The sequence below is a fragment of the Anabrus simplex genome, chromosome 7 (genome assembly GCF_040414725.1).
Source record: "Anabrus simplex isolate iqAnaSimp1 chromosome 7, ASM4041472v1, whole genome shotgun sequence".
NCBI classification, from domain to species: domain Eukaryota; kingdom Metazoa; phylum Arthropoda; class Insecta; order Orthoptera; family Tettigoniidae; genus Anabrus; species Anabrus simplex.
The window spans coordinates 158,358,829-158,647,186 of record NC_090271.1 but is presented as its reverse complement, the minus strand read 5'-3'; the positions used below and the strand labels follow the sequence as shown (position 1 = coordinate 158,647,186).

Here is a 288,358-nt window from a genome sequence, read left to right as displayed (position 1 = left end):
ACCTCGTTCATTAAACCATCTATATCTTTACATGTATGTATGTTCAGTCCGTCAGCGATGCCGCTGGTGGGATCCTCAACAGCTCTGCCATGAGCTGTCATAGATGGCCTAGGCATCACTGAAGAGGCGTACTAGGGAAATGAGGAGTGAGGTAGTTTCCCGTTGCTTTCCTCACCGAGCCAGAGTTGCTATTACATATCATTCTGCCAAGCCCACTGAAATGCATACACAAACCGATCCTATGAGCAACATTTTCACACCATTCATAGCAGGGACTGGCTGCATAAGGATTGGCATTACTAGCATCGTTCATACCTCAGTCACTTTCATATTGTCAAAACCAAGGATAAGACAGAGACAGATCTATGAAAATAACAAAAGTGCTCTAGCCTATACCAGAAGACATAGTGCACTGTAAACACTAGGTCCTGCCGAGCAAAGGCATATACCTTTACATACGCAAAGGAAATTGTTCATAGCATAGTAAATGGGAAGCTGTTCATGCATCTTCCTAAAAAATGAAATTGTGGTGTGGAGAGCAAGTAAATTCCATTGCTGCAGTCGCAATCGCAGCCCCTTAGCCTGCTGTTTTGTGATATTCATATCGTTCAGTAAGTCATTTAGTCTGGACTGATTGACCAGGAGGGGTTCATTGTCAGGTTCTAGGTTGTAATCTGGACCAAAGAAAGTGGACTATTCGGGCTCATCAACTTGTGCATTTACAGAAATGGTTTCTTCTAAATGTGAAGGTGGGCTACGAATTGGGAGCTCAGCTCTATGTGGAACGGATTTTCTTACAGAGAGATCATTAGGATATTCAGTATTGGCTTTTGTTTTCTTTGAATGTCTCCCAATATCTATTAGACAAAAATAACAGTCATTTACATGGTTTGTTGGTTCGCATCAAACCACTGGCACCGCGAAAGGTATAGTGTGAGTTTTGTCACCACCCATCCACTTAACAAGATTAGAATAACACCTTATGTAGCACACATGGGGAGCCCACTCTTCAGCTTCTTCATCAACAGGACAGCCAACATAACTGAATATGCTCGGTTTAAAGTTTTTATCAAAGATCGATACGGATTTTTCTATAGTGGGCTGCCCACACATGTAACATAAATTGTTAGACGATTTTACACAAGCACGACGCGATTTTCTCATTGAAGAGGAAATTCAAAAGATCATAACAGCCACCAAAAACCAAATCACTTTTTATGTACAAGATAAAACTTAAACTGAACCTAAAATGTGAATGCTTATAAAGGGACAGGACCATCTTGGTCACTCCTGCCGGTCTGGTGCCTAGAGCACTCAATCAATAAATCACTGATCCCTTTACCCTTAGCAAGGTCACACATAATGTAAACTATGTTTTTATATTACACTATGAATTCTAAGTAACTGAAAAGAGAAGAACTGTTTGTGAAAACTAGTTTTAGAAAACATCTCGAAAATGTATAAATGTCGCTGTTTCACTAACTTGATTTTTGCTTGTTTGTAAACGTATTTTCATGATTTACAAGAAAATGGTGGGTGATGTAACATTTTCATGTTCATATCTGTTAATAGCTCATAAATATTGATTTAATATGCCCAGTTTCACCTATGTGGCAAAAACCTTGTTGACTAGTGTAATTTATTGCTGTGAGCAAAGCTCATGTGCTACACTGACGTGCAAACTTCATTTCCTCAATAATTATGCATGTCGGTAGTTTATGATAAAAACCGCGAAGTTCCTTCTGGACTGAACTTCACTTTATGGTGCAACGAATGACGGGGTGGTTCATGACTTGAAGACCGCAGACACACGCACTTGAGGAAAAATTGACAAATAAAACATACTGGTGAATAACAGTATTCTTGGAGGAAGCTGCACACAAAGCAAACAGAAGTAAATATTTCCTTGACGAAGGAATGGCCGTTCCAGAAGACTAACATTACAGAGAATAGTGTAGTTAAAACGCTTGTTTATGACGTTCTTTTCCTATGAAAAAGGTATTCTACACATTGAATTTTATAACTATTTAAAAATTTTAAGGCCATGACAATCATGACTGATTCCTATCCCAGCACCACCTGAAACAGGTTTTTGTTAGTGTGACGTTAGACATGACGTCTTTTTTTAACTAGAAATGAAGAAAGAGGTATAAAGAGAATTTCCAATCAGTCACCGACTGTACTATTTCCAACTGACATAAACAATGTTCTTCTTTCTTCTTTTGCTACCGCTTTTTCCCACACCTGTGGAGTCGCGGGTGCGAACTGCGTCGCATAGGAAGATTTGACCCTGTTTTACGGCCGGATGCCCTTCATGACGCCAACCTTATATGGAGGGATATAATCACTATTGCGTGTTTCTCTGGTGGTTGGTAGTGTGATATGTTGTTGGAATATGATGAGGAGAGTGTTTGTGCGGACACATACACCCAGTCCCCGAGCCAGAAGAATTAATCAGAAGCGATGAAAATCCCCGACTCGGCCGGGAATCAAACCCGATGCCTTCTGAACCGAAGGCCAGTATGCTGACCATTCATCCCCAATTGACATAAACAATACTAGAGCCAATGACTCCATGGCTCAGGCGGCAGCACGCCGGCCTCTCACCGCTGGATTCCGTGGTTCAAATCCCGGTCACTCCATGTGAGATTTGTGCTGGACAACGCGGAGGCGGTTTTCCTTTTCATCTTTTATTCCAGCAACACTCTCCAATATCATTACTTCATTTCATCTGTCAGTTATTAAACATTGCTGCAGAGGAGTGCGACAGATTTCGGCAGCCGGCACAATTTCTATTCCCGCCGTTGGATGGGGTCTTCATTCATTACATTCCTGGCCCAGTCAAATGACTGGAAAACAGGCCGCAGCTTTTCCCTTGGAAGGGATAGCATTGTGGTAAAGTACACAACACACGGAGTCAACTTTAAGTAGAGCTTTAACTTCACATCAAAATTATATCGTTACAGCGAGCTCGATAGCTGCAGTCGCTTAAGTGCGGCCAGTAGCCAGTATTCGGGAAATGGTGGGTTCGAACTCTACTGTCGGCAGTCCTGAAGATGGTTTTCCGTGGTTTCCTATTTTCACACCAGGCAAACGCTGGGGCTGTACCATAATAAAGGCCACGGCTGCTTCCTTTCCACTCCTATCCCATCGTTGCCATAAGACCTATCTGTGTCAGTGCGACGTAAAGCAACATGTGAATTTTTAAAAATATATCGTTACACACACACACTCCATCTTTGTATCAGCTGGTTTTTATCGCTCGGCAAAAGATCGTCGGTCCGCCTCTGGTGTAGTGGTTAGTGTGATTAGCTGCCACCCCCGGAGGCTCGGGTTCGATTCCCGGCTCTGCCACGAAATTTGAAAAGTGGTACAAGGGCTGGAATGGAGTCCACTCAGCCTCGAGAGGTCAACTGAGTAGATGTGGGTTCGATTACTACCCCAGCCATCCTGGAAGTGGTTTTCCGTGGTTTCCCACTTCTCCTCCAGGCAAATGCCGGGATGGTACCTAACTTAAGGCCACGGCCGCTTCCTTCCCTCTTCCTTGTCTATCCCTTCCAATCTTCCCATCCCCACCAAGGCCCCTGTTCAGGATAGCAGGTGAGGCCACCTGGGCGAGGCACTGGTCATCCTCTCCAGTTGTATCTCCCGACCCAAAGTCTCACGCTCCAGGCACTGGTCATCCTCTCCAGTTGTATCTCCCGACCCAAAGTCTCACGCTCCAGGACACTGCCCTTGAGGCGGTAGAGGTGGGATCCCTCACTGAGTCCGAGGGAAAAACCAACTCTGGGGGTAAGCAGATTAAGTGAGAGAGAGAAAAGATCGTCTATGTTCACTTTTGAATTCCATTCAAGTCTACCAAGGGGCGGCCTACAGTATATTCCCCTTATTTTTTACAAGTTGCTTTACGTCGCACCGACACAGATAGGTCTACGGTGTGATAGTAGAGGTCTAGGAGAGGGAAGGAAGCGGCCGTGGCCTTAATTAAAGTACAGCCCTAGCATTTGCCTGGTATTCTCTTTGTAAAGCATACATTCTCACGATGGAGGGAAATTTCTTCGAACACCCCTCATTAATATTCATGCCATAATATTGGCGGTCGTTGCTAGTATTGTACCAAAAATAGAAAACACATTCTACTTTCCTGTACAAAACTTTTTGCTTTCAGAATAAAATAACATTTTGTTCAATGTTTTTGCGTTTGTTTCCGCTTGTGTTGTGTTTCGATTTGCTCTACGACGCGCCGACACAGGTAGATCTTACAGCGACGATGGGAAAGGAAAGGCCTAGGAGTGGAAAGGAAGCGGTCGTGGCCTTAATTAAGGTACAGCCCCAGCATTTGCCTGGTGTGAAAATGGGTAACCTCGGGAAACCATCTTCACGGCTGCTGACAGTGGGGTTCGAACCCACTATCTCCCGGATTCAAGCTCACAGCTATGTGGCCCTAATCGCATGGCCAACTCGCCCGGTGTGTTTCCTTTTAGAAATTATACTTGGTGTCATTGGAATGCGATGCTTCTTTTAAATCTGTGACAGAAGACGCTATACCGAGCAAATTATTGTTGTATTTGGTTCTCTTGTGGTCCTGTGATCGACGATGTCTGGTAGGGATTATTTTAAGAGAAAGTACAATTGGACGACCATGGAGGAGTCCGGCCCTTGAGGAACGAGAGTATCAGCAAAAGACGAGCCACGAAATGCGTGAAAATGAAAGGCAGCTTTAGATTTCGCAAACGTAATGCTTTCGGGGTTGGAAGAGAACAAGTGTTGACCAAGGGAGGGCGGATATGAATCAGTGAAGCAATGCCAAATTCAACTAGGGAACACGTGGATGCCAAAGGACGCTTCAAGATGAGAACCACTGAGGTTACCCTTCTTAGATCGTAAATGTATTCTACCGCCTTCACCTACAAAGAGGAAGTTACCTATAGTACTGTGCCAACAACATCAACTAGAACATTCTCGTATATTAAAGTGGCGCCGATGACCTCACTGTTAGGCGCTTTAAATAACAAACATCATCAATGAATATTAAAGTGTTTGCTTTCTTCCAGAGAGTAATGTTCACATAATCACTTGTTTGGCTGATGAGCCCAAGGGGATGTCAGGATGTGTTTATCTTCTTTTCTACAACAGAAACCTGACAATTGCTGCAGAACTATGCGCTTCTGAAGGCCTGCTATTTGATCTACAAACACAATATTGTATCGACCTGCAAAATTAAATGATACAAGGATGTTCTTTGTTTTACTTTGTTCGCAGTGATATCCTCAATCACCGGTTTGAAGGGAGTACCGCATGACACTCTGTACGTCGACAAATAAGGTTTAGTATCAATGGCGTATGGTCTCCGGAGAGACTTGGTACAGTCTTCCGAACTGACGCCTATAGACAACCTGCGTGCTTTTGATGACAGGTGCTCTACCTATGATGAAAATGTTAAAGACGGCACACACACCCAGTCCCCGGGCCAGTGGAATAAACCGATGAAAGTTAAAATCCTCGACACGGCAGGGAATCAAACCCGGGTTCCTTAGACGAAAGACCAGTCCGCCAACCATTTAGGTAAGGAACAGGGCGACAAATAGGGGTGAGAACTGAAAAATAAGAATGGGAGATAATTCTTCATTCAGCGAGCTCGATAGCTGCAGTCGCTTAAGTGCGGCCAATATCCAGTATTCGGGAGATCGTGGGTTCGAACCCCACTGTCGGCAACCCTGAAGATGGTTTTCCGTGGTTTCCCATTTTCACACCAGACAAATGCTTGGGCTGTACCTTAATTTAGGCCACGGCCGCTTCCTTCCCACTCCTAGTCCCTTCCTGTCTCATTGTCGCCATAAGACTTATCTGTGTCGGTGCGACGTAAAGCAAATAACAAAAAAAAACCTTCATTTAGGGACGTATGTCTCTGGAAATAGGGAACGTATTGCCACCAAATCCCAGAAGCCTTAGTTTTCTCTCTTTTAGAGTAGGCTGGGTATAATAGTAGAATGGTCTTATCCCTGAAAAGATAAAACTGATGTGGTTAGCAGTATAACATACAGTGAGTCACCTTAATATTCGGACACCATATGACATGTGACAATCTGAACATTATATTTGTATTTCTTTTGTACATACAGAAAAGAAACTTTGACAATACAAAACCCCAATGGTTCCAATATGATTACATAATAATACACGTGTCTCAGAACAAAAATGACGTGTAGATAAAAAATAAGTCGTCAATTTATCACGTAACAAAATCACTTTAATATTCGGACACAAGGATCATAATGAGCGAAACTGTAGCGTAATATGGAACTCAAATCAATCTAGTACTTAGTAGCTTTGCCACGGCTTTCAGTTGTTGTGGCATAGAAAAAACTAACTTTTCCGTGTCCTTGGGGCTAATATTAGCCCATTCTTGTATCAGTTTTCGTTGCAGTTCCTTCTTTGAAGTTATTCTGGAATTCTTCACTCCCTTGTGAAGTTCACTCCATAAATTCTCAATGGGATTGAGATCCGGGATCGGGGGTGGAGTTTCAAGCACCTTTAGGCAGTTCAACAGCTTTGTTTCACTTTGGTGTAAATTTTGCTTCAGGATGGCTAGATATGTTCAATAAACAACATTTCACCTACTCCAGCAGACGAAAAGCATCCCCATACCATTGCATTCCCGCCTCCATGTTTGACAGTTGGTTGCAAATGTTTCGGTTTTAATTCGTCATTTGCTTTGCACTAAGCCATTCTCCTCCCATTCGACCCATAAATATTAAATTTGCTCTCATCACAATATAACACATGTTTCCACCATTCTGTGTCCTTGTGTACATATTGCAAGGCAAACTTCAGTTTTTTTCCCTTGGTTCACTTCACTGATAAATGGCTTTTTTCTCGACACCCTCCAGTTAAATCTGGCCTTTCGAAGAGCCCTGCGCACAGTTTCAGGGTGCACTAATTTACCAGCTTCCACTTCCAATTCTCGTGCAAGTTGTGCCACATTCAGTTTGTTTTAAGTGAAGTCTCTCTCCACGATCGGTTAGCTTTTTCAGTTGACCCGTTTTGCGGTATAGAAGCAATCATGTCCTCTTCTTTAAACCGCCGTACAATGTCATTGGCAGTATTTTTACTCATACACAACATTTGCGCAATATATTTGTAACTACGCCCTCTTTGCATCGTGGAAAATAACCAGTTGGCGCTATTCAAACGTGTTTCTGCAGTGAAGTTCAGGAAAACGTATCTCACTCCTTACATTTCTCCCTTGCCGCAATTGGGTAAGGTAGTCACGTGCAAATGGAGTAACGACGACGTGTCCGAATAATAAAGTGATGTGTAGTATCTCATGATTTCCTTTTCTATCACTATCAGAACTCTTCAACATTTCGCCTGACATTAATTTTGTTGTGATACGTGGGGTATATACTCATGAATTGTTGGACGTATGTTTGTTGTATATACATTTGTTTGCGAACGCATTATGCCAGGAAACATTCCATTATCTGTGTTGTCCGAATATTAAAGTGACCCACTGTAGTTCCATTGTTCTATTTCCTGGATCATTGTCCTGAAATGTACTTTGAGCAATATCGGTCGGTTCCTCATTCTACTAATCATTACGCAATTGAATGCGGGTTATGGTCACCTTGTGCAATAATAGCGGGAATGTATCAACTAAGAAGGAATGAATAACAGCGAATCACGTAATAGTTGTGTCTGTATAAACTACTCAATGTACACAATGCCTACTAGTTCCTGGCTGTAACATCAACGCACGAGCAAGATCCGGACGGGTACTGCCATGGGCTTGGGAGGCATTAGGTTCGAACTCAGCGATCTGCCATTTTTGAAAGCAAAAGCCAGTTCTTTACCAAAACCAGTTTCAATTAGCTACAAATAATCAAAGCCAATGCAAATAAATTAAATAAATAAATAAATAAATAAATAAATAAATAAATAAATAAATAAATAAATAAATAAATAAATAAATAAATAAATAAATAAATAAATAAATAAATAAATAAATAAATAAATAAATAAATAAATAAATAATACAGTTTTTGCTCTCAAATTTAAGTGATCCACTTTTTTCCCGCCAGTGTATTAATTACAGATTTTATACATTCGGTGACAAGACGAACATTGGCTGGTAGGGTAAGAGAGGCGGAGGTACACAATTCCTAATTGCTGGATTGCGCGCCAAAAGCCTGGGTTCAATTCCAAATCTCTCCGCATTGCTCGTATGGAGTGACACTGTCGATGGTGATTCGTAGGATGGATGGAGAGGTTAAGCCTTGAAGAGACCCCACGGTGTTATATGATAGGAGTAGACTATGTGTCGACACAAGGTTCATTTCACCCTCTCCTTACCTCATTATCAACATTATCACCCACTACGCAACACATTACATATAGTCATCAGTAGAGACGGGAATTTGCCTATTTGCCTATTTTATTCCTGTGTTCAGAAACGTAGGCCTTTGAGATATAAATCCGTTTTGTGGTTCTTTAAGCTAGATTTCGTTGGTTTTATTGTGCCTATAAATGCCTATTTCAGGGGTTTGTGCCTATTTGAGTATATTTGCCTATTTGATGCCTTTTCAATCTATTTTAAAGAAGCCGATTTTCTTCCAGTGTCTTATGTGCTCGACAGAATTACCCTCTCATTTTTCATGATCTGTTTACACCATGAACAAAAATGGTCTCCAAGTTACCAGAAATAGTTCTTGGGAAATTTCCATCAGGAGAAACAAGGAACAATTTGACAACGTCGAACTACGTTGCACAACCCATACCCCTTATACCTCCTTCTCGATGTGAACTGTTGTACGCGTACGCTTTATCTTCAGAACGTGTTGTGATTTATTGTGAAGAAGTAGTGTGTCTGTGGCAATGCCCAAAGAAAAAACACCAGGCGAGTTGGCTGTGCGCTTAGGGGCGCTCAGCTGTGAGCTTGCATCAGGGAGATAGTGGGTTCGAGCCCCACTGTCAGCAGCCCTTACCAGGGTTTTCGTGGTATCCCATTTTCACACCAGGCAAATGCTGGGGCTGTACCTTAATTAATGTCACGGTCGCTTCCTTCCCACTCCTAGGCCTTTCCCACCCCGTTGGCACCATAAGACCTATCTGTGTCGGCGAGACGCAAAAAGAATTGTAACTTAATTGCAAAGAAAAATCGTCGAAGTCCTACTGGCTGAAGCGGTGGATCACAGGTGATCCCAATTTCACTACGGATGGAAGGGTAGTCTTCCGCCAAGCTTGCTGTAAGGAGGAAAGTTCGTTTGTTCCTTTTATCCTTTTTTGTGACTAAAGTACGATCGCATTGCATTGTAGCATTTATAGGTCTATTAAATTACGTATTGTGGAAAGTTGTTTTGTTTCAATGCTGTATTAGTCGTGAACTTTCAATAATTTATATTGCTAAAATTGAAATAATCATTTAATGAATAAACGAGGAGTTAGAACGCCCGGTGGTCTCTTGTCACAGAGTGGATGAAAATTAAAAATCGGTATTTTAAACTCTGATTCATTTTCTGTAAAAATAGAGATTCACAACAAATATTTTCTTTCTTTCTTTCTTTCTTTCTTTCTTAATCTATTTACCCTCTAGGGCAGGTTTTTCCCTCGGGCTTAGTAAAGGATCCCACCTCTACTGTCTCAAGGGCAGTGTCCTGGAGCGTGAGACTTTGGCTGGGGGACAAAACTGGGGAGGAGGACTAGTACCTCGCCCAAACCTTCTGTGCTAAACAGGGGCCTTGTGAAGGCATGGTAAGATTGGAAGGGACAGGCAAAGCAAAGGGAAGGAATTGGCCGCGTTCTTAAGTTATCGTAGATAACATCCCGGCATTTCTCTGGAGGAGAAGTGGGAAACCACGGAAAACCACTTCGAGGATGGCTGAGGTGGGAATGGAACCCACCTCTACTCAGTTGACCTCCCAAAGCCGAGTGGACCCCGTTCCAGCCCACGTGCCACTTTTCGAATTTCGTGGCAGAGCCGGGAATCGAACCCGGACCTCCGTGAGTGGCGGCTAATCACGCTAACTACTACACCACAGACGCGACTACAACTGAAATTTAATTTTTTAAAAATCGTTAGTAACTTTCACTAGCACTATGTGTAGGCGCTAGTGAACTCTTATTACTCTTCCGCAAAACCTTCGCGAAACATAGGATGGAGATCGAATGTGGTGCCGCTAGGACGAAGTCACAGAGGCTAGACATACAGGATGGCACGGCTTGGACGATGTGATAGCGTGTTTTACAAGGCTGCAAGGACTATCTTTACAAGATCAGGCCAGTGAAAATACCGTTGGTCTGGATTGGTGTGGTCCGGATAGTAATCTTTGTGCTGGCGGGGAGAGGCAAGCAAAAAGAGTCTGGGGTGGGTAAGCTCTAGCATCCCATCTAGATTCTTGCTAAATTGTGACAAAAAGTAAGGTTATGGGCGCATGCTACGACAGTTTCAAATCACGCGGCTTTCTAATTTCCAACGAGGGTGGCAGCCTTGTGGGCACACATGATGCAGGATCTATTGCAGGCAACAGTAAATAGTTTTCATGGCAGCTGACCCGGCCGACCAAAGCCGGCGAATAGCAACATATAAAATGTTCACAAATCTGAGATTTTTAGTGCCTCCATTTTAATTCTCCTATATAAGTAAGAATACTGCTAGGGGCAGCTTGGCGAGTCCCTGGCAATCATATAGGAAGGATCTCTCCTCTACGCTACTCAGGTATCGTTTCACGTCATTTTCTTTTCACCCGGCGAACTCGACAGGAAACTGCCAGATTATAACTGAACATTTTTGAGGACATATTTCCATGTAAATTACGAATTCTTTTGTTCCTACTTTAATGTCTTGTACTTCTAGAAACATCACCTCTAATAGCCTTTTTCTTTTTTTATGAAGCAAATGCATATTTATACTATGCATTATTACCAATTAGCCCACCTGTAGAAATTTAAGATTTAGGAACATTGTAATTTAAGTCAATTTTATTATTTTTAAGATCAAATGTGAAAAGACACCATATAGATCAACATAGAAATACTGGGATGCATTTGACACGAGTACAGAAAGCGGTGTCATCGCAGCTTTTCTACCAGTCCACTGTAAACAGCGACGAACAACAACTTTCTATAGACCTGTGCACTGCAATGGTGAGAGCTAATATCCCCCTGCATAAAATGGAGCACCTTCAAACTTCAACAAGCTGCCGGGAGCATTTACCGAGTTGGAGAAGAGTGGCTTTCCCCTGGTGGTATCATTTAGGGTTGTGAAAGAAGTCAGGATAAGTTTTGACCGAACCTCTGGAAAGGTAGCCGCTGTCAGCAAAACGTTCCGTAAGAGTCCTGCAGCAGAACCCATGATGGAAAGCGACGGTAAAGGTAGTCAGGGTGTTATGAGGGGAGGTAGATGAAGCAGTTGAACTAAAACCAGATGAAGTGGCTTCATTGAAGTTTTGTTCAATCACTTCCTGTGATGTTGAGAGATCTTTCTGTCAGGACAAAAAAGTCTGCCCGACAGGAGAATAAGATTGTTGCTGGAAAACATTGAAAAGTTGCTTGTAAATTCCTTTTATAGTAATTGAGTGTGTTATTAAATTATAAGTATTTTTCATGCCTATTTTGTTGCCTATTTTACACGTTAGTGCCTATTTACATGCCTATTTTGGCTAATTTAAGAGCCTATATGCCTGCCTATTTTAACTGTTTTAGTGCCTATAATTCTCGTCTCTAGTAATCAGAGTGGATACAGAAACACAGACAGTCGCGTAATGACCTTCGCCTCTGCTGCAACGAGTATGTAACTGCTTGACCAAAGATGATGCGCACAAACAAATGGAAACCGCAAACCACCCAACATCACGGTGAATGGGCACGTATCCAAGTGCTTGGGTGTTAGAACGCACGCTATGAAGCATAATAATAATAATAATAATAATAATAATAATAATAATAATAATAATAATAATAATAATAATTGTACCGGGGATACACCTTCTCCGGCCAGTTAAACTGCGCGCCTTCTATAAGATCATCTATGTAATCTAACCGGAACTGATGCATTACTAGATAATTTGGTTTTCTACCGTTAGATGTCTCTGCCATCAGTCTAAGTGCCCCCTCTGGCGGAATCAACGATTCTTAAGGAAAAATTGATTTTTACTATTGGCGAACCTTAGTTTATGAAGATGGTTTTGTTCATGTATCAAAGCTGACAACACTTCTGCTAGTTCCTTCTCCAATATCAATCAACCTATCAGAATTTTGTAAATATTTTCTCTAGCTAATTACAACTGGGGGTGTGTACAGGAATCCAGCCTATCAGTAAAGAGTTCTGGAATCTTCCACTTAAAAATACTATAAAAGCTGGGTGCTTCAGGACCGTCTTGTCTTCTTCATTGCTCCAGTTAACTGAGTGCGGCGTGTCCTAACGGAGGCGGCGGCCGCGGGCGGTGCGGCGTTCGGAAGGCCCAGCAAGGTCAGGTAATAGCAGAATTTTCATAAACATGTGATAGCTCCTGCAGATAGCTTGAGAGGAAGGTTTAAACCTCTTATTTCATGCAAATTTCTAAATTTGGTGGTTTAAATGTGGAATTTTCGGCCATTATGAGGACTCTGTTCTGTTCCCTACTGGGAAATATGTAAGGAAACAAAGAGTGATTACACGCTGTTGATTCCCATTCAACTTGGTATGGGGTGACTAAAGTTTCTAAACCTCTAAAATTCTCAACATTCAATGTTCTCATTCAGTCACACCGGTGTAGAATAGGCTTAGCCTCTGTATCATTGGGCCATAAGCCCACTTTAGGTTTTAAATATTTCTAGAAGGAGTACAAGGGTTTCGCCTCCTAGCCTTTTGTTTATGACCAGTCATATTCAATCATTTTTATTTTAATTTTACATTATGACTATTTAGTGTAGTGTGTGTGTATGTTCAGTCTTCAGCCCTAAGGCTGATTGGATCCTCAACAGCTCGGCCATCAGCTGTCATAGATCGCCTAGGCATCACTGAAGAGGCGTACTAGGGAAATGAGGAGTGAGGTAGTTTCCCGTTGCTTTCCTCACCGAGCCAGAAGTTGCTATTACATATCAGTCTGCCAAGCCCACTGAAATGCATGCACCAACCGACCCTATGAGCAACATTTTCACACCATTCATGCACAAGGAATGGCATTACTAGCATCGCTCATACCTCAGTCACTTTCATTTTGTCTAAGCCAAGGATAAGACAGAGACAGATCAATGAAAGTACCAAAATTGCTCTAGCCCATACCAGAAAACACAGTGCACTGTAAACACTAGGTCCTGCCAGCAAAGGCATTTTAGTGTAGTATGGGCACTTATTGCCCCTGTTTATTCGGTAATTGTTTCTGGAACAGTGTGTTGAGCGATAAATAAGCAGACATCAGGGCAACGATGTGTAAATTCTTTAATTAAGAACAACCAACAGGTTGTAAGTGCGCTATTAGATACTTAAGTAGCACTTAAGCGACTGCAGCTATCGAGCTCGGTAGTTAATTCCCTGTCCACCCATTAACCCCAGGCGCTTCTTTTCCCTCTGTAAACCACGAAATCCTCGTAAGAATAGTAATAATACCGAGCTAGATAGCTGCAGACGCGGCCAGTGTCCACTGTCGGCAGCGTTGGAAGTGGTTTTCCGTGGTTTTCCATTTTCATACCAGGTAAATGTTGGGTTGTACCTTAATTAGGGCCACGGCCGCTTCCTTTCCACTCCTAGCCCTTTCCTGTGCTATCGTCGCCATAAGACCTATCTGTGTCGGTGCGACAGCAACTTGTTAATAATAATAATAATAATAATAATAATAATAATAACCATCATCATCATGTTCTAAAGACAAAGCCTTGTGGCTGCAACTATTCTCCTCTATCTATCACTATCCTATCTCTATATTCATTTCCTTGTGGTCGCTATACTTCACCACCTCATTCAGGTCTTCGAAGACCAGCAGTCATCCTTAAAAAAAACGTATGAGGAACTCTCACTGTCTCAGCAGGTGGTCTGCAAGTTTTAGAGTGCTAAAATCAATTGCATATTACGATTTCACGCCGTATTTGTCATGGTTTGGGGCTGCCTGGCCGAGGTGGTAAAGGTGTGTTTGGTTTACCCGGAAAGACAAGGGTTCGCTTCCCCGACAGAAGTCGAAAAATTTAAGAAACGAGATATCCACTTTCCCAACGGCCGTAGCCGTGTTGAAACACCGGATCCCGTGAGATCTCCGAAGTTAAGCAACATTGGGCGTGGTCAAGATTTGGATGGGTTGCCACGCGCTGTTGGTGGGGGTTAAGGGAAAGGAGGAGCGGAAAGGAACTGGCCACCCTACCGCACGTAAACTCCGGCTCAGGACACCTCTGCGGAGGTTCGGACCTGCCTTCGGACAGAATACACCCTTAGATATCCACTTTCGGAGGTGCACGTGGACCTGAGGTTCACTCAGCCTACACCAAAAACGAGTACCAGACTAATTACTGGGGGGCAACGGCGGCCGGACGTAGAGCCAACTCAGAGGTGCTCACGCTGGGCATTTCGTCCCGCGGGTGCCCATCACTGCAAGCGGAAGGGCAGGCAGGCGATGGGCGTATGCTATGTAGTTGCGTCACAAGCCGTGAAGTTTGGGCTAAGTTCTCCCATTTACTCTCGATCACTGCGGCGACACACGAGTTTGAAATGAAAGAAGGAGGGCAGAAATCCACGTCATTTTCAATTAACATTGTAAGAAACAAGTTATTTAGGTTCATTGCAGTTTATGTACTGTATTTTGACCGGCCTAAAACCTCAAATGTTTTTCTAATGTACATGTATGTATGTTCAGTCTTCAGCCCTAAGGCTGGTTGGATCCTCAACAGCTCCGCCATCAGCTGTCACAGAAGGCCTAGGCATCACTGAAGAGGCGTACTATGGAATTACTACCGAGCGAGTTGGCCGTGCGCATAGAGGCGCGCGGCTGTGAGCTTGCATCCGGGAGATCGTGGGTTCGAGCCCCACTGTCGGCAGCCCTGAAGATGGTTTTCCGTGGTTTCCCATTTTCACACCAGGCAAATGCTGGGGCTGTACCTTAATTTAGGCCACGGCCGCTTCCTTCCAACTCCTAGGCCTTTCCCATCCCATCGTCGCCACAAGACCTATCTGTGTCGGTGCGACGTAAAGCAACTAGCAAAAAAAAAAAAAAGGGAATTACAAATTACAATTTCTTCTTCTCAATCTGTTTACCCTCCAGGGTCGGTTGTTCCCTCGAACTCAGCGAGGGATCCCACCTCTACCGTCTCAAGGACAGTGTCCTGGAGCTTCAGACTCTGGGTCGGGGATACAACTGGGGAGGATGACCAGTACCTCGCCCAGGCGGCCTCACCTGCTATGCTGAACAGGGACCTTCCAGGGGGATGGGAAGATTAGAAGAGATAGACAAGGAATAAGGAAGGAAACGGACGTGGCCTTAAGTTAGGTACCATCCCGGCATTTGCCTGGAGGTGAAGTGGGGAAACCACGGAAAACCATTTCCAGGATGGCTGAGGTGGGAATCGAACTCTACTCAGTTGACCTCCCGAGGCTGCCCTCTCACCACTTTTCAAATTTCGTGGCAGAGTCGAGAATCGAACCCGGGCCTCCGGGGGGGGGGCAGCTAATCACACTAACCACTACATCACGGAGGTGGATGAATTACAACTTTCACTATTAAATTTCAGAAAGGTGTTTCAGAAGCATTTCTTATTCAATACATAGTTAAGGTGGATAAGCTGTCACTTGTGATTGCTAGGGTTTAAATCCACCAAAAATCCAATCATGCTTACCAGGAATAACATCAGTTCGGTTATTTATGTCTGGGTATACCATACACATACAGCTATGTGGTAGATACATTAACATTGTTGTTGTACTTTAATCTTCGATAGTAAATATCTATGTCCGCACTCGCGACGGAACTCCCTCGCCGTTTAGAGGCTACAGTAGCTGTTATCATCGAACGCCTGATAAGTTTTAAATACTATTTTCAAATTCAGTGAACAGGGAAATACAAACAACACTACAACACTGGGCAAAATCAAGCAGTAAACTTGTTGAATTATGTAAATATATTACTTTTTTCTGAATAAATAACAGGAACGTTACATTTTTAAGAAATGGAAATACTGTCATTCCCATCCAAGGAATTGTAAATCGTAGCTTGTACGCTTAAACACTGTACCTTTGTAAATTGTAACAGGAAAATTATACCGTGTTAGATTTCTTGTAATGTATAAACATAAAAAAATAAAACTGACTTTATATCGACCGCAGTATAAATCAAAACGGAATATCTTGGAAAGGTCGGTTTTCTTGCGATTATAGAGATTTGTTTTGAATACTGTACCCCATTCAGCAGTTCGCTGAGTAGTAGAGGAGACCTTCGTCATGACAATCGAACGTCACTGTTTCCTTCCCTGCAAAGTGCGTTCGCTCTCTCACTTCATTGTGACGTAGGCCTATGATTGCTGCGGGTGGCCTAGGGAGCGGTGATACGGGTACGGGGATCTGGAAGTCAAGTAGGGATGACACAAAATGTTAGTGTTGAACTGTAGAAGTATTGTAAAGAAAGGAATAGATATATACTTACCGGATGTTGTAATAGGAGTTGAATCTGGGCTTTGAAATGATATATGAATGCAGAAATTTTCTCACGGAACTGGAGTGTGTATCGCAGAGATAGGATAGGAATGGTGGGAGGGGCAGTATCTTTTCTGGTGAAAGAAGAATTTTTAAGCTACGAAAAAGTTAAAGATGACAAACATGAAATTCTATATGTAAGGCTCATCTCTAAAGATAACAGGCAACTTGATGTCTTTGGAGTGTACGCACCGGGAAAGGGTAGCGCTGACGCTGATTCGGAATTATTTGATAAGTTAAATCAGCTTTGTGGGAAATGACATGGAAAGGAGTGTGATTGTAGCGAGAGATCTAAATTTACCAATTGTCAATTGGGAAGGTAATGCGAACGACAGGAAGCATGAACAACAAATGGCAAATAAGCTAATATGGGAAGGACAGCTGATTCAGAAAGTGATGGAACCAACTAGAGGGGAAAATATCCTGGACGGGCTGCTGATCAAACCAGATGAGCACAGTAGAGAAACCGAAGTAATAGATGGTATTAGTGATCATGATACAGTTTATGTCGTTGTTAAAAATAAATGTGATAGAAAGGAAGACCTTAAAAGTAGGACTATTAGGCAGTATCATATGACTGACAAAGCAGGCATGAGTGAGTTTAAAAAAAGTAAATATCATCGGTGCTAAACGAAAAATGGGATGAGTTTAAAGCAATCGTTGAAGAATGTTAAAATATGTTTGTACCTTTAAAGGTGGCAAGGAATGGTAAAGATCCACCTTATTATAATAGAGAAATAAAGAGAAGGAAGTGCAGATTGGAAAGAAATAGAGTTAGCAATGCCGGTGGAAGTAAGGAGAAATTGAAGGAACTTAACTAGGTAACTGAATCTAACAAAGAAGTCAGTGAAGGATAATATGATGACAAGCATAATTGGCAGTAATACAAATTTTTATGAAAAATAGAATGGTACGCATAAGTACTTAGGCAGAAACAGGTTCCAAGAAGGACATTCCAGGAATGATTAATGAACAAGGTGAGTGTGTATATGAGGATCTTCAAAAGGCATTTGCTGCAAGAAGGGTGGTGGATGTTCGAGTGTCTCAGAGTAATGTCTCCAGATTTTGGAAAAAGCTCTGGGAGGTTGCTGAACAATAATTGACGGATACCTCGTGCAAAGCAACCCCCAAAGAGGATCGGTATTTCTTGCTTTCAACACGTCCTAGGCCCTCTACTATTGCCACCCCGTTTCGCCAGGATCTTCGAAGGATCACCGGAGTGAATGTGCCAGATCAGACAGCGAAACAGGTTGCTCAAAGGAATACCCACTATTGAGGAGGCCTGTGTCAAATGTTCCTCTTAAATCATACCATGGGACAGCTTGTGTGAGGTGGACAACAACTCATAGCCCATGGATCAGGAACAGTGCAGCTATCGAGCTCGCTGATGTTCTTTTACGAACGAAACATTTTTTTCACACCAGGCAAATGCAGGGGCTGTACCTTAATTAAGGCTACGACTGCTTCATTCCCACTCCTAGGCCTTTCTTACCCCATCGTCCCCATAAGACCTGTCTGTGTCGGTGCGACGTAAAACAAACTGTAAAAAAAGAAAAATGAACAAAACATGTCTTTCTTTATTGAATAGTGTGTGTTTGTTTTCCTTGTTTATAATTGTTTTTTACAGGTATGTTATAGTGTGATATTTATATTTAACTTGTGTGTTCGAGAGACTGAAAAACTTTTACATTTATCTGAGTCGACACTGGGAGGTATGACTTCCTTCTTAACGGCAACAACAACAACAACAACAACAACAACAATAGACTAATAATAATAATAATAAAATGTATGTATGTATGTATGTATGTATGTATGTATGTATGTATGGTGGTGGTGCTGGTGATTATTGTTTTAAGAGGAAGTACAACTGGGCAACCTTTCTTTATTAAAACGAATCAGGGGGAGAAAATGGAAGAGATCCTACGTTTCGAAAAAGGAAGGTATCGCTAAGAGAAAGTAGAGGGCCACGAAGGGCTTGGAAATGAAAGACACCCTCGTTCTCGAAACCCTAATAGCATCGGGGTCGGAAAATAACAATACATATTGGCCAAATGACGTCGGATAGAGAAGATGAAGACTAGGAGCCTGGCACAAGTAAGTGGAAGCAATAACAGGACTCAGCTAAGGGTTCCGTGATCGCTAACCCACGCTCCCAAGTTAAGAGCCCTCTTGCCCTTTTCAGCCACCTCTTACAACACGGAGGGGGGTATATTATTCTTCAGCTATCACCCACACGGGAGTATGTATGTATGTATGTATGTACAACGTACTGATTGCTATTACATTGTACAAGTTGACTACACGCTCAATTACTGCTATGTAATATTACTGACGGTCACCTAATATATCTGTATACATATCACGATCTTTGTGAGACTGTGTCACAGCGCTGTTTTCCTCTTTCCGTCCGGCGCACGCTCCCTGTATGACAAACGCATTAGTGTGAACCTGACGTAACTTCACCGTACTTTCCTTCCGCCTTCTAATTATGACAATGCTTTCAATAATTCAATAACTTTAATTTAATTTGTCTCTAGTCAGTTATCATTCCATTCCTTACAAAAGTACTCAAAAAGATATTCAAAGGGAATCGGAATTGTCCCGACTTTGTGTGCTAAAGAGAAATGCCCCGCCATAAATTCATTAAAAAAGGGTAAAATTCACGTTTGAAAAATATAATGTGAATAGTCAAGACAAACATGATTTTAAATTTACCAAATTACTGTTCGTCACTACAAAAAAGCATTATGTTGATTTTAAAGCCTTTCGAAGTTATTTTTATCGAAGTCATTTGTTTTGTGATTATTTATTATTTCACCAGTCACAATGCTTGAAACAGTATGTGCAGAAAGAACGACATGGGGATGAATATGACAGATACAAAAAGAAGCTAGTTGGTGTAATAAAAAATGATCGTTTTCTCAGTCATGCAAATCTTCCGAGCAGTTTTCAAGAACTTCTGAAATTACGTGATTTTAATTTCTGTATTCTTATCCAGAATGCAACTGTGAAGAATGTGTTTTCCCTAATTAAAATTCCGGTTTAGTGTTATGAAGACTGAGTACTCTGATGAGTGTAATAGCTGAACAATATCAAATGAGAAACTTCAGTAATTGTGAATTTTATGGCTATATCTTAAAAGATAAGAACCTGCTAAGACATATAAGACAGTCAGGAAAAACATGGCATGCCCTAAATTACTTAAAATATGAACTCGGACCAAAGGCGGGTACGTTATTACTGGGCTAACGAGACGGACGATGTCTGGCTAAAACAGCATATGTATTCATTTCATTCGCTCCTCAAGAAGCATGTAGTCTCCAAGAATTTGCGCAGACAATCTGGATAATGTGAATCGTATTCTTGTCTCTGAAGTATTGAAGTAACTGCTTATACGTAACTAAATGATGAATAAATGAATGAATGAATGAACAGAATCAGTCTCCTGTGATGGTACTAAGTCGAGCTGGAAGTACATTGTATGCAATACCGGTCGGACATGTCTAATTCAGCTGCCTTGCGGGCTCAGATTCTCGACAATATTTTGTTGACGTCATGCTAATTTCTTCGATGATGCAAGTAGTAGGGTTAATGGGATCACATGTCTTGTCTATCAAGGTTCTTGTTTTATTACAACGTGCTTACAACACTTCTTCTCTCTCTCCATCTATACCTGAGGATTAGCAAAAAATCCCCTACGTCACTAACACGGCAGCAGGCGGCGCAAGGTTACATGACCGGACTAAAGCAAACAATCCTTGGTAATAAGATGGCGCTGGTCCATTTTAAAGTAAGTGTTTTTAAACTACGTGCGATAGTTTTAGTGTGAAGAAACTACACTGTACACACAGTGAATTTCTTAACGTTTTCTGAGAAATCAAAACTGAAAAAAAGCAATAATTGTTTTTCAATTGATAACGAACAATAGCACAATAATTATTGTCTTTGTTGTAGAGTTAAGTACGTTTTATCTTTTTATCATAATTAAATTTATAGTTTTCCATTAAAAATAATAATACTACTACATTTTTCTATGTTACCAACAACATCGTGATGTAATTACTTTTCAGGACGCCTGTGGTTTATTTGTACTATAATCAATTCTTCATGTCTTGAGCAATAATTGCAATATCGTTTCAATGAAATCCAATTGTACGATTAACAATTATTTTTAAATGTGGTTTAATATTTAAAAGTTTTTGATTTCTTTACATTTAAATTTCTGCAAACCCTGCTATGAATATGTGGTGGTTTCATTTTGATGCAAACTAATATTTTTGTCAACAGTTTATGAAGGGCTAAAGTTATAAAATATTATGATTGAGCTAAATCCAGATTTTTTATGTACTGTTTTAAGATTGACCTGGAATTTCATAAACTGTGCCACAAGAAAATGTCACAACTCAAAATGGGGTTAAATTTATAGGGTGGAGGGTTAAATATTAATGCATCTTCCCCATTTTCTTCTGTTTTGATTCTTAAGGGTCTTATGCTTTTAAATGCGCTCTTACAGTTGCATTATGAGGTAAGTACCATAATTTTATGTTATATGAAAAATTGTCTTTTATTCTTTTGCTTTTCCTGAAAAGCGTAGCTTTTTTCGTTGTGCCAGTTTTCTTGCAGATGAGGGACGTCATTTCGTGTGTCCGTACAGTCACCTTTATTCATCAACATATTCAATAATCTTCAGAAACGTTGCGAACAGTGCGTGGCACGTGGAGGTACATATTTTGAACACAGGCTCTACCGACATAATTAAATAACAATTCAGTGTCGTTTGTTTTACCGCTTATGACAAACATAAAGAAAACCGAAGTCTCTAAATTCTCCGAGGCACGTGGGAGTTTTGAAATGAAAATAGGCTACTTGTGTCTGTGGTTACAGGGTGGGCTATGATCACGTATGACGTCAAACTGCAAGCTTGATTGCTTTGGATTCCTTATCTTGTCAACAAAATTTCTGTCAGAAGTTTCGGACAATTGATGCATGGATACATTGAAGAGGACTCTGTTGGAATCGATCTCATAACCATGAGCCCTGGTTGTTGCCGTCGAATAAACTACAGTCTGATGTCTCCGATATTGTTACTGCATTCATTCTGTTTATGGTTAGATGGAATGGCACGTGAATTAAGGTATTACTGCAATCTTTCCCCTCAATGGCTTGCAATACGTACCTATCGATAATTGAATCGCAATAAACTGAGCCTGACTTTACTTGTACGAGGCCCCTTTTAGCATCTTACCTGTTTAATGCACATCTCTCAAGCCTTGTTCCTTTCCGTTCAGTATACTGTAGATAAGTGTTGCCATTTCTTGATGGATGCAGTACTTTTGTATCCGTCTTTTGGCACAGGCCAGAGCAAAGTGTAGCTTCCACTGAAGTCCCAGTCTCATCCATGGCTGTGACAATATGGAAGCTGCTGGGGTATGGGTGATGCTGAATAATGACATTCGGAGCACAAAAAGTGTCTGAGTGTTATGAAAGGTGTTGCTTATAGGATCAGTCGTGCTGCAGTGGCACATACTGGCCCATTGAGGAAAGTAATGGGATACTACCTCACTCATCATCTTGCCTAGTATGCCTCATTTGGGCTCTGCCATTGGTTTTTGCTGTTTCCCTATAACTGCATAGCCTTTGGTGATGCTATTTGAGGATCCATCCAGCTTCTGGGCTGCTGTCCTAACAGACAGACAAGTGTTGAGTTTAGGCTATCTTTCATTTCCCATATTTTACGGCCCTCCACGTTATCCTCAGGTTTCATGGTTGCGGCATCACTTTACCTGCTGAGAGGCTGCTAGCCTAACATGTCCAATAAACTAAATATCGGTCAGTTATTATTTTTTAAAATAGTTTACCAGTGATGAAGAGGAAAGGGTGGTATGGACAGCTGTATCAAATTAAGTCTTTGGAATGATGACTCAGACAACAACAATATCCCTGTATTTTCAATATAGAAGTGAGATAGTGAGAAAAAGGGTATCTATAAAAGTTGTAACCCAGTAGACTATCGAACCAGAATATTTTTATGCTCTTTCTTTCTTTCATAATCTGCTTGATATTTCCCTCGGACTCGGCGGGGGATCCCACCTCTACCGCAGTGTCCTGGAGCATGAGGCTTTCGGTCAGGGGATACAACTGAAAAGGAGGACCATTACCTCACCCAGATGTCCTCACCTACTAACCTGAACAGGGTCCTTGTGGGACGATCGGAATATTGGAAGGGATAGGCAAGGAAGAGGGAAGAGAGCGGCCGTGGCCTTAAGTTAGGTACCATCCCGGCATTTGCCGGGAGGAGAAATGGGAAACAGCGGAAAACTACTTCGAGAATGCCTGAGAAGTAATCGAACCCCCTCTCTATTCAGTTGACCTCCCGAGGCTGAGTGGACCCCGTTCCAGCCTTCCTACCACTTCTTTTTAAATTTCGTGACACAGTCGGGAATTGAACCCGGGCCTCTGGGGGTGGCAGCTAATCATGCTAACCACTACACCACACAGGTGTATTATTATTATTATTATTATTATTATTATTATTATTATTATTATTATTATTATTATTTTAAATTCTAGAATGGTCATGCAGTGTTTCCTGGAATCACACGAAAATACGAACGGTATACTACTACTACTACTACTACTACTAAAATGTTTTCAACGGGGCGAGTTGGCCGTGCGGTTAGGAGCGCGAAGCTGTGAGCTCGCATCCGGGAGACAGTGGGTTGGAACCCCACTGTCGGCATCCCTGAAGATGGTTTTCCGTGGTTTCCCATTTTCACACCAGGCAAATGCTGGGGCTGTACCTTAACACCTTGAGTGCCTCGTGAGACCAACGTTGACTCACAGCACTTAATGCCATTCGGGCCGCATGAGTCCACTGTGGACTCGACGCGCACTCTCAAAGTCTCAGGCCCCGTGGTGCCATACTGTCATCACATTTGACATGTAAACGTATGTTAAATGAAAGTAGGTGGCCAGTACGTCATGAATCTATTCTTGGCCTGTCCATTTGCGAGTCCGATGTGGCACCACGTAGCCTGTACGTCACTGTAATATATCAACTACAATAAATAAATTATGACATTATTTATTGTTTTCTGATTGTGTCTTGTGTACAAATAACAAAAGATCGTACTGTATAGTGTACTCATTGTTCTTTGTCTCATATCAGGGTCTATAGACGAATTGAAAACATAGGACAAAAAAATTACATGAACTTTCTAGAAAAAAATATTTGTAACTTTGTCTCATTTGCAATCACATCACAAATTGGTACACTTTTTGCATATGAATTGAAAGTACACTGACTGACAGAGCAAATGCAACACCAAGAAGGAATGGTTCGAAAGGGATGAAAGTTGGGGAAAAAAACAAAGACGGCACGGACGAATAATTGATGTTTATTTCAAACCGATATGCAGGTTAGACAGTGCGCACGGCATCGACTCAGTAGGATGTAGGACCACCGCGAGCGGCGATGCACGCAGAAACACGTCGAGGTACAAAGTCAATAAGAGTGCGGATGGTGTCCTGAGGGATGGTTCTCCATTCTCTGTCAACCATTTGCCACAGTTGGTCGTCCGTACGAGGCTGGGACAGAGTTTGCAAACGGCGTCCAATGAGATCCCACACGTGTTCGATTGGTGAGAGATCCGGAGAGTACGCTGGCCACGGAAGCATCTGTACACCTCGTAGAGCCTGTTGGGAGATGCGAGCAGTGTGTGGGCGGGCATTATCCTGCTGAAACAGAGCACTGGGCAGCCCCTGAAGGTACGGGAGTGCCACCGGCCGCAGCACATGCTGCACGTAGCGGTGGGCATTTAACGTGCCTTGAATACGCACTAGAGGTGACGTGGAATCATACGCAATAGCGCCCCAAACCATGATGCCGCGTTGTCTAGCGGTAGGGCGCTCCACAGTTACTGCCGGATTTGACCTTTCTCCACGCCGACGCCACACTCGTCTGCGGTGACTATCACTGACAGAACAGAAGCGTGACTCATCGGAGAACACGACGTTCCGCCATTCCCTCATCCAAGTCGCTCTAGCCCGGCACCATGTCAGGCGTGCACGTCTATGCTGTGGAGTCAATGGTAGTCTTCTGAGCGGACGCCGGGAGTGCAGGCCTCCTTCAACCAATCGACGGGAAATTGTTCTGGTCGATATTGGAACAGCCAGGGTGTCTTGCACATGCTGAAGAATGGCGGTTGACGTGGCGTGCGGGGCTGCCACCGCTTGGCGGCGGATGCGCCGATCCTCGCGTGCTGACGTCACTCGGGCTGCGCCTGGACCCCTCGCACGTGCCACATGTCCCTGCGCCAACCATCTTCGCCACAGGCGCTGCACCGTGGACACATCCCTATGGGTATCGGCTGCGATTTGACGAAGCGACCAACCTGCCCTTCTCAGCCCGATCACCATACCCCTCGTAAAGTCGTCTGTCTGCTGGAAATGCCTCCGTTGACGGCGGCCTGGCATTCTTAGCTATACACGTGTCCTGTGGCACACGACAACACGTTCTACAATGACTGTCGGCTGAGAAATCACGGTACGAAGTGGGCCATTCGCCAACGCCGTGTCCCATTTATCGTTCGCTACGTGCGCAGCACAGCGGCGCATTTCACATCATGAGCATACCTCAGTGACGTCAGTCTACCCTGCAATTGGCATAAAGTTCTGACCACTCCTTCTTGGTGTTGCATTTGCTCTGTCAGTCAGTGTATAACAAATGGGACTTTCTGAAGAATTATGATTCAAACTGAGTTTCACAATCACACTGCAAATCTGTGCACTTTGAAGAAACGGTCCAAACAGAAGAAATTTTCACAGGCTGGTCATTTGAACTTGCACTGTAGAGTCTTCCTCATGGTATATTGCCTTCCTGATTCCTGATGGATCTCTTCATAACAATGACTGCATCTCTGTCTTCCCTGCTGGCCTACATCCTCCAGTCGATGGGGTAATACCTGTTTCTTTGGTACTTGTGGGGGAATGTGAAATTCTTTATACCGGTACCTGTTAACTGTTCAACAATGTCCTCTTTGAACTGGGTAACAGATATACTCTCATTCCCAAATGGAATGGAAATATAGACGGCATTTACTATACTTGTGCCGATCAATATCTCTATAGTTATTTTTCTGTAGCATTTTACTCCGTCTCAGGGAAATACTATAGCTCTTTTTATGATCTGATAAATCAATGTACGGTTTGGATTTGTTATACTCGATAACACTTCGTGGTTTTTGCACTTCACCATTCCTCCTCTGAATAGTGACCATCTCACCAGTGTGTTTAGTTGTCAAAATTAATACGTCTCTTTTATCATGCCATTTATGAACAGCCACACCAGTGTTACTTTCACGGGCTCTTGTCTCTCCTCTTGCTAACTTCCTTTTACTAACATCGGTTGGATTACACTTCCGATTAGATTTCAATGTTCCACAAAGATAGAGTTTTATTCTTTAGTAGTTCATGAGCTAATGAGACAGACGTATACCAGTGTTTCAGGAAGGTGAGAACTGTGCTAGGATACGTGGTGACACATTGTCTCACGCGGCCTATACAGCTGGAAGGTAGTGTCAGTGGCCACGTGAGACCAATGTGTCACCACAATTTCAACACAATGTTATGACTACAATTTTGGCCCAAGATGACTAAAAGGTACATTTCTGTAATAAGATGCACTATTTTATACTCTATAGTAAAAAAAGAAAGAATGGTCTGGATGGAATTCTTTTACTGCATATGTGGCACTTAAGGTGTTAAGGCCACGGCCGCTTCCTTCCCATTCCTAGGCCTTTCCTATCCTATCGTCGCCATAAGACCTATCTGTGTCGGTGCGACGTAAAGCAACTAGCAAAAAAAAAAGTTTTCATTCCTCCGCTGAAGGAGGAGGTGGGCCTCTTAGAAGGTGACGCCGTCTTTCAGGCCGGGAGACTTGTGACGGTGAAGGAGATGCACTGAGAAGGTGAGGGGGCAGCGGCCGTGGCCTATACTAGAAACTGTCCCGGCATTCGTCTTAGTGCAGGAGAATGGGAAAGCACGGAAAACCATTCTCAGGACAGCCGACGGTTGGGGCCAACCGTGAGGTTCAGCGCTGTCCCGTCTCCCGAGTGCAGAGGCGCAGAGCCACGGTAGAGCCGTGGCCACTTGAGGGCCGAAACCCACTCTGCATCTACCGACGGAACAGTATATGGCAGTGACTCACTAAATTAAGTGTCCGACTCGTTGGCTGAATGGTTAGCGTACTGGCCTTCGGTTCAGAGGGTCCCGGGTTCGACTCCCGGCCGGGTCGGGGATTTTAACCTTAATTGGGGGCTGGGTGTTTGTGCTGTCCCCAACAACCCTGCAACTCACACACCACACATAACACTATCCTCCATCACAATAACACGCAGTTACCTACATTCATGGCAGATGCCGTCCACCCTCATCGGAGGGTCTGCCTTACAAGGGCTGCACTAGAAATAGCCACACGAAATTAAAAAGAAAATTCTCTTCTGTCATATGTTAGGGAAAAAGTTTTCAAACCTTTTGTTATTAGTGGTTATTAGTCTTGCAAGGATCAAGCAATCGAGTCCCGTTTCACGAGGTTTGCTCGTACTAAAGTTTGTAAACCACAAGTTTAACCTGTTCTTGTAACATCTCTGCCTTATACAGTAGATGATTGCTGGGAATCGACTCGAATGCTGGAAATACCAAGCGGGAACAGGTCAAATGGGAAACCCCACGTCGCGTCGTAAGTCTCGTGTTCCTCAGCGACAGCGGAATATTACAGAGTTTGTAAGTTATCTATGCAGCTACCTGTAGCCTATGTCACTTATCTACTCATAATTACGCTTTTATTCAGATAGTATGGTTACTTCTCTTTGTTTGTTTGTTTGTTTGTTTGTTTCTTTCTTTGTTTGTTTGTTTGTTTGTTTGTTTCTTTGTTTGTTTGTTTGTTTGTTTGTTTGTTTGTTTGTTTGTTTGTTTCTTCTTCACTTTTATGATACACTACTGCACGGGTGTCAAAGCTTGCCCGTAGTAATCACAGTGCCCATGCTATCATAGAAATACCTGTACTCGAGGACGCAAGTCTCTCTATCTCAGTCGCCTTGTACTTCCCCGCGTTGTTGACTCAGGGCCGAGCACGCCTTCGATGACAGGCTCCAGTTACTTGTTTTTGTTTAAAAGTAATGGTTGAAACATTCAGATGCATAGACTGTGACATAAGGATTGACACAGTAGTTTGTTACTATGTGTTTGTATGTACTTCTGTATCAACGTGGTTCCTTGAAGAAATGCTACTTTTATCATAGCCTATTATCTTGTGTTCAATTTTATGAAAAGAATGACGTTTTGCTACAGAAGCCCACTATCTCCCGGATACAATCTCACACCTGCGTACCCCTAACCACAAGGCCAACTCGCACGGTGACTGCACTGTGTGGAAGCTCCGTCACCTTTCGTTCTCCTATATCATCGCCATTTGAAGACAGCAATTCCTCAAGAGTAACTGACTCCATTGCGTCAACATCAGAGCACGATTTCCCCCAGTTATTAATTTGTAATTCTAAAGGTGAATTTTCTTTCCTTGGTTCTATTATGCAAAATCACTTAAAACATTTGATGAACTTAAGTTACTTGAATGAAAATTATTTCTTACGGGAGTTCATAAGGCTTTGGATTGCTTGCAGTGAGCACAAGGCAAGACCACTATAGTTAGCATGAACATTGGACCAAGACGTTATATCGGTGGCCCGCGAGCTATGTCCATAAACTCACTCTTCGCTTCTCTCCGACTAGGGGTAGAACTCTCGGAGTTAAAAAAATGTTATTTCTCACCTTCTAGTTTTGAACGATTGAAACTTTAAAAAAAAGAACAAGTACTGGGAAATTCTCACACGTTTTATGGAAAATCGATTAGCGATGTTTGCGTTATTTAGGCTACGTTCACACGTACCACTTTGCGACCACACCACAACCACACAACAGTGTTTGGTTGTGGGCGGTCTCAAGCGTTTAAGGAAATGCAATATTGCTTTCACACGTACCACATATGTTACTGCAGTCAAGTTCAACCACTTGTCGCCGGGCTGATGGCTCAGACGGTTGAGGCGCTGACCTCCTGACCCCAGCTTGGCAGGTTCGATCCTGGCTCAGTACGGTGGTATTCGAAGGTACTCAAATACGCCAGCCTCGTGTTGGTAAATTTACTAGCACGTAAAAGAACTCCTGCGGGACTAAATTCCGGCACCTCGGCGTCTCCGGAAACCAACCACTTTCGCAGCCTGTGGATGATATCACCCAGCGGTGTAACAAATATGACGCGGGCCCGTCTGCTGGAAAAGAAAACTGCCCCCCTCCCTCAAAGAACATGTGTAAAACCTATCAGTCTTACTATATTTAAAAATGTATGTGTGTGCGTGTGTAAATGAAACATCTCCTCCTAAACCATTGGAGCAATTTCAACCAAACACTTATAACTTATTATCTGGAGACGAGCACTGTGTGGGTAAGCCATCCCTAGCACCCTTAGGGGTGGGGGTCAGGGGGGTTAAGTTTTAAAATAATCGAAAATAGTGTCGATTTCGCTGTTCCAAGTTCAGCCCCTTTTTGGGTGGGGGCGAGGGGGGAGTAGGATATAAAAATAAGCGAAAATAATGTCGAATCCATAGTTTTCAGAGTCGCTGAAATGAATATCAACACTCCGGATATTTTTGAAGTCCAAGTTCAGCCCCCTTTTGGGTGGGGGGCGAGGGGATTGAGATATAAAAATAATAAAAATAGTGTCGAATCCATAGTTTTCGGGGTCGCTGAGTTGAATAGTAACACTCTGGATTTTTTAAAGTCCAACTTCAGCCCCCTTTTGGGTGGAAAGAGGGGGTGGCGAGGGGGATTGAGATATAAAAATAATCGAAAATAGTGTCAAATCCATAGCTTTCGGGGTCGCTGAGATGAATAGTAACACTCCGATTTTTTTGAAGTTCAAGTTCAGTCCTCTTTGGCATATGGGGTAAGAAAGGGTGAAAAAATGAAATGAGCAAAATGACGGAGATTATGGATGCATCTGTGTATTTTCCAGTGTAGCTATCGACTAAATTTTGTACAAATATTACTATCTGTGAAAAATGCTGTTGGTGCAAGACACTCCTAGAATTCCCAGGAGAGGGGGGTGAAATATAAATATAACTATAAACGGCCGATATTAATGTCGAATTCATAGTTTACAAGACTAGTAGAGCGATTTCAACCAAACTTGGAACACATATGACTTACTATCAGCAGACTAACCGCGCGGGGGTAAGACACCCTTAGCACCCTTAGTGGTGAGGGGGTGAGATATAAAAATAATAGAAATAGTGTCGAATCCATAGTTTTCGGGCTCACTGAGATGAATAATGACACTCCGGATATTTGAAGTCCAAGTGCAACCCCTTTTGGCATCGTGGGTGAGAAAGGGTGAAAAAATAAAAAATGACCAATACGATCGAGAAAATGGGTGTATGGTCTGTATTTTCCAGCATAACTGTCAACTAAATTTGGTACAAATATAACTTAATATCTGTGAAAAATGTTGTGGATGGCAAGACACACTTAAAAACCTCAAGGGGAGAGGGTGAAATATAACTAAAAAGAACCAGTAGCAGTGTCCAATTCATAGTTTTCAGAGCTACTGGAGCGATTTGAACCAAACTTGCTACACGTATGACTTACTATCTTACTTACCGCGTCTAGCACCTTTAGTGGTGAGGGTGAGAAATATAAAAATAATCGAAAATCGTGTCGAATCCATAGTTTTCGGGGTCGCTGAAACGAATACACATCGGATGTTTAAGTGCAAGTTGTACCCTAATCGGCAAAAGCGTGAAGTAAAGAGACTGTCTGGATGTTTGTGTGTATGTTCCAGCATAGCTGTCAACTAAACTTAGTACAAATAATACCTACTATCTGGAAAAAATACTGTGGGGGCAAGACACCCCTAGAACCATTTGGGAAGGGGGTGAATCCATAGTTTTCTTGACTACGGGAGTGATTTCCACCAAACTTGGTATACGTAAGCCTTACTATCAGAAGACAAACTACGTGGTGGTATGACAACCCTAGCACGGGTCGGAATGGGAGGGGATGAGATTAAGAATAATCGAAAATAGTGTTCAATCCATACTTGTTGGAGTCGCTAAGATGAATAGTGACACGCCGGACTATTTTAAGTCCAAGTTCAGCCTTCTTTTGCATGGGGGGAGGGGGTGAGTAAAGATGAAAAAGAAAATTCCCAAAATGACAGAATAATGGACGCATGTGTGTATGTTCTAGCATACCTCAACCAAAACTGATACAAGTATGTCTTACTATTTGGAAAAAATGCTGTGGGGGTAAGAGGCCCCTAACCCCTTAGGGTAGGGTCAAAATGTAAAAATAATCGAAAACGACCAATATTTGAGTCGAAAACTCTTTCGGGGTAACTGGGATGAGCTGTGGCACTCTGGATGCCGTTTAAGACAAAGTTCTGTTCCAATCGGCAGGGGGTGAGAACGGGTGAAGAAAAGAAAATGTCCAAAGTGACCGAGTTTAAGGACGTATGTGTGTACGTACTAGCATACCTCTCCACCACACTTGGAAGAAATTACCGCGGGGGTAAGATACCATTAGCACTGCTAGGGGTGGGGTTGAATTACAAGACATGCGGAAAGAGGGGTGAAATATAAAAATAACAGGCAACGACAAATATTAACATACAGTCCATGGTTTTTGGGGTCGCTGAGGTGAATAATGACACTCCGGATGCCGTTGAAGCCCATATACAGTCCCCATCGGCATGAAGATAAGAAGGGATAGAAAAGAAAATGTCCAAAATTACTGATGTATGTGGGTTTCTTCCCGCAAAGGCCTCATACAATATTGGTACACACGACTTACTATCTGAAAAAATACTTTTGGGGTAAAACACCCCTATCACTCCTACGGGAGGGGGTGAAGTATCAAAATAAACGATAATATTAATGTCGAATACACTGTTTACGAGATCGCTAAGTTGAACTGTAACTCTCTGGATTAAGTCATTCTTCAGCAGCAATCAGTGTTGAGGCTGAGAAGGGGTGAAAATGAATGTAGAAATAACCGAGATTATGGATGTATGTGGATATGTTCCAGAATAGCTCTCGCAAAACTTGGTACAAATCTGACTTACCAACTGAAAAAGAAAATACTATGGAAATGGAACATCTCAACCCCCGCTGGTGGTGGGGAATGTAAAAATAATGGAAAATAACCGATTTTATTGTCGAATCCATTGTTTATACGTCGCTGAGACGAACTGTAACGCTCTGGATACCGTTTATTGATTGATTGATTTATTGATTGATTTATTGATAAATAGGGTTCCAGAGAGCAAGAGCTCTGTCAAGAGGAACAATACATAGATAATCAACAATGGCGGATTAACGCATAAGGTCTAAACGTGAAAGAGTAATTATAGTGGTTTTACATATACTTCAAATATCACAATTTACGTAATGGATAGGATTATATTAAATGGATTATTATAAGAGTAACAATACAGGAGGAACAACTTTTTGACTTTTAAGATTTGGAAATGGAAATATCAGAGAAATAACTGTTACACATTTATAGTGCCTAACAGGTATTTCTTAAGCTTATTACGAAATGGCACAGTTTTAGAGATGATTGCTATGTTGTCAGGAATGCTGTTATATTCAGATATTAGTAAGTGTTGCACTCCCTTAGTGCCAAACCTTGTTGTATAATTTTGATGAACATGTAATTTATTTTTTTGCCTTGTCTTATATGAATGGATGTCAGTGACTTTAGGAAATTCAGAGTTGGTGAACATTTTATTATGCAAGACTTTATGGATAAGAAGTGATGCATTTAATGAGATTAATTTCTTAAGAGGTCATATATTTGTTTCAGCGTACATTTTATTTCGAGAATATAGTTGATGAAATCCATACATAAATCTAATAACTCTGTTTTGTAAGACCTCCAAAGTATTTAAGTTATTTTGGATTGCTTTGCCCCAAATGAAACACAAGTAAGAAAGTCGAGATTGTATCATTGTGAAATAAATTAGACGAAGAGTGTCAATTGTTAGTAGGTACTTAATCTTGCCAATGATACCAACCAAGACAGAGATTTTATTTTTTACATTTAATATATGCGGTGTCCAGGAGAGGGCGCTATCAATTATTAGTCCAAGATATTTAACTTCTTTAACCCATTGCAACTTCGTAGTGCCAAATAATATATTTGTAGTTGCATTTAGGTCATTTTGTGATTTATCGAACATCATACAGACAGTTTTCGAGTAATTGGCTGTTAGAAGATTTTTTCTCAGCCATTCATCTAAGATATGACAGTCATGCTGGATATCTGCAACTATTTCATCTTCAGAATTTGATGAATAGAACAGTGAAGTATCATCTGCCAAAAGTGATATTTTACCCTTAAAAGAACACAGGGCTATGTCATTAATACACTGACTGACAGAGCAAATGCAACACCAAGATGAAGTGGTTCGAAAGGGATGAAAGTTGGGGAAAAAAACAGAGACGGCACGGACGAATAATTTATGTTTATTTCAAACCGATATGCAGGTTACACAATGCGCACGGCATCGACTCAGTAGGATGTAGGACCACCGCGAGCGGCGATGCACGCAGAAACGCGTCGAGGTACAGAGTCAATAAGAGTGCGGATGGTGTCCTGAGGGATGGTTCTCCATTCTCTGTCAACCATTTGCCACAGTTGGTCGTCCGTACGAGGCTGGGGCAGAGTTTGCAAACGGCGTCCAATGAGATCCTACACGTGTTCGATTGGTGAGAGATCCGGAGAGTACGCTGGCCACGGAAGCATCTGTACACCTCGTAGAGCCTGTTGGGAGATGCGAGCAGTGTGTGAGCGGGCATTATCCTGCTGAAACAGAGCATTGGGCAGCCCCTGAAGGTACGGGAGTGCCACCGGCCGCAGCACATGCTGCACGTAGCGGTGAGTATTTAACGTGCCTTGAATACGCACTAGAGGTGACGTGGAATCATACGCAATAGCGCCCCAAACCATGATGCCGCGTTGTCTAGCGGTAGGGCGCTCCACAGTTACTGCCGGATTTGACCTTTCTCCACGCCGACGCCACACTCGTCTGCGGTGACTATCACTGACAGAACAGAAGCGTGACTCATCGGAGAACACGACGTTCCGCCATTCCCTCATCCAAGTCGCTCTAGCCCGGCACCATGCCAGGCGTGCACGTTTATGCTGTGGAGTCAATGGTAGTCTTCTGAGCGGACGCCAGGAGTGCAGGCCTCCTTCAACCAATCGACGGGAAATTGTTCTGGTCGATATTGGAACAGCCAGAGTGTCTTGCACATGCTGAAGAATGGCGGTTGACGTGGCGTGCGGGGCTGCCACCGCTTGGCGGCGGATGCGCCGATCCTCGCGTGCTGACGTCACTCGGGCTGCGCCTGGACCCCTCGCACGTGCCACATGTCCCTGCGCCAACCATCTTCGCCACAGGCGCTGCACCGTGGACACATCCCTATGGGTATCGGCTGCGATTTGACGAAGCGACCAACCTGCCCTTCTCAGCCCGATCACCATACCCCTCGTAAAGTCGTCTGTCTGCTGGAAATGCCTCCGTTGACGGCGGCCTGGCATTCTTAGCTATAAACGTGTCATGTGGCACACGACAACACGTTCTACAATGACTGTCGGCTGAGAAATCACGGTACGAAGTGGGCCATTCGCCAACGCCGTGTCCCATTTATCGTTCGCTACGTGCGCAGCACAGCGGCGCATTTCACATCATGAGCATACCTCAGTGACGTCAGTCTACTCTGCAATTGGCATAAAGTTCTGACCACTCCTTCTTGGTGTTGCATTTGCTCTGTCAGTCAGTGTGTATATGAGAAACAAAATTGGACCCAATATGGAACCTTGTGGTACACCAAAGCAGATCTTTTGCAGTTCGCTTTTATTCATGCCAATCTGAACATATTGTTGTCGATTTGATAAGAAATCCTTAAGCCAGAGCAGCGAGGGACCTCTCACACCTGCCTTTTCCAGTTTGTATATCATAAGTTCATGGCTAACAGTATCAAAAGCCTTTTTTAAGTCAATAAACAACCCAGCAGTCTTGTAACCTTTATCAATATAATTTTGAAGCTCAATTATAATGTCCATTAAGGCAGGATTTACCCCAGCCTTTTCTCTGAAGCCATATTGAAATCTGGAAAAATAATTGCATTTTTCGAGGTAACTAATAAGCCTAACTTTGACAACAGTTTCTAAGATTTTAGATAATTCAGGTGGTACTGAGATGGGTCGGTAGTTTCCAGGGTCGGATCTATCATTCTGTTTGTGTATAGGAACCACTCTAGAAATCTTTAATGAATCAGGGACAATGCCTTTTGCCAAAGAGCAGTTGATAAATTCAGATATTGGACCAGAGAGTGCTCGATTACAGATTTTGAGAAGTTTACTGGAATTACCATCACTAGCAACTGAGCGAGCATGTTTGAGAGAATTGATTATTGCAGACACTTCTTCCGGAGAACATGGTTCTAGGAAAAGGGAATTAGGATGATTATTGATTGTAGCAGTATGTTCAGGATGTGGAACAATATTTGAAGATAGTGTGGCAGGGATTGAGATAAAATGATTATTCAGGGCATTGCAAATGTCACTTTTATCTTCAAAACATTCATTCCCTAGCTTGATACGTGCAATATTGATTGTTGATTTTGAAGGTTTACCAAGAACCTAATTTATGAGTTGCCAGGTGTGTTTAGTATTGTGTAGATTGTTTTTCAATTGATTATCATAGTACGACTTCTTGAGGGTCCTTTTCAGGGTTGTAACTCTATTGCAGTAACTTCTATATTCTTCTTTAATTATATTGTTCTGTAGGTGTTTTCTCAATTTACTGTGGAGAAGTGCTTTATGCCTGCAGAGTGATGCAAGTTCTGGTGTGCACCATGCATTCAGAATGGTGTTTGCATTTTGATGACGAAATTTTCTAACTGTTGATGCATAGTCAAGACCACTTTGAATGTATCTGGTTAAAGCATCATATGAAGCATTTATGTCCCCACCATCTACCCACTGGAATTGGTGTTGCTCAAAATATGATCTAGCCCTTTCCTAATCTAAATGTTTATATGAGTATCGTTTTGGCTCACTGGGAGTAGGCCTATAAATAGATGTTTTTGAAATATCTAAACTAAAGAGCAAGAGATTATGGTCACTCATATCATCAATTATATTATCTACAGACCAGTTATTAAGTTTTATGCTGCATAGAAAGTGGTCGATTAGTGAATTGTTCGAACTCAGTCTGGTAGGGTATATTGTGTTACAGTTATTAAGGCCATAGCTCTGCATGAACGATTTATATTCATTAGTTAATACTGCATTTGAGAGTAAATTTATGTTAAAGTCACCAACAACAATTGTATTTCTGTGTTTTATTTTGTTGAGTATTTTTTCTATGTCATCACATAGCTGTGTCCAGTTTGAAGTGACTGGATTGTAAACAGCTATGATGATATAACTACACCCTGACTTAGAAATCTCCAGAACCAGAATATTATGATGCGTTTGGACATTATAGATGATATTACATTGCCACAATTTGTTTTTAGCATAAATTGATACTCCCCCACCCTTAAGTGATTTTTCAGAAGGAATTCTAAAGGAATGAAATGCTTCATAACCTGTGATATTGTAAAAGTTAGACTCATCACCTTTTACAGACAACCATGTTTCGACAACAACTATAAAATCGATATTCTGAATTAACTCTATGCGATCAGCAATCATCTCTAACCATTTCGTATGCTTCGAGAATTGAGATACATTATTCTCAACGATGGAGCAATTGTTCCAACTGAGGTAACCAAGTCACTATATTGAAAGTATGAGTTCCATTGTCTTTCTGTCATTAGTGTAGTTTAAAAGAAGAGGAAGAGAAACAATCATACATACATATAAAACATAAGAAGGACTCTGTGAAGACTGACAGCTCATTTAGACCTAGATGCTGCGAGCCTAATCAATTTTTCAATATCGTCTTCACATTTGATTGTAAATACTTCAAGGGAGGTGGCAGAGATTTTTGCCAGAATCCTCCCTTGTCTCACAAATGCACGTTCAATTCCCTTTGTCCTAGCGTCACGAGCCTTCTTGAAGAGAGATTCATTGTAGGGCGTAAGGTGTTCGTTCAAGTATATATTCACTTTTGGACCACCAAAGCCTAGGAGAGAAGAGGTTAGGATCTTCTGGCGTCTTGCTGATTTCAAAAGAGCATCCTTTTTGGAGCGTTGGACAAATCTGACGATTACGGGCTTCTCACTGTTTTTGTTGAAAGAAGAAACCCTGTGAACAGTGTCGATGCTGTCCGGATATATTGGTACATCAAGGATGTCTCCAATTTTCTGGACAATTTCAGTTAAGTTTTCTTCTGAGTGGTACGGAATCCCGGATATTTTCATATTATTAGCTCTTAAATATTGTTTTAGTTTTTCAACGTCGAGTTTCAGCTGTGTCACTTCTCCGGAAAGGGTGCAGTTATTCGATTTTAAGTATTGTACTGTGTTGTTCAGCACTATCAGTTCTGATTGCATTTTGCACACCTCAACACTAAAATCGTCAAATTTGTCACTGACAAATTGGACAGAAGTCTTCAGTTCTTTATACACTGATTCTAGTTCACCAAGTTTACTTAATATGTTGAATTTTGTGGAAATAGAGTCTTGTAAATTTGAGTCTGGTGGAACGACAAGCTCAGGTTCGAGTGACGCCGAGTTGCAGGTCAAACAAATCCATAGCCATAGGAGGAATGAGAGGACCTAAAAAGTAAATAGTCTAAAATGACCGAGATTAATACTGAATCCACTACTTTTGGGTTTGCAAGGCTGATTGATGAGAGTCTCAATGACAGTTGAAATCGTGTACATCTTATCTATAGCGCAAATGGTAAAAACATATAGTAATCACTTTTACCTTTTTTGAAAGGATCAAATACTTCCCGGTCAATTCGAGGTTCCACAAGGACAAAGTTTTGCTCGAAAATTAAATACCGTATTTACGCGAATAGTCCTCGCTGCCGAATGATCCCCGCACCCTAATTTTAAGCAGGATCATTTCGAAAAAAATGGAATGAACTAAAATTCCTTCCATCGAAGGAGTAAAGTAGGCATGAACAAAAATTGGATATCACTCCGCGAGGTACACCTGGTCTTTACGCAAATATGAACGTGTAAATTTACGGATATAGCTGCTTTGCCTGAACATATTTGAGATGATAAAAATACATTATCATTGCTATAAAATATATTTTCCATGAAAATTAGCAAGTAGACCTAGGTACTTCAATAATCTGAGCTTGCTATAGGCTCGATTCCCTGTAGATCGGAAGATTCCTTTTCTCTTGCATCGCTAGAATTCTCTCCTAAATTACTTACAAATTCTCCACACTCCACGTCTAAAACAATTTTCACACGAGGTCTCTTTTTACGCGGATATTAACACGACCGGTGGTGAACAATCCTTTTCGTGAAATTTAAACACTTGACACAGACACATCGGCGAACACTGATGTTAGTTTTGCGGTACAGTAAAACCTCGTTAATTAGAACTCTTTGGGACGCAAAAATCTGATTTCGAATTAACTGCCAACTCGTGCTTCAGAAATGCCAACCTTTGCCGCATCACAACTATTCAAGACCCGTTACTGCATGCAACTAATATTGACTAACAGTTTAAACCAGGGCCTCCCAGGGTGCATGCGCCTGGTGCATGCACTGTGCACGGTGCAAAAGACGACTTCGCTTGGTTGACCAGAGTGCAGACCCCCACTCCTCGATTTGGAGCAATAGCGCTGTCTCTCTCTTTCCCCACGCCTGTCTCGCTCGCTCCCCCTGTCTCCCTCTACCTCACTTGCTCCGTAGCGCTCCAAATCCGAGCTGAGTTGAGCCGAGGTTAGCCGAGTAGCCCAGAGAGGAAGCGTTGGTCCGAGTCGAGCTGAGGGGGATCGATGCACTGTGCACAGGAACTCTGCACCGCTGTTTGCACGCGTGAGATTTTGGGCGTTTGAGAGGCCCTGGTTTAAACCTTTCAAATGCCATGGAAAAAAATCCAAAATGTATCCAACAAGATGCATTAACACTATTCAAATAACGCACTTGGATAGTTCAGTAGCAAACATAACCTCACGCAACGAAAGAAAATGGAAACACCATTCAAAGACGAGGACAAATTATGCTGGCTTCCCTGTGCAAGTGCTTTATTTTTTGGATTGCTGTACTGTTTGCATTTTTAGATGCCTTGGACTTGCACGGAAAGCACCCGACGCCCTTAAAACATCATGGCTTATCGAACTTTCCTGTGATGAGGGGAGGAAGTCTTTCGATTCCGTCTGCATTGGAACACAGTACAGTGACCCCATCTCCTTTAAAAACGCCTGTTTTGGCTAGGCATAAAAAACAATGCAGTTTCATTGGCATTGACAGTATTGTTCGGCGCGTTCGCCAACTGTCGGCATCACCAGTGTTCACGGATTCTCCTTCTCCTCACACTGCCTCACACGTGTTATTGTGACATTCCTTAAAACGCTGAATACAAAGTAATTATGATTTCGCTAGCAAATATGAAACACACTGTTGACACACCTATGTGAAAGAAAGTGCGGAAAGCTACCCCTGCACGTTCCGGAAGACGCATTCTATCGTGACAAGGAGAAATTTTGAATTAAAATACTCTGTAATATACTATTTTTTTTACAATGTAAATGCAGTTTTAAATTAAACGTCTGAATTGTTTTCCATTTAAACATGACATATGAGGGCAGTTTTCTTCCGTCTGCGGTTACACAAAGCGTAATTGTACATCCAGCATCGAAAACTTGCCAACCTTGACGCAAATAAAACTCGCACCCCATTTAAAAAAATGTGGGGATTATTCGCATAAATACGGTAATCTAAAACGTGAAATCAAATACATCTAAATAACTCCAATACTACATAAAGATCGTAAATTTAACCTCTCAAAACGGAGTTCTATAAAAATTCACGTCAGACATAACTAAGTGTTAATACAAATGTTAAGTAAACATTCAAAAACTATCCGGGCAACGCCGGGTACTACAGCTAGTAATATATATAAATTTAATTTCAACAACAGATACTTTCATGCAATCTATATCCTTTCATATATAGAAAGGGCTTGCTATAAGATTTTAACACTAGTTAATTAATTCAGTTGAAATACAATATAAATAAATAAATAAATAAATAAATAAATAAATAAATAAATAAATAAATAAATAAATAAATAAATAAATAAATAGTTTTGTTTTTATATTTTTAAAACTTTACTGTACTCACACTTGATTCTAAAGAAACTGAACCATCCAGGACACTTTCTAGGATGCAAAGGCATGGGCCATTTCGATAACATTCATGGATGGCGCGTTCGATGCTGAGCGAGCTAAGTTCACAGAGTCTATCTTGGATGATAACATTTCGTATGTCATTCTTTATAAGTTACAGTTTCGAAAACGATCATTTTGCGTAAGAAACAGTAACGGGAATAATTAGGCCTAAAATTGGATAATTGATCTTTTCACTTTATTTGGCGCGGATCATTGTGAGAGAGCGTGCCCCTCGTGTTGCCAGAGACAGCTGTCTTAAACTCACCACAATAACAATAATTTGCAGGCAGATTCAACCATCCGACATATACTCTACATACGCATTGTAAAAAACAAACCTTTTTGGTCCATTCTACAAACACATTACGATGTCACCTTTCCCGCGTAGAGTGGCATTCACGCAATTTTTTTTCTTGTTTCTGGGGTAATCTGCGAGTCCCTTCAATCAATCAATCAATCAATCAATCAATCAATCAATCAATCAATCAATCAATCAATCAATCAATCAATCAATCAATCAATCAATCAATCAATCAATCAATCAATCAATCAATCAATCAATCAATCAATCAATCAAATCAATCAATCAATCAATCACCAAGCGAGTTGGCCGTGCGGTTAGGGGCGCGCAGCTGTGAGCTTGCATCCGGGAGATAGTGGGTTCGAGCCCCACTGTCGGCAGCCCCGAAGATGGTTTTCCGTGGTTTCTCATTTTCACACCAGGCAAATGCTGGGGCCAAGACCAACTACAATATATCAGACCTTAATGCAGCTATCGATATTAGCTAAAATGGCGTCCCGATCGGTTTGTTCAAATGTAAACATGAGTATGTGCGAAGCATCAGTTTAGTTCTTTCTGTTGGTTTGGTTTGATTAAGAAACGTTAGTGTAGTGATGTTTTTATTGAAATTTGGTTTAAAAATTGTTTTGATATATTAGGACGTGTCGATTGTATTGCATGCCTGGATGTAATTCAACTTACAGCAGATGCACTTACATTCAGATCAAGTGTACTTAATGCATCGTGACGATTTCGTAGTTACAAGTAGTTCATTAGGGTGCATTAAAACATTCGAGGATAAATTTGTCAATAGAGAGGATGTGTTCCGTGTACTTAATGAGCTGTGCTTTTTTTCGGATAAGGGCAAAACTCTGTGTTGGTGCAAATCCTAGTACATTTCTCAATTACTATACCTTTTGAGGATTTTAAAAGTGAGGTTATAAAAAGTGATAAAGCTATTTATTTTATCTGTGAATGAAGATTACATTCTCTTTGTTAAATAAGAGGACAAGGTATCAACTGATATACTGTCACTTACAGTACGTATTTACGTTGCCAACGATTTCGGTGTTAAAGTGCATTATACGAAAATGCATACGCTACCAGAAAATTTCAAATTGATTCTCCTATTGATTATCTGAAGTGAAACAGATGTAGCAGTTTGGTGGATCATTATCAGAATCATTGTTATGAGAGAATTGAAATTCGCGACAAGGTTTCGTTTCTAACAAATTTCTTGAACGAGGTAGGCTATTATATTTAAAAGCGTATGGTAATAGCAATGCCATTCAAATTAATGTATTTCTAAAACAAGTACTGATTTATAGGAAGAAGAATTATGGTCTGGAATAATTTGACAAGGGTGCCCCTTACTATATCTACACCAATTAGAATAATTTCCAACTTCTTTGAAATCACTTAAGAAAAGACTAGGTAGAAAATTGATACGTAATCTGCCACTTGGACGACAGCCCTAAATTCGGATCATTAGTGATGGATTAAATAATTGACTGAATTGAAACGCATAAAATATTCCCCCAGGGCTGTTATTTTAGAATGTAGTCCTAAATTACCTATTTTCTTTACCATACTAGTTTACAGAAAATATTTATATTTTGAATTATCCACATACTGCTTATCTTACTTTAGGGTATTTCTAGATAGTATTGGTCTATTACCCAAAGTAAAGTGTTCTGTTCGTTATCATTGACAGCTTAGCAATTCAATACGATAATCAAAAGGTTATGTTTATGTATCACAGGCGTGTTTACATGGAACCGATGCGTCGGCCATGTTGTTTTTGTATTAAGGTCTGATATTATTGTAGATGGTCTTGCTGGGGCTGTTCCTTAATTAAGGCCAGGCCGATTCCTTCCCACTCCTAGGCCTTTCCTATCCCATCGTCGCCATAAAACCTATCTGTGTTGGCGAGATGTAAAGCAAGTTTAAAAAAAAAACAGTCACTACTGATTTGCATGTAGGTCAGTCGCCCAGGTGGTAGATTCCCTATCTGTTGTTTTCCTAGCCTTTTCTTAAATTTATTGAACAACTCCCTTGGTAAGTTATTCCAATCCCTAACTCCCCTTCATATAAAGGAATATTTGTCCCTTTGAATTCCAACTTTATTTTCATTTTGTGATATTTTCTACTTTTAAAGACACCACTCAAACGTATTCATCTACTAATGTCATTCCACGCCATCTCTCCGCTGACACCTCGGAACATTCGTCTCCTTTCTCGCAAGTCTTGAGCCCCGGGCCCGGTCTTTCAGGCTCTAACGTCACGCCACTGATATCGCTGGCAATGGTCGAACGCAATTCACACAGGCGACACGTCAGTAATAGTGCACCCACTCACGTCAGTCGTTCCCTTCGTTTCTGTCCGGTGATACTATAGTGCTGCTGCAAAGTGGGGAACGAACGTGACGTCTTAGGTACGGAATTGTTCGTTAAAGAGGTATGCAACTTACCAAATATTTGGGACTATACAACTGCTCCTTATAGCAATCGAACAGAAAAGGCAAAAGAATAATCCAACTAACTCTGTTTCGATGGCGCCGTCTTCGTCAACGTAACAAAACCACAGCCATGCTTCATCTTCGAAATCCATTTCAGTACTGTGTACTTACGGGTGTAGAGTGGTTTGAAAGTATGCGGTCTATAGGAACTTCAAATAACTACAAAGAACCACTTAATTATGTTTAAGAATGGTCGATTGTAGCCACATCTGAACCACTCAAGAACCACCGTTTTGTAGTTGCAAAATGGTATGTGTGAAGGCAGCCAGTCTAAAACAGCATCATCACGTGATTCGAGGTCAGACGACTATCTTACCACAAGAGAGCACTAACACGAGACGCGCTGTTTATGTTGGTGGCGAACCGAAACCGGAATGCTGATTTTACAGGGAGGAGAGACACTGCAAGGAAATAGTAAGGCATTGATCATCTGACAACCGGTCTCTTAGAATGTGAATAATGATGCAATATCTCAAAAGTCTCTTAAACCTATGTTAAGTAAATGGAATGTTCAAGTACCGTGTTTGCATCATTCATGAAACATGATCTTTACCAACACTTCAGTCACAAAATAATGGCCGTGTACATCTTGTTTCTTCTCTCTTCCTCGTTCTAAGTGGGATATTGTATGGCTTGTTCAGTGTATATCGCACTGTTCAGGTCTAGAACTATGATTTTATATTGAGAAGGCAAGATGGGTATTAGAAAAATATCCACCATTTCCATTTCCAGCACGTTCTCGCTGATTGTGATGGCGATTACTCTTTTAAAATGAAGTAGAATTCGATCCAAATAAATGTGCCATCATAAACGCTGAACATCGCAGATATGGAAATATTGTCCAGTCATCATGTCAACGAGTTACATGGTCGTTGTAGTCATGACTGTTCCTACAACTTAACGTCAAATGACGAGAACCCTATTATTGAAGATACTTCGCGAAATTCGTATTCCGACGATTAGATCTCTTTGTTAGATTTTAAAGAAATATCTAAGTTGACTATTTTCCTTTCAATTCAATACTTCACAAGAGAAACGGTCAAATCTTGTCAAAGATTGTCCAACATTGCTGAATATTTGACAAGATTTGAAAAGGTTTGGCAGGGTTTGATAGCATTTTGTTTTAACATGGAGGAAGGGCAAGCAGCAGTTGCGGTTTTTGGTCTAGTAGTGAAATGTATTCTTAAAAACATGCAATAAAGTATAAAGTATAATTTACACGGGGAAAAGATTAATGTGGCTGCCTTCAACAAAATGTTTGCACTTTATTTATTGCCATATCATCATCGTCTGCAGATTTCATGTAATGTTCTGTTATATTGGATTTACTCACATGAACTGAATACAAATAATAGCAATCATTCATATCGTTTCAGCCAACTAAGGGCCCGGCTCCATGGCTAAATGGTTAGCTTGCTGGCCTTTGGTCACAGGGGATCCGGATTCGATTCTCGGCAAGGTCGTGAATGTTTACCATAATAGGTTAATACTGGGTGTATGTGCCAACTTCATCATCATTTCATCCTCATCATGATGAGCAGGTCGCCTACGGGAGCCAGATCAAAAAACCTGGATCAGGCCTCTCTGGAGGGCACAGGCCATTATTAATAGCCAACTAAGGCCCCCTCATTTCAATTTTCTCCTTTCTCGGGCTTTAACATTATTTACCCTGTACTCCCGCATTCGTTGCCGATGCTGTTCGTTTCTTGCCTTGGTCCACGCCTTCCCCGTTTTCAGCTTCGGCTTTTCGTGTAAACCCTTGTGGTCTCGGAGTCTCTTCTTAAGTGGGTTGCGCTGCAGGTATCATCATGTGTGATGTCCATCACTTGTGGAACTTTTTATATCTCACTTTGGTCTTCTTATTCTGGAAGTAGGAGAACATCCGTTTGGTTGACTTTGCAGGGCTCATTCTAGTCACGCAACCATAGAAATCAATATCCTCTTCCGTATCGTTTCGGTTATTATTATCGACCGAGCGAGAGGATGCGCGGTTCGCGTCACGAAGCTGTCAGCTTGCACTTTGGTAATAGTGCGTTCGAACCACGCTGTTAGCAACCCTGAAGGTTAATTAAGGTTATGACCGCTTTCCTTCCCACTCCTAGCCCCATCCTATTCTATCGTCGCCATAAGATCTGTCTGTGTCATTGCGATGTACAGCACATTGTAAAAAACAATATTTTATTATTATTATTATTATTATTATTATTATTATTATTATTATTATTATTATTATTATTAAACTGCGCGCCTTCTATAAGGCCATCTGTGTTACGGAACTTTAACTAACGTAATGCAAGATACTTGGATTTTCAACCATTAGATATCTCTACCACCGGCCTAAGTTTCCCCTCTGGTGGGATTAAGGATAATTCATTCTTCATTCTTAAGGGAAAGTTATGTTTTTAAGTTTGGTTAGCCTTAGTTTATGAAGATAGTTTTTTTTTTAATGTATCAAAGTTGTCAACACTCCTACTGTTCTGTGAGTGCGGCGTGTTGTTCGGAGGCATGGGTCATAGGTCGGCGTTCGGAAGGCCCATCTAAACAAGGTAATGGCAGAATTTTCTTATACAATTGATTGCTCCGGCAGACAACTTGAGGGGAATGTTTCCAACCTTTTTCATTTCATGTAAAGTTCTAATTTAACGTTCTAAATTTATTTTTCGGCAAGTTTGAGGAGTCTGTTCAAATACCGGCTGGGAACAAAGTGTGATTACCCTCTGTTTATTCCCATTCAACTTGGTGTGGGGTGACTAAAATTGTCTGAACCTCTAAATTCTTAACACATTTTTGGCAATTAATATTTCTTGTTTAGTCACCCCTCCGTAGAATAGGCTTAGCCTCTGCCACTTCGGGCCATAAGCCCACTTAGGGTTTTAAGAGTTTTTCTGAAAGGGGTGCAAGTGTTTCGCCTCCTAGCCTTTCGTTCACGGCCGATTATGTTACACCATTTCTTACTTTTATTAAGGCCATTTAGAATGGCCCCTGTTTAAATTGTAATTGCTTATAGACCAGTGTGTATCGAACTGTTGAGCAGAAGTGACTGTAAAGTTTGTCAGGCATTGCTTTGTAAGAAAATTATGCCTCTGAGAGGCGGGACTATGTTAACTTTTGGAGCTCAGACTCCTAGCCTATGTAAATTTATGGAGCAAACATGCTTTTATAAATAGTGTACCTATTCGGGCCTACAATGCTCATCCCCTTGTGTATTATCACGTTGATAATTCTCTCTAATTTTGTGCCTGACTTTTGACTTTAAGTCATTGTTGTTGTGGAAGATGTCGAGCTCATAATTAAATTGTTGTTGTTCATTCAGATTATCTATCTATCTATCTATCTATCTATCTATCTATCTATCTATGTATCTATCTATCAAATTTTAAACTGAAAAAACAAGAGGAAAGAAATAAAATTTCAAATTGTAGCGCTTTAACTTACGCTCAGGTCATTTCCTTGTCCACCCACTCACCCCGGCACCTTCTTACATCTCTGTGAATGAAAACCTACAACCTGTTTTCCAGTCAGTGACCGGGACAGGGATGGAATGAATGAAGTCTGCATCTTGCGACGAGGATAGGAATTGTGCCGGCTGCCGAGGCCTGTCGCACTCCTCTGGGGCAATGATTAATGATGACAGATGAAATAAAAATGATAGTGGAGAGTGTTGCTGGAATGAAAGATGGCAGGGAAAATCAGAGTACCCGGAGAAAAACCTGTCCCGCCTCCGCTTTGTCCAGCACAAATCTCACATGGAGTGACCGCGATTTGAACCACGGAATCCAGCGGTGAAAGGCCGATGCGTTGCCGCCTGATCCACGGAGGCTTCTTACACGTCTGTGCTCCACGATATTCCCGTAACAATTATTATTATTGTACCTTCTTCGGCCAGTTAAACTGCGCGCCTTCTATAAGGCTATCTATGTAATCTAACATGAGCTGATGGATTACCAGATTTTTTTGGTTTTCAATCGTTAGATGTCTCTAGCATCGGTTTAATTGCTTCCACTAGCGGGTTGAACTCTAATTAATTTATTACGAATTTTGTATTTTCACAGTTGGTAATCCTTAGGTTTTGAAGATTGTTTTGTTCATGTATCAAAGATTTCAACACTTTTGCTGGTTCCTTCTTCAATAGTAAGCAACCTATCAGAAATTTGTAAATGAATCTAGCTTAGCAGTAAAGAGTTCTAAAAATCTTTCCCTCAAAAATACTATAAAAGCTGGCGCTTTAGGACCGTATTGTCTTCTTCACGGCTCCAGTTAACTGATTGCGGCGTGTTCTAAAGGAGGCAGGGGCCGCGGGTGAGGTTCGAAAGGCCCAGGAAAGCAAGGTAATGGCAGAATGTTCATAAACATGTGGTAGCTCTTGTAGCTGGCTTGAGGGGGAGCTTTCAAGCTCTGTTGTTTCATGTACGTTTCTAATTCTGGTGGTATAAATGAACAATTTTCGGCCAGTCTGAGGACTCTGTTCTATTCTCTACTGGGAAATATGTGATGTAACGGAACAAAGAGTGATTACCCTCTGTTGATTCCCATTTAACTTGGTATGGAATGACTAACATTTCTAAACCTCTAAAATTCCTAACACTACTTTTGGTATTTAATGTTTCTCAGTTAGTCACCCTTGTGTAGAACAGGCTTGGCCTCTGTATCATAGGGTCATAAGCCCACTTAGTGTTTTAAGTATTTCTAGAAGGAGTGCAGGTGTTTCACCTCCTTGCATTTTGTTTATGGCTGGTTACAACCAACCATTTCTTTTGTCCTTAAGACCATTTATTATGGGCAAACATGCCCCTGTAAGGCTATTGAGGTGTGAAGAATTAAGTCTGGTGTGAAGTCCCTTGAAGGACAAGAAGTTATAAACTGCTGAGCGATAGACAAGCCCACCTTGGGGCTACCTTGTGTAAATTATTTAATTAAGAGCAACCGATAGGTTGGAAGTGCGCAATTAGAAATTGATGCCTCTACGATACGAGACTGCACGTTGATACAGTTGGAGCGCAGACTCCCCTGTTGTGTGAAGGATCCTGTACCTTGTACCTGCCAAGAGCAATTCAGCTCTTTTATGTGTAATTTATCATTTGTAATTCTCTCAAGTTTTGTACCTGATATTCGGACTTCTAAGTCCTCTATGTTATTGGAGCTGATAAGCTCATTTTAAGACTATTATTGTTTATTCAGATCTTCTATTCATCAAATTTTAAATTTAAAAAGGAAAGAAATAAAATTTCAAAATTTATTGTGTTAACTTATGCCCTGGTTAATTCCTTGTCCACCCATTCACCTCTCAAGCTTCTTAGCCCTCTGTAAACATCGGAAACCGCGGATCGATGATGATGATGATGATTATTATTATTATTATTATTATTATTATTATTATTATTATTATTATTATTATTATTATCATCATCATCATCATACCCCTTTTCCCACACTTGTGCGGTCGCGGGTGTGAACTGCATCGCACATGTGGATTTTGCATTATTTTACGGCCGGATGCCCTTCCTGACACAAACACTATATGGAGGGATGTGATCACTATTGCGTGTTTGTATGGTGTGTTGTCTGAATGTGGAGAGGAGAGTGTTGATAAAATCACAAACGCCCAGTCCCCGATCAGAATAATTGAAATGGAAATGACGTATGGCTTTTAGTGCCAGGAGATCCCAGGAGGGGTTCGGCTCGCCACGTGCAGGTATTTTGATTTGACTCCCGTAGGCGACCTCCGCATCGTGATGAGGATGAAATGATGATGAAGACAACACATACGCTCTCGTGCCAGAGAAATTAACCAATGATGGCTCAAATTCCCGACCCTGGCGGGAATCGAACCCGGGACCCCTGTGACCAAAGGGCAGCACGCTAACCATTTAGCCATGGAGCCGGACATCAGAATAATTAATCAGAAGCGATTAAAATCCGCGACCCGTTCGGGAATCGAATCTGGGACCCTCTGAACCGAAGGAGTTGGATATTATTATTATTATTATTATTATTATTATTATTATTATTATTATTATTATTATTATTATTTCCGGCTTCATGGTTAAATGGTCAGCGAGCTGGCCTTTGGTCACAGGGGCCCCGGGTTCGAATCGAGGCAGGGTCGGGGATTTTAACAATCATTAGCTAATTCCGCTGACACGGTGGCTGGGTGTATGTGTAATCTTCATCATTATTTCATCCTTATCACGACGCGCAGGTCGCCTACGGTGTCAAATCAAAAGACCTGCACCTGGCGAGCCGAATATGTCCTCAGACACTCCCAGCACAAAAAGCCATATGCCATTTCATTATTATTATTATTATTATTATTATTATTATTATTATTATTATAAGTAAAAAGAGTGAGATTCCCTCTTCCACAAAGTGTTTGGAGGTACGTCTGCTTTTAGAAATTAGGGATGAAGCAAGACTTCAATGTTCTCATATTGCAGCCAGTTCGAAGGACCTTTCTTCTGAATCAAACTGAGTAACCATTTTACCCGCCTGACAGCAACAAAGAAAGTGCCGTGAGTACAGCTGTATACCGGTACCTTTAAGGCTGTCAGTTTGCAGGAATTTAGTTCTACCCAGCCTTCCGTGTAGTGCACAAGGCCACGGTGCAGACAGTTTCTTAGGAACCTCCATCTGCCTCGGGCTGTGTAAACATTCCACTCGACGTGCCGTGCGGTTGAGCCTGCTACTACAAGAGCACTGCAGTGTTCATCGCCCGTGAAATGAGCTCTTCTCTCGCAGTGATAGCTTACAACAAACACTTCACCTTAGCGGGCTGAAGTGCGATGTCACTTCCTTTAAATTACCAACAAATTAATGGGCGGGCTCTATAAAAACTGAAATCTCTGTCTGTCTTCTGCAACACCCTATCCAAACTGCTGGACGGAGTTCCATGAAATTTCGCACAATCATTCTCAGAAGAAACTGTCACATGACAAACATTGTTTTATTTCAAAATATTGAAAAAAGGTATCATTTGCGAATTTATTTACAAAAATCGCGTAATAATTTAGTGAGACAGTGTCTGTTCCTTTGTCGCCCAATCACTGGGCCAGTCAAGCTAAAATTTGGTATTGATATCTCTTAGACAGTGGCGGTTCGTGACATTTTACTCTGGCAGGGCTGTGCCACCATCTCTTCCCCCTCTCCAATCGGTGCAGTTTTCACTTGCCAGCACCACGATGCTTTTAGATGAATAATAATAATAATAATAATAATAATAATAATAATAATAATAATAATAATAATAATAATAATAATAATAATAATACCGATAATACCGAGCGAGTTGGCCGTGCGGTTAGAGTCGCGCAGCTGTGAGCTTGCATCCGGGAGATAGTGGGTTCGAATCCCACTGTCGGCAGCCTTGAAGATGGTTTTCCGTGGTTTCCCATTTTCACACCAGGTAAATGCTGAGGTTGTACCTTAATTAAGGCCACGGTCTCTTCCTTCCCACTCCAAGATCTTCCCTATCTCATCGTTGCCATAAGACCTATCTGTGTCGGTACGACGTAAGCAAATATCATAATAATAATAATAATAATAATAATAATAATAATAATAATAATAATAATAATAATAATAATAATCCGTTGACACTAGCTGAATAGAAATCTGCTTGCACTACAACATAATTATTAAGTACACTACAATGGAATTTATGCATACACATTAACAGGCTAACAGCTAATGCAATCCTGACTACTGTGAAACTGCACTGTTTCGCTGATCACAATCACAAGTGATAATAACGACATTCATGAAAAACAAACAGTGCACTCCCGAATTTCTCTCCTTTCTCGAATTTCAAAGCATGAAAAAGTATTTAACAATTTGACCACCCTACAAATAGTGCCGTCACGTTATGATTACATTTTGAATCAATATTTTGGCTTCTTTGTAGAACTGAATTGTTCAAATAGTCAGTATAATGAAATTCATTGTTTTGTAAAATGTTTTGGAATTGACCTCTAACAATTAATGTAGTGGGGGAAGGGGAGAGCCTAGGTACGTTGTAAAGTGGTTGGCGATGTGCTGAGGGTTCCGCAGTTCATCACTTATACCCGCGTGCACTCTTCCTTCCCCTGACAAGCAACATATCGTCCTTCCAGGCTCCACCCACACCCCGCACACTTGGTAACTCTTGGGACCTACTGAGGGCTCTGCCGGACAGGCCGTACATCCGCCTGCACTCTCCCTTCCCCTGACAAGCCCACATCGTCCTTCCAGACTCCTCCCGCACCCCGCACACTTGCAAAGTCAAGGGACCTACTGAGGCCTCTCCTGGCACAGTCAGAGTGCCTCAAGACTAAAGAGAAAACATCGTGCTTGCTTGACAGCAGTCTCAGTCTGAAATACTTTGCCATTTCCTTGAAAATAGAAAAGCAAAATGTTTACAGCCGAAATAAGAAAGATAATATTGTATAACAGAATAAAACACGACTTAACATCGACTTCGCTACATTTGTCCATGTCTTTATGTAATCAATTACAGAGTGAAGATATGTAAAGGAACGTGATTGTAGCGGGTGACCTTAATTTACCAAATGTCAATTGGGAAGGTAATGTGAACGAAGGAAGCATGACCAACAAATAGTAAATAAATTAATATGGGAAGGGCAGCTGATTCAGAAAGTGATCGAACCAACAAGAGGGAAGAATATTCTGGATGTGGTGCTGGTAAAACCAGATGAGTTCTATAGAGAAACCGAAGTAATAGATGGTATTAGTGATCATCAAGCTGTTTTTGTCCGAGTTAAAAATAAATGGGATAGAAAGGAAGGTATTAAAATTAGGACTACTAGGCAGTACCATATGGCTGATAAAATAGGCATGAGGTTTTTTTAAAAAGTAACTATGATCGGTGGAAAATGATAAATAAAAATGCAAACAGACTATGGAATGAGTTTAAATCAATTTTTGAGGAATGTGAAAACAGTATTGTACCATTAAAGGTGGTAAGGAATGATAATGATCCACTATATCATAACAGAGACGTAATGAGACTGAGAAGGAGGTGCAAGTTGGAAAAAAATGGAGTTAGAAATAGCTGTGGAAGTACGGAGAAATTGAAGGAACTTACTAGGAAATTGAATCTAGCGAAGAAGTCAACTAAGGATAACATGATGGCGAGCATAATTCGTGGTCATACAAATTTTGGTGAAAAATGGAAGGGTATGTACTGTATAGGAACTTTAAGGCAGAAACAGGTTCCAAGAAAGACATTCCAGGAATCATTAATGAACAAGGGGAATGTGTATGCGAGGATCTTCAAAAGGCAGAAGTATTCAGTCAGCAGTATGTAAAGATTTTTGGTTACAAGGATAATATCCAGATGGAGGAGGTGACTAATGCTAAAGAAGTATTAAATTTTACCTATGATAACAATGACATTTACAGTAAGATACAAAAGTTGAAAACTGGAAAGGGGGCTGGAGTTGATAAGGTTTCGGGGGATATACGAAAGACAATGGGTTGGGATATAGTACTATATCTGAAATACTTATCTGATTGTCGTTTGCATGAAGGAGCTATACCAAATGAATGGACAGTTGCTATAGTAGCCCCTGAATATAAAGGAAAAGTTATAGACATAAAGCTGAAAATTATATGCCAGTCAGTTTGACATGCATTGCACGTAATCTTTGGGAAAGCATTCTTTCTGATTATATTAGACATGTTTGCATAATTAATAACTGGTTCGATAAAAGGCAGTTCGGGTTTAGGAAAAGTTATTCCACTGGAGCTCAATTTGCAGGATTCTAGCAAGATATAGCAGATATCTTGCATTCAGAAGTTCAAATGGTCAGTATCGCGATCAACCTATCTAAGGCATTTGATAGGGTAGATCATGGGAGACTACTGGAAAAAATTAGTGCAGTTGAACTAGACAAAAGAGTGTCAATGGGTGGCTATATTTTTAGAAAATAGAACTCAGAGAATTCGAGTAGACGAATCTTTATCTGACCCTGCAATAATTAAGAGGGGAATTCCTGAGGGCAGTATTATTGGACCTTTATGTTTTCTTATATATATAAATCTGCCTTTGCTGGGGAGATGTAGTGTTTACCGTGCACTATATCTTCTGGTATGAGCTAGAATAAATTTGTTACTTTCATTGCCCTGTCTCAGTCTCAGCCTTGGCTTCGACAACAGGAAAGTGCGAGGAATGCTAGTAATACCATTCATTATGCAGCCAGTCCCTGTTATGAATGGTGTGAAAATATCACTCACAGGGTCGGTTGATGCATGCGTTTCAGTGGGCTTGGCAGACTGATATTTAAGAGCAATCTGGCTCGGGGAGAAAAGCAACGGGAAACTACCTCACTCCTCATTTCCCTAGTATGGCTCTTCAATGACGCTTAGGCTAACTATGACAGCTGGTGTTGGAAATGTGGAGGATCAAACCAACTTTCGGGTTAAATACACAACATACACATTAATGATATGAGTAAAAAAAGTGGAATCAGAGATAAGGCTTTTTGTAGATGATGTTATTCTGTACAGATTACTAAATAAGTTACAAGATTGTGAGCAAATGCAAAATGACCTCAATAATGTTGTGAGATGGAGAGTAGGCAATGGTATGATGAATAACTGGGTTAAAAGTTAGGTTGTGAGTTTCACAGATAGGAAAAGTCCTCTCAGTTTTAATTACTGCGTTGATGGGGTGAAAGTTCCTTTTGGGGATCATTGTAAGTAGCCTACCTAGGTGTTATTATAAGGAAATATCTTCCTTGGGGTATAAATATGATTGTACATAAAGGATAGGCAGATCTCTGCACATGGTTATGAGGATGTTTAGGGGTTGCAGTAAGGATGTAAAGGAGAAGGTGTAAAAGTCACTGGTAAGACTACAGTTACAGTATGGTTCTAGTCTATGGGATCCTCACCAGGAATTCTTGACAAGAACTGGAAAACATTCAAAGGAAAGCAGCACGATTTGCTGTGAGTGATTTCCGACAAAAAATAAAAGTGTACAAAAGTGCTGCAAACTTTGGACTTTTTATACTTGGAAGTGAAGGCTAAGTGGTATGTTCCGAGCTGTCAGTGGGGAGATGGCTTGGAATGACGTTAACAGAAGAATAAGCTTGCCTGGAGTTTTTTAAAGCAGGAGAGATCATAAAATGAAGATAAAGTTGGAATTCAAGAGGAAAATTGAGGGAAATACTCGTTTACAGGAGGAAGAATTACCAATAGGAAAAATTTAACAAGGAAGATGCTTGGTAAATTTCCAACTACTTTGAAATAATTTATGAAAAGACTAGGTAGACAACTGATAGAGAATATATCATCTGGGCAACTGTCCTAAGTGCAGTTCATTGTTGATCGAATAATAAGGCTGTTTTTATAATCAGTACTCTATGGTCTGAACCCATTGAGCTCCCACAGAAGGAAGATGGTGGTGGTGGATGTTGTTCATTCACTTCACTTAGCTTGGTCTGACCAAACAGATTAGCCAAAGCAATTTTGACGGTGGCTTATCTTCTTTCCAAGAATGCTTTAAATGTTTGAGCATAGCACATAAAAAGATTATCTACTTCGTATATTCACGTTTGAAGCTATGCTTTGCATCGAAGTAATTAATCGGATTCGATACGTCATTAGAATATTTCTTTCTTTCTTTCTTCCTTTCTTTCTTTCTTTCTTTCTTTCTTTCTTTCTTTCTTTCTTTCTTTCTCCAGGGTTGGTTTCTCCCTCGGACTCACCCAGGGATCCCACATCTACCGCCTCAAGGGCGGTAGCCTGGAGCGTGAAACTTTCGGTAGGGGAATACAGCTGGGAAGGAGGACCAGTACCTCACCCAGGTTGCCTTACCTGCTGCGCTGAACAGGGGCCTTGTGGGGAGATGGGAAGATTGGAAGGGATAGACAAGGAAGAGGGAAGGAAGCGGCCGTGGCCTTAAGTTGGTACCATCCCGGCATTTGCCTGGAAGAGAAATGGGAAACTACCGAAAACCAATTCGAGGATGGCTGAGGAGAGGATCGAACCCACCTCTACTCAGTTGATCTCCCGAGGCTGAGTGGACCCCGGTCCAGTCCCCGTACCATTTTTCAAATGTCGTGGCAGAGCCGCGAATCGAACCCGCGCCTCCGAGAATGGCAGCTAATCACACTAACCACTACACCACAGAGGCGGACATTATTATTATTATTATTATTATTATTATTATTATTATTATTATTTGGTGGTGATATCTCTGGACGATGATAGTGCATTCCTGAGCATGCCTTCTTTTGTCCGGTTCCATGGCTAAATGGTTAGTGTGCTGGACTTTGGTCACAGGGTTCCCGGGTTCGATTCCCGGCAGGATCGGGGATATTAACAATCATTGGTAAATCCGCTGGCACGGAGGCTGGGCGTATGTGTCGTCGTCATCATCATTTCATCCTCGTCACGACGCGCAGGTCACCTATGGATGTCAAATCAAAAGACCTGTGCCTGGCGAGCTGAACTTGTCCTTGGGCACTCCCAGCACTAGAAGCCATACGCCATTTTATTTCAGCGGGCTCAGAGGGATCTCGTGATAAGAGTTTCCCTATTCTGGGTTTCTGCATAAGGCGCTTTGAAATCACTGACGTTCGATGTTGTTGGACGCGGTGGAAGCGAATCGTCCAAAAACTGCAGGTGGGTGCTCCATGGCCATTTCTTGTATTTATTTATGGAGGTCCTCGTGGTACCTTACCAATTTTTTGAATTTCATGTATCTGTCCCTCAGGGTTCTCCATTTTATAATGTCACCTGAAACAGAATACAAACATAAATAAAAAACTCACTATCGTAATAAAGAATTGAGTTAAGTCTTAGTTTTGTGTATTTTGAGATTTAGTATATTATTATTATTTTACAAAAATGCTTAAAATATAATATTAATCCTTCAATATTATATTTTAAGCATTTTTGTAAAATAATAATAATAATAATAATAATAATAATAATAATAATAATAATAATAATAATAATAATAATAATAATAATAATAATAATACGTTATACTGAAGGTGACCTGCGCCTCTATGAAGATGGGGCGAATTCTAATGATGAGGACGGCACACACATCCAGCCGCCAGCCATGGGATTTAATCAATAAAGGTTCAAATCTCCAAGTCAGACAGGAATCGAGCTCTGGACCTCGTGGACCAAAAGCCAGCACGCTAACCATTGAGTCATGGAGCCGGACAATAATAATAATAATAATAATAATAATAATAATAATAATAATAATAATAATAATAATAATAATAATAATAATAATAATAATAATAATAATAATAATAATAATAATAATAATAATAATAATAATAATCGGTGTAGAAAAAGATGGGAGAGTAAACATCACTCAGGATCCATAGCGCGAATTTCTAAATGGTGCAATTTCCCAGGATTTCACAAAAAGACTTTTAGTTCTTTTCTTCCTTCGAAGACTTTTAAATTGATAAATGTTAACATAATACTAAAATGAAAGAAAAGCGATCTCTGTACTTGCCTTGAAGGCCCTTGGAGGAGTAGATAGTAAAGGCTTCCACTATCCATTACCTCGGCACTAAGTGCGACAGAGTGGTTAGCTCTATGCCTAGCTGCCTTTGCCCCCTGGAGCAACCTCAAGTCTATGAGTCTTTCAGGAAGTGGTTATCTTGCACTCGTATGTTCCGACTTCCTGATAAGGAATCAAACCCACGTCCTTCCGGGTGAGCCGAGCACGCCTTTAACGCCTCGGCGGCACCTTATCATAATACCACAGAATTTTAATTTCAGTAGAAGACCACGCGGAACATTTCTAGCATTGAATATTTGAATTTGCTTGGGGAAAGGTAAGTAGTAGATCTACAAACATTCGAACACTGTGCAATATTGCCCGAGTCCTCTCGATGGAGAAGTGTCAAGTCGCTCGGCCATCCAGGAAGTGCGAACCACGACGAATAATAATTAGACGGATTCACGGACAGAATATTTTAAAACTTCAAATTGAGCTCAGTCCACCTCTGTGGTGTAGTGGTTAGTGTGATTAGCTGCCACCCCCGGAGGCTCGGGTTCGATTCCGGCTCTGCCATGAAATTTGAAAAGTGGTACGGGGGCTGAAACGGGGTCCACTCAGCCTCGGGATGTCAACTGAGTAGAGGTGGGTTCCATTCCCACCTCAGCCATCCTGGAAGTGGTCTTCCGTGGTTTTCCACTTCTCCTCCAGGCAAATGCCGGGATGGGTTACCTAACTTAAGGCCACGGCCGCTTCCTTACCTCTTCCTTGCCTATCCCTTCCAATCTTCCCATCCCCCACCAAGGCCCCTGTTCAGCATAGCAGGTGAGGCCGCCTGGGCGAGATACTGGTCATCCTCCCCAGTTGTATCCCCCAGGCCAATGTCTCACGCTCCAGGACACTGCCCTTGAGGCGGTAGAGGTGGGATCCCTCACTGAGTTCGAGGGAAAAACCGTCCCTGGAGCGTCAGCAGATTAAGAAAGAAAGAAGAAATTGAGCTCATAATATGGTACTTGACGTTTTTGTTTCTCTCACCGTCAATTATATCCCGTGGTGTCGATTCCTTGGCTGAATGGTCAGAGAAGTTACCTTCGGTTCAGAGGGCTCCGAGTTCGATTCCCGGCCGGATTAGAAATGTTAACCTTAAGTGGTTATTTCCTCTGGCTCTGTCCTCAACATTCCTGCGACTCACACACCACACACAACATTATCCTCCATTACACAGTTCCCTTACACGGTAGGTGCCATCCACGCTCATTGAAGAGAAACTGCCTTACAAGGGCTGCGCCAGGGAGCCGAACGTGTCTCGCGCACTCCCGACACTAAAAAAGCCATACGACAAATAAATAAATATCCCCTGGTAGCCTTGACACTCTCTTCTACTTTGTCCCATGACTTGCAGTTATTTTCCTTTATCTTACTCCATCCTTCTTAATAATGACTGATAATTAGGCCTGATGGGTAGACTGCTGCTCATGATGTAAGTGAAATCTCAAGGTGTATATTTCCCTTGGTTATGATGTATTTCTTGTTGAAGTGTATAAGGTATTCTTTCCGCAAAACATTAACGAGTAAACATTTATCGAATTAACTTTGCAATGTCACTTTATTCCATGACAGCTGATGACAGATCCTTGTCCTACAGAAGTTAATGGTTTAAATAAGTGGCTCCCAGTGGCCTTCAGATATCTGGGTTCAGTACTGTAGATTGATGATGAATCAGGATTTGAGATAAAGCGAAGAGTCCAGTTTGGCTGGTAGAAATGGAGAGCTGCTACGGGAGTGACAAGAGGATACCATCAAGCCACACGATTATGGTTCGTCCTGCCTGAATGTACGGTTTATACACAGTGCCAAGGCTAAACGCTTATGGAAGAAAACTGGAGTTGGTAGAAATGCAAATGCAAATTTGGGCATACAGCGGGACAAGGAAGGATAGAATCAGAAAATACGGGATTCGGTAAAAGAGGTCAGCGTTACAGATCCAAGAGCCAAGATTAAGAGGACTTGACTACATCGTGAGAAGAGGGCGTGACTATGTGAGGAGCCTCCTACTGAGGCCTCCTCTCGGGAACAGGAGAGGTAGGCCCCGTAGGACATGAAGGGATTCTTTGTCATATCGGATCTTAAATTACTGAACTTGAGGGCCACCTAGTGTACCACCATGCAACATACAGTAAATGAATGGAGGACAAGGATTCGTATCAGCGATCCTGCGTCTCAGCGGGATTAATCATGCTGCAGAAGAAGAAACAAAGAAGCTTCCAGTATCTAGTTTACTTGCGAACCCAGTTGTAGCTCATTTCAAAAAATCGTACCACTCAAACTAGCAAATATTTTCTACAAGCCTTTCAAATCTCGACAGTGAAAAGGTTTTTATATCTTGCCCTGTGCCATTCGGCACTTCTTGGTCAAACATCCAGCGGTAATAATTTGAATATTACAGTGAATTACTTCCAGAAGAGGATTTCTTTCCAGAACTGATGGCTGGTTGAAGAGTGATGCTCGCCATATCACTCGTATCTCCTCTACCAAGACGTGAAGATCGTTCAGAGCTACAATAAACAAACCCTTGCTCATTAGATTTCAAGAAATACTCTTAGCTGCATTACGTTACAACAATGGTGAAGGACCGTATTCTCTGTGCGATCTATTCTTAATGTTATAGAGGTGGCTACAATAATTTGTTCTGGGTGATTTCCGACAAAAGAGTAGCGTTACAAAAATGTTGCAAAGTTTGGGCTGGGAAGCCTTGGAGAAAATGACGAGCTGTTCGTCTAAGTGGTATGTTCCGAGCTGTCAGTGGAGAGATGGCGTGGAATGACATCAGTAGACGAATAAATTTGAGTGGTGTCTTTAAAAATTAGGAAAGATCACAATATGAAGATAAAATTGGAATTCAAGACGACAAATTGGGGCAAATATCATTTATAGGAAGGGGAGTTACGGATTGGAATAATTTATCAAAGGAGATGTTCAATAAATTTCCAATTTCTTTGCAATCAATTAAGAAAAGGCTAGGAAAACAACAGATAGGGAATCTGCCACCTGGGCGACTGCCCTAAATGCAGATCAGTATTGATTGATTGATTGATTGATTGATTGATTGATTGATTGATTATCCTAACTGGGTATGCGAAGTAGCTCCATAATCATGAGCCTTTGCATGACTAGCCATCAGCATGGGGATTTGCAAGAAAATAATTTTCAAAATCATTTCTGTCTTGAACACTCTCCATTTTGTTTGTTAATTGGCTACCTAATGGTGTTATGGTTCCATTTTTCAATTTCCACCTTCAAACACTTGCAGGCAGCCATGGACCGGGCCTGACGGTGGCGCTTGTGCGACAGTGAGTATCGAGCCGGTGATCTCTTGGTACGACAAAGACAATGTAACCCCTTCCGAAAGGGGCTAAGAACACAACCCACAAAATTACGGAACCACCATGGGATCCATGGCGTGGGTTGGGTTCACTTTTCCACGTAATTAAACCATTTAATATCATAACGTATGGTCTTCGGAGAGCCCTGTGCAGGTCTTTCGAGCTTATTCCGCATAGGCGACCTGCGCGTCTCTGAAAATGGGACCCTGCCTAAGATGAATTCTAATGCTGAAGACGACACAAACACCTAGTCGCCGAGCCATAGGAATTAACTAATGACATTTAAAAACCCGACCCGGGTGCGAATCGAACCCGGGATCGTCGGACTAAAGGTAATCATGCTAACTATTTAGTCATAGAGCTTGGCACAAAACTCAATGGTAACAGTTAAAAGAGCTCTTCCTGGTGACCAATGACAGCCGTTCGTGGACTTCATGTTTTCTGACCCATATGGGAAGTTGAACAGGGCAATGCACTGTCTCATCGGGCTGTGGTTGTCCAGGGCAGGTTCGACGAGCATTCTGGCGAGATCCAGGGAATAGTGGCCAGCACGTTCTCCCGACATTAACCGTACTGTAATTACTTTCCGCACTGGTGTCATTTTCCGTACTCTTTTTAGTACAGGAAGAAGGCAATTTTGCCATGTACCGGGTGGTACACCTCCACGCCGCTAATTCAAACTTTGCGCCAGTTGAAACTCCTCTACTGGAGGAAGTCTGAACTTTATCTACTGTGTTAATTCTCAAGTTTCTCAGAAGATGTCCCTACTTGTAAATTTTGAAGTTTCTGAACTGGGTCGTTTTCGATGTATTTTTGTTTTGCCTGTAGTAAGAAGTGTGGACATTCTCTTCCAGATGGCACTACTGAAGGACTACAATTATGCACCCTAGTGCGAAGTGAAAGAACTGTGTTTTTGCAGAAATTTTGAATTCATAAGTTTGTTCTTTGTTAAATTTCTTTCAGTTATTGTTTAAGTTGGCAATTTTAACCCTTTCTTTCCGCCAGTTTTGAATTTGACCAATAAGGAATTTCTGTAATTAATTTTCCACCAATAATGTGTTTCTTCTTCATCTAGTGTAGGGTTAGCCAATAAAATGATTGTGGGCGGGTGTTCTCATTCCTGAAACGCCTCGAACTTTCCACGAGGGTATATAAACTGCTGATTTTCGGGTCTCCGCGCCACTTCAGTAACATCTATCAGTGTGTAAAGTACGTAGCAGGGGGCGGGAAGCGCCTCTTTCTTCGGGCAGCAGTTCAACCACCAGGTAATGGCCGTTTAATAACTTCTTTTCTTGCTAGCTGAGCAGTTTAACTCTCGGGGTAGGTCCGAAGCCTTTTACCATGTAACTTTCCCCTAAAATGTAAAGACACTTGGTATCAATTCTATCTTTTTAAACTACATATTGGGATAGAGAGTGCTTAACCCTCTCGAGCTCCCACTCATATTGCGTTGAGGTGAACTTATTTTCACAACCGTTTCTTCCTTAACGTAATGTAAATTGGCTCCTTCTATAAGTCACCTCTTTAGTATGGGATTAGCCTTTGCATTTGAGGCCTAGCGCCAAGTAGGTTTTAAATAAAGTATATTAGGAGTGCAAGAACGCCTCCTCTCAAGTTGGTATTTTAGAGGCCATGTAATTGACCTGTTTCTCTACTTAATAGGCCTCAGTAGGTTGGGTATTTTTACCCCTGTTTTCATGTACTTGGAGGACAGCTTGAAAATGGAGTTTGGTGTGGCCTTTGATAGGCTTGAACTTAAGAGCGGGTTGCTCTTTCTTAAAATTTGTTTCTGCGTGCCTCGAGGAGGCTTTACTGTGTAGTTGGGAGCAAGTGCTCCTGGGCATGTTTGGGGTTTTCTGCCCCTTTGTCGAACCTTGTATTTGGGTAAAGTTGGGCTAATTGCTCAAGAATTGTGAGTCCGGGGCTCGAAGCCCAAGTTCTGTAAAAACTGTAATTTGACATTCTTAAATTGTTGAGATTCAACTGTGTTTCTGTTATCCTTGTTATTTCTTGATCTTGATAATAAAATATAACCTTGTTAAATTTTATCTTTAATTTCGTATTTTGAGACCTGTTCACCCCCGCACCTTCTTTCACCTCTGCACATCCACAAACCTCGGTAACATGCCATACAGTAGTGTGAAGTAAATTTAATGAAGACATCTTACAACAACTTACCGAATGTAAACAAATCACTCAGAACACTCTCATCCTTTTCAAAGTCTGACGCAATTACAATATCAGTAAAGACATTTGTATTTATTATGTTATGTAAGAGCCTATGGCTATGTTCGATTTATAACGCACCGAGCAACTGGCTGTGCGGTCTGAGTCACGTAGTTATCTGCTTGCGTTCGGTAGATAGTGGGTTCGGACCCCACTGCTGGCAGCCCTGAAGATGGTTTTCCGTGGTTTCCCATTTTCACACCAGACAAATGCTGAGGCTGTATCTTAATTAAGTTCACGGCCGTTACCATCCCAATCTTATCAGTTTCCCATCCTTACGTCGCTGAAAGCCCTAGGTGTGTTAGTGGGACCTGAAACCACTAGCAACAACAATAACAAAAACTATTCATTTTCTGTACAACCTATAGGCTATTTGTGAGACGTCCGTTTATTTTTAACATTTTTCCCTGTGCTTGTTTTTGTCTACTCTTAAAACGACGGAGTAAATTAATGTTTTCTATGGGGTTTGTGTTCTGTCACGAGTGACCGACTCCCTCTTAGGTGGTGAGTCTGCCGGTTAGCATGGCATCACGTCAGTCTGCCTGCAGTCAAGGTAGTCACGTAATTCCATGCTTGTTATCATTCATGTACACTGGTGGTTGTCCATTCGGTAGAAGGAGAGAAATGCACCCAGTCGCCATTCTGCGGAGTACTGTTGGAGATTATAGCTGTTATAGTCGTATTCGAAGCATGGTTGTTAATATTTGAACGGTACTGTGGAGCGTAGTCCGTTAGGAATTTTCTCGCGTCAACTATGTTATTGTATTTCTCCGTTCTTTCTGTTTTCTACTGTCATTTCTTGGTTACCCCTCTTGACTCTGCCTTGCCTCTTTAGACCTTAGTGAAAAACCATCAGTCATCATCTTATCTGAATACATAATGAGTATTGTACCTACATTTCTCCACTGTTACCGATTTCCGATATTCGCACCCGATATGACAAGAATGTAGGGAGGAACATTTTATTTTTCCTGTATAGCTTGCTGGTAAATAAATAATTTCATTTGCCAGGTATTTACTGTCCTGTCCGACTGCATCCTCAAATATCATCCTGTCTTAAATAATTTTCAGCTTTCAAGCTATCTGTCTTAATTTCGCTATGCATGGGACTCTCTCTTGAGTGGTATGCGATATTTATTTCCTGTAGTACTTCACGGTCCATGGTTGCGCTGATTTTCGCATAATGTACTGTCACTGCCTTCGTGATGTCCAGGCCGTACTGTAACGAAAGCGGGAAAGCAATCAGCTGATCGTTAGGGGGGAAGTTTAGCACATGAGTTAGTAGAGTTAATGTAGATTTTCGCAGTTTTATTGAAATTTTTAACGATGGCCGCGTGTTCACTCAGATATATGTGAGAATGAGTCGTCATCGACTGCATTATTAAATGGAAAGTCGTTAATTAGTGAAGAAAACTTAGTGTGAGCGTGTATTTATATGAAGCTATAGGTTAAGAAGATCGTTCTTCAGTGTTTTAATTTTGTAGTTTAATTGTGTACAGTTATATTTATAGTGTAAAATTAATTGAGTTAGTGCATTCTGTGTTTTATTATTAACCACGAATTGTATATACGGTACTTGAATTAAGATGATCAGTGAGGGAAATCACCATGGCTAAGAGTTGCTGTGTGCCTGGCTGCAAAGCCAATTATAAAGAAGGAGAGTACACTCCGGTATTAGTGTTTCGTTCTGATGAAGAACGAGTTAAGTTATGGAAGAAGGCTATTCCCACGGGGAATTTAATAGTTAATCACAACACAGTTGTGTGTATCAAGCACTTTCCTGAAAATCACATCCTGAGAGAAATAAGAGTGTCCCGTCCAGATGGTGAGTTAATTTCTTTTATTATGTCATAAACATGGGTAATATTAGGTAGGCCCTATATTTTTATGTAATCAGACCTACGGCTTATCTGAATTCGGTGTATTTGAAAATGCAAGTCTTATTTATGAGTATCACCGAGCTCGATAGCTGCAGTCGTTTAACTGCGGCCAGTATCCAGTATTCGGGAGACAGTGGGTTTGAACCCCACTGACGGCAGCCCTGAAGATGGTTTTCCGTGGTTTCCCATTTTCACGCCAGGCAAATGCTGGGGCTCTACCTTAATTAAGGCCACGGCCGCTTCCTTCCCATTCCTAGACCTGTCCTGTCCCATCGTCACCGTAAGATGTATCTGTGTCGGTGCGACGAAAAGCAAATAGCAAAAAAAAAAAAAAATAATAAGAAGAAGAAGAAGAATAAAAATTAATTAAAAAATAAAGAAATTATTAGTATCAAACAGCATTGTGATTTATGTAAATCTTATCTTCTGACAGATTCAGGTCTTATTTATGAATTACCTCCAGAAGTAAGATATCTGAATTTCCTAAATCGAGGGGGCTTAAGGTATCCATGAGACATGTCAATAGAACTTGGAATTGAGCTGTACAAACTATTTTGTGTGTTAGTGTCAGATACATATAAGATGGTATTTCTAAATTCAGACAATCCTAAGTGTGTCACAAAATCCTTGGCTTTGGAGTCAATGCAGTTGGCAGATTCCCTAGTCATTTGTGACTGCGGGAATATATTTTTAAATAACTTTTCCAAAATTCACACCGACTTGTGTATTCAACAAAGTGCTTCAAAGAGAGCAGACCTACTCCATACTGGTGTAATTTCCTGTAAGAGGTCCAGGAAAGCTGCAGTGTTCATGGAGTGGAAACAGTGAGGTACAGAAATAATTTATATTTGTAATAAATAGTAATGGTAATTGGCTGCATGTTTTCTGTCAGTGTGTATGATGTGAATGTTCCAGTTGACCAGAAAATGGATAAAATCGCAAGTATATGTCTCAAAGTGTTAGGCTGTACTCACGCAAACGAACGTATATACGCGAGAAATAGAACGTTACGGAGAAGGATTTGCATTGTATGTCAGAATCAACAAATATTTGAGGATAGGTTTTGGTTTTATAAGGTGTTAACAGTTCTTTAAGTAATTTAAACGAGTGTGTTATTCAGGCGGAGCGTATGCGTATCGCCTTCAAGTCCCCCCCAAAGCGTGACGTCATCAGAGGTACAGTACGGCCTGGACATTACGAAGGCAATGGTACTGTATACTGTAACTTATTTAGTAGACTTAATGGGTGGGTTTTGACACTTTTGTGAGGGATGACTCTTACTACGGACACTACGAAACGAATGGCCTTGGAAAAGTGCTTATTCAGAGCTAAAATATGAGATTATCCAAAGAGCCATGATGAACTGTTCCTCTGCCTGATTGCAGCAATCTCCAGCGTCTCTGCTCAAGTAATCTGCCGCCATCATTATGCTGACTAATGTATAGGTTAATCTATTTTAACAGATAAGTATCGCATATATCACAGTACATCAAAGTTCGTATTACCAAGAACAGAAGATCGGGTTTACGACTCTGGTAGCTTAGTGGACTATTCACTGATTCAAATAACATCGATTTTGATGGTTTATTAAAACAGAACCCCATGTATACACCTCTTATAGCAACAAACACAACAAAGCAAGAAAACGTCAATGCACGAATCAAACGTGGAAGATTTGCCTCACGACCATTCAAAATGATTTATAATTAAATGAATTTAATTTAAAGTAAGTAAATTCGTAATTGTATGAAATAAAATATTGTACACAACAGCCACTAAAGTGATACCCGTTTGAAAATTCCGCCCACGCCTGCGGCTCGGACATGAACATCTCACTCGCAACGTAAAAGATCGCGTTCCTTGGTAGTTGCTTAAGTAACTATTTCAGCTCCAGATAGGCCATATTATTTTGGAATTTGAGTGCTGTATGCTAATATTGTGCCAGGTTAGCAGTGAGTGTTTGCGAATTGTTGACTGCGGAGTTACATTGTTACGGTGAGAGATATGAAACATATAGACACAAGCAGAAGGATATGTGTCAGGTGGTGTTCATAGATGTAAGGAATAAATTGTACGAATTGCTATATATTACAGCACAATTATAGCTCGAATACCACATTGGTTTTTATGATACCATATCATGCAGAGATAATTCGTCGCTGTTCGGGCAAAAGGTTATATCTCAGAATGCTCTTCTCAACAATTTACCGGGCGAATTGGCCGTGCGGTTAGGAACGCGCAGCTGTGAGCTTACATCAGGGAGATAGTGGGTTTGAACGCCACTGTCGGCAGCCCTGAAGGTGGTTTTCCGTGGTTTCCCCATTTTCACACCAGGCAAATGCTGGGGCTGTACCTTAATTAAGGCCACGGCGGCTTCCTTCCCATTCCTAAGTCTTTCCTCTCCCATCGTCGCCATAAAACCTATCTGTATCGAGATCGATAGCTGTAGTCTCTTAAGTGCAGCCAGTATCCAATAATCGGGAGATAGTGGGTTCGAGCCCCACTATCGGCAGCCCTGAAGATGCTTTTCCGTGGTTTCCCATTTTCACACTAGGCTTCCAATTCCTAAGCCTTTCCTATCCCATCGTCGCCATAAGACATATCTGTGTCGGTGCGACGTAAAGCAAATAGCAAAAAAAAAAAAAAACAAAAAAAACCTATCTGTGTCGGTGCGACGTAAAGAAACTTGCAAAAAAAAGCCACATGTGGATATGCAGTCCATCAGAACAATTTTCGTTCTGTTCAATTTCGATGCTAACGTGTAAAGGAAAATGAACTTTAAGTACAGTATACTGTAGGGGTGCCTAAATAAGTCATGCAAACATACATTCCTAGAGTGCGGTGCGCTAAGGTTCATGAACACAACGAATATTGTTCTAACGGACGAAGTATCCATATGTGGCTGGGAGGCGAGTCCAGTCTTAAAGAAAATAATGGTTGAGAAGAGCATTGTGAGATATAACCTTTTGCCCGAACAGGGACGAATTGATACACAGGGAGAAAAACTGTTTATGGTTTACAACAAAGAATTAATAAAAGATTTAAAAAAAGGAGCACTCATGCTTTGAATTTGAGAAAGTTTTACTTATAATGTTAATTAATTTACAATTTTGCCATGTCTCTTCTTTTATGAATCACTATCATTTGTCGTAGAATAAATCTGTGCGGTTAACATTACATGATAAACTGACATGCCAAAGGTAATGGGTGGTAGTGGTGGTGGTTATTATTGTTTTAAGAGGAAGTACAACTAGGCAACTATCCTGTATGCCTGTATAACACTAATCAAAGAGCAAAAAGGGATCAGACACTTCGAAAAATGAAGCTATCGATCCTAGAAAGACAAGGGCTCGAAGGGCGTGAAAATGAAACTCCTTAGCCCTCGAAACTTAGTACCGGTAGTGTCGGAGTAGGAAAAGAACAAGAGTTGACTAAGGTAGGCAGGTAGGCAGGCAGGCAGGTAGGTAATGCCAGGACTCAGCTAAGGGCCCCGTGGTCGCCAACCCACTTTCCCAAGTTAAGAGCCCCTGGGGCCCCTTTTAGTCACCTCTTACGACAGGCAAGGGGTACCGTGCGTGTTATCTACCGCCCCCACCCACAGAGGAAAAATCATGGGATAGCACCATGTAAGCAGTTGTGGTGCCACTGTTCCAGAACGACGTTGGCCGGCCTAAACGCGTTTCGGTTGTTAAGAGGTGGTATTGTCCTTCAGATTGATTGTTGTTTACATTGAATATTGAACATTCACGTTCAACGCGGAAGTTGTCAGACGTGTATCTAGCAGATTAGTGCAAAGTTCTTAAGTCTCCATTGGATATGGAAGCTGAAGACCCACCAGAGTGCCCCTGTTAAGAGCACGACACCAGGTACAACGCCTCATTTGGGCTCTTGAGGTTGCTAATAGGGATGTATCACGCAAACCTTTTCCGCTAGGCAGCGTAATGGTAATACCCGGTATGCGCTTTCCGCTGCTCGATTGTTTTACATGAGACTTATATGGAGTATTCCTGTGATAATCTAAACCAAACTTTTGTTTTAAATGAATGAAAATGGAGTTACCATCTTCTGCGAATGTTTTTAACAAGACGGGAAATGGTATAGGTGCAATGACGATTGCGGATTTGGAAGCAGAATTGAAGAAAAGGGCCGGGAAAATATCCCGTAAAAGGCAAGAGTTGGTTGAAAGGTAAGGACTAAATGCAGCAACTCCTTCTTTTAGAGTTTTTGTTAAGATTTAATTCTTTAAGTACAAATAGCATTTTGAAAACATTCCTAATACGTACTGTATTTTTCTTTTCTTTGCAGGTTAGAGGCGTACATAAGGCACGACATTGGTGTGACAGCAGGGCCTGAGGCTACATCCAGCACGACTGAACTTCATTTCCCTGCAGCGCACGAGTTTCAGGATCTTCTTTCGGACCATAAGACAAATAAAAAGATTTCAAATTTGGAATTAGGGAATTATTTCGTGCTCAGAAAGTCTGAAATTGATGGTGCTCCAGTGTCAAATTATAGGCCACTGTGTGATTCACGGTACCGTACCGCACACGGTGTTATGGCTGTTTTCCTACTTCTATATCTTCTTGCTCTCGGAGCTATTTCCAAGGTACCGGTGCCACATCATGAAAATATCGACTGTACAGCGTTCTCCTTAAGTCTTCGTCTTTCGCCTAAAATTATTGAAATAGGTCGTATTAATTTCTCAGAATGTCACTACCTTATTATAAAATTATTTCTTAATTAGTACTAATTAGTTTACTTACCAGTTTCAGCAATGACATAATCTTCAACTGTTTCGAGCAGACCTTCTTATTAGGAGTCACATTTTTATTTCGTAGGTCCTGCCTATGAATCGCGTGCAACCACTGTTTACGGAAAGGATCCTGGTTAGGAAATTGATGGTATGAATACGGTCAACCTTGATTTTGGGACATTAGGACTCAGCAATGGTCAGGCATCACAATGTTCTTGTTGTCTTTGTTGTCATAACGATATATTAAATCTTTAACTTATCATTTAACTAGATAATTTCCATTAAAAACACACAAACAAATAGCGGTCAACAAGCGCATACCGGGTACTACTCGTGAGACGTCTATCAATAGTGACTCGTTGGCTGAACGGTCAGCGTACTGGCCTTCGATTCAGAGGGTCCCGGGTTTGATTCCCGGCCGGGTCGGGGATTTTAACCTTAATTTGTTAATTTCAATGGCACGGGGGCTGCGTGTATGTGTTGTTTTCATCATCATTTCATCCTCATCACGACGCGCAGGTCGCCTACGGGAGTCAAATAGAAAGACCTGCATCTGGCGAGCCAAACCGTCCTGGGATATCCCGGCACCAAAAGCCATACGACATTTCATTTTTCATCTATTGATAGTGTTTCAGTACATCCCTATTTGGACTGGAAGCATGTGGCCTGGTCTGACGAGTCACGGTTGTTCCACGCAACGTGCGGGTTCGGGAATGGCACAAACCCCATAAGTCCATTGATCCCAGTTGTCAACAAGGCACTGTTGAGGCTGGTGGTGGTTCCGCAGTGGTGTGTAATGGTGTGGTCATATGGCATGGGTTGGGTCCACTTGTCCATGGAACCAAAAAACTTTATATCATAACGTGTGGTCTCCGGAGAGCCCTGTGCAGGTCTTTCGAGCTGATGCTGCATAGGCGACCTACGTGTCTCTGAGGATGGGGCCCTCCCTAAGATGAATTCTAATGCTGAAGACAGCACAAACGCCAAGCGACCGAGCCATTGGAATTAACTAATGAAAGTTAAAAACCCGACCCAGCCGAAAATTGAAGCCGAGACCCCTTGGACCAGAACTAATCATGCGAACTATTTAGCCATGAAGCTCGACATAAAACAGCTAAAAGCTTTCCTTGGTAACCACGGACAGCCATTCATGGACTTCATGTTTTCTGACACATAGATCCATGGTATGTTCAACAGGATAATGCACCGTCTCATGGGCCTGTGGTTGTCCAGGACTATTTCGACGTTGGGATTGCAAATTTAAATCACTGAGAAACAGAGCTTCCTTGTCAAACCGTTGAGTGTGTCCTTACGGGTTCGGTTTCGAATGTATAACCTTGAGATAAAGTGGCAGCCTCGCATCAAAGGTTTCAGACTAATTACAGTTTGTGGTCTGTCCTAAATACCACCAGTTACATCTATACGAGTACTGTCTACATGTGTGGTTCTGATACAATATTACTCAACTAGAATATGTAGAGCATGTTCTCATACGAGTATTTTGGAGTGTATTAAAATGTCAGAGTTCAGGCGCTGGCCACTATAAACGCGCATACCTAACATCGTGCGAGGCAAGATAAAGCAATTCGTATTAGATAACTGTACGTGAAAATATTCGGTCCTTTCAATTCTAACAAACTACCAGAATGTTTTCTTTCTTTTTTTTTTTTTTTTTTTTTTTTCAAGGAGATAACATTCAGGAGACAGGCCAGGTATTGCAGATCTGCGGTAAAGCTAATATTGCACACAATAACAAATGTGTGAGATTTCTGTGAAGTGACAGGATATCAGAGTACTACTAATTTAGCAAGCCAGTCCAGGCAAATGAATGCCAAGGACTACCAGTCCTGCAAGCCTCAACCAGTTTTTGCTTCCATGACGCAAACGGCGACCCTGACCACAGCCGTAGCCCGCTGGCACTAGGTTCAATCACCTGGAGCTTCTTCTGGGCCACGCCGCTCAATTCACTCACTTATCAGGATGTATAGCAGTGCTGGAGACAGGGCATCAGCATCAGAGCTGATTCATCACCTGAGACACCAACGCAATGAAAATCTGCGTTCAGACCAGTAGTTCAAGAAGTTTCAAAAAGGGGGGTCACGTTATGGTATAAATACAGCCACGTATATACACGTCTAAACTACACATATATTTACGCATTAAAGTATAAATATGAAATGAGAAAACGTCAGGACACACCTAGAGTTACCTTAATGAATCGTCCAGTAGCAAAACATTTTTTCTCAAAATGAGTTATCACCGCGCCATTGTATGCAGCTCATCAAAATACACAATCCAGTAATGTAATACGCGAGCAAAGGCCATTTAATCCATACGTTTAAAGGTGACAAATAACGGAACTGCTGCAAAAGTCGTTATGTCCAGCGTGTGTTATGCAGCAAAGCTCGTTATGTCGTAGAACCCTGTAAGAGGATCATACTTACATGAACAAAATCAGGCAACTGTGTGATAAAAAGTGAAGTAAACTATAGCAGCGATTGTGGTAGAAGCAAAAAGCATATTGAACCATGGGAAACCCTTTTTTGCTATTGTGCCAGTACCAGTGGAGGAAGGGGTTCCTCTTAAGAAAGAAAAGCTCAACAACCTGCACACATTGCTGACCAAACATTACGGGAAGGAACGATGACCTCACGTTCTACAAGGCACTGTTTGACCAGCGGCAACATTTAAACAGTGAAATGCCAGACTATGGCATTTATGTGGGAGATTGTGTTGAGGACAATAACGGATTGTTAATGTAACTGTACAAAGTGTTAAAGAACTTATAAAACGTTTTGAATGAGTGATGATTTCTTGATGTAATCATTAAGTCAAAGAGCGGGGATTAGATATCGAAACATTATATCCTAACCTAAATTATTTCCGTTCATGCTATTTTCATAGTGTAATATTTTCAAACGTAGCTATTAAAACACTTTCACCATAAATCTGCACACTCTATTCCATATACTGCTGCACATATCTTATCTCCACAAAACTGCTGAAAAACTCGTTATGTTCAAATGTTTTTTGCAAAAAAACTTGGGTTGTATAAGTTAAATTTCGTGAATATTTTGCGGTATGACGGAGATGAATGCTTACTGTTTAATTACAAAATTTCAACCTCCTATCTTTGTTGCATAACAAATGACAGTTTTTTGCGCTTCCTGAAAAAAATGTTTGTCTGCACATAATGGGTTTTGCAACTGGACGACTCTTATCATTAATACTTAGGGGGTTCACCCTTCTTTCTTTAGCTGCAGTAAATCTCTCGATCACTTGCCTATTGAAATCTGAAATTCCACGGATCATCCTCTTTTAATAAGGAGAGCATTGTCAGCGCATTGTAACTTCTCAGTTGCCATTGCACTTCTCAGGAATGTCTTTTAATTTTATTTATTTTTCCACAGTAGTCATTGATATGGTTATGACAATGGTGCATACGGAAAAACAAATCAATGAACTGTGTAGCTTTCCTCTTTCCACAGAACTATCTGCCCTTCTCGGTCAGAGTTTGCTCATTACAGCAGCCTCATCTCAAGAAACAAAGCCAACGGCAACGTTTGTAGACCATGCACTTTAAGGTGAGGCACACACTGGGACGCAGGCGCAGCGCAGAGAAGATTTTTGTAATTCATTGTAACATCGCAAGTTGACAGGCAGGGCAGGGCACGGCAGAGCAGGGCAGAACAGTTCTGCACCTACTTCCGCCTACGCCACACAGTTTCCTGCGCACGTGCCACGTAGTTTGTTGAGAAATAGAGGGGAAAGTTATCACATTCGTTCTGTCTCCCAACGTTTTATACGATGTGGACTATGATGCAATATTTAATTTCAATTTTCCATCATCTCGGTATGTGTCTGTACACGCACTACGAGAAAATGACAGAACAGAATTCAATGAAAATTGGTATGTAAAATCGAGGAATAAGGCACTACAGTGCAGGCTATACGTGTCATTAACTCTGGGCAAAATGGCAGTGTATGGGGAAGGTCTAAAGTTTAATTCACATATATGTATGTATGTATGTATGTATGCGCATCACAAGGAAAAAATCTGAAGAGAATTTAATGAAAATCGATATGTAAAGTCGTGTGACAAGGCGTTACACTCTAGGCTAAAATTAATTCTATTCATGCTGACTGAAATGGTAGTTTCGGGTAAGGCCTGAAATGTAATTTTTAAATACGTATATTATTATTATTATTATTATTATTATTATTATTATTATTATTATTATTACAATTTGTTTTTGGTCGCACCGGCACAGATAAGTCTTATGGTGAGGATGGGATAGGAAAGGCCTAGGAGTGGGAAGGAAATGGCCGTGGCCTTAATTAAGGTACAGCCCCAGTATTTGCCTGGTGTAAAAATGGAAAACCACGGAAAACCATCTTCAGGGCTGCCAACAGTGGGATTTAAACCCACTATCTCCCGGATGCAAGCTCTCAATGCGCACCACTAACTGCATGGCCAAGTAGCCCGGGTGTGTTATTATTGGTCCTTAGATGAATACTAAATAACAAAAGTTACGGAGAAGGCACTTTCTGTTTTCTTTTCCTTTTGCAAGTTGCTTTATGTCGCACCGACACAGATAGGTCTTATGGCGACGATAGAACAGGGAAGGGCTAGGAGTGGGAAGGAAGCGGCCATGCCCTTAATTAAGGTGCACCCCCAGCATTTGCCTGATGTGAAAATGGAAAATGACGGAAAAACATCTTCAGGGCTGCCGACATACACACTTTTACCGTATCGGCTATAATAACAGAGATATTAATGAATTTAGTCTTTTGTTGTTAAGTGCATACAAAGCCGTGCAACGAGGACATTGGTGAACAGACTTTAATGAAAATCGGCAAGTAAAAAAAAAAATAAAAAAAAAATCAGTTATTGGTCCTATCGAAAAATACTACATAACACAAGTTATAGAGAATACAATTCCCGATCATTAATGTCTTGTACAGTTTTACCGTACCGACTATGATGATAGAATTCATGAATTTAGAATGTCTCTTAGTCCATATCAAGGGGCTCCCTGGTCTAGGCGGTAAAGGCGTGCTCGGTTCGCCCGGAAGAACGTGGGTTCGAATCCCCGTCAGGAAGTCGTAAAATTTAAGAAACGAGATTTCCACTTCCTGAGGTTCACTCAGCCTACATTAAAAAATGAGTGCCAGGTTAAATCCTGGGGGCAATGGCGGCCGGGCGTAGTGCTAACCACTCTACCTCACTTAGTGCCGAGGTTACGGACACTGGAAGCCTTTACCTTCCACCCCTCCAAGGGCCTTCATGGCCTGTATGGAGATGACTTTGCTTTGCTTAGTCCATATCAACGCCGAGCATCGCTAATATGGAAATATTGTTCAGTCATGTTAACTGGCGATTGCGGTAGTTTTCGTCGTGATTGCTTGAAGATGTAAAACCCGTGGTCATCAGCCCACATGGACAAAGACAACTGTAAAGATGATTCGAAAATGAGAAAACCCGTAAAGGAACGATCGCTTGAAGAATAAGACAAAAGGGAGTCATGAAAGGGAAAGAAGGACACTCCTTGCATTAGGTGCCCTAATATCACAGAGTCGGAAGAGAACTGAATGTTCAGGCCTATAATATCGAAAGCCCATAAAACTGATCAAGAATAACATTACACTGATCACTGTTTGTTGTGACGTGCTTTCTCTTCTGCTGCCACTTATCTCCGATCGATGGGATTACTGCTACATCCCGGCTATTGGCGGGAAGTAACTGGGGAATTAGAGATAACTTTCTTCTGGTTCATACATGTTCTGATAACTACTGGTTCGTAACACACTGGTTCATCATAGCATTCCAGCTATTCGCTCCCTATTCTGCGGCGCCGATTGGAATGAGCAGTGTGCACACTTAACGGCAAACGGTAGAGGAGTGATCACAGCTGTCTGCGGGCTGGTCATTCCAGCTCTGGAACTAGGCCCTGTCAGAACTCCAGCGTAGTACTGTTCATGAAAAGCTGTGCCGTTCTTCATTTGATCGAGCATTTCATATGTTAGCATTGCTTTCAACCGTGATATTTCAGTCGGATATTATTGTGTTCTGATAAGAATTGAATTGTAGTTTAATATTTGTCTGTGTAGTGTCCTTGTGGCTCAGGTGGCAGCGCGCCGGCCTCTCACCGCTGGCTTCCGTGGTTCAAATCCTGGCCGCTCAATGTCAGATTTGTGTTGGACAAAACGGAGGTGGGACAGGTTTTTCTCCGGGTACTCCGGTTTTCCTGCCATATTTCATTCCAGCAACACTCTCCAATATCATTTCATTTCATCTGTCAGTCACTAATCATTGCTGCAGAGGAGTGCGACATGCTTCGGCAGCCAGCACAATTCCTATCCTCGCCGCTAGATGGGGCTTTATTCGTTCCAGACCTCACCAGTAACCGTAAACAGACAGTGGATTTTCATTTGTCAGTGTCTGTTACAGCATCACGGGAAAATATGTGGGTGGATTTTAATGAAAATTGGTATTTCAATTTTTAAAAAAGGTTGAGAAAGATCTTAGCTATAAATTGTCTAAATATTTCACCAGAAGTGGATGCTTTAGGAGGGGCCTAAATAATAAAACTCGATGTATCTCTCTTACGGTTGATTTTACACGAATATAGCTCATGGCAAATTTTTGTTCTATACCTTGGTCCGATTCAGTAATATTTGTCTGTGTCTCCTACAGCACCACAGGAAAGTGGATGAGTGGATGTTACTGAATCTTGGCATTTTTGTTTCAACAGCGGTCGAGTAGGATCTAATCTATAAGTTGTCCAAAAATTTCACCACGAGGGGGTCCTCCAGAAGGGGCCTAACGAATAAAACTCGCTGGATATCTCTTACGGTTGGTTTTACACGAAAATATCTAATGGCAAATTTTCTTCTATAACCTTTTACCGATACAGTGATAAAATACGGGAAATATCAGTGGTAGTCATGTGAAAGTCTAAGAACCGGTAACTCTATAGACTGAGCTATGGAGATCGTTCCAGCAACGTCTTAAAAGCTTTGTACATTTGTCAGTATTTTTTTAATACTAACCCGATACTTGGCTTTACTTTATTCCGGAAGGAAGAGATCAAATCAACGTCAGCAATAATGCAAAAATCATATGCAATTGCAAAGGGTCCCAGGGATCAAGGAAGCGAGTACGCCACGACAAGCCGGAGAGGCATGTCCACTTATGTGCCTCAGAATCTGCGGAACAATGTGATGGGTGGACAAAAATGTAATCTTGCTCATGCTAAGTGACTGTCCCATCGTTGACTACAGCTAGTATCTTATATACCTGAATTAAGATTATATGTTTACTGAACATCATAATCATCATTATCACCTTCTTCTTTGCATTTTCCCCATTTATGTGGGGTCTGCCTTCTTGCCATGTTTCCTCCACTTCAATCGATCCATAGCGTCCCGAAGGCTGAGTTTGGTGAGCCGCATGTGACCTCTCATCCTATCCAACCAGCGTGTTTGAGGTCGGCCTCGAGGTCGGCGACCCTCCACGTCAGTTGAAGGGCAGTCTTTGCAACTGAGGTGATGCATGATCCAAAGTATGTGAACTTAGCGACTTTATTAAGCTGAACCGCACCCACAGTGATCGTGCCATCAGTTTGGTCACCGCATTCCAGGTACTCCGTCTTCTTCAAATTTAATTCTTCCCAGGGAGCAAGGAAGCGAGTACGTCACGACAAGCCGCGGACAGGGAGAGGCATGTTCACTTATGTGCCTCAGAATCTGCGGAACAGTGTGATGGGTGGACAAAAACGTAATCAAGCTCATGCTAACTTTACTGAAAATATTACAGACAAGATATGAACATTTTGTTTTATCTGGTAAACAATTAAAAAATATTATGCACAGTATAAAACAGTAATAAATAAACAAAACTATTTGAATCATGATTATATATGAATTTACCAGTTATACATATATTACATACAAGATATGGATAGCCGGGCTGAGTTGCTCAGACGGTTAAGGCGCTGGCCTTCTGATCCCAACGTGGCAGGTTCGATCCTGGCTAAGTTCAGTGGTATTTGAAGGTGCTCAAATGCATCAGCCACGTGTCAGTGGATTTACTGTCACGTAAAAGAACTCTTGCGGGACTAAATTCTGGCACTTCGGCGTCTCCGAAAACCATAAAGGTACTTAGTGGGACGTAAAGCAAATAGCATATACAGAGTGGTATGTAATTTGAAAAAATACGTGGATATCTCGCGCCGTGGTCATTTTGTCAGCTGCTGAAGTTAGCCAATCAGATCGCTTCGCGGGTGAATTCGAACGGCCTTTGTGAGGTGGTGTTGCTAAAAATCTGCACGTGGCTTGGTCGGGTTTGAGAGTCATGCCGAGAAGTGAGCATCAAACACTAACACATTGTGGGTTTCAGACAATGCCACCGTAGTGTCCTTGCTATGGGCCGAGTCTATCAGCAGGGAGGTCCTTGTTCAAGTCCGTCACCTAGAGAAGTTTATTATTTTCTTCTATAGGCGCTCTCAAGCCGGTCATAAGCCACGTGCCCATATAGCAACACCACCTCGCAAAGTCCATCTGAAGTTACCCGCGAAGCGATCTGATTGGCTAACTTCAGCAGCTGATGAAATGACAACGGCGCGAGATATCGAATTATTTTTCTCTAATTATTTATCAGTATGACCAACACTGTAATGCTCATATATCCGGTTCACGTTGTTTCCGACCACTCTGTATATAAGATATGAATATAGTGTTTCAACTGTTAAGAAGTGGTGCTACGTGTTTCTATTGTCAAGCAGTCATCTGCAGATTCTCCGAAACTTAATTTTACTATTACAGTAGTTATGAAATAGCTCGTAAATATATAATTTATAGTAATTTTCGGAATGAGTTTAGTCTTGTGTAGATTTCATGTTCTATTAACTCCTGAAATTACTTCCAAGTTATTGACTGTTGATGAGAGGAATAATAATAATAATAATAATAATAATAATAATAATAATAATAATAATAATAATAATAATAATAATAATAATAATAATAATAATAATAATAAACGTATGGCCTCAGCCAACGTGTGCAAGTACCCTACTTCAGTTTGATTCTATCAAGGCCGCCAACTTGTCAAATGCGATGTTCAGTTTTTCTATATCAGATAACACAGTAAAATAAATTACTGTTGGGCGCTACGTCAGAGTTTTTAATTAATTTTATCGGGTAAATACCAAGTGTGACACCTTACGTGCAGACATCGTACGACATGGAGTTTTCTCCGTTCTTAAAAAATCCGACTACCTCCGTCAGGTTTTAACTCGAGATTTTGGGATACTGATCCACAGAATAGATAATAATAGTATACTGTTATAATTATTTATCCTGTGTCTGGCTCCGTGGGTAAATGGTTGGCGTGCTGGCCTTTGATCAAAGGGATCCCGGGTTCGATTCCTGGCAGGGCCGGGAATTTTAATCATCATTGGTTAATTTCGCTGGCACGGGAGCTGGCTGTATGTGTCGTCTTAATCATCATTCTATCCCTCCCCCATCACGCCGCGCAGGTTGCCTACGGGAGTCAAATCAAAACACCTGCACCTGGCGAACCGAACATGTTCTCAAAGCCTCCCGGCACCAAAAGCCATAGTACGCCATTTCATTTTTTTAATTTATCTTGAACTTCTGTTGCACACTGTACCGTTACTTACCTAGTTAATATGCGCCGGTTGAGTAGCAGACTGATTAACAGGCTCCGGTTGAGTAGCAGACTGGTTTTCCCCCCTGTTATCTCTTTAAGCTCCAGACATAATTTACTTGTTAAGCTACTTTTTGAGTCCTGCTATTTCTGATTCTGCAAACATGCCACCGTTTTGCGGAAGACTCTTATTCGCCTTCTTCTCTTTCTTCCAAGTGTTTGTCCCTCCTAGGTGCAGGGTCTTTCTTTCTTTTACATGTCACCGAGCTCGATAGCTGCAGTCGCTTAAGTGCGGCCAGTATCCAGTAATCGGGAGATAGTGGGTTCGAGCCCCACTGTCGGCAGCCCTGAAGATGGTTTTCCGTGGTTTCCCATTTTCACACCAGGCAAATGCCGGGGCTGTACCTTAATTAAGGCCACGGCCGCTTCCTTCCACTTACTAGGCCTTTCCTATCCCATCGTCGCCATAAGACATATCTGTGTCGGTGCGACGTAAAGCAAATGCAAATGCAAAAATACTTTTACATGTCAATTCAAACTTCTGCTGATCGAGGACATCATTGGGGTAACTCTGAGGAGTTCCACGTTCTCCTTCAGCCGATCAAGTCAGCGTTCCTACGATCGGACGCGGGATTGGCGTCCTTCTGGACTGAGGGGGCACACTCGTCTGGTCACGGAGTACAACATGGCCATACCAACGCATGCGGGCCTCTCGCATAATTTCTTGTATGGACGCTACTCCAAATACAGTCCGGGCATCTTCAATTTTTGATGTAGTCTAGTCACTTTAGGCTCGTGAAGCCCAGCATCCATCCCAGCATGTGCATTTCTATGACATGCAGAACTTGCTCGTGTTTGACAGTGACCGACCAACTCTCCAATCCATAAAAGGAGACTGGGCGTACGGCACTCTGGTATTTATTTATTTATTTATTTATTTTTATTTATTTATTTATTTATTTATTTATTTATTTATTTATTCATTTATTCATTTATTCATTTATTCATTCATTCATTCATTCATTCATTCTTGACTTACATTGAGGTAAAGTTAGGGCTCGTTGAAGTCGCCCAGCTTGTTAGGCATTTAGACTGACCAGTAGCCTACCATATCATATGTTGTTTAGTCCTCAGCACGAAGGCTGGTTGGATCCTCAACAGCTCCGCCATCAGCTGTCATAGATGGCTTAGGCATCACTGCAAGTAGTCTAATATTGGGAATAAGAGTATTTGGATTAATTTAAATTTAAGGATTTGAGGAAAAGCATTCTTCTGAGGTTTCAAATGATGAGCCTTTCTACATACATTGGTTACGTGTTTTCTTTAACTTTACGTCGCACCGACACAGATAGGTCTTATGGAGACGATGGGATAGGAAAGGGCTAGAAGTGGGAAGGAAGCGGCCGTGGCCTTAATTAAGGTACAGCCCAAGCATTTGCCTGGTGTGAAATGGGAAACCACGGAACACCATCTTTAGAGCTGCCGACAGTGGGACTCGAACCCACTATCTCCCGAATGCAAGATCACAGTTGCGCACCCCTAACCGCACGGCCAACTCGCTCGGTAGTTACGTGTTCATTCCAGAATAGGTTCTCGTCGATGGAGATTCCAAGATTAGTTACATTCTTAAGATACGGTACAGCAATGCCATTGATGATGATTGGAAGTTGATTTATATTGGTTATTACGTGTAATAATTGAGAGTTGTCGGTAATAATACCTTTTGTTTTATGGAGGGTTTAGGGTTAAGTGGTTATTTTTAAAGTAGGCGGTGGGCCTTTCAGTGCCTGAACTAATAAGCTGGATTGTTTCATATAAATTGTTTATAGTGGTATGTTTGTATATCTGCAAATCATCGGCATATAACTGTAGTTAAAATATTGAAGTGTGGTTGATATATCATTAATATGGAAGACAAGCAATAGGGGCCCTAGAACGGACCCGTGGGAGACACCGGATGAATTTACAGCGCATTGAGATCTTTGATCGTTTACACTACGCACTGGCGTCGATTTGTAAGATACGACTTTAAAATAAAAAGTTATCTGGCCAATATGCAGAGAGCGGAGCTTGGATAGTAGTATATCTATGTCAAAAGCGCCACTGAAGTCGAGAAGTGTCAGTACCACCACCTGCCGTTTGTCCATAGCTGGTTTGCTGTCATCTGTTACCCGCAGAAGGACAGTCGCAGTAGTATGTCCCTTTCTGAAGCCATATTGTAATGGATTCAAAAGAGAATGACTGGTTAAGAATTCTATTAGCCGCTCGTATACAAATCGAAACCTTGACCTTCGGATAGGTGAGTATTCTACGGCCACAGATTACTGTACTCTGGTGAATTGCCTCCACTTTAGCGAGGCCGTATTGACAAGAGCACAGGTGAGGGATTTTTGTAAAAGACTATCCAGGTAGTAAGTTTTAACGTGGCACTAATTAATACAATTTTCGGCGACGATGTGATAGGAAAGGGATAAAACTGAGAAGGAAGCGGTCTTGGCTTTAATTAAGGCCAGGTGTGAATTTGGGAAAATCACAGAAGATCATTTCATTGCTGTCGATGATGGGGTTCGAACCCATCATCCCCCGAATACAAGTTTAAAACTACACAATGCGTACCGCGCAGCCAACTCGCTCCGTAACCAGTTGGTAACATTACAGAATTTATAATTTGGCCATGACATAATAATGCTATACTTTTAACAACCCTTCAATTGCCATCCATTTTAAGATACCTAAAATAAGATAATGTATTTATACGGATAAAGTTAGGGATGTTTCCCGTTTCTCATACTTAATGGACCAAGCGAGTTGGCCGTACTGTTAACGATGCGCAGCTGCGAGCTTGCATCCGGGAGACAATGGGTACGAACACCACTGTCGGCAGCCCTGAAAATGGTTTTCCGTGCTGTCCCTTTTTCACTTGAGGCAAATGCTGGGGCTGTACCTTAATTAAGGCCACGGCCGCTTCCTTCCCATTCCTAGGCCTTTCCCGTCCCATCGTCGCCATAAGACCTATCTGTGTCGGTGCGACGTAAAAAGCAAATAGCGGATAAGGATACTACAAATGTGTGGTGGGGTCTGAGAGACCACAGTGTGCACTGCTAGCAATAATAAATCTCAGCTGCCAGGCTCCTCTCTTTCGTCTTTTCAATCTGTATCTGACATCCCCCTGTCAAGTTACGTTTTCCTTCAAGCTCGACGTTATAAGATTTACGAGACCTAGTCAGTTCTTCAGTTTCCTGTCTTTCATGCAAACTTCCATAATTTGCGCTGAGTACAGCCCCCTTTTATAACGTAATGATGTCTTAGCGTATCTGGTCATAGACTTATTGTATATAGTTCTGTGGAAGATACTCCTACAGCTTTTGGAATTACCACTCCAAATTCCTCCATCATCGAGACAGCCGAAGACAATGTACGCTCAACCGCACAAACATTCTCCAGCAGAAAAGTATTTAATTGTATAGTCTCGAAACACGACGATATTCGTAAATTATATATACCCGGTGGCCGAAGAGATGATACTTGGACTCCTACCAACTGCACAATATGTTCATCATATTTCAAACAGGATGCCTTTGCTGGTGAGATGTAGTGTTTACAGTGCACTATGTCTTCTGGTATGGGCTATATAAAATTTGTTACTTTCATTGACCTGTCTCAGTCTCATCTTTGGCTTTGACAATATGAAAGTGACTGAGGTATGAGTGATGTTAGTAATACCATTCCTTATGCAGCCAGTCCCTGTTATGGATGGTGTGAAAATATCACTCATAGGGTCGGTTGGTGCATGTATTTCAGTGGGCTTGGCAGACTGATATGTAATAGCAACTCCTGGCTCAGTGAGGAAAGCAACGGGAAACTACCTCACTCCTCATTTCCCTATTACGCCTCTTCAGTGACGCCTAGGCTATTTATGACAGCTGTTGGCGGAGCTGTTGAGGATCAAACCAGCCTTCGCGCTGAATACCCAACATACAACATACATACATTTCAAACAGGAGGGTCATTTTCTGCGACGGTTAACATTTTTTGTGCGGTTGAGTGTCAGTGATTGATAAGTCTGGAGAGCGGGATCGTCAAGGAAGCGAGTGGATTGTACGAAGGAAGTTAATGATTCGTGTACTACCTCAGGCCATCTGAACATGAATACAGCATATTTCTGTGTTCAGACAACCAGGACATAATGCTAAATACCAGAGTTGCCCATGGTACTTGCTAACACTATCATTGCACTAATAACCAGCAATGGTGGAGCACAAAGGGCGCAGAGAATAAAGATATTGTTCTGGAAGTCATATTGTAACAATGCTGAATGATACAACCGTACAGGGGTAGCCTATCTAACGATGCAGGTCCTTGGCTAGTGGAGAGATACGTCTTTGCCTGTCGAACGATGACACGATCAGATCTGGCAACAGAAATCGAAACGGTGGAATTGATGGCCAGTTTATGAAACGTCCACCTTACCACTCCAAGACCTGTTCAAAACTCATATTGTTCGTTACGACGTGCCGAGTGAATGCTGTTACTGACATGCAGTGATTTTGATAAGACTATTACCTCACAATTGTTCTCGTAACTACTGCCAGCCGTAGCGATACGTACATCTCAGGTGGGCGTCCCATAAAACAATCCCAACCTAACATCAACCACTGACGTGGTGATGGCGCTATAGGCTGTAATAATATACATTATATATGAATAAATAACTGAAATAAATTAAAAACATCATTCAACTAAAATGAATTAATAAGATAATTAATCGAAATGTCCCTAGTATGGGCGCCAGAGTTCACCGAAATGGATCCCTCGAACTTTAATTCTCTCTTTCCCAGGGCGTGTACATAAAACTGCGTACTGGTACATCTGCTTCAGGCCTTACCTAAACTCCAGAAAACGACTAAATAGGTAGTAAGTACACCTAGGTTCATCAATAACTCCACTAATTCTAAAATAACTAACTATATTCTGAATTATATTCGTGCATTAGCACCTCATCAACATACTAAAATATACATAAAATACACTCACAAAATACTGCTGAAAATACTATATTTACAACAACAACAACAACAACAACAGTGGGAAAACAAAAGCGAACATTAATTATATTGAACATTAATTACAAAGCACATATACAGTATGTAGATAAATACTTCACTAAAATGAAAAGGCGTATGGCTTTTAGTGCCGGGAGTGTCCGAAAACAAGTTCGGCTCGCCAGATGGAATGATGAAGACCACACATACCCCAGCCCCCGTGCCAGTGAAATGAACCAATTATGGTTAAAATTCCCGACCCTACCGGGAATCGAACCCGAGACCCCTGTGACTAAAGGCCAGCACGCTAACCATTCAGCCATGGAGCCCTCTCTGTGAATCAACACAACTTGCACATTCTCATAATTGGCACTTTTTATATCACACAGATACTGTACCTTTATAATACTGTGTTCACAGATTCTAACACATGGTTTAAAGATACATTCACCCGAGCAACACGCGCTTGTTTTTCCAGAACACAAATGATGGAAAGTCTGAAATACAACAACCCATATCTCTCACCAACATATGACACCAAGCCACCACAAGTGATAAAATACCAAGTGCCTAAGCATTCCACAGTTTGTAGGTCAGTAAAACACATCACATTCCACAACATTTCACGTCAACAACATTCCACAAAAGTTACATCTCCTCTCACGTTCCACCAAAGAATCGAATCAATCATGTTCCACAAAAGTTACATCTCTACGTACACCAAAGTTTTTAAATCAACTCCTTCGCTGTTTTCGGTCAAGTCTCCTCTGTCGTTTTCTCACATCTAAACAGACGCCCGGCTCCATGGCTAAATGGTCAGCGTGGTGGCCTTTGGTAACAGGGGTCCCGGGTTCGATTCCCGGCAGGGTCGGGGATTTTAACCATAATTGGTTAACGTCGCTGGCACGGGGACTGGGTCTATGTGCCGTCTTCATCATCATTTCATCCTCATCATGACACGCAGGTCGCCTACGGGAGTCACGTCGGGAGACCTGCATCTGGCGAACCGAGCTTGTCCTCGGACACTTCCGGCACTAAAAGCCATACGCCATTTCATTTCGTCTAAACAGACCTCAGTTTCCCCCTTTTCTCTCATATTACGTCTGGATTGATCCTGGCCATCCAATCACGAGTGGAAGATCTTGCCATACCACGACCGCGCCCCGAACCTCTTCCGGGTCCCAAGACAATAACAAGACCAAGTCATCGGACTCTGGGCCGTTCCACATGCCTCACAGAAACTTTCCGAGTTGAAAATAGCACTGTTTTCCCATCCGCATGTACAAAACAAATTACTTATATCAGACATGAAGACCTTCCAGCTTAAAATATTAAGAATAAAATACGAATGCCATCTGCGTCAGGCTCGCCATACTCGTGGAACTACAGCGTGAACTCATGACCTCAACGCCCCGTTAGGCTGGTATTACACTATCAAAGAAATATGTCGAAGATCCTTTGTAAAATATTTTGCCGGGCTGAATGGCTCAGACGGTTGAGGCGCTGCTCTTCTGATCCCAACTTGGCAGGTTCGATCCTGGCTCAGTTCGGTGGTATCTGAAAGTGCTCAAATACGTCAGCCTCGTGTCGGTAGATTTACTGGCACGAAAAAGAACTCCTGCGGGACTAAATTCCGGCACCTTTGCGTCTCCGAAAACCGGAAAAGTACTTAGCAGGCCTTAAAGCTATTATTATTATTATTATTATTATTATTATTATTATTATTATTATTATTATTATTATTGGTGTAACATATTTTGTGCAAGTTAAATTATATAAAAGAGAGTAACATACAGCCAGTGCACCATTACACTACATAAAATATTGTATGTCCAGCTCTGTGGTGAGGCCCGGGTTCGATTCCCGGCTCTGCCACGAAATTTGAAAAGTGTTACGAAGGCTGGAATTGGGTCCACTCAGCCTCGGAAGTTCAACTTAGTAGAGGGGGATTCAATTCTCACCTCAGCCATCCTCGAAGGGTTTTCCGTAGTTTCCGGGATTGTATCTAACTTAAGGCCACGGCCGCTTCCTTCCGTCTTCCTTGTCTATCCCTTCCAATCTTCCCATCCTCCTACAAGGACCCTGTTCAGCATAGCAGGTGAGGCTCCTGGGCGAGGTACTGGTTGTATCACCACGACCCGAAGTCTTAAGCTCCAGGACACTGCCCTTAAGGTGGTAGAGGTGGGATCCCTCGCTGAGTCCGAGAGAAAGATCAACCCTAGAGGGTAAACGGATTAAGAAAGGAGGGAAGGAAAAAAATTAAATTGTATAACAGTTCAACAAAAATGTATGGAGGATATTTGTGGGCATGTTTGGCTACCATTAGTTTTATTGTTAATGACAAAAATTCTTTTAAAATGTACCGGTATCTTTTAAATTAAACCATCACAGGCGAGTACATTTGTCTGCTTGTTCATACTACAAGCTTAAAACCCACATGGTTTCAGATTATCTCACGTGGCTTATCAGGAAAATAAAAGAAGTTGCTCACAATAATAAAAGTTTAATGAATGGAAGAAATGGCTGAAAGTAAGGGTAGACTCTGTGACCACTGCCTTCGTGATGTACATTACGAAGGCAGTGCTGTGACCTAGGCAACGCCGTGAATGGAAAGTAGAGTGCACAAATCATCTTCGTGGTTTGCATGGTAGTAATGGCAAAACAAACTAGGTGATCGTATTAATTAATTGATAAATATATATTTCCGTTGACTTTTCAAGAAATGCAAGGCTTTTCCTGTACTACAGAGACGATTTGGAAGATTTTGTTACAAACCGCACCTTTTAACTCCCTCTGCATTAAAAGCTTGAGTTTTGTGAAACATACATGTTAGCGTTTTATATATAGAATATTGGAAGTGAGTACTGTATATTTATTTTCTTAAGGAAGGCCTTCCTTGCTTGTGCCAGTTTGCATTTTTTGTCCTCCTTACTTTTGCCATCGTTAGTTATTTTACTACCCAAGTAACAATATTCACCTCATTTCTTCCAGACTTCATTTCCTAATCTAATATTTCCTGCAACACCTGACTTCGTTCGGCTACACCCATTACTTTTGTTTTGGACGTATTTATTTTCATCTTGTACCTCTTCCCCACGACACGAATCAGCAATTTCTTTAGATCTTCTGCAGACTAAGATAAAATAACAATGTCGTCGGCAAATCTCAGAGTTTTAATTCCCTCTCCGTGGATTGTGATTCCCTTTCAAATTTATCTTCGATTTCCTTTAACGCCTGTTCTATATAGACATTGAAAGACAGAGGCAGGAAAACTGCAGCCCTGCCTCACTGCTTTTCGTATTGCTGCCTCATTTTCAAAGCCCTCGATTCTTATTACTGCAGACTGATTTGTGTGCATATTATAGACAATTCTTCTCTTCCTATAGGGCCTATCTGATCTCGATCACTTTGAGAATCCCAAGCAGTTGGTCCAATCAACATTATCGAATGTCTTTTATAGACCTACGAACGCCATGTACGTGGACCTGTCCTTCTTAATTCGATCCTGTAAGTTCAACGTAATGTCAGGATTGCTTCACGTATTCCATACATTTCTTCTGAAGCCAAACTGATCTTCTACCAAATCAGTTTCAATTTGTTTTTCCAATCTTCTGTAAATAATACGTGTTAACATTTTTCAGGCGTGAGATACCGGTATTAAACTAATGATGTGGTAGTTTTCACACTTGTCAGCATCCTTGGGAATAGGTATAACAACATTCTGCCTAAAATCGGAAGGCACTTATTCTGTATCATACACCTTACAGACTAAATGGAATCACTTCGCCATGCTGGTTTGTCCTCAGACAGTCAGTAATTCTGAAGACATGTCATCAATTCCAGGGGCTTTGTTCCTATTTAGGTCTCTCAAAGCTCTGTCGAATTTTGACGTCAAATCGGGGTTTACCATTTCATCAGCATCAACAGCGTCATCTTGTTCCAGTACCACATCATCTACTTCTTTCCCTTGATACACCTGTTGGATATGTTTCTGCTATCTTCCTGCCTTGTCTTCTTTCCTCTGAAGTGGTTTCCCACCTGAGCTCACTATATTCATACACCTCGTTCCCCCCCCCCCCCCCCAGCGAGCTCGATAGCTGCAGTCGCTTAAGTGCGGCCAGTATCCAGTATTCGGGAGATAGTAGGTTCGAACCCCACTGTCGGCAGCCCTGAAAATGGTTTTCCGTGGTTTCCCATTTTCACACCAGGCAAATGCTGGAGCTGTACCTTAATCAAGGCCACGGCCGCTTCCTTCCCACTCCTAGCTCTTCCTTGTCCCATCGTCGCCATAAGACATATCTGTGTCGGTGCGACATAAAGCAACTAGCATTCTTTTTTCCAAAGGTTTCCTTGCTTTTCCTAGGACAATACAACTTTCAACATCTTTGCACTTCTCTTTCAGTTATTCTTCTTTAGCTGTCCTGCACTTTCTACATTTTTTTTTTTTTTTGCTAGTTGCTTTACGTCGCACCGACACAGATAGGTCTTATGGCGACGATGGGACAGGGAAGAGCTAGGAGTGGGAAGGAAGCGGCCGTAGCCTTAATTAAGGTACAGCCCCAGCATTTGCCTGGTGTGAAAATGGGAATCCACGGAAAACCATTTTCAGGGCTGCCGACAGTGGGGTTCGAACCTACTATCTTCCGAATACTGGATACTGGCCGCACTTAAGCGACTGCAGCTATAAAGCTCGGTACTTCATTCTTTAATCGCCTATATTATTTTCTACCCTATCACTTTTTTGCATTCTTGTACTTCCGTCATTCGTCAATCAGGTCTAGCCTCTCCTGATTTATGCACTGATTCTTAGTTGATCTTTTCATTCTTCCTAACCTGTTTACAACAGCAGTACTGATCTCATTCTTCACGATTTCCATTCTTACTCTATTGTGTTTCCTTCTGCCTTTTCATTTAGTCCATGTGCAACATCTTCTTTGAAACAATCCCTCACAATATTTTGTTTAAACTTTTCTAGATCCTATGCCCTTGCATTTCTTTCTTTCTTTCTTTCTTTCTTTCTTTCTTTCTTTCTTTCTTCAATTTCTTCAACGTCAGATGGCATTTCATGACCAAAAAATTATGGTCAGAATCCACGTCTGCTATTTGGGGAAGTTTTGCAATTCAACACCTGGTTTCTGAATCTCTGTCTAATCACAATGAAATTTACTTGATACCTCCCAGTGTCTCGTCCATGTGTGGAGTTCGAACCAAGTATCAGCAAGGACTAAATTATGATAGGTGCAGAATTCAACCAGCCGACTTCATCTTTCATTCCTTTGTCCCATTCCGAGTTCTACTGCATTCTCTTTTCTTCCTTGGCCTACTTCTGCATTCCAGTCTCCCATCACACTTAGATTCTCGTCATATATTATTTCGATTTTTTCTACGTCCGCTCTACTAGTAGGCGTATAGACCTGCACTATTGTAGTGGGCATAGGCTTGGTGTCTGTCTTGACAACAATCTTTCACGATGCTGGTCACAGTAACTGCTGCTCTATTATATCTTATTCATTATCAGACCAACTACTGTTTCCTCTGTTTGATTTTGTACTCATAATTCTGTAGTCGCCTGTTCAAAAATCCTGCTCCTTCTGACAATGTACTTCATTTACACCACCTACATCTAACTTTAGTCTATCCATTTCCCTTTTCAATTTTCTAACCGAGCACAACGATTCATAGTTCTAACATGCCACGCTCCAACTCGCAGAATGTTAGTATCCATCTTCCTGATGATGTAGTCCCCACCCAGATATTCGAATGGAGGATTATTTTACTTGTGGAATATTTTACCCGTGAGCAAGCCATCATCAGTAATAATTCATACAGAGACAGCTGCATGTCCTCGGGAGTTATTTACGGCTGTAGTTTCCCGTTTCTTTCAGCCGTGTAGCAGTATCAACATAGTTAAGCCATGTTAAATATTATTACAAGGGCATATCATTCAGTCATCTACAATGCCGCCCTTGCAACTTCCGAAAGGCTGCTACCCATCTTTCGATGAACCATTTGTTAGTCTGGTCTGTCGATACATTCCCATCCGACGTGGTTGCACCTGCGGCTCGGCTATCTGCTTCACTGGGACGCTCAAGCCTCCCCATCACGGCAAGGTCACATGGTTCGCAGGCGAGGTAAATATCTATGTATTAAAAAGAGTTTACTAAAAGCAGCTTGGGCAAATCCGTCCGTCAGTTCTACTAGACCGATCTGCTTTGTTTCTATTTTATTATCTCCGGAATTACCTGCCGGTGAATCATGAGACATTGATAGATCTCTGAAGTTCAGCCAACTTTGAGTAATAATAAAATAAAATCATTAAATCATCACTCGAATAATTGCAGGTGAAGGCTTAACCTTATACGCAATACATTCTATACTTAGCAGGTTGCTAAGCGACTAACACTTTCATTAATTCTGATATTTGTGATTTTCATCCTTAGTAATGTCATTTGCATGCAGCCATATTTGATTACTATCTGTCAAGCCGAGGAGAATACACTTTCTCTGATGATGGAAGAATAGTATTCTCTGCTAGATTCTCTTTAATTCTCTGACCTTCCCCAACTTCCGAATATAAGCAACAGATGGCAGAACGTTCCTAATGACTTATATGCTGCTAAGAAAAAAACAGGCTACGTACGTACAGACGGGAAGGTATAAAGTCGACATCTGTATAACATTAATAAAGCGCAAGGACAAACGCTTGGAAAAGTGCGTAGTGTATTCTGCCGTCACCGAGAGAACCGAACCTGATGTAAACAAAGAACATAGTGTATCCGTATGTATCCATCCGCGGTCTGAATGCTGATTGCAGGATCACTGGGCTTCTTCCAAGCACATGGCAAGAACCACGTGGGCTGTCTTTGAACTGTCGTTACTTCGCCTGGTTGCGGCGATTACGTCACACTTAGTTCTACATAGACTTGCCGGATACCACTGATTGACACGCAATTGTGACGCGGATTACGAGACAAATTATACTCACTGTTCGCGAGAAATAAACAAAAATCGAATGGCAAATGACGTTGGATATTTAACATATCAGAAAAGAAAAGTAGACTTGAATTTATGGCCGAAACGTAAATACGTAATCAATCAATCAATCAATCAATCAATCAATCAATCAATCAATCAATCAATCAATCAATCAATCAATCAATCAATCAATCAATCAATCAATCAATCAATCAATCAATCAATCAATCAATCAATCAATCAATCAATCAATCAATCAATCAATCACAACAGCGCATATAAGTAAAACTTCACACATTTAATATTTCAATAAAATAAAATTCTAGAGAGGAACATACAGCATAGACAAGGCAATATTAAAACAATAAAAAAAGTGCAGTACTTTACCTAACCAGAATCTGATAAAGGACGAACTCCTTCCAAGTCGGATTCCTCTCTCGCCTCTTCATCACTGCTGCTCGCGTCATTCAGATTAATGACCAAACGGTCCACAGTTATATCGCACAGAACGTCCAATTTCCAAAATGTCTCCTCTTCCCCCACCACGTGGTGAATAAAGGCTTGCCACATTTCAGCGGTTACGTTATCCAGAGCTTCATTAATTAATGTCCTGACTTCTGCCAGTTTGAATGTTTTATTATTGCGTGCAACATGTCCCTTCACCTGGCTCCACACCAACTCAATCGGATTAAAAACACAGTGATAAGGAGGAAGTCTCAACACCGTATGATCTGCTTCCTCTGCCAGTGTTTCAATAACAAACCTGTCATACGTTTTCGTCACACTGTGGTTTTTTATCACTCTGAGTAGTTCATCTTTCACCATATCTTTCCCGTAGGTAAGACCTTTTGCCTCCATCCACGCGATAATGTCATCCTTACGCCACGATCTGGTTTGAATACGATCTAACTTAACACTGTGATATGACGCATTGTCCATAACAATCACACTGTTAGGTTCAAGCAGAGGTAAAATTTTCTTAAACAATGCAGTAAAAACTTCACCCGTCATCTCCTCATGAAAATCATTCGTTTTCTTCGATTCCATCATAAATTCTCCACCCTCTAAAAACCCATCGTCACTTCCTATGTGCAATAAAATTAGTCGTCTTCCCTTTCCTGTCGGATTTTTTAAACCTGTACTTAATACTGCTTTGAATGCCTGTTTCTTACTCTTTATGTTTGTATCTACCCACACTCTGGAAGTGGTATGTCATTCGTTTACCCACGTTTCATCCAAATAATACAATTTTCGCCCAGCTTGCCTAAATGCACGAATTTTCCGCAAATAATCCCTCCGCCAAAGCAGTATGTCTTCGCGATCAAAAACAAGGTTTTTCCTATTTCTTTTAACAAATTCAAAACCTATTTCCCGAAGAAGCTTGTAAAATGTCGTTCTTTTAAAATTAGGTAGTTGGGGATCATCATTCACAAAATCCATTATTTTTTACGACTGTTGTCTGCTCGTTTCTCTCGAAGAACTGATGTACTTTACGCCGCACAGCACTTCTAACAAATTCATCGCACTGAATCTCTAACACAGGTTTCTGGCGCTTCTAGGATTTCTCAGGTGTTTTTACCAATCCTTGGTGCAGTCGTTCGCTGCGCGCGGAATTAATGCTCCACTCTGAAACACTAGTGAACTCGGACGTCAACTTCACAATGTCCTTTAAAGTGGGATATTTCTCACAAAATTTCTGAAACACATTCAATACAATTGTCTTCTCGCCACTTTTCAAAGGCTTCCCTTTGCGATGCTTAACGAACTCAACTCGGTGATCCATATTACACAAGAACAAGTAATGTTACACTCACTCACTCACTCACTCACTGTATCTGCTTGCTTCCATGCTCACAGATTTACAAAATGGCGGGTTAAGCACGAGGGCATGCGTCCCTGGCGCTCTCCAATTTGAAATGCTTGTTTACATTAAATAACAATGAATATTGTACCGGGCGGTACACCTCCACGCTGCTTATTTAAACTTTGCGCCAGTTGAAACTCCCCTTCTGGAAGAAGTCTGAACTTTGTCTTATGTGTTAATTTTCAAGTTACCTTGGAAATTTTGAAGTTTCTGAACTGTGTTGTTTTCGATGTATTTTTGTTTTGCTTGTAGTAAGAAGTGTGAACATTCTCTTCTAGAGGACACTACTGAAGAACTACAACGGTGCACCCTAGTGCGAAGTGAAAGAACTGTTTTTTTGGAGAAAATTTAATTTCAAAAGTTTGTTCTTTGCTAAATTTCTTTCAGTCATTGTTTAAGTTGGCAATATTAACCCTTTCTTTCCCCTTGTTTTGAATTTAGCCAATCCCGAATTTCTCGAATTAATTTTCCACCAATAATATGTTTCTTCTTCGTATTGTGTAGGGGGTTTCTTGGTGAACCAATAAAATCCTTGTGGAAGGGTGTTCTTATTCCAAAAACGCCTCGAACTTTCCGCGAGAGTATATAAACTGCTGATTTTCGGGTCTCGGGGCCACTTCAGTACCATCTTTCAGTGTGTTAAGTACATAGCAGGGGGCGGGAAGCGCCTCTTTCTTCGGGGAGCAGTTCAACACCAAGGTAATGGCCTTTTAATAACTTCTTTTCTTGCTAGCTCAGCAGTTTAACTCTCGGGGCGGGTCCGAAGCGTTTCTACCATGTAACTTTCCCTAAAATGTAAAGAATCTTTGTATTTATTCTATCTTTTAAGCTTCATATTGGGATAGAGAGTGCTTAACCCTCTCGAGCTCCCTCTCATAGTGCATTGAGGTGAACTTATTTTCACAACCGTTTCTTCCTTAATGTAATGTAAATTGTTCTTTTTTAAAGTCACCTCCGTAGTATGGGATTAGCCCTTGCATTAGCGGCCTAGAGCCAGATTAGGTTTTAAACAAAAGGTATTAGGAGTGCAGATCGCCTCCTCTCAAATTGTTATTTTAGAGGTCATGTACTTAACCTTTTTCTCACTTAATAGACCTCAGTAGGTTGGGTATGTTACCCCTGTGTCCATGTCCTTAGAGGACAACTTGAAGGTGGAGTTTGGTGTGGCCTTTGATAGGCTTAAAGTTGAGAGCGAGTGGCTCTTTTTCGAAAATTGAGTGTTGTATGCCTCGAGGAGGCTTTAATGTGTAATTTGGAGCAAGTGCTCCTGGGCATGAATGGGGTTTTCTGCCCCTTTGTTGAATTCTGTATATCGTAAAGTCGGGCTAATTGCTCACGAATTGTGTGTCTGGCTCTCGGAGCCCAAATCCTGTAATTGTACATTCTCGATTAGTGGTTTTGCTACTCTGTACCTGCCATTATTGTTATTTCTTGTTTTTTGCTAAGAAAATATAACCTTGTTAAATTTTAAATTCACTTTAATTTCGTAGCCTGAGACCTGTTCACCCCCCGCACCTTCTTTCACCTCTAACTACCACGGAAAACTCCGTAACAAATATAAATCGTGTTTTGTATATTTTTATGATTTAAATTATTTGAGGAATTATATTTCGGACAGTTTGCATGTATGATCGCATTCGCCGTCATGTGGCTAACGAACTATTTTCATGTCTCCGCGTAGGTGTCCCGCGGCAGCACTAACCAATAAATGTTAACCCAACCACGTGCAGATCTATCTCCGAGCACGTGCTCATGTTTACACCACGACTGGTTCTCTGGGTGAATTCTGTATAGTTACCTGAACCAGTTTGCACTATCTCAGGTAAGATACGGGCGAATGGTCGAAGCACAGACAATATTGTGTGGACAGAATTATTATAAGCTAAATTACAAATGAATCGGGTTATTTATATATATAACTCGCTGGGGCCATCAAGGACCACGTTAAGTCTTGTTGCATTTGACACTGAACTTGGCCTTCTTTAGAGCCCAAATTTCCCTCATTCTTTGTGAGTGGGCCTGCTTACGCTCCTCTGTCCAAGGGGCACCGTGTCTTCCCTTCGGTTGCTCGTCTCGGTTAAGCCCGTTCGTCAATATTTTCTTGCGGAAGAGATCTCTGTTAAGGGCGTCTTCAGCTGAGATATGTAGCATTTGCAGGTCTACTTTGGGTATTTCTAAACCAGGGAATTGTGGTTTTGGGGTTTGAATAAAAAAGTGAAAGAGTTCTTTAGTTAACTTTCTTCCGTCCATTCTTTTCAGATGACCGTAAAATCGTGCCCGTCTTTTTCTGATTGTGTCGGTAATTTTCTCTATTTTGCTGTAGACTTCCTCATTGGATCTCTTTTGATGGATTCCATTTCTGTACTTTGATCCCAAGATTCCTCTCACAATTTTGCGTTCTTTTTTCTCCAGTTCTTCAAGGGGTCCTTTGTTGACATTTAGAGACAGGGTTTCGGCTGCATATAGAACTACTGGCTTCAGAACTGTTTCATAGTGACGTATCTTGGCGTTTGGGAAAGGCATTTTTGTTGTAGATTGTGCGGAATGTTTGGTAGGCTATTTCCTGTTTGCGTACTCGCTCCTGAAGTGCTTTTTTGTCCAGTCCATTTTTCATGATTATCTCACCCAGGTATTTGAATTTGTCTACTCGGGTGATGTCCCCGTATTTTGTATGGAGTTTTGGTGGAGCCTCTTTAATGTTAGTCATTACTTCTGTTTTCTCAAACGATATCTACAAACCAGTTTGTTCGGCAATTTCGTTTAAAATTTCAACTTGAGCTCCAGCGGTTTCTATGTCGTTTGAGAGAACAGCAATATCATCGGCAAATGCTAAGCAGTCTGTTGCGATCCCCTTGGATTTGGTTCCTATTCTTAATGGACTGTAGTTGGTTTCCTGTAATCTCACCCGCCAGGTTCTGATGATCTTTTCAAGAACACAGTTTAAGAGTATCGGGGATAGCCCATCACCTTGTCGGACTCCTGTTTTGATGTCAAAGCGATGCGAGAGACATCCGTGGAACTTCACTTTGGATTTTGTATCGGTCAGGGTGGCTCTAATTAATGCCAGCAGTTTCAAATCAACTCCAAATTCATTTAAGATGTTTAACAGGACTTCCCGGTCAATGGAGTCGTACGCCTTCTTGAAGTCCACAAAGACAGACGCATACTGCTTGGACCTTAGTGTATAATATCTGATGATCGTTTTGAGATTTTGGATCTGTTCAGCTGTTGAGCGACCTTTTCTGAACCCTCCTTGGTATTCACCTACTTGATGTTCGACTTGTGCTTCCAAACGCTCCAGGATGGCAAGTGATAGAATTTTGTAAGTCACGGGTAGCAAAGATATTCCTCTGTAGTTGTTGATGTTCTTCATGCTTCCTTTTTTTTTGTGTAATGGATGAATCAAAGCTATTTTACAATATTCGGGTAGCGTCTCCTTGCTCCAAATTTCTTCTATTTGCTTTTGCAAGATATCAAGTGATTCCTCTGGGGCATATTTCCATAGTTCTGCTACTACTGAGCCTTCCCCGGCGCTTTGTTATTTTTGAGACGGGCAATGTGGCGCTTAATTTCGTCTCTGTCGGGTGGTCTGGAATCTGGGTACCTGAGTAATGGTTCTTCTGTCTCAATGGGGCTTTGCGGTTTAGAGCAATTAAGTAAATTCTTGAAGTAGTCTGCCAGAATGCTGCAATTTATCTTCATTTGACGTCGACAGTGTGACGTCCTTTCGCTCAAAGCATAGAGATGGTGGTTTGTAGCCAGTGAGTTTGCATTTGAAGGCCCTGTAGTACTCTCTGCTTTAATTCTTCCTAAAGTTTTGTTCTATCTTTTTAATGAGAGATTTTTCGTATTTACGTTTCTCAGTTCTGAACACCCTAGCTGCTTGGGTACGTTGGGTTTTGTAGGTTTCTCATTCATTTTCTGATTTCGTAGAGTAGTACTGTTTCCACGCATTGAGTCCTTCTTTGAGGACTGATTCGCAGGTACTATTTCACCAGGCATGCTTTTTGCTTCTCTTGATTTCTGCAACGTCTTTGGCGGCCTCAACAAGGAGACTTTTGGTCTTGTTAAAGTCACAGTCATTTGGGCTAGCCTTCTCCTGGAACTCCTCGACCCTTTGCCGAAGTTTATGATTGTCGAAGCGTGTGATCTGTTTGGTTGTCTTCCTTGTGTTTGCGGGAATTGGTTTGAATTTGATAAAAGACATATAGTGATATGAGGCCACATTGATGCCTTTCTTTATCCTGAGTTTCATAATCTCAGGGCTGTTTCTCCTGGAGATTGCAACATGATCTATTTGGAACTCTCCGAGAGTTTGGATGGGAGAACGCCAAGTCATTTGCTTTCTGTGTAGATGGCGAAAGTGGGTCGACATGACCTGCAGGTTGTGATTTTCGCAAATGGACACCACTCTTTTGCCGTTGGGATTGGTTCTTTTGTGAGCAGGGTAATTTCTATAACTTTCTTGTACTTCTGTTCATACCTAGTTGGGCATTGAAGTCACCCAAAAGAAGCTTGACATGGTGTTTGGGGATTTTGTTTAATTTTTCATCCAGTAGGTCCCAGAAATTATCAACTTCGTCCGGATCAGACTTGTTCTTGTCGTTTGTAGGAGCATGTGCGTTAACTAGGGCGTAGGTTTTCTTCGCGCATTAAACTGTGAGTATAGACAATCTGTCATTCACAGGTTCGGAATTTGCAACCGATTTAAGGATCTTGGTAAAACAGCAAACTCGGTTCCAAGCAACACAGCTCCATTGAGGATTCCTCTTTGAGCTTTGTTCTTGAAAAATCGGTAGCCTTCGGATTCAAACATTTCTTCATCCGGGTACCTTGGATATCTGATTTTCGTGAAGAGCTTTGGTGAAGGTTTTCAGCTTGCCAGTTTGTGTGAGTGAATTTATGTTGAAAGTTGCTAGAAAGGTTTTAGATTTTGGTCTGAGTTTTTGACTCTTCGGGGTACATCGAGACGCTCCGACTCGTCTCTTGCATGATGTCGAGTCTCCCTCAGAATCTGAACGAGACTCGTGCGCCGTGGCGTTCACGACGAGGGATTGATCCGAAGATTTACCCTCTGGGGTATGTTTCTTGAAACGTTGTGCCATCATGCTTCTTGACTTGAGTTTGCTTTGGACGGGTACCCATCCTTTTACAACTAGGGTTGTTAGCCCTAGAGGTTGCCTCAAGATGTTGGTTCTGGTCATTTACCAGTCTTTGCCGTAACCCTGGCAAGGGACAAGTTTTTTTTCACGGTGGTATTTTATTTCCCTACTACCCTCGGACTCTGCTGGCGGCAGAGCCAGCGAGCTTCCCCATTCCCAATGGGACGCGCCCGATGGAGGTAACTGGTAAATCCCCGGTATTTAATATTCATAAAACTATTGAAAAAGGGGAGTATAACAATATGATTGCGACAGGTATATCAAGACGAGATATCTGACTTCTTTATAAGGAATTCTGCGCAACAGCACAGGTCCACTAGTTAAATATTAATACTGCACTATTTTATCCACCACCATAGTCTAGCAGTCTTCCGCTTATTTAATCTGCTTTCGGGTCTTGAATCTGCAAAGGTTCTAGGAATGTATGGTTGGTAGTGATTCGTGTTCTGAGGAAAGTACAATTAGGCAACCATCTTCTCTTAACACTAATCAGAGTGAAAACAGGAAGAAATCCGACTCTTCCAAAAATCAAGGTTTTGGCAAAGGAAAGGGAAAGCTCCCGAAGGGCGTGAAAATGAGACTCCCTAGGCCTCGCAAACCTAATACCGCTGGGGTCGTAAAAGAACAAGAGGTAGCTAAGATAGGGCAGTAGAAAGTGAGGAGCCTCCCAACTTGGGAGTCTTTTATTCGCCTCTTACAACAGTCACGGGATACTCTGGATGCATTCTACCCCTCCCTCCGTACCCACAAGGAGTCTGTGAGCATATGACTGTACATCACAAGGTAGCAATAACTACTTTACATGAAGCAACAACGCTATAGTTTCACTTTAAACAGCGCATTTTTTTCCGAGCCAATTGCACCCATAAAGATACGGTAGTTTTAAAAAAAGAAAGGAATACCGTTATACAAAATGAAAGATCTATTTGAAATATCGCCTGTGGTTGTCGACATACTTAGTGAAAGGAAAACTTCAGCAGTTGACATATCACTGACAAATATCACTAATGGAATCAAAACACGAACTTGCATAAAATGAAGGAAGAAAACTACGTGGTGACGCACGCATTGAGGAAGAGTATAAGGTTTCCGGTCCATGCCGAGTTTTTCAGCAGGAACGAAAATGTTTGTAATACTCAAGGAACTTGTAACTGAGTCAGATCATAGTTACTGAACCTGCCACAAGGCAGTTTCATGGAGGCAGTAGGTGAGTTTTTTTTTATCAAAGTAAAGCCTGATTTTCTATCTCCTTGATACGAATCATTTACTTTGGAAAGTAGGCCAGCATAAGTATTCACTTGTTTCGAAATATTTAAACAACTAGCAAATGTACCCATGCTTCACTACGGCATTCTACATTGTATACAGATTTCTACGTAAATTACTGTACGTTCAGCGAGTAAGATTTTATTAAATTGCATGCCTGTTAGCGTTATCCGAGAAACACTACGGGGAAGTCCCCATACATTGTTTCTCATGTAAGGTGCGCATTGAAGGGTTTTCATCATGACAGGCCCCCTTTCCTACTGCCATTCACAATCGTGTTCGGGAGTTTCTACTATAACGCGAGGCTCATTTGCCTATTGCCACTCACATTCGAGATGGGGAGTTTTCATTATAATGGCAGGCCCCTTGCCTACTGCCAGTCACAGTCAATTTGGGGAGTTTTCATTACAATGGCAGCCCCTTTCCTACTTCTAGACGTATTGCAGTTGAGGATATTTCATTACAATGGCAGGCCTCTACCCTACTGCCAGTCAAAACTGAGTTGTGATGTTAATATTAAAATGACAGGCCCCTTTTCGTAATTCCAGTCACAATCGAGTTTGGGGAGTTTTGGTTATAATGGCAGGCCTTCCTGCATACTGCCAGTCACAATGGAGTTGGGTTGCTTTAATTGCAATAGCAGGCTCCCTTGCGAACTAGCAGTTACAATCGAATTGGGGTGTCTTCATTATAATGAGAGGTGCACTTTCCTACTGCGAGTCACAGTTGGGTTGGGGAGTTTTCATTATAATAGCAGGCCACTTTGCCTACTACCAGGCACAAAATATATGGGGAATATTGTTTATAATGGCGGGTACCCTTGCCTACTGCCAGACACAATCGGGTAGGGGAGTTCTGACCAAAATTGCACGCTCCCTTACCTACTGCAAGTCAAATCAAGAAGAAGGGGATTTTTCATTACAATGGCAGGCACCCTTTTTAATCCCGTTACATTTAGTTAGGGAGTTTCTGTTATAATGTCAGGCCCCCTTTCCTACACTCACCGAGGGGAGTTTTGATAGTCACTATCGATTTGGGGAGTTTCAAGTATAATGCCACGCCCCCTTTCTAAATCGCTACAAATAGGATTCAATATATATACCCAATAGACAGAAATACGAAAGTATATGCACGTTTATAATTGCAGACCATTTCGAGATTAACTGCTGCTAAACGGTCGTCATATCGACAAACATATTGCCCCATCATACGCCCTTTTTAGTGGTCTACATGGCTGGTCCTATGACATTTTCTCGCATCTCCTCTATTTATGCGTTAGATTAAATTGGGGTGAAAAATTGGGATATTTTAAAGAAAATACATTTTTTTCGCATAATTATGTGGAAACTAGAATAATGAAATTTGGCTCTCGTATGGCCACCGGTCGTGTCAATGTGCGTGCCGAATTTGATGATTATCTTTCCTGTAAGTGTGTCAAAGTATAAAAAGCACAAAATTTACATAAAATCGAGAAATGCTGCTCTCTCTAACGTACAAGGGATCGAGATACGACAAAACGTCATAGGATCAATGTTGTAGATCTCTTCATGCTGAGTTCGAATGTACTATCTGTTTTGTGATACGACTTACTGTTTAGCTACCAGATACCTCGAAACGAAGATCATTACAATTCCCTCCATATTTCGACATTTTTCTGGGGTAAAATGTTAAACATTTGAACATCTTGGAATTTTTCCAAATTCCAATTTTCTAGCTCGTCTGGCAGATTGTGCCGTCATTTGAGCGGGGAGGGGCAGAATTAGGACATTCAGGAATTTAAGCCCACGAAAAATATAGGTCATCGCTTTGGAAAAGTATACCCTACAGAGTGAAAGAAATGTTTGCACATGCGTTCTTATGCTGAGCTCCAAATTTATAAACCCCCCAGTCTGGCCACTTCGGAAACTTTTTGGAATTTTCGATTTTTCCAGGGATCCTGAGGCCATCATCTACTCTGGTAGCGAGTGTTACATTTCTAAGATGCCTCGAAATGCCTCATTAATTCACGTCTTCCGTTTGTATATAAGCCCTAGAGAGATTTGAAGGTTAATTCATCTTTTCACCACTAATTTCTAAGTCTCGGTCACTATTCATAAAGAGAGGCGCGGTAGCCCAATTACGTGTCACTGGCTTCTCACTAAGGTAGCCACATACCGAATCCCAACCAGAGCAAGTGGGAATATTGAAATGAAAAGTCACATCCCTGTCGTTCAGATTCTACGTAAAACAGAAGGCCGTGTGACTTCGATCGCGATATCTACAGTTACGTAAGATTGCAAGTTTGTTTACTTTGATGCACAGAAATTTAAGGATTAAGGAGCATTACACAATAACAATTTTCATTTTAGTTTTTCACGTACCATTTACAGATCCCTTCTTTCTTCATCTCCATACTAATTTTCATACAAACATTCCTACTAGATATTTTAAACTTTAATGAAAAAGAAGCCCGTCTTGTGTCCGTGGTTATTATTATTATTATTATTATTATTATTATTATTATTATTATTATTATTATTATTATTATTATTATTATTATTATGTAATTAGCTTTACGTCGCACCGCCACTGATAGGTCTTATGGTGACGATGGGATAGCACAGGGCTAGGAGTTGGAAGGAAGTGGCTGTGGCCTTAATTAAGGTACAGACCCAGCATTTGTCTGGTATGAAAATGGGAAGCCACAGAAAACCATTTTTTAGGGCTACCGACAATGGAGTCGAACCCACTGTCCCCCCGAACGAAAGCTCACAGCTGCGTGACCCTAACCACATGACCACTTGCTCGGCGATGGTCGTTAAGGTGTTAAGTATGACACCATAGTTAGCCGGTTCGAGTCCCGTTGGTCGAAAAAAGTTTTCACCTTCAGAATATTGGAGAGGTGGTGGTATACAGAGTTATTCACCTAAGATGTTACACGGAAATAACGTGTAAACCATTAAAGATTTCGGTATTCTGTTTTCATATTCATAAATGGTACCCAAGAACTTGCAAAATAATGTGCTACGTATTCTCAAGGGGTGATTAATAAATAATAACCGAGATATTAATACTAAAACCATATTTTTAAATGGAACGGAACAAATTCGTGCAGCTAGCCTAACAGTTGAACTGCGTCAAAGTTCAAATATGTAAGTATTTTCGAAATCGGACAGTTATTTTCTGAGATATCAACAAGAACAACATGCGCGGTTGTGCATGCCGCATTAGACTGCGTGCAGTAGGACAAGGACATATTGACACGCAATTAGTTTCCTGGGTGTGATTGCAGCCACAGAATGGACACCAGGCATGTAAGCATATCGTACACATGTGATGGGTTGGCAAAGTGTGTATGACAGGCGAATTCATGACAGAACAGGGAGGGTTAATGTTTTTAAAAGGAATAAAATAACAACTTTGACTTGGTACCTTTGAGATAGGCCACGGCCGACGTCCTTTCCAAATCCTTCCCATTCCCATTCAAGGGAAAAGACGCCAAACTGAGCGCAACATGTCATACTGTACATGAATTTCAAAACAAAACAAACAACAACTTTAATGTTCCTTCCCCGTTAAGTGTTCGCTAGTCATACAATAAAGTTGCACACGCAGGGTATGTTACAGTACATCACATTTTGCGTACGATAGTTTACAGTACATGCCTGGTATCCGTTATGTGGCTGGAATCAATGCCAGGAAACAGCTTGCGTGCCAATACGTCCTTGGCCGAACGTACGCTGTCTGATGCGGCACACAAAAGCCCAAATGCGGTTTTTATTGATATCTCAAAAATTAACTGTCCGATTTTGAAAATACTTACATATTTGAACTTGTACGCAGTTGAACGTTTAGGCAAGCTGTATATATCCGTGCCATTCCATTTTAAAATTTGGGGTTAGTATTAATATCTCGATTATTAATTACCACATGAGAATAAGTAGCACGTTATTTTACAAGCCCCTGGGTATCACTTACGAATATGAAAACAGAATACAAATACCTTTAATGGCTTAGACGTTATTTCCGTGTAACATCTTAGGTGAATAACCCTGTATAATTTCTAATCACTAGATTGCATGTCAAAAGGCTGGATTCAATTCCATACCTCTCCGCAGTGTTCATATGAAGTGAGGGTATGTGACGTTGATGGTGATTCGCCCGTCGGATGGAGACGTTAAGCCTTGAGCAGACCCCTTGCTGTTATTGGACAGGAGTAGGATACGTGCCGATACCGTATTTCACCCTCTCCCTACTTCAGCATCATCGTTATTGTCGTCGTCGTCATCATCATCATCATCCCACATCCGACGCACAGGTTACCCATGGGCGTCAACTAGAAAGACCTGCACCAGGTGATACGAGGATGTCCTCGAAAACTCCCGGCACTAAAAGCCATACTATAAGTAAGTAACTAAGTTTAATGAAGAGATGTAGCCTATACTCCAGTCGGAATAGCCTAGCTGGCGTGTAACTCTAACCTAGGCTATTTTCAACGTATTCTAGATTGGTCTTCTAGTAGGCCTACCTTGTTCATTATGGCTTTGGTAATAAAGCGTATTTGTAGAAAACTTTCTTCTGAGAGCCGTAAAAAGTAGATTTTTCTTGCTATGGGTCGCCCTTTGCCTTTTTCAGTTTATAGCAGTAAAGTTTCAAACATATGTGATCTAAATGCTGCCTTTTTGACATTTTAACAGGTGATAGGAGGTTTAACACAGGGCTGATGTCATGTTAATTGAACACAAGTATTAACAATTTGTTAGTGTTAAAAATAACAATTCACGAAGGGACGGTCATTTTGTTAAATTGTGTGTTACGTCTACTTAACAGCAGTGTTAACAGATAACATTCGTTGAAGAAACCGTACATCAGCGATGTTATAGACTTTTGGGCGGTGAGGGTGTGGGGTGTACAATGCGTTTTCTGCCTAAAAATTCTCCTGCTAGATGTTAAGCCCCCTTAAAACGCGGAGTTTGGTAGTCTTCGGAGCCCCCAGTTGAGAATTACAGTGTAACAAGATTTAAAAGTGAAAGTCCCAAGTATGGTTCTTTCAGGTCTGCTGCAGGATGCGTAGAGCTGCGCTGATGGAGTAAGATTGGGAAGAGAATGGGATACTTACCTTTGAAACGTTAATTGAGCGATGAGTTGACAGGTGACTCTAGTTGATTGACAGCCACGACAGCTACCTGGAGTCCCTAGAGTTTCCGTAGAAGTAGGCTATTCAGTGCAATTAATATGTTATCCGTGTACAGTCAAAAGAGGTGCTGAAATGCGAGTTACCGTATAAGAATATATAAGTTTCGTAAATGTGAGTGTAACACAATGCGATCAGAAGTGGAGGTATTCGAGCAAGGCATGTTCGCTGTTAGTAACTTTTTGTTATGTGGGTCTTACAATGACGAACCATATCGTACGAACAATCGAGAATTCATTTCGAACAATGTAAAAGGAAAGGTCCGTGACGAGATATGTGAACGCCCATTGAAGTTGTAGATGTTCATGCACCAACTCTGCCTAGAAGGATAAAGATTCCCAAATGGCATGACGATTCTGAAGATAATTCAGCAGAGCAGTTTGATTCAGTTGAACAAGAGTACAGGTGTCTATTCTTTTGTAATGTTAATTGTATAGTTCCCCATTTTGACACATCTTAACAATTTTTTAGTTGAATTCGAGCAGTTTCTACGTGGGAATGATGCAAAGTCAAAATTTTACAACTCTATGAAGATGATGTAGACCGATCGTCTTTTGCTCCTTAGTGGACATTTCCAATCACTTCAAGAAAGTAGTTCATCTTAAGGATGTCCGACTAAATGGCTAGCGTTCGGGTCTTACTTGGCCATATCGGGAATTTTAACCTTTATTGGTCAATTCGTCTGGCTCGAGGACTGGGCTCGAGGACTGGGCTCGAGGACTTCATCATTAGAACTCATCTCCTCTATCAGAAAAAGAACTGCACCAGGCCTCTCCGGGGGTCATATGCCATTATTATTGATTTGCACTAAGAACTGTTCCAAGTTTTTAAAAATAATGTTGATGACGAATTCCCGTGACAACTTAACAGCTGAGTGGTTTTTCTCAGGCCTTAAAAGACTTATTTCAGTACAACGTTTCCCACGTAGAAACTGCTCGAATTCAACTAAAAAATTGTTAAGATGTGTCAAAATGGGGAACTATACAATTAACAACTACAGGACAGTAGAGATTAAATTCATTGAGCCTTCCGCATATCAACCTACACGAGGAGGCTGTTAAGGCGTTACATCTGGAGAAGGTGTGGATTTGATATTAAGAAATGATATTAGAAAGTGAGTGTTCCTTCAGAGAACCAATAGAGACTTCAGGTGGTACATCTGGTGGCAGAGTGTTTTATATTTCGTATAATTAAATTATTTATTCATGGGCAACCTACTTAAGGGAAAAGTGTTAATTCTCTGAATATATATTTGATAGTTCCGCACATAAGACATTCCCTCAAAATATTTTTGTATTAATCAAGTTCTATTTTTCTGTTTACTTGTGAATATTATTGAAAACTCCGTACGTAAGACTCGTTCAAAAATGTATTTGAAGAACAAGCTCTATTATTGTTCTGTTTCTCTGTTTGTGAATTTATAGGAATACTTGCATTAATAGCTCTTCCTCATTTCACATGCCTGTTAATGTTAATCATGCCCCCCAGTTTTCGATGACAGATTAAGTTCCGCTACAGTTGAGTGTGAAGACAGATTAGTGCGTGAAGTCACATGGTGTAGAAATGTGTGGCCTAACGACAGATTCAGCTTTGTGGCAATTGAGAGTGAAAATACTTAAACGGCTCGTCTGCAGGAATGGAATTCTTTGAGCCTCGGGAGTTCAACTGAATAGGGAGGGGGGGGGGGGGTTCCCGTGGTTTCCCACTTCTTCTCCAGGCAAATGCCGGGATGGTACCTAACTTAAGGCCTAGGCCGCTTCCTTCCCTCTACCTTGTCTGTCCCTTCTGATCTTCCCATCCCCTCACAAGGCCTCTTTTCAGCATAGCAGGTGAGGCCGCTCGGGAGAGGTCTGTTGTTGTTGGTGGTGGTGGTGGTGATTATTGTTTTAAGAGGAAGTACAACTAGGCAACCATCCTCCATATAACACTCATCAGAAGGGGGGGGGGCGGAGGGGTCCGAGGTACTGGTCTTCCTCCCCATTGTATCCCCCCGACCCAAAGTCTCGCGTTCCAGGGCACAGCCCGTGAGACGGTAGAGGTGGGATCTATCGCTGAGTCCGAAGGAAAACCCAACCCTGGGGGGTAAACAGTTGGAGTTAATACATGCAAAGTATATGGGAACTTCTGATGGCCGAATCAAGATCAAAACCGTTGAGAGTGGAAAAGTGATGATTACCGATTATTAATGTAATTGATTCATTTGGAAATCCGCCACACGCTTATTTTGTGTAATGCAAGTAAAACGACTCGTTATTTTAGTTGAACATGTTTTAGAAACATTATCAGACTGAGACTGTTACGGAGTGTGTAGGAATGCTAATATTGCTAATTCTTTTTTGAGTGGGTCGCCTTTGCATAAATACATCGGTTCAGGGAATCTTTGGCACAGACTTCCGTTCTCTCGACATGTGATCTGAACCTAGGTCCTTGTCTCCAACGCTTCCCTTGAAATTCTCAAGCCCGTGTACGTTCGATCGATCGTTCGTTGTTAAAGGCATTTAAGACAAAACTGCTATCTACCAGTGAATATCGGCTATAATAGGTGGCACTCTGGTGTTCTATGCTGGCATTGGAAGAAATTAATTTCAGCACCATCTAGTAGAATAGTTCCTAAGCTGCGCGGCGATCTGATTAAACCTGCACGTGCCTGACATCTAGTGACAACTTAGCTGAACACTCTCCCGCCAGTGGGACTGGGACGCTAGATGCTCTGAATCTGTATTATGATAATAAGCGATTACTGCCTCACAAATAAGTCCGTAGACAAAGATAAAGTAGTTGTGGCAATGTTGGATACAGCTGAAAGTTGCGCCCATAAAATTGATTATGTTGAAATAATCATCAAGACAACAAAATAAACCTTCATACTGAGCGTTACCAGCAACATTAAGACACGGTCAACATCAGGCATGTCTTCATTGATCGAACTGTTTGTCGTTATCTTTATGTCAACTATTTCCTCAAGTCCTTCTAAGATATATTTTAACTCACTATCAATAATACTTAAATGAATTCTCTTTGACAAAATATCTTCATGTTCTTAAGACCCAAATAGAACTTCCCAGCTTCTAGCTTGTTTCCGTGGTGTAGTGGTTATCACATCCGCCTAACACGCGGAAGGTCCCCGGTTCGATCCCGGGCGGAAACACTTTTTTTAAACATTTCTTTTTATAACATTACCAAGATTCCTTTCGGTCCTGTATCCCAAACAACTAAAGACCTCCCTTTATCAAAATAGATTATCTTTTAAATGCAATTTTTATAATGGGAATTGATTTAATTTGAAATCGCATAATTACCGAACCGAATTGTTTATAATGAATCATACCACACATTTAAATAACTATTCTAACTTTAATATGTTTAACGTATGTACTCAAACGTTTTCAAGTACTTATTTCTCGAGATGCTGATAATAAGTTTCCGTAGTGTAGTGGTTATCACGTGCGCCTCACACGCGCAAGGTCCCCGGTTCGATCCCGGGCGGAAACATATCTTTTTTTAATTTTTTGAACTGCATGCCATTCTATTTTCCAGATCCTCCTGGATTTATTTTAAGACTGGAAAAAATCACTCGGATCACCATTCTTATTTTCGCCTTATTGATATACAGTAAACAGTTCCCATAGTGTAGTGGTTATCACGTGCGCCTCATACTCGTAAGGTCCCCGGTTCGATGTCGGGTGGAAACACTATTCTTTTCCCTTTCCTTTCGAAACTGCACATTACCTTCTTTTATGGATTTCCTTCTATCTATCTTCTATCTTAACTGTTTATCCTCCAGGTTGGTTTTTCCCTCGGACTCAGAGAGGGATCCCACCTCTACCGCCTCAAGGGCAGTGTCCTGGAGCTTCAGACTTTGGGTCGGGGATACAACTGGGAAGAATGACCACTACCTCGCCCAGGCGGCGTCAACTGCTATGCTCAACAAGGGCCTTGTGGAGGGATGGGAAGATTGGATGGGACAGACAAAGAAGAGGGAAAGGAAGCGGCCGTGGCCTTAAGTTAGGTACTATCCCGGCATTCGCCTGGAGGAGAAGTGGGAAACCACGGAAACCCACTTCGAGGATGGCTGAGGTGGGAATCGAACCCCCTCTATTCAGTTGACCTCCCGAGGCTGAGTGGACCCCGTTCCAGCCCTCGTACAACTTTTCAAATTTCATGGCAGCGCCGGGAATCGAACCCGGGCCTCCGGCGGTGGCAGCTAATCACACTAACCACTACACCACAGAGGCGGACTTATGGATTTCCATGGTTTTATTTTAAGACTGGGAACGAAACAAATCTCTTGGATATTGAATCTGCTTTTAATTTCTTTATTTACATGCAATGTAATTTTGTGAAGTCCGTGTCTGTGGTGTAGTGGTTAACGTGATTAGTTGCCGCTCTCAGATGCCTGAGTTCGATTCGCGGCTCAGCCACGAAATTTGAAAAGTGGTACGAGGGCTCTAACGGGGTGCACTCAGTCTCGGGAGGTCAACTGAGTATAGGAGGGTCCGATTCCATCTGAGCCATCCTTGAAGTGGTTTTCCTTGGTTTCCCACTTCTCCTCCAGGCAAATGCCGGGATGGTATCTAACTTAAGGCCACAGCCGCTTTCTTCCCTCTTCCTTATCTACCCCTTTCAATCTCCCCATCCCCCTACAAGGCCCCTGTTCAGCATAGCAGGTGAGGCCGCCTGGGTGAGGTACTGGTCCTCCGCAGTTGTATCCCCGACCGAAAGTCTCACGCTCCAGGACACTGCCCTTGAGGCGATAGGGGTGGGTTTCCTTGCCGAGTCCGAGGGAAAAACCAACCCTGGAGGGTAAACGGATTAAGAAAGAAAGAATAATTTTGCGAAAATATTATAATGTAATAGCGAGCGTAAGTAAGGTGAAATGAGATATTCATATTTAGTTCTGTCTGGAAGTTTTACATTGAGAAATTTCTCATACAGGAGTTAACTTCGTACTGTAGGACTGGAACGCGGTCCACTCAGCCTCGGGAGGTCAACTGAGTAGAAGGGTTTCGATTTACACCTCAGCCATCCTCGATGTGATGTTCTGTGGTTTCCCACTTCTCATCCAAGGAAATCCCGGGATGGTATCTAACTGAAGGCCACGACAGTTTTCCTTCCCTCTTCCTTGTCTATCCCTTCCAATCTTCCAATCTCTCGCCCCCTGTTCAGCATAGCAGGTGAGGCCACCTGATCGAGGTACTGGTCATCCTTCCCAGTTGTATCACCGACCCAGAGTCTGAACCTCCAGGACACTGCCCTTGAGGCGATAGAGGAGGGATCCCTCGCTGAGTCCGAGGGAAAAACTGACCCTGGAGGGTAAACAGAAGAAGAAGAAGAAGAAGAAGAAGAAGAAGAGATCTTTGATTTTATATTGTGCTCTATAGGCTCCGTGCGTACAGCAATGTGCTGCTGCGGGTGGAAATTACGAGAACTACTTAGGGCAACTTCATCAACAGTATAAGAAACTGGAATGTGCGTGATGTTTACGTACATATATTCAACCATTTTACAGCAGCCCTATATAGCTGAATCCCTTTCTGTGTTTTTGTCTAATGCCATTATTAGAATCTCAGACCACATTCCCTATGTGCTGATTCGCTTATGTTTGTGATGTAGATAGCTGCCGTGTGTCCCTGTACATTCTCTACCGCATGTTTTGTTTTGTTTTGTTTTGTTTTGTTTTGTTTTGTTTTTGTTTTGTTTTTGACACAGTATATGATACCTATGTATGTTATTCAGCTAATTTATTATCTTCCCTCCCCCCCCCCCCACTTTACAATTAATATATCATCCTTTATAGTCTTGGCTTTACTCGACAAAACGACTAGCGGCTGGGTACAACGTGAAAGTGGAACCCAATAAATAAAGGAGGAGAATAAGTAGCAGAAGAATAGTTTTTACAATGCTATGTGGGAGAGGAAGAAGAAGAAGAAGAATTTTACAATACTGTCTTCAGATTATTATTTTTAATGTCATAACGTCCGGGCAGAACTATATGCTGGTTACATCGCGCATTCCTATCTACGAAATGTCAATGTAAAATTTGTCACAAATGGAACATAATAATTGCTTTTAATTAAATGAAGTGAAAAATCTGCGGTAGATTAAGAAATGCCGTCGTTATTAGAGAAATATGAATGCATACCTAAGGTCTGCAGACAGGACTCCTTTATGTCGTATTCCGCTGCTAGTGCCGTCTTTTGTTAATTTCTTGAGGTCCAGGGCTAGCATCGAGGAATGGGATAATTGCTTTTACTTAAATGAAGTGAAAAATCTGCGGTAAATTAAGAAATACCGTCGTTATTAGAGATATACATAAGGCTTGTTGACAGGACTCCTTTATGTCGTATTCCGCTGCTGGTGCCGTCTTTTGTTAATTTGTTGAGGTCCAGGAATGGGAGCGCTATGTCTCTGGATTCTCATTATCTTTGTCCATATGACTAGAGTGGCCAGTTCAAACAGCAAAATTGGGGTCAACAGCATTCACGATGTTATTTCGTTCTTCAGTGAGGCAAATTACCATGTTATAGTGATGTGGCTGGAACTGTACGAAAAAAAAAAAAAAAAAAAAAAAACTAAAGACGCATTCAACAACTTGGTGCTGCACATTACAGAGAAATATCTTATGTACCACAAAAAAGTATTATTGTTGAAAGAAAAATAGCACGATCCCTGGACCAATAAATATCTTTTCATTTTTGTTCGAACGAAAATAGCATGATCCCTGAGTAGTATAATACAGGGATTCGGCCGCCGCCTCCTCCTCCGGGCTCCCAGGGGCCCCTCCGCCTCATGCGGGAAATTTGAATTTCGACGGGAAATTTGAATTTTGGCGCGAGATTTGAATTTGTAAACAAAGCCACGTGCTTTTTGACAGCTGTCATCGACAACAACGCATCGCTAACCTCACTGCTGCCATCTTGACGGGCCTAAACCTCAGTGGTACCAACTTAACCTAACTAGCGCGAGGTAAACAAAGCCACGTGTTTTTTGACAGCCACGTGCTTTTTTGACAGCCACGTGCTTTTTTGACAGCTGTCATCCGCCATCTTTAAACTACAGAGCACCGTGCTGCCCTCTTTATCGTAGTAGTTGCAAATTCGTCACCTGTCATCGGCAGTGCTGCCATCTTGGCGGGCCTAAACCTTAGTGCTTCCAACTTAACCTCACTAGCGCGAGATAAACAAATCAACGTGCTTTTTTGACAGCTGTTATCCGCCATCTTTATTCCATAGAGCACAGTGCTGCCCTCTTTAGCTACTTACCTTTGAAATGTGGTACGTCACAGCTGTCATCCGCCATCTTTAATCTATAGAGCACAGTGCTGCCCTCTTTAGCTACTTACCTTTGAAATGTGGTGGCGGCAATTTGAAAAATTCTTTATGCTCTTGTTTGGAAACAAAGCCACGTGCCTTTCTGACAGCTGTCATCCGCCATCTTTAATCCATAGAGCACCGTGCTGCCCTCTTTAGCTACTTACCTTTGAAATGTGGTGGCGGATAATTTGAAAAATGCTTTTTTGACAGCAGCCATCATTAAGCACCGTGCTGCCCTCTTTAGCTACTTACCTTTGAAATGTGGTGGCGGTAAATTCCACGTGCTTTACAAACCTATGTGCTTTTCTGACAACTGTTATCCACCATCTTTATTCCAGAGAGAACCGTGCTGCAATCTTTAGTTGAAATGTGGTGGCGGCAATTTGAAAAATTCTATGTGCTCTTGTTTGGAAACAAAGTCACATGCTTTTTTGACAGCTGTCATCCGCCATCTTTAATCAAGAGAGCACTGTGCTGCTATCATGCGGGTAATTTCGTCAGCTGTCATCCGCCATATTTCATCCACAGAGCACCGTGCTGCTCTCTGTAGTAGCGGGCAATTTGAAAAGTTCTGTTAGCTGTCATCCGCCATCTTAAATCAAGAGAGCACCGTGCTGCCATCTTTAGCTAGATACCTTTGAAATGTGGTGGCGGCAAATTGAAAAATTCCACGTGATCTTGTTTAGTAAATAAACTCACGCGCTTTTTGTCAGCTGTCATCCGCCATCTTACATCGCAAACCTCTGTGCTACACTCTTTACGTACATACCTTTGAAATATGGTGGCGGATAATTTAAAAAGAAAAATTCTACAGCAGCCATCTCTCGACGCTAACTGCACAAGATGGTGGCTATACATGACTCCCTAAAGGTGCTTATGCAAGATGGTTGCTATACATAGGTTCTTATGAGACTCCCTTGGGATGCTTGCGCAAGATGGCGGTTGCTCATATCGGACGGATTAAGGGTCCTTGCACAAGATGGCTTGAGACTCCCTAAGGATGCTTGAGCAAGATGGCGGACACAAGATGGCGGCTATACACGACTCCTTATGAGACGCTTTAAGGGTGATTGCGCAAGATGGCTGCCGCTCTTAGCTTAGAGGCTAACGTGTCGTGCTAGTTCGATTCATTAAATTTAGGGCTTAAATGCAAAATGTTAAATATCTCGAAAACGGTGCACCGTAGAGCAAAACGGACAAAATTGTTCTCCCTAATACGTAGGTTCGCAGTATGAGGAACAAGAAAAACATAGTCTAATGATGGGATCAACGGTTCGGTTCCTACTTAGGCCCTTTGGCATTTGCTCTGTTTTAGCTTGTATTGAAGCGAGTCTTCGTAACATGATCAGGTCTAGCTATGGTAGAAAGTATAACGTACCATGCTGGTTCAATTCATTAAATTTGGGGCTTAAATGCAAAATGTTAAATATCTCGAAAACGGTGCATCATAGAGCAAAACGGACAAAATTTTTCCGCCTAATACCCAGGTTCGCAGTATCAGGAACAAGAAAAACATAGTCTAATGATGAGATCAACCGTTCGATTCCTACTTAAGCCCTTTGGCATTGGCAGCTATCTAATTCTACAAGATGGTTGCTGCTCTTATGAGACACAAGATGGCTTGAGACGTCCTAGGGATGCTTACGCAAGATGGTAGACACAAAATGGTGACTATACATAGCTCCTTATGAGACGGCCTAGGGGTGCTCGCACAAGATGGCGGCTACTCTTATGAAGAAAGCTAGCTTAGAGGCTACTGCGCAAGATAACGGTTGCTATTATGCATGCGGTGGAGAGCAAATTGAAATTCTATGTGCTTAATCAACAGAGCACCCTGCTGTCCTCTTTAGCTGAAATGTGGTGGTGGATAATTTGAAAAATTCTTTTGACAGGTGTCATCTTTAAACAATGGTGACTATACATAGGCTGTTAAGACCTTATCATTCTCCTCCTCCTCCTCCTCCTCCACCTCTTATGTCAAGGCATAGCTTTATATCGAACAAGTTTAAACCTGCATCGCGAAGGCAAGCGTGTGCAGCGATAACATTATTGTACATGTTTAGACTTGCGAAACATAAGAAGAGTAGAATCAAACGCTGTACTCGATACAACATGTGATCAGAACATTGATTGATGTGTTCAGAACATAAAATAAGTGATCAAAACTAGAATCGAACACTGTACTCAATACATCATGTGTTTAGAACATGTCAGGGGATACCCTTGTTCTAAGAAGATCAGATTGAAACATAACAAGACTAGAATTGAACACTGTACTCAATACAATACGTCAGGGGATAACTTTGTTCTAAGAAGATCAAATTGAAACATAACAAGACTAGAATCGAACACTGCACTCGATGTCGTTAACCTTAACATGTGATCAGAACGTTGATTGATGTGTTCAGATCACTAAACAACTAGAATTGAACACTGTTCTCGATGTTGTTAACTTCAACATGTGATTAGAACATTGTCTGATGTGTTCAGATCACTAAACAACTAGAATTGAACACTGTACTCAATACAACACGTCAGGGGGTAACTTTGTTCTAAGAAGATCAAATTGAAACATAACAAGACTAGAATCGAACACTGCACTCGATACAACATGTGATCAGAACATTGATTGATGTGTTCAGATCACTAAACAAGTAGAACCGAACACTGTACAACATGTCAGGGGATACCTTTGTTCTAAGAAAATTACATTGAAACATAACAAGACCAGAATCGAACACTACACTCGATGTCGTTAACCTTAACATGTGATCCGATACAACATGTTAGGGGGATACCTATGTTCTGAGAACATTAGATTGAAACATAGCAAGACTAGAATCGAACACTGTACTCGATACAACATGTGATTAGAACATTGTTTGATTGGTTCAGAGCAAAAGTACAACTTCAATGATTTACCGAGTGTAAAAATCAAAAACACATACTGTGCACATATCGCATAGCTATCTCGCCTATCACTTGCCTAGTACGAAAATCAAAAACACACTGTGCACATATCGCATAGCTAACTCGGCAACACTTCAAATGATTTGCTTAGTGCGAAAATAAAAAATCTATACCGCGTAGCTAACTCGTTCACCGCACTGCTAAGACGCTCAGTAATTGCAAATACACTGATATATGTCATACGGAAATCAAGAAAGCACACTGCGTAGCCAACTCGCTCGGTCACACTGCAAATACATTACGATACGTTACTCTTTTTTTCTCGAAACACACACACACGGATAAGAATGTTGTGAGATACTACATACATGTTTAAAAAAAATGGGGGGGTGAAAAAATCATAAATTATATGTACACATGTTGTCTCCTCCAAGTTGTAAGACGAAATAGACGCAGTATTGCGAGTTTCCGCTATAGCTGGCGAACGGAAGTAGCATGATATCTCAGCAAAAAAAAAAAATCGCGTAAGCTTGCATACACGCAAGTCAGACACAATGATGGATACTGCGATTCAAATCCTGGCAACTTATGCCGTCAGGAAGGGCATCCGGCTAGATCATGTAATTACACGCTATGACGATCGTGTAGGTACTGTACCGTACCCAGGGGTAAATACCCTCTAGGACGATGCCTCCATTCCTGTATGAACATCCGACTAACTCAGGGTTGGGCAGAGTGTGGGTTGGTTGTCGATTGGGTCAGGATAAAATTCGAAGTTCAACACTAAAATAGCAATCAATGACAGGAAATGGAGGTATAACACGAATGAGAAACAATCATAGGGGGTAAGATGGATTTATTAACAAATATCCCCGATCAAATCACACGAAAATAATTGAATAAAAAATAAGAACTTGTAAAAAATGAACTCAAAGTAATAAAATAAATCGAAATCAGAAACGTTAAAGGAATAATTGTACAGATTTGACAATAAAAAGAACAAGTTCAACAAAGAACAATTATATAAATCAAGACTGAGTATCTTCTCATAGTTCAATGTTTATGTTGTATGGCAACAAGTGTATGCAAACACTGCCATGTGGTGTTTCGGTATGGAGTTTCACACTATCGCATCCCAACGATACGGTTTCAAATTTAAGTTACTCCCGAGAGTCATCAAACTATTTCCGTAAAATCAAAGTTACATTAAAAGAAAATTTACGACGGAAAGAAAAATAATTAAGACGCACCGGACGCTATGTAAGTAATGCAAAATACTAGGGGCAAATCCTACACTATAATTACAATAATTCAAATAATCAAACTAAACATATATATACATCGGATATCGAGTAAAGTCTTAAATGCTACACTGCTTCTAATGTGAATCCCGGTTCACTACAAAAGATCTAGACAGAACTAGATGAACCAACAATACATCAGCACTCGGGCTGTTCCCTTTAAAAACAACGAGACAAGGTATACAATCACAAAATAATAAGGTAAAACCATCCTGTAAGAGAAAAACATGTAAATAGTCCTTGATGTCATGAAGAAAGCAATGGGCAACATTGCCTCCTTCTGCTGCGTTTGAGCGCTCAACAGCGCGGTCATCCGTCATGTACTTCCGGGTAGATTACGAGCTGTAAAGAAATATTGAACTCCACTACGCTAAAGATTGGATTTTGTCTCCCGTGGCCGCCGCAAGGAAATACTGTCTCTTTCACACATGCCGATAACACTGGCCAGGAATCAGTTTGCCATGAGATAACGCCCATCATCAACTACACGGAAACTCCCGTATATTAATTTCTTCTTAGCATGCTTGGGCCATTTAACAACATCAGACTCAATAGTCTGGAATTAACACTGTCCATTCTGATCACAATATACTCAGAAGACGCTAAGCAGATACACACATCTGCATAATTTCTCTCTATCTTGTCAAGCATACAATCGGCCTGCACCAATACATTATAATTAAGCATGCAATTATTATCTCATCATTCCTCATGAATCCTACTGGCCTTTCCACATAACGAGACGCTGTTCGAGTCCTTGGCAGACCATCAGGCAAACAGAATCCAACTTAACTTCAAAGATCTTAATTTAACAACGACGTTCTGCAGCTCCTTCTGGCAGCTTCTGTAAAACCATGCATCATGCAAAATAGCTATACCTGTCTCTCTGAATAACCGAAATAAAATAAATTGATACGTGTTTGACGTAATATAGAAATGAACCTGTCGATCTAGCCCTTCTAGCCTATATTTAAGGAAAACTCGGAATATCCTACTCTAAGTAATATATTTACAACAATAACTGATCCTATCAATCCCTCATTTTCTCAAACACCTATTCATAAAGCAAAATGAAAATAAAATAAACATGCATTAATCTCGTATCCGAATCTACCATAGTGACAAAATTAAACAAATACATGCCGTCAGGCTTACTTTAAATGAAAATAAAAATTCTATCTACACTGCCCTAGTACCTTAACATAACTTACATATCATGCCATATATAATACGTGCATCTTACTTTATGATGACTCTCGGGGAACCAGGATAGCAGCTTACATCCCCACTAATTTTTGGGATCTACACCATGTTAATCACATCCTTAACATGTGGGAATGCACTTCCTTCCTCTGCAGGTGTATCCATCATCTTGCTGGAAAACAATTCACTGGAACACAGAAGACTATTATTGATAACCTCTTCACTGCTTAATGCTGCGAGCCGAAATACCCTTTCTTTTACCAGATCAGCTAACACACTGATTCACATATATATAACACACTTCACTAAAAGGGTAAAAAATAGTTTAAAAAGCAGCCCACGGTTCGGTACGGAAGTTCCACGCGAATACGCGCCCGTCGCGAAATAGTGAAACACTAGCACGTTTCCACCACACTTGTTACTCAGCGGTCACTACACCGTCTTTATCGATTAAAAGTAAACTCTGTCAAAGCACAGTAAATATTACGACTGCACAATTTGAAGTATCAACGAGAACCAGTTACTATTTCTGGAATAACGCCACGTTAATTACAATCACCAGTCACAGAGTTAGTACAACCGTACTGCTCAAACTTTTGCTACAGAGTGCCGAGTTAGTACATCCGTACTGCTCAAATTTCAACTACAGAGTGACGCTCTCCAGAGCTTGGGTTACTGAGGAGGCTTCGGTGACGCTAATATTGTTGGGGTTCCCGGGTATCTGAACCAACCACCAATCAGAGAGTTCGTCATGTATGATGATACAATACTTATTGTGATATATTTGTAAAACACAGCTCAAACACTAGCAAATCTCTTCCACCAATTTCTATAATACATTTCCAAATATATCTAACTTCAGAAACCGTGGAAAACCGATTGTCTACAGAAACTGACTTTATCCACAGAGCATGTTGGTCATCCTGGAATTAATATTTAGCGCGGTGTAGCCTCCAGGTTTGCCAAATCCTTAAGTTCCCATTGGCTGAAATATCTTGCTTGGTCAGCATGTAATACACGTGTCGATCCTTGCCAGCGCGTGGGTACGCTTACTTTCTCACGGTCATGCGGAAATATGAAGCAACATCCAGCGACTTACAGTCTTGCCCAACATCCGGTATTAACTATCTTGGGATACGATACTTTAACATATTGGACTGTAACTTTTTATGAATAAAATTCACATATATGGTCAAATAATGTTCCAATTATTATTATGGGCCGGTCGGATACGGCTCAGTACCTCGCCTAGCATTTGCTATTTTTTACGGCTTCCGACAGTAGGAGTTCGAACCCGCTATCCCCCGAAGTAGCGAGAATGATTGCGGGTACAAGAGTGTTGAGGGTGATTCATTTGTCGGATGGAGGTGATCGGCCTTGTGCAGGCTTCTTCGGTAGGAGTAGGCTATGTGCCGGTACCGGGACATCTAGTTATAAAACCCGCTACAACAGATTTGTCGCGTATACTGCGATTTAAAATCCTAGTCCTTTGACGTCAGGAAGGGTAACCGGTCGTAAAACTATGGTGTAAGATGTAAGAGGCGGGGTGTGCAAAAACCCAGCGTTAAGTAAGGGCTGTTGATGGGGACGTTAAACCTTGTGCAGACTCCTTCGAAACTGATTGTAAGTACAAGATGTTGATGGTGATTCATCTGTCGGATGGAGGCGTTAAGCCTTGTGCAGGCTTCTTCGGTAGGAGTAGGCTATGTGCCGGCACTGGGTTTTACCCTCTCCCTACTGTACTATATTACATTCTCAGGTAGTTACGAGGGCGTGCAAAAAGCCAGCATTAAGTAAGGGCTGTTGATGGGGGTGTTAAACCTTGTACGGACTCCTTCAACAGGAGTAGCCTATATGCCGGCGCCGTGCAGGCTCTTTCGATAGGGGTGGGCTATGTGCTGGCACTGTGTTTTAACCTCTCCGTACAATCATAATATTTTATGTTAGGAACTTACACCAGCTAAATGCTACACGGTTAAGAAAACGTTCCGTGAGTTACAAGTGGCTTATCAGCACGCAGTGTCCTCGTTCAAGGTTAGTACAGCCGGAAGATGAGTGTACAATTTCAGTCAACGCATGCATTCCGCACCTCACTCTGACTGACTGCGCCGATACAACTTCAAAGATAGTGTTCTGTGCGGTGGAACAAAAAATGTAACCTATAGCCTGCTACTAAAGCTTAACACTGTAAATGTTTGGAGCTCCTGTTTTTACAGCTAGATGTGGTTCCTAACGTAACAGGGCCGGGATTAAAAATATATTTTAACACGAGAATCGGGGTTTTACAGCTAGATGCTCTTCTTAGATTTTAAGAAAGCAGTATCTAGCCTCTTACATCATACACTATTGTTTTACGGTACGGCTGGTTGCCCTTCCTGACGTCAAAGAACTGGGATTAAGAATCTGTTTTACAACTAGATGCTCTTTTTAACACGAGAATCGGGGTTTTACAGCTAGATGCACTTCTTAGATTTTAAATCGCAGTATCTAGTGTTACACTTCACAATAATCTGTTTTACGACTGGTTGCCCTTCCTGACGCAAAACTGGCAGTATCTAGCCTCTTACATCATACACTAATGTTTTCGACCGGTTGCCCTTCCTGACGTCAAAGAACTGGGATTATTAATCTGTTTTACACCTAGTTGCCCTTTCTAACACGAGAATCGGGGATTTACAGCTAGATGCTCTTCTTAGTGCAGGAACTAAGATTTTAAATCGCTGTATCACGAACTATTGTTTTACGGCCGGATGCCCTTCCTGACGCAGAACTAAGATTTTAAATCGCAAGAAATTGTTTTAAGACTAGTTACCCTTCTTGACGCAAGAAATAAGATTTTAAATCACAAGAATTAATTTTACAGCCGGGTCTTATTTTTGAAGAGAGAAACAAGATTTTAAATTGTGTCCCACACCACAAACTATTGTTTAATAGCTACATGCCCTTCTTGACTCATAAACTATTAGTATCTAGCCTCTTACAGCATACACTATTGTTTTACGGTCGGTTGCCCTTCCTGACGTCAAAGAACTGGGATTAAGAATCTGTTTTACAACTAGATGCTCTTTTTAACACGAGAATCGGGGTTTTACAGCTAGATGCTCTTCTTGGTGCAGGAACTAGGATTTTAAATCGCTGTATCACGAACTATTGTTTTACGGCCGGATGCCCTTCCTGACGCAAAACTAAGATTTTAAATCGCATGAATTTGTTTTAAGACTAGTTACCCTCCTTGACGCGAGGACTAAGATTTTAACTCGTGAGAATCTGTTTTACTGCTAGATACCAATCCTAACGCGAGAACTAAGATTTTAAATCACAAGAATTAATTTTACAGCCGGGTGTTATTTTTGATGAGAGAAACAAGATTTTAAATTGCAGTATCTTATGTCCCACACCACAAACTATTTTAATAGCTACATGCCCTTCTTCACGCATTAATTATTAGTATCTAGCCTCTTACATCTTACACCATAGTTTTACGACCGGTTACCCTTCCTGACGTCAAAGGACTAGGATTTTAAATCGCAGTATACGCGACAAATCTGTTGTAGCGGGTTTTATAACTAGATGTCCCGGTACCGGCACATAGCCTACTCCTACCGAAGAAGCCTGCACAAGGCTGATCACCTCCATCCGACAAATGAATCACCCTCAACACTCTTGTACTCGCAATCATTCTCGCTACTTCGGGGGATAGCGGGTTCGAACTCCTACTGTCGGAAGCCGTAAAAATAACAAATGCTAGGCGAGGTACCTACACGATCGTCATAACGTGTAATTACATGATCTAGCCGGATGCCCTTCCTGACGGCATAAGTTGCCAGGATTTGAATCGCGGTATCCATCATTGTGTCTGACTTGCGTGTATGCAAGCTCACGTGATTTTTTTTTGCTGAGATATCATGCTACTTCCGTTCGCCAGCTATAGCGGAAACTCGCAATACTGCGTCTATTTCGTCTTACAACTTGGAGGAGACAACATGTGTACATATAATTTATGATTTTTCACCCCCCTATTTTTTTAAACATGTAAGTATGTAGTATCTCACAACATTCTTATCCGTGTGTGTGTGTTTCGAGAAAAAAAGAGTAACGTATCGTAATGTATTTGCAATGTGACCGAGCGAGTTGGCTACGCAGTGTGCTTTCCTGATTTTCGTATGACATATATCAGTGTATTTGCAATTACTAAGCGACTTAGCAGTGCGGTGAACGAGTTAGCTACGCGGTATAGATTTTTTTATTTTCGCACTAAGCAAATCATTTGAAGTGTTGCCGAGTTAGCTACGCGATATGTGCACAGTGTGTTTTTGATTTTCGTACTAGGCAAGTGATAGGCGAGATAGCTATGCGATATGTGCACAGTATGTGTTTTTGATTTTTACACTCGGTAAATCATTGAAGTTGTACTTTTGCTCTGAACCAATCAAACAATGTTCTAATCACATGTTGTATCGAGTACAGTGTTCGATTCTAGTCTTGCTATGTTTCAATCTAATGTTCTCAGAACAAAGGTATCCCCCTAACATGTTGTATCGGATCACATGTTAAGGTTAACGACATCGAGTGTAGTGTTCGATTCTGGTCTTGTTATGTTTCAATGTAATTTTCTTAGAACAAAGGTATCCCCTGACATGTTGTACAGTGTTCGGTTCTACTTGTTTAGTGATCTGAACACATCAATCAATGTTCTGATCACATGTTGTATCGAGTGCAGTGTTCGATTCTAGTCTTGTTATGTTTCAATTTGATCTTCTTAGAACAAAGTTACCCCCTGACGTGTTGTATTGAGTACAATGTTCAATTCTAGTTGTTTAGTGATCTGAACACATCAGACAATGTTCTAATCACATGTTGAAGTTAACAACATCGAGAACAGTGTTCGATTCTAGTTGTTTAGTGATCTGAACACATCAATCAATGTTCTGATCACATGTTAAGGTTAACGACATCGAGTGCAGTGTTCGATTCTAGTCTTGTTATGTTTCAATTTGATCTTCTTAGAACAAAGTCATCCCTTGACGTATTGTATTGAGTACAGTGTTCAATTCTAGTCTTGTTATGTTTCAATCTGATCTTCTTAGAACAAGGGTATCCCCTGACATGTTCTAAACACATGATGTATTGAGTACAGTGTTCGATTCTAGTTTTGATCACTTATTTTATGTTCTGAACACATCAATCAATGTTCTGATCACATGTTGTATCGAGTACAGCGTTTGATTCTACTCTTCTTATGTTTCGCAAGTCTAAACATGTACAATAATGTTATCGCTGCACACGCTTGCCTTCGCGATGCAGGTTTAAACTTGTTCGATATAAAGCTATGCCTTGACATAAGAGGTGGAGGAGGAGGAGGAGGAGGAGGAGGAGGAGGAGAATGATAAGGTCTTAACAGCCTATGTATAGTCACCATTGTTTAAAGATGACACCTGTCAAAAGAATTTTTCAAATTATCCACCACCACATTTCAGCTAAAGAGGACAGCAGGGTGCTCTGTTGATTAAGCACATAGAATTTCAATTTGCTCTCCACCGCATGCATAATAGCAACCGTTATCTTGCGCAGTAGCCTCTAAGCTAGCTTTCTTCATAAGAGTAGCCGCCATCTTGTGCGAGCACCCCTAGACTGTCTCATAAGGAGCTATGTATAGTCACCATTTTGTGTCCACCATCTTGCGTAAGCATCCCTAGGACGTCTCAAGCCATCTTGTGTCTCATAAGAGCAGCAACCATCTTGTAGAATTAGATAGCTGCCAATGCCAAAGGGCTTAAGTAGGAATCGAACCGTTGATCTCATCATTAGACTATGTTTTTCTTGTTCCTGATGCTGCGAACCTGGGTATTAGGCGGAAAAATTTTGTCCGTTTTGCTCTATGATGCACCGTTTTCGAGATATTTAACATTTTGCATTTAAGCCCCAAATTTAATGAATTGAACCAGCATGGTACGTTATACTTTCTACCATAGCTAGACCTGATCATGTTACGAAGACTCGCTTCAATACAAGCTAAAACAGAGCAAATGCCGAAGGGCCTAAGTAGGAACCGAACCGTTGATCTCATCATTAGACTATGTTTTTCTTGTTCCTCATACTGCGAACCTACGTATCAGGCAGAACAATTTTGTCCGTTTTGCTCTACGGTGCACCGTTTTCGAGATATTTAACATTTTGCATTTAAGCCCTAAATTTAATGAATCGAACTAGCACGACACGTTAGCCTCTAAGCTAAGAGCGGCAGCCATCTTGCGCAATCACCCTTAAAGCGTCTCATAAGGAGTCGTGTATAGCCGCCATCTTGTGTCCGCCATCTTGCTCAAGCATCCTTAGAGTGTCTCAAGCCATCTTGTGCAAGGACCCTTAATCCGTCCGATAAGAGCAACCGCCATCTTGCGCAAGCATCCCTAGGGTGTCTCATATGGAGCCTTGTATAACCGCCATCTTGCGCAAGCAACCCAAGGGTGTCTCATAAGAACCTATGTATAGTGACCATCTTGCATAAGCACCTTTAAGGAGTCATGTATAGCCACCATCTTGTGCAATTAGCGTCGAGAGATGGCTGCTGTAGAATTTTTCTTTTTAAATTATCCGCCACCATATTTCAAAGGTATGTACGTAAAGAGTGTAGCACTGAGGTTTGCGATGTAAGATGGCGGATGACAGCTGACAAAAAGCGCGTGAGTTTGTTTACTAAACAAGATCACGTGGAATTTTTCAATTTGCCGCCACCACATTTCAAAGGTATCTAGCTGTGTAAAAGCAATTATGTTCCATTTGTGACTAATTTTACAGTGACATTTCGTAGATAGGAATGCGCGACGTAACCCTATATGCTTGTTGTTGGCTGCATTAATAGATATTGTAATGCAAAGGTTTTCTTCACAGCCACATGGCATGCATTTGAAAATACGAAGGATCATAGCAGTAAATCGCAAGAAGTAACTCGGGATTTATACATTTTAATTGATACAATATAACTCTTTACAACATGAATTTTAACAGGTTAACAATTAGAAACAAATTATTATAGCAAAGTTATATTTGCAAAGCAAGCTGCAGTAGGCCATCTTTTTTAGAGCACAGACATCATAATACCGTAGATACACATTGTATTGTATTGCCGTAGTCTTAATTATAGCAAGTATAACAATAATAATAATAATAATAATAATAATAATAATAATAATAATAGTAATAATAATAATAGTAATAATAATAATAATAATAATAATATACCGTACTGTACTACAGAAAAAATGGGAAATTGTATAGTATTCCTTTACAACCTAACGAAATGGATTTGGAAAATATAATTATACAAATAGGCCTCAATTGCGCAATATCAATAGCTCACATAAATGCCGTATTTTACATCCGTAAATTCACGTCCTCGTCCCAGGTGGTGCATTTCTTTTCAAGCACACCCCTAATGGAGATGAGCTGCATGCGCCGTTTTAATAACATACCAGTTTCTGGCAGTGTGAGGATTCAAGCCCTGGCCCCCGAGGAAGGCAACTAGTAGCGCCAACCGTTATATTTCAGAGGTGGAATTGATCATATTATAAATATAGACACACAATATAAATAATCACTTACGTGCAACTTTACTGAACTTTTCTTCTCATGCATTTTTTATAGTGTAAATGCGGTTTCAATATCAGGAATTTCAATAGGTCCAACATCAAGTCTGAGTCTTTTTAGCAGAAAATATTCCTCTACTCTCTTCCCCCTGTTGTAGTTCTATTTCCCTACGTTTGAGATGCGAGGTCGAGACCATTCACATGGTCGATCAGTACGCGAGGTGACATGTTCCGATGCAAAATGCATAAACAGCTGAAATATGGTTACATTTCGTGAAAATAATTATTCGCCTTCATGAAATAATGATTGCTACCAAGGCCTTCCTTAGAAAACATGGTTATGTTTACAATTAATTAAATTAAAATTTCAAATTAATCGCCTCTCTAGCAGCAAAGTTACGATAACATGATATCGTATTAGAAATAGACCAAGGATATTTTCTGAAGACAGCATTGTTGAATGGGTATATGAACACAAAGTACTACGTTTCCTCTATCGTGAAATGGTAGGATATCTAGGGAACCAATGTTTCTTTCTTATCACATTTGCAGTTATTGCTCTGTTGCTATTTCCTGCGAACTGTTTTTCTTGTAAATTCATTACATGGCCACTTTCTGCAAGTTTGGAATAATGTGGCCAATTGTTCTTGCATAAAATACTCTGAAATCCCATTGTTATCATTTAGTCAGCCATGGCAGCACGCGGTGAGACGACAGCAGATATGTGCGCGACGAAACGTATTAACTTACAACGTTCGCCACTCGCAGCGGAGCGGTGCATTTCTCCCTTCAGCGCACGGAGCCTATAGCAGCGTAGACATCTTTGATAACACATTCAGTCACACCATTGACGACGACGACGACGACGACGACGACGACGACGATGATGATAATAATAATAATAATAAATTGTGATTTGACAGATGGTGGTAGTGGTGGAGAGATGGAAGTGAGGAGCCCAGCACAAGTAAGTGGAAGCAATGCCAGGACTCAGCTAAAGGTTCCGTGATCGCCAAACCACGCTTCCAAGTTAAGAGGCCCTGGAGCCCCTTTTCGTCTCCTCTTACGGCAGGACATACGGTAGGTGTTATTCCACCATCTCCACCCACAGGAGATGATTTGATAGAATTTGATTATGTTTTTCAAGAGCGAAACATGTATTACTGTTTTAATGTCTTCTTTTTCAGGTACTTTACAAATTTACACTGACTGACAGAGCAAATGCAACACCAAGAAGGAGTGGTCAGAACTTTATGCCAATTGCAGGGTAGACTGACGTCACTGAGGTATGCTCATGATGTGAAATGCGCCGCTGTGCTGCGCACGTAGCGAACGATAAATGGGACACGGCGTTGGCGAATGGCCCACTTCGTACCGTGATTTCTCAGCCGACAGTCATTGTAGAACGTGTTGTCGTGTGCCACAGGACACGTGTATAGCTAAGAATGCCAGGCCGCCGTCAACGGAGGCATTTCCAGCAGACAGACGACTTTACGAGGGGGTATGGTGATCGGGCTGAGAAGGGCAGGTTGGTCGCTTCGTCAAATCGCAGCCGATACCCATAGGGATGTGTCTATGGTGCAGCGCCTGTGGCGAAGATGGTTGGCGCAGGGACATGTGACACGTGCGAGGGGTCCAGGCGCAGCCCGAGTGACGTCAGCACGCGAGGTTCGGCGCATCCGCCGCCAAGCGGTGGCAGCCCCGCACGCCACGTCAACCGCCATTCTTCAGCATGTGCAAGACACCCTGGCTGTTCCAATATCGACCAGAACAATTTCCCGTTGATTGGTTGAAGGAGGCCTGCACTCCCGGCGTCCGCTCAGAAGACTACCATTGACTCCACAGCATAGACGTGCACGCCTGGCATGGTGCCGGGCTAGAGCGACTTGGATGAGGGAATGGCGGAACGTCGTGTTCTCCGATGAGTCACGCTTCTGTTCTGTCAGTGATAGTCACCGCAGACGAGTGTGGCGTCGGCGTGGAGAAAGGTCAAATCCGGCAGTAACTGTGGAGCGCCCTACCGCTAGACAACGCGGCATCATGGTTTGGGGCGCTATTGCGTATGATTCCACGTCACCTCTAGTGCGTATTCAAGGCACGTTAAATGCCCACCGCTACGTGCAGCATGTGCTGCGGCCGGTGGCACTCCCGTACCTTCAGGGGCTGCCCAATGCTCTGTTTCAGCAGGATAATGCCCGCCCACACACTGCTCGCATCTCCCAACAGGCTCTACGAGGTGTACAGATGCTTCCGTGGCCAGCGTACTCTCCGGATCTCTCACCAATCGAACACGTGTGGGATCTCATTGGACGCCGTTTGCAAACTCTGCCCCAGCCTCGTACGGACGACCAACTGTGGCAAATGGTTGACAGAGAATGGAGAACCATCCCTCAGGACACCATCCGCACTCTCATTGACTCTGTACCTCGACGTGTTTCTGCGTGCATCGCCGCTCGCGGTGGTCCTACATCCTACTGAGTCGATGCCGTGCGCATTGTGTAACCTGCATATCGGTTTGAAATAAACATCAATTATTCGTCCGTGCCGTCTCTGTTTTTTCCCCAACTTTCATCCCTTTCGAACCACTCCTCCTTGGTGTTGCATTTGCTCTGTCAGTCAGTGTATTTTATCCTGCGTTAGTTTCGACAGACTAAAGAACCGCACGGTTACAGAGGCAGTGCAGTCAAGAGTAAATGTACAATAGGATCTCAAACGTTTAAACTGTTTGAAACTTCATAACTAATTGACAGGTAACAAAATGTTGCTTAACGAAGTACGCTATGCAGTGGCGGCTCGTGAAATTTCATACAGGAGGGTCACGTCACGGTTTTAATACAGACACGGAAATATACGTCTAAAATACTCACAGATATGTGCACATGGAGGTACAGTATAAACATTAAAAGACAATATGTCAAAACACACATTATTATTTTATTAACTAATCTCCGACTCCTTGGCTGCATGGTCAGCGTTGACGCCTTCGCTTCAAAGGTCCCAGGTTCGATTCCTGCCCGGGTTGGTGATTTTAATCGCATCTGAATTCATTCTTCTGACTCGGGGACAGCATGTGTGTGTTTATCCCAACATACTCATCTTCATATTCAGACAACACATAACACTACCAAGCAACACGCAATAGTGATTCCATCCCTTCACATAGGGCTGGAGTCAGGAAGGGCATTCGGCTGTAAACCAGAGCCAAATCTACATGTGCGACACAATTCACACCCGCGACCGCGCAGCCGTGGGAAAGGCGGTAGAAAAAGAAAATTATAGTTAACTAGCCCTCAAAAAGGAGTTCATAATCAATTATATTCGCAATAAGCTTGAAAAATGTTCCCTAAGACTTGAAGTTTACTGTAGTTCATTATGTCTGGAGTAATAACTGGAAAGTCAAGAAAATATATCCAGCGTAGACGTGAAAAACTTTTCTAACAACTTCTCCAGATTCTCCAACTTTTCCTCATCAAATATTTTGAGTTCAAGTCATTATGAGCATGCATATACTATAAATAATATTTCCTGTTAGCCTAAAATAATAATAATAATAATAATAATAATAATAATAATAATAATAATAATAATAATAATAATAATAATAATAATAATAATAATAATGTATAATTCATATATATTGTCTCTTCTGCTGAAAGATTTAAACTTCGGGCCTCATCTTCTCCGTATTATGTCACCATCCAATGACGGACAAAGTATTGTGAACGCTCTGAAGCAAGGTGACACTGGCAGAACTAATATCGCACTCATGAATGCTTCACTATGGTGTCTCTCGGCAGGCAGTGAGCCATGGGACTGTTGTAACGACATCCGTTTTACTGAGCTCTATTGTGTCCTCAGACAGGAAACTAAACTCAGTCGACATTCTACGTACGAACAGGTGAGTGCTAATATAATATAATATAATATAATATAATATAATATAATATAATATAATATAATATAATATAATATAATATAATATAATATAATATAATATAATATAATATAATATAATATAATATAATATAATTCTTCTAGTAGCTAAAAACAAAGGCACGCCGTAAAACTGCTGGTAAGTGTTTTAAACCCAATATCCTATTTATGGTAAAACCAAATTCGGATTATTTTAGAGTTTTGGCGATAGGTTCCTTTGGGCAGACCTCCACATTCCAATTGCTATTCTTTTTATCGTTGTGGCGGTTTGCATCATTGGGTAGAACGTCATCTCACGGATTCCTAGATCGCGGGTTCAAACTCGACAGTGGATGTCAGATTTTTGAAGGTGGAAAACAGTCAGTGTTGCACTCCATGTCATATGATGTCGGGTTATACATGATCTCTGGTGAAAATCATCCAATATAATACTTGAAGTACAGGCTTTTCCTCCCCTTCAAAATCAGTATATCTATCAAGCGTAACGCCATGCATCTCTGTGTCATCCCCATTATATTTCTGTATTAATATGCTATGTAGCATATTCGCGAGCTCCATATCCTCGACTCCGATAGCGTTCAGATATGTGTTCTTCCTAGAAGAATTAAGGATCAAACTACAATTACCTTCCACCGGACCGTACAATGAACTAATAGCAGAAAGAAAATGGAAAGCAGAGGAGAAAGACTACAATTTCTTTGGGATGGACGCAATGATATACAGGGATTGGACCGGAACAAACCAAATACAAAGACATGCTATCATTAGGCTAGCGATACATTGGTTTCACCGTAAACTATGTATTAACAAAAAGTTTGATCAAGTAAAACTCTTAAACGCCCTTTCGGGCGCACCTTTTCATTAATAATAAAAGATAAAAACCTGCATTTCACGGCCTTGTGAGTGTATAACGTAGGCAAAGACCGCGCATGTGTTCGTAATAAGTAATAACAAGACCAATTATATACAATATCTCAGACTGTTATATCAAAACCAAAATGGCGGACATAATAGGGGGCCAGATGCCGACTGTTCAAGGTTAGGGAGTCATCTAAATAATTTTATTTCGTCGTGAAAGCTTCGCATATTAGATTACTTTCCTGCAGGAACTCCAAGATTCATGTCAAAAATATGCACGGAGTAGACAATAATTGAAATAATGCACAATAAAGAAGGAAAGGATTACGAACGAATGCATTAGTTAGGTTAATGCATTACTTTAGCATCGTTAAAATAAGAATAACACAACACTGATATAACGAAACATGCAAGAAAATAAATACGAAATGGAATACGTAAATGTTATCTAACATTATTGTGGCATAAGAGATTTTTATATAGTGAGTGTACTGTTATTTCTGAATGTAATATCTGAAGGATGTTACATAAAGGATAACAGTACACTCATTATGTAAAAAATCTCTTATGCTACAATAATGTTCCACTTAACATAATTAGTAATAAAGGATGATAATGTTCTTTTATTAAGATACATGATGGTGGTAGATCTGATGATATCAATTAATGCAATCCTAACTGAGTAATTACAGAAATATTAAGACAGAATTGCTACGGTAGAAAATTCATAGTAAGTTAATGTGAGCATATAGGCCTGGCACATCTCTGTTGATCCACTATTAGATATTAAATTCAGAATTAACAGTACACTCATGTAAAAATCTCTTATGCCACAATAACGTTATGATAAATGCTCATAGCTAACGCAACTTTCTGCCTCTAGATAGGTGCAGGATACAAATGGTCAAATGTAGAGCAAGCTTCAGTAGTATTCTTACGAGCCTATTCTATCAAAGATATATATGATGAGATAGCCATGATATTCGTTGTATTAACTGATAAGCTCCTACATACGTGTAAGAAATTGTAGCAGCCCATATCATAAGCTCTGGTGGATACTGTACCCTAGGCTGAAACTAATAATTCCAATATCATACCAAAGCAAACATTATTTCCCTACATCTAACTAACCTAACCTAACCCCGTGGCACTACAGCCCTTGAAGGGCCTTGGCCTACCAAGCGACCGCTGCTCAGCCTGAAGGCTTGCAGATTACGAGGTGTCGTGTGGTCAGCATGACGAATCCTCTCGACCGTTATTCTTGGCTTTCTAGACCGGTCCCTACATCTGACTATATCCATATCACTATGAGAAATAAAGGCATCTTCTAAAATAATCACTAGGATATAAATAATAATGGAGGTGGAAAGATGTTCGTAATTGTAAACTGACTCACCAAATAGTACAGCTTATCCCAGCTGTTATATAAAAGGTTTCGGTTGGCACACGCCTATTTTCTTATAAAATACCTTCACATTCAAGGCACTCGACACTTCGAAACAGGCATTCCTTGACGGATATTGTCAAATCTACCATCATTGTGTCCTTAATAAAAATGACACTATCATCTTTCATTATTACGTTAAGTGGAACCAGGAGTTTGTTCTGAGGTCACACAATCACAATCACACAAAATCACTACTGATCTGCATTTAGGGCAGTCGCCCAGGTGGCAGATTTCCTACTGTTGTTTTCCTAGCCTTTTCTTAAATGATTTCAAAGAAATTGGAAATTTATTGAACATCTCCCTTGGTAAGTTATTCCAGTCCTTAACTCCCCTTCCTATAAACGAATATTTGCCCCAATTTGTCCTCTTGAATTCCAACTTTATCTTCATATTGTGATCTTTCCTACTTTTAAAGACACCATCCAAACTTGTTCGTCTACTGATGTCCTCCCACGCCATCTCTCCATTGACAGCTCGGAACATACCACTTAGTCGAACAACTCGTCTCCTTTCTCCCAACTCTTCCCAGCCCAAACTTTGCAACATTTTTTGTAACGCTACTTTTTTGTCGGAAATCGCCCAGAACAAATCAAGCTGCTTTTCCTTGGATTTTTTCCAGTTCCTGAATCAAGTAATCCTGGTAAGGGTCCCATACACTGGATGGGGTCTCACCAGAGACAAATAAGCTATCTCCTTTACATCCTTACAACAACCCCTAAATACTCTCATAACCATGTGCAGAGATCTGTACCCTTTATTTACAATCCCATTTATGTGATTACCCCAATGAAGATCTTTCCTTATATTAATACCGAGGTATTTACAATGATCCCCAAAGGGAACTTTCACCCCATCAACGCAGTAATTAAAACTGAGAGGACTTTTCCTATTTGTGAAACTCACAGCCTGACATTTATCCCCGTTTATCATCATACCATTGCCTACCGTCCATCTCACAACATTATCGAGGTAATTTTGCAGTTGCTCACTATCTTGTAACTTATTTATTACTCTGTACAGAATGACATCATCTGCAAAAAGCCTTATCTCTGATTCCACTTCTTTACACATATCATTGATAGGCCTATATAAAAGAAAACATAAAGGTCCAATAATACTGCCTTGAGGAATTCCCCTCTTAATTTTTACAGGGACAGATAAAGCTTCACCTACTCTAATTCTCTGAGTTCTATTTTCTAGAAACAGAGCCACCCATTCAGTCACTCTTTTGTCAAGTCCAATTGCACTCATTTTTGCCAGTAGTCGCCCATGATCTACCCTATCAAATGCCTTAGACAGATCAATCGTGATACAGTCCAATTGACCTCCTGAATCTAGGATATCTGCTATATCTTGCTGGAATCCTACAAGTTGGGCTTCAGTGGAATAACCTTTCCTAAACCCAAACTGCCTTCTATCAAACCAGTTATTAATTTTGCAAACATGTCTTATATAATCAGAAAGAGTGCTTTCCCAAAGCTTACATTCAATGCATGTAAAACTGACTGGCCTGTAGTTTTCAGCTTTATGTCTATCACCCTTTCCTTTATATACAAGGGCTACTATAGCAACTCTCCATTCATTTGGTAAAGTTCCTTCATGCAAACAATAATCAAACAAGTACTTCAGATATGGTACTATATCCCAACCCATTGTCTTTAGTACATCCCCCGAAACCTTATCAATTCCAGCTGCTTTTCTAGTTTTCAACTTTTGTATCTTACTGTGAATGTCATTGCTGTCATAGGTAAATTTTAATACTTCTTTAGTATTAGTAACCTCCTCTATCTGGACATTATCCTTGTAACCAACAATCTTTACATACTGCTGCCGGGCTGAGTGGCTCAGACGGTTAAGGCGCTGGCCTTCTGACCCCAACTTGGCAGGTTCGATCCTGGCTCAGTCCGGTGGTATTTGAAGGTGCTCAAATACGACAGCCCCGTGTCGGTAGATTTACTGGCACGTAAAAGAACTCCTGCGGGACTAAATTCCGGCACCTCGGCGTCTCCGGAGACCTTAAAAAGTAGTTAGTGGGACGTAAAGCAAATAACATTATTATTATTATTATACATACTGCTGACTGAATACTTCTGCCTTTTGAAGATCCTCGCATACACACTCCCCTTGTTCATTAATGATTCCTGGAATATCCTTCTTGGAACCTGTTTCTGCTTTAAAGTACCTATACATATTCTTCTATCCTTCACTAAAATTAGTATGGCCACCAATTATGTTTGCCATCATGTTATCCCTAGCTGACTTCTTTGCTAGATTCAATTTCCTAGTAAGTTTCTTCAATTTCTCCTTACTTCCACAGCCATTTCTAACTCTATTTCTTTCCAACCTGCACCTCCTTCTTAGTCTCTTTACTTCCCTGTTATAATATAGTGGGTCTTTACCATTCCTTAACACCTTTAAAGGTACAAACCTCTTCACATTCCTCAACAATTTCTTTAAACCAATCCCAGAGTCTGTTTACATTTTTATTTACCGTTTTCCACCGATCATAGTTACTTATTAAAAACTTCCTCATGCCTGTTTTATCAGCCATATGGTATTGCCTAATAGTCCTAATTTTAATCTCTTCCTTTCTTTCACATTTATTTTTTTAACTACGACAAAAACCGCTTCGTGATCACTAATACTATCTATTACTTCGGTTTCTCTATAGACCTCATCTGGTTTTACCAGCACCACATCCAGAATATTCTTCTCTCTTGTTGGTTCCATCACTTTCTGAATCAGGTGCCCTTCCCATATTAACTTATTTGCCATTTGTTAGTCATGCTTCCTGTCGTTCGCATTACCTTCCCAATTGACATTTGATAAATTGAGATCACCCGCTACAATCACGTTCCTTTCCTTATCGTTTCCCACATAGCTGATTATCTTATCAAATAATTCTGAATCAGCATCTGCGCTACCCTTTCCTGATCTGTACACTCCAAAGACATCAAGTTGCCTATTATCTTTAGAAATGAGCCTTACCCCTAGAATTTCGTGCTTGTCATCTTTAACTTTTTCGTAGCTTACAAATTCTTCTTTCACGAGAATGAATACTTCCCCTCCCACCATTCCTATCCTCTCTCTACGATACACACTCCAGTGTCGTGAGAAAATTTCTGCATCCATTATATCATTTCTCAGCCATGATTCAACTCCTATTACAATATCTGGTAAGTATATATCTATTAAATTACTTAATTCTATTCCTTTCTTTACAATACTTCTACAGTTGAGCACTAACAGTTTTATGTCATCCCTACTTGATTTCCAGTTCCCTGTTCCTTTAACACCGCTCCCTAGGCCACTCTGTTTCCCTGAATGTACCACCCTACAACCCTTCTAAACAAATTTCCTAACTTATATGTACCACTGCGGTTTATGTGAAGGCAATCTGAGCGCAGATCCCTATCTCCTACCCACCCATTAGGATCTAGAAATTTCACTCCCAGTTTCCCACATACCCACTCCATAGTCTCATTTAAATCCCCAATCACCCTCCAGTCAGTATCCCTCCTACACAGAATTCCACAGATAACAATCTCCGTTTTCTTAAATTTCATCCGTGCTGCATTTACCAGATCCCACACATCCCCAACTATGTTGGTACTTATACCTGTTTGTCTTACGTTGTTAGTACCAACGTGAAACACTAGCACCTTCTCCTTTCCCTCATCCCTCTCTTCTACTTTCCTCAACATCTGCCTTAACCTAATTCCTGGATAACACTCTACTCTGTTACCCTTTTCTCCACACACTTTTCCGACATGTCTAACGATAGAGTCCCCCATGACCAGAGCCTCACCCCTACCCATCTCATTTGATCCCCTCCCCTCCTGGTCAGTCCTATCTTTCCTGACAGCTGCAGAAGCTACTTCCTCCTCCCTTTCCTCCATCCCATGACCCTGTTCCACCTGTCTTTTCCTATCCACTACTCCGCATTTCCCTTTCCTACCTCTTCCCTTTCTCCTGCTTCCAAACTTCTCGGCAACAGTTCCCTGTTCCTCATCTCCCCTCGGTTGTTCTACCTGCAGTGACTCGTACCGATTTCTCACCGACACCTGTCCTGAATTTTGATCCTGAATGGGGCCCTTATTCTGCAATCTCCTTCCCCTTAAAACATTGGACCATCTGTCTTCCACAATTCTCCCCTTTCCTTTCAATCTCTCTATTACACCTACTGTATCCTGTACATTGTTTGGAGGCCTACTTTCCTTCCTGTCCTCTGAGAGAATCCTAATTATTTCCCTCAAGCTTTCCAACTCCTCCCTCATACTCCTTAATGCCTGGCCACACCCACAGTCCCTACTGTACACTCGCATTGCTTAGCCATTTTTTACTAAATATGAAAGGAAAAGGAAAAATAAGATATTCTATGCAAAATAAAAATGAAAGGAAAGAACTATTGTCTAGGTTAGTTCACAAAGATCACACGACAGTAAGTTATTTAATATAGGCTACTACTACACTACTATACTACTTAATTGTACTATTTTTATTCCTACAACACGCTAACACGATGAAAATTGCTGTTAATTACTGGAAACAGAATAATACAAAATAATTACACAATTCTTAACTGCAGTTAAGTCTACCCTAATTACAACAGAATTTTAGTAAGAGAGTTACTACAGATACCACAGAAACGGTACTGTACTATATAAATATTTCACAGTAATAGAATAAACACACTACTTTCTAATAAGATGCTATAATACGCTACAATAATTTTAAACTACGTTCAGACTAAGTATGCCTACAGATATCGTTACTACAATACACTACAATAATTTTAAACTACGTATTCTAATTACTATTCTAATTAATTAAGTACATATTCTAATTACAACAGGTTATTACCAAGCAAAAACAGGAAAGAAAATTACTATTAAAGTTCGAAATTCGCAAAACTACTCAAAATTATAGAATAGGCACTCTAATTTCTAATAAGTTACTATACTACACTACAATAATGTTAAAACTACGTTCAGACGAATCCTAGCTTCTTACTAAGCACAAATAGAAATAAAAATTCCAATTAGGCCTAAATGTAGATATTCACAAGATCTACCGGTAGGTACTCAAAGATTACCAACAAAGTTAAACACTATACAGATTAATATTACTACTACTTTGTCCTACTATGCTGTAATAGAAATGAAACCTGCTGTTTGCACACGAATGTAACAGTCAAGATACTATCTAATATACTGTATGACCGAGCTCGATAGCTGCAGTCGCTTAAGTGCGGCCAGTATCCAGTATTCGGGAGATAGTAGGTTCGAGCCCCACTGTCGGCAGCCCTGAAAATCTTTTTCCGTGGTTTCCCATTTTCACACCAGGCAAATGCTGGGGCTGTACCTTAATTAAGGCCACGGCCGCTTCCTTCCAACTCCTAGCCCTTCCCTGTCCCATCGTCGCCATAAGACCTACCTGTGTCGGTGCGACGTAAAGCAACTTACTTACTTACTTACTTACTGGTCGGCGCTACAGTCCTTGTAGGTCCTTGGCCTCCTTTATCACCTGCCTCCATCTCGGTCCTAACTTTCTAAGGTCATCCTCATCTTCATCAATCCATATTTTCCTGAGTCTTCCTCTTCTCCTCCTTCCATGAAGTTTCCCTATAAACACCTATTTAACGGTGCAGGTTTCTGCCATTCTCTGAACATGACCGGGCCACCTAATTCTTCCCTGCTTAATTTTAGTAACAATATGGGGCTGACCAAACGGTCCTTGCAGCTCTACATTTGTCCTCAATCTCCACCCATCCTGCTCTCTTACTGCACCGAATATCTTTCTCAATATCTTCCTTTCCCACCGTAACAGCCACTGTTCTTCTCTGGAGGTCATCACCCAGCATTCTGATCCATACATAACTATTGGTCTTAGTACTGTTGTATAAATTTTAATTTTTGTTTTCCTGCTGACATTCCTGGATTTAAACATATTTTGCGAGGCGTAAAAGCATCGGTTTCCACTTGTTATCCTCTCCTGTATTTCCACGGAGGTTTTATTGTCCTCTGTTATTATAGAGCCTAGATATTTGAGAGATGTGACTCTTTGATATTCCTTCCCATTTAATCTTACTGGGGTCCTTCCTCTTACTCCCTCTGTATCTCCCATCTTCATATATTTTGTTTTGTTTATATTCACTTCTAGTAATAGGTCCCCTGCTTTCTCTTCTAATACTGAGTAGCTCTCTTCAAGAGCTCTTTCATTTCTTGCAATTATTGCTACATCATCAGCATATGCTATCACTTGTACTAATCTGTTCAAAATGGTTCCCCCTGGGTTAATGGGCAATTGACGGATTACTTTTTCCAATGCTAGGTTAAAAAGGAGTGCGGAAAGTACATCTCCCTGTCTTAGTCCTCTCTCCACTAAAAACTCCTCTGACAGATCTTGCTCCACTCTCACCTTGCATACTGTTGTTTTCAAAGTCATTTCTGTTAATCTAATCAATTTCCTTGGGATTCCAAATTCTTTCATAATCTTGTAAATTTTACTCCTATCTAGACTGTCATATGACTGTTTAAAATCAACATACAGCTGATGTAGCTGTTTTTCATATTCATAAAATTTCTCTAGCACTTGTAATATAAATATCTGATCCAGAGTGGAGCGATGTTTTCTAAGACCTGCTTGGTAATCCCCTAATATTCTTTCCATCCATAATTCCAATCTTAAGGCTAGTACCTTACCAAAAACCTTGTACGTTCCATCCAGCAAGGTGATCCCTCGATGATTTCCACATACTGCCTTGTCTCCCTTTTTATGTGTTGGGTAAATTATACCCAATGTCCAATCCTTGGGTATTTCCTCCTTTGTTCAAACCTCCTTAATCAATTCATAAACAGCCTTTTCTATTCCATCTCCCCCATATCTCAACAGCTCTGACTCCATTCCATCTTCACCTGGGGCTCTATTATTCTTTAATGCATTAATTGCAGCTTTGACCTCTTCTAAGTCTGGCTGTTTTACTGATTCCTCTTCCAATTCTCTTTCTTCCCCATCAACATTTATATTTTCCTCCTCTCTATCATCTTCATTATTTCCATTGAGTAACTCGTAAAAATACTCCTGCCATCTTCCAAGCACTTTGCTTTTATCACCCAGAAGGTTTCCATCTTTATCCTTGAAGAAAACAGCTCTTGGTTGAAATCCTCTCTTAAGGTCTTTTGTTCTTTCATAGAACTTTCGTACCTCGTTTCTATCCTTCATTTCATCCAGTTCTTCGATTTTCTTTCTTTCAAAAGCTCTTTTCTTATATCTACATATCTTATCTGCTCTTCTTCGTTTCTCTCTATACTCTTCTACTGTTTGTCTTGTTCTCCTTTGAAGCATTCTGTTCCTAGCATCATTCCTCTCTTGGATTAATGTTGAACATTCCTCATCAAACCATTCTGCTCTCTTTATCAATTTCTTCTTTCCCAGGGTACTATCTGCAACTTCACTGATAGTTGTTTTCAGTATCTCCCATTTATCTTCCACTTCTCCTTTCTCCCATAATTCCCTTTTTATTTCCAAAGATTCAGCTATTTTCTTTCTGTATTTCTCTTGCAATTCCTCATTTTTTAGACCTTCAATATTGTGCTTTGCCTTTCTTGTTACTTTTTCCGTTCTTGCCAAATCTATTTTTTGTCTGTACTTGACTCTAACAAGATAGTGGTCTGTATCTGCGTCAGCACCTCTGCAGCTTCTAACATCCATAATATCTGATGCATGTCGACTGTCTATGATAACATGGTCTATTTGATTTCTTGTCACACTATCTGGTGAAATCCAGGTTTCCTTGTGAAGTTTTTTCCTAGGATGCCAAGTACTTTTAATTATCATCTGCTTTCCACTCACAAAATCAGTCAATCTCAATCTGTTATCATTACTTACTTCATGCAGGCTTTCTTTCCCTACTAAGTGTTTGTACACCTCTTCTCTTCCAATTTTTACATTTAAATCTCCAAGGATAATTTTCACATCGTGTCTTTGAACTTTATTAATTTCTTCCTCCAATTTAGTATAAAATGCATCTTTCTTCTCATCTTCTGCCTCCTCAGTAGGGGCGTACACACAAAACAGTTACGTTGAAGAATTTTGCCCTAATTCTCACAGAGCACATCCTATCATTGATTGGAGTAAAGTTGATCACGCTTTGCTTTACCGACTTATGTATGAGGAATCCTGTGCCATTACTGCCTGCTTTTTCTCCACTGTACATCAAGATATGTTGTCCAGACATCATCATCCCTCGCCCTTTCCATCTCAGTTCCTGTAGAGCTGCTATTTTCACTCCATACTTATCCATTTCATTCCTTAATTCTTTCAACTTGCCAGGTCTCTTCAATGTCTTAACATTCCACGTTGCTAATATAATATCCTTTTTCCTTCTCTTTAGCCGTTTTTCTCGCCGGTTCGTCACCAAGTTTTCCAGTCCTGCTTTATTCATTCTTAAGGTATCCGTAACAGTTTTTTTTACGAGGTAGGAGTTAACCCTACACTCAACCCCCAACCTGGAGGACCAGGGTATCACTCTTAGTCTGGATCATCACCTTAGACCTGTCCGGCTTGGGTGGCCCTACCAGGAGCAGATGCTCCCGCCGGCATAGCTCTAAGGATCATTTGACCACGCAAGCCTCCAATAAACACCCGGCAAAATATATTTTGCCTTCGTCAAGGTGGTGATACCTTCGGGAGGACGTAAAGCAACTAGCATTCCTTATTCAATATACTGTATCTACACTACAATTCTAAACTGAAATGCGGTTATGTGATCTTTACAGATGGTGGATTACTATTACTTTTCCTGCTCCGCGAGACGGAGAATAAAAGTGTCCTTAAATGTTGAAAAATATGAGGTTCTTTACAATAATTTCTCAAAAGCATTTCTGTCTAAACTACGCCAGGGACTTGAATTGCAATTATTGGAATGTAGGAACTTGATTATTAGCTAACCGCTCATAAATACTGAAATGTCGAGGGTGTGAAATATAAATTACGGGTACTTTAACTGCCTACTCAGACCTACTCAGACGACAGACCCATCAAAAGTAGATCAAATCTTGTTCTCAGCACTTGGCAAAATTCAATTCGTCTTCCTAGAATACTCACCACTTTCTGCTGGAAAGAGATATTCCCTAACCACAAATATTGTCAATCAATCAATCAATCAATCAATACTGATCTGCATTTAGGGCAGTCGCCCAGGTGGCAGATTCCCTATCTGTTGCTTTCCTAACCCTTTCCGAAATGATTTCAAAGAAATTGGAAATTTATTGAACATCTCCCTTGGTAAGTTATTCCAATCCCTAACTCCCCTTCCTATAAATGAATATTTGCCCCAGTTTGTCCTCTTGAATTCCAACTTTATCTTCATATTGTGATCTTTCCTACTTTTATAAACGCCATTCAAACCTATTCGTCTACTAATGTCATTCCACGCCATCTCTCCGCTGACAGCTCGGAACATACCACTTAGTCGAGCAGCTCTTCTTTCTCTCAATTCTTCCCAACCCAAACATTGCAACATTTTTGTAACGCTACTCTTTTGTCGGAAATCACCCAGAACAAATCGAGCTGCTTTTCTTTGGATTTTTTCCAGTTCTTGAATCAGGTAATCCTGGCGAGGGTCCCATACACTGGAACCATACTCTAGTTGGGGTCTTACCAGAGACTTATATGCACTCTCCTTTACATCCTTACTACAACCCGTGAACACCCTCATAACCATGTGCAGAGATCGGTACCCTTTATTTACAATCCCATTTATGTGATTACCCCAGTGAAGATCTTTCCTTATATTAACACCTAGATACTTACATTGGCTCGATACATTAACAGTTTGGCCTTTGACTTAATTTTCCAGGTGTATATTCCTTATCTATTTCTCCCTTAAAGCTTTATATTCGGGTAATTTAAAAACTGAAGTGTCTGTAACACTATAATTTCATCTACATCCTAGTACGCAGCAAGTACGTTTTGGAAAATGCTACAGCCGTTACAGCACAACAATAAACTCTATTATGCACAATTATTTACACCTCTAACACTACACAATATGAATTACTTATTAAAGACTGCGTATATACTTTATACTTCAATAACGCTGTTGAAATCACACACCCCTTACGACCACCACGAAATCCACCATTTTCCCGCCAATCGATAGTAGCATTAAGGTCTGAGATATTGTAGTCTGGCTTGGTAAATAACCTTGTATGGCATCACAGTTCCAAAGCATCGATCCTGCGGCGGTCTGTGGTCCACTTTATACACATTTGCAGCAGTGCGTACAAGGGGCTATTCTGAAGTAGAACATTTTCTTAACTTGATTAATGGATAGTAGACAATTATGCTAGTTGCTTTACGTCGCACCGACACAGACAGGTCTTATGGCGACGATGGGACAGGAAAGGCCTAGGAGTTGGAAGGAAGCGGCCGTGGCCTTAATTAAGGTACAGCCCCAGCATTTGCCTGGTGTGAAAATGGGACACCACGGAAAACCATCTTCAGGGCTGCCGACCGTGGGGCTCGAACCTACGATCTCCCGGATGCAAGCTCACAGCCGCGCGCGTCTACGCGCACGGCCAACTCGCCCGGTAGACAATTATGAACATTAAGAGCAAGTCAATTGGAACCAGGAAGAGAAAAGTGGATGCTACATTTGATGTGTTAAATTGCCGCCATTGGTATAATATTTACGTAATAGTTCGTGTTAGCCAACGACATTAAAAATATAGACTGCTAATCTGATGGCCATCTTTGAATCTACTTGAACCACTGGCAACCATGACACTTGCAGGCAAAACATATGCTTATTTCCTCTGAATCTGCCATAGAAAGGACCTGCAGAAGTTGTTGTGTGATGGAGTACGGTCGTTGAGAAGGTGTGCAAGATTAAACTAAATGAATGAATAAATAAAGAAATAAATGTAGGCTATGAATTCAGTTGAATGAAGTCAGGCGAGGTTTGACCAAGAGAGGTCCGGTAGAAATATTAAAGTGGTAAAGCTGGTAGGATACCATATGTGGAAGGAAGGCTACACTCAACCAGGGATCAGGTGTTCTCAACTTTAGAATCTGGGTTTACCCCATTTAGTGGCCCTTTCCGACAGGCAGAGGATGCCGTAGAGATATTCTACACCGCAACCAACGGACGTATGTGCTGCATGTCGCACAGCAGTTCTTAGAAAGTAGCCATAAGTAGCAGAAAGCAGAAAGCATAAAACATAACAAACCAGACAAAGAAGCAAAATTCAAAATACAGTATATACCAGAATGACACTGAAGGTATGTCATGAAAAGGCAGTGCTATCTTTCTCTACGTGTGTGAATTCCTCAGTGAACTGCTGTACGTATAACATGTCTTTCTTCAGTGAATTACTTTATTGTTAATGCATGACGCCGAATTATCCATTCTTCTGCATACGTAATTCTCGTTTTAACCAAGAAAATGCTCACCATATTCATTGCGCTTGTTTCATTATAATATCAATGCAACATTAAGCATGTTTGAAAATGTCGTGTTTATTCTTAAATATATCTTTAATTTGCAATAACGTATAATCTCATCAATTCATTGAACGGATAAGGACTAACTGTCAAGACCAAGAAGTGGCAGCTGCCATGACAGTTGCAGGCAAAAGTTAGTTCGCTGTGCTTCAACCAGGGGCGCTGTAACGAGTATGTTTAGCAGTCTATATCTTTCATGTCGTTGGTGTTAGCCATTACCATTTCCAATACTAGCAGTAGGGCTACTACGGCTGCCATGTTTTGTCTGTGGAGTATTGGAGTTGGCCTTGGCGTTACATCAAGACCAACTACGGTCTTGGTTACATCCTACACTTCCTACTGCTATTTCTGTACTCGATATAATATGAACGATGTATTTCGATACTGCGACGGCGACAAAATATAACAACCTAAACAACGACGCAGCACATGACGAAATGTTTATTTACTTTTGAGACGAACTTTGACACTTTTCTGCAAATATTAAATTTTCGCGTCGGATTTTGGACAATAGTTGTGTTAAAGGCCTAAAGATATGGTGAATTTTACTACTTGCCTTGCGTCCTGTAATAACGGTGCCCTCGCTGAAAACGTCTATGTGAGTACACAGTTGACCTAGATGATAGAAGTAGAGTCCAAGTAATCCTGTAGAAAAATAAAGAAATTATCAGGTCTTCTTAAGCAGGGGAAAAAGTTCTGGTGTTTCGAAGAATAATATAAAAAAGGAAATGGAAATGTCAAAAATATGATAAAATACGAAATTACCTGGGCTTGATAAACAAAATACCACAACGGTAGGAAGAAAACTAACATTGAGCAAAGGGAAGTCGAATAGGAAATATAAAACGTAGGAGAGTAGCACAAGGAAACTGAGGCAATACCAGGCTCAGTTGGGGCTTCATAGTCGAATTGCCACATGTCACAAGTTCTGCCTGTCGTAAAAGCCGACTAAAAATGGACCATCTCCCCAAAGTTTTAATTTGGGAGTGTGAGTTAGAGACCACGGGACCCGTAGAAGTGTCTGTAAAAGCTTCAACGTACTACTGCTAGGCTGTTCAATTTCATCCTTCCTACATGACCTCTTTTGGTCACCTCGTATTCTTTTCCAGACCTAACGGTATTATTTTTGCGTGGTCTGGAGATAGAAATAATAATAATAATAATAATAATAATAATATTTTTTGCTAGGGGCTTTACCTCGCACCGACACAGATAGGTCTTATGGCGACGATGGGATACGAAAGGCTTAGGAGTTGGAAGGAAGCGGCCGTGGCCTTAATTAAAGTACAGCCCCAGCATTTGCTTGGTGTGAAAATGGGAAACCACTGAAAACCATTTTCAGGGCTGCCGATAGTGGGATTCGAACCTACTATCTCCCGGATAATAATAATAATAATAATAATAATAATAATAATAATAATAATAATAATAATAATAATAAAACAAACCAAACCCCATGGCACTACAGCCCTTGAAGGGCCTTGGCCTACCAAGTGACCGCTGCTCAGCCCGAAGGCCTGCAGATTACGAGGTATCGTGTGGTCAGCACGACGAATCCTCTCGGCCGTTATTCTTGGCTTCCTAGACTGGGGCCGCCATCTCACCGTCAGATAGCTCCTCAATTCTAATCACGTAGGCTGAGTGGACCTCGAACCAGCCCTCAGGTCCAGGTAAAAATCCCTGACCTGGCCGGGAATAGAACCCGGGGCCTCCGGGTAAGAGGCAGCCACGCTACCCCTACACCACGGGACCGGCGTCAATAATAATAATAATAATAATAATAATAATAATAATAATAATAATAATAATAATAATAATAATAGAGACATCTAAAGGCCCTATCGACCATGTGTAGACGGTTTGATCTGACAGCGTATTGGCTGCCAACGTGTCAATTTCGATGACGATGTTAATTTAATTAACTTTGTCGGGTAAGCACACAATATGTCACTTTACATGTCAACAGCGTGCGATATACTATGCCGAAGTAATTTTCCACCACCTTTCAAAAATCTGCCTCCGTGGGGTGGGTTTGACCTACTGATCTTGGGATACAGGCCAATACTCTGCCATTAATCTACGAAAGGAGCTGAAGCCTAGCGAATCCTCAATTTTATGACCCTTTCCTTTCTTTTGTTGGTCCTTTCATTCGTTGAAGGGTGGAAACTCTCTTATTATTTCTCACTGATTTGTGTCAATAGTGTTTGGTGTTTCAAGATGCTCAAATACGACAGTCACATGTCGGCATATTTACTTGGTCGTAAAATAACCACTGCGGGACAAACTTTCGGCACTTCGGGGTCTCCAGAAACCGTAAAGGTAGTTCGTGAGACGTAATTCCAATAACACTATTCATCATCATCATCATCCTTTTATATATTAGTCCTATAGAAGAACTGTTACGGTCTATACAAAAGATTTGCATTTTCACGTCATCTCTTCCAGGGGCGTCCCAGAGATCTCTTCCCACCGGGGCAGCAGTTTATGACTGCTTTTGGGATCCTGCTTCCGTCCATCCTGTTTAGGTGTTCTAGCCAATTTCTCTGGTATTCATAGATGTATTCCAATACAGGTCTGCTTTTAAGATCATTCAGCACTTCCGTATTTCTTTTGTGTTCCCATTTAGTGACTCCTGCTGTTCGCCACATGTATTTCATTTCAGCTGAAGTTATTCTTCTCTCATCGCATTTCCTCAGGGTTCATGCTTCACTTCCATAGCAAAGTACAGGTCTTGCCAAGGTTTTGTAGATTCTTGTACGGGTGTGTTTTTGAACTAATGATGGTCTAAAAACTTTATTGATGGTTCCCACACATCTGTTGAATTTGGAGATTTTCTCGGGTATGTCCAGTTCTTCAAAGAAAGACAGTTAGTAGCCGAGGTATTTAAAATCATTTACTCTTTCCAAAATGTTGTTATTTAAGCAGATCTTGCTTCTTACTGGTTCCTTGCCACAGAAAGCCATTATCTTAGTTTTCTCAGGGGATATTTCCATTGAATACTTTTCTGAGACAAGGTTTAGGTTATACACTGAACGCTGTAAATCATCTTCTGAGGTGGCGACCAGCACTAAGTCATCTGCAAATAATATAGTGTTCAGCTGTATATTTCTGTTAATGCGGATGGAACCACGTCTTTTTTCTCTAAATTATCGCATGAAAACATTCATATAGATTATGAACAGGAGAGGGGAAAGACCGGAACCCTGTCTTACTCCTATGTTTATTGTTTTCCAGTCTGATAATTTATCGTTGACCTTTATGGAAATCAGGTTATGTTTGTACAGGTTACTTATGTTCTGTACAATCTGTTGTGGGTTGTGGTCAGATATTAAAATATTAAGTAAGGTATTGCGGTTTACTTTGTCAAAAGCTTTTTTGAAGTCCACAAAGGCAATATGTATTTCTACATTAAATTCCCTCTGTTTTTCTAGAAGGATTTTCATTGTGAAATAGCCATCGCAGCAAGATCTTCCCTTTCTGAAGCCGAATTTTTCCTCTCCCAGAATGTTCTCATAGTGTTTGTAGACTACAGTTTATTTTTAATGATGTTGGCGTATATTTTATAACCAGAATTTAGTAAGCATATGCTTCTGTAGTTTTCACAATCATTTTTGTCACATTTCTTGAAAATGGGTATAATTATTGCTTTATTTCAGTTTTCAGGTGGGTTTTCTCCTTTCCAAATTCTATTTGGGAACTGGGCGAATCTTTCTTGGAAAGATTCGCATGAATATTTGAATAACTCTATATTTAAGCCATCTTCCCCAGGTGTTTTATTGCACTTTAGTGTTTTCAGGACTGCAACACTATTATTATTGTCTATATAAATACAATTATACTTTGTCTGGCTAGAGTTACCTGCTATGGGATGGAGAAAACCGTACAGTTAGCCACACAACGCCGCGGGCTGGGCGTCGATAAATAATTTAACTCTCTATGTGGAGGAAATACCACTGAAACTCAGTAGGCAACGTCTGTTCTTCACGTTAGGGGTGGCCTCTCTGGAACCTGGAAGTTTGGTACTTTTTTTTTTTTGGTTTGGCGAGTAATGGTTTCATGTTCAGTTTGAACTGAGACAGTTCTACCTGTCACAGCTCCTTGGCACACACATGCAGATCGAACTGTCAGGTTATGATCTTCAGTCCGTCCTGTAATCTGGGTGTTCATGTGTACATGTTTTTTCGTAGGGAAAATGTCATCAATAGAGGAATTGCTTTCATATGCAGCGAATGCAACGTCTTAAACAGTAGGGTAGCTAGGAACGACCTTTTTGGGGCGGGGGGGGGGGTGTAGGGGATATAGTTATAAAATCATGATAGAACACAATGAAGGTGCTCGAAAGAGTGCAGTGGGTGCATGCATCAGTGTCATTATAAAGACACTATACAAGTAAGTTATGTTGAGATTGCAGTACCGGTATATTACACAATCTTACATTAAAATACAGAACAAGATCAATATGATGGTGAATAGTTTTACGGCGAATGGCATGTTCAGATTAAAATCTAAAATCCATCTTTTGAGGCTTGTTAGAAAATAGATTCAAGAGGTCTGTTGGTTTTACAATTATGTCTCTGTGAATGTTAAAAACAGCATATCCATTGAGTCGATTTTATCTTGTTTATTGTTAGTTTCTGTTTGTTTCCTTTGTACAAAATCGATGTGGAGGGAGTTCTAACCCCCCAGTAATCTCCCTTGGCTACACCCCTGGTCATAAAGGAAAGAGAACGAAAATGACACAGAGAATGGAGGAAAGAGTGATTGAACCGGAATAATTACATCCATATGAACTTGTTGCAAGAGCTACAAGTGTAACCAAAAACTGGCACAGTTATATACCTTGAATGAACCTACTCTTCACTTTTTACTCCCCTCAGCGAAGAGAGATCTCTGAACGCCTCAATAAATTCAGATAACAAGTTTTTTGATCACGTGCCTATGAATGCAATGCGAGAGAAAGACAATCCACACAGAGACTAGACTGACGGAGCATTTGCCCTTCCGATCGGCCGCGATTCCCCCATACATGTCCGTTCGTCTTTCAGGCACCACGTAGTTATACCTGACGGAATTCTCACAGTCCAACGGTCCAAACGATTGGCTGTCCGGCCACGCCATACTCGTCAGTTTTGCCTGTCAATCTTCAACTGTTCAGACCGAGTGGAAGCGAAATTTTACCAGCATGGAGCCCCTAATAGTAGCCTATATCAAACGCCAAATTGGATCAGGAGTACTCCAGAAGCGGCGCGCATCGCTTGTCTCTCCAGGGAGGTGCGAGAAGCGGGCGGAGGATAGTGATTCACTGCCCGAGTCAGGAGCTTCTTGGAAGAGGGTTACGGAAAAAGAAAGGCTGGATTCCTGTCCGACCTCGCTTGGTCAACTCTTTTTCTCTCCCGACCCCGATGGTATTAATTTTTGGAGGTGTTTCATTTTTACGCCTTTGCTAGCTCTTTCTTTCGCCGATCTTAATTTTTCGAAGTGGCGGATCCCTTCCATTTTTTCTCTCTGAGTAGTGTTATACAGAGGATGGTTGCCTAGTTGTACTTCCTCTTAAAACAATAGGCCTATTCACCACCACCACCATCGGCCTCTAATGGTATGAGGTACAACGAAATGAAACGATAATTAAAACTTCAAAATGTATCCACAGACTAAAATCTAAAACGAATGATGATGAAAAAATGACCATGAATCCAAAACAATCAGTGGATCCAATTCACAATGGCTTCTTTTCTGAGACGACGCTTGTTGTAAAAAGGGGTCCAAAATCCCGATCAGTGGTTCTTCATAATAGTACTAATCACAGGTATTGCAGACCCATGGTATGTCACACATAATGGCACCACTCTCAAGCAACGCAGACCTATGGTGTTGCTGACATAGTGGAACTAATCACAAGTAGTCGCACGGTTCTAAATTCATCATCCTTGGTTGCCCCTTTTAGTCGCCTTTCACGACAGGCAGGGGATACCGTGGGTGTACTTTTCGTCTGCGTCCCCCATCCACAGGTGGTATCTCCCCAATGCAAGCTCACACTACGTAACCCCCCTGTGGGTGGGGGCAGTAGAATAACACCCACGGTAACCCCTGCCTGTCGTAAGAGGCGACTAAAAGGGCCCCAGGGGCACTGAACTTTGGAGCGTGGGTTGGCGACCACGGGGCCCTTAGCTGAGTCCTGGCATTGTTTCCACTTACTTGTGCCAGGCTCCTCACTTTCATCCATCCTATCCGACCTCTCTTGGTCAACTCTTGTTCTTTTCCGACTCCGACGCTATTAGGTTTGCGAGGGCTAGGGAGTCTTTCTCATTTTCACGCCCTTCGTGGCCCTTGTCTTACTTTGGTCGATATCTTCATTTTTCGAAGTATCGGATCCCTTCCATATTTTCCCTCTGATTAGTGTTATATAGAGGATGGTTGCCTAGTTGTACTACCTCTTAAAACAATAATCACCACAACCACCACCATCACTCACACTACATACGCAAACCACGCAGCCAACTTGCTCGGTGGGACTCGTTGCTTAAAGAATAGTATTGCTAGCATCGCTCATACCTCAGCAATTTTCATGCAGTCAAAGCGAATAATAATAATAATAATAATAATAATAATAATAATAATAATAATAATAATAATAATAATAATAATAATAATAATAGTGTGTGGTCCACGGAGAAACCTCATGCAGGTTTTTCGAACTGACACCTTAGAGGTGACCTGCGCGTCTGTAAGGATGGGGCCCTACCTATGTGAATTCAGATGATAAAGACGGTACACACACCCCATCCCCGAGCCAGAGTTAACCAATGAAGATTAAAATCTCCGACCTGGCCGGAAATCAAACCCGGGACCTCTTGGACCAAAGGCCAGCACGCTAATCAATTAGCTATGGAGCTGGACAAAGAGAAGGATGAGAATGACTTGCTCTAGATCATACTAGAAGGCATAGTTCACTCGTCTCCCCAGCAAGGGCAAACGGAAGGAGGTAAATACAACTATAATTTTGTCTATGCATGTAACATTTTTGCTTCACACTACGCTGTTATCTGGGATCAGGTTTTAAAAATGTCGAAAGTAGGTTCAGTTCAATTTTTGTCTGTCTGCTTGTTTGTGGCGACATCACGGGAAAAACCATCGAAGAAAATTTCTTGAAAACTCGGCATTTAAGTTCAGGAATAGCCGTGGTGTGCATAGGACTATATATTATTTTATTAGTATACAGTGGCGTAGTGATATTAAGGGCACCAGAACTTCCCCCTGTGGGTGGGGGCGGTAGAATAACACCCACGGTATCCCCTGCCTGTCGTAAGAGGCGACTAAAAGGGGCCCCAGGGGCTCTGAACTTTGGAGCGTGGGTTGGCGACCACGGGGCCCTTAGCTGAGTCCTGGCATTGCTTCCACTTACTTGTGCCAGGCTCCTCACTTTCATCTATCCTATCCGACCTCCCTTGGTCAACTCTTGTTCTTTTCAGACCCCGACGGTATTACGTATGGAGGCCTAGGGAGTCTTTCATTTTCACGCCCTTCGTGGCCCTTGTCTTCCTTTGGCCGATACATTCATTTTTCGAAGTGTCGGATCCCTTCCATTTTTCCCTCTGATTAGTGTTATATAGAGGATGGTTGCCTAGTTGTTCTTCCTCTTAAAACAATAATCACCACCACCACCACCGCACCAGAACTATAAATGTGAAATTTCTCCGTTAATTAATATCAGCTGTGTCGAAAAACTATACATGCTAAAACTTGCACAAAATATAATTTCCTACCTTTCATGTTTTACACTTTTTTACCGTACGAGGAATAATAATTAGAGATATTCGCCTTTATTACACTTTTCGTAACGTTCTAAATAGGTACAGCATCTCCAAAAATATTCGTTCGACAAAAGTTATGGAGAGTGAGTCCCACAAATGTTGCCGTCCATTTTGTACGCAGCGTATCGGTAAACGAGTGCGCGGTCGCAGTCACATCGTTCCTGTACGCCGGTAAAAACTCTTGAATGGATAATCAGAGATCGAAAAACAGATAGAAAAGCAATAACACTCACCCTTTTACAGTAAGTTAAAAATGCAAGCCCTCAGCCTGTAGAAAAGCGTTGTACCGTGTGATGATATTACAGTTTATTCTCGGCAGTTCAGCCTCATGTATCTTCAAGAAATGTCGGTGCAAATTGCATTTACAAACCTATAGCACACGAAAATGCGCTGTTAAACACTTAATCCAGAAGCCACGAAATGCGCTAAATTGATCATTTAATGCTGTATAAGAAACAATCACGCTGTACGAAAGCCGCAGACTGAGACCGTGGCATCACTGGGTAAGGTGGCTGACGCATCATCCTTTCGCTCAGACACGGCGCAAGGAATCACCGTCAACTCGACTGAGGCTCGCATTGAAGAAACTAATATTTCCGATCATTTATGCCTTATATAGTTTTACTGCGCGGCAAACGATATTTAGATACGCATTCAGAGTTTTAGGGCTAAATCCTTGAATATCGTCGACATGGAAATATTATCACCATGGTAACGTGTCAACTGGTGGTGATGGTCGTTGTTGTCTGATTGTTTTTATATGGTGCAAAACTGGGTGGTCTTCAGCCCATGTTGATAAGGAAGATAATGGAGATGACCATGGAAAGGAGAAGGAAATCAGGAAGAAGAAAAATGAGAATCATAAAAGAAGGAGAAAAGGAAAGGCTCCCTTGACCTCGAATGCGGAAGAAAACTAAATCTGATGACCTACAATATCCTAACCTATAAAACCTGATCAATAGTAACATTGCACTGACTGTTGTTAGATGAGGTGTGTTCTATTTCTTCTTCTTCTGCCACTCGTCTCCACTATATAGTATTTATTACTGCTGCAATTACAAAACTAACCCATCAACGGTGGGTGTTAAACAGTTGGTTATTTTTTTGAACAGTAATCACTCCCACTAACACCTACAGTAGGTATACGGTGAGTGTGAGATTAATTATAAGTTAAATACTCTTTTCTTCTTTGTACCCAGACGAGATGCAGGAACTCGCAGTCTGTCTTCGAGACGCCAGTAAGCGGTATGGCCGGGGTTCGAAAGCCACCCACGTCCTCTGCAACATGGACATGAATGTCGCCAAAGGATCCATGTAAGTATATATTATAGTATAGTGCAATATGTCCGGCCCCGCGGTGTAGGGGGCCTGTCACCCGGTGGCCTCGGGTTCGACTCCCGGCCGGGTCAGGGGTTTTTAATTGTAAATGATTAATATCCCTGACTTGGGATCCTTTCCTCACATTCGACACTTTACACTTTTCCGCCATTTACACAATACACGCAGGTTTCTAACATATGATGCAACTAGCGGCAAAGATCTTTCTAGGTGGACGCCCCGAACAAATAGAATTAAAAAAGGGTGCATTATGCTGGGGACAATGTCAGAAGGTTCTCACCAAGGAGAAACTACCTCATTACACATAGTGCGGGCCGATGACCTTTGATGTTAGGCCCCTTAAAACAACATGCATGCATGCACACATAGTGCAATGGTAAATTATGGTTTGTATTCTGACACCAGTTAAAATAACAGGTTATGTGCTTTATGTTCAGAACTACTAAAGTAACAAAAATCAAGCGTTCCTGTTTTCACGAATTTCTAAATTATATTATAATAACATGGAAAAGGATAAATCTACTGTAGAACGTGATTTTGTTCAAGCTATCTGGACCAACCAATACCACTAACCGGCTGGCTTTCCATTGTATCGTGTTTATTATCTTCAGATTCAGTCCAGCTCTATGACTAACTGATTATCATGCTGGCCTTGGTCCAAGAGATCTCGAGTTCGATTCCCGGCTGGGTCGGGGATTTTATCTTTCATGGATTTAACTCCTCTGGCTCGTGGGCTGGGTGTTTGTGCCACCTTAAACATTATCATTCGTCTTATACAGAGCCACATCCTCACACACACGCAGGTCGCCAATAGGGCATCAACTTTTGAGACATGCACCAGGCCTCTCCGAAGACCACATGCTATTATTTATTATCATCATCAAATTCACAATAATTTGTTCAATCTAACAATTGTTCAGTTTCTCAGTCTTAAAGAAGGAAACGATTTCTCGAACTTCATGCTAGTATTATAAGAAGAGAGCAGTTTTACAGGAGCTAAGTTCATATTAAAATAAGCAAGCGTTTATGTCGTAAAATGTTGAAAAACTGCTTAAATATCTAGGTATAACAATGCACTAAAAATATGGTGAAAAAAAATTAAAATACAAAAGGAAGTTCGGAAGTTTACGTGACTCAAGTCACGAGCCTCGGAAGCACAGAGACGTGATTTTCCTTTTTGAAGATCTTACATACACTGTACATTGACCAAGATTCGTGAGGATGATATGTCACTCGCCTAGCTGAGAGAAATGATACATTTACTGAATTCTATTACGTCTTCGAGAATGGTTCCCCAGGTATACTCCCCCCACATTTTTTAAAAAGAAATCGTGCGCCTATTGCTAGCCTGGTGCAGCTCTTGCTCCAACGAGTGTGGGTGACTTCTGCCGTGTATGGGAACTGCGAGGTTTTCTTTTGTAGAGGAGGATAGTGTGTGTGTGTGTGTGTGTGTGAGTTGCAGGAATACTGGGGACTGTACAACCACCCAGTCCCCAAGGCAGGAGGAATAACGATTTAAAGTTAAAATCTCCGTCCCGGCCGAGAATCGTACCCGGGGACCTCTGAACCGAAGGTGACTAAGTTGATGATGATAATGCGTGTTTAAAGGGGCTTAACATCAAGGTCATAGGCCCTTAGTGGTACGAAATGTAATCACAACTTAAAAGTTCAAAATCTTCCACTGAACCAGAATAAAAAATGTGATGAGGAATGAATGGATGGATATGCATTAAATACAGCCAGTGGATCTGACCCAGAAACAATCATAAACAATAGTATTACTGACCAAGGAACTGCTTCTAAAGCACAATCCTGAATAGAGGATGCTTGTTGTCTAAAGGGGCCCAAAATCTAGGTCAACGGCCCCTCATAATGGTACTTATCGCTAGTAAAGTAGAACCATGTTGTTTGTCATGTTGCGGTACTAATCAAAGGTAGCGTAGATTCACGGTGTTCCACATATTATTGTACCCGATGCATTTACTGGACGTATTACAAAATGGCGCCTACGGAAGATAGAGGCCAGCCAAGGCAAAGAAATGTGTAGTAGGATATCGATACTTATATATGTCAGAAGGCCATGACTAACTTAAACCTGCCACTATGAAGGCGGTATACAATGGTTAGAATCGATAGAATTGTTTTTAAAAAATAAGAAGGGTCAATCGGATTATTATAAAAACTGACTTAAAAAAATTGACCTCGTAAGGATAAGACTTCCTGAACATCGCTCTAAAAAAATAAGCAAGATTTGCAGTATCTAACGTGAATTTTAAGCTCAGAGGTCGGTAATATTGAAGAAAACGAAGAGATAAACGTTGAAATACAGTAAAGAAGAAATAAAATCCAGAAATTTCGAAAAGGTCGTCAAAATACTTAGACGCAAAATCGTTCGGAAACAAGAAGTTGATTGAGTCGCGAGAGCTTGAAATTGAGCTATATTAAGTGGAAATAATAGCAACGATAGCCTAAATAAAGAGGCAATCATTATAAATATATATATATACTTCGCAGAACCATGATGAATTCACATTTTCCAGTATCGATGGATATTGTCTACTGTGTTCCTGAACAGATAATGGCTTGCTAAATCGGCATAGACCAACCGGGAGGGAGATGTCTTCCTGGCAGTTAAAACCACCCGACCCGTGTGGAGGAGATCACTCTACCCGAGATACCAGTGATGGAGAACCTGCCCAGTTCTCAATCCAAGGCCTGTGACCAGACCGTAGAGCAGCTAAGGCCCGAGATATTGAATGGCGAGCTAAGTAATAGTATTAAGTAGTATAATTTCTTATGTAGAGTATTACCCGTATATGCAATAGATCTGAATAGCCTAAACGTGAGATAATTAAGTGTGCAGTGAATACAAGAAATTGCAGTGTGAAATATTTAAGACGATATCTCGTGACAGATTGGTAACGTATTTACTATATCATCTTATTCAAGGAAGTAAGAATACGATTTAAAAGTGTGACGTAGTGTAACATATGTTTCATAGAATCCCGGTTAGTTAGAAAGATCCATGAATGATGTAATACCAGTCAAACCCAGTTTACGTCACAGAGGGACGCATGTTTGAATTGGTTAAGTTAAATTACCATACTCTTTGCTGTGTTATTATATTGAAAAAAAATAGATACTGAATTTGGGGTTATATGTTAAATTGTATGACAAAATGCCTTTTGAGGAACGAATTCTGCGCTATTGGAGTGATACGTATCGTTGTGTTTAATTAATATTGGAGGTTAAACGCGATAATTACAGATGTTAAATGAATTAAATATGGGTTGAAACGAAGGTTAGTAATGAAATAATGAAGTATATATGATACTTTAAATGTATTATTGCGCAGATTAACAGGAAGTAAAACGTATATATATACAATGTGCGATATAGGAGCACAAGTAAAGCGACTACGGAATATAAGTATGCCCCAGGGAGGAACTATAGCAAGGTATGGACAATAAAATTACGCATATTTTAATGAAGTGTGAAAGTGGTTTGACTATTATAACAACCGGTGATGGGTATATGAATGCATGACTGTGTCGTATTCTGAATGAATGTTAATGGCGTGGAAGATCAAACTAGGATGTAACTAGTATGGTAATGTAGTGTTGAAATATCTTAATGTAGGCACTTGCACATCCATATATGAAAAAATACTTATTGGCTACGTGCATATTGAACTGGAATACGTCACATAAGAAATTATATAGCTAGAGTAGGGAAATTATTTGAGATTTACGTAGGATATCATCGATGCTTTATTAATCTGAAATATTATTGGAGCGAATATTTAGCTAGGAGCCATACTTAAGTGGCAATTGGACCGAGAAGCTTAGTGCGTCATTCAATATTTCATTTTCTTCACTGTAGTCTGCACCAACGAACTCAGATAATTTTCAATGTAACTTAGGTCACTGATATTAGTATTCAGAACACTTTTATTCATATTCAGTTCATTTCCACGATAATTTGAACAATGTAATGATTGTATTTTTGATGAGGGTGTATAATTAACACCGTGAGTGATGGGATAATTTACTGATATACCGAATTTTGACCATGATCAGAAGACTATGATATACTGTATGCTTAAATGACCAGATGTAAATTTTAATAGGAAGATGAAACAAAGCAACAATTCATTTCAGGAATACGCGACCCAGAATGTTAAGATATGAAAACTTAGTTTAGGAATAAGCCAGCGCTGACTTAGAATATTTGATTTAGGAATTAGAATATTTATTTATTAGGTTGACAATTGGAAGATCATGAGCAATATTTGACATTAACCATTTCTTTCGCAAGTCTTGATAATTTAATAAATGTGTTTCTTGATTGATTTTTTATAGAATGGAATGAGTTTTCATTTGTAATAGTAGTCTGTAGTTATCCTTAGTGAGTAAGGTTCTCGTTATGCAGATAAGTTTGTCGAAAGGTTGACTGAAGTTTGCGTACGCGAAATCCACTACTGAGCGTTGAATTACGTAATGCTGGACCGCATAAAATATGGTGTCATTATTTTCTCTTTGAACGCACGTTAAACCAAAACATAGAAAAATTAACCATTTTTCTGGAGGCATGAATACCCTGAGATATGTAACTGACTAGTTGGGAAAAATACTGTGGTCACCCTGACCTGTAGGGTGCATTCTGGTACTACTCACAACTATTGTACGTCGCACAGGTAACGCAGTCCTATGGTGCTTCTCACATAATGGCGCCACTCACAGGCAACGCAAACCCATGGTGTTCCTCACCTAGGTGTACTAATCACGGGCGCCGGTATTCGCGTGGTGTTCCTGATATAGTGGCTAATAATCACATGCAACGCAGACCCACGGTGTCGCTCATATAGTGGCACTAATCACAGGCAACGCTCAGAACCGTGATGTTTCTCACAATGGTACGAATCACGGGTACTGGAAACCCACTCTCTGCTGCTATTAATGACAAACCTATTGTGTACCTAACATAGTGGTACTACTTGCAAGTAAAGGCGACCCATGGTGCTCTCCACGTGATGGTACTAATCACAAGTAGTTTCATGGTTCTAATACAATCATCCCTTGGTCGCCTCTTTTAGTCGTCTCTTACGACAGGCAGGGGCTACTGCGGGTGTGTTCTTCGTCTGCGTCCCCCACCCACAGGGGTTATGACTAAGTTGATAATTCAGCCAAGGAGCGAGGCTACTTCCCCTTGAAACAATAATTACCATCACCACCATTCTTTATTATTATTATTATGTAAGTTATTCTTTTACCGGGCGAGTTGGCCGCGCGGTTAGGGCTGCGCAGCTGTGAGCTTGCATCCAGGAGATAGTGAGTTCGAACCCCACTGTCGGCAGCCCTGAAGATGGTTTTCCGTGGTTACCCATTTTCACACCAGGCAAATGCTGGGACTGTGCCATAATTAAGGCCACAGCCGCTTCCTTCCCACTCCTAGACCTTTCCTATCCCATCGTCGCCATAAGACCTATCTGTGTCGGTACTACGTAAAGCCAATTATTAAAAAAAAGGTGTATTCAAAGTGAAGGCACAAGCCAAAACGGCGAAAAGTACGCTACAGGAGAAGCAAAAACTCCTCGGTGAACAAGGCGTCGCAATCGAATGTTTACTTTAACAGGTTTGCGTGTAACATGTACAGTAACACCATCCTTGTTTAAAGGTATAGAACCGGGCGAGTTGGCCGTGCGCGTAGAGGCGCGCGGCTGTGAGCTTGCATCCGGGAGATAGTAGGTTCGAATCCCACTATCGGCTGCCCTGAAAATGGTTTTCCGTGGGTTCCCATTTTCACACCAGGCAAATGCTGGGGCTGTACCTTAATTAAGGCCACGGCCGCTTCCTTCCAACTCCTAGGCCATTCCTATCCCATCGTCGCCATAAGACCTATCAGTGTCGGTGCGACGTAAAGCCCATAGCAAAAAAAAAAAAAAAAGGTATAGAGCAGACATTGTTAACGAGTTATTTGGTAGCAATTAGGACTGTGGTAGTGGATGTACAAACGCGTAAATGACGTGATGTATCCATGCGTGCAATTATGTCAGTGGTGGAACGACACCATACGCCCGCTGTCCCGCGAACGGTTCGATTACATCCCCCTGTTCACTAAGGCGCTTTTGCTTCCCCTATCGTGTACTTTCCACCGTTATGGATTGTACCATCACTTTTGATGAATTCTGTATACAGGATGGTCATATCTTAATAAGTATCATTCTACATCGATTTAACCCCACGCATTTAACTACAAATTCGAATAGTTTATGAGATAGACAAGCCTAAAGCAAAGTTTCGAATATTGGACGACGCATTATGACACGAAATATAAAATGAGACAAGTATCTCTGGAAATATTAGTTTATCTACAAACTCTGCATGCCATGTAGTTTGAGTCATCAGTCCATAGTCTGGTTTGGTGCAGCTCTCTGTGCCACCCTATCCTGTGCTAATCTTTTCATTTCTACGTAACTACTGCATCCCACATCTGCTCTAATCTGCTTGTCATATTATTCATACCTTGGTCTACTCCTACTGTTCTTACTGCCTACACTTCCCTCAAAAACCAATTGAGCAAGTCCTGGCTGGCTTAAAATGTGTCCTAACATTCTATCTCTTCTTCACGTCAAATTTAAACAAATCCATATCCTCTTACCAATTCGATTCAGTATCTCTTCATTCGTGATTCGATCTAACCATCTCACCTTCAGCATTCGTCTGTAAGACCACATTTCAAAAGCTTCCATTCTCTCTCTTTCCGAGCTAGTTATCGCACATGTTTCATTTCCATACAATGCCACGCTCCAGACGAAAGTCATCAAAAACATCTTTCTAATGCCTATATCATTGTTCGAAGTTTATGTCCTCCTTACTTCTGCCGTCGTTAGTTATTTTACTACCCAAGTAACAATATTAATCTATTTTCTTTAATACTTCATTTCCTACTTTCCTGCATCGCCTGACTTCTTTCGACTCCAATCCATTACTTTTGTCTTGGATTTATTTATTTTCGTCTTGTACTCCTTCCCCAAGACTCAGTCCATAACATTCGGTGCTTTTTTCTCCAGCTCTTCTGCAGTCTCAGATAAAATAATATCATCGGCAAACCTCAGGGTTTTGATTTTCTCTCTTTGGATTGTGATTCCCTTTCAAATTCCTCTTTGATTAACTTTACCGCCTGTTCTATATAAACATTGAAAAGGACAAGGAGCAAACTGCAGCCTTGCCTCACTCCTTTCTGGATTGCTTCTTCTTTTTCAAAGCCCTCGATTCATATCACTGAAGACTGATTTTTATACAGATTGTAGATAATTCTTCGTTCTCAATATCCCCTTCAGAATCCCAAATACCTTGGTCCAATTAACATTATCGAATGCCTTTTCTAGATCTGAGAACGCCATATACGTGGGCGTGTCCTCCTTCATTCGATTCTCTAAGATCAAACCTAAAGGCAGGATTGCTTCACGTGCTCCTATATTTCTTCTGAAGCCAAACTGATCTTCTCCCAGCTCACTTTCAACTTGTCTTTCCATTCTTTTGTAAATAATACGTGTTAACATTTTGTAGGCGTGAGAAACTAAACTAATGGTGCAGTAGTTTCACACTTGTCAACACCGGCTTTCTTGGGAATAGGTATAACAACATTCTGCCGAAAATCGGATGGCAGTTCTCCTGTATCATGTACAGGTATCTTACACACTAAATAGAATAAACTCGCCATGCTGGTTTCTCCTAAGTCAGTCAGTAATTCCAGGTGCCTTGTTCCTTTTTAGGTCTCTCAAAGCTCTGTCGAATTCTGACCTCAAAATAGGGTCTCCCATTTCATCAGCATCCACAGACCTTTCTTATCACTTTTGCAAACTACACTTTATGGTCATTTATGTCTCATACATTTTGGTAAAAGATATATTAACGAATTTCAATTTTTATTGGTAAGTGCATCGAAGTCGAACATCGCTAACATTTAAATATTGTTCAATCGTCATTGTAACGAGTAAACTAACTGTTCTAGATCGCTTTTGAAGGAAAGGAAATTGCTGCCATTATGGTTCCTTCAATAATTTATTGAATCTGACATATACAGTATGTGTCTTGCTTATGCAATGGATCACATTAACTCGATGAAGAGCTTGAACGCTATCGTTCTCAATGAGATATTTATTAATGCAAATAAATATCACACAGATACGTTCACTTCTTATTGTAAAAGCACTTTAGTGATTCTGAGTCTATTCCTTACAACACACAATTGTAACGGCTATACAAAAAGCAAAGCAAAGTCATCTTCGTACAGGCGATGAAGGCCCTTGGAGTGGTGGAAGGTAAAGGCTTTTTTTGGTGTAGGCTGAGTGAACCTCAGGGCCATGTGCACCTCCGGAAGTAGAAATCTCGTTTCTTGAATTTTACAACTTTCTGATAGGAATTCGAACCACGTCCTTCCGAGCGAACCAACCACGTCTTTCCCGCCTCGGCCAGGCAGCCCCTTTAACGGTTATACATTTATACACAATTGTAAACAATACTGTAACACTACTCAGCAAAAACCACTGAAGCAATTGTACAGATATCACCCAAATCCTCGCACTGATCATTCACTTCATCATGATAAGGCAAGACTACCCACTTACGAACTCACCGGCCTCTTGGCCTGTCAGCTAGATATACCGCGTGGTAGGTAATCCAACGTCCGCCTCTGTGGTGTAGTGGTTAGTGTGATTAGCTGCCACCTCCGGAGGTCAGGGTTCCTTTCCCGGTTCTGCCACGAAATTTGAAAAGCTGCACGAGGGCTGGAATGGGGTCCTCTCAGCCTCGGGAGGTCAACTGAGTAGAGGTGGGTTCGATTCCCACCTCAGCCATCCTGGAAGTGGTTTTGCGTGGTTTCCCATTTCTCCAGGCAAATGCCGGGAGGGTACCTAACTTAAGGCTACGACCCCGTTCCAGATCCCGTTCCAGCCCTCGTACCACTTTTCAAATTTCGTGGCAGAGCCGAGAATCGAACCCGGGCCTCCGGGGGTGACAGCTAATCACACTAACCACTACACCACAGAGGCGGATGGAAAACTATCACAGCTCCGAATAACACTATTTTACGTTTGGACATGAAGTGTCTACAAGAACTACAACGTGCTAAGCAATGCACGGAGGCGCGCGGTAGCTAAGGAGGCGAAACCACGCGTCGTTGCTGTTGCATCAGGCGAGCCGTCTGGCAGTAGGTTCGGATCACAGGCTGGTACACTTCTTTTTCGATTAACGCCGTTTACAGTGACTGTAACATAGCCACATATCATCCACACTTCTCTTGAGGCGGTAGAGGTGCAATCCCTCCCTGAGTCCAAGGGAAAAACCAACCCTGGAGGATAAACGGGTTAAGAAAGAAGGAAAGAAAGAAAAAAGATCATCCTGTTCCAAAGAGTGAACTTTTATTTGGTCCTCAATAACACCGTTTTTTTTTTTTTTTTTTTGCTAGTTACTTTACGTCGCACCGACACAGATAGGTCTTGTGGCGACGATGGGACAGGGAAGGGCTAGGAGTGGAAAGGAAGCGTCCATGGCCTTAATTAAGGTACAGCCCCAGCATTTGCCTGATGTGAAAATGGGAAACCACGGAAAAACATTTTCAGGGCTGCCGACAGTGGGGTTCGAACCTATCATCTCCCGAATACTGGATACTGGCCGCACTTAAGCGACTGCAGCTATCGAGCTCGGTGGACCGTTTTTATGCGATGTTGGACTGTGAGATGTGATGGTCTGTAGGTAGGAAGTAGGGTACCCTGCTTATTCAGAGTAACAATGTTCGAAATGTTGGCCACTGTACAGTGTTCATTTAATTTTTTACAATTACGGAGCACGTGGCATACATTCGACCGTACTTCTTTATTTCTCACCTTCTTAATCCGTTTGCCCTGCATGGTTGGTTTTTCCTTCGGACTCAGCGCGGGATCCCACCTCTACCGCCTCAATGACAGTGTTCTGGAGCATGAGACTTTGGGTCGGGGATACAACTTTTTTTTTTTTAATTTCGTGTGGCTATTTCTAGCCGAGTGCAGCTCTTGTAAGGCAGACCCTCCGATGAGGGTGGGCGGCATCTGCCATGTGTAGGTAACTGCGTGTTATTGTGGTGGAGGATAGTGTTATGTGTGGTGTGTGAGTTGCAGGGATGTCGGGGACAGCACAAACACCCAGCCCCTGGAACATTGGAATTAACCAATGAAGGTTAAAATCCCCGACCCTACCGGGAATCGAACCCGGGACCCTCTGAACCGAAGGCCAGTACGCTGACCGTTCAGCCAACAAGTCGGACGGGGATACAACTTGGGAGAAGGACCAGTACCTCGCCCAGGCGTCCTCACCTGCTATGCTGAACAAGGACCGTGTTTATGGATGGTAATATTGGAAGGGTTAGGCAAGGAAGAGGGAAGGAAGTGGCCGTGGCCTTAAGTGAGGTAACATCCCAGCATTATCCTGGAGGAGAAGTGGGAAACCACGGAAAACCACTTCGAGGATGGCTGAGGAGGGAATCGAACCCCCTCTACTCAGTTGACCTCCTGAGTCTGAGTGGACCCCGTTCCAGCCCGCGTACTACTTTTCAAATTTCGTGGCAGAGCCGGGAATCGAACCCGGCCCTCCGGGGGTGGCAGCTAATCACTCAAACCACTTCACCACAGAGGCGGACATTGTATTATTTATTATTGTATAATTGTATCCCTGGTAACATGGAGCACCTGTGTCGTTTAAAAAATATGCCTTATGCTGGATTCGAACCACTACGCTCCCGATACTCACACATCTCGTGTCCCAGCCCTTAACCGATTCTGCCACGAAGTCAACAAACACACCACTCGCTAGAGGTTTAGTACTTAATTACGGCCGTTCCACCTCGAAAGTTAACATACGTGTCAAATTCTTCAAGGAAGGTTTACGGTGTTCATTTAACTTCTTTGCATTACAGAACATGTGGCATAACCCATTAATTCGATCGTATTACGGGCAACTGTGTTATTTCAAGGCGCAATAAATCGCATCTTTACAGAATGGTCCTTAGTATTTGGGTCGGAAATGCGCATAGTAGTTCCATGGATAAACTTACAGTGTTGACACAAAGGCAGGGGGGAACCTTATTGACCACAAGGAGAAATTTCAAGTTATTTGGTGTTCATAAAACTAAATTAAAATGATCTTAGGTTATACGCGTTATTTGGGTTGCCTGTCTGCGAAAAATAAGGGGCTGGTGAACCACCGGGTATATACCGATCGACAATCAGCCTAGAAATCTCTAACACTGGAAATGTTCTTGCAACACTTTAAATCGAACACATCCGAGCACGCAAAGAACAATCGATCGACCGGCCTCTCGAGTGTTTGATTTGTGTCCGTCCTCAGGATCTCGACAATGTCACATGCGCAACAATTATCAACAATACATAATTATCCGTCCACCTCTTTGGTGAAGTGGTTAGTGTGATTGCTGCCACTCCTAGAGGCCCGGGTTCGATTCCAGCTCTGCCACGAAATTTGAAAAGTGGTACGAGGGCTCGAACGGGGTCCACTCAGCTTCGGGTGGTCAACTGAGTAGAGGGGGGTTCGATTCCCTCCTCAGCCATCCTGGCAGTGGTTTTCCGTGGTTTCCCACTTCTCCTCCAGGCAAATGCCGGGATGGTACCTAACTTAAGGCCACGGCCACCTCCTTCGCTCTTCCTTGTCTATCCCATCCAATCTTCCCATCCTTCCGCAAGGCCCCTGTTCAGCATAGCAGGTGAGGCCGCCTGGGCGAGGTACTGGTCATCATCCCAGTTGTATCCCACGAACCAGAGCCTGAAACTCCAGGACACTGCCCTTGAGGTGGTAGAGGTAGGATCCCTCGCTCAGTCCGAGGAAGAAACCAGCCCTGGAAGGTAAACGGATGAAGATAAGATAAGAAGACATAATTACCCGCCCAATCAGAAATTTGCTCGGAAACTGCTAACTTCAAATAATGAAAAATATCTACAAAAAATTAAAGTCTCCTCAATAACACTAGCGATAGTAATGTTTTTTGTAGTGATTGTTTTTGGTTGAAGGTACATTATTATTATTATTATTATTATTATTATTATTATTATTATTATTATTATTATTATTATCATCATCATCATCTGTTTACCCTCCAGGTTCGGCTTTTCCCTCGGACTGAGCGAGGGATCCCACCTCTACCGCCTCAAGGGCAGTGTCCTGGAGCTTCAGACTCTTTGTCGGGGGATACAACTGGGGAGTATGACCAGTACCTCGCCCAGGCGGCCTCACCTGCTATAGTGAACAGGGGCCTAGTAGGGGGATGGGAAGATTGGAAGGGATAGGCAAGGATGAGGGAAGGAAGCGGCCGTGGCCTTAAGATAGGTACCATCCCGGCATTTGCCTGGAGGTGAAGTGGGAAACCACGGAAAACCACTTCGAGGATGGCTGAGGTGGGAATCGAACCCGCCTCTACTCAGTTGACCTCCCGAGGCTGAGTGGACCCCGTTCCAGCCCTCGTACCACTTTTCAAATTTCGTGGCAGAGCCGGGAATCGAACCCGGACCTCCGGGGGTGGCAGCTAATCACGCTAACCACTACACCACAGAGGCGGCCTTATTATTATTATTATTATTATTATTATTATTATTATTATTATTATTATTATTATTATTATTATTGTACCGGGCGGTACACCTCCACGCCACGAATTCAAATATTGCGCCAGTTGAAACCTCTCTACAGGAGAAACCCTGAACTTTAACAAACTGTATTAACTCAACGGTTTCTCGGAAGATGTCACTACTGTAAATTTGGTAATCTTGAATTGTTCTGAACGGTGTCTATTTTGATTTGTGTTTGTTTGCTCCGTATCAAGAAGTTTGAACATTCTCTAACAGATGTCGCTACCCAAAACTATGGTAACACACTCTGGTGCAATGGAATGATCTTTCCTGAAGAAATATTGTATTCATAAGTTTTATTTTTACTAAATTTTGTTCTGTGGTTTGTGGGTTGGCAATATAATCCTTTCCTTCCGCCAGTTTTGAAATTAGCCAATCATAAATTTCTGTAATTAATTTTCCACCAATAAGGTGTTTCTTCATCGTCTTGTGTATCAGTTTTTGCTGTCGGCCAATAAAAGTTTGTGGGCGGGTTGTTATCATTCATGAAAGGTCTCGAATGTTCCACGAGAATATATAAACTGCTGATTTTCTTGTCTCGGGCCCACTTCAGTAACATCTTTCGCAGTGTGTGAACATATATAGCAGGGGGCGGGAAGCGCCTCCTTCTCCAAGCAGCAGTTCATCTACAAGGTAATGGCCTGTTAACTTCTTCATTTCTTGCTAGCTCAGCAGTTTAACTCTCGGGGAAGGTTCGAAACCTTCAGTATGTAAACTACCCTTTTAAAATGTAAATTCTTTTCTGTCTATCTATAAATTACAAATCTGTAAAGCGGGGATAGAGAGTGCTTCACCCTCTCGAACTCCCCTTCATTTTGAATTTGAGGTGACTATGTTTTCGTAACCATTTTTCTCTTCCTTCTTAAAGTCTTAAACTTATTTGCCGACTAGTCACCTCCTTAGTATGGGATTAGCCCCTGTATAACTGGCCGAGTGCCACCTAGGTTTTAAGAAGTTTCATGTAGGAGTGCAAGCTACGCCTCCAGTCAATTTTTTTTTTTTTTTGGGCCATTTAATTAACCCAAAGTTTATTTTCTTCATGTGAAGGCCCTGTAGGTTGGGTACAAGATACCCCTGTTTCACTGTATGTGTGCCTTAAGGGCAGTTAGGAATGAAGTTTATTGTAGCCTTTGATAGGCTTGTAAAATTGAGAGCGGGTCTGCTCTTTTCCTCTTGACATTGTAATTAGGAGCAAGTGCTCCTCGTACTTAGGGGTTTTCTGCCCTTCAGCTATTGTGGTGGTGAGCTGAGAGCTCAGAACTTAATCTTGGGGCTCCAAGCCCAAATCTTGTAATAATTGTAATTTCTTAACTTGTTTTCCTGCTACTTGGTACCTGTTACTCTGTTGTTGTTATCGGTTGATTTTGAAAAGAAAATATAACCTTTGTTAAAGTTTTAAATTAACTTTAATTTTGTAAGTTGAGACCTATTCCCGCCCGCACCTTCTTTCACCTCTAACTACCACGGATAACTCCGTAACAATTATTATTAAAGCGTCTTTATTGTGGCGAAGTTAGGGCTCCCGGCCCTTTCTTACACTTAACCACTTCATGTATATACAATGTATATTTTACATAAAATTTAAACATATGAAATCTTTACAACCTAAAGTATAACTAAAGCAACTTAAGTATCACTAACTAAACTAAGGTGAGTAAAGTATAACTAAATTATATACAGGAACACATTGCAATAAACAACCATATTCACTCTCATTCATGCATCCCATTCACACTCAAGAAAGACTGGAAGTGCTTGAAAGATGACGCTGGCAAAGGATTTTAAATTTTGTCTTAGATTTAGCTTCCCTGATGTCATACATTCAAGGTACATATAGGGGTTAGACAAGGCTGTAATCTTTTATCTTTATTGTTCCTAGTTTGCATGGCCTAAAAGGTATAAAGTGGCAAGGAGGGATTCGGTTGAGTGTAAATGCAGTAAGCAGTTGGGTCTATGCCGAAGATTTGGTCTTAATGGCATACTGTGCTGAAAGTCTGCAGTCCAATATCTTGCAATTTAAAAATAGGTGCCGCGAATACGACATGAAAATCAGCATTTCGACTGAGGTGTTGTCAGTAGAGAAGAAACCTAAGAGAATTGAATGTCAAGTTGGGAATACAAAACTGGAACAGGTAGATCATTTTTAGTATTGCAGTAATAGGATTATAGTAAGCAAGACTGCATCAAAGTGCAGCAAAGCTATTGCAGTTACCACATTTTTATCATTATGTATTTAGAGAGACAGTAGAGAGAATACCCATTTGTCAGATGAACGTGAAGCACATCTGTATGTCAACAGCTAGCTCATGTTTCATACGTAGCGCGATACGAATAGGGCAGTCCCCAGCTGGCAAATGAAGCACGTTTGAATAACTTACATTTTCTCGAGAAGTGCCAACGGCCGTAGCCGTGTTGAAACACCGGATCCCGCGAGATCTCCGAAGTTAAGCAACATTGGGCGTGGTCAGGAGTAGGATGGGTTGCCTCGCGCTTTTGGTGGGGGCTAGGGGAATGGAGGAGCGGAAAGGAACTGGCCACCCTACCGCACGTAAACTCCGGCTCAGGAACACCTCTACTGAGGTTCGGACCTGCCTTCGGGCAGAATAACCCTTACCTTACCTCTCGAGAAGTACTTGTCCGATTTTCAAAATAATCACGGGGCTGAACTTTTAGTGTTTGTAGGTTTACAGCTAGGTGTGTAAAAGAGTGTAGTCCCATTTAAAAAACAAAGTTAATACCATTACCTTAGAAGATATTGACAGCATGAAAACGTAATATAAGGACTTGGTACCATTACTGAAAGTGAGAACAGAATGTCGGTATCTTGAGCGGTTCACGAGTTATTTGAGGTGGAAAACTACTTCAATACACTTACCTGATACACGAATGTAACAGTGTGGTATTACTATTTATTTGGCATAAAACTGTACATTGTTAGGATACTGAAACTCAGTTAATAATTTCATCACTTTTCCACTGTACAGTACATTATACCAGAATGGACGAGTCTGTATCAAATTAATTACAATATATACAGAATACACATATTAATTAAAGACTTAAGACTGATTTTAGTTATCAAGGATGTAATTATCGAAGTTCATGAATACAGCTATAGTAAATTCGTGCAATTTAAGCTACAACTAAATAATTGTCTTAGTTATGAGTTTAAACATTTTCAGTTTAACGTGTACAACCTGTTTCTTCCAGATATGGGTTGCTGGGAGCCAGTGGCTGTGGCAAGACTACCTTGCTGAGCTGCATCGTGGGCCGCCAGGCGCTGGACTCTGGATACATCATGGTGTTGGGAGGTACTCCTGGGCACAAGGAGAGTGGTGTTCCGGGACCAAAAGTTGGATACATGCCCCAGGTACACCGCTGTGTTATTAACGACGTTGATGGTGATTTCATTTCATACCTGCAGAGGAAGGTGATTGAGGAAGGAGGTAGACACAGGATCGAAATCGACTTCTTGGCTAAGACTGTTTCTTTTCCTTATAACAGACATACACAAACACATTGCAGTATATTGACATGATAAATTATTATTTTCAATTAGTTGGATATGGACGTGTCGCCTCTGTGGTGTAGTGGTTAGTGTGATTAGCTGCCACCCCCGGAGGCCCGGGTTCGATTCCCGGCTCTGCCACGAAATTTGAAAAGTGGTATGAGGGCTGGAACGGGGTCCACTCAGCCTCGGGAGGTCAACTGAGTAGAAGTGGGTTCGATTCCCACCTCAGCCATCCTAGAAGTGGTTTTCCGTGGTTTCCCACTTCTCCTCCAGGCGAATGCCGGGATGGTACCTAACATAAGGCCACGGCCGCTTCCTTCCCTCTTCCTTGTCTATCCCTTCCAATCTTCCCATCCCCCCGCAAGGCCCCTGTTCAGCATAGCAGGTGAGGCCGCCTGGGCGAGGTACTGGTCATACTCCCCAGTTGTATCCCCCGACCAAGAGTCTGAAGCTCCGGGACACTGCCCTTGGGGCGGTAGAGGTGGGATCCCTCGCTAAGTCCGAGAGAAAAACCGAACCTGGAGGGTAAACAGATGATGATGATGATGATGGATATGGACGTGCAGTAGTGATAATAATAGACGTACATTCAACATTACATTAATATTATATTGTAAGAATGGCTACGGTATTCCTTTTACTTTACAAGAATGATCGTCCCAGCTTATGGAAAGAGGCTTTTCTAGTTGTGTATATATATATTTATAATTTGTTTTACGTCACATCGACCCAGATAGGTCTTATGGGATGGGAAAGGCCAAGGAGTGTGAAGGAAGCGGCCGTCGCCTTAATTAATGTACAGCCCCAGTTTGCCTGGTGTGAAAGTGGGAAACCATGGACAACCATCTTCAGGGCTGCTGACAGTAGGATTAGAACCCACTATCTTCCGGATGCAAGCTCACAGCTGTACACCACTAACCGCACGGCCAACTCGTTCGGTAATGTATTTGTTAATAATGATGAAATAATAATATACCCCCAGTTCTTCAGTGTAAAATAGGCTCTCTTTGGAGAGATTTACCGGGAAAGAATACATATTACTTTAATCCACTACATATCGCTTCAGCGCATGTGTTCATTTGTTATTTGAAAAGTAAATTTACAACGTCCCATCTGTGTGATGTCTTCGCTTGTTGTCTGATTGTAAACTACTAAACTGTGATTCTCAGTGTGTTATTGTAAGGGAAATAGCATCACTCTTGATGGGCTATGCTTCGCTCTACGTAAGATCTGTATGCGAACGCGAGATTCCTTCACTGATAATACGTGGTAAGAGGCGAGTGTAAACAGACTAGAACACATCAAGGTTAATACATTATTTTCAGTTTGGTGCTTCCTGAAACCAGGATACATCGAGATACTACAGTGTCATTATTCATCTTCGAATAGCGAACGTGCCAATTGATGTCCAAGTTCTATGTCTTTGTTGCAGATACCTACGTGTTAATTTTTTACAGATTCTGGATGACTTTGGCTTTTTCATTGGTCTCTCTCTCTCTCGCAGTTTACCCGTATGTAAGTGTGTAGCGGCATGGTGCTGTAATCCTGTTGACGCTCTTTCTCTAGGAGTCTGTTTTTGTGCATGGTGACTTGCTTGCTGCAGGCTCATCCCAGTCAGTTTCTTTCTTTGGATGATGCACATCGTCTGGGTCTTCCGTTGTCGACTTTAACCTCTGTGTTGAATCTTTTAACTGACTCTAGCCTCCCGGCAACTTGACCAAAGTAGCCGATTTGTCTTTTGGCCGATAAGTATCGACAGTCTCGTTCTGACGTATAGTTCAACCATTTCGGTGTGGCGTCCAAGGTATTCGGCGTTATATTTCATAGTACCACAATTCACCGGCAATCATACACATTGATAGTACAAGTTCCCGCGCCATAAGGAAGATTAGAGTTTATACGAGGATGAGTTTCATCTTGCTAGTGATGGAAGTACGGCATGCTAATTATTTGATTTTCACAGATTGAAATTCATTACAGGTCCTGCAGAGTAGTTTATTCAGTTCTACTACTGAAATCATTCCGTTTGGTTTCTTCTATGTGTATTTGTTGATAGTTATACCGTTTGTACGCATTGTATCACGGATTCGAACACACCTGCGTAATCATTCTCCTTTTCCTTTGAAATTGTTTGCTGGTATAACAGTCCATTTCATACCTCCTCGTCCTTAGGCAATAATAGTTCAAAAGCTGTAGATAGAGTCATCAGATACGTTTATTAAAGGAACCGCCACTTCAAGGTGTGTGATGAAGGTCGCCTACAAGACATGTACGTCCACTCTTGTTATAAAAAAAAAAGATCTATAGAATGTATTCTGCATATGTCAGTAAGATCTCAGCATTGCAGAGGTCATCACTGAGCTTAAAAACGAAATACAAGAACATATTAGGCCTAAAAATAAATCTGATGCGAAAATTATCTCTACAGAGTGTCTGAAAATAAGTTCGAAAATTGTAAGAGGACATAGTATTTTGAAATAAAAATCTCTAGCGTATTTTGTTTCCTCCTAGGGAAAGCTCACCAGAAAAATGACAAAGAAACCTAAGAACGTAAATTCAATCGCGAGCAACTTCTGTGTTAGCGGGTGACCAGCCAAGCTCTCTTGCTTGATAACCTTGGGCGGTGCACTACCGTAGCACACTGAGGTATCGCTCGCTCACATGCAACCTTGCTATTCATGGTGGCGTATCACAGATCAGCATCCGATCATCATGCCCGGATAATGTAGCATCTTTATTCTGATTATTATGCACTAAGGTCTCCTCAACTGACTGGAGTACAAAACTGAAATCCTAGTAATCTCCCGGTTTTTGGGCGGGCAAAATGCATTTGTTTTATGAAGCATATCGTATAACACAGTGCATTTCGTGCATATCAAAATTCTCCACACAGAAAAAATAATTACTGAAATGACATACCCACGTAATATAAGTTATATGATAAAATTAAACATTGCAAGCATGTCCTGTGCTATTGACAGGTAAACAAGACTAAGTTTAGAACAGAGTATCCTGGGATATATTTTATAACTAAGTCGTAACTGAAAAGAAATGGCTTCACATACTACAAGTCGTAGGATATAGGCTAATAAAACTAAGTCCAATATAGTTCCCTACATTATTATTTTGTTTTGATAGGTGTTAATCAGAAATGTACACCACAATTAATGCCAAACAACTTCTTTACGCTATTTAGATTTCCTGACGTAATAGGCTGGGCCTTTACTGCTCGACTTTAGAGTCCTTAGGCCACTAAGGAGATACGTTCAGTGATAATTGATTTCTGATAATTGTTCATATATCGTAAATACTATGAACATTAATATTCTTATTTCATTTTTGTAACGTGTTTCACCCAGCGCAGGGCACAAGCGCGAAAATTTAAAGGAAATGGTGCTTTAAATTTTCCTTTCCCAATGTCCTTGTCCACTCCCCTCCTCTGAATGCGTTGAGTCAAGCAATGCACTCTACTGTATTACTTGCCAACTGCACAGAACATGTAAACCGCCAATACCATGCGGTCCTCAGTCACGCGCTCATGTCTGTACTCCGTTCACTAATAGACATTCTGATCATTTCTGTGTACTCCCTGCATTTTCCTTGGGAATTTTGAATGCTAATATTAATACTCTTCAACGCTAACGTTCTCTTGCGAATTTAGTGCACTACGCGATTAATCAAACTGTTTAGAAAAAATGGATGACGGATCCTTTTGTACATTATTGGGTTTATTATGCCCATACATTTTCCGGAACTCAATTTCAGACGCCCTGTACAGAGCAGATGTTACAGCTCACATTGTTTGATTGCAGAACACCGCCCTGGTAAGCGAACTGACGGTGAAGGATACTGTGTTCTACTTTGGCTGGTTGTTCAACATGGGCCGAACTCAGCTGCAGGAACGTTACGACTTCTTGTCCCTGCTATTGGAACTGCCTGCCGATAGCATCTCAATCAAGAATCTCAGGTATAACTTTCAGCTAAACACTCCCTCTAACATTTTGTGAACCTCCAGCCTCTGCAGTTCCTGTCCAAGTCCACACAATATTCACCAGCAGTCATCAGGAAAACGTGCACGATGTTATTCTAATATAAATAAATAATTATTTTTAGCTGTCAATAGTCACTTAAATCGAACACATATTCATACGGTAATGTTATGTTATGGTTACATTAGTCTACATTATATAATTATACTATAATAACCCAGTACATTTTACGTGCCATAACGAAACTGAATAATACCAACTTCGAGCCCTTATAAACCACTAAAATAGACTATTACAATGGTTCGTTGTGTGGGTTTTTGTAGTCATAGATCGTGAACCATGGGCAAGGGCTGAGTGGTCTAGCAAGTGGTTCGGAGAGTGGGGATACTAATTGCCATGGAAGAGGGGTAGGTATCTCGGATCCTATCCTAACTCGTGGCTCAGGACTGTAAAATCCACCAGTGGTTAAAGGAGATATTCTCACTGGGACTATGTGTACGTAGGGTAGCATCATACTTCACAGAAAATTTACTCAGCCGCTCAGAATCTTTTAAGCAAGCTCCGGAAGTATGGGAGAGACGGAGTCCTTTCAGCTGTTTTGATGCCGCGACGGTAGCGGATCAATCAGAATCTACGGTGTACCATGGGCGTGAGTTGTTGAAGGAGAATTATGAAGTTGTGTTGTTGATACTGCTACGGTAGATCAATCGTGGTTCAGTAGAGTGAAGTGCTGACAGTCAGTTGTTGATGTGGCGAGCTATCATGTAAATATAGTCGAAACCTAGTCCAGACACTCGCAGGAGATGGGCATGCGCAAATAGGATATGGGAGCGGTAAGGTGGCGCTGTTGTCGATGTGTGGTGTGCATTTGTCGAGCATCCAGTTTGGAGTGTTGTTGTTGTCGTTGTTGATGTTGTTGTGTGGCGTTGAAGCGAAAAGTGTCGATTTCAACACTCAAAAGCATGTTTTCAAAAGGTGATCAGCATTCGTGGATTAAAATCGAGGTTATCCGTGGCAAAAGTGCATCAGAATGTTATCGAGGATTACGTGAAGCCTGTGGCAAGAATGCATTATCGTATAGACGGTTGCACGATGGGTCAAGGCGTTTACTGTTACTGCACAAATAATTACTTTTCCTGCATTTCAATATTTAACTTATTTATTTTGTAATATATACCTGTCCTGGTACTTTCTTTCTGTCTTTTTTAATGTGCTTACCCTCAAGGGTTGGTTTTTCCCTCGGACTCAGCGAGGGATCCCATCTCTACCGCTTCAATGGCAGTGTCCTGGAGCGTGAGACATTGGGTCTGGGGATACAAATAGGGAGAATGACCAGTACCTCGCCCAGGTGGCCTCACCTGCTATGCTCAACAGGGGCCTTGATGGGGGATGGTAAGATTGGAAGGGATAGATAAGGAAGAGGGAAGGAAGCGGCCGTGGCCTTAAGTTAGGTACCATCCCGGCATTTGCCTGGAAGAGAAGTTGGAAACCACGGAAAACCACGTCCAGGATGGCTGAAGTGGGAATCGAGCCCACCTCTACTCAGTTGACCTCCCGAGGCTGAGTGGACCCCGTTCCAGCCTTCGTACCAATTTTCAAATTTCATGGCAGAGCTGGGAATCGAACCCGGGCCTTTGGGGGTGGCAGCTAATCACACTAACCACTACACCACAGAGTTAGAATTATCGGGAAGTGGTCACTATCAGAGAGATTATCGTTTACTTGCCACCGTAACAGGGGAATTAGCATTTGGCTGCACATAGTGACATCCAGGTGTGAGAATGTGCCATATGCGCTATTGAAATGAGTCGGTTCCCCAGTATTAAGCACACAAAAATCGAACTGGTCGATCAATCGATCGAGCATCTTCCCCCTAGCACAGGAAGACGGGAAACCCCATAGTGTGTTACGGCGTTCACGTCGCCCAGTAAGAGAAAAGGAGGAGGTAACTGAGCGATCAGATCTTGTAGTGCATGAATTTGAAGATCGTAGTCCGGTGGAATGTACACGTTGCACACCGATGGCATTACTGGCAATGGAGTGTGAATTGCAACTGCATCTAGCTGAGTACGGAGCGGTAATTCATCGTTGAATATGTCAGAGCGAACTTGGGTACAAACGTACACAGTCGCCGCGCCATCCACAGCTACTCTGTCTTTACTCTAAAGACGATATCCTCTCTTAGTCGTGTCGTGTCCAGATCTCAAATGAGATTCTGTAGACGGACAATGGAGGCCGCAAAAACGTGTATCAATTGACTTCTCAGCTAGTCGACAGTGATAACTATTGCAGTTCCAATGCAATAGTGCCATTTAGAGCAATTTCTTGCCCTTCGTTCGGTTCACTACCTGCCAGGTTCCGCCGTCTTTGTCGATGTCTTTTATGTCGTCATTACCATCCTCGACAATGAGTGGTTCAGTCTCCATGGTATCCTTAGAAGAGGGAGACGCGGTGACTGGGCACTCCGAGGACGGCCATCTCACTGATCGGGAACAGTGGGCTTTTTTCCTGGGACTAGGTTTCCCAGAAAGTGATCGAGCAAGACGGCGTCTGGCCCTCTCGCTCTTGCCCACTGTTCTGTCTTTTTAGGATGAGAACCGGCAGATGGCTTGCTGGTCTTCTTCGGGGATTCTGTGACCTCGAGTTGAGTTGGAGAAGGCTTCTTTTCCAATTTCTTAAGGGAGTTCTGTGGCTTCACCTTCTCCTCCTGTATGGCCTGGGCATTGGAAGGAGGGCTGGACTTTCCAGCCCAATTTGGGGAAGTCTTCCTTCCCGCCCTGTTGGGGAAGGACTTCTCAGCCGAACATTCCTGGGAAGGGCAGTTCTCAGACAACGTCGGCAATAACACACGTTCCGATGTTTCAGGTACTGAAACTCCAGCTTCCTTAAAGATTACATTTTGTTGCTGGCTTTCACTTTTCGACGCATTTTAATTACTGGTTTTCTGTACAAAACTCTGACGGGTGATCCGCGCGTTCGCGACCTTTTCAGCGAAGACAACTTATCCAGCGTTTTTATCTCTTGTATCTTCTTCTACTACTTGAATGTGGGGCACTCCTTTCAGATTGGAGCATGCACACCCGGGAGTTGACGCACACAGGTGGTGGTCTGCAATCAGTCCCAGCATGCTCGCACTTACCACACATTTTGTAGGTCGTCGAACCTGTGAATCGCAATGAGGTGTGGCCAAACTTTTCACAGTTATAGCGCCTCATTGGTGCTGGAATATACTGTATGGACGAAAAGTCAGATGATACATGCCACTTTTATCCGTTCAGGCACGGTTTCAGCGTCGAAGGCAAAGATGAAAGGGCCCGTATCGAGTAGCTTATCATCCACACGCCTCTTCAACCTCTTCACGTCGGTTACACCCCGACGTGCTAGGTACCGGATCATAGTATTATTGGAAGACTTAACCAAATCCCTGTGGAATATTACTCCCTTGCAGGAGTGCAAGGACTGGTGCTTCTCGATTTTGACCTCTACCTTTCCGAAAAACTTGGCTTTAAGAAGCCGTCTTGACTGTTCAGCTGTAGATGTCTTTATGTGTACGGATTCATCGCGGAGCTTGTGCATCTCGTCGACTTCACCAGCAACAATGTCTTCGATATAATTACTGATCATAAAAGGACATTCGTCAATAGAACTTTTGTTATCGACCCTGGACGCAACCAGGAATCGGGGAAGACGTTCGTCACTTAAAGAATCAACTGAAACTGGAGTATACCGCTCACATTTCTTAGCAATCTTGAACGCCCTTTTTGAAGAGTGCCACCTTTTGAAGGTAAAGAAGAAAAGCGGTTCTGTTTTTGGTCCCACGAGTACTCAGAAAATATGAAATCTACCTTCGGCAGAGCCTATGAGTAGATCCAGAAGGCGCCCGGTATCTGGAGGGGGTGGCTAAGAACTACTCTCCCATTAACCATACATTACCTCGTCACAACCCGAAACTTGTGGTTGGGGGGAGGATAAAACCTCCGTACTAACCTATTCTAACCGAGGCAAGAAGGCTGGCTAGACAGGTAGAGGAATGACATTTGAGAATTTCAGAATAGAAGGGTCGAAATAGTAATGAAGAATAAAGAGTACAGACATCTCTCAGGCAACTGGGGACACCTTGTTAGTCTGGCCCTACACCAAGTCCAATCCAGCATGGGTAATCCTGAGCTGGCACAGCCCTCGGGATCAACAAGCACACAAGCCCCCAAACCTACGTCAAAGTCTTGGTGTCACTAGAGGGGGGGGGGGATAAGGCCCATGCTTGAATACGTTACTGCCGGCAGGGCAAGTTTCTAGTGGATAATTTTTGCTATTAGATCGTGTTGATGTTTGTCATCAGAATTCGATAGGTATAGGCAGCCTGTTATAATATGATGCACGCTATCTATCGGGAGCAGCGGTGCCAGTTACCTAACGAAAGGGTTGAATAATCTTCTTCTTCTTTTCTTCATGGGGCCTTTAAATATTAGTTCCTAATTAGCGTTGACCTCTAAGATCTTTTGCTACCATCTTTTTCCTTCATTCCCACCTAGATATACCTGCTCCCTTGACAAAACTGCAGGTTGTTGGTTGAATAATAATAATAATAATAATAATAATAATAATAATAATAATAATAATGGTAATAATAAAGAGGGACGTCGCTGAGTTGATGTGTAGTTGTTATGGTTCCAGTGGTGGTCAGCAGCGACGAGTCTCTCTCGCAGCAGCCTTGGTTCATGACCCTGAACTTCTGATTCTGGACGAGCCAACAGTAGGGGTAGATCCTTTGCTCAGAAGCAGGTAAGTCAATCACAGGAACTTACATCTGAATGATGTGTAGCAATTTTGTTAGTAGTCGTAATATGTATATCATTGTTGGTTACAGTATTTGGGAGTATTTGATTCGCATAACATCCGACAAACGCGTGACAGTCATCGTCACTACTCACTACATAGAGGAAGCTATGCAAGCTCACACGGTAAGTTTGTGTTATATCACCTTCTGAGCATAGGCAGGCATGTGATTTATTTAACCCGGCAAAGTTATGGTCGCTTGCCCTATCTTACTCTTAACCAATACTGTAAATACACAAATCATGTGAAATCTGAACCAAATTTCTGCCCCACTATGATAAGATAATAGACCTATTCGTGAAATATCAAATATGCTGCAAAATAAATGGACATATTTGATTCCTAAATACTATAATGTAATAATACTTATGTAGAAATTAACAAAATAATGAACATTTATTCATTTATTGTATGTTTGTAACAAAAGGTACCATGAGCCTATGGCTTGTGATAGGGAGAGTACAGTGCATACTTTTGTTAAGGCGACACAATAATTATATTACATATAGTATAGCTTCCTCAGTAATGTGACAGGTACATGTTTTGATAACTAAGAGATAGTTTTTTAACGTGTTAGCATCATAGTTTTTCAGAAGTATATTCATATATTGCATGGCTATAAGATATTAAAAATATCCATGTATTAATTAAAGTAATTAATATATAGGTTATGTTAAGACATCTGTATAGGAGTAATATTACTTCAGTTTTTTATCAAAACATTTACTCGATTCACAGTTCTTTATAACAGGAGGCAATATATTATATTCCCTAAACATTGATGATTCTATGCCTTTCACTCCATACTCTAGTGAACTGAACGAGAGGGATATATCCTTAATGATCCTCTTGTTTCGTATCTATGAATTTCACTTAAATGGGAGAAGTTAACAGCAGAGTGGGTTAATTTATCGTCTAGGTTATACATGAAGACTGATGATGAAAATGCAATTTGCTTATTGAATGGCAGAATATTTGACTCTGAAAAAACTTCATGTGACGGTTTGAGGAAGAAAATACATGATTTTAATGGCTTTTATCTGTAGGATTTCCAAATTATTAACATAATCTTTCCTACATCTTCCCCAAATGAAACTTTTGTATGTTAAATGTGGGTGTATCTATAATCTTGACAATAATGGTCACCAATGGTCCGTATTGACTTAAATCAATGTTATTAGTTATTTAATGGTCCGCCATGCCAATACAATTCGAAGTCTAGTATATTTACTAATACATCAAATACATAAATATATGAAAGTACATGTTTCGAGAATTAATTAATATTCTCTTCTTCAGGTTATATATTAAAATCAAATGCGTGCAGTAGACTTATTTAAAAATTATGCCCCCACATAAAACTGGTTAAAACAATACAATAAACCATTAAAAGTTTACACATGAATATCATTCATGTTATGTCCAACGGGTGGTTACCCTTGGCCGACCTGGTGCTGGCCTACGACTAACATCTCCTGTGTCTCGAAATCGTCTCCAAATCCTGGAAAGGACACTTTGTGGCACATTCAAGGATACGGCGACTTCGGTCTGTGTCTGGCCTGCTTCCAGGCGGCCGAGTATTCTACCCTACAAAAGGGGGTCCAAATGGCGTCGTTGTGCCATTATGTTGTCACGTTCACCACGAGGCGACACTCCGCACACTATAAAAGGTGAAACACGACTGAGGGAATATGAGGCACAGGCACTGGCTGTGTTTACTTTGCGATTACGTCGCTAGTCAAGGCAGGGAATACTCCTATACCGAGCGAACATTTAAGGTTGGTAGGTGCATATTAGCAATATACATCCAATGGCGCTTGGGAGGCTTTCTTATGATAATAAATTAGCAGGCATAACATCCATCACTAAAAAGGGTGCTAAGATAATTCAACTCATCTTTAGCTCCGCTTACCACGCAAACAATTTTCTTCTCCACCTAATTTTGAATTCTAAAAGACTTAAAGCTTTTATACCGGAGTCCAATTTTTCTTTCGCATTGGATTAATTCGGGGGTAGATAAGAATTTGACGGAGGAGGATATTGTCAAATGCATACAATACCCAGTCCCTTTGTCAAGGCGCAAAGGATAAACAGAAGAGTACAGCTGACGGTCAAATTAGCTACATTCCCACCGGCACAGTAAGGATCACCTGCAAATGCCAAGCGTTACCCGAATTCGTAGCCATTTTTCATGTCATGTTAGAAGTAGACACCTTTATTTTTCGTCCGTTATTTGTGGCAAATGTCAAAGGTATGGGCATACTGCCAAGAACTGTTAATCAAGAATCCTGCTATGTGGTCACTGCTGCATTACTCATGAAAAGGTCAAATGCTCTGTTGAACTAAAGAAATGCCTCCATTGTGGACTTAATCACAGTGTGGGTTCAGATCGCTGTGAAATTCATAAACAACAAATAGCTCTTAAACGCATATTGTGTATTGACAATATGTATTTTTAACAAGCACAAGATAAATTACAGCCAAAGGAACTTTCCCGTCTTCAGGTCCCACATATCCTTCCTCCGATTTCTGAACGCGATTATGTGTGTCTGCATGAGACATCGCGGAAACGCAAATTCACCCAAGTAATTCACAAATGCAAACGGCCAGCCCCGACTCCAGGTTTCGGCAAGGCACGGGAATCACGCTATATTGCAAAATCCTTTTTCTTACAACTTGTTTTACGTCGCACCGACACAGATAGGTCTTATGGTGACGATGGGACAGGAAAGGGCTGGGAGTGAGAAAGAAGCTGCCGTGGCCTTAATTAAGGTACAGCCCCAGCATTTGCCTGTTGTGAAACTGGAAAATCACGGAAAACCATCTTCAGGGCTGCCGACATTCGGGTTCTAACCCACTATATCCCGAATACTGGATACTGACCACACTTAAGCGACTACAGTTATTTATCTCGGTTGCAAAATCCTAACGTGGAGCATGTCTCACGTTAATAAATATCATAACCTCTTTTTAAAAAGCACAAACAGAACCATCAACTATCGCAGCTTCAAAATCATCAGACTCAATCCCCAGATCAAAAAAGTGTGTCCAAGATGAAATCCAGAAAGATTTCTAACAGTTGGCCGAGGTTTCGGGGAACAAACTTAATGGGCGCCTTTATTTAAAATTATTTTTTATAAAGTTAGCTTTTTTGTAGAGGAGTATGGGAATAATGCAATGGAATAGTAGGAGTATTACTAAAGAAAACATGAATTAATATTATTCACTGAAGAATATCACCACAACATCACTTTAATGGCTAAAACCGGAGTCCAACTTTTATGTACAAAGCTATAATGCTGAACGTATGGATGATGGTGGGTATGGGGGCGGCGTACTTAATTTAATTGAAAATAATATACCCTATTCAACTATAGACCTAAGAATTACTCATTAGTAGTGAGGATAAACAATTTCATCATTGTAAAGGTATATTGCCCAGCTGCAATACAGGGAAACGCCATTAAATGGAATCAGTATTTTGCTCAATTTTTATCCCAAGAAAGTATCCTTACAGAGGGTGATTTCAACGGACATCACACTTACTGGGGATATATCAATACAACAACAAAATGTCGCAATATTTTAAAGGCAGTGTCAGATAACCAGATGTTTATTTTAAACGATAGCTCACCTATGTGTCTATTACAACCAGGACACTCTAATAGTGCAATAGATTTGTCAATTTGTTAAGGGAATCTAGCTTACAAATCAATATGGTTTACGAATAAACATACTCATCTCAGCGATCATTTCCCTATATTAATAGATATTGGTGCACAATAAACATTTATCAACTCAGCGTCGAACTAGAAATCTGCGCGATTTTGAATCTGGACTATTCCAGGCCTATATTTTAAACAACAATAAATTCCCATCACATACCACCTCAGCATATAATACATTATACAACAATGTTCAAAGCTATCTCGATGTATACCAACGTATTCAATCTAGGATCTATAGGAACACTCAAAGAAGTATTAAAATTCAATGGTGGAATAAACATTGCATGGGAATGGGGAGAAGATGACGAACCCTGTTAAAAATAAATATAAATGTTACTCTTGATAATATTATGTTCGATACAAAAGGTACGCTGCTCACCTACGACAATTTTTCAATCATAGATGACGAGAAGCTTGGAAATATTTCATTAACAACCTCAACAGACACACCAATATAAAAGATAGATGGGATGCTATTAAAAATCTAGCTCATAATAAGGGAAACTTCAACACAGAAAACATGAATTTAGAAAGCATAAGCATATCCTATCATACCCTAACACCTAATTTTGTTATTCCAGATTATATGCAGCACAAAATGAACCTTTTTCCGCACCGGGCCCAGACTATATCACCTATCAAATGATCACCCACCTTCCTTACCACGAACACAAGATAATTATATAATATTACAACCAAATACTAAAATCAACGACCACTCCTTCTGTATGGAATATATTTACTGTTGCACCAATACAGAAACAAACTCTCTCCCACAAATTTTTATAGCGTATAGAGGAACCCGTTTATGACCTTGTTTCCGGAAGGTGTTCCTCAGCATTCTGTTAGAAAGCCTTTTGTGGTGCCTGACTTTTTAAAATTGATTGCCGAAATTTCAATACGTTTTCATTAAAGGGAGGGGCACAGCATACCTCATAAATATTTTAATCACAGATCTGTTGCTCACCAAACATCGTAAGCAAGGAACAATTGCTGCATTTATCTCAATAACAGCTGCATACGACAACGTGCCTATACACATCTTATTAACACAACTCACGAAATAGAACCTCCCCAATATCCTTATTAATATATTAAATACCTGTTATGCTTTAGGCGTTTGGAAATCACAATGCAGATCTCTCATACTAATGTCAGGTATGTATCAAATGCATTGCCTCAAGGCGATATATCTCGTTCTCAAACTGTTAGTGGGGCACGCGAGCAGCCTTCATGGAAAAATGAAGAAACATTGAAATATGGAAATAAATAAGAAGAAAGTTTAGTATGCATATATGGAGCCATGCTTCCCTTGATAGTTTCACTTGGACTTCGACACATCAGAAAAATTTGTCACGCAATGCAGGCACACCCATCCCATTGAAAGTTGGTCGGTAGATGCAGAGTGGGTCTCGGCCAATAAGTGACTACGGCTGGTCCGTGGTCTAACAGCTCTGCACTCTGACCGACCAAGCGAGCAGTGGAGGGGTAGCCACAGCTCTACAGTGGCTCTACGCCTCTGCGTTCGGGGAGACGGGAGAAGGGTGGACCTCATGGTTGGCCCCAACCATTCGCTGTCTTGAGAATGGTTTTCCAAGGTTTTCCATTCTCCTGCACTAAGGCTAATTCCGGGACAGTTCCTAGTGTAGGCCACGGCCGCCAAACCCCTCACATTCTCCAAGCATCTCCTTCACCGTAACAAATCTCCCGGCCTGAGAGACGGTGTCTTAGTCTAAGAGGCCCGCCTAACCCTTCAGGAGAGGAATGAGAACATTTTTAGTAGTAGTTGAAAGTTCACATCCTTTGCCGTCCATCGGTTTTCTACACTGATACATCAGTCACGTAGGGCATTCCCTATTTAAAAAAGTGTGCTGATCAAGTGGACTGAAGAAAATGCGGTAAATTTCACCACGGGACGAGCCCATCATCAATGACATCCACATTTGTGAACGACCGTATTTTGAGTGCACTCCAGAACATTAGTTACCATGTTTCCATACCCGTTTTATAGCCCGGTCACCACCACTTCGTTGCCTAACGTCACCACTACCACCACCAGCACCATAACAGACTTCAACCAAACAGCCGAAATTGCCTACCATTCGGTTGTAATGTCCAGCTACGCTGCTCCTAATTATCAAGCCAGATATATTCCTGCGACTCCAGCTCCACCTTTGGATAATTCAAGGCTGAAATTTAAATTCACGGACCTGGCTCCAAGACTAACTCCACAGCAAGTACCAGCCACACGGCACCTGGAAATTGCCTCGGAACGGACACCTCAACCAGCCCGTCACGTGACCCACCGCTCGCCAAGGAAGTCAACACGTAGAGAGACCTTCAACCTGCTACTACCATCACCACACCCTCTCCTCCCCAGCTCACCTTCTTCGCTGAATCCGGCACCAGACGCCCTATTAGTCACTCAAGTTTTCTTCAACCACCTCCATCAGGTACACATTCCTTTTTACTTTCCACATCCCTACCCTGCTTTCCAAACACCTGACGCCATATTTGCCACTCTGCTTCGCTTCAACATGCGCCGGGAGAATATCGCAGACGTTCGGAAAACTACTGCCGGAGTCATCATCCAGGTCAACGGGATGGTGCTGCCAACCTGCTCACAATTAGAATAGTATCTCATCATCTCGGTCCAAGTACTCCCCTTCAACTCCTCCCAACCCCACCCATTAATGTTCCACCTCCTCCTACACGCTATCGACTCCTCAGCTGCTTAATACGATGCGTAGACCCCTCTATTATTGAAGATAACATCTTCGCCGAACTTCAAGCCTAAGGCATCCTGGGGAAAAAGGTATTCAGGATAAAGAACACAACAGGACCCAATTACATGGTTCGAACCCTACTGCTGACACCTGAAGACATGGATCGAGTATTGACCAGCGGAATTTCGATCTACAGACACTTTCACAAAGTGGAGCCATCCCGAGCCCCGCTACTACAATCTATGAGTTGTGAGCGATGCCTCACATATAACAACCACCCTACCACACGGTGCACTGCAAAACATCCTGTATGCGGCCATTGCAGCCAACAACACTACGTCCAGTTGCCCGAACACCCGTCAGTTTCATCCGTGTCACACTTGTGGAGGCAGTCATCCAGCATATTCACGCCGTTAGAGAAGCCGCCCTGCGCCTGCCCAAAACCGACCTGACTTCATAGCCCCTATTCGAACCATCGACATGCTCACACCACCCAACGGTTCCCTCTTCCCACCACCTACAGTTGAAGATCCTCTCCGTTTCTTAACAATTTTCCTACTGAATATTCATCCCTACCACAGATCGTTAGTCTTTATTCATCTACAAACCGCTGCAAACCAAACATTCAAACTCCATTTTCCAACCACTCACTTGGGCTAAAACTCCCACCTCAGCTTCACACCTATTGAAACCCTCGTCTAAAATCACTCCCCATCGTAATCATAATCGGGCAATCTAGATAACCGTACATGAATTGATCATTTAATGTTTAAAACTTCGGATAAGGATTATTCAATGCGGTAATCACAACTATTACTGCAACGATATACCTTTAATAACAGAAATGTTAATAATATTATTTTTATTGTCATCTTTTTACAAAATGCTTTACACCACACAGACACAGATAAGCATTATGGCGGCGATGGGATAGTATGACCTTTCAATGACCTGTAGCAATATGTCGGCCGGTCATTGAAAGTCATAAGTGAAATGAAATGTATATCAATGACTTGGAAAAAGGTGTAACGTGTCAATGTGCGGCTTACGCGCATATTTATAAAAGAACCGATACAACTCGTAAGTGTAGAATAGACATAATGGATGAGAGCCGGTGGATCGAACTCAAGACCCCGTGGTATATGTCGAATTACGTCAAGATCAGCTTTATCTACAAGCAAGAGCTCAGTACAATGTCAGCATCAGCTGAGAAGAATGTGGCTAGACATGATATCTAGTTTGAAGTTGTAAAGGGGGCCATGGATTAGCATGAAACTTCATATGGCAAATCATCTAATGGGCCCGTGCTGACGTGTTTCATAGTAAGAAGAAGAACAATAGTGTGTGTTTTCCTTTAGCAACTTCTATGATGAAGGTTAGAGTTGTTATTCAGTTCCTCAAATGTCAAAAACACATGTATAGCTAGCATAGGATTTCTCTGCTTATGGAAAGCAACTTATTATTATTGTAAATAATAATGGAAGGAGTTCGTGTTTTACTTACTGATTACTGTATGAAGGAAGATAATTGAAGCAAGCTTAAAGATCTGGTTCTGTAATTGATAAACATAAAGAATAAGCCCAGATATAAGTTATATAATAGCCAAAATCATTTGCAAACCTCGAATTATATGTTTCCTCAGGCCAGTATCAAACTGGAATAGTGAAGATACAATTAGTGTGAAATTGTATTCCTAATTATATTGTACAAGTTTCAGGTGGCGGCCGGAGATGTTAAATCACTATCTGACCAGGGAATGTAAATGAACAACATGAAGTGCTAAACCAATATAGTGCCCTGGCGGACTCAGGCCTCTGCCGGAATGGACGGAATTACAAAAATGATGATTAAACCGCTGCGGAATTACCATGAAGAAGCCAGATAAGTTATTGTACTTGTCTATCTTTTGCTTTCCTAGAATGCTTTAGTAGCGTTAGTCCTTTTGTCAATGTCACGTAGGTGACAAGGGGGTGTTAACTTGAACGATCTAACAGATTTTCGGTTGTATTTGTCGGGTTGCGATTGATCATACGTGGGTAAATATGGTATGCCGTCAATTACCGTGGATGAGACGTTTTACTGCGTTGTGTCCGTATTATTTATCGCTGTGAAACAAAAATAATATCATTTACTACAGGTAAGTTGCAGTGTGACAGTGTGTGTGAAATATTGGTGCGTGATCTTGGTATAATTCCATGATGTGATATGGATGTTCATTAAGGTGTATTAGGTAATGTTCATGTATAATGTTAATAAGACTCTTCCTTAATATTGCTTGTGCAGTTAGGATGTGATGATTTTGTGCGGTATACAATGAGATGACGAGCGTAGGGTCGTCATAAAGCGTGGCGGACACGAGATAATTTAGGTTGATTTTTATGGTTTGCGTGTCGAATTATATTGAGTTTCGAGACGTGTTAAGTTGTTAATGGTGTTGTTAATAGAATTTCCGCCGCATATTTTGTGAGATGATTGACAAGCTAGTCCAGCGTTAGGCATTGGTATTGAAGAGAGTCATCAAGTACATGAATTAATAAATTAAGATTCGTAGTTGCAAGTAATGAAATGTTGGAATATGCGCACGATTAGGGTCTTAAAATGCAATTCAGTGATAGTTATGTTTAAGATCAGAGTCACCTATTGCGATCGATGTACATGTAGTAGATGCTTATAGTAGATTCATGCTGTAGTAGCATTTCAGCTGATGGTGAAGGCAGACCTCGACGCAGTCCAGACGGCACCAACTTATATTTTCATGCCAGTAGATAAAGATTCATTTCAGGTGCAGCCCAGCGGCTCGATGGGTGGAAACGACGTGCATTTTACTCATTTATGTGTATTGTGTTGCCATGTGTGATCATTTATAAATGCTGAAATCTGTTGGGGGGTTCAAGTTAACCGATATTTAGTTAGTCAGATAGGAACAATGATAACTATGAAAGGCAAGGCGGAGTAGACAGGTACAATTAACATTTGCGACGGCGAGTGAATGATATAATATGACCCGATAGACTTTGGTATATCCATAAGATTCTACATTTCTGTGAATTTGTGTTAAATAATTATTTTCGGTTTATGATGGACAATGCAAGATGAACTCGGTCCTTATTTAATGTTAATGAATGCATATGATTTATTTTACGTTGTTCATTTCAGTTGTTCATATTCAATCAATTGATTTTTTTTTATTAAAATGTGATCCTTCCAATTTCTGTTGCGATTTATTTGAAAACTTTGCCTTAGTGTAGAATTTACATTTTATGATTGGCAGTATCTATAGCTCAGTCGTCGTTATCTGAATGTGACCGAATACTCTTCGAAGGGCCATGCCCTGAGTGGAGTATCATGCGAACCTTCTGAATACTAGTCGGCAAATAATTTGATAGTTCATGGTTATCTACAAACCACGGCGTCCACGAACGGTCACATAGTGAATTAGTGTTTTTGGTCGCCCACCGTTGGGCTGAGTATTGACGAGTGAGCAGGTTAATATATTATATTTTGATTGTCAATCGCGAGGCATTGAACGAAAATAATGATGTATTTTGTCCGCTCGATGATGATGCGTATAGTAGGCAACGGAGCGATGATGGTAAAGACTTAGTTTGGCAATGGGAAGTTGGAAGGATAAATTAATCAGGGTCAGATTATTCGTTCATTCATGTGAGTATGGTAATTATTCGGTCATTTCGGTATGAGCTTGGGTTCGTCAGGGCTTAATCAGTGAATTTTGTGGCTGCTAAAGCAATAGTGATAGGTTAGGTGATATTTGAGGAACGTAGGATAAAGACATTTACTGCTTGAATATCAGTGTTATTAGTAATGGCGTCATTAGCGCAAGTAAAGTTACTGCTAGAAGAGTTAGCGGGTAGATTGACGAAAGTGCAGGAATCCCAGGAAACGACCGTTAATGAAATGCGGAAAGAAATTAGAGAGTCGCAGGGAGTCGCATTAAAAGAAATTAGAGAATCGCAGGAAATGTTGGCGAGCGAAATGCGAAAAGAAATTAGAGAGTCACAGGAAATTGCAGCTATTGAAATGCGAAAGGAGGTTAGAGAGTCACAGGAAGCAGTGGCAAATGAGATGCGAAGAGAAATACGAGAAAGGCAGGAGGAGACCAGTAGAGAGATTAAAGAGAATCAGCGTGTTGTTTCAGAATTAGTCATGCAGAACTCAAGGGTGATGCAGGAAGAAATATCAGCACTAGGGTCGCGAATAGCCGAAATACAGGCGGACATACAGGAGGACATGAAAAGCTTGAGAAGTGAGGTGACAGTAGCAATAAATGAGAATAGAAAAGAGATTAACGAGAGGTTCACCGAACTTCAAGCTGAATTGAAGGTCAACGTGAACGATATTCAAACACAAGTTGACCGTGATATTAATGAATTAAAAGAAGAAGTAATTATTATGCAAGGGAAAATTATCGAATCGGATACTAGTTGGGACGATAAGTTTAGGAAAGTGACTGAAAATATTGAAGAAATCAATAGAGGAGTTCATGAGGAGATGGATACGGCGAAAGAACACATTAATAGTAAATTTCAGTCCATTATTGATGAGACAGATAGAAACAGGACCCAAACGGATCAGCAGATAAAGAAATTAAGTGACGAGTTGGAAAATGTACAGAAGAACATCCAGAATATGAGGATTGATTCTGAAACAACCAAGAAACTTGTGTTGACGACTTTGGAGAAACAGTCATCGGTCGATAATGAAAGGAAAACTGAGCTAGACTATCAGTTTGAAATACCGGTATATAACACTGACAGTAGTGAGAATAGTGTTGCGCATACGGCGAACGGAACCCAAATAATAAATGTAATACGCACAAACGAAGATAGACCAAAAAAGTTCACCGGAAATATAAAGTCGGGGATGACTCCTCGAGGGTTCATTCGAGAAATCGAAGAGTATTTCCGCGAGGCAAAAATAATGCCGGAGAGGCAATTAAAGGCAGTGGAACGACATTTGGACGGAGCACCACTGATATGGTACAAAGCGTTCAGGTACATTTTTGAAGACTACGCCGGATTTAAGAGCGCGTTCTTAGAACGTTTTTGGGGAATTGACGTTCAACAAAATGTCAGATTGGAGCTGTATTCAAAAAAGTATTCTCTCAGCGGACCGAGTTGTTTCTCGGACTATTTTACCATGCAGTTTCACCGTTTGAAAGAGCTTGACTCACCCCCAACGGAACTCGAAATGGTGCGAGCCATAATTAAACAATTTCCATCTGATGTTCAACGGTTGATGACAACAGCGAACGTACAGTCCGCGGTGCAAGCAGAGGCAATTTTGAGGCAGCTTGACAGCACAAACACGCAAGTCGGAAATAGAATAATAAGGCATGTAGATCCAGTGGTAAACGTCGCAACAACAGTGGAACAGGAAAATGAATGTCGGGGGAATAATCAATGCTACTGCATGAGGAGAGAGAAGCAGGAGAGACATGATAATTCAGAAGACAACCAACGCGACCGGAGATGGACATCATGTCAGAATGGTAATGGAAGATATCCACGGTTTAGAAGAGGAACACGTTGGGGTTACCAACGAGATAGATGGCCGTACCGGAGGAATAGAAGTCAAGGAAGGATAGGATATAGAAGTGAAAATCGAGAAGGAGACGTTGACCAAGAAAAGAAGAAATATGTAGAAGAATTAAAACGCCAACAAGAGACTAAACGTTGGGAAGAAGCGATAAGGAGTCAAGAGATGAACGCAGATTGCATTGGTGCGTCGAGTCTCGAGTATCAGCGGCAACAAAGAAAGGATGCTGCAGACCGGATGCTCAATCCTAATGCAACCTTATTTGATGATAACTCCCACGAGAGGAATGGGGTGAAAAAAAAACGCCAAATTAGAATTTAAGGAGAATAAGATAGATTTCAAGCAGCAACTGAATGAGCAACGTAAAGGGGTGATTGGAAACATAGAATCTTGGGAATTTGAACCCGAAGAGTTGTTGGAAGACCGCCAATTGGGCGAATCTGAAATTAAAAGAGGACTTCCGGTCATATGGGTCACAATATTAAGTATTAAAATTTACTCGTTGTTGGATACAGGCGCCAGTATTAGTATTATTTCAAAGGTATTATTAACAGAACTCCAACGCAGAGCACGAGTCCCCATAATGCCAGTAGCCAACATAAAGATAAGAGGGATTATTCTAGATAAGGTTGCCAATTGTAAGATGCAGACGTTCCTTCCAGTTGAGATTGGCAAAGTTACATTCGAACATCCATTTTTGGTAATGGATAGGATTCAACATAATGTAATAATTGGATCAGATTTCATTAGGGAAAATAATATTATTATTGATTTAAATAGAGAAGAAATCCGTATCAGATCTAACGATGGAGAACAAGTACATGTTTCTGCTAGAATCGAGAATAAGAGTGTAGGTGAACTGCACAAAACTATGAACGTCTCGGTAGAGGAAGCCATGCGGATAGCAGATGAAATTATGGAGAAGTACGACCCGGAGGATCTGCAAGAATCGACCTTAGATGATGGAATTGGAGGCACAGCTGAACGAAGAAAATGAGATAGAGAAACTTCCGGAAACCGCTAGAAGTTGGGACTTATGTGTTGATTAAGAAACCTGTTTCTTCTGACCCTAAAGCAAGGTTCTTTTCAAAGTTCGCCCCATTGTATATTGGTCCGTTTAAGGTTATAGAGGATCTGGGCAATAATGCTTATAAGATTCAGAGCTTGAATTCTAGAAATATGTCAATATTCAATTCAGCAAATTTAAGACAATATTATTTCCCTGTTACTGATGATGATGAAGAAACCAATCTCGTTTTTGAGGACGATATAACAGACGATACCTTGAGTGGAAACGATCTCACGAGCGAGGAAGTAGATGTTCATAAAGCTGATACCAATGCATACTTCTGAAGATGAATGATGAGACGTAGCAAATAAATACACGGGTTTTGATCTGAGTGATAAGCACGAGTTGTTCGGAAATGAGGCTTGGAAGTATCGATATTTTAAGAAAGGAAGGATTTAGCCAGTCAAAGACTGATATAATAAGAAATTTCTCCCCATGTTCGAAATTTCTTCTCCAAGTAGAGGGGGAATATGACCTTTCAATGACCTGTAGCAATATGTCGGCCGGTCATTGAAAGTCATAAGTGAAATGAAATGTATATCAATGACTTGGAAAAAGGTGTAACGTGTCAATGTGCGGCTTACGCGCATATTTATAAAAGAACCGATACAACTCGTAAGTGTAGAATAGACATAATGGATGAGAGCCGGTGGATCGAACTCAAGACCCCGTGGTATATGTCGAATTACGTCAAGATCAGCTTTATCTACAAGCAAGAGCTCAGTACAATGTCAGCATCAGCTGGGAAGAATGTGGCTAGACATGATATCTAGTTTGAAGTTGTAAAGGGGGCCATGGATTAGCATGAAACTTCATATGGCAAATCATCTAATGGGCCCGTGCTGACGTGTTTCATAGTAAGAAGAAGAACAATAGTGTGTGTTTTCCTTTAGCAACTTCTATGATGAAGGTTAGAGTTGTTATTCAGTTCCTCAAATGTCAAAAACACATGTATAGCTAGCATAGGATTTCTCTGCTTATGGAAAGCAACTTATTATTATTGTAAATAATAATGGAAGGAGTTCGTGTTTTACTTACTGATTACTGTATGAAGGAAGATAATTGAAGCAAGCTTAAAGATCTGGTTCTGTAATTGATAAACATAAAGAATAAGCCCAGATATAAGTTATATAATAGCCAAAATCATTTGCAAACCTCGAATTATATGTTTCCTCAGGCCAGTATCAAACTGGAATAGTGAAGATACAATTAGTGTGAAATTGTATTCCTAATTATATTGTACAAGTTTCAGGTGGCGGCCGGAGATGTTAAATCACTATCTGACCAGGGAATGTAAATGAACAACATGAAGTGCTAAACCAATATAGTGCCCTGGCGGACTCAGGCCTCTGCCGGAATGGACGGAATTACAAAAATGATGATTAAACCGCTGCGGAATTACCATGAAGAAGCCAGATAAGTTATTGTACTTGTCTATCTTTTGCTTTCCTAGAATGCTTTAGTAGCGTTAGTCCTTTTGTCAATGTCACGTAGGTGACAAGGGGGTGTTAACTTGAACGATCTAACAGATTTTCGGTTGTATTTGTCGGGTTGCGATTGATCATACGTGGGTAAATATGGTATGCCGTCAATTACCGTGGATGAGACGTTTTACTGCGTTGTGTCCGTATTATTTATCGCTGTGAAACAAAAATAATATCATTTACTACAGGTAAGTTGCAGTGTGACAGTGTGTGTGAAATATTGGTGCGTGATCTTGGTATAATTCCATGATGTGATATGGATGTTCATTAAGGTGTATTAGGTAATGTTCATGTATAATGTTAATAAGACTCTTCCTTAATATTGCTTGTGCAGTTAGGATGTGATGATTTTGTGCGGTATACAATGAGATGACGAGCGTAGGGTCGTCATAAAGCGTGGCGGACACGAGATAATTTAGGTTGATTTTTATGGTTTGCGTGTCGAATTATATTGAGTTTCGAGACGTGTTAAGTTGTTAATGGTGTTGTTAATAGAATTTCCGCCGCATATTTTGTGAGATGATTGACAAGCTAGTCCAGCGTTAGGCATTGGTATTGAAGAGAGTCATCAAGTACATGAATTAATAAATTAAGATTCGTAGTTGCAAGTAATGAAATGTTGGAATATGCGCACGATTAGGGTCTTAAAATGCAATTCAGTGATAGTTATGTTTAAGATCAGAGTCACCTATTGCGATCGATGTACATGTAGTAGATGCTTATAGTAGATTCATGCTGTAGTAGCATTTCAGCTGATGGTGAAGGCAGACCTCGACGCAGTCCAGACGGCACCAACTTATATTTTCATGCCAGTAGATAAAGATTCATTTCAGGTGCAGCCCAGCGGCTCGATGGGTGGAAACGACGTGCATTTTACTCATTTATGTGTATTGTGTTGCCATGTGTGATCATTTATAAATGCTGAAATCTGTTGGGGGGTTCAAGTTAACCGATATTTAGTTAGTCAGATAGGAACAATGATAACTATGAAAGGCAAGGCGGAGTAGACAGGTACAATTAACATTTGCGACGGCGAGTGAATGATATAATATGACCCGATAGACTTTGGTATATCCATAAGATTCTACATTTCTGTGAATTTGTGTTAAATAATTATTTCCGGTTTATGATGGACAATGCAAGATGGACTCGGTCCTTATTTAATGTTAATGAATGCATATGATTTATTTTACGTTGTTCATTTCAGTTGTTCATATTCAATCAATTGATTTTTTTATTAAAATGTGATCCTTCCAATTTCTGTTGCGATTTATTTGAAAACTTTGCCTTAGTGTAGAATTTACATTTTATGATTGGCAGTATCTATAGCTCAGTCGTCGTTATCTGAATGTGACCGAATACTCTTCGAAGGGCCATGCCCTGAGTGGAGTATCATGCGAACCTTCTGAATACTAGTCGGCAAATAATTTGATAGTTCATGGTTATCTACAAACCACGGCGTCCACGAACGGTCACAATAGGGAAGGGCTAGGAGTGGAAAGCAAAGGGATGTGGCCTTAATTAAAGGTACAGCCCCAGCATTTGCCTCGTGTGAAAATGTGAAACCACGGAAAACCATCTTTAGGGCTGCCGACAGTGGGGTTCGAACCTCCTATCTCCCGGATGAAAGCTCACAGCTGCGCGCTGCTAACCGCACGACCAATTCGCCCGTGATTAATAATAATAATAATAATAATAATAATAATAATAATAATAATAATAATAATAATAATAATAATATGGGGAGGAGTCATTGTGACTCTGGCAAATGGGAGTGAAGTGCGTCTTTGCCAATATTTGCAACATTAATATAGTGGATTCAGCAAGAGAATCCAGTTAGCCTCTTTCACTCCAACTCCAGCATGTACCGTATAAGAAATGCCCCTGTTAGGTCGAGCAACCCAGTGGTAGGATGGGTAACCAACTTCAGCGGGAAGCTAGATCGACAAGCCGAACAGTGCTTGGGGACTCTTAAGGCCTTTACAACCTTGGTAGTGTAGAGAAGCCAGAAACCATCTTGAGGCAATCTCTGGGTCTATAAACCCTAGTTGTAACATGGATGCGTACGCGTCCAGAACAAATTCAAGTCAAGAAGCATGATGGCACAACCACTCAAGAAACTTATCCCAGGGAGTATCTCTTCGGATGAATCCCTCGTTGTGAGAGTCACAGCGCACGAGTCTCGTTTGGATTCTAGGGGAGACTCAACATCATGCAAGAGACGTATCGGAGCGTCACGGTGTGTCCCGAACAGTTAAAAAGTCAGAGCCAAATCTAAAACCTTTCTAGCAGCATTCGACAAACTCCCTTACACAATATGGCAAACTGAAATCCCTCACCAAAACCCTACACAAAAATAAGATATCAATAATTGCCTTACAAGAAATACGGTACCCAGATGAAAAGACCTTTGAATCCGTAGGTTACCGTGTCTTTAAGAGCAGAGCTCAAAAAAAGAATCCTCAGTGGATCTGTAATGCTTGGAACCGCGTTTGCCATGAGAGCCAGACTCCTTAAATCGGTAGCAAACTTCGAGTCAGTGAATGACAGATTATCCATATTAACAATTAAATGCGCGAACTAGACCTACACCCTATTTAACGCCCATGCCCCCAAACCAAATGGCAATACAGCCCTTGAAGAGCCTTGGCCTACCAAGCGACCGCTGCTCAGTCCAAAAGCCTGCAGATTAAGAGGTGTCGTGTTGTCAGCACGACGAATCCTCTCGGCCGTTATTCTTTGCTTTCTAGACCGGGGCTGCTGTCTCACCGTCAGATAGGTCCTCAATTCTAATCACGTAGGCTGAGTGGACCTCGAACCAGCCCTCAGGTCTAGGTAAAAATCCCTGTCCTGGCCGGCAATCGAACCCGCGGCCTCCGGGTAAGCGGCAGGCACGGTACCCCCACACTACGGGGCCTGCTGCCCATGCCCCCACAAATAATAAAAATAGGTCTGACCTAGACGAAGTGAATAACTTCTGGGACCTACTGGATAAAAAATCTAGCTATAATTCCCAAATACCATATGGAAATTCTTATGGGTGACTTGAACTCCCAACTAGGTCGAGAACAAAAATACAAGAAAATTGTTCACAAAAGGACTAACCATAACGGTAAGAGATTGGTCTCCATTTACGAAAATCACAAACTGCAAGTCATGACAACCCACTTTCGCCATCTACCCGGAAAACACAAGACATGGCGATCTCCAGTCCAAACAATCGGCGAGTTCCAAATAGAACACGTCGCAATCTCCAGGAGAAACAGCCCTGAGGTTATGAACGTCAAAGTAATAAATGGCATAAACGTGGCCTCAGATCACTACATGTCTATAATCAAATTCATACCGATCCCCGCAAACACCAGGATGATCCCCAAACAGATCGTACGCTTTGACAACGATAAACTTCAACAACGGGTCGTGGTTCCAGGAAAAGGGTAGACAAAGCTACTGTGACTTTAACAACACCAAAAGGTGCCTGATTGAGACCGCCAAAGAATTTGCAGAAATAAAAATATACCAGAAACATGCCTGGTGGAATGTTTCCTGTGAATCAGTCCTCAAGGAAAGGCTAGAAGCATGGAAACAATATTACTCGACGAAATCGGAAACAGACTGGGAAACCTACAAAATCCATCAAGCCCAAACAGCTAGAGCGATCAGAACTGAGAACCTTAAGTAAGGAAAATCACACATTGAGAAAATAGGCTATAACATTAAGAGAAATGAACACAGAGAGTACTACAGATCATTCCAAAGGAAACTGACTGGCTATAAGCCACCATCGCTATGCTTTCAGTGAAAGGACGGTACACTGGCGACTTCAAGTGAAGAAAATTGTAACATTGTAGCAAAGACTTCAAGAATATACTAAACTGCGATAAACCCAAAGCCATATGGAGACGAAGAAACCCGTACTGCGATGCCAAGAATCCAGACCACGTGACAAAAATGAAATCAAATGCCACATTGTCCGTCTCAAAAGCAGCAAAGCGCCTGCAGAAGACTCGGTAGTTGCAAAATTGTGTAAATACACCTCCGAGTAATCGTTTGAACTCTTGCGGAAACAAATACAACAAATTCTGGATTGAGGAAACCCTACCCGAAGATTGGAAAACTGCCCTGATCAATTCCTTGCACAAGAAAGGCAGCATGAAAAATATCAGTAACTACTGCTACCGGTAACCAAAAATATTATCTCGCTCGCCATCCTGGAGAGTTTATAAGCCCAAATCGAGCATCAAATAGGTGAATATCAAGGGGGTTCAAGGAAAGGCACTCTGCAGCTGAACAGGTCCAAAAAATATGCGTCAGTCTTTGTCGACTTCAGAAAAGCATACGACTCCATAGACCTCGAGGCGCTACTCAACATCCTTAATGAATTCGGGGTTCAACTGAAACTGCTAGCATTAATTAAAGCCACCTTGGCAGATATAAAATCCAAAATGAAGTTCCAAGGATGTCTCTCGGATTCCTTTGTGGTCAAAACAGCAGTCAGACAAGGCGGTGGTTTCTCCGATGCTTTTCAAATGCATTCTTGAGAAGATCATCCGGACCTGGCGAACTGGATGAATGGAAATGGACTATAGCTCACTGATAATTGGAACTAAATCCAAGAGAATCATGGTACACTGTTTAGCTTTAGCCGATGACATTGCCATTCCGTCGAACGACGTAGACACTGCTAGGCTTACTACAGGGAATCGCCGAAAAAACTAGCGTGCAGACATCGTTTGAAAGGACAGAAGTAATAACTAACATCAAAGACGCACAACCAAAACGTCGAACGAAATATGGGGACATCAGGCGAGTGGAAACATTTCAGTACCGGTACCTGGGTGAGTATATCGTGAAAAATGGACTGGACAAGGAGATACGTGGGGAACGAAATAGCCTACCAAATGTCACGCACGGTCTAAAACAAAAACAAAAATACTTTCCCAAAACACTACGGTACATCCCTATGAAACGGTTCTGGAGCCAGTAGTAATGCATGCAGCCAAAACCCTATCCGTGAACGCTAATAAATGACTCCTCGAAGAACTGTAGGAAAAGGAGCGCAGAATAATTAGGGTTATCATGGGATCCCACTACAAGAATGGCATCGACCAGAAAAGATCCAAAAAGTAAGTCTGTACCAAAATAGAGAAAATTACAGACACGATCCGCAAATGACGGGCACGATTTTACAGTCATCTCAAACGAATGGTCTGAAACAGGTTGACCAAACAGAAATTTCACCTATTTGATTCAAAACCTAAAACCACGATGCCGTTGTTTAGAAACACCAAAGAAGACCTTCAAGTGCTACAGATCAAACCGGAAGACGCCTTTGACAGAGTTCTTTTCCGAAAACTGATATTGACGAATGGGCTAAACCGTGACGAACAACCGTAAAGAAGATACGGTGTTCCTTGGACAGAGAAATGCAAACAGGACCACTCAAGAAAGACTAAAACGGAATTCTAGGCTCAAAAGACATCAAAGTCGACTGCCAAATGCAACACGACATAACGTGGTCCCCGATGGCACCAGCGAATAAATAAATAAATAAATAAATAAAATAAATAAATAAATAAATAAATAAATAAATAAATAAAGGAGAACAACGAGGATTGGGGTAAGTTAACCAGCGACCTAGGAGGTCAGGAGTGGAAGCAGATAGAGAAGAATCTTATAACCTGTTACCAGGACGAAGAAGCACAAATGATGGAACGAAGAGTGTGATAGACTACTTGATCTGAGGAAGAAGGCGTGGAACATCTGGCAAACCAAAAAGGACGAGATTGCCTGGCAACACTTTGTGGAAACTAGCAAGATGGTGTCCAAGGATATCAAGAAAGTTAAGAAGGAACAAGGGGACCAACTACTCAGGAAGATAAATGATGAATTTGCTAAGAACAACATGAGAAACAATTATCGGATCTTCAGGGAGAAGCTAAACAGATATGACCCCCAACTCTCCAATTTCAGGACAAGAAAGGGAACATGGCGTATAGTAAGCGGGGCAACTGTAAGATACTAGCAGAATATTTCAAGGAACTTCAGAATTGCGAAGAACCACGCCAAAGAGATGGCGTTCGATGGTGGACCGAAGTCATCCCCCAACCCTGACTCTAAACCCCCATCTATAAGCGATATCCAGACAATACTAACTCATATGGAAAATAACAGAGCATCGGGGGAAAATCATATAACAGCTGAATTATGGAAGTATGCAAGCAAAAGTGCAATTGTCTCACTCCAAAAACTCTTTGAAGAGATATGGAAGAATGAGGTTATTTCAGAAGAATGGAAAATGGCCCTGATACACCCTCTTCACAAAAAGGTTCGAAATCCGATCCCAACAACTACAGAGGGATTTCACTGGTGGATGTGACATACAAGATATTGTCCAGAGCATTACTGCAAAGAGCTGGACCTCAGTTGGATCGTCAACTTGGGGAGTATCAAGCAGGGTTTACGAAAGGAAGATCTTGCCCTGAACAGACCTTAAACCTCAGAAACATTTTAGCATACAAGAAGCAGAGGGCGAAACCGTATATAGTGACTTTTGTAGACTACCCAAAAGCTTACGATTCCACAGACAGAGTAGTCGTTGTTGAATATTTTGGAGGAGTTTGGCTTGGACGGTAAAACTTTAAACATCATCAAGGAGACGCTCACAAATACGTCCTCTAGAAGTCATATTCATGGACGAACTATCAGAAACTTTTGAGGTCAGAACAGGGGTCCGGCAAGGGGATGGTCTCTCCCCTCTGTTGTTCAACTGTGCACTTGAAAAAGTTGTGAGGGAATGGAATGGAAGAACGAGAGGGGGAATAAGACTTGGAACAAAAAACAAAGGAATCACGATTAAGTGTTTAGCATTTTTTTTAACGACTTGGCGCTGCTCGCAAAAACGTGGGAGGAAGAAAAAGAACAAATCGCCGAATTACAAGAGCAGGTGGGAAATGTAGGACTTAAGATTTCTTTCGAAAAGACGAAGATCATGACGAATATACCTGACACTCCTAAGAGAATTAAAGTAGGAGCTCAAACATTAGAGGTGGTGAAGAGTTTCAAGTTCCAAGGAGAATGGATTGAATGGAACAACCTTGAAGGGAAAGCAATGGAAGTGAGAAGGAACAAAATGGAACTAGCTTTTCAGAAAAAAAAACATACAGTAAGAAAGCCCTCTCTTGAAACACCAAAATAAGGTATTATAACACAGTAATTAAGCCGGAAGCACTCTATGCAACAGAGACACTAGTCATGAGGAGGAAAGGGCAAATGTGAAAATTGGAAATCAAGGAGAGGAAAATATTGAGGAAGATCATGGGTCCCAAATTTCAAAATAACAAACAAGTTTTTTTTATAGAAACGAATCCCTCTATGTAAAGTTGGAGAGACTCTCGGATACCATGAGGAAAAGGAGGATTGATTTTTATGGACACATATTCCGAATGAATCCTGACAGTTTAACAAAACAGATCTTTGACTTCTACAAAAAAGGCTAAACCAAATTGGTTTAAGGAAGTTGAAAAAGATCTGAGAGATCTTAAGATTACCGAACTCATGCTAAAGAATGGTACAGCCAAAACAGTGACGAAAGACAAAACTAAGAGGTTCCAAGTTAAGAACAACACCAGAAAACCGATTCAGATATCAGAGGAGGAAAGGAGGAGGAGATCGGTTACAATGAAGAACTATTGGGAGAAGAAAAGAGCACAAGCATCTAAGACGTACCCCAAAGATGGGCGATTCAAAATGAAGAAGAAAATAAACAGATAAATACCATCTGCTGTCTTTTTACTAGATTACTTCATGGGGGTGTTTTGAGCACGAACATTTAAAAACTTCCATGGTCTGATATTCCAATACCATTTTGCGGATGGAGGTTCCATTTACGGCTGGTCACAACGGAGAAGGAGTTGCTGTAGGTTAAGGATTTATGTTTGGGAATAGCGAATTGTTTCAGCGTTCTGTTGTTTTTCTCATGGTGTTCAGAAAGGCTGTGTAATCGTTCATGTAGGAAGGTTGGGGAATGTATGTAGGTTAAGGGTTCGGTGCAAGGTTGTCAATGTATGCAGCATGAGCCTTAAGGTGTAGCCATCGGAAGTCAACGTAAGTTCGGGTAATGAGGAAAAATCAAATTACACACCATCGTTTCGTCTGCAAAAACCGCTATGTGATAATGTTTCTGGAGAAATACTGACCCACAGTACATACAGTATGAAGAGCGGGAATTCTTTGACAATTATCGCACAATATTGAACCTTACTAGCCAAAGTTCTAAGATCAAATTATGTGTGTATTGTACGCCCGTTGTAGTTACCTTGAAGTTCTTTATGCGTCCCTGTAAACCACACCACTGTAGTCGAATATCGGAAGAACTAGGGTTTCGAATAATCTTCTTTATAATGAACGGAAACGTAAATCTGAAATGGTTTATATATAGATATGTATACGACTTGGCAAAAGCTCATCTGCATACAGAAATTGTCTGGTCCGAATAAGAGAGGTGCCAGTCCGTGGTTATTCCCAGAACTTTTATTCTGGGAAAAGGGAAAAATTTGGTTTTGAAATCGTACGTTAAGAAAGGACATGCGATTGTTATTAGAAACGAGTCTTGGGTGGGCAGTTGCTATGGTTTGGGGATTGATCCAGTTGCTTACTGCTTCAGGATCCATGTTTGTTCCCCTGTTGTCGAAACATTTGCTAGTGTTGCGGGGATATATAACATTGTACGTCGTCAACGTAAATGTAATTTTTGCAATGTGTCTGTTTAGCTAGGTTATTGATAAGGATTAGCAAAGGAGCTAGTGTTAAATCTTGGGAAACACCTGCCATTACAAGTTACCATATTGAAAAGGTGCCTTGATAGAGGACACGTTGTTGACGTCCGTGCAAATAGGTTTCCATCCATTCAATACAGGGCTGGAAAAGGTATATCTTAGGAAACAGGATTCATGTGCTCTTAATAACAGGCTTAAATTCTCTATAACTTATTACTATTCATATTTATAGTTTCAAAATATAATAATAATAATAATAATAATAATAATAATAATAATAATAATAATAACAGGCAATCAACCACAAGGGCAATCCTTGCAACTCTGACTTCAGACTTCCCACGCATCACAACAGAGGAGGTAATAAATATGGACATGGAACTAAAAGGCCATAAAGCTGCTGGACCAGACGAAATCTTTAATGAGAATCTGAAGGAAGCCCTGCCACATCTAGGGAAATTATGGACAGCCCTTTTCAACAAGTGCCTAGAAATAGGCAAAGTACCGAGCAACTGGATGATCGCAACGCTAAAACTTTTGTACAAAGGTAAAGGTAGCTCCGACCACCCTGACTCCTACAGAGGAACTGCGCTGGAGAACGCACTGTAAAAGGTATTCACCAGAACCTTATCTGTAAGATTAGAAAAGGAAGCAATCGGACAAATACCCGATCAGCAATTTGGATTTAGGAGAGGCAGATCGCTACTTCATGCAATAAGTAACTTAATGGATGACATAAAGGAAGCACTTAGGCATCACAGAGGGAAAATTCACGTCATATTCATCGACTATAAGAAGTATTTGATCTGCTGGACCGCCAGATAATCATCGATAAGCTTAAACGTAGGATCAGGGAAGACAACTATCTAACGATCATCATGGACAACATATTACAACTAAACGAGCTCATCATCAAAGACAACATCCAAACTTTGACCCCGGTACAACAAACCGATGGAATTCTGCAGGGTGATCCAGCGAGGACCCTACTGTTCAATCTTGCAATATCGGACGTTATCAAGTGCTTCGGAAGTCTAAAGGAAGAGGTCACTTTCTACGCGTACTCAGACTACATGGCACTAGGCTCATCAAACCTGGAGGTACTACAGGAATGTATGTATCGCGTACCATTATGGGCAGAGAAGAGTAAGCTAGAGATCAATGAGCAAAAGACAGTCCATATGATATTTAGGAAGGGAGGGAAAATAAAGGCCAAAGACTAACTGTTCTTCACTCCAAACCAATCAAAATAGCAAAGGAATGTAACTATCTTGGAATGACACTACAGACCATTGGAACGACCTACGCTAAGCACATCAGGAATAGAGCAACTGCAGCAATAATGACCATCAATGACATCCAACTCCTGCGCAGACTCTCTGTACCCACTGCCATAAAGATCTTTAACACCAAGATAATGCCCATAGTGACTTACGGAGTAGAATTAATATGGACACATCTCACCAAATCAAATCTCAAAGTCATCGAGCAGATCAAAGCAACATATCTTAAGAGACTATTATATGTATCGAAATTTACTCCCTTTAGACTAACATAGGAGCTTGTCGGAGAACCTTTCTTCAGAGAACAATTAAGACAGAAAATTCCCCTACAATCCACAAAGGCATATCAGGAACTCTTAGAAGAACTTCGGAACAAGAACAAAGAGATATGGCTGGAATTCTACTCGACCGAAGCAATGACGTCTACAGACTGGAAAGGTGCGGACTACGATCTGCGCCACACGCTGACTCGATTCACAGTGCACGGGTTCCACCATCGCGTATGCAAGAAAAAGGGTTTCCACACTCCGGACGAAGTGTCGTGTATGTTTGTGAACAGTGCGATAAACAGTGTGACCGGTATCATGCGCTAGGTGTCACCAGAGACGTACATCCCTAACTCAACTTTGAAGCGACTAAATTGCTATATGTAGAACATTTATGTACGTTGTGCGCTTTTCTATTATTATTATTATTATTATTATTATTATTATTATTATTATTATTATTATTATTATTATTATCATAATCGTATGTTTTAAGATACCACGTCAATGCATTTTGATTTGACAAAATCTAGGCAACCTGCATGTCAATTCTGACGTTCCGTTTTACTTTGCCAGATGGCAGATAAACGATCTGAGTTACTTGAATGAATCGTATCCATGAAATTTCATTACAATTTTTGTCCTAAATGGAAGATAATAATTGATTTTACGCAAATCAAGGGTAAAATTAGCAGTGAATTAACTTCCGTGGACACCGCAGTTCTCATGTGGAAGGTCGGGAGGTATCGGACAATCACAGATGTCTTTGTTGGCAGCATGTGGCAGAACCTCTTTAGCTACTCACAGGTCCACTTGCATGTTTTTTTTTTTTGCTACTTGCTTTACGTCGCACCGACACAGATAGGTCTTGTGGCGACGATGGGACAGGGAAGGGCTAGGAGTGGGAAGGAAGCGGCCGTGGCCTTAATTAAGGTACAGCCCCAGCATTTGCCTGGTGTGAAAATGGGAAACCACGGAAAACCATTTTCAGGGCTGCCGACAGTGGGGTTCGAACCTACTATCTCCCGAATACTCGATACTGGCTGCACTTAAGCAACTGCAGCTATCGAGCTCGGTGCCTGCATGTTTGAAGGGTGGGTACATCCTATTCAGTCGAAAGGCAGGGTCGTTTATGAGTGGTGGTGTATTTTTGTCCTTTGTGTGATTTTCGGCCGGCACGGATTTATTTTTACCAAGAAGTAGCAGCAACAAGGATAAGTTGCATTGAACTTTAAGTGCATTAGCAGAAACAGTATTCCTTACTCTGTAATATCGTGGGTTTAGAACCAATTTCTTTTCGAACGTTCTCGTTCAGTTCCAGTTGTTTCTTAAGGGAGTCATTCGATCGGTATCGGACACGAAACTGGCGTGCGGTATCGGACACATAGGTTGCAGTTTCGTCCGGGTTACTGATAGTACTATCCTTTGTTTTAGGTAAACATGGGGAAGATACGAGGATAATGGGAAGAAAGCAATATAATATTAGCCGTGAATAGTGTCAGGGACAATAGAATGAGTATTAGAGAGGCCTGGGGAAGATACGAGGATAATGGGAAGAAACCAATATGATATTAGCCGTGAATAGTGTCCGGGACAATAGAATGAGTATTAGAGAAGCCAGTCAATGTTCCTCTGTTCCACAAAAGCACGTTAGATGATAGAATTAAAGCTCTTGAAGCTGGTAAAGAGATTCCAATAAAAGCGTGTACGGCGAACAGTGAGACTTATCAGAGAACATTCTCAGATGAAGAAGAGAATGACCTGTACATGCATATCACGGCCCCGACAGTCAGCTCATGCCACTCATCAAAACAGAATTTTTAAAACTTGTGTATCAATTTGCTGAGGAATTGAGAGCTGAACATAGGTTTAATAAAACTAAAATGATGGTAGGAGAGACCCTTTTTATGATTTTATGAAGAGGCATTAAGACCTCCGTTTGAGGACGGCTGAGTCTATCAGCTTGCAGCAAGCAGTAGGCTTCAACAAGGAGCAAGTGGACATATTTTTGATAAATTAAATGATCTTGTGACTAAATATTTGTTTAGTCCATCAAGAATCTTCAACGCTAATGAGTGTGATATTTGCAGAGTGGCTAAACGTTAATTTGTTTTATTTTGAATGTGAAAAAAATAAATTTTTGTTAAAAAAAGATTGACCGTCCGATACCACCCTCCATTTTTCAAACCTACGAAAGTGTAATGACCTCCTTAATTTGTTAATATTGTCCGTGTTTTAATTGTGATTAAATATATTCTAGTGAGTACGTTGATACAAGAATATAGATGCATATAAAATGCATTACATGATTTTTTTCCTATTCCATAAACAAATTATGGCAGAAAAGTTAAACTGTCCGATACCTCCTGACTTTCCCCTAATAAAGTGCTCATCATTCATAGTTTTCCTAAATAGTGAGACCATTTGTGAAAGAGGGTCTGGAAAGCCAAGAATAACGGCCGAGAGGATTCGTCGTGCTGACCACACGACACCTTGTAATCTGCAGGCCTTCAGGATGAGCAGCGGTCGCTTGGTAGGCCAAGGCCCTTCAAGGGATGTAGTGCCATGGGGTTTGGGGTTTGGTTTTATTTGTGAAAGATGGCTTAGTACAAGCACAAAGGTGTGACCTACATCTGAAAAACTGCCCTTTCCATTTATGTCTGATTTTAACATCTCTTGCTCAAGTAAGGATCTTATGGTAACACGTTACTACATCACGTTGTTTCTCAGATGGGTCTGATGTGATATAAAGTTGCTAGTAATAGATTCTCCTCTACTGATGCTAGTCGAGTAAAGACAATGTGAAGTGTAATGCCATTTTTGATTGTAGATTGGTCTGATGCGCCTGGGCAAGCTGCTAGCGGAGGATTCACCCCAACAGCTGTTAATCCAGTACTCTTGTCCTAACCTAGAGAGCGTCTTCCTGCGGCTTAGCGAGGAACAAGGAGACATTAATACGGTAAATATCTAATTATTCGTATTTCATAAAATAGCTTGAAATATCTCGACATTTACGGTGCGAATCGTACATATTAAATGAAATATTACTCCTACGAATAAAACACTACCAGTTTTATTGAATTTATTTAATTTAATTTAATCGACACACATACCAATTATACTCGAAAATGAATGACAACACTTCCTAATTACTGGCTATTTACAAAAGTCTCTCGTCCTCACAAAAAGTCATCGGCTTGTAGACTTTACGTGGAACGAATGATCCTTCGTAATTTTAACTGGCAGGTCTTACGCTCTGCGGTCTCCTTACTCAGCAGCTCCATGAAATCACGCTCGAACGCACGTTCATTGTTTATCACAACGCGCGACTCCTGTACACTTGGTTCGACTCCAGACAAGACCGATAACTTGCACAATTCACTCAAACGATTAATCAACACACTGAACTGTCAGCTCACGACTCGTAATTCACTACTCAATAACTTCTCTTCGAAGTGAGCCTACTTTTATATACCCGGTGATGAAGTTATATTCTGCCATAATCGAGAGAACCGAAACTGATGTAAACAAAAAACATCATGTATCCTTCCGCGGTCTTTACGTTGATTGGAGAAGGACCGGGCTACTTACGAGCACATGGCAAGAGCCACATGTGGTAGTCTAGGAACTGTCATTACCTCGCCTGATTACCGCGATTACATCAGACTTTTGACGGATACTACAGAAACCAGGTGTTGGATTGGAAAACTTTCCCAGGAGCAGACGTGGACTCTGACCACAATTTGTTGGTCATGAAATGCCATCTGAAGTTGAAGAAATTGAAGAAAGGAAAGAATGCAAAAAGATGGGATCTAGACAAGTTGAAAGAAAAGAGTGTGAGGGATTGTTTCAAGGAACATGTTGCAAAAGGAGTAAATGAAAAGGCTGAAGGAAACACTATAGAGGAAGAGTGGAGAGTCATGAAAAATTAAGTCAGTAGGGCTGCTGAAGAAGTGTTAGGAAGGAAGAAAAGATAAACTAAGAATCAGTGGATAACTCAGCAGATACTAGACCTGATTGATGAACGACGAAAATACAAGAATGCGAGAAATGAAGAGGGCAGAAAAGAATACAGGCGATTAAAGAATCAAGCGAATAGAAAGTGCAAGGTAGCTAAGGAAGAATGTCTGAAGGAGAAGTGCAAGGATGTCGAAGGCTGTATGGTCCTGGGAAAGGTAGATGCTGCATACAGGAAAATCAAGGAAACCTTTGGAGAAAGGAAATCTAGGTGTATGAATATTAAAAGCTCAGACAGGGAAAGAAGACAAAGCAGAAAGATGGCAGGAGCATATCCAACAGTTGTATCAAGGTAAAGATGTAGATAATTTGGTTCTGGAACATGAAGAGGCTGTTGATGCTGATGAAATGAGAGACCCATTTTTGAGGTCAGAGTTTGATAGAGCTGTGAGTGACCTAAATAGGAACAAGGCACCTGGAATTGATGACATTCCCTCTGAATTACTGACTGCCTTAGGAGAAACCAGCATGGCAAGGTTATTTCATTTAGTGTGCAAGATATATGAGACAGGAGAAGTCCCATCTGATTTTCGACAGAATGTTGTTATACCTACTCCCAAGAAAGCCGGTGCTGACAAGTGTGAAAACTACCACACCATTAGTTTAGTATCTCATGCCTGCAAAATTTTAACACGTAATATTTACAGAAGAATGGAAAAACAAGTTGAAGCTGAGTTGGGAGAAGATCAATTTGGCTTCAGAAGAAATGTAGGAACACGTGAAGCAATCCTGACTTTACGTCTGAACTTAGAGGATCGAATCAAGAAGGACAAGCCCACGTACATGGCATTCGTAGATCTAGAAAAGGCATTCGATAATGTTGATTGGACCAAGCTATTTATGATTCTGAAGATGATGGGGATCAGATACCGAGAACGAAGAATTATCTACAATCTGTATAAAAATCAGTCTGCAGTGATAAGAATCGAGGGCTTTGAAAAAGAAGCAGCAATCCAGAAAGGAGTGAGGAAAGGCTGCAGTTTGTCCCCTCTCCTTTTCAATGTTTACATAGAACAGGCAGTAAAGGAAATCAAAGAGAAATGTGGAAAGGGAATTATAGTCCAAGGAGAGGAAATCAAAACCCTGAGATTTGCCGATGATATTGTTATTTTATCTGAGACTGCAGAAGATCTCGAGAAGTTGCTGAATGGTACGGATGAAGTCTTGGGTAAGGAGTACAAGATGAAAATAAATAAGTCCAAAACAAAAGTAATGGAATGCAGACGAACGAAGGCAGGTGATGTAGGAAATATTAGATTAGGAAATGAAGTCTTAAAGGAAGTAGATGAATATTGTTACTTGGGTAGTAAAATAACTAACGATGGCAGAAGTAAGGAGGATATAAAATGCAGACTAGCACAAGCAAGGAAGAGCTTTCTTAAGAAAAGAAATTTGCTCACTTCAAACATTGATATCGGAATTAGAAAGATGTTTTTGAAGACTTTCGTGAGGAGCGTGGCATTGTATGGAAGTGAAACATGGACGATAACTAGCTCAGAAAGAAAGAGAATAGAAGCTTTTGAAATGTGGTGTTACGGAAGAATGCTGAAGGTGAGATGGATAGATCGAATCACGAATGAAGAGATACTGAATCGAATTGGTGAGAGGAGATCGATTTGGCTAAATTTGACGAGAAGAAGAGATAGAATGATCGGACACATCTTAAGACACCCAGGACTTGTTCAGTTGGTTTTTGAAGGAAGTGTAGGTGGTAAGAACGGTAGGGGTAGACCAAGGTATGAATAAAACAAGCAGATTAGAGCAGATGTAAGATGCAATACTTACGTAGAAATGAAAAGGTTAGCACGGGATAGGGTGGCATGGAGAGCTGCATCAAACCAGTCTATGGACTTATGACTCAAACACAACTACTGATGAAGATGAAATGCAATGCAATGACGATATGGATTATGAAGCAAATTATTTTCACTGTCTGCGAGGAAGAAACAACAAGCGAATGGCATATCACCTGGATATTTAACATCTCGGAAAAGAAATAAATTACGGAAGTTTGATAGATTTGAGGTTATGCTCAAAATTCAGATATATATCATTCGTAGCAGCAATATAAGGAAAATCACACTTATTATTTAATATTTCAATTATATTCTAGAAAGAAATATAGTTTGGAAAGTCAGTGTTAAAAAAATTGGAGAAAATGTTTACCTAATTAGAGTCTGACAAAGGATGATCTCCTTCCAAGTGGATTTCTCTCTCCCTCTCTCTCTCTCTCTCTCTCTCTCTCTCTCTCTCTCTCGCCTTTCTCACTGCAGCTCGTATCAATCGGATTAATGACAAGACGTTCGACAGTCATATCGCACAGACCTCCGATTCCCAGTATCTCAGCTTTGCTACCACCACGTAATAAAAATCACGCCACATTTCAGCTGTTACACTCACCACAGCCTCGTTAATGACCCGCCTTCTACGAGTTTTATTATACGGGCAACATATCCGTTTACTATGCTCTACACCAAATCTGTGGAGGTCAAAGGAAGCTGCTGTAAGGCTTAATATGCTTTATTCATAGGGGATTAATATTGGGAAGCATCTTTGGGGGCTCGAAGATGAGCGGTTGCAGAGACCAATATGCCAGCGTTTTTGCTGATGCAGAGATTTGATCCCAGGCTTAATCTAACTGGACAAGATGATATATGGCCCAGGAATTTATGGAGCTGAACATGGAGCAAGATGGTGGTACGGGAATAGGAAGATGGTGATATACTTTATTTATAGCTCGAAGCTGAGTGACCGCTGAGTCAAATACGCTAGCATCTGATGCGTAACGCGCTGGTGGTTTTGAGTGTTTGGAACACTGAATTTTAGATTGTCATATTCGAGCTTTTCGATTTGAACGCTAGAAACTTTCAATTGCCTACTGCAATGTTTACCGCACTTAGAGATCAAAACATTGTGTTCAGAATTTTCGCGCTACACATGATGAGAAATCAAACTCAGCACTCCTTCCCATGGACTGCTATCATCGTAACTAGTTTATTGTGTGTTAAGTTCAAAGCACATAACGTTTGAGCTGCGAAAAACCCCTACCCCGACTTCTACGGAAAAAGGAATGCTGAAAATGTATTATGAAGCGAACATTTTCATGTTTCAGCAGAATTGTTTATGCAAGCAGCAAGGGTTACTAACTTAGCAAACATTTGCGAATGTAGCTTTTTGTGTATTTCGCCAGGTGCTCGTACATGTCATCGCCCCGGTCTGCGTGTGAAAAAATATGCATACGTTTGAACTTTGGCCGATTGCCCTTTCCTACATCAGCTTGGACATTCATTTACACCCTAGGTAATTGTGCTGGCTTAGCTGCACGCTGACCGGTCGCCCTTCCAATACGAGCTTAGCGGCTACGCGTTGTACTAATAGAACTAGGGAGATAGTATAAGACTTTAATACATGTGATTTATTCATGGGGACATAACTTTAGAAAGCTACTTCAAAGTCTTGAAGCTGAGTGGCTGCAGCATTAAAGACGCTAGCGTGTGAGCTGATGCATACCGCGCTATTGGTTTTTTAGTGTTTGGAACACTGAAATTTTAATTATAACATTTCAAGCTTATAGATTTGAGCTCTAGAGACTTTCAGTTGCCTACTGCAATTTTGGCATCGTCGACCCGACTAGGAATCGAACACGTGGCTCTTCTACTAAGGCAGCAAACAAGCATGACTCTACGTTAAAAGCTTGTGCGTTTAATTGAAACACCTGGCTTTCGCGCAACAAGAAATTAAATATCCCCGACCGAATTGGGATTCGAACCTGGAGCTCACTTGGACACAAAGCTGAAGTGCTATTATTTAATTCAAAACACCTAACGTTTGAGTTGCGGGAAATTAAAAATCCTGTGGACAAGCTAACAGGATGTTTCGTGTTGCTGCATTCTTTGAATATCGCAAGCTAGGTGTGCACAGGAATCATCAGAACTGTTAGAGCTTGTGAGCATTATTTTGCGAGCCTTGTAGTAAAAAAATGTCGTATGGCTTTTAGTGCCGGGATATCCCAGGACGGGTTCGGCTCGCCAGGTGCAGGCCTTTCTATTTGACACCCGTAGGCGACCTGCGCGTCGTGATGAGGATGAAATGATGATGAAGACAACACATACATCCAGCCCCCGTGCCATTGGAATTAACCACTTACGGTTAAAATCCCCGATCCGGCCGGGAATCGAACCCGGGAACCTCTGAACCGAAGGCCAGTACGCTGACCGTTCAGCCAACGAGTCGGACAGCCTTGTAGTTAGAAACAGAAATACAGTAACCCTTGTGGTTTCTGACTACTGCATGTGGACCACGTCTCTGGTTCAGGACTAGCACTTTGCTTGGTAGCGATTGAATATTACTGATTTTTTTAGCTATTTGCTTAACGTCGCACCGACACAGATACGTCTTATGGCGACGATGGGACAGGAAAGGCCTAGGAATGGGAAGGAAGCGGCCGTGGCCTTAATTAAGGTACAGCCCCAGCATTTATCTGGTGTGAAAATGGTAAACCACGGAAAACCATCTTGAGGGCTGCCGACAGTGTGATTCGAACCCACTATCTCCCGGATGCGAGCTCATAGCTGCGCTCCCCTAACCGCACGGCTAACTCGCCCGGTATTACTGAAATGTGAGTGTGTGCGCGTGTAGGTGAATAATCCATTCTGATCTGAATATTCTAAATTATGTAATTTCCGGCTGGGTTGGTGATTTTATACTTTTTGGAAAATTCTGATAAGGCGCGAACTCCTGCGGGACTTAATTCCAGCACCAATTATTTTTCTTACTGAGTATGCATGTTGAGTATTCAGTACGAAGGCGGGTTCGATCCTCCAAATTATTATTATTATTAAATAATATTTATTAAGGTGCATGTAGGTGTAATCTAGGCCGATTTAAATATTCTAGATTTTGTAATTCCCGACTGGGTCGTGGAATATTTTATTGGGTAATTCTCATAATACGCGAACTTCTGCGGGACTAAATTCAGGGACCAGATTATTTTTTTCTTTCTGGATACGCATGTTAAGTATTCAGTATGAAGGTGTGTTGGATCTTCTAAATTATTATTATTAGGGCGCGCGATTGTGCGCGATACGTCATGAACTGTTGCGGGATTAAATTCTGGCACCAGACTATTTTTTCTAATTGTGTGTGCATGTTGAGTATTCATTACGAAGATGGGTTGTTCCTTTAAATTATAATAATTATTATTATTATTGCCATTGATGCATTCACTGCCTGTACTTATTAGACATGATACAGTCTCGTGCCGCTATCTTGTTCCAATTTCAGCTCCAAGCCCCCTGAGTGTCCCTTCCAACGTTACACCCTTATGAATCATCTTCTTTTCCTACCGCTTTTCCCACACCTGTGGGATCGCGGGTGCGAACTGCGGCGCACATGTGGATTTGGCCCTGTTTTACGGCCGGATGCCCTTCTTGACGCCAACCTTATATGGAAGGATTTAATCACTATTGCATGTTTCTGTGGTGGTTGGTAATGTGGTATGGTGTCTGAATATGATGATTAGAGTGTTGGAACGGACCCATACACCCAGTCCCCGAGCCAGAAGCATTAATCAGAAGCGATTAAATTCCCCGACCCGGCCGGGAATCGAACCCTGGACCCTCTGAACCGAAACTCAGTGCGCTGACCATTTAGCCAACGAGTCGGACTACGCTGCCTATGACTAAAGCACATGTATTAAGCCTTACGTCATCTCACTTGTTCTATTAGTTCGACGTGTAACCGCTAAGCTAGTGTAGGGAAGGTTAATGCCTGGGGAGCGTGAGGTTAAGCCTGCGCAATTAGCTAGTGTGTAACGTTACATCCGAGCTGGAGTAGGGAAGGGCAATCGGTTAGGTTTACGCCTAGTCGATGTAAGGTTAAGCCTTCACTTCTAGTAGGGTGTAGGGAAGAGCAACCGGTTAGTTTAACGCCCGGCCAGCTTACACTCTTAGTCATTATCGTCACGTAAGTTCAAGCCTGCAATGTTATGCGGTTAGCCACGGCATCGAACTTAGGTCTGTAAGGTTAACGCTCTTAATCCTGGGGTCGAAACTGTGATCTGTGTGGTTAAGTCTAGACACGTCATACCTGTTTCTTAGCCATAATCACGTTGACTGTTAGGTTAAGCTTGCACTTTTTGGCATCGAACTTGGGTGTTGTTAGGTTAACGGCCTTAGATCTAGGGTCAAATCTGACGTCTGTAATGTTAAGCCTGGATACGTAACCAACGTAAGGTCATGTGACGTTAAGAGCGCGCTCTTAGGCAACCGCCCTACTTTTCAATTCGAGTCATGTAAGGTTAAACATGTACTCTTAGTCAGCACATTCAGTGAGGCGGAGGCCTCTCCCAGGGGCGATGATGACGGTGGTGGCCGAACCCCCCTAATTATATACTACTTCAACCAATAAACGTTAACATGAGCACATGCTCACGTTAACAGCATGACTGGTTTTCTCGCTGACGGCGGTATAGTACCTTCAACGAATGGAAAAATTAAGAGTATTTTAGTTTCGCCTTCTTCGAAAATTCACGGAGAGACCAGACAAAGGGGACAATGGAAGCAGAGGCTGTCGCATGCACTACAGGTCCAACGGTAGCTTCCCAGTCTGACTCACTCATCACTTCCAGGAACTACCGAAGGAGCCTTCAAGAGAGCCGACAGTCGCATTACCACGTAACATTATGTTGGTGTTACATGGATGGGTTGTTGGATTCTTCTGAGTAGACGATTTGAGCTAGTGTACGGGATAGCGACATTTCACACGCCGAGCGCGTACAGGAGGAAATTTAGTGCCCCCAATAGAAACACAGTATAAATAGAAAAGAAGGGCAAGTATGAGACCAACGAAGGTGTGATATTTCTTCACCACACAAAAGAGTGGAAACGAAACCAAAAAGTGGAAAGGAGTAGGCCTATGCGGAATATTCTAGAGAAGAGCGTTCACCTCTTTTATCTTTCAAACAAAGTATACAAACAGATATAAAACTCCACCAAATCAAATATAAATTTCTGTTGTGTTATGCTGGCAGTTACCAGCTACGCATACTTTTTCGAGTATACCTTGGTCTGAAGTTTCAGTTTGAAGATTCATCATCAAATTAATCAGTCTCACAACACTTCCGCTGCACAAAGGTGAGAGGAATATCCAAAATAAATATAGTATATCAGTCCACCAGTTGGGTGTCATATTTTATCCCAGTGATATAGTACAGTTAATATTCTGGATATTGGCAAGAATGGCCGCAATACTTTCAGGATGCATTAGAATGTGGAAGAACACATTTACCTGAGCGTATGTTATGGTCGAAGCTAGTAACATAATTCGCGGACAACAATGCCGTACAATTTATATAGAGGAAAATATGTCTGTATTTTATATTCTGATCAGACAAAACACGAACTGCCTGAACCAATGAAATGGCGCAATTTATACTCGACCTTCAGCTCACTCCTCCATCACCCACCCACACAACTACACTTCGGCCGTGAAAGATATCCCCGAACGTTCTTCACATTAAAGAGAGTGTAGGTAGTTCGTAAGATTCGTGAGTCAAGTGTCAGTGACGGAATGAAAAATCAAATACATCTATTATTGCAAGAAATCTGAAAACGTTACGTTCAAAGGAAAGAATCTGGAAGACTACAAAAGAAGATACTAAGCTGCCAACCAAAGGGGAGCATATCTATAGGACGTTCGATGAAGCGATGACGGGACACTTGGCCCAATATTTGGAAAAATAATAACGATGTTGTTCATGATGATAGTGACTATTGAGCTAATGAATCAGGAACCAATCCTGTATAACAATATCAGTAATTTCAACGAATTCTGTTGTGTTATGCTGGCAGTCACCAGCTACGCATAATTTTTCGAGTATACTTTGGTCTGAAGTTTCAGTTTGAAGTTTCATCATCAAATTCATCAATCTCACAACACTCGTTGGTTCACTTTCATTTCATCGCATCTACTCTACGTGGACTATTTTTGTGTACATTCATCAATACAGCGCAATGAAACTTCAGTGTAGCGTACATTTCACCACAGAGCCCACAATGAACAGGCTGTTATTCAGATGAAGCAGAAAGTTTAAAATTAAAAATAAAACGCAGTGAAAGTTTGTTCCCTGAATAGATTACAACCAGACCATATCGTTATCAAATGCATTTGATCTGTTTTGTACTTATAATACTTACCTCATTTTGTAGTTATTCGCTAAATAGTTGAAGTGAGTACTACTTGAGCTCCAGATCACCTCTATATACACTCTCGAGCTCTCTTACAGACAATAAATAATTATTTGTCTTACTGGATAATAATGATATACTGAAGCACTGTGATGGTTCAATATATTTGCTGTTCCACTTTGCGAGATTGAAGTCCACATTTCATTCAATTTTACGCAGTGCGGATCTTATATGGGACCAAACTGTATAACAACCATAGCTTCCCGTACTCCCTAATTAAACGGCCCTATCAAATATTCAGTAAGAACCTATGTACTTCCTCCATGGTTATGTTTGTACATAAAACAGTCGGTACTGGAGTGCTGTTAAACCTGACTTCGTACATGAATTGCCCCTTCATGACGCCAAAATCCGTGTATGGTGTAACAAACGAGTTGGCCGTGCTGTTAGGGTGCGCAGCTGTGAGCTTGCATTCGAGAGGTAGTGGGTTCGAATTCCACTCTCGGCAGCCCTGAAGGTAGTTGTTAGTGGTATACAATTTTCACACCAAGCAAATGCTGGGGCTATACCTTAATTAATGCCACGGCCGCTTCCTTCCAATTCCTAGCCCTTTCGTATTCCATCGTCGCCATAAGACCTGTCTGTGTCGATGCCACGTCAAGCCCACTGTAAAAAAAATTCCTTGGAATCCATATGAATTTTATTTTTTGTCATTTCCTTACTGAGCAGCCCTGAGGTGTCTCATTGCCGCTCGCTGACTATTGGCTTTCGAGTATAAAATGTAGAAGTAATTCATTTTGTTTCCTCACCATAACCTAATGCACTGAATGGAACGAGATATTAGGCACTACAGAACTGTTGAAAGTTTAGATCACCGGGTGAGTTGGCCGTGCGGTTAGGGTCGCGCAGCTGTGAGCTTGCATCTGGGAGATAGTGGGTTCAAATCCCACTGTCGGCAGCCCTGAAGATAGTTTTCCACGGTTTCCCATTTTCACACCAGGCGAATGCTGGGGCAGCATCCTTCCCACTCCTAGGCCTTTCCTATCACACCGTCGCCATTAAGTCCTATCTGTGTCGGCCTATCTGTGTCGGTGCAACGTAAAGCGAATAGCGAAAAAAAGTTTAATCTGTTTAGATACGCGCACCTTCACTAGTTGTAACCGAGACCCGTGCAGCCAACTGCTAGACTGTACCTTTAGTCAAAACCCCCTGTGGGTGGGGCACTCACGGTATCCCCTGCCTATCGTAAGAGGCGACTAAAAAATGGCGACCAAATGATTATTGAATTAGAGCCGTGAGAATACTTGTGATTAGTACCATTACGTGAGGAACACCATGGGTCGACGTTACTTGCGTTAGTACCACTATGTGATGAACACCATTTGACTATGGTTGGTATTCATCGTGGGTGGATCTCTATGGGTTTACAGTACACGCGATTAGTACCACTATATTCGGAACACAATGGTTCTGCGTTACCTGTGATTAGTGCCATTATGTGAGAAACACTACGGGTTTGGGCGTTGGCTGTGATTAGTACCGCTATATGATGAACACCATGGTTCTACTTTACCAGCGATTAGTACCATTATGAGGGACCGTTGACCTGGATTTTGTACCCCTTTAAACAACAAGCATCATTAATATATTGGCCGGGCTGAGTGGCTCGGACGATTGAGGCGCTGGCCTTTTGACCCCAACTTGGAAAGTTCGATCCTGGCGCAGTGCGGTGGTATTTGAAGGTGTTCAAATACGTCAGCCTTGCACGTAAAAGAACTCCTGCTGGACGAAATTCCGGCAACTCGGCGTCTCCGAAATTCGTAAAAGTAGTTAGTGGGACGTAAAACCAATATTATTATTCATTAATATATTTAGTATTTTGCTTTGAAAACTGTCCCTTATTCAGTTTATACAATTTTTTAAGTTATTTTATGGGGAGGTGGGGCAATGCGGGCCGGATCCAGCGATTGTTTCAAGTTCATAATCTTTGTTCATCGTCGTCTTTTTGAATTCTAGTCAGTGGATAGATTTTGGAATTCTTTTAACTTTCAATATTTTAAGTTAAATCCGCTGATTATTTTAAATTCATATTCATTCATTATTATGGTTTGAATTCTGGTCATAGGATGAATTTTGGAATTTTAATTGTCGTTAAATTTCGTCTCATCTCGTACCATTAGGGGTCGATGATCTCGACGTCAGGCCCCTTTAAACAACAACAACAATCATCATCATCATCATCATCATCATCAGTCAGAGCGCATACCATGCTCCTTTACCTGCCTGAAGTGGTACACTTGCTCATTGAGCCTAATTGAGCACGCCTTTGCACTACGGCAAGGCTCCATTTTACTGGTCAGTCTAGTAGAACTCAGTCTGGGAATAGAACTATATATAATAGTGGTGTATAAGTTGTTGAAAGGTTCGACTCGTTGGCTGAATGGTCAGCGTACTGGTCTTCGGTTCAGAGGATCCCGGGTTCGATTCCCGGTCGGGTCGGGGATTTTAACCTTCAGGATTTTAACCTTCATTGGTTAATTCCAGTGGCCCGGGGACTGGATGTTTGTGCTGTCTCCAACATCCCTGCAACTCACACACCACACATAACACTATCCTCCACCACAATAACACGCAGTTATCTACGCATGGCAGATGCCGTCCACCCTCATCGGAAGGTCTGCCTTACAAGGGCTGCACTCGGCTAGAAATAGCCACACGAAATTATTATTATATTAGTTGTTGAGAACTGGGTAATTTCGATTTATGAGTTTTAAAATATGAATACTTCAGTTCCGAATTGCCTTTGAATATACAATAGTAAAATTCAAATGTGAGTCACACTTATTCCTACTCTGAATGACGGACTTCCATTATCTTGCATTCCAGAAAATAAAGAGGAAAAAGAGTACGAGCCTGAAGAGACAAGCTATTTCTGAAAGCATGCAGCCATTGCCCGTGGAGGATGGCAGAAAAAGTGGGGTGAGTACAGATCGTCAAGCACTTTACTCCAGTTTAGGTAAGTAAGAAACCTTGAATGAAGCAATAAAACTATCAACGACTTGACTTTTGAGATATTGATCAATCATAAATACCGTATGATGTTCTCGTACTGACTTTCGGTTCAGATGTCCCCAGGTTCGATTCCCGGCCGGGTAGGAGATTTTAAATGCTTATGATTCATTCCTACGGCACATTCCTCTCCATGTCCACACAACACAACACACTACCAACCACCACAGACACTCTAGTGAATATATCCCACCACATAAGGATGGCGTCAGGAAGCATATCCAGCCGTTTATCTGTGCCAGGTACACAAGTATATCACAGTTCTCACCCACGATTCCACTCCACCAGTGTGGGGAATGATAATAGAAGAAGACGGCATGATTTTCTTTTTTATTTGAAACTAGGAATATGTTACGGTACTTGTTACTACTTCAAAACACAATGTTAAAAGCTACCTTCTTCTACATTCTTTCTTCAAACAGGAATCTTGACATTTCCTTCAGCTACTCCCCTTCCTATTCTAACATCTTCCGTACAGTTTGGGGTATTCGTTATTTTATATCTTATCAATGTATGCAGTATCGTTCTAATCATTATACTCATATTGACGCATAATTCAACGGCACATGAGTCACAACATGTCGGCAATCTTCTTCGAAATCTTCCATTTTCTCAGTGTATTTCACGTCAGTGACACAATGAGAGAAGAGTTTGAATGAAAATTACGTCAATTTTTTAATGAAAATGCTAATAGATCGCTTTTAGTGAGTGACGATCGATGCGATGAGATATCGCTATCAGTAAAAGATAATAGTCGTTCTAAACGCTCCGACATTATCTATATTGTTAATAATGAGAAACTGGATCACGAAACTGAAATATTCGACTACAAGAAATAAAATATTTTTGTTAAATATGGGAGATATTTAGTATTATACAATCCTCACTAATACAAGTCGCGTCGAAAAATTTCGAGGAATGACACTATAACACAAATAAAACGGAGGTTACGAACAAAATAGCTTTAGTGACCTTCAAAATACTCTCCATTGGCCACAATACACGTTTGTCAAAGTGTATACAGCTGTAAGAAACTGGCAGCGAATTAGTCTTTTGGAATCGATCGAAGCGCTAATGTCACACGTCTTTGGGTGTCCGGTACGTCAGCACAGTTTGTGCTTTTCAGGATTGCCTTGAAGCGGGGAAACAAAATGAAGTCTGTAGGCACCAGATCTTAAGCGTGGATATTCGAGAACAGTTTACACGTCGGTTGGCCAACAAGTGTGGGTGGGCGTTGCCATGTCCAGTCCTGAACGCCAAACACGCCGGATATTTGGTAGGAACCGATTCGAAACAGGACTCATATAGGAACTTTAGATGGTACAACGAAAGGCTGCAAGATTCGTGCTTAACGATCTCAATCCTAGAAGTAGTGTGACAACTGTGATAGAAAAACTTGGGGTGGGAGACACTGGGGTCTAGAAGGAAACGAACACAGTTATGTGCCATGTATAATGCCTACACGAATGAGTCAGCTTGGAGAGATTTGAACAGTCGACTAGAAAAGCCCTGTTCTATAAGCAGGCCGGATCATCTCCATAAAGGGAAATGTAGATCACAGAAAATTAACTATGTTAAATATTCGTTTGTAAATCGGGGAATTGGTGATTGGAATGCGTTACCTACAGCTGTCTTAGAGCCTCTTCCAAAAAATGTAAGATGCTTCAGGAACAGACTCCAGCATTCTGTAAATTGTGTGTAAATGTCTACGTGATGGTGTCATATTTTAATTCAACGCTCAACCCACTGTAAAGTGTAGTACTAGGCCATCTGAATTATTTAAGGTACCGGTATGTGTCAATTTGTATATGAATGGGCTGTACTCACAATGCTAAAATCATTGTTAGTAACTGGACTGCAGTGTAAAATTTGGAATACTTAAGATGAGTGTGAATTTGTATATGACAGTGTTGTAATGTTAAGCTAGTTGTAAACTCAACCTATAGTACTGTAAGCCGCAGTGTTAAGGACTGGAAATACTTAAGTTGTGTGTGAATTTGTATACGATGATGATGGATTTAGAATGTTAAACTAGTATTTCTTGTAATATTTTCTTTTCATGGATTTGCTTTTTGTATTCTTGTTGTTGTTGGGCAAGTTATAATTGCCAATGGGATATTTCCCAACTGCGATGTATTTGTTAATAATTAAAAAACTCGTCCTCGTAGAATGCAGCGTTGATAGCTTGCCCCTCTATTATGAATTTCTGGTGGATCATGCCACTACTATCGGAAAGGTGATCAACATTGTCCTGATCCTGAACTTTTGAAGGCAACTCTTTTTGGGACGTGAGGAATCTGCTGAACACCATGTTGAACACAATGGATGCCAAGTCAGCATTTTCCCACGAGGTCATTGACCCCTAGGTGAGTAGTAAGGCTATCCACATACGAGAACGAGGTCATTGACCGCTAGTTAAGTAGTAAGGGTTTGTAGGATCTAGACAATTGAACGCGAAATAACGTCATAACCTTGCGAAGGAGAGCAGGCCTAACCTCACAGACTCCATTGGAGGGGGCAAATTGGTCAGGGAATGATCCGGGGTGCTTTTAACCCCTAGGCGAGTTTATGACGTCACACGCATACATACGATGGCAATGCTAATCTCACTGGCCAACTTGGAGTGTTTTGACCGCTAAGTGAGGTTATGACGTCATACTCTTACGAACGAGGGCAATGCTAACCTTACGGCCCACTTTGCAGGAGCCGAATGCCCCCCTTGGAAGAGCCGAGTCAGAAAGATCAAGGACCCCTTTGGTGGAGCAGAACTGATCGGGCGCCCATGGAGGAGCCACAAATTGGTTACGTGAACTGCAGATGAGGGTGACGTGTTAACCTAACCTTGCGTACGAACGCTAACCTAACCTCACACAGGCTCTTTATCGGTTCCCTTTGGAGGAGTCCAATCGTTTGGGTGACTGGTAGTTGAGGTTATGACACCATGATGACGTGTTAACCTAATATCGCTACGAGGAACGCCAACCTAACATCAGACTGGCTATTTACGGGCTCCCCTTGGAGGAGCCGAACTGTTGAGGTGACTTGTAGGTGTGGTTAACACGTATGTTAACTTAACCTTGGGGACGAACGGTAACCTAACCTCACACACACAGGCTGTTTGCCCGTCTCCCCTTGGAGGATTGACGGAGCTGTGACGTAATAAGCGTGAGCGATTTAAAATGCATGCTTATCTTTACATAACCGTACGCGCAAACCTCCTCCTGATACCTTAATTAAGGTCACGGCCGCTTCCTTCCAACTCCTAGGCCTTTCCTATACCATCGTCGCCATAAGACCTATCTGTGTCGGTGCGACGTAAAGCCCCTAGCAAAAAAAAAAAAAACAAGATAGAGCTGTGACGTCACAGCGTGGGTGATTTGAAATGCGGACTGTTGGTTAAGGGTACATGACGTTATAATCTAACGTGTGTCCATTCCTTGTCCCGTTTCTCTACAGTTTCGGGTTTGTGGTCAGATGAAACTGTCAAGATCGATTTTTATAACCAGATGCCCTTCCTGACGTCAATCTCATAAGGGAAGATAATAATATGAAATAAATGACATGATATATGATATTAGGAAGAGAGAGGGTAAAACCCGGTAGTGGCACATAGCCTTCTCCTGTCGAACAGCATCGAGAGGTCTGTTGAAGGCTTTACGTCTCCATCCGACGGACAAATAACCATCAACAGCCTTGTAAGCCCTCACTCCATATGAGCACAGCGGAGAGGATTGGAATTTAATCAAGGCTTTTTTTTTTTTTGGCACACAATCTAGTAATTAGAAAACCGGGCGAGTTGGCCGTGCGCGTAGAGGCGCGCGGCTGTGAGCTTGCATCCGGGAAATAGTAGGTTCGAATCCCACTATCGGCAGCCCTGAAAATGGTTTTCCGTGGTTTCCCATTTTCACAACAGGCAAATGCTGGGGCTGTACCTTAATTAAGGCCACGGCCGCTTCCTTCCAACTCCTAGGCCTTTCCCATCCCATCGTCGCCATAAGACCTATCTGTGTCGGTGCGACGTAAAGCCCCTAGCAAAAAAAAAAAGTAATTAGAAATTGTATACTACCACCTGCCTTGGCTCAGACGGTTGAGGCGCTGGTTTTCCGTCGCAAACATTTTTTTTTTGCTATGGGCTTTACGTCGCACCGACACAGATAGGTCTTATGGCGACGATGGGATAGGAAAGGCCTAGGAGTTGGAAGGAAGCGGCCGTGGCCTTAATTAAGGTACAGCCCCAGCATTTGCCTGGTGTGAAAATGGGAAACCACGGAAAACCATTTTCAGGGCTGCCGATAGTGGGATTCCAACCTACTATCTCCCGGATGCAAGCTCACAGCCGCGCGCCTCTACGCGCACGGCCAACTCGCCCGGTCGTCGCAAACTTTGCAGGTTCGATCCTGGCTCAACTGTGTTGGAAGGGGAGGGGGAGACATAAAAGGGCACTCTCGCGGCGTCTTCGTGAGTTACAGTAAGCAAATATCCCGCTAGAGACATAACAGTGTGCTCGTATGACGGCTTACTGAGGTAGTAGAATAAAAGCAACTGATCCACTGTTAAAAGTAGAACTGATTGTCACGTGAATACATGTATTAACGCATTTCCTTTAAAATCTATCTTTCTTATGCAGGATATAGCATGTTACAAGTAACCTTTTGTGCACACGTACATCATCTTGAGGTACACCTGACGAGAGTTTGCAAGTTACTGTAAAACGGACTACTCACACACTATGTTAGCCGTGGGAGAAAGTAGGATTGCCTGTGTGTGTGAGGTTAGGTTACCGTTCGTGCCCAAGTTTAGGTTAACATGCGTGTTAACCACACCTACAAGTCACGTCATAATGGCGTCTTAACCTCATCTGCAGTTCACGTAACCGATTTGTTGCTCATCCATAGGCGCCCGATCTATTCGGATCCTCCAAAAGGGTCCGTGACCTTTCCAACTCGGCTCCTCCAAAAGGGAAGGGATCCGATTCCGCTCCTGCAAAGTGGGCCATGAAGTTATCATCGCCCTCGTACGTACGGGTATGACGTCATAACCTCACCTAGCGGTCAAAACACTCCAGGTTGGCCAGTGAGATTAGCATTGCCCTCGTACGTATGCGTATGACGTCATAACCTCACCTGGGGGTCATAAGCACCCAAGATCATTCCCTGATCACTTTGGCCCCTATAATGGTGTCTGTGAGGTTAGGCTTGCTCTCGTACGTAAGGTTATGACGTTATTCCGCGTTCATTGGCCTAGAACCGACGTAGACTTACTACTCAACTAGAGGTCAATGACCTCGTGAGAAAATTCTGACTCAGCAACAATTGTTTTATAACGTACTTTGCCCTTCTACTCATGGCGTTGATTTTGTCTTGAATGCGGATCGAACTGCTGGCACCAGCTCTCATCGCCTGTGATTATGGTTTTCAGAAACGATGGATCTCGGTCACACGTGTCAATGAAATATCAAACAATTTTTATCCGTGTTGCTTTCTGCTTGTCAGTCAATATGCGCAGCACAAATGCAGAACAGATCTTCCACATACCCAAATTGTTTTGAATGTTTGTGTTCATGCAGTGATTGCTAATCCCTAATTCCTCTGATATCCTTCTCAGAGACAGTCACCGCTTTTGTACCATCATCAGTCACACTTGCTCCATCTTTTCTGTACTTCTGCTTGTTGACGTTCGACCCGGACTGGCACATAATCAAGAGTTTCCTGTTCATCCCGAAAGCGTTTGAACCAGTCGTAAACACATTTTATCCTTAGAGGATTTGTTCTGTACACTTGCACCAACAACGCATGCATCTCCGCCGTCGATTGACCCAATTTGTAACAAAACTTGATGTTTATGCGTTGTTCCTTTGCACTATGACACGAGTCTTCACACGCACTGCGTTCGACTAGTTATATCAGACTAATCTGCTTCAGCTCCGTGTGTTCAACGCTACGTGACGCATCTCGAGATGTCTCTCTATCCACATGCGCAAGCACTCAGTGTTACCACACATTGCCATTGTGATATCGGTCTATCCACCGTACTTTTTAGATGCACCATTTATAATACACAGGCACAAAATGAAATATCCAAACACCATGAAATAAGGAGTGTAGAGTATGGAAATTTTGGCAATATATTCGTCGAGGTAACATATTTGAAAAAAGGTACAAGACTACAGGTTAATATCTGCGCGAGGAAAGCCATTGCACATGTGCCATGCTTGTCTATTAATAACCGGTGTAATCGCCTGACTGTTGAATGCAGGCATGCAAACGTACCTGCATTGTGCCATACAGATACCGGATATCAGCTTGTGGGATGGAGTTCCAAGCCTGTTGCACTTGGTAGATCAATACGGCGGTAGTTAATACCGGTTGTGGATGACGCTGGAGTTATCGTCCAATGATATCCTATACGTGCTTGATTGGGGACAGATCGGGCTATCAAGCGGGCAACATGTCGACACTTTGTAAAGCACGTTGGGTTACAATAGCGGCATGGGGGCGTGTATTATCCTGTTGGAAAACACCCCCGGGAATACTGATCATGAATTGCAGCACAACAGGTCGAATCACCAGACGGACGTACACATCTGCAGTCGGGGTGCGTGCGATAACCACGAGAGTGCTCCCCAGACCACAAGTCCCGGTGTAGGTCCAGTGTGTCGACGCCGCAGACAGGTGGAATACAGGCGCTCACCTGGGCTACTTCTAACTAACACATGTCCATCAATGACACCAAGGCAGAACCGACTTTCATCGGAAAACACAACGGACCTCCACTTGATCCTCCAATGAGCTCTCGCTTGACATCACTGAAGTCAGAGACGGCGGTGGTTTTGGGTAAGTAGAATGTATGTTACAGGGCTCTGGCTCTGAGCTGTCCTTCAAGTAACCGATTTCGAACAGTTCGTTGCGTCACTGTGGTGCCATTTGCCGCTCGAATTGCTGCTGCAGACGCAGTCCACATCGCCACAGCCATACGCCGAATACGGTGGTCCTCCCTCTCGGTGGTGCCACGGGGACGTCCGGAGTCCGGTCTTCTTGCGAGTGTACCTTCTCGTGACCACTGCTGCCAGCACGCCTGCAAATTGGAGACATTCCAGCCAAATCGTTCTGCAGTAGCGCGGAAGGAATATCCACCTTCACGTAGCCCTATTATACGGCCTCGTTCAACCGCAATGAGCTATTGATACTGGCTTCGTTTTTTTCGTCGTCGTAAAGGCATCCTTGACCCACTCACAGCACTTCATCCAATCGCACATCACAGCCCGTATGTAAAGCAAACTGGATGTGCAACGTCATGGGGCTGCTACTAGCACCACGCTAGTGGGATATGCGGGGAATTTTAATGATCTTCACTTCTCAGATGTATAAACACGCCTACCAACGTTCGTTAATGTAGCAAAACCCCTTCTTGGTCTTTGGATATTTTTTCCTCCAGTGTACATGTGAAAATGTGTTCGAATGCTTGAGGAACTATTATAAGAGATAGACAAATTAAAACGGGTCATATTCCAAAACCTATAGTAGAGTGCATGTATGAATGTGAGAATTCATGAAGTAGTAGGGCTTACTTGTACTACGATGCACTGAGTCATGTGGATCATTAGTTTCCTACGTCTCTAGAACCAATGGAGCATACTGCGTTATAACCTGTTTACCGTACTTTAAAATTATGGTCAGAATCAATATTAGTACCCACAGCCATCTAGTTACAAACAGTATTTAGTTAGTATGGTATCATATACTCATTTTCTCAGTGCAGTTTGTATATTGTATCAATCTTTTTTTTTTTCAAATTTGCTTTCCGTCGTTCCAACACAGATAGGTCGTATGGCGGCGATGGGAAGGAAGCGGCCGTGGCCTTAATTAAGGTACAGTCCCAGCATTTTCCTGGTATGAAAATGGTGTACCACGCGAACCCATCTTCATGGCTGCCGACTGTGGGGTTCGAACTAACTATCTCCCGAATGCAAGCTGTTAGCTACGTAACCCAAACAGCTCAGTATCAATCATCTCATTGTTTTGAAAGAATAACTTGGTTAAGAGCCTTTCTTCATTATCATCACAGCTGCCTTTGTGGATCAGTGGTAGAGTGTCGAACTTCGGACCCCAAGTTAGTGGGTTCAAACCCGGCAGAGGTAGTCGGACCTTTGAAGGGTAGAGAAAAGCCTATTCGTCACTCCATGTCGTACGAAGTCGGCATGTAAAAGATCTCTGGTGAGACATTTGGTGTTCACCCGACAAAATTCATTAAAATCTCAGCCATAGACTCCCAAGAGAGGTTCAGTTTACTCTGTAATCTAGTAGGCTTAGAGTAAAACGGAACGTCGAAAACGGCGAGCAGACAGCCAGAGGGCGTCAAATTAAAATGTCTGCATACGGTAGAAGAAGCCATGCGATTATCATCACCATCCCACATCCAGATGCGTTGGCCACCCGTGGGCGTTAAATATAAAGACTTGCACCAGGCGAGCTGAACATATCCTTGACACTTCCGGCGCTAAAAGCCAGTCGCTTTTTTCCGCTATATTTAGCTATTCCTCATGGACTTTATGTTTCACTACCTCATGTCGCTACCCTCACAACCTATCTGAAGATCCTCTCCACAATCCTTTTTCCAGTCCGTTGATCTCTTATACAACCTTCAGACCAGGATTGAAATTCTTGGAGTAGTTGTGACGTGAGGTAAGAGTTAGACGCGGAGCTAACGACTGAATTATTATTATTATTATTATTATTATTATTATTATTATTATTATTATTATTATTATTATTATTATTATTATTATTATTATTATTATTATTATTATTATTATTATTATTATTTCAGATGTCTAGGATGCTTCACGTGGACTATGGTCTGTCATCTGCGAGCCGCATGAAGGCTCTTCTGTACAAGAACATCATGACTATAACCAGGAACCCTGCGTAAGTTAACTAACGTTTTCCTCTTCTGTTAACCTAACGGTGGACGAAATCCGCCTGCACTTGGTTCTTCCCAATAACAATTTACAGTATACGAAATTTACGAATTTATAAATTATTTTCGGCCCAGACAGGTCGTATGGAGACCATGGGATTGATTAGGGAAGGAAGTTCAGCCACAGCATTCGCCTGCTGTGTAAATGGGAAACCACGGAAAATCATCTTCAAGGCTTCCGATAGTGGGGTTCGAATCCACCATATCCTGAACGTAAAACTCACAGCTCCGTGACCCGAACCGCGCAACCAAGTAGTTCGGTCTTACGCTGGCCTTGCGGTCTAAGGGTAGCGAGCCTGATTTTTACTGGTAGGTTCCGGGTTTGATCCCCGCTCGGGTGGGGATTTTAAACTGAATCTGAAGGCTGGCTCAAGCTCTACTCAGCTTACGCGAGAACAATTTCGACGAAGTAATCTGACGGTGTGATAGAAGTCCCGGTCTAGAAATCCAAGAATAACGAGTTGATCGCATGTCATCTCATAACCTCACGCCTTCCGGCTCAGATGTTTTGTTTTGTTTTTCTTTGCATCTTTTATTTTATATTGTTAGATATGGGATATTCCTCAAGCAGTTGTGTTCCCATATTTCTCAGCAAGCTTCTGAAATGTGTGGTTGAGTCTAGGTGTTATCAGTGACAGGAGTTTCTACTAAAATTTGACACTCACGCCGAGATGAATGCAGTAAAACTATCTTACTGAAAATTTGGGACACCTATCCAAAGGCTAGGCCGAAGTTGTTACTGTTATCCCCATGGATTACGGACTTTCTACACGTAATAGTGCATGAGCCTATTGATCATTTATTTAACTATTGGTTTTACGTCGCACCGACACAGATTTTATTGCGTCGATGAAATAGGAAAGGGGTAGGAGATGGAAAGAAGCGGCCGTGGCCTTAAGGTACAGCCCCAACATTTGTCTGGTGTGAAAATGGGAAACCACGGAAAACCATCTTCAGGGCTGCCGACAGTGGGGTTCGAACCCGCTATCTCGCGAATGCAAGCTCACAGCTGCTCGCCACTAACCGCAAGGCCAGCTCACTCGGCCCTACTGATCAAAAAACTGGCAAATGTTTATATACAAGGTAATATTTTTTATTCGCTTCTGATTTATGAATAAAATATCTACTCGCGGTTGACTGTCCTCGCCCCCGGACCCGGTGCACTTCCGGTTCGATGGTTGCCCGATGTAGGCGTAAGGTTTCCTATACAGCAGTTTTGATAGGACCAAAAGTGAGTTCTGGGGCACCTCTGAGATCGACAGTGGTGCCTCAGTGTAGCTGTTTACAGTCTTCATAGAAGTTAATTCTTTTGAAACTTTGGTATGATTAAGAATGTCGGACTTTAAACCCTTTGGTGCGTTTTTTGCTGAGTTCCTGTGTATTTGGGACACACGCATTGTGCCCCTATGTGGGTGAGGACAGACGTTTCCTCAGAACTCCTGTAGTGTGTGTGTGTGTGTGTGTGTGTGTGTGTGTGTGTGTGTGTGTGTGTGTGAAAGAGAGAGAGGGACAGATGCAGAGTGTGGAATTGCGAACTGGGAGCATAGTGATGTTGTTACGTAACTTATTATAGTCGAAATACTTTGTAAACGTTCTTCTGAGTGACCGGCGGGGTAGTTTAGTTTAGGTAGTGTGGGAGGTCTATTTAACTCGCTTGTTGATACATTGTGTTCAGCCATTGCATACAGTCCTTACAAGGAAGAGTACCCAACTGTTGTGGTGCATATTTTCAATTTATATAGTGTGTTGAATAGACAATATCGAAATATGCATACCGTGAAGATTCTAGCTGCTACGGGTAAGAAACATAGGAGCTACGAGATGCCAAATATAGACTAAGAGTACACATAAAGACAGGAATCCTCGAGCAGATTAGTCAAAACGCGGATGAATATTGTAGATAGGCGAGCAAATGCATTCAGTAACGTTTACATACTGGAAATATAATACATTACACACTCATGGAAGTTCAAGTGCAGTAGACATGAAGGTCGAGAAGTAATGCGTGGTCAAGACGTAAACTTCTTTCACAGTGTGCACATCGAATGAAGGCAAGCTGAACACAGTCATCTTTGTACCATTCTTCTTCCAAACCCCTCTCGATACAGTATTCGGAAAGTGCCTGGATGTTCATCGGTGTAACCACATTTGAAGAAAGCAAATCGTATCAATATGTTTGGATCTATTTGTCGAAAATTGGAAGTGCACAAATGCTTTAAATGCGAAGAAATTGTTCTCTTTGGAACATATTAACTATCGACGATAACACTATCGTATCTGTGATGAACCGTACCATACTTTTGAATGGACGGAAAACTAAATCGTCTGCTAGTTGTGCCAATCCAGTACATTTTCCAGAGATCAGCATTTTGTGAAATTGAACATCTTCTGAAACTGTCTCAGTGTATAGATCATCTTAATTTTCTGTCCAAGAATCAACCAAATTAATAATTCGATCTCTACCGTGCAAATCTGGTCCTGTTCCGTGAACACTTTCAAATACCGTTTTGTCATGTTTGGTGATTTGTTATCATGTGCTTTCACAATGGGTAATTCAAGTGACATGCTGGCTGGAAATTTGCCACTAGCTCCGAGACAAGAACATGCACGTGTGGAAGAAGGTTGCCATCCATTATAATAACAGGCATTATCATATATGAATGGGTGGCTACTGCAACTGGACCCACGGTACCATCAATCGTCTTTGCTCCCTTAATGACAAGAGTTCTCCCAGAACGTAACTCTTTACAAATACTTGACTGATCTGCGTTAATTATCTGCTCCGATGTAAAATTATACTCTTCAATGAAACGCCTTACTTCGGTAACAAACACATCAGCTTTTTCTTGCATATCAGCGGCATCATCAACAAATCTGCTGCCAAATTTATGCGTGATCTTGTTTTTTCTCTTGAACCGCTGCAGCCATGATTTGGAAAGTTTGAATGTTACGGTGTTGTTTGGATCAATTTGTGGTTTACAAGACATCGTCCAGATTCGTAGCGGTTGGTCGTATATAATTCCATGTTGTTTTCGCATTGCAATGAACTGATCACGTACCTCGTTATTTATTCTTTATTTTTTATTTGTCTTTTTTGTGCCATTACGGTAGTGAATTTGATTCTATAGCTACTGCAGGAGAGCGCCATTGTAGAGGATCATTTCCTCTTGGCTGCTTCGTCCAGATTTTGTAAGCATCAGCCAAGTAACCTTCAGGAAATGTTGTTCTATTCTTCTTTGGTGGTGCTGGATAATACGAGGAACCACTGCGCTCGTCACTGCCACATAATGCAGGGCCGCTTTCTGAAGTCGTCTAATATTCTATCTGTACCGCTAGATCATCCCCAAAATCAGTTTCAATATCATCTTCATCGGCGACATCTTCATCTACCATAAGAGTTATGCACTTTTCAACATAAACGTCATCAAGCAGCTATTTTCAAATCTGTTCGAAAACTATCAGATCTAGCCTACTTGGCTTTTCCTCCGCAATACCAAAAGAAAACAATTTAACGCCAACAGTTTGTGCCATTTTGTAGCAGCCTATGCATACAACAGGTCACATCCACCTCTAATACGTAACTAGCAGACCGGTTCCGCGTCTACTCCTTTCATTGCTCTCCATACTCCCCTCCCCTTCCTTACACTTCCAGCGGTCTGTAGCACGTCAAATTGAACCAAATGTCGTTTCTGATGTTCTGAAACATAAATAAAATGGTCTCGTTCAAACGTCAGCGACAACAATTGGGTCCCCTTCCTTGTTAGCACGATGTGTAGACGAAGACTGGGCAGCGAGAGGAGTGGGAGACGAGGCAGCTCCCCTCGATTGCCCCTCTCCAGATGCGCGGCTGATTCCCGCGCAGGACGTTTACAAAGTGTTTGGACTATATCAGCCATTCAAACAAATAGTACTAAAATCCTTCTAATATTTCACCCCAAGCACGACTCTGTGTTCCAGTGGCATAGCGTTCGTAGCGCTCTTCCCCATTATGCAGGTGAGCTTATTCTTCTTCGCCATCGGCCACTACCCAACCAGCATACTTTTAGCTGTCGTCAATGAAGAACTAGTAGGATTCGCCACGTGTGGCGAGATGCTGAATCAAGTTAACGAGAGCTACATTTCTTCGAATGCTTCCGACGATTGCGGCGTTACCATGCTCAGCTGTGCCTACCTGGAATTGATGAACGACTCTATGATAACAAAGGTATAGATATTTTAAACCTTTCATTAGACAGTAAGTGTTTGAAGCTGAAGTTAGCGCAGGGACATCTACTTATAGATGATCGACACATGTCCATATTAAAAAGCTTTAGACATAAATTTAAGTTTGGGTATAGTCGGCTACCTGAAGAAACAAAATGTTTTGACATATGACACGAATTTTAATTTACAAATAAGCCCAGGGCCTCTACATATTTGTCTCTCATAATAACATCACCTGGCAATTCAGTGAACTACAGAGATCACTATACAGAAATTGCATATGTCATAATATCCAGTGCTAAAATACGAAGTCAGTCAGTCAGTCAGTCAGTCAGTACTCCTGGCCCTATCCTACACTTAACCACTTAAGGTAAAACGATGTGTACATAATTTTACAGCAACTAGAACAGAAATAACAAACACTAACTATACACTGATGAGCATTTTGAATTAGAGATATCTCGCTGGTAACCCACTGGTGACGGCAGCGACGCGGGATGGCACGAGCTCAAAAAGACAATGGAAGAGTTGGAAAGTCATCCTGATCTACGGCCGCTGCACAGCCTCCCATAATGTAGATAATGGAGATTTGTCGTAACAATAACCAAGGCGCACATGTCCCTATCGACAGCATCCCAGGTGTGCTCAATAGGACTGAGGCCAGATGATCTTGGGAGCTAGGCAAGCATCCTTATGCCCGCGGAGTATTAATCGAAGCGATCGGCAACAGTTTGGGTGCGAGAGGCGAGTACAGTATACAGTATTACTGTAGGTGTATGTCTCCTGCAGGGTGCTGCAGGTGAATGAATGGGTGTGTATGATCTGACAGCAGATTCCTGGATCGTTTGCTGGTGAGGAGCGTTGGCAGGAAGATGTATCAAGGGCCACATTTCATCTCACGTGACCAGTCTTCACAATCACCAGCCTGAACTGAACCCTGCTGGCAGAAGGATCCATTGCCTCATGTGCGTGGTGACACACTTACACCCTTCCAACTAGTACCTCGACTCATCTGTCCAGGTGATTCTTTACCTGCTTCGAGAACTGAAGCCTGTGCCAGTCTTAGTGCCTTCTGGCTTCTGTACCCCATTGGAGGAAAGATTCTGGATGGTACAGTTGTTCACATTTCCTTGTTATCTATCATTGAATTCGCGGGTGATCTGCTGAACTGCGACCCATCTATCCGCTCTTACCATCCGAACTAGCCGACGACGACCCTGAAATCAACATCTTGCACACCATGGCGGCGGTGTTATACCTCGAATCCACTTACTAACGGTACCCTCTTGACAAGGTGGTCATTGAAAAGTCCAGTGCCTGCTCGACTGCAGAGTTAGAATAACCAATACGTCTGGTGCCGACAATTTGGCCGCCATCAAATGAGTTGAGATCTTATGACTTACCCATCCTGTGCTTAACTGTTATTCGCACAGCACCTGGAATTGATGCCATACCCTCTGAATTACTGACTGCTTTAGGAGAAACCAGCGTGGGGTGGTTATTCCATGTAGTGTGTAATATGTATGAGAGAGGAGAAGTGCCATCCGATTTTCAGCAGAATGTTGTTATACCTATTCGCAAGAAAGCCAGTCCTGACAAGTGTGAAAACTACCGCACCCTTAATTTAATATCTCACGTCTGCAAAATGTTAACACGTATTATTCACAGAAGAATGGAAAGACGAGTTGAAACTGAGTTGGGAGAAGACCAATTTGGCTTCGGAAGAATTGTAGGAACACGTGAAGCAATCCCGACTTTACGTCTGATCTTAGAAGATCGAATTAAGAAGGGCAAGCTCACACATGGCGTTCGTAGATCTTGAAAAGGCATTCGATAATGTTGATTGGACCAAGCTATTTGAGATTATGAAGGTGATCAGGATCAGATATTGAGAACGAAGAATTATCTACAATCTGTGTAAAAGTCAGTTTGCAGTGATAGGAATCGAGGACTTGGAAAAAGAAGCCACAATCCAGAAAAGAGTGAGGTTATGTTGCAGTCTGCCCTCTCCTTTTCAGTATTTATATAGAACATGTAGTAAAGGAAATCAAAGAGGAATTTGGTAAGGGAATCGCAATCCAAGGAGAGGAAATCAAAACCTTAATATTTGCTGATGATATTGTTATTTTATTTGAGACTACAGAATATCTGGAGAAATTGTTTAATGGTATGGACAGAATCTTTGGGTAAGGAGTACAAGATGAACATATATAAGTCTAGTGCAGTCGAACGAAGTCAGGTGAAGCAGGAAATATTAGATTAGGAAATGAAGCCTTAAAAGTAGTAGATGAATATTGTTATTTGTATAGTAAAATAACTAACTGTGGCAGAAGTAAAGAGGACATAAAATGCAGACTAGCACAAGCAAAGAAGGCCTTTCTTAAGAAAAGAAATTTGCTCACTTCGAACATTGATTTAGGAATGGGAAAGATGTTTTTGAAGACTTTCGTCTGGAGCGTGGCATTGTATGGAAGTGGAACACGGACGATAACTAGCTCAGAAAGAAAGAAAGAAAAGAAAGAAAGAAAGAAAGAAAGAAAGAAAGAAAGAAGGAAAGAAAGAAAGAAAGAAAGAACATAGAAGCTTTTGAAATGTCGTGTTACAGAAGAATGTCGAAGTTGAGATGGATAGATTGAATCACGAATGAAGAGATACTGAATCGAATTGGTGAGAGGAGATCAATTTGGCTAAATTTGTCTAGAGGAAAAGGAATGATAGGACACATCTTAAGACACGCAGGACTTGTGCAGTTGGCTTTTGAGGGAAGTGTAGGTGGTAAGATCTGTAGAGATAGACTACGGTTTGCATATGATACGCAGATTAGAACAGATGTAGGATACAATAGTTACGTAGAAATGAAAAGGTTAGCAGAGGATAGGGTGCCAGGGAGAGCGGCATCAAACCAGTCGATGGACTTTTGACTCAAACAACAACAACAACAACAACAACAATATTTAAGACTAATATTTACTTTCTTTGAAAGTTGAACTTCATTCACATAAAGATACTTTATAAATGCACAGGAATTATAAAACAATGTGACAGTTGACTAATAATTGCAAAGATCCTCCTCTACATTAGCTCTGTTTCTGTACTTCGTTTCCATTTGTGTGGGAGCGGAAAAGGTACTCAAAGGAATGTTGTTAGGAAAGACATTTAACTCACTATTGCCCGGCTCCATGGCTAAAATGGTTAGCGTGCTAGCCTTTGGTCCAGAGGGTCCCAGGTTCGATTCCTGGCCGGGTCGGTGATTTTAATCTTAATTGGTTAATTCCAATGACTCGGGGGCTGGGTGTGTGTGACGAATTCAGCATTAGAAATCATCCTAGGTAGAGCTTAATAGGCCGTCTACGAGAAAAAGACCCGCACCAGGCTTCTCCGGAGGCCATACGTCATTATTATAACTCACTATGTCCTTTCTAGAAATCGTAGGGTATAGGGGATGTCAAGGACCCAAAAGTCGATCAAAAACGTGGCGTTGTGATACATTCAATGAACTGTCACTAGGCAACGTACATGAGATAGGTAATACAAGTCAGGGTGCCATTTTAAGTCCATGGCGTAGAAAGCCATTTTCGGTCGCAGACACGGGGAGCCATATTCCGTCTGTGATATCCAGATGTGTTTGTCTGTGTGTATTACATCACTTGCGCTACCTAATAGTATTCCTACTTTCTTCGCTGCTGACTTGTACCATCCATTAGCCAAATTAAAAGTTTTTAACGTAGGCGTATTCTTAGATGATTCTGTATACAGGTAGTAAAGACCTGCTTTATTTATTTATTTATATTTATTTATTTATTTATTTATTTGTTTCTTTTTTATTTGTTTGATTATTTATTTATTTCGTATTTACCAGGTATTCATTTCATTCACTTAACATTTTAGGAAATATGAGGTACCAGCAATAAAACGTGAACTGTATTTTCTTTCAACGAACTCATTCTTATATTTTATTTAGACGAAACATATAGTACATAAAAATAGATAATAATAAACAAAGAATAGCAATACATGTATCAGTCAAAGTGCTATTTTGAGTCTGTGGAATAGAACACCACTGGTTGGAGCACCACTAACGTCCTCGAATGTCACTTAAGACGTATTTCCCTTTTTTTAAGGTTATTAAACTTGTATTACCCTCAACTACCACAGTATCTTTCATATTTACGCAGTTCCTTACTTACAAGGGAACTATCAATGAGCTTATATCGAACCTAAACGTGCCAGTACGGTTTAACTCCATGGTAAGTTCGAGTTACAGTCCTGTTTACTGGCAGAACACGAACACACATGCTGCGATAAGCGCACACCCCATCACTCACTAGACCAGGGCCATCCAGCTATTGCGCTCCGAGAGCGCGCCCGCGCTCGGGGAGCACTGGGCAGTCAGACTAGCGCTCCTTCCCCTACCACCACTACAGTGTGGCAGCGAGGAGACCTGAGACAGACGATGTTCGGACCGCGCTAACTAGATACGTGCGTACAGTCGTGCGTCCGACGGCTTTTGTGGGTTTGTTGACATCATATTGATAGGGCTGTTTTGCCATAACAAATATACCGCATAAACAAATCGAAAGGTACTCCGATGTATGGAATATGCAGGAAACGAAATCAAGTGTTAAGTAAAGAATACAGTAATGCGATTTATTCAAAACTGAAATTTGAACATACCTGAGAGGAAAATTCAACAAAATTTTACCAATATTATACCAATATTCTTAAACAATTACGCGAGTTTCTATCGCTCATCGTTGCACGGTGTTTACTTTTGGTAAGCTTAAGAACCGAAAATAAACGCTCACAAATGTACGTTGAGCCGAACATTGATAGAACTTTACATGCATGTTTATATAAAAGGGGGTATTCTTCTTGCGGAAAGCCACTATAAAATTCTTCCAAACTTCGTGACATTAGAAAGCGGTCTTTAAGACGAACATTGCACTGCAGTTCAAGCTACTCTAATTGAAATAGCTGTGGAGCACTGTCTGCACTAAGAGAAAATGTTCGAACAATTGCATCTAACACCGCTTGGGGTTCTGATAATTCTGAAAATCTCTTTTCAAACTCTTCTTGTAATTGGCGAATTGCCTGCAAGTACTCATCAATGTCGACACCTTATTTCACTGCTTCAACCAATGGAAAATGTCCTGTGTTCCTTGCACACAACTGGTTTTCTCACAAAATCAATTTTCATTTGAACTCTTGAATTTCTTCCACCAAATAGCAGATATTGTGCATTTCGCCCTGAAGCGATTTTTTTTTTTTTTTTTTTTTTTTGCTATTGGCTTTACGTCGCACCAACACAGATATGTCTTCATGGCAACGATGGGGCAGGAAAGGGCTAGGACTGGGAAGGAAGCGGCCGTGGCCTTAATTAAGGTACAGCCCCAACATTTGTGTGAAAATGGGAAACCACGGAAAACAATCTTCAGGGCTACCGACAGAGGGGTTCGAACCTACTATCTCCCGAATACTGGATACTGGTCGCACTTAAGCGACTGCAGCTATCGAGCTCGGTAAGCGAAGTGTTCAAGGTATTCAGATGGACAGTAATGTCACTTAAAAAGGCCCAGTCCGCCACCCACTTATGATTATGCAAAATAATTTCGGGCCGCCGTTTCATGTCATAAAAGGTATCTGTTGCATTCCGCAAGCAAAAAACTCGATGAAGCACCTTCGCCTTGCTCAGCCATCTTACTTCTGCATGGTACGGGATATCCGGATACTCCACTTCGATGTCATCCAAGAACTCTTTGCCTTTTTTTTTGTTGCTATTTGCTGTACGTCAAACCGACACAGGTAGGTCTTATGGCGACGATGGGACAAGAAAGGCCCAGGAATGGGAAGGAAGCGGCCGTGGCCTTTAAGGTACTAATTAAGGTTCAGCCCCAGCATTTGCCCGGTGTGAAAATGGGAAACCACGGAAAACCATCTTCAGGGCTGCCAACAGTGGGCTTCGAACCCACTATCTCCCAAATGCCAGCTCACAGCTGTGCGCCCCTAAGTGCACGGCCAACTCGCCCGGTACTCTTTGAATTGACGGTGCGTGAGTCCATGGGATCGAATAAAATTTACCACTCGCACAACTGTTCCGATTACGTCTTTAAGTTTGGCGACTTTTGCACAGATTGCCTCCCGGTGTATCAAGCACTGGATCGCCGCCATTAGGGTAGTACCGCTCTCAGTCATTTTTAATTTTACATAGCTGAGGAGCCCCGTGCGTAGACTACGTAATGCAGGAGCTCCATCCGTCGTTACACTCGTGAACCGCTCCCATTTTAATCCCATTGACTCAAAAACACACTCCACTGCTTTGAAAATATCGAAACCGGTAGTGGTGTCTTTGAGAGCTACCAAGTCTAGGAAATCCTCGGTGAGCCGAATATCGTCATCCACCCTCGAATGAAAATAACGATCTGAGCTGTGTCCGCCATGTAGGTTGATTCATCGAGGGCGATGGAAAAGGATACAAAATTTGCTGCATTCTCCATTAATTGTTGTTCCATATCAACGGCCATATTGTCTATTCTGCGAGGTACAGTGTGAGGAGAAAGAGAGATTTTGTGAAATTTCTCAACTAGCTCCATAGGACAAATACATGCCGCCGCGTCCATTAGGCACTCCTTGATTACATTCCCTTCCGCGAAGGGTTTCCCAGCTTTGGCAATTTGCGACGAACATTTGTAGCTTGTTCGTAAAGTTCAATCTCCTGTCAGACAAAAATACGGCAAGTCACAACTTTAATGTTCTTCAGATAATTCAATCATTTATTTATTCCCGTTTGTAAACAAGCATTTAAAAATTAAAACAATAATATCTACAGAACAGCGCTGCTTGAAATTTTCTTTCAATTCTTCCAACTTCGATTAGCGACTGGCGTCTGTCAAATCACCGTAATAATCCCTGTGGTTGGCACTGTAATGCCGTTACAAATTGTGTTTTTTTAAACATAAAATCTCAATGGCACACTAAAAAATCGGCTGCTCTCTTCGGCCCGGCGGGCAGACCGCTCGCTCAGCTAGCCAAGCTCCTCCCACCACTACCGAAACTACCTTCCCTCAAAGCGCTCGGAGCACTGGCTTGGAGCGCGGCCAGAGCGCTAGCGCTCGGGGAGCGCTGTTTGGATGGCCCTGCACTAGACTATTTGGAACTGTTCAGGAAGTCCAACTGCTGCTGACTGCTTTCATGCTGAAGGTTCGACTTAGGAACATTACAGTTAAAACTCGTAGCTAAATTTTGGTTAGTGAGCTTCCTACAGAACGTAGATGATTTGAGCAAAATTTCAAGGTAGGTTTCGAAATGGGCCCATTGACAGTTCCCTTGTTAGCCCGATGCTTTCTCTTGTCGAATAGCACATTCGCTTACATGACACTACGGTGATAGAAGAATAAGGAACTGACCTGAGGCACAGTAAACGATCTACCTTCATCTCTTTATGTTTAAAAATACAGATCGTATATTTCTAGTGACAGTAGGAAACCAAACTGCAAACTCCAGCACAAGATACACTTACACACTCTGGTTTGAATTAACTTCGTCCGATTAAAGTTATACTATATGTATTCCACAGAAATACTTCCCAGATAAGGAGAGTGGCAAAGCCAAGGTGCGCGCTGGTGATGCAATAGGAATGCTTTACTTTCCACCGAACTTCACGAATCAGCTGAGAGCGCGGCATCTTCTGGGCAAACAAGCCTCCATCGGTACGTTTGAATCCAGTGAGATTCAGGTCTACATGGACATGACCGGTAAGTTACAACTTTTCTTTATATTCTTCTTCTTCTTATTCTTCTTCTTCTTCTATGAGTAATACACTAAGTTAGTTGTGGTCAGCCTCTCCCTCAGGAGGCCGATGGCACAGGTGTTAGGCCCCTTAAAACAACATTCATCATCTTCTTCTCCCTCAGTGTGAAGAACACATGCTGATATTCGCAGCTAATTGAGCAACGGGCATTAAGCGGTATACTGGTAACTAATGTTAAAAATGACCTCCTTTCAAATTATAATTTAAAATAATATACCCTTTGCTTCTCCTTCAGACAGCACGAGATAAAGTCCCAAAATTTCATAGGATCTAAGTTTAAATTGACGAATAAATTCAATTGTTAGGCAGAAATAAATGTATTATTGGGTTCCGCTTTTGCCACTCCGTGCTCCCAAGTTAATAATAATAATAATAATAATAATAATAATAATAATAATAATAATAATAATAATAATAATAATAATAATAATAATCTTTGTAAGGACATATACAAGTCTAAATCCCTCTCCTTGAATCTTAAACTTAGACATTACAACACCGTAGTAAGACCATCTGTACTGTACGCCTCAGAATGCCTAAACATGACCCGGAAAGGATAACTCAGAAAACTGGAACTGAAAGAGCGAAAGATCCTCAGAAGGATTATGGGTCGCATTAAAGAAGGAGATGACTACAGAATCAGGCACAACAAGGAACTGTACAGTAAAATAGAGAGCATTACAACAGCTATGATGAAGAGAAGACTAATGTTCTATAGTCACATAGTCAGGATGGACAGCCAGAGACTCACTTCAAGGATCTTCAACACTGTATCTTGAGGGAAAGCAACAAATGCCAAATGGACGAATTTAGTTCCGAAAGACCTGCAATACCTAAACATTGATCACATTGACATTTACAACCGATATAAGTTCAGAAAGTTAATCAAGACATCTGACTACCTCCAGTCACTAACAGCTAAATCACTGCGTCCAGGAGTAGGGGTGAAATGAACGCAAGAAAGAAAAGACACCCATGGCGCTAGAATGAAGGAATACTGGGCTAAGAGGAAGAAAGGAGCTCACCATAGTTAAGAACCACGTGGTCCATCGCAGGCCTAAACGAATAATAATAATAATAATAATAATAATAATAATAATAATAATAATAATAATAATAATAATAATAATAATAATAATAATAATTGTACCGGGGGTACACCTTCTCCAGCCAATCAAACTGCGCACCTTCTATTAGACCATATATGTAATCTAACTTGAACTGATGTTATGCAAGATGCTTTGGTTTTCAACCGTTAGATGTCTCTACCACAACTTTAATTGCTCCATTTTGCGGGGTAAACTATAATTACTCCATGAAGAAAATTTGTGATTTTGAGGTTTGTCAATCTGGTTCTTAGGATTGTTTTATTTATGTATCAACATTGTGTACACTTCTGCTGGTTCCCTCTTCTATAGTAATCAACTCCATAAGAAATTTGTAAATATTTTCCGTAGCCAATTAAAATTGGGGTTGTGTACAAGAATGCGGCCTATCAGTAAAGAGTTCTGAAATCTTCCACTAAAAAATAATATAAAAGCTTCTTCGTTGCTCCAGTTAATTGAGTAGGGCGTGTGCTAATGGAGGCAGGGGCAGCGGGCGACGTTCAGAAGGCCCAGCAACGCAAGGTAATGGCAGAATTTTTGTAAACAGTGATAGCTCCTGCAGATGGCTTGAGGGGAAGGTTTAAACCTATTTTATTTCATGTAAATGTCTAAATTTGGAGGTTTAAATGTAGAATGTTTGGCCAGTCTGAGGACTCTGTTCTATTCTCTACTGGGAAATATGTAATGTAAGGGAACAAAGAGTGATTACCCTCTGTTGATTCCCATTCAACTTGGTATGGGGTGACTAAAGTTTCTAAATCTCGAAAATTCTTAAAACCTATTTGGTATTTAATGTTTCTCGTTTAATCACCCCGCTGGAGAATAGGCTTGGCCTCTGTATCATTGGGCCGTAAGCCCATTTAGTATTTTAAGTATTTCTAGAAGGATTGCAAGTGTTTCGTACCCTAGCCTTTTGTTTATGGCCAGTCACGTTCAACCTTTTGTTTTTACATTAAAGCCATTTAGTATGGGCACTCATTGCCCCAGTTTATTCGGTAATTGTAACAAACTGTTGAGCGATAAATGAGCCCACATCAGGGCAACCTTTATTAAGGACAGCCGATAGATTGTAGGGTGCCATAATAATAACTGATGCCTCTGCGGTGCCGGACTATGATATAATCGGAGCGCAAACTCCACTGTAGTGTGAAGGATAGGAGCAAATCGTGCTCTTGCAAATCGCCAAGAGCGATTCAGCTCTTTTCTGTGTAAATTAGCATTTGTAATTCTCTCAAGTTTTGTACCTGATTTTTGGCCTTTAAGTCATTGTCGTTGGAGCTGATGATCTCATTATAAGATTCTTATTGTTCTTTCAGATTTTATACTTATCAATTTTAATTTAGGATAAAAAGAGAAATAAATAAATGTTCAAAATTTGTTGTGTTAAATTATGCTCTAGTTAATTCCTTGTCCGCCCATTCACCCCAGAGGCTTTTTATCCCTCTGTGAGCCACGGAAATCCCGTAAGAATAATAATGGCCTTTGCAGACGACATGGCACTAATCGCCGAAACTCCGGGAATAGTGGCAATTCAGGTGACTTGTCTCAAGTGGGACTTCAAGTGTCAATGGAGAAAACGAAGTACTTTTCCAACATCAAAGAGACTAACGGAGATATGTCACAAGAACAGAGTAATATCAAGCTAGTGGAAAAATGTAACTACCTTGGCGACTGGAATGGACCCACATTTTCAGAGAAATCAGCCCTCTCCATGAGAGTTAATAAGCTGGAACTGGCCTATAGAGATACTTTAAACACCGACTGTACAACCAGCGATGCCTGTCACGCAATCTGAAGTTGAAATCTTTACACAACAGTCAACCACCCGGAAGCCCTGTATGCCATGGAGTGTGTGTCATTGAACAGAGAAGGATTGATTGAAAAACTGGAAGTCAGAGAGAGAGAGTAATTCTCAGAAATATCCTAGACCTGGTACTGGAAAAAGGGGAATACCGGAGAAGGCACAATTCAGAATCCTTCTCCAAGATAGACAGGCTCCTAACTGTGCCAGGAAAAGGAGGGTAGCTTCCTATGGTCATGTGGTTAGGTTGTCTCCAAACAGACTGACCAACTACCTGTTTACCTTCTGGTGAAACAAGAACGTCCGTACCACCTGGCTGACGGTGATTGAAATGGCCATAAAAGAACTGAGGCTGGCAGACTGTAAGACATATCCTAAAGACAGTCCGTGAATTTAGGGAAAATTCTCTGAAGAAGAAAGGTTCATTCTTGTCAGAGGAAAGAAAAGAGCTACACCAGGAAGAGATATGGCAATACTTGGCAAAGATTAAAGCCTAACGGCTGTATATTCGTGGTCTCAAGTAGGCCCATTCGAAAGGAGAAGAAGAATAACTATGCAAGCAAAAGACACAGACAGGTAAACTAAACTGCATAGGTGAATGAATATAGGAAACTTCATGGTGAGTTTCAGGTGAAATCTCACCATTTTTACTTATTCTGCTGTTGTGTTATGGCATGCTTACGAAAACATGGTATAGAGAATCACGGCGAAACGTGTCGTGTTCATGTACACATTTCGATGTGTTTGACTGTGGTACAGCATAGATCAGATGTGAAAAGGGCTCACCTTCCAGTAATATGTTAAAATGTTTCAGGGATGCACAAGGAGCACAGTTCCTGTTTATGGATGTTTACTTCGGTCTGCATTTATGGATGCCTGCTGAAAACTTAGGACATTTACCATTCTTGGATAATCTGACACGTTCCACCGACTTCGAGCCGAACATATTCGCTTCGCAAACAGTTCAGGAGCTTTGGGGGAGCTATAATGCATGAATAGGGTCCCAGTGGTTTAGATTCCACTTAAAAGTGTAGGACCCATGTCTATAACCACGCTGCTAACAGTCATGGAAAACTATAAACTTGCTCTTTTGCACGAGTAGAACTCATACCGGAAGTACTGCTGGACAATCATTTTCTCAGCATGGAAGCCCGGTATACTGTGTCTGTCACAGGCAGGGTACAACACGGGTCATATTGGGCGTAATGTGGAGAGTAAGTAAACTCTTTACAGGCGCACCCACAATGGAGATGAGTTGCGTGTACCATTTTTACCATATGATGAGTTAACATTAGGTGACCTTCATGAATGTCTTCGGATTTACTGCTGAACATAATTGGCTCAGATTGTTGCTCATATCTGTGGAAATGTATTAATGCCACTGCTGTAGGCTACGTAAGTGTACTTACGATTAGATGTAGGCTATTTAATTTCACTCAATCTTTCCAGGAACTGGTACTTCCTTCCCAAAATTGCGCCTCTATATGGGTATATATTTGAACCCTCATTATAATCATCGCTGTCAGAGTATAACGACCGTCTTTCGAGCGTATAAGTAATGTCGATTATAGGTTCTTGGTCTCAAATTCTGGAATTACAATCTTTGCCGCGTTTCTGGGATATCAGAACTACCCAAGATTATTTTTTGTTGCAGTACCTGGTGATCATTTTCTCTTTGACGTCCTAATTCACTTCTTCGATTTCTTCCATCGGATTCATGCCTTCGGTCCGGTTGTTGAAAATGTAGTGGGGCCATTGTGGATAATAGTTCACCGATCGATGCTACCTCATCCCAGTTGCCAATGTTATCTTCACATTGCTTTATATTGCACTTTAAAATGACCTTGTATAGTTCTCCCTTATTACGTTGTCCATTCTTCAATCTAGAATACATCACTTGCTTTGGGAGGCACGAGGTCGACGTAACTGGCCCATTGAAGTTGATGTTTGATTGATAAGCATTGCCTCAATGCTCGTAGTGTTGGCCTCTTTAAAAATTCTGATGTTTTTTCGACGGAAGAATTTGCATTCGCACACAACATAGCAAATACATGTGTTATTTGACAGCTTCAAGATTTTATAATTCCAAAATCACAAATTTAGCATTTATTTGCGCTTATACGTCTCTATACCGTTTTATAGTGTTTTGAAGAAAAACATAGTTCCTTGTTCTTTGTCATCCATTCCCTTTTCCAGGTTCTGTCTGGGTAGCGTAGTGTACCAAGTAATGTATTTGATCGATCTTCCCACCACTCCACTTCTAGCACTATATAGCACTCCTATAGTATCAACACAGACCATTACGGAGCTCTTCCATCTCATTCTGGGCAGTCTCCTATGCCTCTTGCCGGTCACTATATCGATGAACGTTCTCTTTGGAATTCTCTACTCTGGCATTGTCATCGCGTGTACAAACCCTTTCATCTTTGGTATGTCTATCTCTTCTTGAAGTTTACGAACTCCCGCTCTTCTCCTTATTTCCTCGTTTCGTATCCTCTCTCTTCTAGTCTTTCCCTGTATGCTCCTCAAGAATCTCATTTCGGCTGCTTGGATCTTATTTTGGTTCTGTTTAGTCAGGTGCAAGCTGCTAAACCATATGCCTATAGAGGTCTAAATTAGGACGAATATAAAATCATCTTGCGTTTCATGGGCACATCCTTGTTCTCTACTATGTCTTTTACACACTAGTAGAAACTTGCAGATTGTTTATTCTTAAATTAATTTCTACATATATGGTATTTTAGTTCATTCTTATATAAATATTTTGAAATATTAATCAGATTTAAAGCATGAAAAATCCGTCTATTTCTGGATGGACAATGACCTCAATGAAGAGTTTAATTACAATTCTTGTGGCTCTCTTATATTAATCAGAAACTGTACTTGATGAATTTTAAACATACGTGTAAGGCATAGGTTATTTTTGTCCTACGTCCGATTCAGCTACCGCGTTCCTTTGCTGTCAACTGTAGCACGAGTATTGTTACTAGACGTGGCATGCTTTTGAGAACTCATTCAGCTGAAGGTTTTAGCATCGGTCAAAATGAGTAAAGGAAAATTACTAAAAGAAAAAAAAGACTTGTTATTTTTCTGCAAGAAGAAAATCCCTCATATTAGCACAAAATACCGGGAAAGGAATATGCACTACTGTAGGCGTCTCTCCCGTTATTATCGTGTGAATCCTCAGATGCTACCAGCCCAAACTTATATGTCATACATGTTGCGTATAAGCTAGGGGCGAGTTCTCCCCATCTTGAAAAGTTGGCTACAGCACGGTAAATAAGTAATAATACAAGGTGTGTCTGAAACGTACTGTGAATGGTTACGTTTCGTAACACTGCGTACATCCTCATGTGAATACAGAGACATCTCGAGAAGTGCCACGTAGCGTTGAACACATGGAGCTGAAGCAGGTTAGTCTGCTACGGCCAGCCGAACGCAGTGCATGTGAAGACTCGTGTCTTAGTGCAATGGAACAACGCATAAACATCAAGATTTGTTACAAATTGGGACAATCGGCGGCAGAGACGCATGCGATGTTGATGCAAGTGCACGGAACAAAACCTTCAGGCTAAAATGTGTTTAGGACTTGTTCAAACGCTTTCGGGATGAACAAGAAACTCTTGATTATGTGCCAGTCCGGGTCGACCATCAACAAGCAGAAGTACAGAAAAGATGGAGCAAGTGTGACTGATGCTGGCACAAAATCGGTGACTGTCTGAGAAGGATTTCAGAGGTATCAAAAATTAGCAATTACTGCGTGAACACCATCATTCACAAAAATTTGGGTTACTGGAAGATCTGTTCTGCATTTGTGCCGCGCACATTTAACTGACGAGCAAAAGGCAGCACGGATAGAAATCGCTGGAAATTCCATTGACACGTATGACCGAGGTCCATCTTTTCTGAAAAAAACCACATCATCACAGGCGATGAGAGCTGGTGCTAGCAGTTAGATCCGAAGACCAAGCCAAAATCAATGGCATGGTGATCACCAATTTTCGCACGCCCCAAACAGAGTTGCCTACAAAAGTCTATGATCCGAACGAAGTTGATCACCTTTTTCTTGACAGCAATCGCACGGTCCACCAGGAATTCACACCAGAGGGTCAAACTGTCCACGCTGAATTCTACGATAACGTTTTGAACGGGTACCTGCAACGCATCCGGCGAGTTCGGTCAGAGTTCTCCAGGAATGGACACGACGACGACAACACCCGTCCACACTTCTTGGCTAAGCGGCCTAAAAGCCACACATTGTGCTGACGTACCAAATATTCAAAGGCGTGTAACATTAGTGCTTCGATCGATTCCAAAATATGCTTTAGCTGACAGTTTTCAGCAGCTGTATACACCTCTCCGAAAGTGTATTGTGGCCAGTGCAGAGTACTTTGAAGGTGTCCAAAATTTTTTGTTTTTAACTTCTGTTTTCTTTGTGTTATGGTATCACTGACTGATATTTTTAGACGCACCTTTTATTTTGATAATATTAATGTGAAATTAAAATCGCAATTGACAGGGCTAGTAGTTAAATAAAAAGTACGGTATAAAGTATTTATTTTAAATTGAATTGATATAGGCTATAGCATAACCAAAATAAATATTTATATTAATGCAAAATTAGAATAATCTTCATCATAATCGTCATAGTATTATTATTATTATTATTATTATTATTATTATTATTATTATTATTATTATTATTATATTTTTTCTCTAGCGTTTATCCCGAGTAATTGTAGGGCCCGCTTACAAAATTAGAATAATAAAAATAGAATATATAAAATTAATATGAGTCGTGTTCATGACACTAAGAACATCGTAGAACATATCTGAACATTTTGTTCTATGATTTTTGTTTTCCTATAACTTACAATTAAATTGCATTTACGGAAATATATTTCTTTTCTTTTTTTTTTTTTTTTTTGGCTAGTTGCTTTACGTCGCACCGACACAGATAGGTCTTATGGCGACGATGGGACAGGGAAGGGCTAGGAGTGGGAAGGAAGCGGCCGTGGCCTTAATTAAGGTACAGCCCCAGCATTTGCCTGGTGAGAAAATGGGAAACCACGGAAAACCATTTTCAGGGCTGCCGACAGTGGGGTTCGAACCTACTATCTCCCGAATACTGGATACTGGCCGCACTTAAGCGACTGCAGCTATCGAGCTCGGTGAAATATATTTCTACTGAGCATTTCAGCCTAACAGTCGACAACATTTACAGACAGCCCAAGTGTGCAGAAACTCTTCGGTTTAACTTTCCAGAAGAACGTAAACAAAGTTTTATTTCAAAAATAGCCGCTTTACGTGGCATTCAATATAAATTTCGCATTTTCAACTAATTTCTCATTTTATCGCTTGTTTACAATGTGTTTTATGTGGCACTGACACAGATAGATCTTATGGCGACGATGGGATAGGAAACAGCTCGTAGTGGGAAGGAAGCAGCCGTGGCCTTAATTAAGGTACATCCCCATCATTTGTGTGTTGGGAAAATGGGAAACGACGGAATACCATCTTCAGGGCTGCCGACAGTGGGGTTCGAACCCATTGTCTCCCAAATGCAAGGTCACAGCTGCGCGCCCGTAAACGCACTGCAAAGTCACTCGGAATCGCGTTTTAAAAAGTGATTTAGAGGTGGTAAAAAATTAAAATACAAGAGTACAAGCCATGGCAAGCTATTGTGAAAAACCACCCCCTCCCCCTACACACATCACTCTTCAAATTTGCCCAGAACAAAAACGTGCTTAATAGTTTTATAACTTAACATGCGGTACTGTAGACTGTATTTTCTGAGACGTAGAACTGATGCGCATTTTGCAGGCATTATTTCTATGAATGTGAAGGACGAAGACATGATGTAAGCAGGTGAATGTGGACGCAAAGACACCTTGTCCTTGGGGCATCTGATTGTTGTAAGATACTTCATCGCTCGCGCTACTGGAGTTACACGGCATGCTTTCGGAATCATTACACTTCAACAAGCAGAACACGCAAACCAACCCACACAGCATACCACAAACAGTATAATTGTTAGGCAAACTTATGCAATGTACTGTACCCAGAACAGGGATTTCAAGATTACAACCAAATCCATGAGATTTAGTATTACATTTTTATTTGAACTCAGTTCATTTAACATCAGGAGCGGTTCAAATCCTAGCCTCATACTCGACTGTGGACGATATTATTATTATTATTATTATTATTATTATTATTATTATTATTATTATTATTATTATTATTATTATTATTAGTAGTAGTAGTAGTAGTAGTAACTATGGGATAGGGAAGGGCTAGGACTTGTAAGGACGCGTCCGTGGCCCAATAGTACAAATCGGAAACCACGGGAAACCATCTTCAGGAGTTGCCGAAATCTCGAATACAAACTAACAGCTACACGGCCCGAACCGCGCAGCAAACTCATTCGTTAATAATAATAATAATAATAATAATAATAATAATAATAATAATAATAATAATAATAATAATAATAATATGTTCCTAACTTCTTCCTTCCACAATAACAAAATATTATCGTATTCAAGTAAGTTAACTTCTGGCAAAAAGCGAATGGAATATGCGTTCTATATTTAGATATTTTGGATCTGCTTTCCGGATGTTTGTTAAGCAGAATTGGTTCCTTTTTTTATTGAGTCGCCTGGGCCATATCGATTATATTATTTGTATTTATTAATTGTAAACCAGTCAGGGAAGACTTATCATCAGGTGTACATGCTGTATGGCAATATACCTATTGTAAAGGTAAACCATGCGAGTTGGCCGTGCGGTTGTGGGCGCGCAGCTGTGAGGTTGAATCCGGGAGATAGTGAGTTCGAACCTCACTGTCGGCAGCCCTGAAGATGGTATTCCGTGGTTTCCCATCTTCACACCAGGAAAATGTTGGGAGCTGTACCTTAATTAAGGCCACGACTGCTTCCTTCCCATTCCTAGCTATTTCCTATCCCATCGTCGCCATGAGACCTCTCTGTGACAAAAAAAAAAAAAAAAAGCAACGTAAATATAGATCTACACTTTTCGGTTTCCTTTTTACCCACATCATGTTAACCTCAACTTTAGCATCAAATCTAAGGCGTCTAGAGTTTTTCCGAAGGAAAATATATGACTGCCTTCCTGTGATGGTATCCAGCGACGATAAAAGGCCAGGATGATGCTGAATAATTGGTAGGAAAAAAAACTGCGGCCAGGTTGTAGCCAATAGCCAAGCTCTTCCAACGACAAGTCTGTGTATTATTGACACAGCATCATCATCATTATTATAACTACCCCCCCAAACCCCTATGAATCTACAGCCCTTGGCTTACCAAGCGACCGCTGTTCAGCCCGAAGGCCTGCATATTACGAGGTGTCGTGTGGTCAGCACGACGAATCCTCTCGGCCGTTATCTTGGCTTTCTAGACCGGGACCGCTATCACACCGTCAGATAGCTCCTCAATTCTAATCACGTAGGCTGAGTGGACCTCGAACCAGCCCACAGATACAGGTAAAATCCCTGACGTAGCCGGGAATCGAACGCGGGGCCTCCGGTTAAGGCCGCGTGCACACCGAGCGCGCTTCGCATAGTGTGTCGCGTGTTGCTCAACGCTAAGCGTCACGCTAAACATAACCAGTGCTTTGTTCCTAAGCCAGTTGTTCACATCGTCCGCGCTCTACTGCGCTGAACGCCTACCTTACAGCTAAGCGAAGCGCCAGACAACGCGCAGTGTTGGTTAATTAGCGTTACCTAGCTGGTTCTGAAGCTATGAAAGAAGAAATTATTCATGCAGTGTTTCAAAGAGAAGAAATATGGAACCCAAGACACCAAAACTATAAAAACGTAACTGTTTTGCAAAATAAGTAGACTTAAGTATCTACAACAGTTTTATTGCATTCCTACAGTAAACATATACAGTAATATTACTTCTACTGTCACACTTTACTGGGCTTAACATTGTGACAGGGTGACATTGGGTATGGATTTTAGTGTCGGAAGTGTCCGAGAAGTTCGGCTTGCCAGGTGCAGGTCATTTGAATTGACACCCGTAGGTGACCTGCGTCATGATGAGGATGAAATGATTATGAATACACACATACATCCAGCCCCCATGTAGCCGGACATTTTGCGACTAAGTGCATAGAATCTCCCAGACTCTGTCATGTCGGTTTATAATTTTGTCAATGGAGGGTGGTAACATGAAGAATATCACTCTGCAGTGGGTTTGGAAGTAAATATTTCTGTTTATGAATTATATTTCTCACACATTTACTCCACTTTTGTTACGATGATAAATTTTGTATGCTAATTGTAACAATATTGCAAAATACTATTTGTAATTATTATATAAGGAGCGTGATTTAGCCGGAAATTTAATTTCCACGTGTTTGCTGCCCGGTGCTCCTAGACAATTGGGTAAATTGAATTTCTCTCAATACTTCTCTGCTACTTGTCGCCGCATTTCAGCTGCAGGGTTTGGAAGGTCAAAGGTATTTTTTGTCATTCTTAAGTAATCATAAAATTTATCGCGATGAAGTCTTGCATCTCTGTACAAACGATGGAATTCTCCGAAAGTAATTTGTTCTTCATTAAATTCATGAGCCCACTTTCGATTCTTCTTTCTAATTTTCAATTCAGGTATCTGTTACCCATCAGTAAACTGTTTCTAGTGTACTTGGATAACGGCATTAGTTTGTGAGCAGCCTAAAACGCCTCGCGCCAAAGTAAGTTGAGAGCACACCGTAGAGTTTTCGTGTGAACAGCAAGCACGCCTTGCGCTATGCATAGCATTTTACGCTACACGCGACACACTATGCGAAGCGCGCTCGGTGTGCACGCGGCCTAAGAGGCAGGCACGATACCCGTACACCACGGGGCCGGCGCATTACAGCGCCATGTGTCCGAGGAAATGTTTGGTTCACCTGCTGCAGGTCTTTCTACTGACGCTCATGGGTGACCTCCACGTCTGGATGTGAGCTGATGACGATAATGGGGTACAGAGAGAGTGAAACTCAGTGTCGGCACATAGCCTACTCCTGTTGAATAACACCAAGGGGTCTTTCTCAAGATTAGCGTCTCCATCCGACGTACGAATCAGCATCAACAGCGGGATATGCCTGCGGATAGGTTTGGAGTATAATCCAGGCTTTCAGCAGGCAGTCTAGAGATTAGATATTGTATACCACCACCTCTCCAACCCTGCCGGCCAACATTCAGTTGGTGATTATTTTTCCACCAACGGGATTCGAACGGACTAACCACGGTGTCATATCATACGATCATAGCCATCGTCTGTTATCCGCTCCAGCAAGCCGGGTACGATTACAGATTAGCCTCTTCTCATTAGTTCTGTCGAACCATAGTCATTGCCGTTCCAATTTCTGTATTTCTCTTGGCCAAGTCTCTCCATACTTGTTTTCCCCAGGCCTTTCCCGGGGTGACAGTCTGATCGAAATCTCTTCACCGAATACTTTCAGCAACTACATTTTTCATATAACCATACAACTTAAGTCAATTCCGTTCTAACGTTGTAAGTAAGCTTGTTTCTAACATAAGCTGTTGGCGAATTTCGTCACTTTTTATTTTCTCTCTCCTTCGCTTCTGAAGATAGGAGCAGAGGAACGTAATTTCTCATGTACTGTCACTATACTCATGACTTCGAATGCGTTACGTAGTGCTGTCACCGTGAGCTTAACTCCTATTATGCTCTTGTGCTCCGTAGCTCCAGTGAAATGTAAGGAGATCAGAACAGTAGCGGCGAAGCCATGTGTACGTATATTTAGATACCTGGATTATTTGGAATGTAACTCATGAAATTCAAATGTTTATTATGTACTTGAGTACAGTTATTCTACATGTTCAATTTTATTCAATATAGTGAATCATTGTAATCCTCAGTAAAGAGAGGAAATTTCAAAAAAAAATCATTAAAAATTAGGAAACAGTAATTTAATTTAATTTCATCGATTGCCAATATTAAAAGAATTTCAGCTTTCTTGCCTTTTCAATAATGAAATTACCAGCCTTTCACCCCTGTGTAGCAGTGGGCTCTGTACATCTTTCCAAGACGCTGGCGGCTAGTGTGCCGTTGAGACACCACTACAAGCCTCGTAAGTAGGACAGTGCAGTGACGGTGCACTAGGGGAACCATGTGTCTCCACTTGTATAAATGCCTGCCTTTATCCTTTATATAAAAATGTATTGATAAAGTGGTCATGTGGAACACCACTTTAAATGCAGTTATTCATGTTTACCAGAAAGGAAACCTAACACAGGTAAGAGATGACGGTCTATAGTTCATATATTGTTTTCGGGGGCCGTTTTTCGCAAATAATTAATGTATTCTTCATATGAAGCAGTAATGAATGTGTAGTTTTCTCTACATATTACTGCAGAGATTTGTCATCCCTCTCTGTCACCCTGTATCCCCAGCCATGCATGGAATGCATCACTGACAAATTCCTGCTGATAGAGCACGCCATGCACATTTGCTCCAGTACCATGCGTTCTGTAAATGTAACTGCCTGCGTCGAATGAAAACTTTTGGAAGTAGGTGTTATACAATCAATCAATCAATCAATCAATCAATCAATCAATCAATCAATCAATCAATCAATCAATCAATCAATCAATCAATCAATCAATCAATCAATCAATCAATCAATCAATCAATCAATCAATCAATCAATCAATCAATCAATCAATCAATCAATCAATCAATCAGTTACCACGGATATGCAATTCTGGCAGTCTCCCAGACGGCAGGGTCCCTATTTGTTTTTACCTAGTCTCTTTTAAATAATTGCAAAGAATTTGGAGATTGATTGAACATTTCTCTTGGTAAATTATTCCAATCCCTAATTCCTCTTCCTATAAACGAATATTTGCCCCAATTTGTCCTCTTGAATTCTAGATTTATCTTCATATTGTGATCTTTTCTACTTTTAAAGACACCACTCAAACTTATTCGTCTACTAATGCCATTCCGCGCCATCTCTCAACTGACAGTTCGTCTCCTTTCTCCCAAATCTTCCCAGCCCAAACTTGGGAACATTTTCGTAACGCTACTGTTTTGTGGGAAATTACCCAGGACAAATCGAGCTGTTTTTCTTTGGATTTTTTCCAGTTCTCGAATCAAGTAATCCTGATGAGGGTCCCATACACTCTAGTAGGGGTCTTACCAGAGACTTATAAAAGGAACATACCTCTTCCTTTCTCTCTTCGGATTAGATTTAAGAAGGGATAGCTCTTTAGAGGCAATTCCCTTTAAACAATAACCACCAACGTCACCTTTGTTACTTATGGAAACGCCTTACGTAAAAATGGAGCAGATATTTTGTAAGTAGTTACCTTGAAGGCTTGAATACTGTTTTGTTGATAAAATTCAACTCACAACGAACTGTACCATACGATGCTGACAAGTACTATTGTTTTTCTATCAATTGTTGTTTTGCATAGATCAGCAGACGGCGACCCTAGTAAAGTCAATGCTCTTCGAACAGTTCCAACACCTCGCAGACCTTCTAGACTTCGCCTGTGATATGCACATTCGAGGCGCAGGGAATGCACTACAGGTAAGTTACTTGAGACTATGTTGTTTAAAACGATTTATAACACACTATCTTAAATATTTGAGTAAAATCGTGGCCATCAGGTAAATTTCACTGAAAGGGACATGAGAAGTGCGATTAGAATCATATACGAAAAAGTCTATTGTAGCATTTAGGTGGAGGAGGGAGTGGTGAATAGAAAGTTGGGCTGAAACAGGGGTGTAAATTGTCGCCAAATCTTTTCTTATTGTTTACTAACGACTTACTAGGTGGTCATGAGGTGAAAAGTGAGCCTATCCGGTCCTAGGGATACAAGATATTCCAGGGTTGATTTTTTCTGATGATGTATTATTGTTGACGTTTATAGCTGGGGGCCTACAAAAGAGCTCGAACGAGGCTTGAAGAAATGGTCATTGAAGATCAACAGTAAAAAGACTGGCGATGGTCTGTAGGAAGGGGAATAGAAAGATACCGGGGATGAAGTGGGCAACAAATGGAGAAGAGATAGAGGTGGTGGATAAGATGGAGTATCTGGGGGTGATGATAAGTAGGAATGGTAGTTGAGTGGAGCAGATTAGGCGAGCCAAATGGAAAGACCAAGCTGCACGAGAATAAATTTCGGTGGGTAGGTTATGATATACAAAGCATGGTGTTTAATGCAGAGGTGAAGAGTAAAATGCTGTATGCTTCTGAGGTTTGGGGGCTGGAAAAAGTGTGTTGGGTATCAGAGCAGGTAGAGAGTAAGTTCTGTAAGATTGTTGTGGGTTTGCCATTGTGTACCGCGAGTGCAGGAGTAAGGATGATGTGTAAAGAGTATATCATGATTGACATTTTAAAAAGAGTGCTAAGTTACCAGTGCAGATTGAGAGAAGGTGAAGGAGGCCTAATTCTGCAGTTCGGCTTACCAGTATCAAATTAAGTGCAATTATGGTGATTACTGGGTTGATAACGTGAAGAATGCCTTAGATAGACTTGGGCTAGGTGAGTTTCATAATATTGAATGGGTGAGGAGAAAGGGCACGTATTGGAAACATGAGATTATGAGGACGACATATATTGCTGAACAAGAGCTGGTAGCCCAGTATAGGAAGAGAGCTACCCTAAAGTTGCTTCTTATGGTAAATCAGATAGTGAATTTGAAAGTGGCAAATGTAAATAGGCCGGTGAGAAGAGGTTTAATTTGGTCGTTGTTTTTATATACAGTATATATAAACAGAGGTTGGTCGAAGACAAAAGTAAATACGTTGTGTGTATTATACTATGTGGTGATGAGAGAGAGGACTTTAATTTATTGACGGTATGTAAAGAAACGATTGAAGATAGGCGAATGTTCATGAATGAGCAGAAGTTGAAGTTGATTGCTCATCGGCGTAATGGAGATAAGCTTTTAAGGTGGTTAGTGACTGAATGGAAGTGTGCCGATAATTTAGTGTATGTAGGTTTTTTAACAGAATTAGAAGCTGCCTTAAAAGCTAAATCTCAGGTGTGTCAAGAGGAGAACGAACCAGGCAGTGGACTATCCTGACACGGGTAAAGCGCTCAATGTCACTCGACTCTGCGCAGGAGAATGATGACTAGTAGTGGGGGAAAAGGGGGTAAGTGACAGCATGAGTTACTGGAGGGGGGGGGGGACCCTAGCATACAGGTATTACGCTAGGTCAGGAGAGATAGAGTTACACATGCCATCACTTACCCAGGAAGTAGGGAGGTAGTTAACCTTGTATTTTTTATGCCTTTGTTGCCATTATTTTTTTGTGTTCATTCTTGTTTTGTTTGCTATTGGTATTTATATTTTCTCCGTAGAGATCGTTAGGTACAATACTGTATGGATCTGGAGGAAATAAAGGTTTACTGAGTCATATGAAAAATCTCCACTATCGTCCCCTCCTCATTTTGAAATTTGTTTGGAAGGGTAACAGGGAGGTATATTCAGGGAAACGGGATGGCCTAGGCAGCGGTGATAAGGGAACAGGGAACTGGAAATCAAGCAGGGATGACATAAAATTGTTAGTGTTGAACTGTAGAAGTATTGTAAGGAAAGGAATAGAATTAAGTAATTTAATAAATATATATTTACCAGATATTGTAATAGGAGTTGAATCATGGCTGAGAAATGATGTAATGGATGAAGAAATTTTCTCACGGCACTGGAGTGTGTATCGTAGACATAGGATAGGAAGGGTGGGAGGGGGAGTGTTCATTCTGGTGAAAGAAGAATTTGTAAGCTACGAAAAAGTTAAAGACGAGACACATGAAATTCTAGGTGTAAGGCTCATTTCTAAAGATAATAGGCAACTTGATATATTTGGAGTGTACAGATCGGGACAGGGTAGCACTGACGCGGATTCGGAATTATTTGATAGGATAGTCAGCTATGTGGGAAACGACATGGAAAGAAATGTGATTGTAGCGGGAGATCTGAATTTGCCAGTCAAGCAAGTGATACTGTAAGTCAAGCAAGTGTTAGTGTTAAACTGTATACATCTTGTAATGAAAGTAATAAATACAGTAGATGTATAACCACACATTGTAATAGGAGTTGAATAATGGCTGAAAAATTATATTACGGATGCAGATGTTTTCTCCCAGAACTGTAGTTCATCGTAGAGACAGGATAGAATCGAAAGTAGATACTCTGGTGAAAGAAGAATTTGTAAGCCATAAAAAAGTTAGGCAACTTGATATTTTTGGATTGTATAGGCCTGGAAGGTGTAATGCTGATGCGGAACTATTTGATAAGATAACCAGTTAGGAACGACACAAAAAGGAATATATTTGTAGCAGGTGACTTGAAGTGTTAAATGGGAACGTAATACGAATGACAAAAAGCATGTCCAGCAAATGGCGAATAAGTTAATATGGAAAGAACAGCTGAATCAGAAAGTGATTAAACCAAATATAAGTCATGCTAATAAAACCAGATGGGTTCTATAGAGAAACTGAAGTGATAGATCGTATACGTGATCACGAAGCTATTTCATTCATAGTTAAAAGTACAAGTGATAGAAACGAAGGTTGTAAATGTAGGACTATTAAGGAGCACCATATGGTTCATAACACACGCATGACGGAGGTTTAAAAAAGTAATTATGATCGGTAGGAAATGGTAAATAAAGATATAAACAGGCTACGGGATTGGTTTAAAACAACTGTTGAAGACTGTAAAAGCAGGTATGCACATTTAAATAAGGCAAAGAATGGCGAAGGTACACTATATTATAAGAGACAAAAATGTTTAGGAAGGAGATGCACGTTAGAAATACAGTAAATAGAATTATGAATGGTTGTGGAAGCACGCAAAGATTGAATTAATTTAATAGGAAATTGAAATTTTCAAAATAAATAGAAAGTCAGCTACGTATAAAATAACGACAAGGGTAATTGGCAGTCATATGAATTTTGGTTTCCCATCTATGGGAAAATACAAGAGTGTTTATTTGAGATGATTTACACAACGCAGAAGTAATCATTCAGCAGTATGTAAAGATAGTTGGATAGTGGGATAATGTTTAGGTAGAAAAGATTACTAGTAAGGTAGTGAAATTTACGTATGATAAAAATATATATATTTACAAAAATATACACAAGTTGAAAGCTCTATAGGCAGCAGGAATTGATAAGATTTATGGGGTTATAATAAAGGTTGGGATATAGTACCATATCTGAAGTAATTATTTGATTACTGTTTGCATGGATGAGGTAGGTCAAATGAATAGAGAATTGCTATAGTACAAAGGAAAGGGTGATAAATAGAGCCCGGATTTCCATGCACTATCAAATCTCAAAATATGCATGCATTCATGCACTATCATATGCCAAAACATGCACAATAAACTGGAAAATATGCACTATCAAAATTAAGTTCCTTTTGAAACATGAACAAAAACTACCCTAATTTCTCCAAATTGTCTTGATTTAAGCTCATCCGTTTATCATTCAGCACATACTTAAGCACAGAAAATTATCTTTTTACGTCACGAGAAGTGATAGATGCGTAATTCAATGAAGACATTTGGACAAAGTGAGGTCAAATTGTACGTCTTTTGCATTTTCACCACAATACGTCTTTTATAAGCTTGACGAATTCAAAATAAGGATTTGAACGAATCGATTTGTTCAACTTATTTCTATCTGCGGCAGCTGCTTCTCCATGCGATGATTGCAGACACATTTGAATGTCCTCAATAAGTGGTAACGATTGCTTGCTGCGATAACATAGACGTGTGACGATTGAGAGTTCCAGGTAGGACATTCCAGGATAACAACGGTAGAGGGTTCAATGAAAAGCCAGAATTTGTAAGCTGCTATCCCAGTAACGCGGCGCCACAGAAGTGCGATACAAGGTTTCTTCTGTTCGTCTAACAGACGAAAAATGAGCCGTCAATGATTAATGCACAATTTACGGTTCAATTTATAGCAATGTACAACTGTAAAACTGGAACACCTTATTCCTAAGAATTAGATTTCGACGTGGGGCTTTCCGACTTACGTCATTGTTTACTCAAGCAACAGATAAGAAAGTGTTTGGTTAATTGCATTATACTGTAGGACCTGTACCGTATGTAGGCTACTAACTATGGTTGTCACATAGGATGCCAGGAATACATTCTCTCCGTCTCTCAGTAATAGACATACTGTAGCCTACAACGTGAAAAATTGTCCCAAATTCTGCAAACTAACATTCAGAAAATGCACTATGATGCAAGTTAACCATATATATGCGTCAAAGTCAGAATAAAACTCATATTATGCAATATTAAACATCCAAATATGCGCTATTAAATCCAAAATCTTCCAAATATGCATTATGCATGAATTTTCTCCGAAAAATGCCAAAACATGCAAACATGCACGGAAAAAGAACGGTTATTTGGAATTGTTAAGCTGTAAAACGAATATTTGCAAAGTTTGAGAAGTGTAGCTATCTTATTTAAAAATATGCATTTGCATGGAAATCCGGGCTCTAGTGATAAACGTAAAGCGGATAATTACCGGCCAGTTAGCGTGACATCTGTTGCATGCAACTTGGGGAAAACATTCCTTCTGGTGATGTTGGGCATGGTTGTGAATTTACTAACTGGTTTGATAGAAGGCAGTTCGTGTTTAGGAAAGTTTATTCCAGTGAGGCTCAACTTGCAGGATTCCAGCAAAATATAGATGTATTAGACTCAGGAGGCCAAATGAACTCTATCTCTACTAACAAGGTCTGTCTAGACAGACCTTGGCTACTAACATATCCACGTTCTTGAGTGAATGAATCATGGGAGACTATTGACGAAAATGAGGGGTGCTGGACTAGACGAATGAGTGATTGAGTTGGTGACTGAATTTCTAAAAATAGAACTCATAGAATTAGGGTAGGCGAAGCCGTAATGATTAAGAGAGGGTCCACAAGGCAGAATTATGGGACCTTTATATTTTCTTATGTGTGTGATATGATTAAAGACCTGGAATCATAGATAAGGCTTTCTCGGATGATATTACACTGTACGGAGTTATACATAAGTTACAGAATTGTGAGCAACTACAAAAGATCTCGACGAAGTTGTAAGGAGGACAGCAGATAATGTTAAACGGGGTGAAAAGTCAGGTTGTAAGTTTCACAAAGAGGAAAAGTTCTCTGAGATTTGTTGATGGAGTGGGAGTACCTCATGGCGATTACTGAATAAAATAACATATTCATTGGAGTAATCGCATTAATAAGGTTGTAAATGAAAGTTAAAGACCTCTCCATAAGGTTGTGAGATAATTTAGAGATTTAGCAAGGAGATAAAGCAAAATGCGTATACGTGATTCGTAAGACCCCGATTATGGTATGGTTCCAGTGTACGGCACCATCGCCAGGATTACTTTATTCGAGAACGGTAAAGCAGCACTGTTTGTTTTTGGTGTTACGAAGTTGGGCTGGGAAGAGTTGGAACTAAGGAGGCGAGCTGCTCGGCTAAGTGGTACGTTGCGAGCTGAAAGTGGAAAGATCGTGTGGAATGACATTAGTAGACGAATAAGCTGGAATGGAGCTTTCAGAAGATCATAATACGAAGATGAAATTGGAATATGAGATTGGAATAATTTACCAAGGAAATATTCGATAAATTTCCAACTTCTTTGAAATTATTTAAGAAAGACTAAGCAAACAACTGATAAGGAATCTGCCGTCCGGCCGACAGCCCTGAATGCAGATCAAGGGTGACTGAAATATTCATTAAACATGTTCAAATCATCCCAGTCAACTTTTCTCAAATTTCTGTCTTAATTTTTATTTATTTCCCTGTGTCATTTCTCACTCTCCTCTCTCTATCTTTCATAACACAGTTTTTACAACTTTCACTTCTGCTATATGCATTCAATTCTCATCAATCTTTGTCATTATAGTTTCCGCCTAAATGAAAGCTGTTTCCATTGCTGTCACTTTTATGTAAGAAATATATTATAGCCTGGCGTTAGTGATGCTTAATACAGTGGAACGTGACTTCTGCTTCTCGAGAGGCGTGGTAAGAAAGCCTTTACTTTTCATTCCTCACTTAGTGCCGCGATTAAGAAAGCCTTTACTTTTCATTCCTCACTTAGTGTCGCGATTAAGAAAGCCTTTACTTTTCATTCCTTCACTCTTCCTGACAGTGTCGCGATTAAGAAAGCCTTTACTTTTCATTCCTCCACTCTTCCTCACTTAGTGTCGCGATTAAGAAAGCCTTTACTTTTCATTCCTCCACTCTTCCTGACAGTGTCGCGATTAAGAAAGCCTTTACTTTTCATTCCTCCACTCTTCCTGACTTCGTGTCGCGATTAAGAAAGCCTTTACTTTTCATTCCTCCACTCTTCCGAAATGCATTATTATTACATCACTCCGAAGGATTTAAAGTTTAAAATAAACCATATTTGTTTGTGTGCATTAAAGGAGTGTATTACGCGTCCATTCTTGTTTTAATGTCCACTGTAAACCTGTTTGTTACAGTTTAATACTCCTGTATATGGTCCTAACTATCCTCGATATGACACCTTCATGGCGCCTGGGGTGCTCACTTCGTAAGTAATAGACTATAATTTTGAAGTTTCTCGCCCTAGTCTACTGTACATTGAGGTGGAATCACTAAAAGAGCCTCAATCCAAAAAACAAACTTAAAAGTCCTATACCAAAGATTCGTAGACTTTATTAAGTTCTGAGTTTCTAGATCTAAAATAATAGTATAATATGCACACTGGATTCAAAAGTCCAACAAAATAGCATTTTAAATTGTTAATTGTAGCTATTATTTGGCAGTGTTGTTAATTGCCTACAGTTACATACATTCATAGACAAAAAGAGTGAATATCTTCAGAAACATGTGACATTAATGAAATAATATACTACTAAAACAAAAATGCTATTTGTTTATAAAATGAATCCGTATTTTTCAAATCTTTTCGCGAAGGTAAGGCACATTCATGTGCCAAACGTTATGTAAATTACCATGTGACACCGTCGTAGTGAGACAAATTCTAAACTTCAGTTCATTGAGAACTTCATGTCCCTCCGGCTCTTTCGAATCCGAACACGGAATTCTTTTTCTCAATATTACGGTACATTCAAGAAAACTATCACATGGATCTGTGCTTAGTGTCACGCTGTTCGCCATCCCCATGGACGGCACAGTTGCCGCTGCTGGGCCCGCAGTCGTTCCATCGCTGAATGTAGACGATTTAGCTCTACATTTTATATCCGGAAGTATGGTTGTTACTGAGAGACAGGTACAGTAAGCTATTAACCGAGTCGACAAATGGGCCCTGCACCATGATTTTCGATTTTCAGCGGCAAAACCCTCAGTTGTACACGTCTGTCGACGTCGGCTTTTGCACCCTAAACCAGAGCTCCACTTGCGAAACATTGTCTTACCAGTGGTTGACACCTGCAGGTTCCTAGGTTTCCATTTTGATCCGAGACTAACGTGGCAACCCCACATGCATAATTTGAAGGTTGCCTGCATGAAGAGACTTAACATAGTTAAGTTTCTCAGCGGCACTTCGTGTGGGGGGAGGGGGCGGGGGCTGATTTACACAGCTACGGTCCTTTCCTGAATTGACTATGGTAGTGCGATTTATGGTCAGCATTAAGATCTGTGCTGAACCTTTTAGATAGTGTACACCATAGTGACGTTAGGCTGGCAACGGAAGCTTTCCGTACTAGCTCCATTCCCAGCCTGTTCGATGAAGCGGGAGTTCTACCTTTACGAATAAAGAGGCAGCAGATAATTCTCACATACACTGCCAAAATTCGTGAAATACTGCTACATCCCAGCTATTAATGCATCTTTAGTACCCACTACCACCAGAGATACCAAAATCGACCAAATGCCACACAGCCGGTTGGGATTCTAATTGATAGCATGTGTTGTGAGTTAGATGTGGCTACTGGTGGTTTTCTTGAGCGGACCTCTAACGAGATACCTCCGTGGCCAGTATAGGGCGGAATATACAGCTAGATCTACTCCGTGAATCCAAGATGAACACGGATCCCTCTGTTCATCGGAGGTATTTCCAGGACTTCGATCACCAGCATCCGGCCGCGCGATATCTCTTCACGGATGCTTCTACGATCGAAGAAAATGTGGGGTGTTCTTTCATCTCCGAAAATATCAGCACGAAGATCTCGCTTCCTAGTGTCTGTAACGTGTATGCTGCCGAACGTTTCGTCACCTGAGAAGCTCTACAGTTTTCATTGAGTGACGAACGAAACCACTTTCTCGTGTGTACTGACTGGTTAAATTCTCTGCAGTCTATTGACACCTGTATCCCACAACATGCACAGGTACAGCAAGGTCATGACCTTCTAGCCAGATTGTGTGATGCTGCCACCAGAATCACTTTCGCGTGGCTCCGGTGAGATTGCGGGAGATGAACTTGAAGACGAAGGAGCAAAAAAAGCGGTACATTTACCTAAAAGACCTATGAATGTAACAGTTAGAAATATGTATTCTCAGCTATGTCGAACAACCTTGGCGTCGTGGGAATCGGAATGGCTAGCAATCCGAAATCCCAAGATGATCTATCCACTCTTACCTCCCAAAGAGGGAAGACCCCCCCCCCCAGTGTGTTCTTGTGGTCCCGACTTCACCGCGGCTCACACCGTCACAGAGTCGTCGACCTCTCTGGCCTAAGTTGGAACCTCAGGCTGCAAGAGACACTTTAACTCATAATAGCCGATGGCGCGACTACTGCTGATCTCGTCATTCACTTTATGTGAGAGTGGATTAATCAAGTGTATGTAAATTTCAAGAGTTCTCCTATTCAGGGAACTTATGTTTCATTTTGATGTGTTTGTGACATTTTCGGCTTAATACAATCACTTTTGTTAAAGATTCCTTTTTGAGGATCCTCCGTTGAATAAATAGTGTTATTTTGATTCTTCTCCACCTAATTTATTCAGAGAGGATGGTTACCAAGTTTCACTTCCTCTTAAACCAAAAATCACTACCACCACCACCACCACCGAATTCTTGTTGGATCCCCAATGATTCCATTAGACAGCCCAGGCATCATTGAAGAGACATGCCAGGATAATGAGGAGTGAAGTTATTTTCTCATTTGCTTTCCTCGCCGAGGCAAGAGATGCTATTCATTCTTCCAAGCTCACTGAAATGTCTTCACCAACTGACCCTATGAGCGATACTTTTACTCCATTACAGTGTCTGGCAGTTACAAGCATTTTATTTTACCTCAGTCCCTTTCATATTGTCAGGACAAAGGATGAGACTGACGAAGGCCAGTGAAAGAAACAAATTTGTTCCCGCTTATACTAGAATATACACTACTACTACTTTCTTTGTGGTTGGTAATGTGATGTGTTGTGTTGTGTGCAAATGAAGAGTGATGTGTTAAGACGATCAAAAACACCCAACCCCAGAACCAGAGGAATGAAAGAAACGCGGCCAAAATCTCCGGCACAACCAGGTATCTAATCTGATGTCCTCTCAACCGAAGGCTGGTATGCCGACCACTGAGCCAAGGAGCCGGACCTATTTAAACACTACATTTCACCAGAAGGGTATCTGAGGTTGTGAGGCATTTGATATTCCTAGTGAACTGTTTTAGAAGTGCACGAAGAATACCATAAATACAGCACAGTGGTCGACCGCAGGTGCTTAATAATAGTAACCAGTAGCGTCTGGATCTGCCTTTGCTGGTGAGACATAGTGTTCACAGCGCACAAGGTTTTCTGGTTTAAGCTAGAATTGTTTTCACCCGTGACTTTGAAAACATACACATAACGTATGTGTGTGGTTTGAACCTGGTTTTATTGTTTTGGGGGTTATAAATATAAATCAGATGCCAAATCTTTGGTTACGACAAGATTCTCTTCAGATGTGAGATGAAGTTTATAACAAAACATATGTTAAAACAGGGTCCATCTGTGGCGTTCTAGGGTTCTAGTGACAATGTTCTAGTGCACCGGATGATTCCTGAGTATATCAACTCAAGGACGAATCAGGAAACAACAGATACAACTTACATTGGTGATAGAACCTTGACTAAAGCAATTATTTCCGGGAAATACAATGTGCTACGCTTCAGTGATTACTAACAGAATGCAACTTGAATTAGTCAAAGCTGAACTTTTGGCATTCATTAATTTAAACATGTCATGCACTGATTTTGTCAGATATGATAAAAACTACCCCAAGATTCTGAAGGGAGTACAAAGTTCCTCAAAGTATAATTACAAAGTTTAGCCACATTATACAACACTGCAAGAAATTTTTCAATAGTATTCTGTATTCATGTTTAATTTCAATTATTTCTTCAATAAAATACATTTCACACATATATATATAATTATATCTTCATACCAATACAACATTGGGGATGACGAAAGGTGCCTCCCCGAAGACTGCGACTTGATAGCGAATGTATTAGCAATTGGGCAACCCCTGGGCAACGACAATGCCGGCTAAAACTTTGATACCATCAACATCACCATCAAGGCCCTTCTCAGGGCCACATTTAACAATTACCTCTGTTGACACTGAAGACATATCATCAGCCAAAGAAGAACTGTCATAAGATCAATGCAGTCAACACAGATGCCGCATCCTCTATGTAGAGGAGACACGCAGAGGCAGTGAAATGCGTTGACAAGAAGCAAATAGAATATATCTTGTTGTTGACAGACCCCATCATGTAAATTGTCCGACTCGTTGGCTGAATGGTCAGCGTACTGGCCTTCGGTTCAGAGGGCCCCGGGTTCGATTCCCGGCCGGGTCGGGGATTTTAACCTTAATTGGTTAATTCCAATGGCACGGGGGCTGGGTGTATGTGTTGTCTTCATCATCATTTCATCCTCATCATGACGCGCAGGTCGCGTACGGACGTCAAATAGAAAGACCTGCACCTGGCGAGCCGAACCCGTCCTGGGATATCCCGGCACTAAAAGCCATACGACATTTCATTTCATCATGTAAATACGGAAACACCATTTTTGTCCGACCTGATGTTCATATTCAGCTGTGAAGAAGTGCTCCAGAACATCCATACACCGCGGTTGTCGGACTTCGTACATCCCAGGATTCACCTCAGACCCAGCTGCTCAGTTCGTGGAATATAAAACTATTCCAAGGATAACTCCTTCGGCGAAGAAACAATCACAACTGGTGACCATCATATATCCTCTCTAAGTGCAGCAAAAAGGCTCAGTGGATCAGGACTGTAGAAAACTTAGACCTGACAAAAGACAGTCACAAAGCATGGAGACTACTGAAGCGCCTTAACAACGATTCTACGAAGACCACTGGACGCACTAACACAAACGCAACCCCAGTTGTCCATCAGTTACTCCTGAATGGTAAGGCAACCCATAAAGTGAGATCGAACAGAATGCATGGCAGAAAGGAACTGTCTCACTGTACCCTTCTACAAGCTGGCATTGAATGAGGCTATTAAAGAATGTAGAAAAGGGCAAGTCAGCAGGTCTGGTTGACGTTCGATCAGAGCAGATTAAGTATTTTGGATCAAAAACCAAGGAATGGTTTCTACAGCTCTTCAACAACTGTATGGGCAGAAGTCAGGTACCGAAGGTTTGGAGAAAGAGCAGAGTAATTGCCCTACTGAAAACTGGCAAGGAAGGGAACCGTCCAAAAGATTTCAGACCCATTACATTTCTGTGTCACCTCTACAAATTACTGGAAAGAATGATCCTCAATCGCATTTTACCTGTGGTTGACCCATCACATGTACCCGTTAAAAGCTGCCTTACCTCACCCCTCATTTTCCTAGTACGCCTCTTCGGTGACGTCCAGGACATTTATGACAGCTGATGGTGGAGCTGTTGGGAATCCAAGTAGCCTTCAGACTGAGTACTTATGGTTCGAAACATCTCATAGGAGGCAATCAAATGGCGTTAAATGGCTTCCTATCTTGCCATCACTGCATACAGCGAGTAGAGTGAGTTTCGACTTAACAGCGGCTTTTACGAGCCTTGCAGCTCCAGTTCGGGAGGTGGAGGGGTTGATCCCCACCGTCGACTGTCCTGAAAATGGTTTCTATTCTCCTGCACTAAGGCGCATGTCGGGACAGCCACGGCCGCATCCACCTCACCTTCTTCGCAAATCACATCACCGATACAAATCTCCCTGGTCTGCCGTCTAGGAGGCCCGCTGTACGGGTAAGGAGTGAAAGCTTTTACCTCCCGCCCATACACAGCGTACGCACAATTTTAAAGACAGAATTTCATGTCATTTTTCTTCTGCTATATTTTATAGACTTTATACTTACCTCGCTCATAAGAAGCTTTGCATATTCTGATGAAAACCTACAACCTGTTTTGCAGTCATTGACCGGGTCAGGGATGTAATGAATGAATCATATATAGACTATTAGTACGATGGGGTCGCCACTCTCAAAGTGATTTATTAATGACGGACAGATGCTATGAAATGAGAATGGAGAGTGGTGCTAGAATGAAAGATGACAGGGAAAACCGCAGTATCCGGAGAAAATCCTGTCCCGCCTCCGCTTTGTCCAGCACAAATCTCACATGGAGTGACCGGGATTTGAACGGCGGTATCCGGCGGTGAGAGACCGACGCACTGCCGTCTGAGCTACGGAGGCTCCCTTGCATATTCTGGTTTAGTGCAATTTTTATTTCGTTACGTTTACGTAGGTACATGATATGTTACGAACTGTATATACAAAGAAAAAGAACGTGCAGTCAGCCATTGCAAAAGCACACAATCGCAACGAAAGCACAAATTTGGTAATGTGAGATTTCGAACGCGACATTATCGTTCATTGCATGGCAGATTACTACCATGTATAGCCACCCCGGGTTCTGAGGCATGCTCGAACACGTTCTAACACACGAATAGAACTTGTCTTGGGGAACATTATCCTACCCTTGAACATCATCATCAGTAAGTTGCTGAATATTAGGAGGAGGATTAGAACGGTGGGAAATCGCTCTCTTCGGTTTACGGCATGCATGTTCAACAGAGTTCATATCCGAAGAATATGCTGGCCACCACTGCATGGCATACATCTCATGAAACTGACTGGTCACTCTGACTCGATGGGTACGAGCATTATCATCTCCTAGAGTAAATCACTCACCCACAGTAGATGCAAATCCTGTAACTCGAGATCGCAGGATGTTGTCTTTGTATACTAGATCAGTCGTGTTACTCTGGATAGGAATTGGAGCCGAACGTCGACCAAACATGATCCCATCCCAAAATATTAATGAACCCCTTGCTGTTGACGCTGCTCCAGGTTGAAAGGCTCCTTCCATCTCCAGCCTACCATGCTACTGTTGTTTGGTTACAACTTATACTGATCCCATCAGAAAAGAGTGTACGCTTCCACTGTTCCTGATGCCACCTCACACGAGCTAACCTATGCTGTGGTTTTAAATGAGGTTTTGGCACAGACCTCCTTAATATTAGTCCTCCATCGTGCAGCCAATTTCATACCGCCTGATATGATACATTTACCACGGAGGCCCTCCGAATATCCTGTTGGAACGAGGTTGCGGTAACAGCAAGCAACGAATATCGATCCTCCCTGCGGGTTATTTTGAATGGGCGTCCCATCTGGCCGTAAACCTAGGACAAATCCACACACGTGTCGGCCCCAAGAAATTGAGAACAAGGCCAGGATGATGAAGAAGAAGTAGCTATTGTAAAATTATTTATTTAAGTATTTTCATTCAGGTTTCTCTCCGTTGTTCTTTTTAAAATTAGATGCTGAAAATCTCCTTTTCTTCATAAATCTGTTTGTTGAAATGGCATTAAAATCATGAATTCACAGATTTATGGTGTCAATTTGAAAAATTATTTGTATCCAGTCCAGTCTAAATATATAACACATAATTTTCAAATACCTTTCGGAGAACTTATCATCCTCTGTGAATTCTCTTATTTATGTTATAGCACGGTGTTCTTCCTGGCCACTACCATCACCGCCACATTGATCGTTACCGACCGCACGGAGGGAATCTGGGATCGTAACATCGTAGCAGGTGAGAGTGTGACACAGACACATGAAAACAGGTGCCGGTAATTACAGTAGTTGTCATACCATGACGGCAGCGAACACTCTTATCACCACACTATGTTCAGGAAACTGAGCATTAAATCAGATCTCTGCAGAAAATAGCAGAGAAAATAGGTCTTAGAATTTATTTCGAAAAAATGAAATCATGTTACCTGATCCACCACTCTAAAATAAAATTAATATTGATGAACATGAAATTAAAATTGTTGATAAATGTAAGTATTTAGGTGAAATAGAATTTTAAAAATAAAAAACAAATTATGTCACCAAAAACACAACAAAAAAAAACTTATCGACTGCACAAAACAGTCATTAAGCCAGATGTGGCTTATGCAAGTGGCACTATTTTCAAACTATTAATACAGCTGAAATCGATAAAATACTTAAGACAGAAATAATAATTAGAACGTGTATAAATAAACAATATCAAGTTAATGTCCATTGGACAATAGCTTCAAATAACATAGTTTATAATGAAATCGAACCAAAGAAGGGAAGTAGTGTAGAATGTTCCGACCACAGAACCATAACTCTGTTCTCTCATACATTCAAAATACTACTATCAATAATAAAAAACAGGATAAGTAACAAAAATTGATCAAGACCATTTCTGCTTTAGAACCGGGGTGGGGAAAAGAGAAGCTACCTTAGATCTCCGGAGAATATTAGAAAGGAGGTTGGAGATGAATAGGAACACCTATCTGGCGTTTGTAGATATTCAAAAGGCTTGCGATAACGTGCAAACTGTTTAACATTCTTAAAGCTACAGGTTTGAAAAGGTCGAGGATGTCCGAGGAAAAAATTCCTTCAAGACTTGGCACAGAACCTTCATTTTGGTTCTTATTATGAAATGAAACGAGCAACTGAGGATAGAATAGAATGGTTGCATAGACAAGACAATGCCTTTAGACACTGATGATGATGATGATGATGATGATGATGATGATTGAGCACAATTAGCAAGAAGCGCATCTAATTTTCGGATATCGTATTAGACCACCGGAAACTAGAATTAGTAGAAAAATTATGGAACAGTAATACCAGGATTAAATGGTTCACAGAAATTAAGATTTACGAGGGTTGGGGCAAACGTTATGGCAACTATTTTTTTCTTGAAGATACCAGTCCGGTTGGAAAATGTGACATATACATACGAAAGGACAAGGTGTTAACTACACGTGTGGACAATGAATAGCACTGAAATATCGTAACACGCTAATTTATCACGGTAATATACTGGGCAATCTGGCCTTCCCGGTGCAAAAGAATGACAACACAGTACACATAAAGTTGACATGACAAACCTGGGCCTAAAGACCTTCAAGTAGTCCCCTGCTACTGACACCACACGCTGCCAACGATGTGGGAGGCGCTGAATACCATCTGCCTCAGTATTTGCCGCACCATGTGTGAATCGGGTCACCTGTTGGCGCACAGCATTAGCAATGTCCTCTCGTGTTGCAAATCGCCTACCACGTAGTAGTTCCTTAATCTTTCGAATGAGATCAAAGTCACAGGGCGAAATATCGGGAGAGAACGGGGGGTGCTCCAATTCTTCCCATCCCCAACGTCGCAGTAGCTGCCCTACACACCCTTCTTTATGTGGTTTTGCATTGTCGTGCAGGATTACTGCACTGTCCACAAGATCCGGGACGTTTCTCCCGAACGCCACGTCGTACCTGTCGCACCAGGAAGTCCCTGTAGTACTGTGCGGTCACTGTTCTGCCATATGGAAGAAAGTGGCAAACAATGACACCCCTGACGTCATACGCGACGATCGCCAACAATTTGGCTGGGGAAGGATTATGACGGACCTTCTGCACACCTGGTGATCCAGGATGTCGCCACTGCGCGGACTGACGTTTCAGTTCTGGTTCGTATGCCCTGGCCCAAACTTCATCGATGGTGATTATTTGTGACAAGAATTGATCGCTGTCTTGTTGCCAGCGTGCAAGGTGGTCGGAGCATATTGCATAGCGCACCCACCTTAGAACTTCCGTCAGTGCATGCGGTACCCACTGCGATGCGAATTTGCGCAGTTGCAGCTCATTACGCAATATCATGTGGACGGTGCGTTTCTCGATACCACTTGCCCTCTTTAACCCCAGTAGCGCCCATCGTCTGTCTTCATCCAGGAGCTGCTCGATGACGGCACGTGGAACGTCGGTCCGCACACTGACAGGTCGTCCCGAACGTTGCTCGTCACTGGTTGACACACGTCCTTGCTGAAACTCTCCTACCCACCGTGCTACTGTACGGTATAGTAGGGCATTATTTCCAAGGGCTTCCACTAATTCACTGTGACATTCCGTCGCATTTCTCCCTCGGAGAACGGCTATTGTGATGTAAACGCGCTGCTCAACACGGGTTACTTCCATCTCTCACGACACTCACCAGCTGACAGATTTCACAGCCCTCGCTGCGCTACTACCAGCTATCACAGAGCCATCTGTTGTTCTGCATACACACTATGCCTGCAGAACTTCCACACGACACATACTGTATACATTTGTGATCCGTTCACATATCTACACAAAAAGTAGCTGCCATGACTTTTACCGCAATCCTCGTATATTAATGAACTCCAAATTACATTACATGATCTCAAGAAAAAACAGACAAAATTAAGATTCTCAACGACTCACATGTTAGACTACAAATCAGTTAATAAAAGGGCAAAAGGTAGAGTGTTATCAACTGAAGAAAGAATGTCGGCATTTGAAAGTATGAAGAATATTGGAAGCATAGAAAAGCTAAAATTTCTTCGTATAATTGACTGGAGTGGTCCTATGTTGGTCACCGGGCGAGTTGGCCATGCGGTCAGGGGCACGCGGCTGTGAGCTTGCATCCGGGAGATAGTGGGTTCGAATTCCACTGCCGGCAGCTCTGAAGATGGTTTTCCGTGGTTTCCCATTTTCACACCAGGCAAATGCTGAGGCTGTACCTTAATTAAGGCCACGGCCACTTCCTTCCCACTCCTGCGCCTTTTCTATCCCATCGTCGCCATAAGACCTATCTGTGTCGTTGCGACGTAAAGCAACTAGCAACCTATGTTGGTCACAAAATATAGCATAAAAATAAATAAATAAATAAATAAATAAATAAATAAATAAATAACCTGTTAAGGCGTCAAGCGTATATGGTCTGACACCAATGTTAGCTGGTTTGAGTCCCGCTGGTGGAAAAGTCCCCCATCAGAATGTTGGCCGGCATGGTAGGAGAGATGGTGGTACGCAATTTCTAACCACTAGATTACGTGCCAAAAGCCTGGACTCAATTCCAAACCTCTTCGCAGTGCTCATATTGAGCGAGGGCATACGACGCTGTTGATGGGGGATTCGTCCGTCGGATGGGGATATTAAGTCTTGAGCAGACCCGTTGCTGTTATTCGACAGAGTGGGCTATGCGGCGACACGGGGTTTCATCCTCTCCCTCTCTCGTGATCACCATCACCTCACACCTAAACGCGCAGGTCACCCATGGGAGTCGAGGAGATAAACCTGCACCAAGTCAGCTGAACACATCCTCTGACACACCCGGCACAACAAGCCATACGCTAAATGAATTAGGCCCTATAAGTGCACAACAAATGACATTTGGAATATTAATATGTTACTCAGTTTTTGTAAAAAAAAAAAAGACCGGGCGAGTTGGCCGTGCGCGTAGAGGCGCGCGGCTGTGAGCTTGCATCCGGGAGATAGTAGGTTCGAATCCCACTATCGGCAGCCCTGAAGATGGTTTTCCGTGATTTCCCATTTTCACTCCAGGCAAATGCTGGGGCTGTACCTTAATTAAGGCCACGGCCGCTTCCTTCCAACTCCTAGGCCTTTCCTATCCCATCGTCGCCATAAGACCTATCTGTGTCGGTGCGACGTAAAGCCCCTAGCAAAAAAAAAAAAAGTTTTTGTAAACATAAACATTAAATATTAGGAGCCAGTATAAAACAGGTTTCCTTTAAGAATGACGGGGAACTAAAGATCAGTATTCAAAGACAAGAGTGAGTTTGGATAATCAATATAGAGACAGGTGAGATGCATATCTCTACACTTATAAATAATGACCGTCCTTGAATTCGCTTCGCGCATGTGTCTTCACGCCCTCTGCCTTCTATTGGCAGCCTGGCTTACCTGCACGAACTACGTCCTTCTTCCTACAGCATAATCGCGCCAGCGAGCACAGGCCGTTAAGCGACACAAAAACCTTAAAACAAATACATCCTTACAATGTGCCTTTAACTCCACGTTCAAGAGTATTCTGTTAACGTGGCGCCCAACATCTTGCGACCTAACGATGCGGAGCGTTTGTTTCTCAGACAACCATGTTGGTAGATACCGGGGTTCCACACAATATTAACAACAGCTCCATAGAAATGAGAGATATCTGTGAAAAAATGTTAATGCAACATTTTTATTGCAGGCATATGGCATTGACTTTTTTTTTTACAAAAACTTTCTTCAATTGAAGGTTGCCACAATGGACAAAGCAACTAGAAAATGCAATTTATTTTATCGTTTCGGCTTACAATGACAATTTTGTTCATTAAGTTATTCTTATGTCCGCCCCTGTGGTGAAGTGGTTAGCGTGATAAGCTGCCACCCTCGGAGATCCGGGTTCGATTCCCGGCTCTGCCACGAAATTTGAAAAGTGCTACGAGGAATGGAACGGAGTTCACTCAGACTCGGGAGGTCAGTTGAGTAGAGGGGTTTCGATTCCCACCTTGGCCATCCTCGAATTGGTTTTCCGCGGTTTCCCACTTCTCCTCCAGGCAAATGCCTGGATAGTACATAACTTCAGACCATGGACGCTTCCTTTCCTCTACCTTGTCTATCCCTTCCAATTTTCCATCCCCCACTCCAGGCCTCTGTTCAGCATACAGATAAGACCACCTGGGAGAGGTACTGATCCTCCTTCCCAGTTTTATCCCCGACCCAAATTCCCATGCTCCGGGACACTGCCCTTGATGCGAGATCCCTTGTTGAACACGAGGGAAGAACCAACCCTGGAGGTTACACGGATTAAGAAAGAAAGTTCTTTTTATAATGTTGTTAAAGAGGTATACCATATACCAATGATTTCTAGCCAATTCTTTTGTATCCGAAATGTCAGGTTTGCTCATAACAGACAAAATATATATTTTTTAATTCTTGATCCAAAACATTCCTTTAATTCAGTCCAAAAACTTCATTTTTCCACCTGATTAATACAAATATATGTAGCTTAATTATGAAGTTTATTTTCGTGGAAATAGATCGAACAATCCTGCAGATATTCAATTTCAAACTCCGGCTCACATACTTTCTGTGCCGATATTAAGTATTGCTCGGAATGTGTTCTTTCCTTAGGCAGGCTGAGCGGCTCATACGATTGAGGCGCTGGCCTTCTGACCCCCTCCCCAACTTGGCATGTTCGATCCTCGCTCAGTATGGTGGTATTTGAAGGTGCTCAAATACGTCAATCTCCTGTCGGTAGATTTACTGGCATGAAGAAAATACTCCTGCGGGACTAAATTTGGGCATCTCGACATCTCCAAAAACCGTATAAGTAGTTATTGGGACGTAAAGTTATTATTATTATTATTAATTCCTTCCTCACGGAAGTTAAGAGGCAACTGACGCCCTCCACTACACATTCATACTCGATGGAATTTAGAATTTTCCATTCGAAATTGCTAGGCGGGCAATAATTCCATTGTGGAGATTTATCTCCCGTATGCAGTTATCAGACTGTGCCTCTTATAAGGGCTTCTGATAAGTTCACCTGCATACACCGCAGTGTCAGTGGGTAGGGTCTGACACATCCCACTCTGACGAGTCTAGTGTCAGACCTAAGACAGAACGCTGGTTAACAGAGCAAACGCCTGAAAAGCCTTACATCTCATATGTTTTTCACATTTTTGACATATTCTATTGGTGAAAAATATCTAATTCCCTCCGTGGTAATTTAGAATCTTCCATTCAAAATTAAAGTAAACAAGAACTAACAATAAATTAAACATTCAGAGACATAATTGTAGAACGAACAGATCTGTTGAATCTACTTTCTAAGAAGCCTCGAAAGTTGGATTTTAGATTGTAAGCAGAACATACAATTCGCTGTAAAATTGTTGATCTTGATCATATCGTTCTTGTTCTGTATTTTACTGTAATGTAACATTTTGTAGTGTACTGCAATCTGAATATCAACATAATTCAGTTGTATCAGTGTCATAATGACAAGTCTTGCGTGCGCGCACCACACACATGCACAATTCACTGTGTAACTATTCAGACCTTACGTCGTGTGATTTTTACTGTTGAGTAATTGTAAAATAGTACAATTTTTTTCAAACACGTTAGATGACATTAACTTTCAGTTAAATGTTAATACAGTCTGCGGAATAATTCAAACGTGCTGCCGACAGTCTTTTTAAAGCCTTGTTGACTTTGTTCAGTACGATTTCACCTCTTTCAGCACCTTCTGAATGGTAAGTATTACCGGTCGTTTGATGCAACGACACTTTGGGGACAGTCTGTGTTGACCGAGAGGGAGATTTCACTGGAAAATTCCCCACGGTCGGAATAATTACGAAATGAAAGTAATTTCGGAATTCAAAAGTTCTGTTCAGTAAGTAGTGTCAATCTCAGTGGTGTTATTTTGCTAGCTTGATATGCTTCATTTCCAGAGAAAAGACCTAAAGGACTACAAAAGAGTTTAAAATTAGGTCGTTGTCGTTACTGGTGTAACAGCTTAGTGCATGTAGTTAATTACGTTTCAGCCAATAAATATAGACTCATACAAAAGGTTTTAATTGAAGTTTGTGTTTCAGGTGTGACAGCCATTGAGATCCTCCTGTCACATTTCCTGAGCCAAGTGGCATGTGTGGTGTTGCAAGTCATGGAGGTGGTCTTTACTTCTCTGTTGCTCTTCGGGCTCGAGTGTAATGGTAGCTTATTCACACTGCTCGGCATCACGTTAATGATGGGTTTCTGTGGAATGATGTTCGGTATGTATTCACCTTCACCTTCACAAGTTGTTATTTAAATGTCAATTGATATGACTAAATACACAATTGCGCAACGCGTTCGTGATAACTAGAAGAAATGTACGCGGTCTTAGTGACTCGCCAACAATCCCCGTGGGTAGATTGGGTACCGTAATTGCTTTTCGTTATCTAAGGTAGTGGAAAATTATATCATAGTTGTACCTAAATCACCTCCGATAGACGTTTTACCTTACTAATCACAGGCATAGATTCGTTTCAGCATAGCGTGATAAATAGAGTTTCACCTCTTATCTGTATTTAAAGGTCTTGATATTGACTATGCGTTTTCTGATGTTTAAATTGTGGTTGATTTCTTTGGCAAACTGAACACACTTCTTTCGTCTACATTTAGTGTTTTTTAAATTTTACTTTAAAAACGGCTGTTGTGAGCAATTCAAATCTTTGTCAGACGATTCCATAATAAGTTGTAAATGTTTAAATCTAAGAAAACCGGTATTATCACTAGAAGGTAAACAAGTCTTCTAGGCAACTTTGCAGAGAAGGGCATTATAGTAATGGAAAGTGACTTATCATTCTGCAATCACAAGAAAGCATCAACATTGCAATAAAGAAGAGTACGTTGGTTGAATGTTCTTAAACGTGATGAGATAGTGGGGTCGGGAGTTAAAACATCTTGTGAAAGCCACATTTTCCAGTATATAAGGTGACTGAAATAACTATAAAGTAATCCTACTTCTTTCATACCTCTGTCGTTTTAAGCTCGTCGTTTCTCAGTGTTCACACTTAGGCAAGTTGGCAACACTGACCCCTCCGAGAGTGAACCATGATCTCGGCAGTAAGCGGATGGTACTGCAAGCGGTCATTCTGAACTCCAGAAAACAAATATTTACTTTTGTGACTGATGTTCAGCCATTTTCATTGTGGTAATAATACCGTTAGCTTAGGAGAAGGGTAGAAAGCACCAGTACCTCACAACGGATGATTGTCTCAGTATCATTAATATAATTTTTGCCATTTCAAAACCTGATACAGAAAGCTAACGTGATGATCACTTATATTTATATGATAAATACGCTTTGCAACTTTATTGTTGCCTTTGCTTATATTGTCTAATAGTAGATCAATGGATTCATTCTATGTATCTTCTGCCATCCCAACGATCTTGGTAAATCCTTCGGTTGAAGGCTAGCATGGCACTATTTTCGGCACAAAAAGAGGCGAACTTTATCCATTACAATGATGCAGTTTTCATACTATACAGTAATTGTAATTGGTGTTTTTGATACTCTTGACATCTGCTGCGAAAAATTTGCAACAACTTATTTTCTGAGCTGCTTCATCTTCTTCTACAGATTTTCCCACATCTGTGGGGTTGCGGGTGCGAATTTATGGTGTATCACGTGTGGATCTGGTCCTATTTTACGGCCGGATGCCCTTCCTGACGCCAACCCTATATGGAGGGATTTAATTACTGTTGCATTTTTCTGTGGTAGTTGGTAATGTAGAGCTTTGTCTGAATATGAAGAGGAAATTGTTGGAACAAACACGAACACCCAGTCCCCGCGCCAGAAGAATTAATCAGGCGCAATTAAAATTCCCGACACGGCCGGGAATCGAACATGGGACCCTTTGAACCGAAGGCCTCAGCGTTGACAAGTAATTTTCTGAATTTGTTTCCGAATATCTCTCAAATGGATTGGGTGTTTTGCTATCGTTTAAGTCAGGAAGAAGTACCTCCACAGTTCCTCCACGCAGTCTTAAATCGACCACAGACTATGGTGGGTGAGATGTCTTATTTAGCTTTACCAAGTAGGCGTATTTGAGAATTTCTCTAGGAAATCTTCCTATATCCGTTCTTCGGACATGATCTTCCCATATTTTTTTGAGAGCCATCTAGCCTAGATATTCTACTACTGATTTAATTTTAAGTTTAACACCGTTTCATTCTTTTATGATCTCATCTAGTATATCCCCTACTGTTTCATCTCATTGGTAGTAATTCTATTAGCATCACGTTTCCTTATTATCTATTCTTTACTTCCATAACACAGAACTGGTTTTTCTAAGGTTGTATGAATGCGGGTATGTCTTTGAAATAACGATGCTTCATGACATGCTTTATAACTCAAGAAACGAATTTTACTTAGAATTTTTTAATTTAAAAACCACAATTTTAGTTTTTTGTTTCTATATACTCACATTATACTTGAATACAGTTCTGTACAAGATGAGGCCGTTCGTTGCAAGTCATCTTTCGTAGGGGCGCTCTTTGCAACATCATCTGCGAATAAGACAACATCTACCTTCAGACTTAACATCAACGATAGGAAGAGTACAGGAAAAAAAATAATTGGGTTTGTTCACAGTTAATTGAGAAATATTTCACTCACAATTACAAATCACATTTTAAACAAGTAATCAGTAAACTTACAATATTACTTTACAGAATACTGGTCTAAAGGGGGGATCGACACCTCTGACCGACTAAAAATGCGATTTTTAAATTTATTTTTCTTTTAAAATTGAACTTTGCTCTTTGTAACAGTACAGAAAGTATCGGAGTTATGATCAAAACCGCGAATCTCTGTCACCCAAGCAAGCCCTTTTATGGTAAGTCTGTTGCTCGTTTCCCTGATAACTCTGAAAGTTTTGAATATATTAAGATGAAATTTTGCATGCATATATATTTCATATAGATAAATAATATGTACTAGAATTATTGAGCTAGCTTCATTGGTTAAGTTTAAACAATATTCTGAAGTGAAAATTGATGAAAAAATTGACTACTCGAAAATAACTTCAAGAAAACAATATCTATGCTTGATGGACTTCACTAATTCTAGTACATGCTGTAGCTATAATATTACTAATCATAATAAAAAAATAATCATAGAAAATATTCTTGTGTTTGGAAATTAACAAGGAAACGGCAAAATAGTGGCCATGACACACCGCCATTTTCAATGATTATATGTGATGGCATAGGTTTATATGATTTCTATGTCCGGCTCCATGGCTGAATTTTTAGCGTGCTGACCTTTGGTCACAGGGGTCCTTGGTTCCATTCCAGGCGGGGTTGGATATTTTAACCATAATTGGTTAATTCCGCTGGCACGGGGGCTGGGTGTATGTGTCGTCTTCATCATCATTTCATCCTCATCACGACGCGCAGGTCGCCTACGAGTGTCAAATCAAAAGACCTGCATCTGGCGAGCCGAACTTGTCCTCGGATACTCCCGGCAGTAAAAGCCATGTCATTTCATATGATTTCTATTATATTATTCAGGAAAAATGTGTTTATCGTACTAAGTTTACGTAATTTTAGCATTAATTTCCATTTTTGAAGAATAAAAGTTTAATTCACCCCAGTTTTCTATGTTCAAAGGTGTAGGTCCCCACTTAAGAAAATCACCGATTTCGTTTTCATTTGGGACTGCAATAGTACAAAAGTTTGCGAGGAAAATGAATATATTACTTCATTTTGTGTGTTCTTTTTAGCATAGAGAATATCTGTTTAATTTTAAAAACATTAAGAATGTCTTTGAAAGTGCATCATCCAAAACTGATGAAGCTACTGGTTCTGTTGTATGTAGTAGAACTGAACAGTTTTATCTTCTATCATAATTTCTTTTTTCACATTTCTGCTTCCGTGTGATATATACCAGTTACTAGAATGTAACGAATACAATTTCATTTCAAGAAATAAATTTCAGGTAAAAAATATATTTTGTACAAAGTAATCGTTACAAGTAAAATTACTAAAGAAGTAATCGTTATAAGTAAAATTACTAAAGAAGTAATCGTTATAAGTAAAATTACTAAAGAAGTAATCGTTACAAGTAATTCTATTACTTTTACTCAATTACCAACTCTGATTAATTTGTATACAGCCATTATTCTCTTGGCGCCACTCTTTCTTACTGGGATTATGTATATTACAAATAACTTAGGGAAAAGTTCGCATACTTGCCTGACACCTATGCCAATTTATTAAATTCTGTCAGTTTGTCCCTATTGGTAACTAACATTAAATTGTTCTGATATGTCTTAGATATATGTAAAAATATGTTAAATGACACCATATTTTGCTAAAATGTCCATTAATTGAGACCTGTTCATTTTGTCGAATGTCTTTTCAAAGTCAGTGAAATCAATGATTATAATATGGGTTTCCATACGAAACTCTGCGTTTCCTGATAAGTTGCCCACTGTAAATTAGCCATAACACAGGATCAGCCAATACCAAAGCCATTTTGTCCATTTCCGATTTCGTCATCGTAGTATTTAAGCAGCTTATTTTTTAAGATACTGGTATAAACCCTGAAGGTTGAATTAAGCAGACGTCATAAACTATCAATTCTCCGCTTCTTATGTGTCTGAATAACTGTGAAATTTTGCCATCCTTTAGATATAATATTTCCAATCCAAACCATATGTGAGAATATTATACATATTTCTTATGGAACAAATGATCTACATTATTGAACACAAATATGTACGTAATAAATTAAAAATGAATATCAAGACTCTTCAGCCAGGAAAGCGCTGGAGCAGATGCTTTCATGAACTCTTCCCAAACACCTGTGAATCTACATTGTGGACACTCTCTAATGATGTGGTTCATTGAGAATATTAGAAACCTGTAAATACATTCTTCACTTCGGTATTTAAAGCGTTTAAAATTAAATTGATCTTCACCAGGAGTTTTAACATTTTGTATGTTTTGGTCTGAAATCCCTTTACGTTTATTTTTAGGGAACAAGAAAAGCTTGCGGAGTTTTCTCGATGTAATATGGCCCTCTTTCAATGGTAGTCCAACTCATCTTCAAATTCTTTTTGAATTCTTCAAGTTCGTTCTTGAAATCTCTTATCTGTAATTCTTTTCTCAACATGATCATCGCAGTTTCTTAAACCTTTCTTTCCTTGCTACCGTTTTTCCTACCAAGACTCAAAAGCTGATATTTTTAACATGGTTTGAATAGTAGCCCATTCTTCTTCAAATGCTGTTGATTCAGCTAAGGCTGTAAGTCTCCTCTGTTATAACCATATGGCAGGGGGACGATTCGAAATGCTTTTTCTAAAGGAGGTTTTTGTTGGATTTTGTACTTGTTTATGATTTATGTACCTATTAGTCTTCATATGAAGTGGCCAATTGTAAAATAGTTATCAGATTAAATTTCTGAGCGCCTAAAGACTGCGGTATCTAGAATCATTTCAGAATGTTTTCTGGGTAAATTATATACTCGGTTAAGGATCTTTAATCACATTCCTTCCCAGTAAACTTGTGACTATCCCGGTGTTGAAACGTGATATTCGTACTTTTTTTCTGACTATAGAGGACACAGTCTATTAATCTAGCGCCAACACTATTATGTTTTTTTCTCGTCATGCATCCGAATTCTTTTGTATAACTTTACCCACTCTAAAACTGAAATCTCCAGCCAGGACAATCATATCAGACTTGTTAATTTTATGTGTAATACGTTGAAGTTTGTTGCAAAATATGACATTTTCTTCCTCATAGCCCTCTGTAGTGCCTGTAACGACAATGAGGACAATTTCACCTAATTTTGAAAGTATGGTAGTTATAGTCTTAGAAACACGAAGTGGACCCATATAAAACGTAATTAAGAGACTGGAAACTTGTAAGGAGTCACCTATTTTCTAAAAGATCATTGCCATAACCATTGAGAGAGCAATTATTTCATGTTTTTACTCGTGTCAGAAGAAGACAAATCCTTGGCTGAATTGTCAACGGTTCAGAGATCCCCGGGTTCAATTTCCGATTATGCCGGGATTTCAACTGCCAGTGGTTAATTCCGCTGATTCGGAGACATGATGCTCGTGTTTATCTTAATACAGTTATCTTTATCTACATGCAACACACCACACAAGGAACACGTGATAGCGGATACATCGCTTCACATAGGGTTGGCGTCAGGAAGTACATCTGGCCGTAAATCTGGGACAAACCCAAATTAAGTCACACCCCAATAAAACTGGGAAAAGACCAGGAAGAATAAGAAGAATACAAATGGAACAATGAATACAAAACTTTTAATCGTTAAAGAATTATTTAAAGATTAACTGACATACAAAAATATGTATAAAATGTAAAGTGACTCTGAGATGCAATAACGAGTTTTAAAGTGAACTCTGCCCTGTAGATCGCGACAACACACTCATTAAGTCTTGACAATATTACACCTTTGAGGATATAGGTTAATGCACACAGAATGCAGGTAATCTTTCTTCTCCGTCTTCACATGACACTCGACTGAATTGCCATAGAAGCCTTGTTTACACAATATCTCCTTGCAACTTCCATTCACAGTACTTAACCTAACGGGAGATCTCCAGATGGTCCATCATTTTGGTGACCTAAAGCTAAGTTATCAATTGATGAGACACGGTGGTCGGACTCTACATGGGGACGTATGTACTGGATGACTCAAAGGTCTGGAATGTCCAAATAACTCTGAAATGAGGCAGCAGGTTACACATTATTATTATTATTATTATTATTATTATTATTATTATTATTATTATTATTATTATTATTATTATTATTATTATTATTATTATTATTATTATTATGCGTGTTAGTGTATGAATTTCAGGGATGTTGGGGTTAGTACAGGCAGTCCCCGAGCCATATGAATTAAATGTTTAAAATCACTCCATCTAGCCAGGAATTGAACTCTGTACCTATAGAACCATAGCCATTGCTTCTATGGACATCACACAGATGGAAATTGCAGACTGGGGAAGAACAGCGGAGGACGTCATTAACAACAGAACGTAACTCAATAAGACAGAGTGGAAGAGGCTCGCCAACAGTACCCGGGAAACTGTAAGATGATGATGATGATGATGATGATAACTCAAGACGTAATTTATTCGTGTAAAGAAATAACGCATACTCAAATCAAGTCCTAAATGTGAAGAAGATGAGGAAGAAGAAGAAAACAAGATTTCAAACACAACCTCACTGGATTAGAGATCTGTCAGTACCGAATATCAAATTCCGACCAGACAGATTTTGGAAACCTCCAGTCCCTAGCTCCTAACAGGAGCCATTGGAGCTATAGCAACAACTATAGAATAATCAAATGATTACACCAATATGATAACTCCCTACTATTCATAGGGCTAACTCTAATCACCTTAACCATAATTCAATGATGACGAGATATCACACGTGAAGGAACTTATCAAGGCCTTCACACCTTACCGGCCAGCAAGGGGTTACGATAAGGAATAATCTTATTTATTGTCTCTGAAGTATTCTTCTCAAGATATTCGATTTATGGGAAATGTTTGTACACAAATATCTTTGACGGCTATATGTTTTAATATTTCTAACCTTGCATTGTGTGGAATACCATTTTGGCTGAATTTTATTCTAAAGATTTTATTTTTGAAGTGGTAGGGTTGTCTTATATTAACATGTAACAGTTGTAATCGTGCAAGCGAAGAGGAAGGTTGTTCATTGAGTGAGTGTTGACATGGGGATTTCGACGAAACAGTACCGGGTGACGATAGGTCGCTGGCACGGTAAAGGCAGGCCCGCGAGGCGTAATATGGAATACAAGTACCGGACAGCAAGTGGGACTGATTTCAATTCTGATGGCAGCCTCAATATGATGGCGGTGCTGTTGGTCATTGGAGGGGTGGAGTTGAACCCTGGACCTGGTCCTGCTGGTACGGTTGGATGGGAAGAGATGGAGATAAGGGAAATTGTCAAGGGCTAAGCGGAATAAACGAGAGAGTTCCTACGAGAACAAGCCAGTGAAGTGACAGAAATAAAAGGCTGTATGAAAGAGGAACTAATAAATGTAACAGAACTGGTGGTCTAAAGCAATAATGTTATTGGCTTTACGTCTCGCTAACTACTTTTATGGTTTTTGGAGACGCCGAGATGCCGGAATTTAGTCCCACAAGAGTTCTTTAAAGTGCCAGTAAATCTACAGATACGAGGCTGACGTACTTGAGCACCTTCAAATACCACCCGACTGAGCCAGGATCGAACCTGTCACGTTGGGGTCAGAAGGCCAGCGCATCAACCGTCTGAGCCACTCAGCCCGGCAGGCCCAAAGCAATAAGCAATAAGTTTGAGGGATGAGGACAAGAATTGAGGTGGCAAGAAAAAAGCTCCAGCAGGAAACTCGTAAGAAACATATTTTTATATACGGGTGACCTGAGGACGCTAAAGAAGATCTAGTGTTTAAAATGCTAGAACTAATAAATGAGAGGTTGAAAATCAACTGCAGGGAAGCTGACATTGAAGAGATTCAGCGAATGGGGAAGACAATAGGCAAATGACCAGTGAAAGTGAGGTTCGTTTCACCCCTATTGGTGAAGAAGATTTTGGGCAATACACGCCAATTGAAAAGTAAAAACTTATGGATCAAGCAGGGGCTGAGAAAGAAGCCTTTAGGAACCAGAAAACGCTCCATTTCCATCTGGGAAAGGCTAGGCGTTCGGCACTAATTGCATACATGAGGGGTAACAAATTAATGGTTGGTGACGGGAAATGGACTAGAGCATGGTCGGTGGAGCAATTAAAGAATATGTAGAACACAGAGAGTACGTTGGCCGATGAGGAATGTGAATGCATGAGGCAGCTGAGATCAGCAGAACGCGGAGCATTGCACAGTGTCGAAGAGGACAGTGAGAGGAAGAAGCTGACTCAGAGACAACCAGCAGGGAGTGCAGCCATGGTGACCTTCAGCGGCGGCTGAGTGCTGACTCTGCGAGAGACACAACTCCCAAACGCAGGTATGAGTTTGAAGGACTTCCGGCAGAAGAAGGGTAATTTCAATGAAGATGGCTCTGATAGGGAAAGTGTTAGTACACTATATGAGAGTTATGTTAAAAACTCCTTACAGAGTGAAGCATGGTAGTTGTATTCTTGCAAGGTCGTGACAGCATGTATTACTACATTACTCTTATGGAGGCTAACTCTGGAGAGCTACCTTGAGGTCTCAGAGCTGTGTTAGGACTATTCAAAAAGATGGCCGTTATATACATTGCTCTGATGGGGCTAACTCTCACTGTAGGCTAATGTGCATACATCGCTCTTATAGGGAAAACACAACCGCTGCGCGTTTGCTGTACCTCATACTGCACAGTCTGTTAGCTTACTCAGTTTACCTTCGTCGTCTGTGGTTACGGGTTCGGTCCACGGTAAAGTAGCTTTCTGAGATTAAGTTAAAAGGTTCGATTCTTGTTAGATTCTGTTACTAGAAGGTGGTCTATCTATACGTGTTATTAGTTGCTGTAACTGAGAACTGATAAGGGATGCATGCCCCACCTGAATGTTTTGGAGGTGCTACACCAAGGGCGATAGCTTCTGTGGAGTAGATGGATGTATCAGAGGTAAAAATGAGCGATCCAGATATCCCAGCTGTTGGATAGTAAAAGGATTATCCTATATTATCAACGGACGGAGGTTTTGAATCGTCAGCATACATGTGTGTTGGAGTGGGTCAATTATTTCGGATGATTTCATTACAGATTTGTTGAGCAGGATTATCCGTATTCCATTTTCGTAACAGATATTGTTGTCAAGCATTGCCAAAAGGAAAGTTCGTGAATATTGATCCGCTTCACTAATGTAATTATGGAGGAATGATATCTGCAAGTTTAGTATGGCTGGGCAGGAGATGTGATTTGTTTGATATGATTCTGACCACGATTGTCCATCAACTGGTAGAGATGCGAAATTTTTGGCAGGATAAGAGAGTCGATGATACCAATGAGCTTGAGGAGGAATTTATACGAGAGTAACTGTTTTCAGATATTAAGCGGCATTTCTTCATCTTCTAACAGAAGAGACTTAGTAAGGTGTGATTCCATAGCTCTCAAACAGATTCGTAATAAAGACTAACAAGAAGTGAACCAGACGCTGAGTGCGACGCTGTCCAAGATCCCAGTCACCTGCTGATCGGCCTCCGACTTAATCATCCTCTCACAACGAAGACATCTTACTGACAAGGCCATCTCAGCTGCCAATTTTTGAAGTTCTTAGTTTGACTGGACAAGAAGAAGAATAAGGAGAATGAGAAGAAGAAGAATTATTGACGATCTGATAGGCGCTATTGCTTCCTCTTACAGTTATCTGGTTTCTCATTTTCATCATTCTTGTCTGACTTTCCTTGAAATGAAATGGCGTATGGCTTTTAGTGCCGGAAGTGTCCGAGGACATGTTCGGCTCGCCAGATGCAGGTCTTTTGATTTGACTCCCGTAGGCGACCTGCGCGTCGTGATGAGGATGAAATGATGATGAAGACGACACATACACCCAGCCCCCATGCTAGCGAAATTAACCAATGATGGTTAAAATTCCCGACCCTGCCGGGAATCAAACCCGGGACCCCTGTGACCAAAGGCCAGCACGCTAACCATTTAGCCATGGAGCCGGACTGACTTTCCTTAGTCAACGCTTATTCTCTTCCTACCCCGATGGTAGATTCGCAAGACCAAGGGGAGTATTCTTTCATTTTCACGACTTTAATTGAACTTTCCAAGTATTTTGCCTACCTTTCTGTGGAGTGTTCGGATCTTTCTCTTTCTCGTCTTATTACAGTTCAGAGACTAAGGTTACCTCGTTATATTTCCCCCTAACACAACATCGCTTCTCATTCGTGTTGCGTTGCATTGCATTGGCTGTGTATACTACAACGTACGACGAAACTAACATCTAACCTAATTCATTGTGTTCAAAATAAAACGTCGTATCTCGATTTTAAATTGTTCATCTCCCTTATAGGAAAACTAAACCACGTCCTTGTTGGTGAATGGACAACGCCTTTACCACCATAACTTGACAGGTTCCTCGATGATATAAACATCCTACCAAAATAAAATGTACCTATTTAAATATTATTTGGCAAACGAGATTGCATATCCTGTATTTATTATGTGATGATATCTTTCCTATAACTGATAATGAGTGATACTGGACAAATCACCTCTGATGACTACGTCTTGATTCCAGGTCTCGTCATCTCCGTGTTCAGCTCCAGTTTCACGATGGCTATCTTCATGTCATTAGGTAGCTACATACCCTTCATCAACCTCTCTGGTAAGTTAAATGGTGGAATAGATTATCAGAAGTGACCCTATCCATTTACAGTGTTGTTGTTCAAGAGAATAAGAAGGTGTAATTTCAGAGAGAAGGACGGATAAGAGGAATAGGTGAAACAAACAATTAATCAGCCATTCTGATGCGGCTTCTTTCACGCTTTTCACACAGTATGGTGGAGTCATGTGTGCGAACTGCATCGCACATGTGGACTTGGCCCCGTTTCATGGCCGGATGCCCTTCGTGACCTCAACCCTTTGCGAAGGGATCTATTCACTGTTGCGTGGTTGGTAGCGAGAGGTGTTGAGACAAACATATCGAAACTAAGGAAAACATGTTTCTTGAGTCGATATTTGTATGAGTTTATAACCACTGAGTGAGGAGATCCGGTGGAGGAATCATGATTCTTCTTCTTCTTCTTTTCCCTCTCCATTAGTGGAGGTTGGCTACAATCTTGGTGAAACAGGTTCGATCAGCCGCTGCTCTCATTAAGGTCTTAGAATACAGTTCTGACCAGTCCTACAAGTTCCTCAGCCACGAATGTCTTCTTCAACCTCGATCTGGTCACCCATCAATTTTTCCTTGTAATATCAGCTTTGGGATATGGTATTTTTCGTGTCTGATTATTCGTCCTAAGTAGGGTGTCTTTATTTTCTGATTAGCTCTCGCTCCTTCTTCAAACGCTTCAGTATCTCTGCAATGGAGACATGCTTAGTCCTCGAAATCCGCACATTTCGAAGGCTTCCAACCTCTTTATGGTGTTATGTTTGAGTGTCCATGTCTCAGTGCGGTCCAGGATTTCTGAATACACGCAACATATGACCAAAGTTGTATCTCACTTCCGGACTTAGGTTTATGTCGCACAGTAAGTTGTTCTGCAAAAAGCTTGCGCGAGTCATTTCTATTCGTTGCACAAGGATCTCAAAGTCTGGGTCTAGCTCTTCGGTGATTAGCTAGCAGATAAGTGTGTTTTCTGCTATTTGCAGGGAGAACTGTCAGATTTCAAAGAACTTTTGGCGTTTAACTTTCTATGTCCTCGAGTCGCACAATAGATTTCGTAACTGAACTCTGGGAGGTTCTTTCCAAGTCAAATAACTGCGCTACGCTCCCGTTCATAAAATTTATATTCACTGTGTGGAATATTGACGTGCTTAAAGAGATAAACGAGAAAATATAGCTGATTAGTTAATAGGGAAGAGGGAGGCCATATTAATAGGACGCATAATAAAGGGTTGTAAAGGGAAGGAAAGGAAAGTTGAGAGTTCCAGATCTTATGAGGAGCTTTAAGTCTTAGGTGGTAACAGGGAGGGTTGCAACGATAAGCCTTGGCCTGAAGAAGTTTATGATACAAATAAAATTACCTACAACTTTGCTTGTACACTTCAACTCTTTTCTCTCATACTTCGTATTTCTCTCTAACTTAGGTAAACAGATTTCGAAAATAGGTTCAGTTCAATGTTTGTTTGTTTGTTTGTTTGTTTGTTTGTTTGTTTGTGAGCATTATGGAAGAGCAGCCCAACAAAAATTCTCAGATATCACTTTTTAAATTCGGGAGTAGCCATGGTCGGCCTCCGGATCCCAAGATAGCGGGTTCAAACCCGGCAGAGGTAGTCGGATTTTTGAAGGGCGGAAAAAAGTCCATTCGACACTCCATGTCGTACGATGTCGGCATGTAAAAGATCTCTGGTGACACATTTGGTGTTTACCCGACAAAATTAATTAAATCTCAGCCATAGACGCCCAAGAGAGTTTCGGTTTACTCGGTCTGCCATCTAGTGGTGGCCGAGAGTAAAACGGAACGTCGAAATTGACGAGCAGACAGCCAGATGGCGTCAAATTGAAATGTCTGCACACGGTAGCTGAGGCCATACGATTATTATTATTATTATTATTTGATTAGTACATACTAGTGCAGCGATATTAAAGGGGAAAAACCGTAAATATCAAATTTCACCGTTAGTATTAGTTTTATCGTGAAACTATACTTAATAAAATGTGTGTAAATTCCAGTCTTTTATGTCTCATATGCTTTTACCGTACGAAGAGATCGCCGAGATATTCACGATAGTTTACATTTTCCACAAAATTTCGAATACCATAGGGTTGGCTGCAAGAAAGAGGTATAGACAGAAATATTTCGTAAATAATTTTTATTACAGGTTTGGGATTAGTAATATGTGCATCATACGAGCAATGCATTCACGCAATTTATTTGTCATTTTTAATATATCCCTATTTTAAACATTGCTTGCTTGACAAAAATGCGGCCAAACTCCTGTTTTGATTAACAAACGTTTCCCAGCAGTTTTTGAGGACTCAGTAAGTACATGTACATAACAAAAGTTATGGAAACTATAATTTCCGATCATTTATGTCTCATGCAATTTTACCGTACGGGCTATGATAATAGAAATATTCACGAATTTCGATTTTATTGCTAAGCCCATCAACGCCAAATATCGTTGACATGCGAATGTTGTTCAATCGCCATGGGAACGAGTATTAATGCGTTTGTTATCGTGATTTTTTGTAAGGTGCAAAACTGCGTAGTCATCAGTTCCTAATGATCAGGAATATAGGGAACGAGGATGACGAACAAAATGGAAAGGAAAGCATGACGAAGAGAAAATTGAGTGATGAGAAGAAGAGGAAAGATGAGACTCCCATATCAATAATACAGTACCATCATTCCATTGCGTTTGCTGTGCTCTGTCTCTCCAGTTATATACTGTAGTCGTATACAGACTAACCCGTCAAGGACGGGGTCAACAGCCAGTTTATTTACAATGTCAACACTTTACAGATATACTATTAGAACAGACAGGAGGGACTGTTGCGAGTATTAATAATTGAATGGATTCAGAGGTACAGAACGACTATTTCTACTCATTTTAAACTAACGAAACTCGATTTATATTTGGACTGTTTGGACAAGAAAATCTACTACGGTGTGTTTAAGGTTGTATTACTTTGTGAACCGAGTTAGGAAACGTTTTAGTGAAAACTGTCTGCAAGTACATATTAGCATTTCTTGTTTGAATAATAGGCAGGCTTTGCTGTCAGAAAACGATACAAACAAACAAACAAAATTAGCAGTCTACTAAGGGCCTTGGCATCCCAAGACGAATGATATGTTGCCACTTGGCCTGTAATATTAGACTGTCACGTAGTCGCGTACGGCATCTTCAGCCTATTGCTTGGTTTTCTTGACTGGGGACTGCCTCTCATATAAGTTAGCTCCTCAATTGAATTCACGAAGTTGATCAAACCTCGTGCTAACCCTCAGTTCAGAACTGAGTATACTTTGACTGACCTGGAATCGAACCCAGACACGCTATGTCTACACCATAGGGTTGGCTGCAAGAAAGAGGTATAGACAGAAATATTTCGTAAATAATTTTTATTACAGGTTTGGGATTAGTAATATGTGCATCATACGAGCAATGCATTCACGCAATGTATTTGTCATTTTTAATATATCCCTATTTTAAACAATGCTTGCTTGACAAATATGCGGCCAAATTCCTGTTTTGATTAACAAACGTTTCCCAGCAGTTTTTGAAGACTCAGTAAGAGGTCATTTTCTAATTTCGACTGTTGTGTTCCAGGCATGTTGTGGCCGATAGAGGGCATGCCCACGGCTCTCCGCTGGTTCAGTCTCTTCATGCCCGGCACACTGCCGACACTAGCTGTTAGCAACGTGTTGGTACGAGGTTGGAGTCTCTTTCACCCTCAGGTGTACCGTGGTGTTCTCGCCGGGGTCGCCTGGATTGTGTTGCAGCTTACCCTGGCGATCTTTGTGCTCAAGTTTAAGGATCGCAACATGGTAGCCTGATATTCGCTCTTGTACAGATATTAAAATACCATGGAAGACAGTATGTGCGACTTTTGATTTCTTATGGCCGGGGTATATGAGGGTGATTCAATAAGCTGCCTTTGTGTAAACGCACACAACTTCATATACATATAATACAATGTGTGAACTTGATACATGTATTATGTCTTAGTTCCAATACTCTAACCATTTTTTAGTGCATGGAGCTATCTATCTCGGAAGGTCGAGCACTTGACGTTAGATCAGGGTGGCTTGCGAAACTTCACCTGCCGAGCTCGATAGCTGCAGTCGCTTAAGTATGGCCAGTATCCAGTATTCGGGAGATACGTAGTGGGTTCGAACCCCACTGTCGGCAGCCCTGAAGATGTTATTCCGTGG

At 41.3% G+C, this 288,358-nt stretch overlaps 1 protein-coding gene and 2 non-coding genes across 3 annotated transcripts; all 3 read left to right on the top strand.

Annotated features, from left to right (window-relative positions):
• The first annotated feature begins 106,817 nt into the window (after positions 1-106,817).
• On the top strand, positions 106,818-106,890 carry TRNAV-AAC (transfer RNA valine (anticodon AAC)). Its single transcript has one exon. It is a non-coding gene; the product is annotated as a tRNA-Val (tRNA).
• Positions 106,891-107,161: 271 nt separating this feature from the next.
• Positions 107,162-107,234, top strand: TRNAV-CAC (transfer RNA valine (anticodon CAC)). Its single transcript has one exon. It is a non-coding gene; the product is annotated as a tRNA-Val (tRNA).
• A 20,532-nt stretch (positions 107,235-127,766) lies between these two features.
• LOC136877751 (ABC transporter G family member 20) lies at positions 127,767-288,088 on the top strand. The gene is made up of 16 exons (XM_068228734.1): positions 127,767-127,950; positions 150,809-150,923; positions 166,834-166,993; positions 170,947-171,101; positions 175,798-175,905; positions 175,991-176,084; positions 203,679-203,807; positions 215,938-216,071; positions 229,054-229,300; positions 236,873-237,050; positions 251,466-251,581; positions 258,510-258,580; positions 265,951-266,039; positions 272,880-273,056; positions 284,059-284,145; positions 287,754-288,088. Exons 2-16 carry the CDS (start codon positions 150,814-150,816, stop codon positions 287,978-287,980), a joined length of 2,082 nt encoding a protein of 693 aa, XP_068084835.1. The 5' UTR covers positions 127,767-127,950; positions 150,809-150,813; the 3' UTR covers positions 287,981-288,088.
• Positions 288,089-288,358: the final 270 nt, after the last annotated feature.

Excerpts from the sequence above, each read along its gene's own strand:
- LOC136877751 (XM_068228734.1), top strand. The coding sequence starts at position 150,814 with ATGCAGGAACTCGCAGTCTGTCTTCGAGACGCCAGTAAGCGGTATGGC. Across the intron at positions 237,051-251,465 it reads GGTCTACATGGACATGACCG|ATCAGCAGACGGCGACCCTA; the intron begins GTAAGTTACAAC and ends TGTTTTGCATAG. Across the intron at positions 284,146-287,753 it reads ACCCTTCATCAACCTCTCTG|GCATGTTGTGGCCGATAGAG; the intron begins GTAAGTTAAATG and ends GTTGTGTTCCAG.